The 243,793-nt window shown below is 37.7% G+C and overlaps 6 protein-coding genes, 1 long non-coding RNA gene, 1 other non-coding gene and 1 pseudogene across 20 annotated transcripts; 7 read left to right on the top strand and 2 right to left on the bottom strand.

Moving 5' to 3' along the window:
• Positions 1-4,220: 4,220 nt before the first annotated feature.
• On the bottom strand, positions 4,221-36,208 carry LOC106145175 (uncharacterized). 5 transcript variants are annotated; one of them, XR_013428071.1, is made up of 6 exons: positions 36,048-36,205; positions 22,109-22,173; positions 14,441-14,646; positions 13,756-14,029; positions 12,386-12,526; positions 4,221-10,096 (listed from the first exon to the last, which is right to left on the bottom strand). It is a non-coding gene; the product is annotated as an uncharacterized LOC106145175 (long non-coding RNA). The 5 variants fall into 5 exon arrangements; XR_013428070.1 differs by having other exon boundaries at positions 4,221-12,526; positions 36,048-36,204; XR_005734762.2 differs by lacking the exons at positions 4,221-10,096; positions 12,386-12,526 and adding an exon at positions 18,213-18,370 and having other exon boundaries at positions 12,620-14,029; positions 36,048-36,208.
• Sike1 (suppressor of IKBKE 1) lies at positions 14,327-25,514 on the top strand. Of its 3 annotated transcripts, XM_078027061.1 has the most exons (6): positions 14,327-14,603; positions 14,830-14,935; positions 15,974-16,116; positions 17,510-17,623; positions 19,330-19,383; positions 24,028-25,514. In XM_078027061.1, exons 1-6 carry the CDS (start codon positions 14,445-14,447, stop codon positions 24,061-24,063), a joined length of 612 nt encoding a protein of 203 aa, XP_077883187.1. In that variant the 5' UTR covers positions 14,327-14,444; the 3' UTR covers positions 24,064-25,514. The 3 variants fall into 3 exon arrangements, with proteins under 3 accessions (XP_077883187.1, XP_077883188.1, XP_005334963.1); XM_078027062.1 differs by lacking the exon at positions 19,330-19,383 and having other exon boundaries at positions 14,328-14,603; XM_005334906.5 differs by having other exon boundaries at positions 14,329-14,603; positions 19,330-25,514.
• Csde1 (cold shock domain containing E1) lies at positions 36,192-76,504 on the top strand. The gene is made up of 20 exons (XM_078027063.1): positions 36,192-36,341; positions 45,647-46,033; positions 54,813-55,011; positions 55,820-55,929; positions 56,330-56,422; positions 57,040-57,137; positions 60,023-60,104; positions 60,427-60,555; positions 60,675-60,800; positions 61,417-61,629; positions 63,596-63,736; positions 63,824-63,988; positions 66,741-66,848; positions 67,549-67,721; positions 68,290-68,402; positions 69,435-69,554; positions 72,636-72,814; positions 73,769-73,932; positions 74,705-74,837; positions 75,198-76,504. Exons 3-20 carry the CDS (start codon positions 54,813-54,815, stop codon positions 75,243-75,245), a joined length of 2,394 nt encoding a protein of 797 aa, XP_077883189.1. The 5' UTR covers positions 36,192-36,341; positions 45,647-46,033; the 3' UTR covers positions 75,246-76,504.
• A 107-nt stretch (positions 76,505-76,611) lies between these two features.
• Nras (NRAS proto-oncogene, GTPase) lies at positions 76,612-87,798 on the top strand. The gene is made up of 7 exons (XM_005334905.4): positions 76,612-76,761; positions 77,246-77,373; positions 79,504-79,682; positions 82,600-82,759; positions 83,418-83,541; positions 84,129-84,171; positions 84,273-87,798. Exons 2-5 carry the CDS (start codon positions 77,263-77,265, stop codon positions 83,535-83,537), a joined length of 570 nt encoding a protein of 189 aa, XP_005334962.1. The 5' UTR covers positions 76,612-76,761; positions 77,246-77,262; the 3' UTR covers positions 83,538-83,541; positions 84,129-84,171; positions 84,273-87,798.
• A 19,359-nt stretch (positions 87,799-107,157) lies between these two features.
• Positions 107,158-125,349, top strand: Ampd1 (adenosine monophosphate deaminase 1). Its single transcript, XM_005334904.4, has 14 exons — positions 107,158-107,332; positions 108,751-108,916; positions 111,593-111,758; positions 115,730-115,949; positions 116,863-116,992; positions 118,397-118,591; positions 118,853-118,984; positions 119,677-119,840; positions 121,735-121,861; positions 122,045-122,208; positions 123,063-123,183; positions 123,845-124,018; positions 124,506-124,616; positions 125,177-125,349. Exons 1-14 carry the CDS (start codon positions 107,166-107,168, stop codon positions 125,333-125,335), a joined length of 2,196 nt encoding a protein of 731 aa, XP_005334961.2. The 5' UTR covers positions 107,158-107,165; the 3' UTR covers positions 125,336-125,349.
• Positions 125,350-128,346: 2,997 nt separating this feature from the next.
• Dennd2c (DENN domain containing 2C) lies at positions 128,347-207,486 on the top strand. 5 transcript variants are annotated; one of them, XM_078027057.1, is made up of 20 exons: positions 128,352-128,474; positions 156,443-156,559; positions 168,005-169,018; positions 169,829-169,965; positions 170,350-170,462; positions 171,272-171,439; positions 175,434-175,530; positions 181,222-181,266; positions 183,420-183,607; positions 187,841-187,950; positions 190,169-190,238; positions 191,070-191,147; positions 192,420-192,560; positions 193,025-193,173; positions 193,898-194,075; positions 195,889-195,930; positions 197,164-197,269; positions 203,717-203,956; positions 204,175-204,261; positions 205,593-207,486. In XM_078027057.1, exons 3-20 carry the CDS (start codon positions 168,192-168,194, stop codon positions 205,622-205,624), a joined length of 2,808 nt encoding a protein of 935 aa, XP_077883183.1. In that variant the 5' UTR covers positions 128,352-128,474; positions 156,443-156,559; positions 168,005-168,191; the 3' UTR covers positions 205,625-207,486. The 5 variants fall into 5 exon arrangements, with proteins under 5 accessions (XP_077883185.1, XP_077883182.1, XP_077883183.1 ...); XM_078027059.1 differs by lacking the exon at positions 156,443-156,559 and having other exon boundaries at positions 128,347-128,474; positions 203,720-203,956; XM_078027056.1 differs by lacking the exon at positions 156,443-156,559 and having other exon boundaries at positions 128,347-128,474.
• On the bottom strand, positions 142,496-142,817 carry LOC120890884 (large ribosomal subunit protein eL30 pseudogene; annotated as a pseudogene).
• Trnav-uac (transfer RNA valine (anticodon UAC)) lies at positions 180,132-180,204 on the top strand. Its single transcript has one exon. It is a non-coding gene; the product is annotated as a tRNA-Val (tRNA).
• A 995-nt stretch (positions 207,487-208,481) lies between the features above and the next one.
• Bcas2 (BCAS2 pre-mRNA processing factor) lies at positions 208,482-221,930 on the top strand. 3 transcript variants are annotated; one of them, XR_013428067.1, is made up of 8 exons: positions 208,488-208,655; positions 208,757-208,849; positions 214,319-214,389; positions 215,436-215,597; positions 218,828-218,878; positions 219,297-219,400; positions 219,929-220,009; positions 221,608-221,694. XR_013428067.1 is itself a non-coding variant. In XM_005337655.5 (7 exons), exons 1-7 carry the CDS (start codon positions 208,563-208,565, stop codon positions 221,732-221,734), a joined length of 678 nt encoding a protein of 225 aa, XP_005337712.1. In that variant the 5' UTR covers positions 208,493-208,562; the 3' UTR covers positions 221,735-221,930. The 3 variants fall into 3 exon arrangements, 2 of the variants coding, with proteins under 2 accessions (XP_040143282.1, XP_005337712.1); XM_005337655.5 differs by lacking the exon at positions 219,297-219,400 and having other exon boundaries at positions 208,493-208,655; positions 221,608-221,930; XM_040287348.2 differs by lacking the exons at positions 219,929-220,009; positions 221,608-221,694 and having other exon boundaries at positions 208,482-208,655; positions 219,297-219,806.
• The last annotated feature ends 21,863 nt before the right edge of the window (positions 221,931-243,793 follow it).

Below are 243,793 nucleotides of genomic sequence, written 5' to 3'. Positions count from 1 at the left end.
ATTTGAAATTATACTAAAAACCACTTTTAAAAGTGGATTTTTATTGTTCATGAATTATATCTCAATAGAGTAATATCAAAAAGTAGCAAAACAGGGGCTGGGGTTGTGGCTCAGTGGTGGAGCACTTGTCTAGCATGTGTGACGCACTGGGTTCGATCCTCAGCACCATGTAAAAATGAATAAGTAAAGGTATTGTGTCCATCTACAACTAAAAGAAAAAAATAAAAAACAAAAGTAGCAAAACAACCCAGGCACAGTGGTACACACCAGTAATCCCAGGCTGAAGAAGGAGGATCACAAGTTGAAGGCCAACCTGAACAATTTAGTGAGACCCTGTCTCAAAATAAAAAATAAAAAGGCTGGAAATGTAACTCAGTGGTAGAATCACAGAACTGGGGACTTCTGGAAAACTGAGGCAGTGCAAAGACCTACCTGCCCTTCAAACCCCAATCCTTGAGATCAAGGTGGAAAAATTTCAAACTTGTCTATTAAATAGAGTAACAAGGATTGAGTTTTATTAAAGAGATAGGAAAAGGGAAAGGGGACACTCTTAAGGGAGAGAATGGGTCCTCTCAAAGAGGAGGTGGATAATGTGCCTCTCTTGCACCCCAGTTTTATTGGGGATCCCATAGACGTTTCCAGAGAGTTCCACCCAGGTCCACCTCTTGACTTTTAACTGACAACAGGATAATGATCCTGGTGATGAGAATCAGAGCCAAGTTACATTTCTCCAGAATGTTGAAGTCTGAACACCCAAGAAATGCCTAGGCAATTATTTAAAGGATAGAACAGAGATAGACCTCTCCGCAGAGTAGGGGCCCCAGAGCTGGGTGTCCGAAGAAGTGGGGGTGTCCTGCCCCTCTTATGATTTTAGATTTCCTTTATTCTCATTCCCCCCCCCATCCTGACTACATGATTAGTGACCAAAAGGTGAGCCAAAAGGTGGAGAGATCTAAGGGCTACCCAGAGGCATTCATTAACAGCCCCTTGCAGTGAGGATCAGTTCCCTGGGGGCAGGTAACCTTGGCAACTGGTGGAGGAGGGGAAAGAGCTCTTGGGGCATCAGTGTTTTATTTCTTTACCCCTGAATCGGCCCCCATTTTTCTGAGCAGACCCAATTATTTATTACCTACACTGACTATCCTTTGGCCACCCCCATTCGCCGCCTCAATAACAACAGACTTTCAAGTATCTATTGCTGGGGCTGGGGATGTGGCTCAAGCCGTAGCGCGCTCGCCTGGCATGCGTGCGGCCTGGGTTGGATCCTCAGCCCCACATACAAAGAAAGATGTTGTGTCAGCCGAAAATTAAAAAAATAAATATTTTTTTTAGAAAGTACCTATTGCCATGACAATTTTAGGTCCCCTTGGCTCATGCTAAGCAGTTCTAATTGGATTCCTAATCATTTTTACAGGTTTTATGGTCAGGAGGAACTATTCTTATCTTCCATAATCCAGTCTATGAAAAGGGTCACAAAAGTCCCTCCCTTCACAGTATCTTGGGTTCTTCTTATCAACATATTTCCTGCCTGCATTCCTTGCAGATAACAGGTAGTTTTCTGAGGAATGTAGCATATCCTGTCCATTTAGGCAGGCAGGGCTGCAGGTAAATTGCTTCTTGGCAAAGAAAGCATGTGGGCCCATTTAATAAAATTATTCTCTTAATCTCATGTTTCCACCATCCTCATCTGATAGGGGAGAGCAGAGCATTCTTGTATTGGATCTGAAAGGACACTCGCAGAGTCCACTCAAAGTCCAAAGACCAAGCCACACACCTGAATCTCAGGCAAGAGATTTATTGTCAGTAACACAAGGCTTACCGACAAGGCTGTCCCTCTGAGGAGAGCAGCTTTTTAGCCCACAAGAGGAATTTCATAAACTGCTTAGGAGTTGCCATAAGCTGGGGAGGGTTGATCATTTAACAGGCACAAGTCCTTATGAGAAGTTAAGCAGCATTGCCTCAGAATCGGAATTTTGGAACCTCTCGATAAAATGGCTCCCGATCTAAAATGACAAATTGATGCCAATATTGATCTGATGCCAATAGTTTAAATGTGAGATTGAGAAACTGATGTGACTCCATTTTTGAGAAACCAGCCTCTACCTCAGAGCAAAGCTTGTCCAAGGAAGGGGGTGTGACCCTTGTCCTTGGAAAAACCCATAGAGCACTCCTAGGCACATACCCACCCTGCTGAGTTGTTTTTCTGCAAATAACAGAAGAGATCTGCTGAGCCAGGTGTCCCTGACTCAGTTAGGCTAGGTGAGGACCCATAGCAACCCCCTAGCAACCACCAATCAGCATGAGACAGGGAAAATACCTGGGATGCCAGGTGGTTGATAACATGTTGGGAAACCATGTAGTTCAGCATGTACACCCCTCGCAGCTTAAACCAATCAGTTCAAACGAATCCCCCTCTTGTACTAACCAATCACCCCTACCCAACTTGTTCCCACCAGTGAATGTGCTAATCAATGTTAAAAGTTGTTGTTTGACTTTCCCTCAGTATGAAATGATTTGCTGTGTGATGTTGTGATGCATAGAGTATCCCCCAAAAACCTATAAATCCTCACTGAACATAGGACTGGGACTCACTCCTCGGGACCGCTGTGTCAGAAACTATTGTGAGTTTAGGCTTGCAATAAAGCCTCTTGTGTGATTGCATCGGATTAGGCTCCTGGAGGTCTATTAGGGTTCCATGAATCTGGCATTACAAGGTGTCCTCCTAAAGCTCATGTGTGAGACAATGCAAGAAGGTTTGGAGGTGAAATGGTTGGGTTATGAGAGCTTTAACTCAATCAGCAAATTAATCCCCTGATAGGGATTAACTGAGTGATAACTGGGCAGGTAGGTTGTGGCTAGAGGAGGTAATATACCTTGGGGTTTGTATATGCCCTTGTTTAGCAGAGTTCTCTCTCTGCTTCTCAGCAGCCATGTCCTGGCCTGCTCTTCTTCATCACACCCTCCCGCCATGATATTCTGCCCCACCTCACCACCACTACTCCCCTGAATGGAATCAGGCAGGAGTCTATGGGTGAAGAAACTGTGAGACCAAATTAAACTTTTCCCCCTCTACATTATTCTTGTCAAGTCTTTTGGTCACAACAGCAAAAAGCTGACTAAAACACTAGTGTACCAAGAAAAGGACTAGATAGGCAATTGCTTGCAGATATTTTCTTCTACATGTGGTGCATACTTAGCATATCCCCTTTGCATAACAAAGTGTCCTGTAAATTTATGGTTCAACTGGGGTGGCAAAGTGTAGGGAAGCATTAATTGCATAGATGGGGTTTAATAAAAAAAAACATACCAAAATATTGTTTGCAAATTTTTTTAATTTTCATTTTTTAAAAAATATTTTAATTATAGTTGGACACAATACCTTTATTTTTATTTATTTTTATGTGGTGCTGAGGCCACGTGCTAAGTGAGTGCTCTTCTGCTGAGCCACAACCCCAGCCCCTGTTTGCAAATTTTTTAATGGTGAGGACGTGGACCAGCAGTCTTATCTATAGAATGTGTGGTAGTGGATATTTTCTTCCAGAATTTGGTTAATATAATCTACCTGACAAAATGGTCTCAGATGATAGGCACTGAACATAAAAACTCATATATACAGGGCTTTGACATGATTACCAGAGTCACAAAAAGTCTGAGGATCACAGGCAAGTTGATGGGATATATCTGGAAATACCTCTTTGAAAAATGGGATGTCTATATCAACCATGGATTTGGAATGTGCACTTTTTTAAAAAAATATTTATTTTTTTTAGTTTTTGGCGGACACAACATCTTTGTTTATATGTGGTGCTGAGGATCGAACCCGGGCCGCACGCATGCCAGGTGAGCATGCTACCGCTTGAGCCAAATCCCCAGCCCATGGAATATACACTTTTTGAGAAAGGTAATTTCCACTATAAAAATTTAAAGGAAACACAAAAGCAGACCATTATGCATCCCAATGAGGGCTGAACAGCTACAGAATGCCCAAGGAAGATCCTTTCTCAAAAAGCCTGGGGTGCTTTTGTCAAGCCCACAGACATATTTAATTCCCCAATTCTGGCTATATTCATGGTATGCAAGTGAAAACTTTATTTTTTTTTTCTTTTGGTACAGGGGAATCGAGCTCAGGGGCACTCAACCACTGACCCATATCCCCAACCCTATTTTTTTTTAAAGAGAGAGAGAGAGAGAGAGAGAGAGAGAATATGAGAGAATTTTAATTTGTTTGTTTTTTAGTTTTCGGTGGACACAACATCTTTGTTTGTATGTGATGCTAAGGATTGAACCCAGGCTGCACGCATGCTAGGCGAGCACTCTACCGCTTGAGCCACATCCCCAGCCCCCCAGCCCCCCAGCCCTAATTTTGAATTTTACTTAGAGACAGTCTCACTGAGTTGCTTAGCACCTTGCCTTTGCTGAGACTGGCTTTGAATTTGTGGTCCTCCTATAACAGCCTCCCAAGCCACTGGGATTACAGGCCTGTGCCACTGCACCCAGCTGCAAGTGAAAACTTTGATAAAGCTGCCTATTTCTTGTGGTACAAGCTAAGCACTCTCATTTTTATCTGAGTTGCTCTAAGCCAAGGTAGTAATGCTAGGGGACAGACAGATGTGAGTGGTTAAAGGAATAATTCCATAAAATAGGCTCATTATTCTGACCCTCACATGCTTTCTTTTACAAAAAGCAATTTATCTGGGCTGGGGATGTGGCTCAAGCGGTAGCGCGCTCGCCTGGCATGCGTGCGGCCCGGGTTCGATCCTCAGCACCACATACCAACAAAGATGTTGTGTCCGCCGAGAACTAAAAAAAATAAATATTAAAAATTCTCTCTATCTCTCTCTCTCCTCTCTCACTCTCTCTTTAAAAAAAAAAAAAAAAAACAAAGCAATTTATCTGCAGCCCTGCCTAGCTTAAATGAACATGATATGTTATATTCTCCAGCTATCTGCAGGAGAAATGTAGAACCAAAATAATATTGGTAAGAGAAACCCAAGTTACGCTGAAGGGGTAAATTTTGTGACTCATTTTATAGACCAGATTCCAAAATTCAAGGAAATAAGGAATTCCTCCTAACCATAAAATCTGTAAGAACTTACAGTTAAGAATCCAATTAGAACCCATCAGCATGGACTAAAGTGGAGAACTGAAAGTCATCTGATGTCATCCTGCTGTCAATCAAAAGTCAAGAGGTATACTGGGAAACTTCTCTGGGATTCCCCAATCAAACTAGAGTGCAGGAGAGGCACTCATCTCTGAGGCATTCATCTCTGAGAGGACCCACTCTATCCCTTGAGAGTGTCCCCTTTTCCTATTTTCCATCTCTTCTAATAACTCATTGCCTGTTACTCTGAGTGATATGTCTGAAATCTTGCTGCTTTGATCCCAAGAATCAGTATTTGATGCGGGAGAGGATCTTCATGCTACCTCAGTTTCCTGGAAAGCCCCAGCCATGTAAAAGTAACTGGCATCTCAGAATGAGAATCTAAGTAGTCTTGATGATGGTAAAAACCATCTTTTCATTTTCATTCTCACAGTTTACCTCAACCAATACTAGTTTACTTATGAAGATATGACTTCATATCTTGTCAGGGTATGTGATGGTGACTTGCATAGTAAATCTTTAATATTTCTTCATGGTAAATCCTGAGACTATGAAATTCCAAATTTGACAAAACTACTAGAGCATATAATTTTCCCTACAGGGTGAAAACAAAAATCACACAGGGAACAATAAAATGATGCCCATGCAGATGCTAGGCTGTTACTTAAGGCAACTCACTAAGCAGAAGTCCTACATGCTAGTAGATGCCTCAGGAAAATTTCAAATTACATACATTAGCCTAATGTGGTGGCACATACCTGTATATCCACCAACTCAAGAGCCTGAAGCATGAAGATTGCAAGCTCAAGGCCAGCCTCAATGTAGTAAGATCCTGTGGAACTTAGTGAGTCAAAATTAAAACAAACAAAAAACACAACACTAGGTTCCATCCCCAGCAACAAAACAATACAAAAAATTACTACACATCATGAACCCATAATCATAAACATTAAATCTTCAAATTCCAAAAATTTACTATACTGTGGCTTTCCATATAATAGAAGGTTATACCATTATCCCTCATGGGGGATTGGTTCTGGAACCCCCTGCAGCTACAAAAATCTGTGAGTGCTCAAGTCCCTTTCACAAAATGGCATAGCATTTGCATACAACCTACATACATATTCCCATAGATAAATTTGAATCATCTCTATATTATTTATAATACCTAATGCAATGTAAAAAAACAACAAGTGTTGTTTTATTGTTTAGAGAATAATAGATGAAACATCTATGTGTTTTGTACAGACATAATCCTTTTTTTGTTTTTGGTACCAGTGATCAAGCTCAGGGGCACTCTACCATTGAGCCACATCGCTAGCCCTATTTTGAATTTTATTTAGAGACAGAGTCTCACTGAGTTGCTTAGCAAGGCTGGCTTTGAACTCCCTAGCCACCTGCCTCAGCCTCCCAAGCTGCTGGATTATAGGCATGTTCCACCACGCCTGGCTAAACATAATTTTTTAATTGATATTTTCAACCTGTGATGATTTGAATCTATAGATGTGGAACCTATGGATACAGAAAGTTGACTGTATGTTTTCATAATGTGGAATCACTATGATTAGCCAGGATCAGGGTAGAAGTGACAAATTTTGGGGGCATCTTAGAATTCAGTATCCATGGAGACTATCATGCTAATGAAATAAACCAATCCCCAAAAATCAAAGGCCTAATGTTCTAATAAACTAACACACAATAAGTGGGTGGGTAGGGAAGAATAGAAGTTCACTGGAAGACAAGAGGGAATGAAGGAAAGTATTGGGGGATGGGAATAGGAAAGACAGTACAATTAATCAGTCATAACTTTCCTATATTCATATATGAATACATGACCAATGTAACTCCACATCATGTACAACCACAGAATGGGAAGTTATATTGCATGTATGTATATTAAAATACATCCTACTGTCATGCATATCTAAAAAAAACAAACAAAACATTTTTTTTAGAGAGAGAGAGAGAGAGAGAGAAAGAGAGAGAAAATTTTTTAATATTTATTTTTTAGTTTTCGGTAGACACAACATCTTCGTTTGTATGTGGTGCTGAGGATCGAACCTGGGCCGCACGCATGCCAGGCGAGCACGCTACCACTTGAGCCACATCCCCAGCCCAACAAAACATTTTTAAAAATTAGTATCCATTCATTTAAGTGGGTTCTTGTGACAAAATGAACCATTTACATTCACACTTTATTGAATATTAAAAAGACTTTAAGCCAGATGTGATGACCCACAACTGTAATCCCAGCAAATCCAGAGTCTGAGGGAAGAGAATCACAAGTTTGAAGCTGGTCTCAGCAACTCAGTGAGGCCCTAAGCAACTTACCAAGACCTTGTCTCAAAACAAAACAAAGAAGAAGATAACTCTGAAGCCAGTTTGGCATTTACTTCCTAAGCACCCTTGGGTTCATCCCTGGTACCAAAATAATAACAACAATAAAGAAATGTTATTTAATATTTATTATTATAATATAATAATAAATATTTCTAAATTAAAATTAATTTTAAGGGGTTGGGGATGTGACTCAAGTGGTAGAGCACTCATCTGGCGTGCGTGTGGCCCGGGTTCGATCCTCAGCACCACATACAAACAACAATGTTGTGTCCGCCAATAACTAAAAAATAAATATTAAAAAAATTCTCTCTCTTTCTCTCTCCCTCTATCACTCTCTCTTTAAAAAAAATTTATTTAAAAAAATAAAATAAAATTAATTAAAAAAAATAAAGATAATGTCTGCTGTGCACAGGGATCCATGCCTGTGGAGAGCCATTCTCACATGTGACTGGGCGACTCCCGGTTTGGGTCTGAGGCGTTCTGGCTGTGTCACAGCTTTCCCGGCCCTCTCCTGATGAAAGAACCCGTCTGTGTGGGGGTGTGACTGAGCACTGACCCCGGGGGCCCAATCACTGACACTGACCTTGGAGAGCGGCCCTCCTCAACCTCCATTGGATGGAATTCGCCCCTGAATTTCTTATTCCCCAATAAAAGGCTACACCCTGTCATGCTCTCTCTCTCTCTCCTGCTAGCCCTGAGTAATCCTTGCTGCCCTACGGGTGGTTCGAGGTGGGAGCAGAGAGGGGAGCCGTCTCGGACCTGGTCATAGAAAAAGGTAACTGAGTCTGTGTGTTTTATTTCGATCTCTGCTAGCTAACTTTTATGCCAAGAACCTCATTAATGAAACCAGTGCGCTGGTCACATGGTGGAATTGGCGCCCAACGTGGGGCATTCTAGATTAGCTAGATTGAGTGGGAGGTGCTATAAAGATAAAGATAAAGAAAAAGATAAAGATAAAGAAAGTGGTGACAATTTGTACCTGGAGATATTAAAAGTACAAAAGTACCTGGAGATATTAAAAAAAAGAAACGTTAAATTAATTAAAATGGGAAATTCAACTTCTATGGATAAGGAAATGTATCTGACTATTTTAGACAGTATAATTAATCAGAAAGAAAAACAGATAAAGAAAAATCAGTTATTACAATTTTAAAAATTGTAGGCAAATATTGTCCTTGGTTTTGTGAACAAGAGTCTCCAAATTTACTTACTTGGGAGAAATTAGAAAGAAAGTTACAAAAAGTTTGTCTTTCTAATGAATTACCTGGAGGCATAGAAAATATTCAGAAAACTTGGACGGCTCTAGAAGTTTGTCTTTTTAAATATATGGGCCAAAGTTCCTGGCCCCCTGAACACCTGTTAAAAGGCATTCAGAGAGCTATTAGGTCTATTCAAATGGAAAATCTTGCCTGAGGCTAAGTTAATTCCCTTTCCCTTGAGCCCTTTAAAAACAAAGGCGCTAGGGGCCAAACCAAAAGTTAGGAATGTGACCTTCAATTTACAGGATCAGGCTAGCCCGCAGGGAAATTATAGGGAGGAGAAACCTCTGAAGTCCTAGAAAGTCCTCTGGAAGAGGTAGAGGATCTTTCTGGAGAGGGAAATCCGGAAGAGATCCTTAGAGGGGCACAGAGTTCTCCTCCACCACGTGGCTTAGAAGCCCAATTTCAAAATGGCAATAGCGCAGAGTCTGACCATGACTCGCAGTCTGAGGGAAAAGAATTAGACGTTGAAATTCAGGACTTACAGAGAAATTTTAACAGGCTGCGTTTGACACCGCCTGCCCAGGCTATTCGAATTCGGCCAGTACCTGCTAAAAGGACAAAATTTAATAGGTACGCTGGATTAACAATGACTTTTCTTACCCTAGTCCAGCGAGGTATTAAGAAGGCTCAAGAATCAGGGGAGGATACTAGCGGTTTTCAACTTTTTCCAGTTTTTGAGCAAGTAAATGAACAAGATCAGAGAGTTAGAGTCCATGCTGTAATCTCATTTAAAACCATTAAGGAACTAAAAAGTACATGTGAGACGTATGGTCCAAATTCGCCTTTTGTACAGAGCCTGATAGAAAATATTTGCTCACAGCCCCTTCCTCCTAGCGATTGGATTTCTTTAGCTAGATCTTGCCTGAGCGGGGGAGATTTCTTACTCTGGCGCACTTATTGGACTAATATTTGTACTGAACAGACAAAAAAGAATAGAAGACAAAATTTAGAAACGCTGGTAGTAATGTTTTTAGAAACAGGTAAATTTACTGATTTGAAAAGACAGTTAAATTATAAATTTGTAATATACAATCAAATAACTAATTGTTCGAAACGTGCCTGGAGGCAGATTGTCTCTAAAGACCAATCCAATTTAGTTCTTACCAAAATCAGGCAGGGTGCCAATGAACCATACTCAGATTTTGTAGCCCGATTATACCAGGCTGCAAACAGGTGGATCGGAGAACCGGGAGCAAGTGAGTTTATTGTTAAACAATTGGCATTTAAAAACGCAAACAAGTATTGTCAAAGACGTTCTTAGGCCGCACTGTAAAAAAGGGACAGTTTCTGAGTTTATCCACTTATGTTCTGTAATCCAAGCAACTTGGGAGGCTTGGGCAGGAGGATCGCAAGTTTAAGGTCTCATCAACATAGCAAGGTAACTTAGGGAGACCTGTTTCAAAATAAAAAACAAAAGGATGAGGCTCAGTGGTAAAGCACCCCTGGTTACATTCCTCAGTGCAAAAAAACAAACAAATAACAAAAATTAAAAATTAAAATAAAAGATCTCAGAACTTACCATATGGGGAAAGAAGAAAGAGTAAAACAGGGTACTTAATAAATGCAATATGGGCCAGGTGAGGTGGTGTATACTACACTAATTCCAGTGACCCAGAAGTATCACAAGTTCAAGGTCAGCCTGAGCAATGTAGCAAGATCCTGTCTCAAAATAAGTGAAAAAGGGCTGAAGATGTAGCTCAGGGGTAAAATACATTTGGATTTTATCCCCAGTAACAGAAAAAAAGAAGAAAAGTCAGGAGAATATGAATATATTCAGCAATTGAAGACCTAGATGAGGTCAAACAGATGGTAGTAGGAGAAAGAGTTACAAGAATGGGACAGATTGAGAGCTGAGGCTGTGGCTCAGTAATAGAGCACTTGCCTAGCACATGTGAGGCCCTGGGTTTGATCTTTAGCATCACATAAAAATAAATAAATTAAATAAAGGCATGGTGTCTATAACTAAAGATTATTTTTAAAAAGAATGGGAAATTCATAAAAAAAGGGCTATAATCAAAAACATAGGTAATAAAGCTTAAATTCTTAGGGTTGGGATTTTTTTATATTGAACCCAGGAGCACTTTACCACGAGGCCTGCGCAGTGGTTTCATTAATGAGGTTCTAGGCATAAAGTTAGTTAGAAGAGATCGAAATAAAAACACAGACTCAATTACCTTATTTCTATTGCTAGGTCCGAGACCGCCCAACAGGGCAGCAGGGATTACTCAGGGCTAGCAGGAAAGAGAGAGCGAGCACGCCGGGGATCAGCCTTTTATTGGGGAACAAGAGATTCAGGGGAGAATTCCATCCAATGAAGGTTGAGGGGGGCCGCACTCCAAGGTCAGGGTCAGTGATTGGGTCCCCGGGGTCAGTGGTCAGGCACACCCACACACAGATGGGCTCTCTCATCAGGAAAGGGTCGGGAAAACTTCGACTTTTGCCAAAGTGCCTCAGGCCCTTAACGGGAGTCGCTCAATCACGTGTTAGAGTGGCTTCCCACACTTTACCACTGAGCTACATGCCCCCCAGGCCTTTTTTTTTTTTTTTTGGTGGTGTTGTTGGACACAATACCTTTATTTCTTTATTTTTAGGTGGTGCAGAGGAGCAAACCCAGGGCTCACATATGCCAATCAAGCACTTTACCACTGAGTGACAACCCCAGCTCCCCCAGTCCTTTTTCTTTGAGACAAGTTCTAAGTTGCTTAGGGCCTCAATAAGTTGCTGAGGCTGGTTTTGAACTTGTGATCCTTCTGCCTTAGCCTCCCAAGTTGCTGGGATTATAGGCATATATCACTGTGTACAGCTGAAGCTTAAATTTTTTGATGAGAAATAATGATTGGTGAATGACCCAGGGTACAACCATGGATGTCTCTAGAAAGCAGGAGTCAAAGGAAGGCTGACTTTTTTTTTTTTTTTTTTTTTTGGCACCAGGGATTGAACTCAGGGGCACTCGACCACTTAGTCACATTCCCAGCCCTCTTTTGTATTTTCTTTAGATACAGGGTCTCACTGAGTTGCATGGCACCTCGATTTTTTGCTGAGGCTGGCTCTGAACTTGTGATCCTCTTTCCTCTTGCCTCAGCCTCCTGAGCCACTGGGATTACAGGCGTGTGCAACCGTGCACAGCAATGGAAGGCTGACTTTTATTGGGCAGATGGGTATATCAACCTGCTCTTTTTTGAAACAGGAGGAATGGGTTTAGAAGCAAAAACAATGAGATCAGTTTTAGACTGTGATAAATTTGTGGTTCCTATAGGTTGTCCCTGTGAAAGCATCCTACAAGCAACCAAATATAAATATCCTGTGTTCATGAAAGAAAATTGGACTACACAGGTGAATTTGAGAGCCATCATCCCTTGATGAAAGTCAAAGCCAAATTAATAAAAGAGATTACCTCTGTAGCATTTTTTTCTCTCTCTCTCAAGTATTGGTGATTGAACTCAGGGCCTCCTTCACACATGGCTAGGCAAGCTCTCTGCCACTGAGCTACATCTACAGCACAACTCTGTGCTCTGTATTAGTATTTTTCTGTTGGTTAATGGTTCTGATTTGTTTTTTTGTTGAACTGTTTCCCATCTTCCTCTCGACAAAAAAGTTATTCAAATGTCTCTACTGTGCCAGCTGCTGGGAAAACAATGGTGAAAAGCCTTCTCTACTGCTTCTGTGACCTCTACTTACTTACCTTCAATTATGTTTTACAGTATAAACTTATTCTCCTGTTTAGAATACAAGCTTCCTGAGAACAGAGTCCTTGTGTCTTATTCTCTGTTGTATTCACAGGGATTAAACAGTGCATGAAACAAAGAAGAATCTCCAAAAGCATCTGTTAATGAATAAAAAAAAAGTCCAAAGTTTGACATACAAAGTTGACTGGTAAACTCTTATAAACCAATATAATAAACAGCACAGAAATCACTACTGTTCTAGTTAGATTTATTTTCAACTTCTTAATGAAACCAAAAAACAAGAAGCAAGAAGAAAATAATGTTGACTCCACCTCACCCCATTTAAGATGACTACTATCAAATGCAAAATAAAAAAATAAGAAGTGTTGATGAGGAGAAATCAGAAGACTTATGCACTGTTGGTGGAAATGTAAAGTGGTACAATTGCTATGGAAAACAATATCATGGTTCCTCAAAAAATTTAAATAGAATTACCATATGACCCAGCAATTCCACTTCTACCCATTTTATACCCAAAAAACTGAAAGCAAGATCTGAAAGAGATACTTGAACACCCATGTTCATAGGCACATTATTTATATTCCACCCAAAAGTGAAATCAACCTGAGTCCACAGAGGAACAATAGGATCAACAAAATGTAAAATATACATACAATGTAATATTATTAGCCTTTAGAAAGGAAAGAAATTCTGACACATACTAAAATATGGATGAACCTTGAGAACATTATACTAAGGTAAATGTCAGTCCCCAAAACACAAATACTGTATGGTTCTGTTATGGGAAGCTGCTTCAGAAAACACTCTTAAGTCTAAATTCAAATCAATGAGAGCTTTATTTACCTGGCCAGGGACAGTCACCCACCCAAAGAGACTGAAGCTCTGTAGAACAGAAGCTTCCTGGTCCATTTTTTTGAGAATTTATGGACAAAAACCACAACTCAGTGGCTAATTTTCCAGTTAGCAAGCAAGCAAGTACAGAAGCTAGAGAAAAGCAATTAGCTTTGCAATTCCTGGGTTCAAGCAGATGCTAGACTGAGTTTGAGCAGGGGTTGGCAGGGGCTAGAATCTATTTCAAAGTCATGTAGACCCACACGTGCACTCAAACCCAGGATGTAGTTCACCACACCACCGCTGCATCCTGAGTGCGATACAATTTGTTATAAGAAAACAGGTTTCATAGAAACAGATTTTTATAGAAGGCAACAAAATGGAGTCTTAAGCCTGTCTATGACGGTTCTTGCTTTATAATGGTCTTACCTTACTTATCATATCTATAATCTATATTTTTTTACTAATCTATAACCTATAACTTATACTCTTACTGATTTTATTTATTAGTTTACACCACAACAATTCCACTTACCTGAGGTACTTATGACTAGTTAGATTTACACAAACAGAAAGTAGAATAGTAATTGACAGGATCTTAGAGAGGAGAAAGAGAATTGCTTAATAGCTATAGAGTTCCAATTTTGCAAGATGGACGCGTTCAGGAGATGACTGTTGATGATGGTTGCACAATTTGAATACACCTAATTACCGAACTATATGTACACTTAAGAAGGGTTGACTGGGCTGGAAGATGTAGCCAAGTGGTAGAGCACTTGCCTAGCATGTATGGGTTAGATTCCCAGCACCTGAAACGCAGAAAAAAGTTGAGAGAGTAAGTAGGTGTACCACAATATAAAAAACAAAAGCAAAAAAAACAACCACCTATGACTGAACAACAAACCACGTCAATCAAAAACAGCAGAGAACGAAGAACCTTAGACCTGTCAGCCCTACCATATTAACCACCTGGCTGTGGGAACTGGGAACAAAGGGCGGGGCAAGGGCGGAACTCCGGGGCCTGGCGAGGCTACAGGGAAGTCGCAGGTTAAAGCGGATCACCCCAAGGGCTGGGCTGCCACTGCGCAGGCGCACATACAGCTGCCAGGCGCCTTTGAAACGTGCCGGAAATGACGCTTGTAACGCTGAGACAGGTCTGGAGACTACTAGTGCGTACCGCTTAGGTGAGCAGGGCAGGGCAGGGGCCGGGGTATTCCTACCGCTATGAACTGCACCATCGAGAAGATCCTGACAGACGCCAAGACACTGCTGGAGAGGCTGCGGGAGCACGATGCGGCCGCCGAGTCTCTGGTGGATCAGTCGGCCGCGCTGCACCGACGAGTGGCCGCTATGCGGGAGGCGGGGACAGCGCTTCCGGACCAGGTCAGGCAGAGGGTAGAGGTCCTGGGCCCTCGGGTTCTAGGCACTGGAAGGGAGGAGAGATGTGAAATGGGGTCTCGGCTTGGAGTTTATTCCCGATTCCAGAGGGTTGTGGTGAGAACTGTTGCGGATCGGGGTCAGGATTCCTGCACTGGAGCCCTGACTACTGCTTTCAGTTGCATCTGCCACTGTACTGTTTATCGTGCGCTTAGTGTGTCTGTCTGTCCAGTATCAAGAAGATGCGTCCGACGTGAAGGACATGTCAAGATACAAGCCTCACATTCTGCTGTCTCAAGAGAACACACAGATTAGAGATTTGCAGCAGGAAAACAGAGGTTAGTAGGGTCTTTTTGTGTATTTAAGATATTTCTCATACCCAGTAAAAGTTCATAAAAGTGCATATCCTATGTTTATTTACGGGTCAGTGCTCTTATTAGGAGATTTAATTACTAACAATAAAGTTTTCCAGATTACCCTTTTTAAGGTCATCTACTGATTTTTTTTTCTTTTAATGTGTATTAGCAGTTTATCAAAGAGATGCTTACACAGTTGAATTATTAGACGCCTTTTTTTTTTTTTTCCTTTAGGGTATACCAAATAGAGACTTGCATTTAAAAAGAGTTTATATTCTCAGAGCCTTAAAATTTAATACTTAAGTACTCATTAGAATAAACACTGAAGTTAAGCTTCATAATGCAGTTAAAAAAGAGCTTCAGAGATGTTAAACAATTGGCTTTGAGTACTAAGGAACTAAGTCACAGAAATCAAACCATGTCTTCTGATTACACATCCCGTTTTATTTCTACCAGACTATGCTGCCTGTGCCTATAAAGTTTTTGTTTTTTGTTTTTAGTTTTTTGCAATTGATTCAAGGGGTGCTCTACTACTGAGCCACATCCCCAACCCTTTTTATTTATTTTGAAACAGAGCCTCATCAAGTTGTTCAGGTTGGCTTTAGATTTTTGATTCTCCTTCCTCAGCCTCCCAAGTCACTGGGACTACAGGTGTGGGGCAATACACTCAGCCTAGAAAGTTATTTTTTATGTACACTGTAGCTGTTCAATTTTGTAGACTTAAACACTAAATCTGATCTTACTATATTATGGTTCACATTGTAGTGCAATTTCTGTGCATAGATTGAATGAGCTTTTGTTTTCCCCGTTAACATGTTTTATGTTTTTCAAGATAACTTTTTAAAATGAACTTTTAAAAATCATACTGCATGTGATCATGTTCTTCATATATGTAGAAAATGTAATTTTTTCACTTTGAATTAATAATATCTCATTGAGTATGGTAAAATTCTGTTAAGAGATTAACCTTGGGATCTCTCTCTCAGACATCACTACCAAGGTATTTTATTTTTTTGTTAGAACTGTGGGTGTCTTTGGAGGAACATCAGGATGCTTTGGAACTCATCATGAGCAAATACCGGAAACAGATGTTACAGTTAATGGTTGCAAAAAAAGCAGTGGATGCTGAACCAGTTCTGAAAGCTCATCAGTCTCACTCTGCAGTAAGAAATTTGATAAGTAAATTATAAATGAACTGAATTGAAATTTTGAGACTGTTTCACTTTGTATACTTGTTTTGGAGAAAAGAGAGTACATATTCATTGTTTATTTTGTTGTGGCTTTGTAAAGATATGGCTAAAAAGAAGGGGAGAAGAGGCTGCTCAAGTCCTTTTGAGTGGGACTATGTTCCTCTCTGCCCTCAACAAGATCTCTTTTCAAGATGTTAGTTTTTCCATGAACTATAATGCAAGTTGGTGTTGAAGGTGCTCAGTAAACACTTGGTTGGTTGTAATTGGTACATTTGACTGAATTGTAAGCTTCATGGTTTAGGGGAGCATACATTCATATTTTTTCCTTAACCTAGTTTCTGGCACATATCAGTCAGTAAAGCTGTGTTAAACTAATCATACTATGTTACTTGAGAGAAATGTTTTGTTTTGTCTTAAATGACAGTTTTTATACATTAGTCAATGCCGATTTAATTTGAGAGACCCAGTATTGTGCTTTTTTTTTCCCTGGTGGTGCTGAGGATTGAACCCAGGGTCTTGTGCATGTGAGGCAGGTACTCTACCAACTGAACTACTTTCCAGGCCCCCCCCCAGTATTATTGTTCTATTTGTACAGTTTTTCATAGTTGTCATTGTACATTCATATGTACTATATCATTTAATCCTGGATTAATAGATTGGAACCTCACTGTTTGCTTCAGGGGAAGTGTACTGAAATATGTTCATTGAATGCATTTTCAAAGTTTTAGGGAACAGGGATATTTTAGATATTTGAGTATCTTTCATCTGGAAGAAAAAAAATTATTTTCTGTGGTCCAGAGAAAACTTTAAAAAGAAAAGAATTTAGCTCATATGGAAATACTTTCTAAGAGATATAGCCAAAGATAAAGGAACCTCATACTGTGATAAACTTCCTGCCAATAAAAGTATTCAAACTTGAGTTAAATAGCTACCTAAAGTCCAACTTCCAGTGGATAGTTAGACTACTACTGATCTGTTTAATGTGAATACCACAAACTCACTTTATTATGGCTCAGATTATTGGTTAATTCTGGTGCAACTTCTGTGGCATAGATAGAATGAAGGTTTTTGTTTTTCCTATTAACACATTTATATATTTCAAGGTAACTGGTTTGGTTTTCCTTTTTTTTTTTTTTTAGTTGTAGATGGACAAAATATTTTTATTTTATTTGTTTTTAATTTTATGTGGTGCTAAGGATCGTACCCAGTGCCTCAGACATGCTAGGCAAGTGCTCTACTACTGAGCCACAATGCCAGCCCGAACTGTTTTTTTTAAAAGAACTTTTAAAAATCAGTTCATACGATCCTGTTCTTCATATGTATAGGAAATATCACTTTTTCACTTTTTCCCTTAATATTTTCACAGGAAATTGAAAGTCAGATTGATAGAATCTGTGAAATGGGAGAAGTGATGAGGAAAGCAGTTCAGGTGGATGATGATCAGTTTTGTAAAATTCAAGAAAAACTAGCACAATTGGAGGTAAGATTGTTGCTTTTTTAGGTTCACAATTTTTCGCAGTTTTTGTAGAGTCTAGACATTAACCTGTCATGGCAATGTATTTATGTTTTCTGTGTGTGCTCACAACTTAAAATTCTTCCTTCATACTCTTTTCAGGAAAGGAAATGTAGTAAACTATAATCAATGAAAATATCAACTATGTATTAACTGGAAGTTGAGATATTATCACATTCGGAGAGTAGAGAGTGGAAGGAACAGGTTACATGTGATCTGAAATCCCTCATTTACTGTAATAAGTCAAATAATGTCTAAAATTGAGGGAATGGTAGGGCAAGGGATGTAGTTGAGTGGCACGGCACGTGCTAAGCATCCACAAGTCCCTGGGTTTACTTCCCAGAACCATCAATGGGGAGGTGGGGAGGTGGGGGAGCAGGGGAAGTGGCAGTATACCCATATTATTTAGAATTATGGAAATAAAAATCAAAATAGATAAAAAGAGTTAACGGTGAACAAAGCCAAGAAACTTCTATTTATTTTATAGATTTAACTTTTTAAAGCTATTTCCATGTAATATTTTGATTAAAATAGAAATATATTACAAAAGAAATACCTAGTGTAATAGTGTGCCCAAAAAACATGTTAGTAGATGGTTTGGTGCTTGCTGCAAGGAGTTATCATGGGCCCTTTGAGAAATAGCAGAAAGCCAGGATGATAAGGCAGAAGGATCTGGAGTTCTAAGCCAGCCTGGGCAACATAGAGAGATCAAGTCTGAAAAAACAAACAAAAAAGAAATACTAGAGAAAAAAAGTCCAAAGTCCAGTGGAAAGAACAAGACTAGTATTTACATAATATGAAATGTTATTTAAGTGCCAGAAGAAACATACCAAAGTATCTTTATGTGGTCTCAAAGATTTATTGACCATGGACTCTGACCTCTTTGGCAAACCTGGAAATACTATGGTTTACCAGAATTCCTACAGAGAAAATAATGATGAAACTCCATTTAGAAATCAAAGGGAGTGACAGGTCCCAAGTAGGAATTAGGAGTTAGTTAATAGAGCGAACTTCTTTTTATTATCCCTGATTTGTTTCAGTTAAAGAAACAGCCCTAAGGAAATGTGGGACAAGTTTTACTTAATAATTCCAGTGGAAAAAACATGGCCCCAAAAGTACTACATCCAAGTTGTCTGAATGTGGACACATTTTGGGAGCTTTGGGAGCCCCAGTATCTTCATCTTAAATAAAATATGCATGTAGGCAATGATATCTACCCTAAAGATTGTTAGGAAATAACATATATAATGCACTGACATGGTACCTAGGTACACCTCAGTAAGTGGTTTACCGTCTCTCCCTTTTTATCCATTTTCTAAAACTATTGGATATCTAGGAAAGGAAATTAATCAAGAGTGAAGAGATCATTAAGAATTTGAAAAACAGTAGTAAAACTTGTGGGAACAAGAAGAGTATGACAAATAGTAAATTCCTCAAGTGAAAAGGAACCTTGTGTTGTTTCTTCTATGTAGTCCTAACACTTGGTATATAAAAATTACTCCACAAATTTTAAATGAGTAAATAACTAGTATTTAGAAAATTGTTATCTAGTGATTTGTTTCCTTAAAACTAAAATGTTTTCTGTTCCTGGCCCCAAACAATGTGTTCTGACACAGTTTGACAATAAAAATACAGGAAATAAGATAAACCCGCCTTTTTTTTTTTTTCCCCAGCTTGAAAATAAAGAACTTCGAGAATTATTGTCCATCAGCAGTGAGTCTCTTCAGGTCAGAAAGGAAAATTCAGTGGACACTGCTTCCCAACCCATCAAATAACTGAACTTCCAAGTGATGGCTGAAGATTATCTAGGAAGGAATTTATCTGTCCATCTAAGTATTATCCATCCAGTGTCTTGCCTCAGACTTGATTTAGTGTTGATTACAGATATCAGGCAGCAGTTTAGAATTCCCAGTCAATGTTGGTGTCCACAAAATAGTTTTGTGGTATATTGTGAGAATATACACTGTGTTTCACCATTCCTTCCTCTGTAAGACTACCTTTAATTTTCATTTCTGGGACCTCGATTTATATAAACTGTTTTCTGTCCTTTTTTGTTTTCATATCTCTGAAACTTTGAGCATTTTATTATAAACCAGTTCTCTTATTTTATAGAGGATCATAAGATACAGTGCTAAAGATTTTTAAGAGATTTAACTTTTTACATCTTTTTGGCATAAACCTGAATTTTTTTTTTCCCATTTGACAGAAGTAACATGATTTCACAGAACTAGATTGGCAGATTCTCTGATTTGTAATATCATTCACCTGTGAAGTTTTGATTCTCTCTGGTGCTAGGAGTTGGCACATTGTGGTTGGGTGTCTTTACTCTTAATTTGAGAGAACTTACTGCTAAATCCCAGGAAATGTACTTGAAAGTAAATAAGCCAACTATTTTCCCCCCAGTAGTAGTATAGTCATCATATCATTCAACGAATGCTGAGGAATCTGTCCTGTGTATGTGTACTCACATGAGTACTTTGTTCAAATGCCAAAAGTAATTTATTTATTTAATTAAGTATAAGTAGTCAGTTTTCGATTTTGTCCTGCTAGGAAACCTTCAACTTAGGTAGTTTACCTAGGGTAAAGAGCGTATCATGTATTTATCCATATCATAGTCCTAGATACTATATTTAATTTATATAACTTTTATTTTATAGTTAAGAACCACCATCTACTTGGATGTCATTATTAGCACTGGCATTTGGCTCTTTTGACATATTTTTTTTTACATCAATGCATTTTTATTTCTTAAGGAAAGTCATTACATTTATAATGCTATTATAGGCAACAACAAAGCAACTTTGAGATTCAAATTCTGGGTAGTCAGGTTCACTCATTAACTCATTCCCATTTCAGTTCAGTCACATTTCAGATCTCTAAATTACTTTGTTATATTAGCCATTTAAATTTTTCCAATAATGGTTCAAATAAACCTGTCAATATTTTCTAGTATCTTAGACATCCTAGTACTGCATGGGAGAGACATGATATTAAAGAGTTATTTGCTAGTGCTCTGTGTGATATAAAGCTTCTTTTGTACTGCTCTGAAGAACTCCAGATAAAACAAACAAAAGCTCCCCAAAATGTCTTAAAGGCATCTGATTCCAGTAATGACAATGCTTAGATTACTGGGTATTAATGAACAGTTATATGTCATTTTAGAATTTGTCAAATTTCTTTTCACTGTCCTGCAGAGAATTTAAATGGAAAACACTTCTACCCACCAAGTGTGTGCATTTTTATTTCATTTTCCAAGAGTAAGTAAACTTTTAGTCCAGCTATTTGCCTTGAAGTAAGCCCTAAGTATGTGTCACAAGTCCATTTGGGAAGCAGGTATCCTATACCTTTTGTCAGCTGCCATGCCCAAGTTTTCTTGAAAATGATAAAGTTATCAAGTAGTTCATTAAGATATAATGTAGCATTCATTGCCTTTTGTTCTTTTAGAGCAGTTTATGAAATTCTTTATATCACAGATTTCAGGGTAAATCTATATGTTAACCTTTTCTCCTAGGAAATCAAAATCTTAATGTCCAGTGACTCAGGAGGCTGAGGTGGGAGGACTGCAAGTTTGAGGCCCCAAGTAACTTAGCAAAAACCTGTCTCAAAATAAAAAGGGCAGGGTTGGGGTTTTGGCTCAGTGGTAGAGTGCTTGCCTAGCATGCATGAGGTACTGGGTTCGATCCTTGGCACCACATAAAAACAAACTAATGTATCCACCTAAAAAACTAAAGATACATAAATAAATACATACTTTAAAAAAAATAAATAAATAAAAAGGGCAGGGTGTGTAGCTCAGTGGTAAGATGTCCCTGGATTTTATCCCTAGCAACCCTCCTGCCCCAACCCCCCAAAAAAGGGGGAAAAAAAAAAAAGCTTGTTTTATGAGTGAAGAGTTTTCAGTGCCCTACATATAAATTCTGGCTGGTGGTAATGTTATAAAGGTAATGTATAGTTAGAAAATTAAATGGAGAAGGAATGCTCTTCTTCACTTTCAGTGAATATTAATGTCTTGCCGTAGATGGAGGAACTTGACTGGTTTGCAAAATTTCAGTATAAAATTATTATTTCTAGTGAAAACCTATTTGAGAATATTAGCCAGTTTTAATAGTTTGTAATTAGCCAGGAGTGGTGGTGTACTCCTGTAATCTCAGGGACTCAGGAGCCTGAAGCAGGAGGATCACAAGTTTAAGGTCATGCTGGGCAACTTAGTGACACTCTATCTCAAAAAATAAAAAGGGCTTGGGATGTTGCTCAGTGGTAGGGGGCCACTGGGTTCAGTCCCCAGTATTGGGGGGGGGGACCATAAATGTCCTATAATTAGCATAATATATTCAACAAGGTAACCTTACAAATAGTATCTTATATTAATAAGGTGTTAATTACAGCAGTTCCTTATGCATATTCAAACATTGAAGGTATATTTCAATATTCCTCAACATGTGGTTCACTAACCTGCTAAAATAGAAATTTGAAGATAGGATCCAGGAATTTGTATTTTAATAATCATCCAGAGTAACCTGTAAGGATAAAAGTTTAAGAATATGTAGACTGTATGCAAAGCATTGGAAGTTGTGAGTTGAAAAAGGCCTTGACATTTTCTGATGAATGGTAAGGGTCATATAATGCAATATGATAAATCCATATAAATATGTATAGGAAACAGGAAAGACTATTTAACCTTGAGACAACAAATGGCTAGGAGGAGAACCAGAAAACCTTGGTGTCACAGAAGCAAAGTATAGATGGTACTGCCAATAATGATTACCATTTATTGAATGCTTTATTGTGTATCCGGTACTGATATATAATCTCCACGTAAACTGTACCCCACTTTACAGCTACTCAGGTACAAGGAACTTATTATTTATCTAGACTGGAACCAAGGCAGTCTAGGCACTTACTCTTAAATACATTTCTTTGTTTTATTCAAATACATTCTTAACCACCAAGTTAAGGTGCCTTTAAGTGCCAAATATTGTACAGTCATGGTTCTCTTTTTTTTTTTTTTAGTTGTAGATGGATACAATACCTTTATTTTTTATTTGTTTTATTATTGATTGAACCCAGGGCCTCACACATGCTAGGCAAGCGCTCTAAAACTGAGCCACATCCCTGGCCCAGTTCGTGGTTCTTGATTAGCAAAATCAATTTTTATTAATAGGGCAAGAAAAACCTCAACTGCTTATACATTAGAAAATACCATTAATTCAATAAATGGAGTCAACTAAAGAGATACAACTATTATCTGTTTTCCAGAATGGCATAGTTGAGAGTACCTGTGCTTGTAACTGAAAGGATCAATGCTTAATTGGTGGTTCTTACCACATACAGGAAGGGTACAACTCTCTTTACAATCTGCCTCTGTTTTGTTACTTTTCATCCTTCGTGCTATTGTAGTTGTTAGAAAGTTGCTGCTGTAGCATATGTCATGCCCGTGTTCAAGACAGGAGAAAACTACAGGAAATGGCTAGTATTACCTATGTATATAACCCCTTTTATGAGAAAAACAAAGCTCTTCCAGAAATTCCTAAGGATTTCCCATTGCCATATTTGCCTGGCCTATTAAGTGGCTATTTCTAACTGCAAAGGAGAATGGGTACGTAGCTGGCCCAAGTAAAATGAGTATTCTAGCAGTGCCGACCTATAATCCCAGCGGTTTGGGAGCCTGAAGTAGGATAATTGTGAGTTCAAAGCCAGCCTCAGCAAAAGCAAGGCACTAAGCAACTCAGTGAGACCCTGTCTCTAAATAAAATACAAAATAGGGATGTTGCTCAGTGATCAAGAGCTCTTGAATTCAATCTCCAATACCCCTCTCAAAAAAGAGACTATTCCATTAACAGAAATTATATTGAGAAAATAATGCCTTTCACGTTGTCAGGTCCTTTCAAGTATTAGTTAAAGGAATGTATTAATGTTAAATATCCAAAAGAATGGGCTGTGGCAAACATCTGTCATTTCCTTCTTGGCTACCTAATATCCTAACTCGTATGTTTAGGGAATCCCTCACCAAATGAGGTAGAGAATTTGAAAGTGTCAGATATATGTTTTCACGACCTACTTTACAGGTAGGGAATATCTACCTTAAACTTTGAAGTTAGTGGTACAGTGAAACAGGAAATTATGGCAGAAAATGTTGACCAACAACAATGGCTATTACATTAGCTCCACAGAAGAGCAGCAAGATCGGTTTTTCTTCAGGGACAAAAACTCAATATCTAGTGTCAACAGATTGGTACTGTAATCTGCAGTGTCTGCCTAACAGTAGAGACTAGAGTTCACTGAAGCAATTCTCAGATATCACTGGAGACTATAACTTCCAATTCTGGTTTCCTGATTGGCCTAGAGATCTTCACTTTTTTTCTCTCTTCCAGGGCCGAGGACTGAACTCAGGACCTGGTGCTTGCTAGGCAAGCAAGTGCTCTGCCACTGAGCTAAATCTCTAACCCCAGACTAAAGATCTTAAGAATTACTTTTAATAAAATTATTTTTTGTTAAAACTGACCCAAATTTGCCTATAAATAAAAATACTGACTGATATAAAAAATGAAAAGTTTTAAAAACAACTATGCACATGTGATTTTGATTGATACTTTATAAATTATTTCATATATATATATATAATTGAGGGGGCAAGCACGGGAGATTGAACTCAGGGGCACTCTACCACTAAGTCACATCCCCAGCCCTATTCGATCCTCCTGCCTCAGCCTCCAGAGCTGGTGGGATTATGAGCATGTACTACTACTCCCCACTTGCATTTATATTTTAATGTATTTGACACATTAAAGAGTAAATGTGGGTCTGGGGTTGTGACTCAGACAGAATGCTCCCCTAGCATGTGTGAGACACTGGGTTCAATCCTCAGCACCATCTAAAAATAAAATAAAGGTATTGTGTCCATCTACAACTAAAAAATAAATATTAAAAAAAAAGTAAATGTAAGCCAATTGCAGTGGCATACATATAAGTGATTCTAGAAGTTTAAAAGAAGGAGGTTTGAAAGTTCAAGGCCAGCCTCAACATTTTGGCAAGGTCCTTAGCAATTTATGGAGATCATGTCTCAAAATTTAGAAAAAGGCTGGGAGTGGTGGCACATATCTGTAATCCCTCAGAGGCTGAGGCAGGAGGATCAAAAGTTCTAGGCCAGCCTCAGCAATTTAATGAGACCCTATTTCAAAATAAAAAGGGCTGGGGATATATGACTCAGGTAAAGTGCCCTTGGGTTCAATCTCAGTACCCCCTCCAAGAAAAGGGTAAATTAAGCATGAAAGTAATTTATCAATCATAAGAATTCACTGCCTAAATTAAAAATTAAAACATTACTAATGCTGGGGGTGAGGGCATAGCTAAGTGGTAGAGAGCTTGCCTAATGTGCATGAAGCTGTAGGTTTCATCCCCAGCATCACAAAACAAAATGAAAATAAAACATTACCAGTACTTTGCATTTATCTGTTTGAGTTCTTCTCTCTCCCCATCCTGTACTCCGTCTCTTTAATAATTTTAATCACAGGTAAAATGTCTTAAAAATATGCATCCCTAAAGTGACTTATTAGTTTTCTTCCTTTTTGAACTTTACAGAAATTGTATCATACTATATGTAATCTAAGGATTTTTTTTCATTATTTCTGAGATGCACACATTTTGTTGTATATTGCTATCATTCATTTTCATTGATGTATATTTCATTGTATGATTATGCAGTGTATTGTTAAGAAATACATATATATGGGCTGGAGGTACAGCTCAGTGGTAGAGTGCATGCGTAGCATGTACAAGGCACTGAGTTCAATCCCCAGCACTTAAAAGAAAAAGAATGGGGAAAAAAATAATAATAATAAAATACATTTTTTTTTCAAAATCTGTACTAAATCTGGCTTATTTTTAATTCCCCCTCGAACTATCTCATTTATATTGATCTCATTTAATGAGAAGCAGTCATATTTCATATTTTGCAGTTATTTCATTGGTTTGTGTCATGCAACTTTCAGAATGAAGGAAGGAATGTTATCGAGTAATCCAGTGAAAAAAAGACCACTGCTTTTTCTTTTGTCACTCTCTAAGAAGGCTAAACAGATTGGGTCCTATTGGGCACATGCCTGTAATCCCAGCAACTCTGGAGGCTGAGATAGGAGGATCATAAGTTCAGGGCCAATCTCAGGAATTTAGCTAGACCCTGTTAAAAATAAGGGCTGGGGATGTAAAGCACCCCCTGGGTCCTGGGTTCATTCCCCAGGACTGCAAAAAGAATAAAGCAACAGCACAATGTTAGGCACATGAAAGGCACACAGTCTGTATGTTGAATGAAAATGCAAGTGAATCATAGTTATTCCAATGTCATTGTTCCCATGAGCGGTTACAGGTTATAAAACCCAGTTTATATAATGACAGTTTTGTCTACATTTTGAATAGTGAGATATAACTAAGACTTTTTGGTTGTCAAAGGTTGATATTGTCAATAGAGTGAGATTGCCCTTAATAGTCTTCAATATGGAACAAATAGTCCTTACTTATATTAGGTTATTCCACATTACAGGGAAATCTTAAAAATAGGAAAGCCTCAGTTTTGCATTCCCTCATCTTTAGATGACCAGATGTCATCATAAACTTGAGCACAGAAGAACATGAATAGTAAGTCATTTGAACTAGTGTCAGGGGAGGCAGTGATTATTTCTAGAATTGGATAAAAGCCATCCTTTTGTGTGTGTTTGTATTCTAAAACATGCTCTGAGTATCAAAACCTTTTAACCCTGGTTCATAAATTTGTGTTGAATTTTAAAAAAGAAGAGAGGATAATATAAGGCACATACACCAAGCAATGGGAAGCTTGATTACCATTTTAGAATAGTGCCTAGTAGTCCAAGCATAGTGGCACATGCTTATAATCACAGGGACTCAGGAAACTGAGGTGGGAGGATCCCAAGTTCCAGGGCAGCCCCAGCAACTAAGTGAGACCCTGTCTCAAAAAGTCAAAAAATGCTGGGGCCAAGTCAAAAATGCATGGTAACACACACTTGTAATCCCAGCAACTCAGGAGACTGAGGCAGGAAAATCACAAATTTGAGGCCAGCTTCAGCAATTTGGCAAGACCCTAAGAAATTTTTAGCAAAATCCTCTCTCAAAATAAAAAGGGCTGGGGGTATAGCTCAGCTCAGTGGCAAAACTCTCTGGGTTCAATATCCAGTACAAAAAAGAAAGAAAGAAAAATGGCCAGGTGTGATGGTCCACGCCTGAAATCCCAGCAGCTCAGGAGGCTGAGGCTGAAGGATCACAAATTCAAGGCCAGCCTAGGAAACACTGGGAGTGTGGCTCATTGTAGAGTACCCCTGGGTTTAATGCCTCCCCACCACAAAAATAGTACATACAAAAACCAGTAACATAATATATAGTATCAACTATGTGCTGTACATAATTGTACATGCTATACATTTATAGGACTGGTAATAGTGGAGTAGGTTTGTCTACACATCACCATAAACACATGAGTAATGCACTGTACTACAACTTTACCATGGCTACAACATCACTAGATGATAGGAATTTTTCAGGTCTATTATAATATAGGACCACTTTTATCTATGCAGCCAAATACTGACTGAAAGATCATTTTGCAGCACATGGTTGTGTAGCATGACCTCAATCTAATAAAGAGAAAACATCAGAAAGACTAAATTGAGGTACATTTATAAAATAATTGACCAACATTGTTCCAAAGTATTAAGTACATGAAAGATAAAGACTGAGGAACTGTCAAAGACTGGAGACTAAGGAGGTATAACAAGTAAACGCAGTGTGGTATTCTAGATTTCATCCTTAGAAAGAAAATGGGCTTTGGAAGAAAAGCTGGTGAAATTCAAATTAATTTATAGTTTATGTACAATTGTTTATGTACAATTTCCTCATTCTGAAAATGTTCTTTATTATATAAAGTTAACACAGGTGGGGGACCTGGAGTTGTGGCTCAGCAGTAGAGTGCTCACATGAAATGTGTGAGGTGCTAGGTTCTATCCTTGGCACCACCTAAAAATAAAAATAAATAAAATAAAGGTATTGTGTCTAACTACGACTAAAATATATATTTTTTTTAAAAAAAAGAAGTTAACACAGAGGAAACTGGTTGAAGTGTGGATAAGAAATTTCTGTATATTTTTCTAATGCTTCTGTATGTCTAAAATTTTCTCAAGACAAATATACATTCTCCTGATAAATGAGGCTGAGCATAATCTCAGGTGTTTTATTTGCCTATCTAGTTGTTTGTTCCTTTAATACGAACATTCAAGTCTTTTCTCCATTTTGCTTTTGTTTGGCTTTTTCCTATTAATATGGATTAATTTATTATGTATTCATGATCTAATACAGTTTTATATATTTATTTATATATTTTACATATTTTTTATAGTTTTGTGTAAATATATATTCTAATCTCTTCATTTTTAGAAACTTATGCTGCTTGGGATGGCTGGAATTTAAAACATATGGTCATACATATTCCTAAAATGATTCCATTGGGCATGGTGGCACATGCCTGTAATCCCAATGATTCATGAAGCCGAGGCAGGAGGATCACAAGGTTGAAACTGGCCTCAGCGATTTAGCAAAGCCCTAAGCAAATTAGTTATACCCTATCTCAAAATTTAAAAGAAAACAGGCTGAGGACATAGTTCAGTGATAAAGCATCCCCTGAATTCAATCCCCAGTACCAAAAACTAACAAAAAGAAATATTCAGAAGAGTTAGACTTTGCAAGATGTTTTAGGAATATCTTTACCAATTTATTTTGCTTTATGTACATACACGAGTGACACATGACAAAAATCTGTGTCCACATGTTTAAAAATAGGCATTTTTAATAAATACAAAAATTCTAGACAGGTGAAGTGACATATGCCTGTAGTCCCATTTATACAAGAGGTTGGGGCAGGAAGATTGCTGGAGGTCAAGAGTTTGAGACCAGCTTGAGCAATATAAGCAAGACACTGTCCCAAAATAAATGAAAATGCAATATATTTTCTTGTTGATAGTCCATAAATAATGATGTATTATATAATCAATGCTACCTTAGATTCTATAAATAAGGTCATTCAATGTATATTTGTTAAGTATCTATTGCATCTGTACTTACCCCTCTACCTAGCTATGATGAACCAAGTAGAAAATCAAGTCTTATGTTATAGTTCAGGGAACTGGGAAATAAACAATTTATTCATAATGTGTTACTCTTGAATACCAATATATATAATGAGACAATAAAAAAGCTAATATTATGGAAAGTGATAGAGCTAGTAGGTGCTTTTACTTCAGAAAAAGCCTTTATAAGTCAATGACATTCTAACTGAAACCTGAATGATGAGAAAGTGCTAGTTATGTGGTGATTTCAGGAAGAAGGCATTTCAGGCAGAGGTAATAGTAAATTCAAAGTTTTTTATTTTTATTTATTTTTTGGTACTGGGGAGTGAATCCAGGGGCGCTTAACCACTGAGTTATATCCCCAGCCCTTTTTGTATTTTATTTAGAGGCAAGGTCTCACTGAGTTGCTGAGGCTGGCTTTGAACTCAAGATCATCCTGCCTCAGCCGCCTGAGCCATTGGGATTATAGGCTTGTGCCACCACACCCAGCTTCAAAGGTCTTTTTTTTTTTTTCTCCAATTGAAAAAAAAAAAAAAAACCACAACTGTGGATGGACACAATACCTTTATTTTATTTACCTTTATTTTATTTATTTATGTAGTGCTAGGGATCGAACCCAGTGCCTCACATGTGCTAGGTAAGTGCTTTACCTCTGAGCCCCATCCCAAAGGTCTTTTTGTTGTTGTTATTGTTTGTTGAGTTTTTTTGTTTTGTTTTACAATGCAAGGGATGGAACCCAGGGCCTCTATACATACTATGCACATGCTCTGCCACTGAGCTATACCCCTAGTCCTCAAGGATATCAAAGAAGGAGCAAATTTGCAGTGCTGGAGGAACCAAAATGGTAGTGAAACTGAATTGCAGTGAACCAGGGGCTAGAAAATTAGATGAGGACAAGATCATTTAGGGCCTTATAGACCATAATAAAAGAGTTTGAACTAGTACCAAGTACAAATGGTTTTCATCAGGATCTAATTTAAGTTAAATTAAAAATATTCTTGGCTAGGCACAGTGGCCCACGGCTGTAATCTCTGCTACTTAAGAGACTGAGGATTGCAAGTTCAGGACCACCAGCCTGGGCTAGTCTCAAAATACTTTTTTTGTTTGTTTGTTTTGGTCATGGGAATTAAACCTGGGGTGCTCTACCATTTAGTTACAGCACCAGTCCTTTTTATCTTTTGAGAGAGGGTGTAAATTGCCTAGGCTGGTCAGGAATTTGCAATCCTTCAGTTTCAACCACCTGAGTCATGGGGATTATAGGTGTGACACTGCCCAACTGAAAACAAAGTTTCTAAAAAGGGGTTTAGTAGGTTTGTAGCTCAGAGGTAGAGGCAAGGCAGGGCAAATCCTATAGCCCCAATTACTCAGGAGGCTAAAGCAGAAGAATCACTTAAGCCCAAGTGTGGAAGGCCAGCCTTGGCAACATGGCAAGAACCTAACTCAAAAAAAAAAAAAAATTCTTGGGCTATAGGTGTAGCTCACTGGTAGAATGTATGGTTTGGTTAGCATGCACAAGACCCTGGATTCAATCTCCAGCACCAAAAACTAAATAAATTATTTTGCATTACCATTCCAACTGGTTGACAGACTCCCAAAGCTACAATGTTACAGTGATTACTTTAGGTGAAACAGTTTAGCACAGCCATGTCTACCCTGAAGTGCAACATTGATAGTTTAATGGGAAGCACTATGCAAAGTTTTGACACTTTTTGTTATATAATATTATTTAAATTGTATTAGTGCTTTTCTTTTGTATTTATTAATGCATTTTAACTGTCTCAGGGGCTAATCCAAAAGCTTTGGAATGTAGGGTACTAGCACCAAATATTATTTATACCAACGAATACAGAAATAATTATTTTTTTAAAATATGTACTTGGACACAATACTTTTATTTTATTTATTTATTTTTATGTGGTGCTGAGGATCGAACCCAGGGGCTCACATATGCTAGGTGAGTGCTCTACCACTGAGCCACAACCCCAGCCCCCAGAAATAATTATTTTTAATGAAAGTTTTTGTTCCAGATGTATTTTCCTCTTCTGAAATCTTGCCTGTAGACCCCTTTATAGTCCCCTATTACATAATTTTATAAAAGAAATCCCCCTTTAAATCTCCTAAGTAGGAAAGGCATAATGTCAAGAACAAAAGCAGTCCTTCAAATCTCGAATAAATTTAGCCCTCTTAAAGCCTCTACATTGACCTAATTTTTCTCATTTACCATTCCTCAAGAAAACCTTATAAACATGTAAGGGATTCCTGTGTGTGTGTGTTTGTGTGTGTGTGTGTGTGTGAATGGCTTCAGATATAATATGCTTATTGATGACTATAGCAAAACAAACAAACAGCCATAATTAATTTCATTGTCTCAGTATTTTAGAGTAGAAAAATAAGTCACCAAAAATAAGTATTTAATTTTTTTGATGGTTTCTCCCTAATAAACTAAATATCTCTTCCCAAATCCATGACTGACCTATTGAATAGGAGATGGTTTTCCAAGTACTTTCACAAATTTCAGCTTTATCTATCTATATATCATCAATATATACAGATATATATTTTTATTTTAGTTGTAGTTGGACATAATACCTTTATTTTATCTTTTTTATTATTTTTTTTTTTAGAGAGAATTTTCCAACATTTATTTTCTAGTTCTCGGCGGACACAACATCTTTGTTGGTATGTGGTGCTGAGGATTGAACCCGGGCCGCACGCAACCGCTTGAGCCACATCCCCAGCCCAAAACCTTTATTTTACTTATTCATTTTTATGTGATGCTGAGGCTCAAACCCAGGGCCTCACACGTCATGCTAGGCATGGCACATAACTCTACTGCTAAGCCACAACCTGAACCTTTTGTTTTGTTTTCAAGAAAAAAATATTAATTAAAAAGATAACTACATTTTTCAGTTTATTGACTTGAAAATTTATATAAAAAATCATTACCTGAAAATGTAGTGATCTAAATACAAAACTTGCCTCTATTTATGGGTTATAACTGTAGAAAAATTTTTTTTTCATTTTATTTTTTAGTTGTAGTTGGACACAATACCTTTATTTTATTTGTTTTATTTTTATGTGGTGCTGAGGATTGAACCCAGGGCCTCGCATGTGCTAGGCCTCTACTGCTAAGCCACAACCCCAGCCCTGTAGAAGTAATTTTAAGTACTGATTTAAATCAAATTCTCCCACGTTACCTTCTTTAATGCATTAAAAGCTAAAAAGTATATCTCTGGATTTATATATATTTACATTTTGTATTAAATATGAGTTGATATTAATTTTGGATCAACTTTAAAGGCAGTTGAGCCGTATTCAGAATGATGATGAAATGGACATACTGTTTAAGGTCTTTATAAAGTTATGTATAATGGGCCAGGTGCAGTGGTACATACCTGTAATCGCAGTGACTAGGGAATCTGAGGTAGGAAATCCCAAGTTCCAGGCCAGTCTGGGCAACTTAGTAAGACCTTGTCTCAAAAAATAAAAAGGGCTGGGGATATGGCTCCGTGGTTAAGCACCCCTGGGTTTAATCCTCTTCGACAAAACAAGAAGTTATGTGAAACAGTAGAAATCAAGTCTTTATCCTTTTTTATTAATAGGAATTGTACTGAAAGAATATGGTGAGTTATGTTTTACATTTCCCTTTGCTGTGATATTTGAACATGTGTGTGCCTCCTGGACCTAATTCTATGTTTAGACCAGTTTCACGTGACCTTGTATCTAGTACAAGAGCCCAAGGAAATTTTCTGCAACATTAGATTAGAATATTCAGACTCGATCTATTACTAGGAAAGGGAGATCTATATTTATAAAATGAACAAAGGAAATGAAACAACTAATTTGAAATGTTTCTATTTTGTAGTTTCCCAGCAGAATATTCCAGTTCCCCTGCCCTCCAGTACAGGGGATTGAACCCAGGGGTACTCTACCACTGAGCGGCATGCCCAGTCCTTTTTTATTTTTATTTTGCTTTCCATGCTTATTTTTTATTTTCAGACAGGATCTGAGTTGCTGTGGTTGGCCTGGAACTTGAGATCCTCCTGCTTCCTGGTTCACTGGTATTACAGGCATGCATCACCATACCCAAAAGAACATTCCAGTATCAACACTTTCTCATGCTATCATCTAGTGCTATTCATTCAAGAAACTTTTGAGAGTTGGCCAGTCACTATCAGGAACCAGGGATGCAAAAATGAATGTCAGATGCTCTGTCCAAAAGTATCACTATCTAGTACTAATAATAAGTTAAGCTATGACATCATTGAAAGTAAAGCAATATCTGTGCTTAGGAAAGTATGGGAAGAGAGAAGAGGCAGAATTGAAATGTTAAACGTGGGACTGAATATGGAGAAGAAATCTTTGAATAGAAATAGAATTCTGCCTCTTCATAAAATTCAAGATTTGCTCAGAACTGGATCTTGTACTCTCTTAATACTATGCATCTTTCCTTTGTTCCACTTATTCCAACATTCATGTTTTAATTCATTTTTGTGATCGGTTAATGAGGCTAGACTAAAAATTCCTTTAGTAAGGACTGATACTGGAAAAAGTTCTAAAGAGTTCCTGGAGACGGGAAATGACTCCAGACAGGTGGGGTCCTTGGCATATATTACACGTCAGATACACAGTAGGGAGGCAGAGGGCAAGTGCTGGGGAATGAAATTGGCCAAATTATATTATATTGTGTGTATGTATGAATATGTAAAAATAAATCCCATTATTATGTACAACTATGCACCAAAGGAAAAAAATGTGGAAAGAAAAAAAAGAAGAAAGCAGATAGACTTTCAAGGAAGAATGTGGGCTATATATGAGAGAGACATATGCTGGGGTTAAAGCAATGAATACACATTCAAGTGAGAATGCAAGCCATTTTTAGAGTAAAGCATGCTTTGGTGATTCCTGAATCCTCTTCTAAAGGAAACTTGGTGAGAGGTGGGAAAGGAATGTATGTGAAAATGCCATCAGATTGGTGATCACAAGATAGTTTGTGGTGGTTTGATAATTCTGGTATTAATTATCTGATCAATCAATAAATATGGAAGTTCCCTAAATCATAGGTTTCTTAAATTATTCTTTTTTTTTTTTTTTGTACCAGGGATTGAGCCCAGGGGCACTTAACCACTGAGCCACACGCCCAGCCTTTTTTTTTTTGAGACTGGATCTCACTAGGTTGCTGAGGCTAGCTTTGAACTCATTAGCCTCCTGTCTCAGATTCCCTAGTCAGTTTACTGATGGGTTAATTATAGTATGAGGTATTTCACAATTGAGTGAATTTATGGCATCTCTAAAATTTACAGATTTCACAGAAATTTAGAACTAGGTTTGATGGTGCAAAACTGTAATCCCAGTGACTCAGGAGGCTGAGAATCACAAGTTCAAGGAAAGTCCCAGCAATTTATCGAGACCCTATCTCAAAATAAAACATAAGGGGATAGGTGGGCATGGTGGCTGACACCTGTAATCCCAGAGACTCAGGAGGCTGAGGCAGGAGAATTGCACATTCAAGACCACTTTCAGCAAAGGCCCTAAAGACTTAGCAAGACTCTGTCTCAAAATAAAAACATTACAAAAAAAGGTTGGGTATGTAGCTCAAAGATTAAGCAACCTGGGGTTCAATCTCCAATACCAAAAAATAAAAGGAGGCTAGAGATGTAACTCAGTGATAGAGTGCCCTGGGTTCAATCTTCCAGACAGAAAGATTGATTTCACAGAATTTGGTAGTAACGGGGCTGGGGATGTGGCTCAAGCGGTAGCGCGCTTGCCTGGCATGCGTACGGCCAGGTTCGATCCTCAGCACCACATACAAACAAAGATGTTGTGTCCGCCGAAAACTAAAAAATAAATAAATAAATACTAAAATTCTTAAAAAAAAAAAAGAATTTGGTAGTAACAAGCCTGGAAGAATAACTGATTTATTTTCTGAGTGACAGTCCTAGAAAAGCATGTGGGTCTTAAAACTTCCTTTAAGTTTCCTTTTACCTATTTTTTATTTGTTCTATCTTATTTCAGGATCATGTTCAGTTTTCTTATTACTACTGTATACTTCTTAGCAGTTACACATACCAAATGCTGTATATATGTGATAAAAGTGTAGGGAAGTTGTAAATTTCCTCTTTCCCTCAGAAATTCTGGAAATTTTAGTCTATTGACAGATGATTAATAAGATAATGAAAGACACAGTTATCCATGTTTATATAATATCTTGCAAAACACAAAGGAGTAGTAGGCTGGGGCCCACTAGTCCAACCGTCTAAACTTCTTATCTAGAGGGAAGAGGTAGCAACGTAAACTATGGGAGATTCAAGAGAGGACCTTCGTGGCAATCAAAGGCTATCTTATAAGCAGTTTCTCAGGTAGCAGCCCTCAGAAGATCAGTGGTAATCTTTTCCTGGACCAGGTGTCAGATCTCTTATCTCTTCTTCCTCAGAAGAGATCTTTCCTGATCAGATAAGGAAAGAAAACCTCTGTTTGCATTGGTGGCTTACTCTACAACTTGTAGATTGATGCAATTTTTTCCTTCAGAGATATGCCTGCCTGCAGAAGTTTGAAGTTTCTCCGAATAACAAACTTCAAATATGCCTAGGAAGTTATCTGGCCGCGGGGTATTTTACTCTTTAAACAAAAGCAGTGAGTGGGAAAGTTCTTCAGGGCAGTGACTCTCATTATTTAATACCGCCCAGTCCAGCCAGAGAGACAGTGGATCTGTGAAAGCATTCCTCTCATCAGAGAAGGATTTATTGTTTAATAAACCATTGAACTTTTCGGTGACCAGAGTTAACCATCTCCTTTCTTTCTCCGGATGAGTAATTCCTTTGCTCTGACTTAAATCTTTCAATTACTTTTGATTACCTGATATATGAGAAAAACCTGCGGTGGCTAGGAAGGTCAGTTGAAGGAGTACTGGGTTTCTTTGTTTTGTTTTTAAGTGATTATGCAGGCTTGCTCACTCTGTTGCAAGCAATGTAATCTCTGGAAGGCAAAGGTCTCAAACTTCCAAATTACTTTACCATAATTCTGACTCTATACTAAACAAATTCTACTCTAATGTAGAAGACGAGGAATGCTTGCTTCCCCAATGAGTGAAGACAAACTCGCGTTTGAGGACTTCTGGATTATCGCTGGTTAGAGAAATCTTTTTTTAATGACACTCCAGGATATACCCTCAAAAATTGTTCGCCCTTAAGGTATACGCCAGTCTCGCTGCCTAGAACATATTCAGCCTTGCAAAGGCTAGAAACGCCTAAAGTCACCTGCCACCTTACCTCTACCCCTAGCGTCCCAGCGGAGCCAGTAAACACCGAGATTGCTCCCCGCAGTACACGGGGAGGGGATGCAGGAGAACGCAGCTACCATCTTGGTTGTGGCTAAACTCAGCGCCCTGGTTGGCGTCACTCGGCTCCTGTGCGCAAGCGTAGTAGTAGTACGCTCCCCCTCTCGCCACCTTCCCGTGCACGCGCTCGGAGCCTGCAACTCTCGCGAGAGAAGCGAGATTTATTCCTACGTACCGGGCCGTGCTGCTTATGGCGGCGCTGGAGAGGGGGCGCTGAGCTGTTGGGGTGAGTACGACCTCAGGGTCTAATTAGGGGTAGCAGGAAGCCAGGTTAAGGGCGGATGAGGAAACGAAGACTAACGGGAGAGACTTCTGAGTCAAGGTGGGCATCTCTAGAGCTCCGAGTAGAGAAGATCTCACCCTGAGTTTCTACCCCAGGCTTTTCAATTCTTCCCTCGTCCAACCGTCTAGACTTCTTGTCAGGCCACAGAGCCGTAGCGAGGAGTTGAGGCCTGAGGGGCGCGCGTGGGGGTAGTGGTGGTGGTGACTAAAGTGGGGGGAGGGAGCGAAAATGGAGGCTCCGACCGCAGCCAAGATGGAGGCAGAGGGTGCGGGGCTCGGGCGCGGAGGCTGTTGGGAGCTGTAGTCGGCCCACTTCCCTCTGCGGCTTGGCCGGGGAAACGGGAACTACAAGTCCCGGCGGGCGGGGCGTGGGGGTGGTGGCGCGGTCCTTTGTGTGAGGGTGGAAGAGCAAAGGCAGTGGAGAAGGGCCTACTCTTGTCTGTGGATTGTGTCGGGTTTTTTTTCCCCGTCATCTGTTTGGGGATCTGACTACGAATACCAGAGCGCAGTGCGGCAGTGGCGCCTTCTTTGTGTGTGTGGACTGAGACCCCACTCCATCTAGGGGAAATGCTTAGGGAAATCTTCCCTCACAGCTGACACTAGCGCCGCAGAATTGACATCCCTCCTTCAGTCACCTAGAGATGGGCCTCAACATCCAGCCCTCCTCTATTCGGCTCCCCTTTGGCTTCTTGAGGAAGAGAACCAGCCCCTACTCTTTTAGGCTCGTGGTTCTCACCCCTCTATCTTTGGGGAAACGGCATGGGCCCTAAGTTTGGTGGTGTTTTCACTACCACCTCCTCTGGCTCATATGTTGCAAGCGCTGGCCCACATTGTGCAATGAACCGCTTGGCTTCGTCATTCTATGTAGAGTTGGGTTTTTTCACAGCCGCAGTTGGAGACCCATGCGAAGTTTTTGCCATCTGATGTTTTATCAATACGAAATCTTGATTGGGCGGGTTTTGTTTTGTTTTGCTTTAAAGGTTTTCTTTAGAAACACCCAGATGGCTGCTGTCTTGTTTGACTCACAAGTGAGATAGGTAAAGCTTCCTAAAACAGACTTCTCACTGCAAAAAAAGAATAAACGTTTTTGGGCAAGTTAATTTCCTTTTTTTGTATCTAAAATGTTTGAAAGAATGTGGTGGTCTTTTAAACAGCTTGGAGAAGGCAGAGAGGGAGGGAGATTGTCCAAAGGTTCTGTGGTTAAATCTATTTCTTTGGAGAAACTAAAATTTTATTAGGCTGATGTGAACTGGCCGTTTGCAGCCAGGGCTACCAACCTACTTTTTTTTAATGTAGGTTCCAAATTATAACCACTAATACAAGCTACTCTGCAAAATGCTGATTTTCATTTTGAATTACAAGAAGGTGCATCCTCAGTACATTTAATACGCTGGTGTGGATAAGTAGAGGATTTATATACTTGTATACATATACCAGAGTTATAAAATATAGATAACTAATCTTCTTTTAGTTCTAGAACCAAAATGAAAGAGATGGTAGTTGGTTTTGCAGCTGCTCTGGATGTTTACCATGGAGATGAGTATTTATAGCAGCTGAGTTGAAAAGTAAAGTATTTGAGACACAGAAGATAGGTTTTCTTCTTTTGTAAATAAGGTCTGACTTACCAAGTGTGACCTTTAAAGAGTGTGGTTGAAAATTCTGGTAATTTCCTGGCAAATGAAAATTGTGTGAAAGCTGATGTGTTTGTTTTATCCCACCCATTTCCCCTTCCTCCCCCTAAAGACACCTCACAGAATTATACTTTTTCTGTTTAATTTGTGGTTAGATATTTATTTACTGTTTTCATCACTTTTAAGTGCGCAGTTCAGTGGCATTGAGTATATTCTCGTGGCAGTGAAGGCCGTGGTTTTTAAACAAGGTAGTTGAAACACAGAAATTCCTTTTGGATAGGATTTTTTTGTTTTGTTTTGTTTTTTGGTGCTAAGTATTGAACCAGGGGGAGATTCACCTGAACCACATCCTCTTTGGGGACTTTCCTCCCCCCACATTTTGAGGCAAGCTCCCTGAATTGCTGAGCTGCATGGCAATTCTCCTACCTCAGCCTCCTGATGATGAATTTTTGAGAAGTTGGAGTTTGGGGACTATATTGACAAATGAAAATTTTAAAAAACCTTGATCTTATTAAATATACAAAGATTTGATGTGCCTTCTTAGCTTTGTCTTCCAAAAACAAGGGGGAGAACCACTTTTGAGATTTTTAACTCAAACTGTCTTAAGGAAAGTTCTTAAAAACATTTAGAATGTTATGATGGTAAAGAATTAACACAGCTGCTAGTGGAGGCTGCCCTCACTAGTAATCCCAGCAGCTCTGGAGGCTGAGGCAAGAGGATCATGAGTTCAAAGTCAGCCTTAGCAAAAGAGAAGGGCTAAGCAACTTAGTGAGACCCTGTCTTTAAAAATAGGGCTGGGCTGGGATTGGATTGTGGCTCAGCCTTAAGAGTGCTCTCTAGCACATGTGAGGCCTTGGGTTCAATAGGGCTGGGGATGTGGCTGAGTGGTGAGTGCCCCTGAGTTCAATCCTGGGTAAACTGTAAACCCCCCCCCCAAAAAAAATTACTACAGCTAGAAAAACTTTCATAAGATTTTCTAACTAGAATGTCTCAAGTGTGGAATGTGGAAATGAAACTTGTGGAAGTTTTTGTTTTTTCTTGAAACCCATCATTGATGTTAAATTCCTTTTTGTCCAGTCAGGATTTAAGTAATTCCTTTATCTTAATAATTAGAATGGTTTCTTATTGGGGATGGGGTTCCAGGGATTAAAAGCAGGGACACTCAACCTTTTGAGCCCCTGTGATTATAGACATGCACCAGAATGTTTTCTTCTTGCATGTGAATACCTGCAAAAAATTTAAAAATATGACCTTTATGCTGAGGTAAAATGTTAACAGGAAGTTGAAAATAAATTGATCAGCAGTTTTTCTTTTTCACCTTGCACAGATATACTATCCTTTTATTTTCACCTGTAGCCAGTACATAACCAGTTAGTTATTTGCATTTCTGCTTCCCCAATTTAGTTAACTACTAGCTCCTGTGACCAATATTGTCTCCTTTTACTACAGAAGATCTTTGCCTCATAGCCTTACTTTTGCTAATGCAGCATGCTTTTGGTTTTTTTCTTTTTTTTTTAATAATACTCAGGTTAGTGCATATGAATCACTTAAAATATGATTTGTCAGAATGGAAGTATGCTGTAGTTTAAAATAACAGATTTCAAGGAATGAAAATGTTTCTTTGAGTACACATGGACAGTGATAGCACTTTGGATATAATTGGTTAAATAAGACATTTAATTATAATTATTTATGATTATTGTTCTGAGAATTGAATCCAGAGGATACTTCCGCTGAGCTACATCTCCAGCAGCTCATGGTCCCCCCACCACCCCACCCCTGCTTTTTTTTTTTTTTAAAAGACAGGATCTCCTTAAGTTGCTAAACTGGCCTCTAATTGTGGTCCTTCTTCCCCAGTCTTACAAGTTGCTGAGATTACAGGTGCACACCACTGCATCCCACTTAAAATTAATTTCATCTGTTTATTTTGACTTTAATATGGCTACCAGAAAAATTTTAAAAGTTGAGTGTAACTTGCAATAAATTTTTGTTAGACAACACATTGGTTTGTTTTTTGTTTTTTTGTACCTGGATTGAACCCAGGGGTGCTTAACCACTGAGCCACATCCCTAAACCTTTTAAAGACAGGGTCTCCCTAGGACCTCACTAAGTTGGTGAGGTTGGTCTCAAACTTGGAATCCTCCTGCCTCAGCCTTCTGAGTTGCTGGGATTACAGACATGCACCACTGTGCTTGGCCAATACATTTTTTTCTAATGTGGAGCATTTCTTAAGCTTCAAGAACTCCACTGGCATTTGTCCTACTTCAGGCATACTGAATATAACAGTAGTTAAGTGATAGATACATTATTTTAAATCTTAATATCTCTTCAGGTAATAATTCACTATGGTCGTTACTACTAAATGTATACAAAAGGCTAGCTCTGCATTGATTTGATTCGTATATTTTCACTCAGTGGATGACAACTTATATTGGTTTTTTATATATTTATTTTGTTGTTGTAGTTGGACACAATACCTTTATTTCACTTATTCATTCAAGACCCAGGGTCTTGAATGTGCAAGGCAAGCACTCTACCGCTGAGCCACAACTCCAGCCCCTAGATTGTTTTAATTGGCTAAACTTTGTATACCTTAGATTCCGAAGTAGAAATGAAATAAAACCTATTAAGTGTTATGCTTGATGTGATGCAGGTTAATGCATCAAGAAATATGAACTATGAAGGCAAGAGTATTAGTTATAACCCCCCCCCCATTAAATTTGTGTGTGTGTGTATTATACACAGGGGCTCCCTACCAATGACCTACATCCCCAGCCCTATTTTTTTTTTTTGAGACAGGTTCTCACTAATCTGCTTAGGCTGGCCTTGAACTTTTGATCCTTCTGCCTCAGCCTCTCAGTTGCTGGGATTAGAGGCATATATCTCTGTGTCCATCTGAAAAATACAAATATGGTGCTCAGTGAAATGCCAGTCAAGGAAGAACTTGACCTACTTGGGCCTTTGCATTTCTACAAAAGAAGATACTCAAATGGGTTAGGTGGGGAGATTTGTAGTCTAGTTCAGCCTTTCATTAACAGTCCCCACAAGTGAGTACTGTCATGTCTTTAGAATAATTTGCTAAAATGATATGTGATAATGTAATACTTCCCTCTGACCCCTGGTATTGAGGGTGGAATTCAGGGATTCTTTACCACTACATCTCCACCGCTTTTTATTATTTTGAGACCAGGTCTCCCTAGAGTGCTGAGGTTGGCCTTGAACTTATGCTTCTGCCTCAGCCTCCAGAGTCACTGGATTACTGGTGTGCATCACCGTACCTGTGTAATATATTTTAGATGGATTTCCTAATACACGAATATATTCACTCATCGTGTATTCGTGCCTGCTATAATCCCTAGTTTCTGCTAGGCCTTTGAAATAAACCAGCTAAGGAAGCTGGTAAATAAAAAACAGGTGGTGATAATTTTAAGCCAGGTGCCATACAAAATAATCATTTGGATTAAGAAATTAGCTTTACCTCCTGAAACAATGTTACATTGATGATAATGATGCTTTTCCATATTGAGCAAAGGGAAAAGGAGTTAACTGCTTAGCAATCAGGAAGACTCTTCAGTTGTTTCCTGCTATTTCTCTGTGCTTTCTGATTTTTGTTTGGTGGTGTTTGTTTTGAGGCAGGGTCTCACTGTTTTTCCCAGGCTGACTTCAAACTTGAAATCTTATGCCTCAGCCTCCCACATAGCTGGAATTACGGGCTACTTGGCCACTATGTAAGGTTATTCCCTACTCTTCAATAGAGGGGATGAAGGGTGATCCATTTATGTTGAGAGTATGAAGGCAAAAGAAGTTGTCAGTATACAGCTGATAGAAGGTTTTTTGTTTGTTTGTTTGTTTCATATTGGGGTTTGAACTCAGGGGCACTTGACCACTGAGTCATATATCCCCAGCCCTATTTTGTATTTTATTTAGAGACACGGTCTCACTGAGTTGCTTAGTGCCTTGTCTTTGCTGAGGCTGGCTTTGAACTCACTTTACGATCCTGCTTCAGCCTCCCAGGCCACTGGGATTACAGGTGTCTACCAACACATCCTGCTAAAAGTTAATAATTTGATATGAGTGGTTACCAATTTTATTTAAAGGCCTTTACCAATACCTTGAAGTTCCTCAATGTTAATTTGATTGAAGAACATTTAGTTAACTATAAAAATCTCATAGCTATTTTTCGTGTGATGACGCTTGCCTATAATCCCAGCTACTCCAGAGACTAGGATATGAGGTTGCAAGTTCTCAGCCAACCTAAGCAATTTAGTGAAACCTGTCTCAAAATAAAATGAGCAGGAGCTATAGCTCAGAGATAAACATCACTGGGTTCCATTCCTAATATTGTTATCTTCCCCATAAAGAAATCTTATGGCTGTAAAGATATTAATTTAGCACTCAATTATTGGCCATTGGCCCTGCACATTTTAGGCTCAACAAGTTTCTTGTTTGTGTTACTAGATGACAAGCTTGATAGTTTAATATACAACACTCTAGATTAATGCAGTTCAAGGGTTTTTTGGGGGGTGGGCGGGTGTTGAAAATTGAACTCAGGACCTTGCTTTCGAGGCAAGCACTCTACCACTGAGCTATATCCCCAACCTCAGTTCAAGTCTTAAATGATTCCCCCCCCCTTTGTATTAGTTGATCCAAGGTGCTTTACCACTAACTACACTCCCAGCACTTTTTTTGTTGTTTGTTTGTTTTTAATTTTCAGACAGTCTCACTAAGTAGCTGAGGTTCTTGCTAAATTACTGGGGCCAGCCTTGAATTGCCAATCCTCCTGCTGTAGCCTCCTGAGTCACTAGGAATACAAGCATGCATCATGGCACCCAGCCCTTTTTATTTTATTTTTATTTTTTTATCTGAGAGAGTCTCATTAGGTTACTTAGGGTTTTGCCAAATTGCTAGGCTGGCCTCAAATTGTGTTCTCCTGCAATGGTCTCCTGACTTGCTGGATTTATAGGCTTGTGCTACCATGCCTGGCAGATTATTTCTTTTGACATTTCTTTCCTGTAATACACCCAGTCTTAAATATTTCCTTGGAAACTAAGGTATTAAGATAAAATCTCTATGTCAGGCCTACATTTTTAAAAGAAGAGATTTTTTTGTTTGGTATTGGGGATTGGATCTAGGGCACTCCATCACTGAGCTATGTCCCCAGCCTTATGGTTTGTTTTGTTTTGTTTGTTTTTTAAGAGACAGGTTCTGGTTAAGTTGCTGAGAATTAACCTGAAACTTGCCTTCCTCCTTTCTCAGCCTCCTTAGTTGCTGGAATGTACCACCACATCCGGCCGAGATACTTTTGCTTTCTTTCTTTCTTTCTTTCTTTTTTTTTTTTTTTTAATAGTTTACTTTTTAATGTGGTGCTGAGGATCCAGTCCAGTGCCTTACACATGGTAGGCAAGTGTTCTACCACTGAGCCGCAACCCCAGCCCTGAGATTATTTCTTGATTGGATTATTAAGACTTCATTTAACACTGATAGAACTATTTACATTGAATTGTGGTGTCCTTTGTCCTATTATGGGTTAATTGCCTTTTTACTTTATTAGCTTCTGTTGTGTAGCAGTGGGTTATAGCTAAAAGAATCAGTGATAGAGAAATAAGCTTCGGTTTGCCTCTCAGAAATTTGAAATATAAGAGTTAGAGATGTTGAGTACTAGAGCACATGCCTAGTAAGTGTGAGCCCAGTAATCAGAACAAGGTACATAAACTTGAAATAAAGTGTAGAAATGATTTGGTACCAAAAAAATTGATGTAGGCACTTCATATTGCTGTCTCTCTTAGTAGGAGTTGAGAAAGAAGGTAATGAGTCTGTGCTGGAATGGTCAAGAAAGGCCTTGTCATCTTGAAGATGGCAAAATTTTGTTCTTTATGGAAAGATACATATGAGTAAAGAAAAAGTTCAGGAATATTTCAAGAGTTAGGTTTATTTTTTTCCCCAATCCTTAAACACATCTAGGAGAACTGGAAAACAGCAGAAAGTTAAAATGAAAGCTGGTTATTATGGCACATGCCTGTAATCTCCACAACTCAGGAGGCTAAGGCAAGAGGATCCCAAGTTCCAGGTCAGCCTTAGCTACTCAGGCCCTGTCTCAAAGAAAAAGGGAAAGGTATAAGACACATCTTGGTGTGAACCACCATACCCAGCCTCCTAATAGCCATTCTTATTTCTGGTTTTTAAAACGAATATGATATCCATCTCTCAGCATGTCCACCTTTTTCTTCTTCCTGTGTAAATCAATTTAGTTGCTGGGCTTGGTGGCCCACACCTGTAATCCCAGCTACTTGGGAGGCTCAAGTGTCTGTAGGATCATTTGAATTTAGAGTTTTAGTCCAGCCTGGCAACGTTTAAAACAATTTTTTTTTCCGAACTCTTTTTCATGCCTGTAATCCCAGCAATTTGAGAAGGTGAGGCAGGAGGATTACAAGTTCAAGACCAGCCTCATCAACTTAGCAAGATCCTGTCTCAAAATAAAAAGAGAAAAAGAGTTGGGGATATGGCTCAGTGGTTAAGTGCCCCTGGGTCTAATCCCCAAACAAACAAACAAAAAAACTTTTTTTTTTTTTTCCAGTTAACGGAACTGTTAACACTAAGAGTCGGTGCAAAATATCACAAAGCAGAATTTGGTGATTTTTACTTACAATTATATTTTTTTGTGAACATTTCTCATCTACTTACTGCAACAACTTAGATCTGAGAGGTTTGCTTCCTTCAATAAATTATGTGCAGTAGGAGTTCAAGACTTATTACCACTTTTACAAAGAACTAAGGCTGTTTCTTGTTAACATCAAGTTGAAATGTTTTATATTCTGACTTGACTACACCTGTCACACAACATATCTATTTCATTTTGACCCAATCCACTGTTCTAGCCCAGTTAGTCTATTGATTTCCTCTGAAACAAGCCATACTTGTTGCTGTAGTCATTCAGAAGAAAACTTTACTTAGTACCAGTCTTAAATTGTTATTATTATTATTTTTTAAACACACTGCCCCTGCTCTCAAGGAACTTGGAATTTGGTGGCATATTCTGGATTGGCATATGTGGTATTTTGTCCCTAGAATACTCAGCTATTTATTCTCTCCTAAAATTCTACTTGGTTTTCCAAGTTCAGTTCAAATTTTATGCCTTCTTTATGCTCATCATGTTGTTTTGATGCTCACATAGTTGTGAACAAACTATTTTTAGTATAGTATATGATATGTAGATACCCAAATATTAGATAAGCAAAATAATTTTGGGTATTTTAATCCTGTATTCTGGCTCTTCTCAGCAAGATTGTAGGCTCTGATGGGAGGAAGTTCTTTTGTATTTTTCAGAAAACCTAATACAGTGCTAGTTGCTTATAAAATGATCTGTATTAAATTAAATATTATGCTATGTAACTTCCAGCTTACCTGCGAGTGGGAAGTTAAGGACAGACTGTGGAATAACTTGACATCTTGAGTATGTGATGCCAGAGAAGGAAGTAATCATTATTTGAACAATTCCAAGTTTCCTAAATTATTTGCTTGACCAGTGATTCTATGTTAATGAGGTTTGCCTTGTTTCCTGTTCTGTTACTGATCCTTTTGTGTATATTACACTTAAAGTCTTCATTTTTTTTGCCTCTAGTATGAAGTGTAACAGAACAGACTTTACCACCTGAAACTGCTGCTTCAAGTTCAGATCAGGCAAGGAACAAACCTCGTAACAACCAACAAGACCAAAGAAGAGTACACTTAAGTTGAAGACACAACACTTGATCTGAAACAAGAAGTTTGTGCCTACTCAACAGCTTTGAAAGAGCACTTCCCAACGCTGCTAGTAGTCTTTGTTTTCTTCAGTGCTGTACTGTGAGATTGCCCGGTGCAGCAGCAGTTGTATTCTTTATTAGCTTGGTAGATCATTTTCTCTCGCTCTTTTTTTTAATACTAGCAACTTTCATCCTTTGAAACGTGTGCTGAAAAAGAAGAATCAGCAAATACTACTGAAAGTGCAATATTTGATTATCACTGCGAGGTAGGTTTGAGTTTTAAGAATTAATTCTGTAATTCTGGATTCTGTTATTATTGTTCAAAACAATATATGTGACTTTTTATAGTGTTGTGGATTGAATCCAGGGACACCCCAGTACTGAGCTACAGCCGCCACCCTTTTTATTTATTATTTTGACACAGGGTCTTGCTCAGTTGCCCAGTTGGACTTGAACTTGAGATCCTCTTGCCTCAGGCTCCCAAATCACTGGGATTATAGGCATGTGCCAATGTGTCCAGCCCAAATATAAAATCGTAATTTTTTTTAAAACTTATTTTGTGAGTATTTTTAGAATTTAATATTTTCTAAATTATCTAGTATGAAAATAGTAACACTTATTTATGGTCTCTTATTAGGCCAGGACAGTATTTATGACCAAAACTGATTTGGTACAAAAGATTATATTGATACATGCTCAACTCTTGACTTATTGGTCTCATAGAGAAGTTCCACATGTACTACTTTAAAACTTTTCATCAGTCATGGTGGTGCACACCTGTAATTCCAGTGGCTTGGGAGGCTGAGGCAGGAGGCTCACAGGTTCAAAGTCAGCCTCAAAAACTAAGCTAGGCTATAAGCAGCCTAGTGAGACCCTGTCTCCAAAAAAGTGCTGGGGATGTGGTTCAGTGGTTATGCGCCTTTGGGTTCAACACCTGGTTACCCCTGCTTTCACAATACATTTCTGATTTCAAAAAGGTCCCAACTAAATGTTCCTATTCTTGTGAACAACAAAGGTTGGTCAACTGGATAGACTAAGTCCATTATCTATAGGCTTATCTTATGTTTAAATGATACCCAGAAGGCTTCATTGTATTCTTTATATAGGGGTCTTTGGAACTTAGGTGATATTTGGTATTAGCATCTCCATTTCCTTCTCTCCATCCTTTAAAATGTTAGTTTCGTGAAGAAGGAAACTCGTTTTGCATCCAATATTTAACGCTGCCACTAGCTACATATTTATATTTAGTACATATTTATGAATGAATGGTTAGAATGCTTACTATATTGTTAGGTATTGCTGATGCTGGAATATGATAATGAATAGGAACTGGGGATGTAACTTAGTGGTAGAGCGTTTGCCTAGCAGGCATGGAGCTCTAGGTTCAATCCCCAGTACCACCAAAATATAATGAATGGGGCTGGGGATGTGGCTCAAGCGGTAGCGCGCTCGCCTGGCATGCGTGCGGCCCGGATTCGATCCTCAGCACCACATACCAACAAAGATGTGTCCGCCGAGAACTAAAAAATAAAAATATTAAAAATTCTCTCTCTCTCTCTCTCTCTCTCTCTCTCCCCCTCCCCCTCTCTCTCCCCCTCTCTCTCCCCCTCTCTCTCCCCCCCTCTCTCCCTCTCCCTCCCCCTCTCCCTCTCCCTCTCCCTCTCCTCTCACTCTCCTCTCTCACTCTCTTTAAAAATATATATATATAATGAATGAACAAGATAATAATGGACTTATGATTTAGAGCAATTTATTACAAAGTGTCAGTTAATGTAGGCTAAAGAGAGAAAATATGAAGAGAATAACTGGAGCAGTTTTCTCAAGAGGGAAAGACATTTGAAGATGAGTAACACTTTATTAATAGGGTGTCTTATAGAGGTAACAAAATTAATAGATTCAGGGAGATCTGAAATCACATAGTATATATTGAATGAACAGAGTAGAAAATGCAGTTTTATGGCATGGAGAGAGTAACTGGAAGAGGAGCCTTCTTGGAGTCAGGTTCTGAAGGGTTCAGGGTATGTGACATTCTTCTGTAGGAGAGGCATCACAAGGGCTTAATGGATTTTGTTTTTCAGAAGTGAGATAGCTTTATTACTTTAGATTTGAAAATAATGTATTCACTTGAGGAATAGGTTAAGGATTGAGAAGACTATAAAAGATAAAAGCTGGTGTATAAATGGAGAAACAAGCATTAGATGTTTTAAATGGTAAAAGTAAACATTTGGTACCATTTAAATGTGAAGATAAGACTATAGAGAATCTTGTTGGCCACACGTTGTTGTTCACAGGAATAGGAACGTTTAGTTGTGACCTTTTTGAAATTAGAAATGTATTATGAAACCAGGCATGGTGGCACATGCCTGTAATCTTAGTGACTTAAGAGGCTGAGGTAGGAGAATGGCAAATTTGAAGTCAGCCTGTTTAAAAATAAAATGGAATAGGGATGTACTTCAATGGTAGAGCACTTGACTAGCAGGTTCAGTCACAAGTATCAAAAAATAAATAAATATATTGTGAAAATCTGTTGTTTTCATTAGATATCTGAAGTTGAAGAAAATATGTAAGGCCTAAATATTAAAGAATGATTATCTTTAAAGGGTAGTCTTGTGGAGAGCAATTTTTTTTAAATCAAGTTTATAGATTTTCTGAAATGGGTAGAAATAAAGGCTTGGAATTCAGAAAGGAGTCATCAGTTTATATGTGGTAAAGGAAGGAGTACCTTGAAGAGAACATTAGGAGTACCTTGAAGAGAATATTAAAAATAGTAGTGAAGAGAGAAACACCAAAGAATATAATTTCAAGGAGAAGTTTTTGATAAAAATGCTGCAGAGGTCAATGAATGAAAACTATAAAGATTGTTTTCATAAAAGTTAAATTTCCAAGAGGTGCTCAGGCCCTTATGTCTAATTTATGTCCAAAAGTTGTGTGATAGTATTAAAGATCTTATTGTGGACCAGAATTACTCATTTAACAAACAACTGAAAACAACCAATAGTAGCAATTAATTGAAATTATTTCCATAAACAGACAACGCATTTTAAGAGAATTCTTAACATTATTTAGTTTTTGTTCGTTTCTATCTCATCTGATTTTTAAAAAATAATATTTAAGACATGCTGGGCACAATGGTGCATGCCTGTAGTCCCAATGACTCAGTAGACTGAGGCAGGAGGATCACATGTTCAAAGCCAGCCTCAACAATTTAACAAGGCCATAGCAGCTCAGTGAGACTTTGTCTCTAAATAAAAATTTAAAAGGGGCTGCGGATGTGGCTCAGAGGCTAAGCACCCTGAGTTCAATCCCCAGTATACCCCCCACCAAAAAAAAAGTGATTTCAGTTGAATCTTTTGGGTTAGGTGAGGAAGATAGTGCAAATTGAAATTGTACAGTTTTATATTTGTATTTAAAAGGGTAAGAGACTAGAAACTAAGGCTCCCATAGTTAGAAATGATTTTTGTTTAGCCTAGTCTTTGTATTCTGAATATTAGTTTGGCACATGAACATGTTTAATGTATAAATACACCATATGCACCCATAACTGCAATCAAGGTGGGGGGCTGACCCCAAAACATACTCTGTACAGTTGTGAAATATTCCAGTTGAAATGAATGTGGCTGAGGAAACAGATTGGATAATGTAATAGAACCCCAGATTTTTTTTTAAGAGAGAATTTTTTTTAATATTTATTTTTTAGTTATCGGCGGACACAACATCTTTGTATATGGTGCTGAGGATCGAACCCAGGCCGCACGCATGCCAGGCATGTACGCTACCGCTTGAGCCACATCCCCAGCCCCTAGAACCCCATATTTTAAAGGGTATTTTTATTAAAAGTAGTACATAATTAGGAAGGAATGAATATATGAGTGGAATTAGCCCTAACTGGCAAGAAAGAATAATACTTATTGAAGTATGAATATAGGCATGAATTGGTGAGCGATTTGATCAAAATAGTCTAAAGTTGACCAAAGGAAAGCAAAACAAGGAAATACTGTTATGCTTCTAGCTTTCTTCTGCAGAGAAAGTAGTTTCTTCAACACTGAAGCTTCAGATGAATGAGAACAGGGTAATTTGCTAGTTGCTAGGGATATGATAATAGTTAATAGAGCCCTGTGACCAGAAGCTATAAATGTCCTGATTTTTCAGTTAACAGAACTATGGAGCTTGCTATCTATTCCTAGCACAAATCCAGGAGCCAGTGGATTTAAAAAAAAAAAAAAGAAGAAGAAAGAAAGAAAGAAATACTGCGGATTAAACCCAGTGACACTTTACCACTGAGTTGAATTTCTAGACCTTTACGTGTGTATGTGTGTATGTTTGGGTACTGGTATGTTTGAACCCAGGGATGCCTTGTCATTGAGCTACATCCCAAACTCTGCCTCCCCCCCCTCCTTTTTTGAGACAGGGTCTCATTAAGTTGCATAGGGCCTCAGTAAATTGCTGAGGCTGGCCTCAAACTTAAATCCTCCTGCCTCAGCCTGTATAGTCACTGAGATTACTGGCGTGTGCCACTGCAGATGGTACCAACCCCTTTTTTTGAGTGTCTTTATCATTAATTATTGTACTAGGCATTGAAACCAGGGGCAGTTTCCCATTGAGCCGCATACCCAGCCTTTTTATTTATTTATTTTGAGACAAGATCTTGCTTAGTTGTGGAAGCTGGCCTCATATTTACAGTACTCCTGCCTCAGCCTACCAAGTTGCTGGGATTATAGGTGTGTACCACCACACCCAGCTGAGTGCCTTTATCTTAATGTTTTATAAATAAGGATCTGTTACTAAGCTGTCTACTTTGTCCATTGGCCTTCTACTTTGATGTATATGTTTTTGTAATAACTTTCATTTTGTGTAATAGTACTTCTTAAAAGGCTTTTGGTGGTGGTCCTGGTGAAGAAATAGTTTATAATGCCATAAAAATATAGTTCAGCCAAATTACTAGGTATTCTTTGAAAAGATGTTGTACCTAAAATTGTTTTTTGTCGTATAGTCTTTCCCTTTGAAAGAAAAATAGAAACTTCCAAATGGACAAAGACTAGGGAAAGACGGTTTGAGTTAACAAAAGACTCTAGGAGAAGGGGGAAATTCTTTTTCAACTGTATTTTGGTACATTGAGGGATAAGATTACATCCTAGATTCTAATGCCTTTTGGGGAAACAAGTCTTTAGAAGGAAATGCTAGCCCTGATCTCTTACTCTGGTTGATTTTTCCCTGTTGAGAAAAACAGGATTACTCTCTTACCTATAAGAGGACCTGAGAATGTGTTTTTTGCCAACTTTCTGATTTTGATGTTACAGATCTTGCCAGTATTTTCCTATTTGTATAAAAGAACTATAGTTTAAACATGAGAAGCACTGTCTGAAAGTCATGATCTCAACCAGTGATGGAGAAAAATGATTCTTGAGTTACTTTTATATTGTTTGTTAGTTAAAAACATGTATTGTCTATATTTGTAAGTTGTATAACTTATGTTTATATTGTAAAACATAGTTGTCCAAATAAACCACTGTCCAAATAAAGAGCATAAATAAGAAATAAGCAGTATTCTGAAAGTAGTTTGCTTGTTAAGAGTGCAGAAATATTTCATGTTCACTAGGTATGTCATGTTCCAGATGCTTAGGTTTTTAAATATTTAGTTTTAAAAGAACTATCCTCTCCTGAATTTATATCTCGGGGACAATCTACAGGTGTTATGTTTTATTACAATTGATGTGTATAGCATAGTCTTTTTAAAAATATTTATTTTCTTGTAGTTGGACACAATACCTTTATTTTATTTATTTATATGTGGTGCTGAGGATTGAACCCAGGGCCTTGCACATGCTAGGCGAGCACTCTACTGCTGAGTCACAACCTCAGCCTATAGCATAATCCTTTTTAGAAAATATTTTTAGTTGTAGATGGACACAACAATACCTTATTTATTTTTATGTGGTGCTGAGGATTGAACTCAGTGCCTCACATGTGCTAGGCTAGTGCTCTACCACAGAGCTACAATCCTAACTCCATAGCAGTCTTGATTTTAACTTTTTGGCACACTTGTCATATGTTATTTAGAAAGTCTTTCCCTCCCCCCACTCCATCCCTGGCATGGTGATGCATCCTATAATCCTAACTACTCAGGCTTAGGCAAGAGGATCACAAGTTCAAGGCCCACGTGGGCACCTTTGTAAGACCCTATCTTAAAAGGGTTTAGAGATATACCTCAGTGGTGAAGTGCCCTGGTTTTAATCCCCAGTATCATAATAAAGTCATTTCTTCCTTCACATGAAGGTTGGATAACTAGTATAAGAAATAGAGCTGTCAACTCCTATGCTCTTTGCCTGTGCTTGCCTTATCTTTTATCTAAGGTTCTTTTGCAGAAATATTTTTCAGCTATTTTTCCATTTGCAAGCTTGGTAACTCAATTTGTATGCTCACTCCTTTTGGCATATTGAAACTGTAATGTGCCAAGAACAAATGAATGAGAACTTCATTGTCAACCTGTTATGGACTCTTCTAAAAGCTTTTTCCCCAGGATAACTAGGGCTGGAGAATGTAGTGCAATGATAAGAGCACCCCTGGGTTCAATCCCCAGTACTTCAAATTAACAATAATAACAAAGTTACTGGATGTTAAATTGGATTGAATAGTCTCCAGCAATCACCAGAAAGTTCTGTTCTGGGTTTTTTTTTTGTTGTTTTCCAGAGACTGAGCTTTAAAGCTCAGTCTAAACTACATCCCCAGTCTTTTTTATCTTTTGAGACAGGGTCCACTAATTGGTATCGAACTTGAAATCATCCTGTTTCAGTCTCCCTAGTCATAGTGATTACAGGTGTGCGCCTAGTGCCTGGCTAGAAAATGGGTTTTTGGTTTTGTACTGGGTATTAAACGCAGGGGCACTTAACCACTGAGCCACAGCCCTTTTCATTTTTTGAGACAGGGTCTCATTAAATTGCTGAGGTTGGCCTCAGCCTCCTGAATTGCTGGGATTAGAGGAGAGCCACCATGCCCAGCTACAAAGTTCTTAATGATATTTAAAAATTGTAGATAACGTGAGATAGAGATTGTTTTAGGGGCTTTGAAAGTACATTTTAATTTGATCTTTTAATGTTGTTTATTACAATATGAATAAGTATACTATATTTTACTGAACTAGCCCAATAAGTGTAAAAAAAATTGAATGTCAAATGTGTATTATTGTTATTAATCATAGTTATAAACATTATCTTATGTCACCACAGCATTTGAGATGGAGAATGTATTTACTATGTCATCAGATCCTCATCCCCCTCCTGCAGCTCCTCCTTTACTTTCTTTACCTTTATCTTCATCTTCTACCTCATCTGGGACTAAAAAACAAAGGAGGACCCCCATGTATCAGAGATCTGTAAGTCAGGAAAGAAGCAGTTGCAGCTTGTCTGCTTTTTGTTAAGAGCATGACTCATGTGGGCCACTCAGTGTGGTTGTAATGGCCTTAAACTCACTAACTTCCCTAAATTTCTTCACCTGGAATCCTGAAAGTAACTGCTACATGTCCAAGATTCAGAAGCATTAGTATCACCTTGGATTTTGTTAGAAATGGAATACCTCAAATCCCTACTGAATCTATTTTTGTATTTTAACAAGATTGCCAAGCCTTGTTTAAAACCCATGCTGTGGAGGTAGACCTTCTTAGTTTGAAACATTTACCATTTGATTTTGGCAAGTCATTTAAGTTCTCTGCATCTATTTCCTCACTGGTAAAGTAGAGATAATATAATATTACTTTCTCATGGACTTTTGTCAAAATCAAGTTAATACATGTCAAACAGAAAAGTGGCTAGCATGGAAGAACTTAACTGCTTACAAGTATGGTGGCTTTGATTTAATTTGACCAACCCACATACTATTTAATTGCTTAGACTTTATCTTTCTAGGATTTTAATCATCTTTTTCCTAGTGAAAGTGTATCCATTTTATTAATAATACCTAAGTTCTTATCAAATTTTAATGCAAGGATCTAAAAATAATTAAAGACTTAAAGATGTTGCTGCTGTAGTAAATTTTACATTTAGTCTTGTTAGAGTTTGCTGTTTTACATCTCATTTAAAAATTTATACAGGTTTACTAAAAGTAAATTAAAATAGCCAATGAAATATACAAAGTGATAGTATTTAATGACCTGAACAGATTCCATTATATTGCATTTAAGTAGCTCCTTTTTCAATAAAGAATATTATCTTTATTTAATCATAAAAACAAAATGCCACTAGAGATTTCATTAGTGTCTAAAAAGTGAAAGGTTCATGCAGATGAAAAGATTAAATTTACGCAAGAAATGATCAAACAATATTAGAATAAAAGAACTTTTGTCATCTTGCCTTAAGTTTTCTAACTCATTATTTTGGTGTGTCTTTTAAAGGGCCTAAGCATGCATTACTCCAAAATATTCTCGTTTAGATAAAGTATTGCATAGAAAGTTTGTTTTATTGTGTTAATCTCTTTTTTAATATTTATTTTTTAGTTTTAGGTGGACACAATATCTTTATTTTTTATTTTTATGTGGTGTTGAGGATCGAACCCAGCGCCTCGCGCATGCCAGGCGAGCATGCTACTGCTTGAGCCATATCCCCAGCCCTATTGTGTTAATCTCTACTAACTTTAAATATGCCTTCAAGATGCATGGCTTACAAAGTTGTTCTAAGATGTCTATTTAAGTTTGCAAATGTGAAAACAATCTCTTAGAGTCTTCATAGTTTTGGATCCTTTGTCCTTAAATTATTATTGTAGTAATTTAATGTAAAGGTAGCTTTTGTAATGTAGTTGCTTTACTTCAATACCAAATTCCAGAAATTGTATTTCGTATGGTTAGTGAAAATTCCCACATAAATGAGGGTAGTTCCCTTAAATATTTCTTCTGAAATGTCTTGTTAGTTAAATTATTTCAGTAATAAATGTCCATAATCCTCCCTTTATGTTTTTTTCCTTTGTTTTATTTGCCTTTTTGTATAGAAAATTTAGTTGTTTAGTATGCTATGGAGATTATATACAGATCTGTATGTATTTTTTTCTTTTTCAAAACAGATGAGCTTTGATCCAAACCTTCTCCACAACAATGGACACAATGGGTACCCCAATGGTACTTCAGCAGCACTGCGTGAAACTGGGGTTATTGAAAAACTATTAACCTCTTATGGATTTATTCAGTGTTCAGAACGTCAAGCTAGACTTTTCTTCCACTGTTCACAATATAATGGCAACCTGCAGGACTTAAAAGTAGGAGGTAATCTGCCAATTTTTACATTTCTCTTTGAGTGTCAGCTTATTCATGAGAGTGCTTTTTTAAAATGTTAAGTTAAAAAACAAAAAGGAAAGAAAGTTTTGGCTTTTTTTTTTTTTTGGTACCAAATTACTGACATATGTAGCAGAATCATGATCTGTTGTGGTTGTGTCTATGAGGGATAAAAGACTAGTTGACTCAGAGATACTTTTGAGTATTTTTATGGTAAATGCTTAGAGGACATAAAAGACTGAAGTTATGTGCCTTTGTTCTGAGAAAATCAGAACAATGGCTAACACAAGTATTTGATATACCAAATGCTCTAGGTACATGCTATTAAGCATTGTTTTGGTTAACCCTCACAATAATCTGATTTTTTAGAAATTATTCTCATTTTGCAATAAGGAATCTGAAGTGCAGAGAGGTTAAAAGAAAACCTTGTCAAAGGTGATGATTTGTGTATCGCTTCTTTTGTAATATGTGTAAATGCCATGAAAACTAAGACTTAGTATATGGCTTAGTCTAAGGCAGTGGTTCTGAAACGTTAGTGTGTATCAGAATTACCTGGAAGGCTTGTTAAAGCAATTGTTGTACTTGATCCCAGAGTTTGTCTTTGCGTAGGTCTGGAGTGAGGCCCAAGAATTTGCATTTGTACTGAACTCCCAGGTAATGTTGATGCTGCTGGTCCAGGGCCCACACTTTGAGAACCACTGGCTTAAGGTGGCTCAAATGCTACCTTAAGTAGAACTCAGAGGTGAGACACCATTTTGGAAACATTAGTCCAACAAACATAACACATTCTTTATTTTAGATGATGTTGAATTTGAAGTATCATCTGACCGGCGGACTGGGAAACCCATTGCTATTAAATTGGTGAAGATTAAACCAGAAATCCATCCTGAAGAACGAATGAATGGACAAGTTAGTGACTTTGATGCTTTGTATTTTCTTAGGGCCCTGCATTTGCATATCTTTCACATTAGAAAAGGAAGATACTCCCCATCTCCTCAGTTTGCACGAAAGAGAGCTATAGTATATAAAGATTACTATTTTAAAATTATATCAGAAGCACTGGCATATCTTGACCTGACATAAAAACATGGTCAAGACTCAATTTGGGTTTTATATATAACCCTAAGTCTATACTTACAGTCAACTTATATACTGTAAGTTTGAAATTTGGCAGCATGACATCCTCTTGTGGATCATATTAAAATGCATCCTTGTGTATAGTATAGAGGATATTAAAATTCAGTTTATATTGCACAGTGCTGCTCCTGAAATGATTAGCAATGGAAATTTTTTTTTTTTTGACTGGTAGGTTGTGTGCGCTGTTCCTCACAACTTAGAGAGTAAATCTCCAGCTGCCCCGGGTCAGAGTCCAACAGGGAGTGTATGCTACGAACGTAATGGGGTAAACTTGTGTATTTTTCTTAAACCTTTGCCTGATCCACCATGTGATCTATAAGCGTACTTTAAAATTCAAAGTAGAAAACGTAAGCTAGTTGCTAAAATCAGTTTTAAATTTGATTTCTAAGAGGCTTCAAGTGCAGCATAATCAAAAAAATTTAAAAAGAAAAAATCCATAGGACTTCCAAGTGTCTTAGCTTGCCCAAGTATGACCTTAGTTAGAATCTTAAGGTAAAATGCTCCTTTAAATGCTTTTTGGGGGGGCGGTATGGGGGGGTACTTTTTCCGGTTCCTTTTAAGCACTAACTCCAGCTTTTTTGTTTGGAATGCCTTACATAAAAATTGTCTTTTTTGAAATGTAACTAGTCTCTGGGCAAATGCTTCCACGTGTGTAAACTTTTTGAAGTTGGATTGCTGCTCAGCTGTGCACTCGCAGAAGTCATCAGCACCATGGAGGGGGAAAATGTGTGTTTATATGAATAAAACAACTTGTCATAAAGCATAATTTTTAAGAAATTTGGCTTGAAAATGCCAGTATAAGAAGTATTTAAGTAAATTATAGTATACGGTGAGTGAATATGTGCCCTGCCAAGATAGTAATAATAATTTATCACTTCACAGGAAGTGTTTTATCTGACATACACCCCTGAAGATGTTGAAGGGAATGTTCAGCTGGAAACCGGAGATAAAATAAATTTTGTAATTGATAACAATAAACAGTAAGTTATTTTCAGAATTTTCCCACGTTCATGATTCTTTGTTGGTTTTACATTAAGAAATTTGAAGCGAGTTAAAAACCTAACATAAATCTAGATAGTTTTGACCTTAATTTTTTTACTTATCAACTGAATATTCTATGGCAGGCACTATCAAGGTGACAATAGGAAATGCTGAAAACATGGTCAGGTTTTCAAGGAGATGATGGTTTAGATCTTTGGAAGTGATAGAGATGGTGAAATTTGGAGACTAGAAGTGCTCTAGACTAGAGTTAGCTATGTCAGGAGTTAAAAAGAACTATTGAAGAAATAATACAGATAGGCCTGGGATGGTAGAGTTGAAGTAGAATCACATTCAGGAAAAAATTTCACATTGGGAAGATAAAATCAAAATGATGGAAAAAGAAGTATACTTATTTTGGCAGGTAGAATTTAAAATATCTGTGGTATATCTAGGTAGATATCAAATATACAGTTGCATGTATAGCCCTGAGACTTAGAAGCTAGTAATGAGCAGGAAATATAACTGTAGAGTTCGTTAGGGTGAAAAAAAGACAAGACATGCACGCAGGGAAGGAAGTTAAAAATAAGAAATTGGAAAATGCAAGGAATGCACTTTTTAACACCATGTGAAAGGAAAAGTTCAAAAGTGTGCAGAATCATTTGCCTTGAATCCTATCTCTTGCAAAGCTGGAAGGAATCAGATTAACTTATGGGTACAGATATTCTTAGTTCCAATCTGAGGGCCACAGTTTAATCTGAAATAGGAAATCAGCAGAAAGGCTTAAGTTTGAGGAAGGAGACACTGAAGGAGCCAAGAACTTGTACTGTATACTTTATATAATAGTTCTTTTATCCTCACTATAGACTTTTTTTTTTTTTTTTAAGAGAGTGAGGGGGAGAGAGAGAATTTTTTATTATTTTTTAGTTTTTGGCGGACACAACATCTTTGTATGTGGTGCTGAGGATCGAACCCGGGCCACACGCATGCCAGGCCAGGGCGCTCCCACTTGAGCCACATCCCCAGCCCATCACTATAGACTTTTCTGATGAGCTTTTCATCTGTAAAATGAGGGATATATTCTTGCAAAATTAGTAGTCTAAATTCAAATCTTTTAAGTAGCAAACATTTAAATCTGCAATAAGTCACAGATTTTTCTGATGTCTTTGGTCAAATTTCTTTAAATTAAAAGGAGAATTAAGAATGAAGAATTAAGGAGAAAATAATTGCTTGGTTTATTGTTCCTCTTTTTTTTTTTTGTTTTATTACAGGGATTGAGCTTAACTACTGAGCCACACCCCCAATCCTTTTTTGTATTTTATTTGGAGACAGGATCTCACTGAGTTGCTTAGGGCCTCAGCTTTCCGAGCTGCTAGGATTACAGGCATGCACAAGTGGTGCACAGCTGTTGTTCCTCTCTTAAAACAGCCATACTAACAATATCACTGTATTTTATGGGCTGCTTTTTTGTTTGTTTTTTAGTGAGGATTGAACCCAGGGGCACTGGATCACATCCCCAGACCAGCCCTTTTTGGTTTTTATTTTGGGACAGGATCTTATTAAATTGCCAAGTCTGTTATCGAGATCCTGGGGTATAGGCATGCACCACCACACCCAGCAGTCTATTTAAAACAAAATTGAATTTACATTGCTAGTGTTTAAAGGTGGGTGCAGTATGTAGTAACATGGGGTGTCTGTGACTGACTGGTTTCAGTTCTCTAATGGGGAGAATGCCAGAATGCCTTCCCCGCCTCCTCTGCCCCCCAGTATTGGCAGTTGAACCCAGGGGTGCTCTACCACTAGTCACATCCCCAACCCCTTTTCTTTTTTAAGACAGGGTCTCACTAAGTTGCCTAGGCTGACCTTGAACTTGGAATCCTCCTGCCTCAGCTTCCCAAGTCTGTGGGTTTACAGGTATACATGCACCACTATGACCTGCAAGAATTACTTCCCCCAACTCCATTACTGGGGATGGAACCAAGGGCTTTGTGCATATGAGGCTAAGTTCTCCACCACTAGCTACATCTGTAGCCCATTAATGTCACTTTTAAAACCAAGGCAAATTCTTCTAAAATCAGTGCATTTATTCAACTTTCTTTTATGGCTCTGGAGTCAAAAATAATTAATCTGGGCATTGTGGTGTGTGGCTATAATTCCAGCTACTGGAGAAACTGAGGCAGAAGGATCACAAGTTTGAAGTCAGTCTTAACAACTGACTGTCTCAAAATAAAAAGTAAAAAAAGGCTGGGGATGTAACTTTGTAGTAAAAGAGTCCTTGGGTTCAAGCCTCAATACAATAATAATAATAACAGCAGCAGCCTGGGCAACTTAGCAAGACCATATCTCAAAATAAATTTAAAAAGGGTTGGAGTTAAAAAAACAAAACAAAACAAAGCACTCCTGGTTTCAGTCTCCATCCAGAACTGAAAAAATGAATGAATGACTATTACATTTACTACTCATTAATCATAAATTGCTCTTATTGATCACCATCAACAGTACCTTAGTTGGCAACACATAATATGTTTAAATATTTGTTACTAATTTTTAAAATGTTAGTGTTCCCCAACTTTGAAATTCAATTTGTCTTTATTTCAGATCTGTTGTTGGAATAGTAAAGCAAAGTAGAACATTATGCATCCAAGTTAAAGCACAAATCTTTTAGAGAAAAATAATCCACATATATGCCAAATTTAGAAGCATAAGGAGTTTATGCAAAGATCCTGTGCCTTTGAAGCCATATAAAAAGGATCAGATGTCATAACATTTGTTCTTACTGATAACAGAATTTTTGAAGCCCAGAAAACTAATTTTTCTAGACTCATCATATCTAACCAAACCAATTCATTTTTAACCCCTCTTTTAATTCTTCACTATTCCTTTTTAGTACTGGTGCTGTAAGTGCTCGTAACATTATGCTGTTGAAAAAGAAACAAGCCCGCTGTCAGGGAGTAGTTTGTGCCATGAAGGTAAGTGTGAACAAATTTGAAAAATTTGAATTTTTTCTTTGACTATCATAATTCTCATATTTCAAACCCAAACCCTCCCCCCCAGCTTCTGTTTTAAAGAAAATATCTTAACTGTTAACCTAAAACTAATCTCTTAAAATTCCTTGGTTGCTGATTCAATTATGTCCTTCAAAATGGGTCTTTCATTGCTCATATTAGAGTTTGTATCAATCCATATTGTTTTGACTATAATAATATTGTGAAGAGGCATATGGAGTTTTAAGTCATAATCACACATTTGTAAATGTTCTTGGTTTTTTTTTTTTTTTAATTTTTACTTTAGGAGGCGTTTGGCTTTATTGAAAGAGGTGATGTTGTAAAAGAGATATTCTTTCACTATAGTGAATTTAAAGGTGACCTAGAAACCTTACAGCCTGGAGATGATGTGGAATTCACAATCAAGGACAGAAATGTAAGATAGTTGCCTGACTTGATCTTTGATCTTTTAAGATTAGTAGTGGATTACATCTTTAGGAAACACTTAAAATTATATGATTTCCCTTGCTCCTTCCCCAACCCCTTTTGATTTAGGGTAAAGAAGTTGCAACAGATGTCAGACTTTTGCCTCAAGGAACAGTCATTTTTGAAGACATCAGCATTGAACATTTTGAAGGAACTGTAACCAAAGTTATCCCAAAAGTACCCAGTAAAAACCAGGCAAGTTATCTTTTGGGGGAGAGTTCTCTTTTGCTCCATTAATAATTGAATAAATAATAGGGTGTCATAAACTGAAATTTTTATTCCATTTGATTAATGTAATTGTGTTGAGGGTATAACACAAGTATCTTTTCATATATATGTAATTAAACCAAATGAGGAACTTCTGATATGTCTGTGAATATGTATTTTTTTCACTGATAAGAGGTTAATTGGGAAAAATTCTTACTGGCCTGGTCTGCAATTTGGATGTGCATTTGTTTCCTGCTCTCCAATCACTCCCTCCCCTTTTGTTTTTTTTATGGGGAGTGGCAAGGAGATAAATGATGTCATTGTGGAAGAAATGTGAATTATTAAGGACTAAAAATTCTTTTTCTTAAGTAAAATCTCTTGATATCAGAGTACAGAGTCTTAACTGCAATGTTATGATTTATGGTTATGCCATGTGACTGTAGAACATGAAGCTTTCAAATAGGATTTATGTTGTCAACACCTTTTTTCCCCTTTAGGGAACTATATTATAAATAACATGGGTTTGCTGTGTGTTCTTCTTGTTTGACTTAGAACTAGGAAGGATGAGAAATCTCCAGCTAAAATCGTTTTTCCTTCTCATCAGAATGACCCATTGCCAGGACGAATCAAAGTTGACTTTGTGATTCCTAAAGAACTTCCCTTTGGAGACAAAGATACAAAATCCAAGGTGACCCTATTGGAAGGTGACCATGTTAGGTTTAATATTTCAACAGACCGACGTGACAAATTAGAACGAGCAACTAACATAGAAGTTCTATCGAATACATTTCAGTTCACTAATGAAGCCAGAGAAATGGTAAGTATTGAATATTATTGGATCTGTATCTAACATGGAAGGGCCAATGTTATCTTAAAGTTTGTACTACTAAATTAAAAGTTCTTGTAAGTTTTTTACCACACTGGGGAGTTACCTTTAACAATCACAGACGTTTGAGTTAGTCAAAGTTTATCTCTGCCAGTTACCCTGAAAGTATATGTGAAAAAGTTCTAGAACAGAAATCTGGACAGGATTATTGTATTTTGAGGGCCATTAATTCTTTGACCCTTAAATATGAAGAGCAGAAAGATTCAAGCTCATAGTTGTAGAGTTGCTTTTTTTCCCAAACTATTGCCCAAGAAATTTAGTAAGTATTAGATTAAGTAAAGTCAAATAGGTCCTTTTTTCTTTAGTTTTCTTTTCCTTTTTTTTTTTTTTTTTGTCAGAACATTGCAAATTCTTTTAAATGGGTAAATGTCCAGAAGTGGTGTGTACCAGAATTGTTTCCCAAATGTTTTACAAACTTGGTTTTTGTGAGCTTTCTCAGACAGAATTTATATTTGTTGGGATCATTTTATTTATAGTATGTCAGTGTTGTCAATGAACTTTCAACTTTCTTGACCCATTTTTAACCTTTGATTTTGGAGAATTGATCTTATATGTACATACATATTATATATGTTACATATTTTTTTAATTTGGCGGTTTGAGCTTGTGATTTATTAATTTTTTTATTTTGGTACTAGTACTGGGGATTGAACCCAGGGGTGCTTTCCCACTGAGTTACATTTGCAGCCCTCATACACCCCTCTTCTAATGTACCAGAAATTGAACCCATAGGAGCTTAATGCTGAGCCATGTATCTCCAGCCCTTTTTAATTATTTTGAGATAGGGTCTCACCAAGTTGCTGAGGCTGGCTTGGAACTTGGTATCCTGCCTAAGCCTTCCAAGTCCCTGGGATTGTGGACATGTACCACCATGCATGGCCTGAATGTGAGATTTTTAAGAAAATTTCTCAGGATCTGTTTTGCTTTACAGTATAGAGTGTGTAGCTTAGCAACAATTAAATGCCAGAATATTATTTAGATCATATCTTTGTTATAGAATAATTACCTCTGCATTAATAAACATGCACTATGTAATTCATTGGCAATTTGGTGATAATTCATGTTGTTTTGGTAAACATTTGATTACTATCATGTTTCAAGTTCAAGATACAGTACTCTCAAAAAGCTGATAATTTAGTAAGAAGAAAAAGTATGAAAAGGATTTTTTGCATTTTATTTTTCAGACTTAAGCTTAAATTCTTCCTTTGTGTAAACTCACCAAAAAAAAATTTGAGGTAGAGTTTAAAGAATTGCCTTTTTTGTCAACTTTTTAAGTGCCAATTGGTAAAGTTTTGAAATTTTTGGAGGTTATATTATTAGGTTTAGGCTTTTATGAAATGATTTATGTGTGTTTACATTCAAATAGGATATATCACTTTTCCTAGTATTTGCCAAGAAGCTAAATACAGTGGTTTATGCCTGTAATCCCAGACTTGGAAGCTGAGGCAGGAGGATGGCAAGTTTGAAGCCAGCCTCCACAACTTAGACCCTTTATCAAAATAAAAGGGCTTAGTAGTAAAGTTTAATCCCTGGCAGGTAAATAAATAAATATTTGCTAAGAAGTCACATTCAGAGATCTCAGAATTGCTGATTTTAAATTACTTATTTGAAAACAATGAGTTTGCTGGATGCAGTGGTATAACTTTGTAATCCCAGCAATTTGGGATGCTAAGAAGGAGGATCAAAAGTTCACAGTCAGCCTCCGTGACTTGGTGAGACCCTGTCTTAATATGAAAAAAGAAGTATGAGTTTATATTAAAGAGGAAAAAATGGGGACACGGTATTCAGGTTATTAATAGTAAATATTCCTAGTGAATTTAACTTGATGATGTTGCAGACTTGAATGTTACCTTACTTGAAAAGCTTCACAACCAGTGAAACTGTACTTGGGTTTCAGGGTGTGATTGCTGCCATGAGAGATGGTTTTGGTTTCATCAAGTGTGTGGATCGTGATGCTCGTATGTTCTTCCACTTCAGTGAAATTCTGGATGGGAACCAGCTCCATATTGCAGATGAAGTAGAGTTTACTGTGGTTCCTGTGAGTAGTGTTTGAGAAAGGTATGGGGGTGGGGTTTCTAATGCTTCCTTTGTCAGTTTAAAGTTAATTTTGTTTTATCATTTATAGGATATGCTCTCTGCCCAAAGAAATCATGCTATTAGGATTAAAAAACTTCCCAAGGGCACGGTTTCATTCCATTCCCATTCAGATCATCGTTTTCTGGGCACTGTAGAGAAAGAAGCCACTTTTTCCAATCCTAAAACCACTAGCCCAAATAAAGGCAAAGAGAAGGTAAGTTTTACATAATCAGAATGGTTTGTATAGCTCTTTGTTCCTCTTCTGTTACAGGCACATAGTAATGGAGTATTATTTCTTTAGATGGGCGATCCCAGGGCTCTGTACCACTGATCTACATCTGTACCTTTTGGGATACTGGGGATTGAACTCAAGGGCACTTTACCACTGAGTGGCATTCTCGTTCCTTTTTGTTTGTGAGACAGGGTCTAAGATGCTGTTGCTAGCCCTGAATTTGAGATCCTTCTGCTCTCCCAAGTCAACTGGGATTGTAGGCATAACATCACCATGCCTAGCAAGATTTCTTAGCATCACCATTATTAACATTTTGGGCTGGATAATTTTTGCTGTGGGGAGTACAATCTCTTGTGACAGCAAGAAATTTCACTATAAATTTCCAGACATCCTTTGAGAGGCAAAGTCATCCCCAGTTGGGATCCACCCATCAAAAATACTAATACTTGCCTTTTAAGAGGTTTAAAACTCATATCATTTTCTATTTATGCATTTGGACTCAAATTATTGAAAAATCCATTGAGTAGTAAATAAAAAGAAAATGTAAGTTAGCTTCTGCTCACAACTAAATAACGAATTGAGTGGCGTTAGTCAAAATAATTCATACAGAATCCAAAATATTACTATTAACATTCCATAAGAGTGTTCTGGCAAAAATGAATTGTAACTGGCAAGATGTGGGGTGGTCACACGAAAGTATTGATATTTAAAGAGTAGAGATAGGAAAGAGAATTTCTCAAAAGAGGTGCAGATAATAAAATTTCAGGGTTTCTTAATCAGTGAGTAAGATGTTTGACAGGAAGATGTGGTTTGTGTTTTGTTTGGGATGAGGGAAGATAGGATAAATAAGGGTGAAAAAAAAGGACACAGCTAGATTGGGAGGGTGTTGGTTGCTACTTAAGAATAGCAATGTGCTGCATTTCAAGAAAAATCTTTGTTAGAAAGTAGTATCAGGTGTGTGCTTGGGGCAGATAATGGCATTAGTCAAACAAAGGTGCAGGTGGAGAAAGTCAAAAGAGGAAAAAAATTAGGTACAGGAAATTATAGCTAATATAATTTATTGATATACATAAGAGAAGGTACATGAAAAAGATACTGGACAAAACTTTTCTATGTTCATATATGAATACAACACCAGTGAAACTCCACATCATATACAACCACAGAAGGAGATCCTAATTAGGATAAGTGGTTGTTTTTTTGTGTGTATGTGGTTCTGGGGATTGAACCCAGGGCCTTGTGCATGCCAGGTTATATCCCCAGCCCCTAGAATAAGCTTTTTCATGTATGTATGTCAAAATACACTCTACTCTCATGTATATAAAAAAATGACATTTTTCAAAATTGGAAGAAGAAAAGATATGCCAAGGAATTTAAAAATACTACCAACGAGCCATTGTACTGGCTTTGTACAAGTTTATTTTCCCAAGACTTTTCCAATTTGCAAAGTGTGGAGAGAGTTAACTATATGGAGATGGTTTTGTCATAACAAATTTGAAGATAGAAAAAGCCTGGTATATTATAAATATATGGTAATTTAAAAATTGTTATAAAAATAAGCAGTTATAGGAAAAATATAAATGGTAGAAGGTAGATATTAATTGGTTTGAATATGTAATAGTTGGTAATGAGGTTATAAAACTTACGAAGGAGATGGTGATGTGAGCTTTGTTCCCATAGAAATGATGTTGAAACCATACAATGGTATAATTTATGTAATTGCTGATACAATGTAATTACTTCCTGTGTGATTCTATATGACATACCTGAAGTTTTTAAATTTTTATTGTAGAAATATTAGTATATCATAACTTAATCACCTACTTCATATCAAATGGTGTGAACTGTGCATTATATCAAATTAAATTCTCCTGCATTGATAAATGTACTGATTGACAATGTATCCAAAACACTGTGATATACTATTAGATAACAAAGGATACTTGAGCTTCGTTAGGAGGTAATAATGATTTCTCTTTAGAGGATACTAAAGCTTCTTGCTGTTTAGAATTTTCACTTGGTTAGAAATAACATGCCCGGTTTGTTTCCTGGTTGGCTGTGAGTGGTAGAGAATAAAAGCATGTTCAAGATTTTCAAAAATTTTCCCTCTTCAACAATACAAATTAGGTTCTTAAGACTGAAACACCCAATGGCAGCAGGTGGGTCCTATCTTAGATTTCGGCAAGACCACCTTTTTATTTACAGAAATAATCTGTTACTGTTAGAAAATATTAGAATTAGCCCAGTGACTTGGGAGACTGAGGCAGGAGGATCACAAGTTCAAGGCCAGCCTCAGGAACTTAACAAGACTCTGTCTCAAAATTAGAGAGAATGGGGATGTAGCTCAGTGGTAAACCACCCCTGGGTTAAATCCTCAATACCAAAAAAAGAAAGAAAACAGTACAATTAGAAGTTTCTATGGCTCTGCCAATTCTTTTAGCTCAAGGATCTCTTAACAACTGTAGTTGCTTATATTGTTGGTTGGTTGGTTGGTTGGTTTCCTGGACTGGGGATTAAACCCAGGGACCTTGTACTCCAGAGCTATATCAAGAGCTCTTTTTATTTTGGTTTAAGGTCTTGCTGAGTTGCTGAGGCTGGCCTTGAACTTGGAATTGGCTTACCTTAGCCTACCAAATAGCTAGGATTAAGGCTACCAAACAATACCTGCTTTGTATTTTTATTGTTTTTTTTCTTGGGGATATTTTCATTGTATTCTGACCCTGTTTCTTTTTAGGAGGCTGAGGATGGCATTATTGCTTACGATGATTGTGGGGTGAAACTGACCATTGCTTTTCAAGCCAAGGATGTGGAAGGATCTACTTCTCCTCAAATAGGAGATAAGGCAAGATAATCTTTATTTGAGAGAAGGGTTTAAGGTTGTCATCTTGATAATAGATCCTAAAGGATAGTTTCTTTAAATTTTTTTCTTTAAAATTTTGCCAAAATATTTTTTTGTGCTTAAAAAGTTAAATATGTGATTATCTTTTTTAAAATATTGTTTTAGTTGTTGATGGACTTTTTTTTTTTTTAATTTATTTTCAGTGCCTCACACGCACTGCCTAGGTAGGCACTCTACCACTTGACTACAACCCCAGCCCCATGATTATCTTCATATGTAAAAGCAACTCATTCAATTAATATACCCAGTCTAGAAAGCTCTTTGTTCAATCTTTTTGAGAATTCTCAAAAATTCTTTAAGCATTAGGGAAGGTACACATAAATCCATTTGAAATATTACCAAAATAAAATATCAAATATGTTACAATGTCATTTATCTTTTTCTCATACCTATCTCTGGGTTTTGGATAGCAGTCCCATAGAGAAAATAAGACTAAGAAATATATATCTGAAGATCAATAAAACTTAATCCTTGGTGAAAAATGATATGAGACATAGAAGTGTTTGTGAAAACTCATTTCATCCAAGTAATTACAAAGAATATCTGGAGTGGGGAGCATGATCTGGAGGATTTTTAGGTCTCATTTTCAGAGTTAAGAAACTTGACATTGAACAGTATTAATGATCATGCTCATTTTTCACAGGTTGAATTTAGTATTAGTGACAAACAGAGGCCTGGACAGCAGATTGCAACTTGTGTGCGACTTTTAGGTCGTAATTCCAACAAGAGGCTCTTGGGTTATGTGGCAACTCTGAAAGATAATTTTGGGTTTATTGAAACAGCCAATCATGATAAGGAAATCTTTTTCCATTACAGGTAATGAATGTCTTTTAGGAACTTATAGCTTATTTGTTATCTTGCTTTAGCCGTAAAATATTAAATATTGACTGCTGTTTTTATTGTTGGTTATATTTCTTGAATCTCAGATTCCATTTTGGCACAATATTTTTAAGATATATACTAACTTCTACATAGAGAACATATGACCAAAAGATAGGGACAAACCTGTGTCTTCTTGAACAGTGGAGAGCCTTTCTACTCCAGTGATAGAATATTTTGTTTTACATATTGGTAGCAGAGAGTTGTACATCTGACATACAGTATAGCATAATGTTTAAGAATGTGGGCTCTTAGAACCAGCACCAGAGAATTCATATATGGATCCAGGCTCTGTCACTTAACCATCTATGTAACTTTTATGAATGAATTAACTTCTTGGGATTTTATTATCTGGAAGGTGGGATTAATGGTACCCACTTCATAGTATTTAAAAGTATTCAACATAAGTAAGTATGCCATGAATGTTTTATAGAAGAAAGTCTACTTGCTATTGTTGATGTTTCTGGTAATGGCTTATTTAAATGTCATTTTCTTTTCCCTTTAGTGAGTTCTCTGGTGATGTTGATAGCCTGGAGCTGGGGGACATGGTCGAATACAGCTTGTCCAAAGGCAAAGGCAACAAAGTCAGTGCTGAAAAAGTAAACAAAACTCACTCAGGTAATGAATTGTGACATATACTGTTTTCAGCATGTGCTTTGGGTGGAAGATAAGGGAATAGGGTGGGAAAGAAAGACATGACCCAGTTAGTTGTTCTACCTCTGTCATTCTCACATGTGGTCCCCAGATCAGTAATATAATTTGGATCCTCATTCGAAATGCAAATTTTCTGACCTCACTTCAGGCCTGCTGTAATTCTGGGGATAGGCAATCTGTTTTTATTAAGTTTTTCAAGTGACTCTGGTATACACCAAAGCTCGAGAAGCAATGTTCTAGATATTTTAGTTAATTTGTATTAAGTCTCTTTTTAAAAACCTACAAGCCCAGAGAGGTAATCTTTTTAGAAGACTTATTTTTGAAGAAAAAGTCTAAATGTGAAATATAATGGGAAATTATGAAAATCACTTCTGTCTGGGATCTCTTTTAAAAGACCTGCAAACTAAGTTTTGACTTTCCATCTAATCTCCCCAAAATGGTAACTGAGACCATTAATTTCAGTGCCATAAATATGTTACGTATATAATGTTTAGACACTGGGGATACTAAAGGGGAAAACCAGACAAATCCCTGCCTTCATTGAGCTTATTTTTTGGTGGAAACCACAGACAGACAAGGAGTTAAACATTTGTATATAATAAGTTTAGAAAGATAATAAAACATATTTAAAGATAAATCAGAAAGTATATAAGTAGTATCCCATATTAGAGACCAGGAAAGCCCTCACTAAAAAGGTGATATTAGTCATCTGAAAAGGGGAGAAAGCCAAATTTTAAATGCCAGTACTTGTTAATTCCTTAAATTGAGTTTATTTAGCAAAGTCAGATTAGAAGTATTGAAGGTCAAGCATCTATTCTAGAAATAGAGCTTGGCTTTAGGTTTGCCATACTACTTAAAGAATAGCAGGCACACAGCCCACCTGCATTAACATTTAGGTTGGTTTCTGCCTTTTTTTTTTTTTTTTGGCCCCACTTTTGAGTGGAATTAAAATTTTGTCAAGTGAAACATGTACATGCATTTGTTTTTATTTTGTAGTGAATGGCATTACTGAAGAAGCTGATCCCACTATCTATTCTGGTAAAGTCATTCGCCCCCTCAGAGGTGTTGATCCAACACAGATTGAGTATCAAGGAATGATTGAGATCGTGGATGAGGGTAAGCATATTCCTATCAGATGGAATGAAATTTTCATACCTTCTGGTGAACACTTTTTTTTAATTTTTGATATGTGTGTGTGTTGGAGATTGAACCTAAGATGCTCTATCACTGAACTACATCCCCTTTTTATTATTTTTTAATTGTGAGACAGGGTCTTGATAAATTGCACAAGCTGACCTCGAACCTAGAATTTTCCTACATCAACCTCCTGGGTCCTGGTGGACGTTTTCAGGATTTTAAAATAGATGGGATTTGTCGTAGTTGTTTTTAATTTTCTTAAAATATGAACTCAGGAGAGGGAACTCTTCCTCATTCCCTCACCCCATGCTTGATTTTTATTTTATGCTCTTGGAAATGAGGTCATCCTGGATTTAAATTATGAACAAATGATTGCTAAGTTAGCACATGATCAATTTGTGATTAAATAACTGACTTATTTGAGACTGAGAACAAATTTTCACAGTAAAAAAAAAAAAGATTATTTAATGTTGAATGGTGATCAAACACTCTAGTCACTTGTTATTCACTTTTTATAAGTATTTTAATAGCTAGAGTTCCATGAAAATTCTGCTTTTTATCTTTAGGCCAAGATTCTCACCATTTTCTACCTTTACATTTTTTTCCTCTGTTTTCAAGAACTCCTTGAGTTCTGATAATCGCCTTTTGTCACCACCTGTTAAGACCAACTTTGTATGAGCTGCGTGCATTAAATAAATGCAACAGAAATAGGAAGAAACTGGATGACTAGGACAGCAGACATACATAGTGGTTAGAGTGGATGAATTGGTTTGATATTTTAACCAAAAATAAATCCTTTTATCATCTATAAGTCAGAACTAAAGTGGGGAAGAAAAGGTCTTTGGGAGAAAGAAATGACCCCTTGATAACCTGTTACTTTTTATCACATGAAGTCCTGAGGAATTTTTATTTTACATAAAACCTTCTTTCTCTTCCTTTCTCCCCCTCCCCTCACGAACACTTCCCACCCCAAACATGAGTTGACTTTATAGAAAGTCTTTTAAACTAATGCTATGATGACACAATACTCTAAAAAGACCATGGGAGTATGGGCTACTCTCTAATTTTAACTTGGGAAAAATTTTGAATTGCCCTTCTCCCCCTGCCCCTACATAAGAGATGCAAAAGAAATTAAAAGCTGCTTATCTCCCAGTCTATTTATTCTTCATCACTAACTGTGCAAGGATATTATGGGACATCTCTAAGCCTAGAATTTTCTAGGGCTAAACAGATCACATTTTCCCATTTACTTGTAAGGATAGCTCTTTTTTATTCAGGAACACAACTAAAACTCACACAATATAAGACTTTGGAGTTGGGCAACATTGAACACCATGTCCTAGTTATATAACCTTAAACAAATCACTTAAATCTTCCTTTATTCAGTTTCTTCATCTTTAAAATGAGGGTATTCAACTTCAAAATATTTTATAAAGATTAGGTGTGAATCAGTATGAATACTTGTGGGGCGAGCGATGTTACTCAGTGTAGGGTGCTTGCCTAGCATGTTTTAGGCTGAAGTGTTTTTTTGTTTTTAATTTTATTTATTTTCGTGTGGTGCCAAGGATCGAACCTAGTGCTTCACATGTGCAAGGCAAGCGCTTTGCCACTGAGTCTCACAGCCCCAGCCTTTTTTTTTTTTTTTTTTAATGTATTTTTTTAGTTGTACATGGACACAGTACCTTTATTTTATTTTTATGTGCTGAGGATCAAACCCAGTGCCTCATGCATGCGGGTGAGCGCGCTCTACCACTGAGCCATAGCCCCAGCCCCATTGAGTTCTTAGATTTGATCTTCAATACTGCAAAAAAGAAATGAGTGCTTAATAAAATGGTAATTAAATCTGTAATCACTGTTATGTATGACTTGATTTGCTAGAATTATCTTCACATTTTGGGTTCCTGCATGTTTTGGGGGGTTTTTTGGGTGTTGTTTTTTTGTTTTTGTTTTTTTTTAAGATTTCTTCTTTAGTTGTAGATGGACACAATATCTTTATTTTGTGTATTTCTTTATGGGGTGCTCAGGATCCAATCCAGTGCCTCACACATTCTAGGTGAGCGCTCTACCACTAAGCCACAACCCCAGCCCATATTTTTGTTTTTTAAATCTTTACTTCTGTGTGTTAACAGGATGATAAAAATGTTTCCATCCCAGCATCTCAGGAGGCTGAGGCAGGAGGATCTCAAGTTCCAAGCCAGCCTCATCAAAAGCGAGGTGCTAATAAGCAACTCAGTGAGAACCCTGTCTCTAAGTAAAATATAAAATAGGGCAGGGGATGTAGCTCAGTGGTTGAATGCCACCGAGTTCAGTCCTCAGCAAATACTCCCCCCACCCCCCTACCCCCGCCAAAAAGTGTTTTCAGTTCCAAAGCTTCCATTTTTTGCCTATTTTTCTCTTCTCCTTTATTAGTTCATTGGATTTTTCTGGGTGCTAAATTGATATGCACCCAAACTCATTGGTTCAATTATTATCTGTATCCTGCACTAACCTCTAGAAAATTTTTTACTGTTGTAGGGCAGAACTCAAGGAGGGGAAAAAAGATGGCATGTTTTTGTAGTTTTCTTGAAAAAAATAGCATTCGTTTGTTTACATATTTTCTTTGATTGCTATATCACTACAGCGGCACTGTTGGGTAGTTGTGATAGACAGGATGTCTCATAAGCTTAGGAGGTGGAATGTTAGAGAAGGGTTTTCTGTTCTGCATTGTTTGCCTATGTCTAACTGGTTTACTTTCTGATTGGGTATGGGGCAGCAATATTTTGTCTATTTGGTTTATATTGTACACTGGAAGAGAATAATGCTTAAATCCAGCTAATAAGATTTCATGTTTGTTATATTTTTAAGTTCATGAATGCATTTTAAAAGTGTTCATTAGCTAGTAAAGTACTAATAAGTGATCAAGTTCTCATTTGTTTTCGTTTAGTATTTAACATTTGGAGTTCCTTTTAAGCTTAAAGGTAAACTTTCTCATGACACATTTTCCAGCACCTATATTTAGAAGAATTGCAGAGTACTGTTGTAAAATATTAGCTTTTAGACTTTGTGCCTGTTTCTCTATAGGGGATATGAAAGGTGAGGTGTATCCATTTGGCATAGTCGGAATGGCCAATAAAGGGGATTGCCTGCAGAAAGGGGAGAGTGTCAAGTTCCAATTGTGTGTCCTGGGCCAAAATGCACAGACTATGGCCTATAACATCACGCCCCTGCGTAGGGCCACAGTAGAGTGTGTGAAAGATCAGGTAAGTACAGCATATCTGGATATGAATTTGAACCTCTGAACTAAAACCTTGACATTTATTTGATTTTATTTTCTTTTTACTAATTCGGGGTAGCTTATAAAAATAGGAAGGAAAATCAAAAGAAAGTGACTATATTAGTAAAGAGAAAATAAGAGTGATTATTCATAACTAATACTGTATATTGCGGAAAGTAAACTTGAAGAGTTCCAGAGTAAAGGAGCTATAAGAGTTTTTGAAAATTATTTCTTCTTAGTATTTTATATATAATAATAGGGTTCAATATCTATATTCATACGTGCACATAAAGTTAATCAAGTTCATCCCCCAGAATTATGAGATTTTTGTACAGTTAATGCTCTGAGCTTCTTTTGCAGACCACCCAAAGAAATTGTGTTTTAGAGTATTTATGAAATAAGCTTAGGGGAGTTGGGTGTGGTGATACACACCTATAATCCTGGCACCTTGTGAAGATGAGGCAGGAGGATCACAAGTTTGAGGCCAGCCTCAGTAATTTAGGGCCTTACTAGGCCCTAAGCAACTTAAACCTATCTCAAAAAATTAAAAGGGCTCTGAATGTGGCTCAGCAGTTAAGCACCTGTGGATTCAATCCCCAGTACCAAAAAATAAATAAGCTTAGGAGAAACAAAACTAGTCCTATTACTGAGATCTTTGGTTCATCCCTTAGAATTCTTAGAGGAAACATTTTTCAACATCAGTACAGTGAATATAACAGTTTTTGTGGCTAATATCCATAAACCTAACTGATTAAATCTAGAAGGAATCAAAATGAGTTATAGGTTTAAGTAAGGGACTCCCTAGTGATTTTACTAATTCAAAAAATTAGTTGATAATAATATATAAAGAAACAAGGCAACCTTTGTTTCAGACAAAGATTTATTTCAGAATGGCAGTGATTGTGAGTTTTTTTCCCTTCTTACCCGCCCCCCCCCCCAGTTTGGCTTCATTAACTACGAAGTAGGAGATAGCAAGAAGCTCTTTTTCCATGTGAAAGAAGTTCAAGATGGCATTGAGCTACAGGCAGGAGATGAAGTGGAGTTCTCAGTGATTCTTAATCAGCGCACTGGCAAGTGCAGTGCCTGTAATGTTTGGCGAGTCTGGTGAGTTTTTTTATTGTAGTTGGATTAGTAATCACCCAGGGTTCTCATAATTTCTGTTGTCTATCCTTTTATCACTTTTTTTTTTTTAACTTTGCCATTCTGGTTTTATTCCCTGCTCTTTTGCCATTTCTGGTTATGTATTCATGCTTTTTACCTGTAGTATTATCTTCTTTTCCTCTAGTTTTCATTGCTTGGACTTAACATTCATAAACCTGGGTCAGTTGAAACACTTAAGTATTATGCTATGCTAGCATTATATATGGCAGATGTTAAATATAAAAAGTTTATGTAGTCCTTGTTCTTAAAGAATTCTGCTTATTTGCTTATTTCTTCCATCAGGACATTTCCAGGATATATGGTGCTTGAAATTCTAATTTTCAAATCTTTCTCATCCTGATTCTCCTTTTTTTTTTTTTTTCTTTTAAATCTCAATGTTTTCACCATTGTAGGAACTGGGATTCTCTAAAACTTTTTGTTCATATCTCACTTTTCTAAGGTTTTCTACATCAACTAGTTTGTTTTATGCATCTATGGAACTAACAAGTGTAGGATTGACCATCACTGAAATGATTCTTCCAGATCATAAATAGTTGGAACTACTTGAATGGGGGGAGGGGATGCACACACACAAACTGGTCTGTCTTGTATTGCCAGCATTCTAGATGAGGCAACAGTCCCCATTAAAAGTGAGTCATTTAAGCAATTAAGTAGGAAACACACTCCCCTCCAAATACTTTCTTCCTACCAAGTGTTGATTGTTTTCACCTTACAGTGAGGGCCCCAAGGCGGTTGCAGCTCCTCGACCTGATCGGTTGGTCAATCGCTTGAAGAACATCACCCTGGATGATGCTAGTGCTCCTCGCCTAATGGTTCTTCGTCAGCCAAGGGGACCAGATAACTCAATGGTATGGTTCCACAAAAGGCTTGAGGGAGGACAACTGACAGACCAACATACTATTTGAAGTCTTATTTCAACATAAGTTAGAGAACTTAATGAAGCAAGAAGCTTCGGTATTGCTTATAACTAGTTTGGATTCTCTACATGTTGGTTTAGCCCCTAATCAAGAAGCACAGTTCTTGCTTTTCTTAATACTTTCTACATAGCTTGGATAATGGTCAAGAGCACTTAAAAATGGATTTTCCTCCTCTAATAAAGAACTGGTAATAGTTAAAGTGATTAAAAATAATACTTAAGTAGCACAAGTTGTGAATGTACTTATTTTGGTGCACCAAAGTTATTAATGGCAATTTTTATTTTTTCACAGGGATTTGGTGCAGAAAGAAAGATTCGTCAAGCCGGTGTCATTGACTAACCACATCCATAAAGCACATCATTAACCCACTATGATCAAGTTGGGGGGATTCTGGTGAAGGGTTCTGAATATCTCCCTCTTCATCCCTCCCAAAATCTGGAATACTTATTCTATTGAGCTATTACACCAGTTTTAACACCTTCCTCGTGTTATGTTTAAAAAAATAAATAAATTTAAGAAACCATTTTAAAATTATGCACAGTTGCAGCCTGGAAAACTTAAGGTGGCGCCTTATAGTATCAATTTTAGGAGCTTTATTTGGTGCATTTAACGCAACTGGTAATTGCAAAATCCACTTCGCCTGTGTAAGTGAAAAATACAGACTGTTATCTTGTTGGCCCTATGAAATTCTGCACTTGATATTTAGTATATACTCTACCTTCATTACTTCTGGCAAGATGTTCTGCCTTAGCACTCAGTTGCATTCTTTTCCTTTTCTTTCCTGTTCATTATGCTTTGATTCTGAGGACCATATGAGGGTAGGATATATTACCTTTTAAAAATTACAAAAATTTGTATAGGCAAACCATTTTCTTAAGTTGATGGCCAAATGTTAAAATGTTATTTTTCATATCATTTATAATCTTGTCACAATCCACTTAACAAAGTTTGGTTAGATTTCAGTGAAAATTATCTTCCAGAGTAGTTTTTTTTCCTGGGATGGGGGGCAAATAACTTTACTACAATTAGTATATATGGTGCAGAATTTCGTGCAAATGAAGTGTGCCAGCAGTGTGATAATTTGAACATATTTAAACAAACAAAAAAAAGGACGAATGCACAAACTTGCTGCTGCTTAGATCACTGCAGCTTCTAGGACCCAGTTTCTTTTACTGATTTAAAAACAAAACGAGAAAAAAAAAAATAAAAAAGTTGTGCCTGAAATGAATCTTGTTTTTTTTATAAGTAGCCGCCTGGTTCCTGTGTCCTGTGGAATACAGGCACTTGACCCTTGGTGTAGCTTCTGTTCAACTTTATATCACGGGAATGGATTGGTCTGATTTCTTGGCCCTCATCTTAAATTGGCCATATTCAGGGTCCCTGGCCAGTGGACTGAAGGCTTTGTCTAAGATGACAAGGGTCAGCTCAGGGGATGTGGGGGAGGGCGCTTTTAACTTCCCCGTTGTCGTTTGAGGTTTTGATCTCTGGGTAAAGAGGCCATTTATCTTTGTAAACACAAAACATTTTGCTTTCTCCAGTTTTCTGTTAATGGCGAAAGAATGGAAGCGAATAAAGTTTTGCTGATTTTTGAGACACTAGCACCTAGCGCTTTCATTATTGAAACGTCCTGCGTGGGAGGGGCGGGTCTGGGTGCGGCCTGCCGCGTGACTCCTGGGTCGCATGCCCACGTGGCTGGGGCGGGGCTTGGGCGCCCGAGGCGCATACTGATTACGTAGCGGGCGGGGCCGGAAGTGCCGCTCCCTGGTGGGGGCTGTTCATGGCGGTTCCGGGGTCTCCAGCATTTTTCCCGGTGGACGTCCTAAATCCGTCTGAAGCGGGGGCAGAGGAGCTTGAGGTAGGCCTCTGACGTTCAGGGCGTTGGGCTTTGGAGCACACAGGCTTCCCGTGCATGCCCGGTATGGAGCGGAATCAAGGAACCGGAGACAAAGGCCTTGGGCGGGGGTTCCTCCTTTGGGGCCTTACGTGGGGCGTTCTGTGGAAACGATGGGAAGGGGTCGCGGCCAGAGACCGCCCCAGGGCTGAGAAGAAGTACACAAGCAGTAGAAAGGGGGGGTTTCCTTTACCTTAAGCTAAGGGCGGAACCCAAGCACAGTGGAAAACTAGACTCGGGTGGGAGTAGCAAGAAGCCAGAAATCCGAAGCCCACACTAATCTGCAAGTATTTTTGTGTCCCTGAATCACTTTGTGAAGTTAAGTGGAGGGGAACATGTATGGAACTAATACACTTCAAACTCTTGTTTTAGTTAGTGTTGATTTTAGAAGCTTTGAAGTACTGTAGATTTAGCTTTCCACTTAATCTCAGTTGCCGGTTTCCCACAGGTTCTTGCTGGTGTGAAATGACCGAGTACAAACTGGTGGTGGTTGGAGCAGGTGGTGTTGGGAAAAGCGCACTGACAATTCAGCTAATCCAGAACCATTTTGTGGATGAATATGATCCCACCATAGAGGTGAGGTCTACCAAGTGACCCTAGCTCTAATAATCAGTTTTCCCCTTACCCATTTCCTTTATCCTTTGTAAGTAAATCAGAACAAAAAGTAATTTTAGATACTGCATTCAGTGATGCAATAAAGTAAAACTTTGTTGAGTTTATTAGCTGCTGAAGGTTTTCTTTAAAAATTTAGTTTACATCAGTTCTCAGTGTTGAATTTATTCAGTTTCTTTGTATATGGCAGCTGTTAAATAGAAACGCATGGAGCCAAGCATGATAGCCCGCCCCAGCCACTTGGGAGGCTGAGACAGGAGTATCACAGGCTCTCAGCCAGGGCGGGCTACATAGCAAGACCTGTCTCACAGTGTGTGTGATAGGAGTGAGGGGGTCCCGGGGATTAAATAGAAATGCTTACCACAGGTAAATAGATTGATTTTGTAGAAGAAACAGGATGGAGATAAAGAATTCACAGATCTGGATATTTTTCAATTCTCATTTCTTTGCTAGGAGAGGCTACTGAAATTTGAATTGGAGTAGAAACAACTTGAGATTTTGAGACACTGTGCCTAGGATTGCAGTCCCCGTTTAAAGGTTATTTAGTTTTGTGATATTGAGGAAATCTCTTAACCTAATTTTCTGCATGTATTAAAATGCCATGAACTTTGTCCTGCCTACCACACAAGAATATTGTGAAATATCAAATAAATGTTTAAATTATTTGTGAATGGTAAAGCATCGCTTATTAATATGTACTTTAGGGTTCTTTTGTTATCTTGGGAGTTCATGTTACAGATTGGCTTCAATAAGTGACATTTAAGACTCTTTAAATGAAAAATTTTGTAGTTCTGCAACTTAAAAATGTCTAAATGATCCTGCCGTGGTCTCATCTGCCAGCTGGCTACTGAATGTTTAATGCAAACTAATTCTGATATATTCACTGTTAAAAATTGATTGAAATGTTTTCCAGAGTTTTATTTATTGAGGGGTAATTTTCTTAAATAAAATATATAAATCTCGTGTGTGCAGCTCAGGTTATATTTGTATACACCCATGTAACCACCACTCAAACTTAACAATATAGAATGTTCCCAGTACCATAGAATAGTTCTTCCAAGTGTGACATTATTGAAGCACAAAATATTGCCATAAAGCCAAATTGGAAGTTTTTCACATTTTGCTTTTTCAGTAATAAGGACTGAACCCAGAGCCTGGTGCATGCTAGGCAAGTGCTCTACCACTGAGCTATACTCCAGCCCTTCATTTTGAGACAGGGTCTCACTAAGTTGCTGAGGCTGACCTTAAATTTGCAGTCCTCCTGTCTCAACCTCCCTAGTAGCTGGGATCATAGGTGTGCACTACCACACCCCACTAGAAGTATTTTTTTATATGATTATATGTATATATGTCTTTCTTCCTGAGAAATTAATTGTACCTTGTTTGGAAGCTAGGAATTTGATTCAGGAATATTTCCCAAAGGTACAGTCTGTTATGATGAGAAAAACATTTGTGGTATTGTAATCTCCCTGCAACAAAAGGTATTTGTATATTTAGTCATAACACAAATGATTCATTATCCAGGGCTAGGTTAGTTATGTTTAAAATCTTAAAAGCAAAATAAACAGCTCAAGTAAAACCATCTAGTTCATAGTTTAGTAAAATACAGTATGAATGAACTTAATCTCTGTAGTTTTCCTAACTGCAATAGAGCTGTCATTTGAACTTATTTATATATTATATCTATGTACATATACTTATATATTACATCTGTGTACATATATAGATGTATTATATATTTCATCATACATATATATAGTTATAAGTAAATATATGTAATAAAATATAAATATAAACTATATATGTATATATATACACAGATATATAGATATATAGATATATATACACTTTTTTCTCTATCTTTTCTAGAAACAGACTGGCCTCGTTTTCTGTTTAAGATTTGGAGCTTTTTCCTAAGGTGACATTAATACATTTGTGATTATATATTAACAGTTTGAGGGACAATTCAGATAAACAGAAATGGTTTTGAATAGTTGGCTTATTTATCCTTGACAGTAACATTGCATGCCCTGTGGTTTTCAATAAAAATTGAATTTCCCTCTCTCCCTGCCTCCCAACCCTCCATACTCCCAGGATTCTTACCGAAAACAGGTGGTAATAGATGGTGAAACCTGTCTATTGGACATACTGGATACAGCTGGACAAGAGGAGTACAGTGCCATGAGAGACCAATACATGAGGACAGGCGAAGGCTTCCTCTGTGTATTTGCCATCAATAATAGCAAATCATTTGCAGATATTAACCTCTACAGGTACTAGGAACATTATTTTTTCTGAAAGGATGATCTTAAGTGTGTTCTTCTGAAGTTTTGTGGGAGAATGAGGATACCTTACTTAGGGAAGATACAGCTTTTTAATTATGGGAAGAGTTGGTTTTAGGTCGTTTGACATTAAGATTCTGAGGTTTTTACTGAAATACTGGAATTCTGTATAGTATACTGTTACTGTAGTGTTTGGTAATATATAAATGAGACTTGCTACTGTTTGACAATACATAAATGAGACAGTTCAAGTAGAGATCATAAAGGAATTTCAGAGAAGTGTCTTTTTGGAAGAAATAGACAAAATGATAGGAAGAAACAAATAGGGTATAGATCAAAAATGGAAGAAAGTCAAAGGAGCATAAAGATGGACTTTCTCTCTAGAACCATAAAATTTCAAAGCTAAATTGGATTATAAAAATTTCTAGTGCAGCGTTCTTATTTTACAAAATTAAAGAATTCAGAAAGTGGTTTATTGGGTTTTTGGAGTTGCACTGTTAGTAGACCCAGGCCCAAAAATCCAGGGCTCCTTTTTCATAGCTCAATATTTAGGCAGAAAATATAGTGGTTAAGAATATGGACTCTGAATAGGTTGAAATTGAGCTTCATCATTTATTAAGTGTGTGACTTTGGGGCATACTACTGAATCTTGTGTCCTGTTTTCTTATCTATAATGAGATAATGGTATCTACCTGTTAAAGTTGTGAAGATTAAACAAATTAAAAAGTATGTAAATCACTGGGCACCGTGAGTATGTAAATCACTGGGCACCGTGGCTGGTGAATGCCTGTAATCCAAGCGGCTTGGGAGGCTGAGGCAGGGGATCGCAAGTTCAAAGCCAGTCTCAGCAAAAGCAAGGTGCTAAGTGACTCAGTGAGACCCTGTCTCTAAATAAAATACAAAATAGGGCCGGGGATGTGGCTCAGTGTTAAAGTGCCCCTGAGTTCAATCCCCAGTACCCACCACCCCCCACAAAAAAAGTATGTAAATCACTTAGAAGAGTACTTGGCCCATGGTAAATACTTTGTAAGTGGTCTGCTTTGAGTCCTGGCTTTTTTTCCCCAATTTGTGAAGATATTTGCTCTCAGAAGCAAACTGATCCACAACTGAATTCAATGTTTTGTTTTGGTTTTTTCCTAGACCTTCTTTACTTCCCATTTTCCTTTTCTCTGGAAGTACTCTTAGTATCCTCAGCTCTCTGTATCTGAATGTTCCACATCCTCAGATTCAACCAACCTTGGAAAAAATAGCTTCTGTACAGAACATCTATAGACTTGTTGTCATATTATCATTCCTAAACAATATAAACAAATATTTTCAATAGCATTTATATTGTATTTTTATCAGTAGTTTAGAGATGACTTAAGTATAGATGAAAGATGTACATAGATTATATGCAAATACTATACCATTTTATATAAGAGATGATCATGAGATTTTTGGCATAAATTGTGGGTGTATCCTGGAACTAGTTTCCCATGAATATCAAGGGATGACTGCACTTAAAAAGTGCCCAACTTTTGGCAAGCATCTAATAAATATTCATTGAATTTCTAGAAGTCATTTTCTTTTTCCTTAGAATTTTCTTCTACCTTACATTTTTCTATCTGTGCCCTGCCCTAGTCAAAAGAGTATTTAAAGCATCTTATAAAAATGCCTGTATAGCAAGATAAACTAATGAAACGGGCTTAAGGAGGCAAAGCGAAAATAAAGAGGAGTTAGGGATGAGCTTATTTTGTAACTGTATTTGAAGCCAGTGACCTTGAAGAGTTAGACTACAAATTTGTCAGCTGTTGTGAAAAGAGAAGCTAAAAGATGCAGGATCTGCTGAAAACAAATCAGTTGCTCAGAAGAAGCAAAATTATACTGACACCAGAAAAAATTATTGCTCTGATCTTGAAAGAGTGTGGTTTAATGTAAAGAAGAGTAGTAACCTGACACAGTGACATGTTCCAGGTACTTTAGGTTGTCCTGTAATATCTCTTAACATAAGCTACTACCATCACACCTATAAATAGTTCTCCAGACAGCCAGTGGAATGCAGTTTAGATACAAGATTTTGTAATTCAAGCTAGAATTTAGAGCAGTGGTGCAGTATGGTAGCCACAGCAAAATGTGGCAGTTTATATTCAAGTTAAAATGAAGTAAAATTTGAAAATTAGCTTCTTGGTTGCATTAGAAAATGAGATAAAGTGCTCAATAGCTACATATGACTGGTGACTACCATGTTTAACAATATAAATAGACCATTTCCAACAGCACAAAAAAGTTTTATTGGGCAGTGTTGGTGGAGAGAATCTGGAGCAATAACTTCCAAACTGTGGTAGGTCTTAGCATTGTCACTGAAGAGAGTGCTTGCTATCTTTGGGAGTTCCAGATTTCTTCAGTCCCCCAACCCCTTTATTAGGATCAGTCTGGTGTTTTCTCATTCATATCTTAGATTTGAAACTATAAATTTGTTTGAGAAAACGATTTGGGTGCCTCCTGTCTTCAAAGTGGATTATCTATTCATTAAATCTTGTCATTCCCCAGGGAATGTAAAAAATTTAGTAGCTTTATTTTTTTATACTTCAAACCTTAATCTAGAGTATGATTTCTAGTGACAGTTAATCCAGAGTCAATGTCTTTGGAGAATCCATGAGCTGAACTAGGATGTACATCAGGATACACATAGAACAGCCATCCATTTCTATTAGAATATGAACTAGATTTACAACTTCCCTATGGCTACCGCACCAAGTCTAAACCAATCTCCTTGATATACAAGGTCTTGTATAAGTGGTCAAAAAAATGTGAAATTCAATACTAGAAGCTAATAGAACTTGCCAATTTCTCTTTTGCCTTACCATTCTATTCCTTCTTGAAAGTTTGTTTTCCTTACGTTGTTATGACATATTCCCTGTTTTAGGGAGCAGATTAAGCGCGTAAAAGACTCAGACGATGTACCTATGGTGCTGGTAGGAAACAAGTGTGATTTGCCAACAAGAACAGTTGACACAAAACAAGCCCATGAATTGGCCAAGAGTTATGGAATTCCGTTCATTGAAACCTCAGCCAAGACCAGACAGGTATGATAGGGCTTTGAGCATCTTTGCAAGAATTTGTTAAGATGTGATTCACATTCCTTGTTTTAGATTTCTAATTATATCCTTTTGTTGTTGTTAATTTTCAGTTTAAACCCAAAATGAATTTACCTAATGTTCTAGTATGGCATTTTTATTCCTGCATTAACAGGCACACATATTTCTAATGAAGACCCTTGATTTAAAATATTTATGAACATTAGCCCTTTTCCCATCAGCACCAATCACTGTTAGGGCTTAAGCCCTCCTGAATGGAATCATTAGATCTGGTAGTTTTCTGTGTGTCTCAGTGTTACCCTTTTTCCTTTGCTGGAATCTGTTTTTACAAAATATGCTATTTGTATATCAGCCTGTGAATGTACTAAACTTGATGTCCCTATTTTATCACCTGTAAATTGGTAATTGGAATTTTTTTTTAATGTTTTTTAGTTGTAGGTTGGACACAGTATCTTTTTATTTATCTATTTTTATGTGGTGCTGAGAATCTCACATGTGCTAGGCGAGTGCTATACTGCTGAGTCACAACCTCAGCCCAGTAATTGGAATTTACATCCCTCTTAAAGAAGTATAAATGAGAAAACTTATAACTTTCATTGTGTTAGTTGAGCTGTCCTTAGATTTTCTTTCTTCTTTCTTTCCATAGGGTGTTGAAGATGCTTTTTACACACTGGTAAGAGAAATACGCCAGTACCGAATGAAAAAACTCAACAGCAGTGATGATGGAACTCAAGGTTGTATGGGGTTGCCGTGTGTGGTGATGTAACAAGGTGAGTGTGTGATCTGATTTGACATATAACTTTGACATAATTGTAAATGTTATTTTTTAGCATTAGGCAGTTTGGAGGAGTGTTAGTGTTACTGATTCTATTGTTTGGTATTCTTTTGTTTTTGTTACTAAGAATTTAACCCAATGGTGCTTTTACCACTGAGCTACATCCCCAGCCCTTTATTTTATTTTATTTTTTTATCTTCTGATAGCATCTCACTAAGTTGTTTAGGGCCTCACTCACTAAGTTGCTGAGGCTGGCTTTGAACTTAAAATCCTCCTGCCTCAGCCTCCCAAGTCACTGGATTTACAGGCATGCGCCACAGTGCCTGGCTGACTCTGTTGTTATTTAACTGAGAATTTCTGTGTAATTATAACCATCAAATATTTTCCTGATGGTACCCCTCCTGAGAGGACTGAAGTTTAACCTGTTTTTAAAACATGTAATTATTATACAGATAGCTTTCTATTTTTGATAATATTAGAAATTAGAAGAAACATATACCATCTTCTTAAGCCAGGAGTTTGAAGAATCACTGTATAGAAACTCAGTGAAAATGACATGGTGTGTGTTCTTTTTTTTAATAGTTATTTACAAAGTTCTGTCATCAAAAAAAGAGCCACTTTCAAGGTAGGACAAGTTTGGAAATGTATTTTCATTCACAATGAGTTCCTAAACTTGTTTTTCTCGTACTGTGTGTGCCACTTACCCACATTCCATTTTTATTTCAGCTGCACTGATACCCTGGTCCTGACTTCCCTGGAGGAGAAGTATCCTTGTTGCTCTCTTCATCTCAGAGAAGCTCCTGCTACTTCCCCAACTCTCAGTAGATGAACACAACAGTCTCTGCTTGAGAATTTCTCAGAATAACTACCTCCTCACTTGGTTGTCTGACCAGAGAAATGCATCTCTTTTTATTCCCCTAATAGTTTTCCACCCTGGGTTCTCCCCTTAGAAACAAACACACCTCCACCACCCATGTTTTTCATCGAAAGCCAATTCATGCTCTGAAACAGAGAACCAAACTAGACATGAAATTCTGTTGAAAACAGTTCCTTGAGCACTAAAGTAGCAACTGCTGGTGATTTTTTTTTTTTTCTTGTTTCTTTTTACTTTGAACTTGGACCTATTTTAGCTTTTGGAGAAATGTCATGAATTAATGTTTTGCCAAGAATATAATTAATGTTGCAGATTGGTTTATTTGTAATGTTATCAACTATAGTCTATAAACTGGCATCTGCACTGTATTCATAAATACTAAAGCGAATGCTAACTTTTGAGTCGATCCTAGTCTTCTCAACTTTCATGAAATTAAATCCACCTTTCACAACAAAGTGCCTTTTTCCTAGAAGTGATTTGTAGACTTTCTTTATAATACTTCACTGGAATAGATGTGTCAAAAACCATTATACCTGAAAATGAATATCTATGACCCATCTACCTTTAAGGAAAAAATATACAATAGCAGATGCCATTGTTTATGTATGTGAAGATCGTTTTCCAGAAGCCTATTTTGGAGCTTTCCCTGGGGAAAAATGAAACTGGAAGCAATTATGGATAATTTTACTTAATTTTTATCTTGTCTCCACTTTTTTGGTAGGTTACTACCTATAAATGTATGTAATTTGTTTCTTTTAGCTTATTGATAATATCATGTTCAATGAACTTCCATTTATATTCATATTTGGGTCATACCAGAAAGCTCTACATTTGCAGTTATTCATATATTATAACAATTTGGTGTGATGTTATTTTATAGCTATAATCAGTGACTTTCAAACCTCAAATATAGTATGTTAACAGATTACATTTTCACTGCATATCATAGTCTCTTAGTGATGTATGTAACTGCCCTCAATCCCCTTCTCACTCTACTCTCTGCCCCTCACCCCACAGCAATAGGGGCTTGATTAATTATTTCAGTTGAGTAAAGCATGGTGCTAATGGACTGGGGTCACAGTTTCTAAACTTGAACAAGCCAGGTAGCATCACGCAGAGAAAAATTCCACATTTGCTCCCTGCACCAGTAACTCCAGCCAGTAGTTCTGTTGAATGCCTGTGTTAACCCTGCAAGGAAAGAAGAGGTTAATAAGCATGAATCCTCTACCATGACTAGAAAAGTTTGGTATTCTAAGGAGATTCAGCTTAGAAGTTTTTATATTTCAACCTCCCCCCTCTTCAACTTGGAAACTAAGCCAATATTTTTTTCTCATTTTTTGAGAATGAGGGTGCCTCAAAAAATTGTTTTTAATTTATAATATTCTCTGGGGGGTTTTAAATAGATGGTGATAAATTAGTCTGCATAGTAGACAAAAAAAAAGCTGATGAATTTGTTCAAAACATAAAATAGCCTTTGGGTTGAGATTGCTGAGGAAAGAATAGAAATATAATTAATTATTAGGAGTATACGGAGGAATGATATTTCCATTTATAGGTAATGCCTTGGGTAATTTTCCTTTCTTTTTTGGTGGCATGGGGATCAAACCCAGGGCCTCACATATGCTAACCATGAGCTACATAGCCAGCCCCAGGAATTCTAAGGAAAAGTAGATTTGCATAACTTTTGATAAAGGCCTAATTCCAGAATGAACATTTAATGTTCTAATGTCTGAACATTTACTGAGGTTTTTGTTTTCTAATATGAATTTTCATTTATTAAGCAAACTCCACATTATCCGGAAATGAGTTCAAGAACAGTAGAAGAAATATATACTATGCCCAGATTATAATAAATTCAAGAGTTGTGCTCCTTAGTGTTAATGCTAGGAGCATTCACAGTAGGGTTGTCACCTACAAATGAAACTCTGCTGCTTTGTGTCTGCCCCTTTTGCTCTGTCATTTTCCTGAGGCTAGATTGAGACTTACCACCTCACTTGAACTCTTATGTGTGTGTATATGTGATAGCAATGTGAACCTAAAGAGTTTTTTAAATTTAATGTCAAATTAGGGAGAAAAATAGTTAACTCCTTTTGGGCTGTAGTGGCCTTAGCCCTTGTATGTATGTATCTATAGTTTTCTTAGATATGTTGTAAGCACAGAAGTACAGAAATGGGGCCAAAATTCAGACTTGAAAATGTTCTTTAATAGCTTCTTAAGAAGTTGCACTTCGGTGTGAATTTTGGCGCGACAGAATGATATGCTTAAGAGTTAAAAGCTGAAAAGTTCAGTTAGTGTAGTATAAAACAGTTTTTAGAATACGTAATTGCTGAAAATAATTGTTTTACCTCAAATTCTCAAGGTCACTTTCCCCAATTTAAGTGCCTGGCCAGCTGTCATAAATTACATATTCCATTATGGTTTTGTTTTGTTTTTAAAGATTGCACATTGGAGAGTGTGAAAATAAGATGTTCTGCCTAAAGCTACCATACCTAATCTGTAAATGAATCTGTTAAATGCTGTATCTGCTCCAGGAGCTTACTATAGAATGTTAACTTGGTAATACAGTACACTTAGTTATTCTTTAGGAATGTAATAGATAAAATTAATCTCTCTCTCTTTTTTTTTTTTTTTGGTGAGCCCCCTGTTTAGTCTTTCATCATCCTTTAAACTGCTGTGAATTTTTTCATGACTTGAAAGCAAGGATAAAGGAAAACTTTTGATTTTGAGTTTTTCCCAATCTAGAATTTCGTGATCATAGTCATATTTTGCTTTATATTTGCAGTCATGCACTCTTAAGCTGGCAGCTACAACCAAGAACCCCAAACTGGTGCATTCTACTTCTTATAATTTATCTCTGCTAATAAATTATAAGAAGCAAGGATAACTAATTAGGGAAAATATTTTTATTTGGGTAGTTTCTGTAAAGAAGGGACTAAAATTTCTTATATTTTTTTTTTCATCTTTGCTGTTTCTTTAAGCAGTCTAATGTGCCATGAAATTATTTTAAGGTTCTTTTTTCTATAAGAATTATTTTTAAAGTGTTCTCATCAGATTAGTTGTAGATATATGTCAAAATATTACTGATTTTTAAGTCTGAGTATTGACCTGACAAGCAAGTATTTGAACTCCATTCTGGAGTGTAGGGTGGGTACCAATTAAATTTGTGTGACATTTTATTTCTGTGCCATCAAATATAGGTAACAATATCAGTTGTGCAATTCTGCTGTTTAAATGGGAACTGTTGGCCTCTTTGGCCCTAAATAAAAGGGCTACTTTAAGTTGATTATTTTATTGTAAATTAATCCATCCTAATTTTTTAAAATTTGGTTGAATATTTTTCTTGTTAAATAATGTTTAAAAAATAAAAACTGGAAGTTCTTTGCTTTGTCATTATTTCTTTTTTCCTACTGACGTGTCTTTATAGAAAGCTAATATTAATTTTAGACTTTTGGATGTGACATTTGGACAGTATTAGAAGAGTTGAATTCTTCATTTTATTTCACTTTCTGTGGTTTTAGTTACTCCAGAGTCCTAAAATATCAAATGGAAAATTCCAGAAACAATTCCTAAGTTTTAAATGACACCCTCTCCTGAATACACAGTGAAATCTCACACTATCCAATCCATCCCAACCAGAATGTGAATCATTCCTTTGTCCAGTGTTTCCACACTCTATATACTACCTGCTCTAAAGTCAATTATTATCTGTCTCTGATATCAGATCATCTATGAAGATATCACAGTAGTTAATTAAAGTAACCCTTTATCTGCTATTGGTCCCAAAGTACAAGAGTAGTGATGCTTATGTATTGTTAGTGATTATTCATTTAAATCTCTTACTGTGCCTAATTAATAAATTACCACAGATGTGTATGTATAGGAAAATATACATAAGGTAGAAATATAATGCTTGTTTAGTACTATCTGCAGTTTTTAGGCATCCACTGGGGACCTGAGAATGTATCCCACAAGGGGACTATATAAAATATGTCAAGGCTTGTTTTAAACTATTACCTTAGGGATGATTCATAGCAGTTTGTCAGATTCTCAGAGAAATATAAAGCACTTTAAAACTATCACTGAAATATTTAATGTATCTTTGCATTACTGCTTCATCTAGCAGTCTTGGCATAGTTGGAAAAGCTTTGGTCTAGGAACTACAGAACCTGGGTTCCAAATATAATTTTACTACTACAACTCATACTTTCTTCATTTACAAAATTGAGAGGGGTCAGTTAGGATATCTCATATTTTCCAGTCCTAAGAAGATAGAATGGGGGCTGGAGATGTGGCTCAACTGGCAGCGCGCTCGCCTGGCGTTCGTGCGGCCTGGGTTCGATCCTCAGCACCACCTACCAACAAAGATGTTGTGTCCGCCGAGAACTAAAAAAAATAAATATTAAAAATAAAATTCTCTCTCTTTAAAAAAAAAAAAAGAAGATAAAATGATTTCAAACCTAACCTTCCATTAGCATAAATTCTGGAATATGGTGATTATGGAAATTTGGTTTCTTCTACCAAGGACATAATTCTCTTTCCTTAAAGTAGATATGGAGAGGGGTTATTAAATATTTGAATTCAGCTTGAGAAAAGTAAATTAAAGTGGCAAAATATTGTTTTCTAGATAGTAGAAAACACTGAAAAAGCTTATTTGGACCCTGAGGGGACCTCCTATGCATCATTGCTATTTAGCTTTCATTTCTCCTAACAAGCAATATTCAAGGTCATTAAAAGGCCAACATAGTTGCATGAGTTATTTGATATCCATAAATACATGAAAAGGGGGCCAAGAGGCTTTGCTAGTGATCATTTTGCAAACTGCCTGAGAATATTTTGCAATGCTTTAAAATAACTGGGAGATGAAATGTGGTAGTTTGTTTTTTGTTTGTTATTGTTTTGTTTTGGTTTTGGTGGTGAGGTTTCGTTTGTTTGTTTGTAGTACTATTGAACTTGCTCATTGTTGGGCGGGTGCTCCACCACTGAGCTACATCTCCAGCACTTTTTAAATTTTTTTGTTTTGAGATAGGGTCTAAGTTGTCCAGGCTGGCCTTTAACTTGTCATCTTCCTGCCTCTGCTTCACAAGTCACAGATTATAGTTATGCCTTACCATATCCCCTGAATGTGAGTTTTTTTCCTTAATAAAATAAATCTGGAATTATAGGGACATACAAAATAGAAATAACAAATGCTCTTTCTAGTGCTGATAGGAGCTTAAAATGGTTCAGATTCAGAAACTAGTGAATTGATCATTCTTCTTTGGAGACTATATCCTACACATGATTTACTTCACATTTGCACCAAAATCATTTATTAACTACTGGTGTGTGGTGAGGGAGAAGGGGTTATTTTCCAGCCTAAGAGAATAAACTCAGTCTCTTAATTAGCATGAATTCTGATTGTCATCAATTTATAGGAACCATATAAAGTAAAAATGGGTAGCACCTGCAATGTTGGAAGTTAAAGTGCTATTAAATGTTTCTAAAGATAGAGGCTGCCACATGTCTGATGGGGGAGGACAAGGTTGGAAACTTGCAGTTGCCTACCAGAGCTTTTAAATGCAGGAGCCTGAAATATTATCCAGGTTAGGAAAAGCAATCTTCTAGAATGGCTGCTGTGGAAGTGATAAAATTGGTTCTATTGATATTGTAGGAGCTTGAGATGCATGAATTATGTATACTATTTAAGTCTGAAAGAAACCTTGCACATAATTTTAAACATCTGTATAAATCAGTTCTCCACGTTTACATCTGTGGCCAAACATGCCTGATGTGAATGTTTCATTAAACCACTAGTATGTAGTTTAAGAAAGACATTTTGAAAATTAAATCAAGAGATCTTATACACTGATGCTTGTTTTGCCTGTAAAATTTGAGGTGTTTGACATTTAATCTTAAAGCCCCAAATGCAATTCTAGCATGTTTGATATCCCCTGGTTGTAGCCACAAGCCCTATCAAAATGTTTTTGTTGCATTGGGTTTTTTTCCTTTTACTTATTTATTCTAATTTGTTATACATGACAGCAGAATGCATTTCAATTCATAGTACACATATAGAGCACAACATTTCATGTCTCTGGTATACACAAAGTAGAGCACACCATTCGTGTCTTCATACATGTCCTTGGGGTAATGAAGTCCATCTCCTTCCACTATCTGTTCCCTCCCTCTCCTTTCCCCTATCTAAAGTTCCTCCATTCCTCCCATCCCTACCCCCACCCCCCAGCAGCATATTATGAATCAGCATCCTTAAACCAGAGAACTCATTTAGCATTTGGTTTTGGGGGACTGGCTAATTTCACTTAGCATTATATTCTCCAGCTCCATCCATTTACCTGCAAATGCCATGATTTTTATTCTCTTTTAATGCTAATAATATTGTTTATTATTAATTATTATTAATATTCCATTGTGTATAAAAATCACATTTTCTTTGTCCATTCATCTACTGAAGGGCATCTAGGTTGGTTCCACAGTTTAGCTATTGTGAATTGTGCTGCTATAAACATTGATGTGGCAGTGTCCCTGTATGTTCTGTTTTTAAGTCCTTTGGGGATAGACTGAGGAGTAGGATAGCTGGGGCAAATGGTGGTTCCATTCCAAGTTTTCCAAAGAATCTCCAGACTTCTTTCCATATTGGTTGCACCAATTTGCAGTCCTACCAGCAATGTATGAGTGTGTCTTTCTAATAGCTGCCATTCTAACTGGAGTGAGATGAAGTCTTAGGATAGTTTGATTTGCATTTCTAATTGCTAGAGATGTTGAACATTTTTTCATATATTTGATCGAATGTATATCTTCCTAGAAGAGTCTATTCAGCTTCTTAGACCATTTATTGATTGGGTTGTTTGTTTTTTGGTATTAAGTTTTTTTAGTTCTTTATCTATCCTAGAGTTTAGTGCTGTACCTGATGTGCATGTGGTAAAAACTTTCTCCCATTCTGTAGGCTCTCTATTCACCTCACTGATTGTTTCTTTTGCTGAGAAGAAGCTTTTTAGTTTGAATCTATCCCATTATTGATTCTTGATTTTATTTCTTGAGCTATAGGAGTCTTATTAAGGAAGTCAGGGCCTAACCTGGCATGATCATTTTCTTTTCTTTTCCTTTTCCTTTCTTTCTTCCTCCCTTTATTTAGGTTCTGGGGATTGAACCAAGAGTTTTACTACTGAGCTACATTCCCACACAGCCCTTCTAATTTTTTTTTTTTTTTAACTTTGAGACAGGGTCTCACTAAGTTGCTGAGGATAGTCCTGAATTTCTTTATTTATTTATTTATTTTTTTGGTATTGGGGATTGAACTCTCAGGGGCACTCTACCACTGAGCCACATTCTCAGCCCTATTTTGTATTTTATTTAGAGACAGGGCCTCAATGAGTTGCTTAGAAACTTGCTTTTGCTGAGGCTGGCTTTGAACTCACAATCCTCCTGCCTCAGTCTCCCAAACTGCTGGGATTACAGGTGTGCACTTACCATGCCTGGCTGTACATTTTCTTTATGACTTTCATTTAGTAGGTTTTTCTTGATCACCTATTATATGCCTAGGCCTGTGCTGCTCTGGGTATATATTGGCTCCTTGTTAATACTTTACTGGGAATAAATCTCTAAAGCAAAATTTCTTGATTGCAAGTTCATTATTGTTTCAAAGGCAAAGGACACAAATTACCTAGCCACCATGCTTTGGATACTGCCTCCCCCAGCCCTCTCCTCCCTTTCCTGATTTTTCCTGAGAACATTTAAGACTATCCAAGATGCACCAAATATTGACTCATAACTCATTACCACTTTTCAAATCCAGGCTCTATAGGAAGAGAGACTTCTGTTTATCTATGGCTTCAAAATCTCAAGTGCTCTTGCATCCCTCATCTCCTCTGATCATCCACAACCATGTAAAACAGGAATGATCTCCATTTTACTGATAAGGAATCCCGAAACCCTAAAAATGGATGTATTTTTTCCTAAAAGTTAACCTAGGCATCTCTCCTCATTCTAGAATCTGCTTTATTTGTTTATTTACTTATTTACTAGTCGTTTTCAAATCATGCTGTTCAGCTGGGTACAGTGGCACTCCTAATGCCAGTGACTTAGGAGGCTGAGGCAGTAGGACCACAACTCCAGAGGCCAGCCTCAGCGACTTAGCAAAACTCAGTTTCAAAGTAAAAAATGGGACAGGGGTAAGGGGGATACTGGGGACAGGGTTTTGTGGTAAAGCATCCCAGAACCAAAAAACAAAAACAAAAACAAAACAGCACATCTGTAATCCCAGCAGCTCAGGAGGCTGAGGCAGGAGGATGGCGAGTTCAAAGCCAGCCTAGGAACAGCGAGGGGCTGGGCAACTCAGTGAGACCCTGTTTATAAGTAAAATATTAAAAAGGGATGGGGATATTGCTCAGTGATCGAGTGCCCCTGAATTCAATCTCTGGTGCCCCCCCAAAAAAAAACCGAAAAATATGCTGCTCAAAGCTCTTGGACCATCATGAGGGAGACTTCAGAGAGACTGGCTGGGTGAGGCCTTGTTCTTCCCTTATCACCTCACCTCAAAAGGAGCAGTTCTACTTTCATCGATCTTTTGTTTTAGGCTTCCATTCAAGATATAATTTGAAGATTTCACAAGTAAAATTATAAAGCCATTTGATTTCACAAATCAACTCCTACCAACATTTATCTGGGAATATAGTAGGTCACATCCTTATGTCTAGCCCAGGACCTAGTACTCTCTAGATCTGTCATGCTTATTGCACAACCACGCAATAGTGAGACCAAATACAACACGATTTTGAAGAACATCCACTTGAGACAGAATAATGGCTTAAATCCCAACGTCACCACCTATGAGCTGTGTGACCTTGGGCAAGTCAACCTCTCTATACCTGAATTTCAACTGAAAATGAAGGTAAAGTAGTTCCTCGAAAGATTATTTTGAAAATTAAATGAGTTATTATGTATAAAACAAAACAATTCTAACAGGGCCTCCCATTGGCACTATCACATGGGCCCCCTAGCCTGCCTCCTTGGTCCTTTATGTTGAAGTTCAGATTATTTTGTTAAAAGCAAGTTGCTGAATTTCAATTCCATTCAAGAGACAGGAAATAAAGTCAGTTTGTTTCTGGAAAAAAGATGAGTCTTATAAATTTGATTTCTTTATTTTTAGACATGTATGGGAATTATTACTGACAGGAAAATGAGACTAAATGTAGTAAAATACCATAAAATTCCTCACTGTCACACAGGTTTGATTGGGTTGTTTGGTTTTTGATGTTAAGTTTTTTAGTTCTTTATATACCCTAGAGATTAGTGCTGTACCTGATGTGCATGTGGTAGAAATTTGCTCCCATTCTGTAGGCTTTCTATTCACCTCACTGATTGTTTCTTTTGCTGAGAACAAGCTCTCTAGTAGAATGCTTACCTAGGATGGTTTGTTGTGCTCCAAACCAACACACATTCCTTAGGAATAATGTCATTGTCTTTACCTCTAACAGAGTGACAAAGAAGGTTCATAGTTTCTGATGGCAGAAGGGGTAATGAACTCAGAACTGTTCCCGCTAAAGCAATGTAATGAAGGGTTAAACTGGTCTGGAAACTTAACTGAAGGTAACTGCCTTAGTCTGTTTTCTGTTGCTGCAACAAAACATCTCTTACTGGGTAATTTATAAAGAAGTTTCTTTCGACTCATAGTTTTGGAGTCTGAAAACTCCAAAATCAGGCATTTTGGTATGTATCTAAACATGGAGGTTGGCATCACATGGCAGAAGAGGCCAAAGATGTGAGGTGAACTCTCATTATAACAATCCACTCTTTAAAAAAAAAAAAAAAAAAAACCCTTTATTTTATTTATTTTTATATGGTGCTGAGTATGGAACCCAGTGTCTCACACGTGCTAGGCAAGCACTTTAATACTGAGCCCCAACCCCAGCCCCAACAACCCACTCTATTATTATTATTATTATTATTATTATTATTTTGTAGTTGTAGATGGGCAGGATGCCTTTATTATTTATTTGTTTGTTTTTATGTGGTGCTGAGGATCCAACCCAGTGCCTCACACGTGCAAGGTAAGTGCTCTGTCACTGAGCCATAGCCCCAGACCCAAACAACCCACTCCTGAAGTAACTAATCCAGTCCCTTGAGAACTAACCAACTCACTCAAGATGGGCATGAAGCCCTATAGGATGGTGTCCCCATGGCCTGCATATCTCCCATTAGGCCTTACCTCTCAAGGGTTCCACTATCTCTCAATATCACTATATTGGGGGCCAAGCTTGCAGCACATAAACTTTTGGGGTATAAATCATAGAAGTAAGACTGAGCCCCAAAGTGCCCTTTGGTGTGTTAGTGTCTGAACCATGAGTCACTGTGGGAATTAAGGCAGGTAGGAAAGATGAAGGAACCCCACTAACTTCCACAGCGGGAGGAAGACCTACTGCAGCAGACTAGACAGAAGGACTTTCTGAACAGAAAAGAGGTAGTAGTAACCTGTGCATAGTCTGTACCTGAAAAAGTGTCATCTACTTCACCTGGAGCCTCAGGTGACACACAGTTATCTCTAACTTAATGAACACACAAGGAATCTATTTAGAAAAGATGTTCATGAATTTATTATTTGGATCTCAGAATCTGTTTTCCACTGGAATAATGCTGTAAATGATGGTTAGGTTCCCAGATTAGCTCAGCCAATGTAGTTAGTCCATAATGTAGCTGAAATATGGCACACCAGCAAGTTTTTAAAGACATAGAAAATAATACTTTGGCCAAAAGCTAAAGCAGTGCTCTGTAGTAGAACACTTACCTAGTTATGCAGGGCCCTGGGCTTCATTCCCAGCACCACAAAAACAATAAGCAAAGAAGAACAACAAAGTTAAAGCAAAAATAAAATTAAAGAAGATGAGTTTATCTTTCATACTGGTGCTTGAAGAAAAGCAGGTTTAATTAAAGAAAATGGATGATTAGATATAGACCTGTCCTGTTGAAGGGAATTTCTGGGTATTTTCTCTTAAAGACTACAGATGATGGTAGGACTGGGATCTATCTTGTTTGCTTTAAATACAGGGTGAGTGTTTTTTTGGTTCCCCCGACCCCATAAAAGAAAGCATACTCAAAAATGCTAATAAGCTAAAATTAAAAAAAAAAAAAAAAGTATAGCAGATATCATGGTTCAGGCCTATAATACCAGCAACTCTGGAGTCTGAGGCAAGTTTGAGGCCAGGCTCAGCAACCTAGCAAGGCCCAAAAACAATTTAGTGAAAACCTGTCTCAAATTAAATATATAAATAAATAAATAAAGGTCTGGGGATAGAGCTCAGTGATAGAGCGCCCCAGTACAAATAAAATAAAATAAAGGTAATACAAGTGAAATTATTAGATCAGTGAATATGCACATTCTTTAAGGTTTTTGATAAATACATTGCCAAATTTCCTTCCAGAAAAGCTAAAATCTTACACCAACCACATATAAAAGTGACTCTCTATATGCTAAACACTAAGAAATTTTTTTTAAATAATCAAGTTTGCTTCTAATTATATGGGAAAATAAAATTAGATAAACTGAATCATTTAAAAACACTAAGAGAGCAGAGCATGGTATCACATGCCTATAATCTCAGTGACCAGGGAGGCTGAGACAGGAGGATCATAAGTTCAAGACCAGCCTCAGCAAATTTGCAAGACTCTCAACAACTTAGCAAGGTCCTGTCTTTTTTTTAAAAAAAAAAAAATTATTATTTTAGTTGTAGATGGACACAATACCTTTATTTTATCTATTTATCTTTATGTGGTTCTGAGGATCAAATCCATGCTAAGCAAGTGCTCTACCACAGAGCCACAACCCCAGCCCAAGATCCTGTCTTGAAATGAAAAACAAAAAGGACCAAAGATAGAGAGCAATAGTAAAGCACCCCTGGATTCAATCCCCAGTACCCAAAACAAAAAGAATTTTAAAAAAAAAACAGGTATTGGAATATATAAAGTTTTAGCAACTTTTTGTACTATGATCACTTTTTTTCAACCTGCCCCAGGTAGAATTCACAAAAAGAGACGGCCAGTCTCTTGAGATCTTCTCATTCTTAATTTGATAGTAAGGACTTAAACTTTGTTGTGTACTTTCCTTTGTTGTTTAAAACTATCAACTTTTTTTTTCTGGGTATCTCTGCATGCTAACAACTTTATATTCATTAATATATTTAATCAACGAATCCAAAATTTAAAAAATAATATAGGGCTTGAACACCTCCAATTTACTACCCCCACGTTCCCAGGTGCTTCTGCATCCTTCTCCCCTCCTCCACTCCAGACTCAGAGGGAAGAGGTCTCCCCTCTCTTCACCTGGGTCTTGCTCCTCCTCCTTCTCCTCCTGTATCCACTAGTTTCTACACTCTTTAGTCTATGTCCCTTATCTACTTATCTCTGCCCCTCAAATCCTATAAATCTGCTCCCTCGATCTTACTTCTCTATCACTCTCTTTTTCTCCTTCCATTTTCTGACAACATCATTATCAAAGAAGAGTTTGCACTTCCCCATTCCCTTTCCACTCTGTAGCTAACAACCATCAAACCTCCACTCACATAAGATCTCCAAAATTTCTTCAATGGTGGTAGCCACAAAGGTGGGAGAAGACGCCCTTAGATTGTTTTGAGGAGCGTAGCTGGCTGACAGCTTCCAGTTGCCTCTCCTTTCTTTTGATCTGTGATTTTTTTTTTTTTGGCGGGGGTCAGGTGGTGGTGGTGTACTAGGGATTAAACTCAGGGGCACTCGACCACTGAGCCACATCCCCAGCCCTATTTTGTATTTTATTTGGAGACAGGGTCTCACTGAGTTGCTTAGTGCCTCACTGTTGCTGAGGCTGGCTTTGAACTCATGATCCTCCTGCCTCATTCTCCCCAGCCACTGGGATTACAGGCACGCACCACCACACAAGGCTTCATCTGTGATCTTGAACCCATGCACAGTCCTGGCCCTCCCCACCCCACAACAAATGATGAACATGGAGAGACGTTAGAGTCGGACCAAGTCTGCTCTATGCAGGACTCCTTTCATGGGCAATCTTTGCTGGAGAATTCCTCATTGGCCTCGCTGGGAACCTCAGACTACAGTCTGAGGCACTTTTTTTTTTTTTTTTTAATTGTGGATGGAGCTTTATTTTATTTATATGTGGTGCTGAGAATTGAACCCAGTGCCTCACACATGCAAGCACTCCACCACTGAGCTACAACCCCAGTCCCTGAGCTCTGTTTACTTAGTCTTCTTTCCTTCCTTCCTTCTCTCCTCTCACAAGTGTCAGGCCTGAATTGCAGCCTATCTGAAGGTCCTCTCCGCCTACTCTTGCTCTCTTCCCTTTTATCCTTCACAAGCAATAAATCCTTTACATGTCTTGTGTGGGCATCTTCTTCTTGGAGGATCTGAACTGAGCCAACAATGATCACCAACCTTTCTATTGTCAAAGCTTAGCCATTGTTTTCTGTCATCTCATGAAGCTTTGTGACATTTAAACCATCTGTTTCAGACTTTTTCCCACGATAGTCTCCATGATCCAGTATTTCCCAGTTCGTCTCCTTCCTCCCTCTTCATTTTATCTTTTTTTTTTTTCCTTTAAATGAGTTTTTCCTTCTATAACCAACACTTAGATATTGGTTATCCTTTAGAATCGACCTGTGGTCCTTTATTCTTTTCTCTCCATTCATTCTCTCAAAGGGATGTAACTGATGATCAATGTTTTAACCAGTATCATTGCTGATAACTCTCAAATCTGTCTCCAGTGCAGGATTCATCCTAGAGCTTCAGAGCAGTATATAGTTGTCTGCTGAAAATTTCCACTTTGATGAATTAGAGCCAAATGCATTGGTTTTTGCCTTAGTCTTATATAAAGTTCCTCTGTCTTAAGTGACTGGCACCACTCTCCTATAGACCACCCACCAGGAAATTTGGGACTTCACCTCAAAACTCCTTTTCCATTACATGCCTTATCTCATTTTTCATTTGTGATCCTGTCTTCAAAATATATAGCTTCTGGGACTGGGGCCGTAGCTCAGAGGTAGAGCACTTGCCTTGAACGTGTGAGGCACTGGGTTGGTTCGATCCTCAGTACCCCATAAAAAAAATAAATTAAAAAACAAAGATATTTAAAAATATATGGCATCTATCACTTCCACTCCAAATCTATAAGCAATAGCCTCAGTTTAAGCCTTCATCATCTTTCATAAGGTCAAAATAAGATGGGTGTAATGGCACCCACCTGTAATCCCAGTGATTTGGGAGTCTGAAGCAGGAGAATCCAAAGTTTATTTTATTTTATTTATATGTGGTGCTGAGAATTGAACCCAGTGCCTCAAACATGCTAGGCAAGCACTTCACCAGCAATTTGGTGAGCACTCAGCAATTTAGTGAGACGCTGTTTCAAAATAAAAAAAAAAAAAAATAAGATGTAGCTCAATGGTAAAGTGCCCCTAGGTTTAATTCCCCGTAAAAAAAAAAAAAAAAAAAAAACTTTAAAAAATAATCTCCTAAGTGGTCTGCCTTCCTCTAGCCTTCCTCCCTTCCTAACTTATTATGACCAAAGGGGTCTTCCTAAGATGCAAATGGAGCACGTTACAGGCAGTTTCATGCAGAAGTAAAAAACACAGGCTTTAGCTTATAATGAATTTAGGTTCAAATCCTGACTGTTGCTAATTAATTGCATGAGTGTGGCCAGTCACTTAATATTTTTGAGCCTCAGATACCTCATTTGGGAAAATGAATATAAAAAGGGGCTGGGATGTAGCTCAGTGGTAGAGACCATGCACTTAGTATGGTATGAGGCCCTAGGTTCAATCCCCAGCCCTGCAAAAAATAAAAGAAAGATAGTATCTGCCAATATGGAATTGTTGTGAGACTAAGTAATAAATGAAGGGCTGGGGATGTGGCTCAAGCGGTAGCACACTCGCCTGGCATGCGTGCAGCCCGGGTTCGATCCTCAGCACCACATACCAACAAAGATGTTGTGTCTGCCGAAAACTAAAAAATAAATATAAAAAAAAATAATAAATGAAGCTGGCACACACAGCAGCTTGGGAGGCTGAGTAGGAATATTTCAAGTTCAAAGCCAGCCTCAGCAAAAGTGAGGCGCTAAGCAACTCGGTGAGACCCTGTCTCTAAATAAAATACAAAATAGGGCCCGGAATATGGCTCAGTGGTCAAGTGCCCCTGAGTTCAATCCCCAGTACCTAATAATGATAATAATAAATGAAAGGTGCTTGGTACAAATTGTATAGCTAAAATGTGGGGGGTTTTATTATTAATACAATTGTCCTTTGACATCTGCAGGGGGTTCCAGGTACCTTTGCAGATTCCAAAACAGAAGATGCACAAGTCTCTTATATAACCCTGGTATGTCTTCCCATACTTGAATTTCTAGATAACTTATATGATGTAAATGCTATTCAAATAGTCATTATTCTATATTGTTTAGGAAATGGCAAGAAAGTCTGTACATGTTCAGTATGCACACTTTTTTTTTTTTTTTTTTGGTTCTGGGGATTGAACCCAGGAATGCTTAACCACTGTGCTACATCCCAGCCTTTTATTAATTTTTATTTTGAGACATGGTCTTGCTAAGTTGCTGAGGGCCTCGATAAATTATTGAGGTTGGCCCCAAATATGAGATCTTCCTATTTCAGCTTTCTAATCACTGGGATTATAGGGATGAACATGATGCCTGGCCAGAGACAATTTTTAAAAAATATTTTCCATCATGGTTTGTTGAGCTGTGGGGGCAGAACTCATGGATAAGGAAAGCCAACTGTATTATTATTGTTATTCCATTTAAAAAAAAAAAAACATCAGTGGGGCAGCTAGGGATGTAACACAGGGGATGTAGCACTTCTCTAGCATGCATGAGGCCCTTGGTTTGATCCTCAGCACTGGGCGAAGAAAAACAAAGAAACAAAAAACTAAAGCACTTCAGTAGGTCTCTGATGATAATTATAATGCTATAATGATTAAATTCAAAAATCCTTTGCATGGTCTGATTTCTGCCTTTCTTCCCTGTGTCGTGGCATGCACCTTCTCAAACTCTGTCCTTCAGCACAACAACCTGAGCTAATCTCATTAAGAGGTAAGGTTTGAGAGGATCTGGGAATATAGCTCAGTTGGTAGAGTTCCCTGCCTACCCTTCACAGAGTCCTGGATTCAATCCCTAGCACCACCAAAAAATAAAAGGTTAGGTTTAGAACCTGAAATGGATGGGTTTGTGTGTTTTGGAGGATTAAAAACATGAAGTAGTTAGGTTCACTCCAGAACTGTTCTCTTCACTCTGAAATCTATACTCCTAAACAGTTCTGTTTTGTTTGGTACCAGGATAAATTGCTGAGGATGCTTCTCAGCAGTGGGATTACAGGCATGCGCCACCACACCCAGCTGCTGCTAAACAGTTCTGAGAGCTACTCCTGTGCTCAGTTACGGAGAGCTGAGCATCCTCTTCGATCACTAGAAATCACCTTGTTTTGTATTTTTCATAATACTTAATATGATGTAAATGTTATTCAAATAGTCCCTCTTCTATATTGTTTAGGAAATAATGACACAAGAAAGTCTGTACATCGTCACCTGAAATAATCCTAGGTTAGGTTTTCAAAAGTTGTGTGAACATGCTTGTGTGTGTTATTTCCAAGGACTTGATGAACATTGCGGCATATTCACCAACCACAGAAAACTGTCCTCTTTATGGGAAATCCTGGGGATCTTGACTTTTCAGAAACTTGGAAGACTTCATTGTGTTTCAATAGAAAATAACCATCCATGGTCACATCATCTAAGAAAACTACACTTCAAAAAATAAAAGAATGAGCTTCGGGGGGCGGGGGAATACACTTGATGAAAATCCAAACTGCAGGAAGATGCGGAAGTGAATTCTAAAGCAACCCCCCTGCAGATATCTTTTCTAAAATCCCCACATAAAGACTGAAGGCTTCACCTGTTTTTCACTGTCAATTGCCTAAAGTTATAAATAGGTCTGAAGCTCATCTCTCTCCTTTTAGCAGAGAAGGTCAGATTACAGGGGTAAAGCAAAATAATAAAGTGTGTGTCAGGGTGTTTTAAAGTGTCAGCCAGCCATCCCCACATCTCTTCCTTTCTACTGTGCTATCCTAGAACCGAGGATCCCAGCAACAATGCCTCTGTTCAAACTTCCAGGTAGGTGTGCAAAAATGTTCGGAGAACTCATTTTTTTTTTTTATTCATTTGCAACCCTTCCTTTAAGATGATCCTTTATTTAAGATTCCCAATAGCTTTAACAATACATGTTAGAAAGAGGCAAGACGTTTTCAAGCTTTGTTTGTTTTTAGTTTGGGGAGGAGGGTGATTTTCTAAAATGGCATCTTGGATGATCCCTTAGAAAACTGTGAGATAGTTGATATCTACTCTGCTAGTTTAAACGAAATCTGTACAGTCCAGTTCTGAGAAGGGTCCTACACAACATTTCTAGCTAAAAATCATGAGCACGATGTGAATTTTAACCCAATCTGGGTATTCTGATGGTTCACATTCCGGGTTTATAGACAGAGTAATTTAAAAACTAATAATGTTATAAGTATTTCATTATAAAAGCAATGCATGTTCCATATGAAATAAAGATAAAATTTATATGGATAAATAAGAGTCATAAACACTCATTTACAAAAATTAGAAAGTAGTAACAAGAAAAATATCACCAGAGTCCCATTACCCCAAAAATATGCTCTTAACATTTCAGTGTTTTTCTTTTCAATCTATTTCCCATGCAAAATTAAAGAACCTTTTTAAAAACACAGTGGTCTTTATATTATGTATGTAATTTTTCTAGTCCTTTGTTTGGCAGGACAATGCTTTGGAGTAAATATTTTTACTATGGTATTTCAAACTCTTCCTTAACACCATTTTACATGGCTGTATAATATTCTAATTTTCTTAGCTAATCTCTTAGATTCTTTATAATTTGGGGTAAGTATAAATGTTCTCTGACAATAATTGTACCTAAAGTTTTTTTCTGTGTTAAATGAGAATTTTCACTGGATTGCTTCTCAGAAATGACTGTTTGGTAGGTGTTACTAAATTGTTTCCCAAAAGAACTGTTTTAGTTTACCTTCTACCAGCATCATATGAGAATATTTTTTTTGAATTTTTTAATATTTAGTTTTTAGCTTTCAGCTGACACAACATCTTTGTTGGTATGTGGTGCTGAGGATCGAACCCGGGCCGCACGCATGCCAAGCGAGCGCGCTACCGCTTGAGCCACACCCCAAGCCCGAGAATATTTTTTAATTCACATTTTACAAGAAGTACTTTTTGGGGCTGGAGATGTGACTCCTTGGTGGAGCATTAAATGCATGAGACCCTGGGTTCAATCCACAGCACCACCAAACAAACAAACAAACAAAAAGCCTTTTTAAGATTATACACAAGTATTTAAAGACATATTAGAAGCCAGGCGTGGTGGTGCACACCTGGAATCCCAGCAACTCAGGAGGCTGAGGCAGGAGGATCACAAGTTCCAGGTGTGCCTCAGAAACTTAGTAAGACCCTTCTTAAAAATAAAAATAAAAAGAGTTGGGGAAGAGCTCAGTGGCAGAGCACTTGCCTAGTATGTGCAAGTCCCTTGGTTCCATCCCCAGTACCACAGAAGAAAGAGAGAGAGAGAGAGAGAGAGAAAGAGAGAGAAGAAAAGGAAATGAAGAGCTATATGATAACCGGCTTCTCAGCATTTCCTAAGGCAGCAAACTTCAAGTAGGCTAAAAGACTGAGCTGGAATAACTCCTACCACCTTGTTCCTGTGCCAACCAGTGTTTTCCAAAGTACTGGTTAATAGCTACTATGATTTCTGTCAGTTGTTCATATAATGTATCTTGTTTTATTTTACTTCATACAGCGGAAGGAAAACGTGAGTATCTTGAACTGTTTCTCCTGCTATTTTGCCAGAGTATCAATTTTAAAATGTGATACTATTTCTTAATTCATAAACATGGTTATTTTTCAGCAGTGTTTATTAAATGATTCCCTCCAAAGTCAATAAAGATAAATAATGACCACAGATATCCCAAAAAGTAGCAAATGAACTCTTGGATTTTCTGGATCCCAAAAACAAAACAAAAACTCTGATATTTTTCAAAGAAAACTTCACTGGGCACTTATTTGATGTTTTAAAATAAAAGATAAACCAATTAAAAAATTAAATAAATAAGAAAATAAAAGACACAGATTAGCCAAAGGGACCTATTGAGTCAACCCCAATGCAGAAATTTTTTTGTGTGAATTTTTGTGATTAATTAAAATACAGACTCACTTTAGATAAAATCGTCACCTAGATTGGATGTTGCCCTCCATCTCCTATGACTCTTGTCCTTTTGCTGACTGATAGTAGGTCTGCCTCTGGGTTCCTCTGTGAGATAACATGTGGCAGATGAAAGATCTACTACCTCATCTCCCACACATGAATAAGGCACTGCTGAGAAATATGCATGTTTTTCTGAATCTGGTGGGTGGAGAGCAAGCATGACATTCCTTTCCTCAAGAGTCTTGCACTCCCTGTGTTAATAATAATGATCTCCAATTTCTGGATGGTACTGTGTAGCTTTTAAAGTATTTCTTGTTTAATCTTGACAGCAACTCTCTAAAGTGGATATTATTGTTATTAACATTCTCCTTTTATGATGATGAACACTGAGGCTCCCAGTGATCTTTTGGTTGGCCCAAGGCCACCCAGCTGTCACAGTCAATTTTCTTATTCCTAATCCAGTATTCTTTCTGCTTCACCATTGTACTATTTTTTTTTTCCTATTCTCTTGTCTGTTCTTAATCCAGATGTATCTGTCAAGACATTGTCACTCAGTCTGGGTGTGGTGATGCCAGCCTGAAATTTCAAAGACGAGGGAGGCTGGGGCAGGAGGATTGCAAAGTCAAGGCCAGACTCAGCAACTTAGTGAAGGCCTAAGCAACTTAATGAGATTCTGTAGCAAAATCAAAAATAAAAAGGGCTCAGGGTGTGATTCAGTGGTTAAGCGCCAGTCCAAAAAAATAAAAAGACATGGCTACTTGGATGTTCTATTATCTTATTATCTCTAACAACAAGCTCAAAAAGAAGTCAGTAATTATCCATACAAACCTGAGGGGATTATTTCTCCTTTACTTCCTGAATTCAAGTTGTCATTCAATCTTATCTGCTTATCTTTTGAAATACCAGTTTCACTCTTTCCTTCCCACAACTGCCACCACTCCCAAAAGTATTTTTGATGGGAGAGCTCTTGAGTTAGGGATTAAATTTCAGCTGTGGTTGTGTGAAGTCGTCAAAACAACTAGTTGATTCAGTGGAAGGAAATAGCGACCATATAATTTTGGGTCATCATGTAAACTACTTGAGAATAGAATTTCTACTTTTCAACTGCCTATAGTGGTTTAGGGAGCCATAATCTTAGTAAAGACAATAATATTTAAAGATCTGAAACTGTCGGGTATGTGGTGCACACCTATAATCGCAACGACTTGGGAGGCTGAGGCAGGAGGATTGTGGGTTCAAGACCAGCCTCAGCAATTTAGTGAGGGCCTAAACAACTTAATGATATTCTGTCTCAAAATAAAAAAACAAGAAGGGCTAGAAATGTAGTTCAGTGGTGAAGTGCCCCTGGGTTCAATCCCTGCTATAAAAAAGGTATGAAACAAATGGATACGTGCCGTCTCAGATAATGAATACTTGTTCTGGAAGAGCCAGACATCAGCAAATTGGATCTGGTCTCCGGGCATTGGTTCCATACCATCCTTCCGTAGGTTGTTAGCAGCATCACCACAGACCTTGCATGACAAGCTGGTTGCATCATCATCCTCATCCTCATCATCATAACTGACTGGTCTGTTTCCATTTGCCCTTCATGGTGCATGAAGCCTCTTCTAACTCCTGCTTGCCACTCATCTGTGAGGTGCACATGCCTACTTGTGATGCTTAGGAAAGAATGATGCTATTTCTGGGGATCAACTGGCAGTGAGGCATTCTTAGCCATCAGATATACTTACTTAGGGCACCATTTGTTTCTTCGTGGATCATGATGCTTGCCAAAGAACTACTAATAGCTTCCAAAGATGCTTTTCAGTTTCAGGAAGTGTTTTGAGTTTAGTGAGGCAAAGGGATGCATGCAGTTCAGCCAACAGAGTGAGCTTCTCTGTTAACTCTGCTGTGACAAATCAGGATTTTAAAACTCACTAACCTGATAGTGGTGCTGAAGCTATGAGTGAGTTACCATGGTTTCTAAAGAAGGCTTCATTCTAAACAAATTCATATCATTTGCCATTTCCTTAATAGCCCAAAGCTAACCCTAAATACCAAATGTGTGTTTGACCAATGTCACCAAATTACATCATTCAGTTTAATCAGGTGCTTTATTTTCCTGAAAGTATTTCCATGTTCATTAACTTACTTGGTGTCACAACAGCTGTGCAAGGGAGGTTTAGTAGGTATTAGTGTCCCCACTTGAAAGATAAGGAAACTGAAACAGAGGAGTTGGTAAGTGCAGAGCAGAGCCTTGAATTGATTACATTTACTTAAGTCAGAATTGGAAATGTTGCCTTTTGGAGGCCTGCGTAGACATTGGTGGCCTGGCGAGATCTTTCTCTTGTCATCGGATGAGTAATGTTTCTGTTTTCTACTATTGCCTCAATAACTAATGAGGCAATAGTAGAAAATTAATGTTAATGGTTTACCATTCTCATGACTCCTTACCAGCTCTTTTTGGAAATACCAAGAGGCTTTTACAAGCATTACAAGTGATGACAAGTCAAGTGTAAACAATTGGGTATCTGGAGAACGTGGCGGAATTTAACAGTGAAGCAGATACTTGATGATCCTCACTACCCTGAATGACGAAATTGGTTCTCTTATATCCTAAAGGTTTTAGAGTCATCCACTGCCAGGCTGAGAGCCACCCTCTCCCCTGATTTTAAGAAAGGGAAAAGTAAGGCATGTAAAAGCAAATTGGTTTTCCAAAGGTCATTCATGATGGAAGGCCATGGCCACAAGGAAGGGAAGTCCGAACATATGGTAATAAATTTTTGTGGCCCCCCTCTCCCACATAGCAGCATGTCACCAAATTGTTAGGATTTGGGGGAAAAAATGAGATATGATGTGTGAGAGAAACACAATCTCTGTCTTAAGAAGGTGAAAATCCTGCTGGGAATGTAGCTAAACGATAGAACACTTGCCTAGCATGAGTGAGGTCCTGCAATTTAATGCCCAGCACCAAAACGAAGAAGATGCCATTTGTTTCTTAGGACTAACAGAATTCCCAGTGATTGCTGGGGTCATTGATTCTTCTTAGGAAAATCCCTAGAGGACCAACAACCATATCCACATCTTCAAAACCATCTGTAAGACCACTAGCCTCATGGGAACAACTGCCACTTGGTTACTATGAAATCCAATTTAGCCCTGGCAGCAACAGGCAATTTTCCATTAAGTGTTGGAGCTACAGTCCCATCTTTAGGACCCTCCAGAAATGTGCTGTGAGAATCTGACCCATGAATCTGATGAAAGCAGATTTCTGAGCTGCACGCACAGAGAGATGCACTAATGGAGAGAGAGGCCCAAACTCTGCTGTGTTTCAACAACCCAGGTTGGGGAGCAGGGAAGCCATGCACTCAGTACAGTCTTGTGCCTCGCACCTAGCAGAAACTCTCAGATTTTTTGAGAAAAGGGACTTGAACCCTCATATATATATATATATATATATATATATATATATAAACCTCTTTTAGAAGTCGATGACGAGATGCGTAGTTTTGCTGAAAAAGTGTTTGCCTCTGAAGTCAAAGATGAGGGAGGCCGTCATGAGATCTCTCCCTTTGACGTGGATGAGATTTGTCCGATTTCTTTTCACGAGATGCAAGCACACATATTCCACATGGAGACTCTGGCCACCTCTACAGAGGGCAGGAGGTAAGTGGCGTGGGGGGACGGCTTAGTACCTGAGCTCAAGGAATTGGAGTTGATGGGGCAGATACAGTTCAGTCTGAATGATGGTTCAACTCAGAGAAAGAACTCTGCCAGAATTAGAAACTCTCCCCCCAAGCCCATTCACTGTATTTTAGGGTGAGAACCAATGACAGAGAAAGAAGAAAGCAGTGAGCCCCAGACTCTCACCCACATCTCCCTGAGTCGAAGCCTCAAGCTACCTATGCAGTTGTTCCAAACCAAAGTGGGCCAACAGCTGTCCTGAATTTACTTGGCCTATATGCAGTTGCCACATAAACTGGAACTCACGAGGCTACATCTTCTAGCTGTGTCCCTAGCCAACCTAAGTGTTGTGTTTCCTGACCTGAGCCTTGCCTCCAGCCAGTCTGACAGCTTTTTGGCCTTAGGGATGCCGCTCTCCATTCCTGCCCTCTGTCCTGCCCATCCTGTGTTCATAATGCAGATTTATTGCCTCTCCCGAGTAGTCTTCAGAGATCCCTCTTGACAAAGTCTTATTTTCTTTTACTTGAACTACCCTAGGATTCACTGTGACTACCTGCCACACTTTAGTCCTCAAACCTACACTGACCACTTAGCTGGAATTCCCACTGCTCAGCCCTTCCCTCATCCCACCAGCCCTATCCTGTGATCTTACGTCTTTTAGGAAAAAAAAAACAACAAACCACCTCCTCTGGCATCACCCAAAGAACCTCACACAAGGCTTGTGTTAAATTAGAAGCTCAATAAGTATTTGTTGATTTGAGGAAAGAATATTTGATTTGAGGAAATAATATCAATCCAGGGACTGTGCTAGGGATTTTATATACATACATCTCACAGAGGGGCTAGGGCTGTAGCTCAGTGACAGAGCATTTGCCTAGCATGTGTGAGGCAGTGGGTTCAATCCTTAGCACCACATGAAAAATAAAACAAAGGCATTTTGTTCATATACAACTACGAAAAAAAATTTTTAAATAGTATATCAATCTCACAGAAATTCTCTAAGGTAGCTATTACTGCACCACTTTTTTTTCAGAGGGGAGATGGAAGCTCACAGAATTTAAGAAACATGAGCAAAGTGACACAATGAGTAACTGTTAGCCTGTGCTCACCGCAGCACTTAGACTCCCTCTTCTGCTGGGAGTAGACTGCCTGGGAGGAATGGTGTCATGTTCCCTAAGGGCCACTGTTCTGAGAAACACCAAAAGCAGCCCTTGTCAGGTGTCTTCAGTGACATCTTCTCTCTCTATACTTGTATTCTATTTCTGACACCTAATCCAATTTCTAATTTTCATTTTTTGTCTTCGAAATGAAATAGCATAATGAAACATTCATCTATTACAGTGAAAATCCTGATGAAGACTTCACTTTAAGTCCTCTTATTTTTAAATTTTTGAACCCAGGAAAAAACGTTTCCAAGGACGGAAGACCGTTAATTTGTCAATTCCAATAAGTGAGACATCTTCTACCAAACTGTCCCACATTGACGAATGCATTTCTTCATCTCCAACCTACGAGACCGTGCCCGATTTTCAGAGAGTGCAGATCACGGGTGACTATGCCTCTGGGGTGAGTTGTCCTTGCCACTCAGACAAAGCTACTGGGAAGCCGCTCAGCTGGGCTCTTAGTTTCTCACCTTCTCCCACTTCCTGTTAAAGAAGGTGTCCTCTCATCTGTCCTTTGTTCTGCTTCGGGGTAGCACTTCCTTACTAATGTGATATGTTTTCTATTCCTGTAATACTTTTATCATCCCACATGGTTTCTCCTCTGTGTCCTTTGCTTGTGTGGAGAACATGGGCAGTGCATGTGCCCCAGAATACACAGGACAGATTTTGACAGCAGGACCAAAGAGCAGCAAGGAGAGATGGTCAAGTCTCGCTGATGACTCCCTAAAACAGGAAAGGGAACCTCAGGGAGGCACAGGAGCTCTAGGGGAAAGATGGACCCAAGGGAAACCCAGAATGGAGCAGGCAGCATAAGCATAAACCAAGAAAGGAAACAGATCAGGAGAAAGGGACAAATGAAGGAGAGGTCAGAAAAAAAAAAAGATGAGAAAGAAATTAGAACATTCTAAGGGACTGGTTTTTTTTTTTTTTTTTGGACCAACTAAATTCTCCAGTTTCATGTCAAATGCTTACGCAGTAGATTACGCTTGGAACAGGAATAGTAAGTGCATGTTAATAACAACTTGACCTGTTTGTCCTATCCAGAACAGTTGGTCAATTAATAAATCTCTGCTGCACAGACTTGCAGTATAAGTGTCATATTGGCAAAACTGTTATTTAGCCATGGGTCTGTGCTCCAAATATAGCTTTAATGACCAGTCCTGAGCCCCCATCTCATGTAACTGACCCAGACAGGCTAAGTCCTAAGATATTAAGAAGTGACACAGCAATGAAATGCAAACCATTCTTGTTTATTTTTATTTATTTATTTTTATTTTGTATAACATAAGATGATCTGCAAATGGCAGGGTTTGGGACACTAAAGAACTTAAATGAAACATTTAATAGTATTAAGTACATGTGAAACACAGTTTGAGAACTCCAGAGTTCTCAAATTATAAGACAAACTTCATACCCATGAGTTTAGCAGAAATGAAAGCAGAAATAAAAAGAAAGATGGGAAGATTAAAAGAAAGATGGAAGAAAGGACAAGGCACACAGATACCAGGGAGTAACTGCTCCTCCTTTGAAAGCTAGAGGGCATCTGAAACTTGGCTTGCAGTCTTGTAGGACATCTTCTACTTGGTGGCTGAATATAGCTAAGCCACTGAACAACTCCCCCTGGCTGTGGACTGTACCCACACCAGTCTTCATCCTTGGAATGCAGAGAGGTAAAGGGGGAATCAGGGTTAAAGATCTGAGGCCTTAATTCCTGATAAACAATTGATTCAATTTATTTCTTTATCCATTTATTTTGATTGATTCAATTTAATTCGTCCTCATTCAGCAGCCTCTCAGTGCTGGGCATTGTGTGGTAAGTGAGGACAGAAAGGTGAATAAGAACCAGCTCAGTCCCGGAGGACCTGACAGTCTGGCGGGCTCTTCGGTGGCAATGGGACAAGTATACCATTGGGAGCAGACCCCCAGACCTAGCAACTGTGCCAGATTCTTCGGTATTTTATTCTTCAAGTAAAAATACTTGAACTGATTAGGATCCATTCCTATAACTCAAACCATAGGGAACAAGCTTTTGTTTGTCCCAGGAGAAAAAGTCTTTGGACTCCAATTATGATCATTCAATGATTTCCAATTATACTGCCTGGGCAGGGCTGGCCCAGCCATGGGTTAGGGGTGGGGAAGGAAAATGGACCAGGTTAGGAAATTTCCAGTGTTTCTAACAAAGCTTTACTTTGGAAGTTCTCTAGTTTCAGCCAGAGGTAAGGTTCTCTTTCAAACTATCCACAGGAATAACTTGTTACAGGATGATGTTCTGATCCATCCGTCGTTGCAGAAGGCAGTACTTGAGTGATAGGGTCTGAGGGACTTAAGACACTGTATTTATCCCAAAATATTTCCCTGATTGAACAAGTGGTTCAAATTCTCACGATTAGAATTGCATTGTCTTGGGCTGGGGATGTGGCTCAGGCAGTAGGGCGCTCGCCTGGCATGCGTGCGGCCCAGGTTCAAACCTCAGCACCACATACAAACAAAGATATTGTGTCCGCCGATAACTAAAAATAAATATTAAAAAAATTCTCTCGCGCTCTCTCCCTCTCTCTTAAAAAAAAAAAAAAGAATTGCATTGTCTTTCAGTTGAGAGATTGTCTTCAGAAGTCAATCATATACCATGGAAGGAAATAAGTATATACCATGTTAGACTAAGTTCTTTTAATCATATTTGTTGGATAAGCATTGTGATGTAGCAAAAGTCAAAAACCAAAACAGGGGGTCTGGGGTTGAGAAAGAAATTAGAACATTCTCATGGTAGAGCATTTGTCTAGCATGGCAAGGCCCTGGATTTGATTCCCAGCATGATCCCCACAAAAAACAAAAAAACAAATATAAGACTATAAGGGAAAGACTCACAGGACTGGTATGTTTTGGTGGAGATGAGTTAGAAAAACTCCCAGACCTGCTCCTGGAGTGGACCCAGAATCCAAATCTATTCAAAAACAGGGGGAAGGAAAGTGAGGCTCATCATGGCCTTCAATACACAGGTGAGCTGGGAGGTGCCAGAGATAAGCTCCACCCAGCATTAAGATTTTTACAGGACTCTGATGCTCTGGCATTTTCTTGGCAGGTAACAGTTGAAGATTTTGAAGTGGTTTGTAAGGGTCTATATCGGGCATTGTGTATACGGGAGAAATACATGCAGAAGTCATTTCAGCGGTTCCCGAAAACCCCTTCCAAGTACTTGAGAAACATTGATGGTGAAGCTTGGGTAGCTAATGAAAGCTTCTATCCAGGTAACTTATTTTCTTATAAAATGAAAAGGAAGCCGGGCACGGTGCATGCCTGTAATCTCAGTGGCTTGGGAGGCTGAGACAGGAGCAATCTCAGCAACTTAGAGAGGCCTCAAGCAACTCAGCAAGACTCTAAATAAAATATAAAAGAGGGCTGGGGATGTAGCTCAGTGGTTAAGCACCCCTGAGTTCAATCCCATGGACCAAAAATAAATAAATAAATAAAATGAGTAAGGATATATTCTTTGATTTAACTACTAAATATTACATTTAAACTATGCCCCTAGGTTGCAAGTAATCCAGTCTAAAAATATCATAGTCCTCTCTGGCTCCATTCTGCCTGCTCCCCACATGTCCAAAATCACTTGACTCAGTTTGTACAGCATTTCTTTAAACCTGTTCTTTCTTACCTAATTTAGATCTATATTTCTCCTTGTTTATTGTGGTAACTTCCAAATTACTCTGATACATTTTAATCTCACATTCTTTCAGTTCATCCTCACTTTTGAAACTCTGTCACAAAATAAAAAATAAAAAGAACTGGGGGTGAGGCTTAGTGGTAGAGCATCCCTGGGTCCAATCCCAGTACTGCTGGTGGGGGGAACTATACATAGATGTGAGTACTTCCTCTTCCGGACAGAAACCTTCAGCTGCTCCTGTTAATTTCAAAGTAAGTCCAGTCTTGAGCCTGGCACTCCAGGCCTGTGGCCATCTGGCCTCCTAACTTCATTTTGTTTCTTTTTGGACCTGCCTGCTCAACCTATCTCTAAACTTATTGTCCTACTCTACCCTGTGCACTCTTCGTTATAGTTGGAAGTATTGCCTGATCTTCGTGTAGCTCAAGACTTTCTTGCTCCTGGACAGCTGGGCTGTTCCCTGTCTCCAGAGCTAATTGACCCTGTGTCCCAGTGTGTAGCTCCAACCTAATCTTTCAAGACACAGCCCAAATACTTCATTTCTTACCTGCCTCTGACCTTTGGATAGAAGTGAACTCTGTGTTCTGACTTTCTGTAACATTTTATTTGTGTATCTCAGTTTTAACTTTCTACCTTTTATATAAGTTAAATACAGATATTCTTTTAATAGCCAGCCTTTGATAATTTTAGATTTCTATTGTGTTATTACCTGTACCATACTTGATTTAACCAATTTCTACTTTCAGACATTTATATTTCTGATTTTTAAAAACTTATTTCCAACAAGGCTACAATGAATATCTTTGAGAAACTGTCTTTAGGATTATACTCTAGAAATGAAATTTCTAGAGAGGCAAGTATGTTGGATTTTTTTGACCTTTCAAATCGTCATATTATCAAAGATCTCAAGTTCTATGAGCTCATCTCTGTAATCGTGTTAAACATTTGTCCACTTTGGTGACTCATAATATTGGTTTGCCCATCCTCTACAATACTGACCTTTAGAATGGTTATCTTGCCTGTGTAATTTCTCTAATATACTTAAATATAAAAACTATAAAATTGTTATTTAATATGGCCACATATTGTTTCCTTTCTTTGGTGTTTCTTATCTCCCATTTTTTTTTCTTTTTTTAAACTTTTTTTTTTATACCTTTAGTAATTTATTTATTTCTATGTGGTGCTGAGGATCAAACCCAGGCCCCGCCCGTGCTAGGGGAGCACTCTACCACTGAGCCAATATCCCAGCCTTATCTCCCAGTTTTGAATAGGAAATATTCAAACTTCTTCCTCCTCCACCCCACTCCCACCTCCCTTCCTCCCCCTTCCTCCCCCCCTCTCCCTCCCTCTCCCCCTTCCCCTCCCCTCCCCTCCCCCTCCTCCTATTGAACCTGGTACTTTACCACTGAGCTGTATCCCCAGCCCCTTTTATTTTTTATTTTGAGACCGGGTCCTGCTAAGTCACCAGGGTCTTGCTAAATTGCTGAAGCTGACCTCAAATTTGCCTCAACCTCCTAAATCAGTGGGATTACAGGCAAGTGCCACCGTTCCTGGCTAATCATGCTAGGCTTTATTATTTTTGTCACTCCGACTACTTTAGGCGTGACTTGCAAAGAGATTTTGTGATGCCTTCCTTGGGCACAGCATTACACAAGCATGAATGACCATATTTGTTGAAAATAAAGGAGTGAGTGCTTAAAAATTGTGCCAGTGTGGAATGTATCTCGGGCCTTCTTAGGCTGAAATTGTCAGCAGTGGAAAGAAGGCAACATTTACCCACTTCCTCTTTTCTAAGTTCCTTTAGCAGAAATTATATGTGCTTTAAAAGGTGGTAAACATAATTAAAATTATAATTCCTATAATAAAAAATGATTTTATTTCTCCCTTTATATTAAAACCACTTTAGGAAACTATTCTGTATGATACTATAAAGATTGATACATGTCATTGTACATTTGTCAAAATTCATGGGGTGTACCAAACCAAGAATAAATCCTAATGAAAACTGTGGACTTTCAGTCAAAATGACAAGTCAATGTAGACCTGTCAATTATAACACTTGTTATCTCTGATGCAGGATGCCAATAGTGGGGGAGGCTGGCCATGTGGGATGAGGGTTGGGGATATATGAAAACTACTTTCCACTCAATTTTTCTGCTTACCTAAAGCTGCTCCTAAAAAAATTATTAAATAAAAAATACAATCTGAGTCAGACATGGTAGCACATGTCTGGAATCCCAGGAACTCAGGAGGCTGAAATAGGAGGATCACAAATTAAAGGCCAGCTTCAGCAATTTAGCAAGACCCTGTCTCAAAATAAAAATTCTAAAGGGCTAGGAATGCCGGGCATGGTAGGGCATGCCTATAATCCCAGTGGCTTGGGAGGCTGAGGCAGGAAGGAGGTTTACAATTTCAAAGCCAGCCTCAGCAACTTAGTGAGGCGCTAGGCAACTCAGTAAGACCCTGTCTCTAAATAAAAAATACAAAATGGGATTGGGGATGTGGCTCAGTGGTCCAGTGCCCCTGAGTTCAATCACCAGTACCAAACAACAACAACAAAAAAGGGCTTGGTCGTAGCTCAGTGGTAGAGTACCCCTGGGTTCAAGGGTAACCATCCAAACTCTTTCTTTTTTTTTTTCTTTTATTTTTTTATTTTTAAATTTTTTTTATTGTTGGTCGTTCAAAACATTACACAGTTCTTAATACATCATCTTTCACAGTTTGATTCAAGTGGGTTATGAACTCCCAACTTTACCCCGCCAAACTCTTTCTTAACTGTGGTTTTACCTTTGCTTTTATGCAATTCTTTTATTTTATCATTTATTTATTTATTTGAGATGGAGTCTCACTCATTTTATTGCCCAGACTGGTCTTGAACTCCTGGGCTCAAGCAATCCTCCTGCTTCAGCCTCCTAAGCAGTTGGGACTACAGGCATATATCACTGTGTCCCGCTCTTTGAAATTATTTAACAGGATAATAAACTGCTCTTAACAGGCCAGGTGCGGTGGCACATAATAAAATGCTGGTAATCCCAGCAGCTCGGGAGGCTGAAGCAGGAGGATCACAAGTTCAAAGCCAGCCTCAGCAAAAGCAAAGCATTAAGCAACTCAGTGAGACCCTGTCTCTAAATAAAATACAAAATACTCCTGGGGATGTGGCTCAGTGGTGAAGTGCCCCTGAGTTCAATCCCTGGTACCTCCCCCCCAACAAAATGCTCTAAACAGGAAGCCTATAATGACCAACTTCAGTAAAAAATTAAAATTATTTAAGTTGTATATCAATTACTTTATGTAAACTTCTAAATAATTCAAAAATTATTCTTATACTAGATAAAACATTATTATTATAGTCATTTTATACTATGAACTTAATCATCTTTGAACACATAATGTGAAAAAAAAATTTATTTACTGGATAAATTAAATACAGTTGGATAATTATAACTTATGAAGTATGGGATGCCAAACTAATGATATATTGTAGTTTTTCATATTTTGGTTACTTTTACATGGTCATTCATCCTTGTGCTGATATATTACTCTGTTTTATTGAAAAAGTCTTTACCCCTCCTCCGAAGAAGGGAGAAGACCCCTTCCGAACAGATGACCTTCCAGCAAACCTGGGCTACCACCTCAAAATGAAAGACGGTGTGGTTTACATCTACCCTAACGAGGCAGCAGCCAGCAAGGATGAGCCCAAGCCATATCCTTACCCCAATCTGGCCGACTTCTTAGATGATATGAACTTTCTGCTTGCTTTAATTGCCCAAGGACCTGTGTAAGTTTTTTAGTGAGACCTGGCTAACAACCAGTGCTACTATTATTAATAATAAGAATACATTTTTATCAAATGCTCACTCTGTTCAAATACTATATTAAACCTTTGGTTACCTTATTTCTTTGATTTTTCACAAATGCTCTATGAGGCATTTTTATAGTTTTATATGCTGAAACTTTGTAGAGTTAAGTAACTTATCCAAAGTCAGACAGATGGCTGAAAAGGGATCTGAGCCCAAATCTGCTGACTGCAAAGCCAGGGCTCTCAACTTTTTTTTTTTTTTTTTTTACTGGGGATCAAACCAGGGTTTACATTCCCTGAGTTTATCCCTGAACTACATCCCCAGACCTTTTTACTTTGAGACAGAGTCTCACTTAATTGCTGAGGCTGGTATTACAAGTGTCTGCCCTATGCTCAGCTGGGACCATTAACTTTAGACAACACTTGTCACCACTGATATTAAAATGCCTTCTCAAGTTCTCCCTTGTGATTATGTCCAACTTTGATGAAGAAGTGGAGCTCAATGCTTTTTTTTTTTTTTTTTCCCTTGGTAGTACTGGGAATTGAACCCAGGGTCTTACACAAGCTTGGCAAATACTCTGCCACTGAGCTACATCCCCAGCCCTTTTTAAAACTTCATTTTGAGTCAGGGTCTGCTGAAGTTCTCCAGGATGGCCTTGAACTTGTGATCCTCCTGCCTCTGCCTCTCGAGTAGCTGGGATTACAGGCATGTGCCAAACGCCCCACTTGGAGCTCAGTACTTTTCAGTGAGATTAACTGTATAGAAGCCTGAAACATTTGTTCTAATATTTGTTTCCTTTGGTTGATAAGGGTTCTGATGATTTTGAAATTGTGATTGTTTTCCTTTAATGTTCGGACTGTTTTAGAATTACGTGATTTTTATTTTTCACAGTAAGACCTATACCCACCGTCGCCTGAAGTTCCTCTCTTCCAAGTTCCAAGTCCATCAGATGCTCAATGAGATGGATGAGCTTAAGGAGTTGAAAAACAACCCCCACCGAGATTTTTATAACTGCAGGAAGGTAAAAAGTTTAGATACTCAGAGATAATTCCTGGCAAAAACATTAATCCAATGATTTATTGAAAAGGGCAAGAACACTATTTTCTAATTAATCAAAATTTTCTCAGGTTTTGTGGATTTTTAGTGAAAGCAGAGACTATGTCTAAATTACTATGTTCCAGAGAAAGATATACCAAACTCTTAGCATAAAAAATTATAAGTGTGTGTGTGTGTGTGTGTGTGTGTGTGTGTGTGTGTGTGTGTGTGTAGTGCTGGGAGTCAAACTCAGGGCTTCACACACTTGAGGGAAGTATTCTACTTAACATGGGCAGGACCCTGGGTTTGATCCTCAGCACCGCACTTATCATCAAAAACAAAAATAAGAAAAACAAACAAAACTTCACAAATTAAAATTCTAGGATTTACAAGATCTTCCTTCTAGTTATTTTTCTTCTGCTTCCTGAGTTAAAACTTTGGGGGAAGTAATTAAATAGTAGTTTTTGAGTTCCAGTGTCCTCATTTGTAAAATTGGGAAATATATCTGCTCAAAACAGCTTCTGTGAAATTGTGAGTACCCAATGAGCTAATGACTGTGAAAATCAATCAATTAGAAACACTTACAGTATGTGTTCTGGCAAGTTAAATGATTGGCAGAAAGTAGGAATAGGAAACATCTGAACAAAAATTTAGGCCCAAATCTTAGCTCAGCTTTATGTCTAATTTTGGACAAATAAATAATCTGTCAAAACATCATTTTATAAACTGGGTACAGTGGCCTAGTTTATAATCCTGTAATCCCAGTGACTTGGGAAACTGAGGCAGGAGGATTGCCAAATTCTAAGTCAGCCTCAGCAACTAGCAAGACCCTCAGGAACTGAGACCCTGTCTCAAAACAGAAAAAAATAAAAAGAGTTGGGGATGTATCTCAGTGTTAAATCACCTCTGGGTTCAATTCCCAATACCAACAAAATAAAACAAACCCCAAACATTTCATCTTATAAAATCATACTTATAAAAATATCTATCTCATAAACATCATCACTGTGCCATAGCCTCATCATTTCAACCCTATCTTCTTTTGGGAGGAAAGCTATGGTAGCTACATTACTTCTAACTGTATTTCCGGGGTGGAGAATGGTCCCCAAGAATTCTGTGTGGGTCAAATGTGGAAGTATATTGGATGTACTCATGCACAAGAGAAGCAAGCACTATGACTGCATCTAGTCAAATCTTATACATCCTTGCACAGGCACAGAAAGGGTGAAAATGGGTTCTTTATTGCTGGGTCACCTCCACCAGCTGTCAGTTCCTACCACCAATTTTTATTCCATTCTTCTGCCACAGTAGGATTTGCAGGCACCATAGCCTCTAACAGAGTATAACTAAAGCTGATGGCTGGTTTTTCTTTCTCTGAATATGCACACAGGTGGACACCCACATCCATGCAGCTGCCTGCATGAACCAGAAACATCTGCTGCGTTTTATTAAGAAATCTTACCAAATTGATGCTGACAGAGTGGTCTACAGCACCAATGAGAAGACTCTGACACTGAAGGAACTCTTTACTAAATTAAAAATGCACCCATACGACCTGACTGTTGATTCTCTGGATGTTCACGCTGTAGGTGAACCTATCTCAAAACCCCACGTATCTTTCTCCTATGACTCTGCTTCTCACTGTCCTCTCAATTATGTTGATTTACCACCCTTACAGAAAGCCACTTTTGAAGTTCACTCACTGTCTGTCATTTGTCCCAGATTTCATTCTCAGAGCCCAACCCCTTCCCCTGTTATCAGCTCCCTGTTCCTCTTGGCTATTCCCTAGCACTCTGTGTCCAGGCAGCTGATAATCTTACGGTTCTACTCCTGTTTCTTGATCCAGGGGCGCCAGACATTCCAGCGTTTTGATAAATTCAATGACAAATACAATCCTGTGGGAGCCAGCGAGCTAAGGGACCTCTACCTGAAGACAGATAATTGCATTAACGGAGAATATTTTGCCACTATCATCAAGGTGAGGAAGAACCAACTGAATCTTTTGGGGGGAAGGAAGGGGTGTAGGGGATGAACCAACTGGATCTATGGAAACTGGCATGGCTCTTGAGGAAGGAGGGAGGGAAGAAGGACAGAAGGAAGGGAAGATGTGGTTCCTCATCTCTGGAGTCGAGCCCTACCCAAAAGAATGCAAGTATTTCTTCTGAAGCAGCCACTCTAATAATTTTAACAGACCTCTATTAAAGTTAAGGGTGTAGCTTGGGGATTAAGGACCTGGCTTTTCCAGGCTCTGGGTGCAAATTCAGGAAGAGCTGGGTGGGAATCCACACTCATCCTCACGATGCCTGTGTCTTAGGGAGCACGTGGAGTTGGGAGCAGTGTGTTTTGCGGGGAGAGGAAATATGAAGAGCTGCATTTGTTTTGCGGGCCCCTCAGATATCTCATCTTCAGTCTGACTTTTTTCTCTCAGGTCTCTGTCAGGTTCTATGGGTCTTTTATCCTCACTGAATTCTCCTCCTGAATTCTGAGAGCCATTAGATCTTCACTGAGAAATATTTTCCAAAATATTTTTCCTTTTATGTTTGTTTGTTTGTTTTTAACATTCCCTCCATTCTTCTTAGTAACCATCACCTCTCCCTAGATCCCATGGGTTTAGGCCCCTGAGGGGCTGGTGGGAATCTCTGGCTTTGGATTCCTGTTTTGGCTTTGCAGGAGGTAGGTGCAGACCTGGTGGAGGCCAAGTACCAGCATGCAGAGCCCCGCCTGTCCATCTATGGCCGTAGTCCTGAAGAGTGGAACAAACTCTCCTCCTGGTTTGTCAGCAACCGCATCTACTGCCCCAACATGACATGGATGATCCAGGTCCCTAGGATCTAGTATGTACCTGCCCATGGGAAGCCTATAGCCTGTTCCCATGACCTGCCTCAGCGGCCCTGCTTGAACAAGCAACATGCAGACCACGTAGACAGAAGTCAGTTTTGTTGAAGCAGCACCTCAGTACAGGGCCCTGCATGCTTGGTTCTGTCCACTCTGGGCACAGCACTGTTGACCACATACAGGAATTAGAAAGAGCATTTCAAGTTCAATATTGGAACCAGAATCTAAATAAGCACCAAGCTAAAAGAAGAACTGTGTACATTTCAGTGGATACTTTCTTTCTCCTGGTCTCCTCTGTGTCCAGTTCATTCTTTCCCACATTCATCTGGACTGGGATGTAGCTGTCTTGTATCAGAACTGTGACCAGGGTCTGCTGATTGTCCCACCCACATGTGAACGTGCTCAAGTTCTCCATGATCACATGTTTTCCTTCAAGAGTCCCAAACTGGTACTGGGAGGAAGTGAGGAAGTGGGCTCCCTTTCATGCCACACATCATCACTCACTGCCTTCAGGGATAGTTTCTCTCTCAGTAGGTTCAGTATCATTGATGTTTTATCTAACTTACTTGTGTATGTGTTCTCTGGCAACCGCCCAGGTGCTCTGTGTGCCCTGTGGCAATGCAAGAGTTTTATCCTGTCTCTTAGGCCAAAAAAAATTAGATCTTTGACAGGGGTAGCACTTTCCATCTAATACCATTAAGGTAGCAAGGCAGTAGAGTATGGTGATGAGGAGTACGTACTCTGGCTCCAGACTGGCTGTGCTTGAATGCTGGTTCTACTACTTACTAGCTGTGTGACTTGGGCAAGTTACATGACTTCTCTGTGCCTTTGTTTCATTGTCTCTCAAAAGGAGTAAAAATGGCACCTAACATTTTTATGAAGATTGAATTAACTGATATTTTTGGCCACTTCTTAGAACAGCGGCTGGCATATATAAAGTGCTATAGTCTGTTGTTACCATGGATCAGAGAGATTCTTTTTAATTCTTTTTAAATTTGTTCTTTTTAGTTATATATGACAGTAGAATGTCATACATACACGGAGTATAACTTCCCATTCTTATGGTTGCATGTAATGTGGAGTTACACAGGTTGTGTATTCATACATGAACGAAGGAAATTTATGTCCAATTCATTCTACTATCTTTCCCATTCCCATCTCTCCTCCCTTCCCCCTATTTCCTCTTGTTCTATCCCGGGAAACCCATTACCCCCCATTGTGAGTCAGCATCAGCATATCAAACAAAACATTTGGCCTTTGGTTTTTTGGGGATTGGCTTATTTCCGCTTAGCATAGTAGTGTCCACTTCCAAATGCCATAATTTTATTCTTCTTTGTGGCTGAGTAATATTACATTGTGTAGTACCACAGATCAGAGATATTCTTTTTTAAAAATTTATTTTGTAGTTGTTGATGGACCTTTATTTTATTCATTTATTTATATGTGGTGCTGAGGATCGAACCCAGTGCCTCACTCATGATAGGCAAATGCTCTACCACTGAGTCACAACCCCAGCCCAGATCAGAGATATTCTTGATCACCGTTTCATGCTCACCAACTTGTATACCATGTACTTGTATAAATAACTGAAACTTTGCTCATTCTCTATCTGGATGTAAGTGTGAAGGCTTGGTTTTCTTACCATAGGGGGTTTGTAGAAGAGAAGGTCTAGAAGAGATGGCACATAGTTTAGAAATACTTCCTCTGCCTATCCCAAACTGAACCCCTCTTTATGGGTAAGCAAGAAAAATATATGGGAGTGGATGTGGGGTGAACATTCCAGTTCTTTTTTCTGTACATGGTATTTGATCCTCTGATTCTCTCATAAGGGGGCCATCAATTCTAAAAAAATCTTCTCCTTTCCTTCTAATTTCTCTTTATTCTTGCCTCCAGTGATGTGTTCCGATCTAAGAATTTCCTCCCACACTTTGGAAAGATGCTGGAGAATATTTTCCTGCCGGTGTTTGAAGCCACCATCAACCCCCAGGCTCACCCAGACCTCAGTGTCTTCCTCAAGCACGTAAGCATGACCTTTCAGGCCTTCATACTGCTGTTCATGAACCAGTCCCGCGGCCTGGCCAAGAATAACTCTTGGTGCTTATCTCTTTACGTTTGGTCCTTGTCTTTGGAACTGAAAGTTTATCTCAAGATAGGGACCCTGCAGTTGGACTGAACTCATTGCATGGCTCACTTTTCCTGACAGATTACTGGCTTCGACAGTGTGGATGATGAGTCCAAACACAGTGGTCACATGTTTTCCTTCAAGAGTCCCAAACCTCAGGAATGGACAATGGAAAAGAATCCATCTTACACTTATTATTGTTATTACATGTATGCAAACATCATGGTGCTCAACAGCCTGAGAAAGTAAGTACCAGAGAGCCAGGAATAGGGCTGGGGGTGTTGTTCAGTGGCAGAGTGCTTGCCCTGCATGCAGTGTAGCCCTGGGTTTGATCCCCAGCACCCCAAAAGAAAGAAAGAGCAAGGGGTAGGGGAGGAGGGAGGGAAATAAAACTGCTGAAGAAAGGGCCTGTCTGTCACAGCTCTGTCCTCATGCATCAGCCCTCCAAGGTCCTCTACAGATTCCAACTCCAGTGTGTCCCATTGACCCAAATCAGAATTTCTTTTCTTTAACTGGTTCTTCCATTTCTTTATTTATTTAGGGACAAAATTAGACATTTTTGGTGACTTCAGTTAACTTTCACAGTTCCTTTTCATTAGAAGTTTAGGAATTTTTGTTTATCATTGTGCAATTTATTATAAAACTCCTTATTTTTACCTTTCCTGTTGTCTCTGGATAAGGAGTAGAGGAGGATTATATGGATTGTGTATGGTGCTGGGGATTGAACCTAGGACCTCACACATGCTAAGCATGTATGTGCTCTACCACTGAGTTATAGTCCCAGTCCCTAATGGAGTTCTTTGGAACCATTTCCTCTAAAGTGTAAGCACCAGAAATGTTGAGATGGTGGTGCTGGTACATCTCCTGTTGAGACTGAAGATGTTTCAGTTCAACTATTAGTTACCTCCCGACTTCCATATCCTTTGCTACCTCTTTTTTAAAAAGTTTGTACTTAGGAAGTATTAAGAAGTTGAATTGGGATTGCCAATTTTGCTGAATCCTTTGGATGGATGCTCTCTTCCAGAGCATTTCTACTGAAATTTCTTGTAAACCAGTCTGCCTGGAACCTACAACTCCTTTGGCAATTTTATTTCCATAGGGAACGAGGCATGAATACATTTCTGTTCCGTCCTCACTGTGGGGAAGCTGGAGCTATCACCCACCTCATGACAGCATTCATGATAGCAGACAATATCTCTCATGGCCTGAATTTAAAAAAGGTAAGTTGGAGACTGTTCTTATTATTAATTTTTGTCACGGATATAAAGGTGTCTTTTTTTCTCCCTACCGTATTTGATTCCAGCACTGGAATCAAATTCAAGAGAGCATAAAAGATTTTTGAGATTATTGAGTGTGATTTATTCTATAGAGACAAGCAAAGGGACTCACATGATTACCTACCTAGTTGCCATAAGGGATGAGTTAATGCAGATCTCCTGACTTCTGGTTTACAACACTGAAAAGGGATAATTCAGGGGTGGTTTGGCTTACCTTGAGTTACTTTTTGCCAGATTTCTTGTTGTAGCATGCTTTAAAATGTCTCTTGTGAGAGTCAGAACTTCCGTGTGGCTGGGGAAAAGTAGGTTTCAGGTCGAAGTCTTTTGAGCTTTAATTGCCTAAGATCATCTTACTTAAGCAATTAAAGTTCAAATAAACAACGTGGTTTGACTCAATGCTTCTGAAAATGTACAATCCAAAATATATTTATGTTGGATAGTACTTACATTGAAACACTAGAATCCTTCTTTACTAAGAGTTTAAAGAGCAGGTGATAATTCTGTTGGAAGCTGAAGTTCCACGTAGAACAAGAGATTTTAAAGTTTCTAGTTTCTATTCCTCTTTCACTCTCCTTAAACTTGTTTTTTATCTTTTTTTTTTCAGAGTCCTGTGTTACAGTACTTGTTTTTCTTAGCCCAGATTCCCATTGCTATGTCACCACTAAGTAACAACAGCCTATTTCTCGAGTATGCAAAAAATCCTTTTTTAGATTTCCTCCAGAAAGGGCTAATGATCTCACTATCTACAGATGACCCGATGCAATTCCACTTCACCAAGGTACACAAATGGAATGTTGAGCAATACAAGAACATTTTCCTCAATGGTTATTTCCCACTCAAAACTTGAAAGTCAATCAAGGAATGAATTACAGTAGAGGGGGTAGAGAGAGAAGAGGGGAGGGGAGGGGAGGGGAGGGGAGGGAGGATAGTAGAGGAGAGGAAAGGCAGCAGAACAACAGACATGAGTATGTCAATATGTAAATCAATGGAAGTGTAACTGATGTGATTCTGCAATCTGTATATGGGGTAAAAATGGGAGTTCATAACCCACTTGAACCAAAGTGTGAAATATGATATATCAAGAACTACGTAATATTTTGAACAACCAACAATTAAAAAAATAAATAAAATAAATAAAAAATAAAAAAGAAAGTCAATCAAGGTGCTTTGTTATTCTCTTTGTGCAAGATGCATATTATTTCTTTTATTAATGTGTTCTTCTCTCTCTCTCTCATTTTCTTTTACTTCATGTAAATAAACTGCAGGAGCCCCTGATGGAAGAATATGCCATTGCTGCACAAGTCTTCAAGCTGAGTACTTGTGATATGTGTGAAGTAGCAAGAAACAGTGTTCTGCAGTGTGGAATTTCTCATGAGGTAGAACTGTCTTTGATTGGCTACCCTTCTGAGTAAAGGGTCTGGTAACTCAAATGTTGAAATATTAGAGAAACACATGTAGAAAAAATTTTCCAAGCCAGAAGTGGTGATGTGGTGACTTGGGAGGCTATGGTAGGAGGCCAGCCTCAGCAACTTAGCAAGACACTGTCTCAAAAATAAATAAATAAATAAAAATAAAAAGGGCTGAGAATGTGGCTCAGTGGTAAAGCAACCCTGGGTTAAATCCCTTGTATCCCCCCCACCAAATTTTTTCCCTCCACAAACCATATGCATTTGTTGTGGATAGAAACAGGGACTAGAAAAGATTATTCTATCTCTCTGGCCATACCTTGGGTAAGGGAAACAAAATTACTCACAATTTCTTAGTAGATTATACACATTGAAGCACTAGTGAGTGCTTGTAATGGTTTACTTTTTTTTTTTTCTTTTGCCTGTGGCCAACATAAAGGAATAAATTTTTGTGGGAGATTCTGTTATTGTTTATAACAGAGGTGGTGGCAAAGGGAAGAGACAACATTCTGCTTCTTTTTCTTTTATAGGAGAAAGCAAAGTTTCTGGGCAACAATTACCTTGAGGAAGGCCCTAGTGGAAATGATATCCGGAAGACAAATGTAGCCCAAATCCGCATGGCCTATCGTTATGAAACCTGGTGTTATGAGCTCAATTTAATTGCTGAGGGTCTTAAATCAACAGAATAAAATAAATAAACCAATACTAATATGAGTGAGATTTTTGTTGTAGAGTTTAAATAATAAAAGTACCAGTTATTGAGTTCCTGCTATATGAAAGACTGTTATCAGATGTTCCACTGGTTTAATTTCATTTAATCTTTTTCACAACTTCAAAAGGCAGATATTATCTACATTTGGGGAATGTTAATAAAATTAATAACCGACATGGGGGTAGGAAAGATGGAGGAATGAGACGAACATTATTACCCTAGGTACATGTATGACTGTACATATGGTGCAACTCTACATTGTATAGTACCAGAGAGAGAGATGAAAAGCTGTGCTCCGTCTGTGTACAATGAACTGAAATGAATTCTGCTGTTATGTATAACTAATTAGAACAACAGCAACTAAAAAGATTAATAATCTGCCAAGGATACACCTAGTGAGGTATAGCAGTGGGGACCAGAGTTTTCATGAGTTTCAGGAAAACAGTTACTAAAGCTACACAACAAAACAAAACAAAAAAACAAGCAAATGACTTGATATTGGGAGAATATAGACTTTTGCTTTTATAGAATTAAGCCTGGTTAAGGCTTTTAGAACCCTTTTAGAACCCTTAAAAAGTCCTTTGAAATGACACAGACATTACTACCCTGTGTACATGTACACTACCCATGTGACTTTGCACCATGTACAGCCAGAAAAACGAAGAGTTGTGCTCCATTTGTGTACAATGTATCAAAATGAATTCTTCTGTCATGTATAACTAATTAGAACAATTAAAAACAAAAAGTCCTTTGAGGGGCTGGGATTGTGGCTCAGTGGTAGAGTGCTTGCCTAGCACAGGTGGGGTCCGGGTTTGATCCTCAGCACCACATAAAAATAAAGGTATTATGTTGTGTCCATCTATACCCCAAAAATAAATATTAAAAAAAGTCCTTTGATAGCATTCAAGTAAATAGTGTCTTTCTTAGACAAAACCAGAGCAGATATGCTCTAATATAAAAAATTAGTACTTATATAAGTTATTATACTCTGGGATAATTTATCTTACAAGAAGATTCTTAGCTTACCAAGGTAAGATATACATTTAACTTTTCAGAAACATGCATGTTACTCAAGGTCAGGTAGAATTCCGGTTAGCCAGATGAATAACACATGTTTTCTATACACACAACCTTGTTGCCATCTGGTGGCTGGGCTGATATTTCATTCAGCTTATTCAAAAAGCAATTATTGGTCCAACATCTAAAGTATCAGATACTATTTTAGACACTAATATTAGAAATAATAAGATTTCATTTCTATCTTCAAATGGCTCACAGCACTGAACTATAGAGTGTAGGACTACAAATGTGATAAAGAGTTGTGTGAAACATTTCAGAAAACAATGATGTTTCAAGTGCAAAAAAAATGAAAGCAAATTCCTGCATTATTTCCACATTCTGTACAGGTAGCCAAAAGCATAGGTGTGACCCTGACGGCATGTTTGTACTAGCCCTGGTTTAAGAAGACTCTTCTTCCTGGTTTCTGAAGTTGAAGGCCTGTTTACCGAGTATTTGTAAGTCCCTTCAAGAACCTGGTTCTATTTTAATTGGCCTCCTACTCATCAAAATAATACAAACTGCTAAATTAAACACTCAATTCTCAGACTTACTGGGTTACCTTCTTCTTATCCTTAAGAGGGCAGTAGAATACATGCATGTGAATTAATTTATTACATCCACAAAACCCGAATTTGGTTTCATATCTGGTGCCTGGAATTCAATCTGCCTCATTCTGCCCAGTTATCTTCCTAAGTGCAAAGTTCAAAAAATAAATTTCAAAACCATACTATTTTAAGTTCAAAATTTCATCTTGGACGACTACCTTGGGTGCTTTCTAAATATATTAGATAAGGGATGAGCAATTCATAAAGATCAGTGTTCAAAATTTATCACAAACAACATTCACATTTCTTTCCTCACTGGGACATGACTTTTTAAAAAAAATGTTCTCACTCCCTTCCCCCATTATAAAATGTTATTCCTGTCTTATTGTCCACAGCTCATAGCTTCACAACAGTTTGGGATCTGCTGCCTTTATTGCTTTGCTAAGTTGGCTTGTGACAGTCATCTGTGAAGTGTAACCAAACACCTCTCTTTCTGGCAATCTTCTATTTTGGTACCTCTATGTGAACAAATGTGGTAAGAGTTTGGTCTCTAGACTCCAGAAGCTCTGGTTGGGTGGGGCGGGGTGGGTGGAATGGGGCGGGGCGAGGTGGGGCTGGGCGTTGAGCGAGGGCCTGGGAAACAGCTCCACTCATCCAAGTCTCGCAGCTTAAGTGAAACTGGGCTACGCTTGCAGCAGGCACAGTGCCAGGCACATACCTGAACAAGAGAGTGTTGCAGGCGAGGCTTCTGCATGTGTGTCTCAACAGGGCGTGGCGGCTGCTCTCTGGGAGTGAATACCAAAAGCAGCCCTGATCTGGGACTTGAAGTCTCAGGTGCTCGGAGCGCCGTTTGCATCTCTCTACGTTTCAAGTCGGCGCTGTCTGGCAATTGCCTGAGAAATATTTGCTCTTTGAGTTCGGCCAGAAACAAACAACAAGCACAAAAAGCAAAAAACAAATAAACAAAAAAACCCCGGTGCTATAGTTTTCCTAGAGACTGCGAGCCTCCTGAGCACTGGGCAGGCGACAATTTCTAGTTTCCTTGAGTGAGATGATGCCGCTCTTAAACCGGGCTTAACCTCGCTGGTCGTTGAGTCAAGCGTCACGTAGAGTTCAGGTCCGTCGCTCGGGGCCTGTCTGACGGCAGGCACGGCGTGGGCGAGGGAGCTTTGGCTGGAGGCCTCCGCCGGACGCGGGTGGCGCCGATTGCCTGCCTATTGGGGCCCTAGCGTCGCGGCGACCGAGGTGCTGGGCAAGGTTTCGGCTGGTGCGCGAACTCGAGGCGGGAGAATCCCCTCAGGGGGTGCGGGGCGGGGCCGCGGGCGGGCCGAGCGCGAGGGTGGGAACGGGAGCCAATAGGAAGCGGGATTTGGTGGGAGGGGCGGGGCTCTCGGTCCGGCTGGGCCCGGGCGAGCCTGCCGGGAGATCCGAGTGGCACCCGGAGACTCTCGCCTCGCGGGAGGCCCGGAACGTCGCAGGCCCGCCAAGGAGGCAGTTTCGAGGCCCAAGCAGGTAAGCGCGTCTTGATCCGGGGTGGAGTCTGAGGCCGCCAGGGCTTCGACCACTCTCGGCTGTCCCGCGCGGGCTGCGGTCGGTCGGGAGCCTGTTGGGCAGAGTCCGCCAGAGGGAGGTCGGGCGGACGCCGGGCGCCGAGGGCTGTGGCGGCGGAGCGGGGCTTGGGGATTCCTCGCCTCTCGGTCCTCTCGGTCGCTCGGGACCCCACGGCTGAGTGGCGCTAGGCCGTCCCGAGGGGACCGGGAGCGCCCTGTAGCCGGGAGGAAACGCCGGCTTTCTTCAGGCTTAGCCAGCGAGCTTGAACTTCGACGCGCAAAGGCGACGGACTTTAAATTTAAAAAAAAAAAAAATGTTTTGGTTCTTAATAGAATCTGACAAGCACAATAGTGAAAGCCGTCAAGTAGGATTTTAATTTTAAAATCTCACATTGGAACGCTCAAGAGCATTTGAGTAACTTCACATAGCAGATGATTAGATTATGAGTCAAAAGACTTTGAGTCTGAGCCCGATTTGCAAACCAGATGTCACGCCTCCGCCAGATTAACTTTTCTGGGCCTCCGTTTCCCTAAATGTAAAACTTGGAAACACGACTGTGAGTATTCTCAGGGTCACATGAGATGAGTGAGAGTATTCCACAAATGTCAGGTATTATTGTTTGACCACGCACCTGGAGCATGCATAGTTCATAAAGCAACTAAGTTCCTGGCATACAGCAGACACTATGTAAACCTTTACCCTAAAGCCAATGATTCACCTACAGTGCTTTAGATAAAATGCTAAATGTGTTTAGAGGGTAAATAAGTTGTTCAAGCTGTTGTTCCTCAAAATTGTTATTGTTGGAATTGTGGTCTATTTTTCAAGAATTGCACATATCTACTGTGGCTGATTCACCATGAAGTTCAGTAGTAATCAAATAATTTACTTCTTTGCCTTAAAGGGTAAATAGTTGTAGTTTGATATCTGATAAAGTGAAATGGGAGAATTATTTCAGACTAAGATTTTCATTTGTTTTTGTAAATTGATGGGCTGCTTTTGGGAAGATTTATGTTATCTAAAGTCAAGTTAATAGTTAATATATAGCTGTATTTTTTGTGCAGCCTTTTTTTTTTTTTGGTACTGGGGATTGAACTCAGGAGCCCTGGACCACATGATCCACCTCCCCAGCCCCCAGCCCTTTTTTTTTTTTTTTTTGTATTTTATTTAGAGACAGGGTCTCACTGAGTTGCTTAGTGTGTCACTTGTGCTGAGGCTAGCTTTGAACTCCCCATCTTCCTGCCTCAGCCTCCCTCAGCCTCCCTAGCTGCTGAGATTATAGGTGTGTGCCACTGCGCCTGTATTACAGACGTTTGTGTTCTTTACTATGGTTCTATGTGTCCCGAATTTTAGGGGTGAGATGGGAAATACGAAAGGGAATAGTAGTTATTAACCTGCAGTCTTCTGGGAATACTTACAAGAGTGTTTGTAAGTAATTTCCCAGGCAGAAATCAGGAAATGTATCTCTTGGTCTTTCATTGTGTGTGTGTGTGTGTGTGTGTGTGTGTGTGTGTGTGTGTGTGTGTGTGTGTGTTTAATGTGGCAATAGATTTTTATTTATTTATTTTTGCACCACACTGGGGATTGAACTCCAGCCCTTGCAGATGCTAGGCAAACGCTCTGCTACTAAACTATACACTCCTCCAAAGTAGCTGGGATTACAGATGTGGGCCACTGTGAGCTGAAGGCAATAGATTTTTTAAATGCAGAAATAATAAAGGAATATCATTGTTTTTCTGGTTAATAATAGGCAGTTTTCAAAAAATAGACAGTTTTATAAAACTGCAAGTTATATTACTTTCAAATGATCTATAGTGAGTCTTATAAAAAGAATTTTAGACCACTGTCTAAAATTAAATGGAGTAGAGGTTTTATTGAACATATTTCAAAAATTCAGCGGATCTTTTTTTTTTTTTTTAATATACTGGGGATTGAACCCAGGGGTGCTTAATCAGTGAGTCACATCCATAGCCCTTTTTATTTTTAATTTTGAAACTGAATCTTACTAAGTTGCTTAGGCCCTTGCTGAGTTGCTGAGGCTGGCTTTCACCTTGGGATCCTCTTGCCTCAGCCTTTCCAGCCATTAGTATAACAGGCATGCACTAATGTGTTGGCTGGGTGTTTTGAAACTACTTTAATACACCAATTTTAACCGTGCCCTCTATAATAAGTTTTACTGTGAATTTATAATTTGTTGATATTACAGATCTGAAGCCTTATATTCACATTCATTATTGAGCACCTATCCCAAGGTGCAGTTTTAGCACTTAATGTTGTATTCACATATGATATAATTCTTTCCATCTAGGAGATTACACTCTGCCATGTAGGCTAAAATAAGTACTGAAAAGGCTGATTGTAAGAACATCAACTCACAGTTATTGGGACCTACACTGTGCCAGGCAGTGTTTTATATGCTTTGCATGTATTAGCTTATTTACATGTATTAGAGCACCATGAGGGGTGCCATTATTATGATCTCCTCCTTGGGAGTCATATAGAGGAGGTTGAGTAACTTGCCTGGGATCAGATAGCCTAAGTAGCAGAGCTGGGATCACATCAGACAGGCAGGCTCCAAACACCCTGATTTTAAACCTCTGCACTATACTGAGTTTCAAATCTATGAATGAGATACAAATGAAATCCAATGGGTAGTTAAAAGAGAGTTCTAGGAGGAACTTCTTCAAAAGGGAGGAGGGGGCTGGAGACATACCTCAGTGGTTGAGTGCTTGCTTAGCATGAATTGAGGCCTGATTCAATCCCCAGCAATAAACACACACACACACACACACACACACACACACACACACACACACTCTTAAAAAAAGGAGAGAGAGAGAGAAGGGAACAAACTGGTATTGCAAGATATAGATAAAGGCAGGTCCAAGCTATAATATAATTATACTTTGTATGTAAAAACTTTTTTTGGGGGGGGTGGCTGGTGAGTGATATTGGATTCTTTCTTTTTTTCTAAATTTTCACTCAGTAGCTATAATTATGGCATTATTTTAGCAATATAAGCAAGTGTTTATTTTTTAGTAAGAAGTTTAAGAAGTTTAATATATATGTTCTCAAACCATGTGTTAAATGTTAGAATCAAAAAGGAAAATGCTTCCCTGTCTGATAGAAGCTTATAACCAGATGTGCACAAGTCCAGTTTATTAGAATTTCAGTGTGATACCAGAGGTACAGATGGAGTTTAATTGGAAACACTGATGAGGGAAAATTATTCTACCTGTGGTAGGGAGGAAGATTCTAGAAGATTCTAGAAGAGATTCTGTGTTTGAATTTGGCTTTGAAGGATGAATAGGAGTGTGCTGAGTTGGGGAAAGAAACAGAAGATATGAATGAAAACCAGGGATAAATGTGAAAGTACATGGTGTGTTTGAGGAAAGTGTTGTGGTTTGTTATCACTAAAGGTCAGAGTGTATAGAGTCACATGGTTTTCTATAAAGTCAGGTGCTTGGACTAAAGGGGACAATGCTTGCAAATAAGCAGGAAAGAGAAAATTGCTGAGCTTTGTTGCTGATCACTTTAGGATCACTGCAATTGATAGTTAAGGTGTGGGGTTCAGTTCCCCTCATTTGGAATAATGAAGTGAGTGATTAGTCCAGGTGGGCAAAATCTTTTATTATAGAATATAGGGTTATTGGCACTTTTAATACTTTTTTGGGGGGGAGGGTACCAGGGATTGAACTTAGAGGCACTTGACAACTGAGCCACATCTCCAGCCCTATTTTGTAGTTTATTTAGAGACAGGGTCTCATTGAGTTGCTTAGCACCTCGCTTTTGCTAAGGCTGGCTTTGAATTCATGATCCTCCTGCCTCAGCCTCCAGAACACTTGGATTACAGGCCTGCGACACTGCACCTGGCACTTTTAATACTTTTAAGTAGGGAATATATTATAAAATAATGTCTGGTGAGGTAAATAAAACATTATGACTCATAAAAAGAAGGGGGTACCAGGTATTGAAAAGCCTGTGCATCATGCCAAGGACTTTGGACCTGATTCTAAAGACAATGGAGAGCCAGAGAAGAATATATTAAGTGATTAGAAAAGATAACATGGTGATGATATAGTGTGGATGCTGGGTTGGAAAAAAAGAGACAAAAGGTAGGGAGATAAGACTATTGCCAATGAAATAGTTCAGATAAGAACAGATAAGGGACTGAAGTAGGAAACTAGTAATGGTAGAGAGAATAGGGGAGATGAAGATGTGGAATTGGCAGGGCTTAAAAATCAGTTGGCTCTGAAGAAACAGAAAAGTGACTTTGTTTCTTAGCTTAGAAAATACATGGATAGAGGAAGGGGGGAGAAAATATATGGTTAAAAGATCTTGTTTTATTTTAATGTGAGGAAAGATTTTTTTTTTTTTTTTAGTTTTGAACATGTTGGGTTTGAAATGTCTGTGGAATACTCAGGTAGAGATGTCAAGAAAATATTTAGGTCTAGAAGCAAGGCTGAGAGTGGTGATTCAGATTTTACAGTTATTTTCACAAGTATGATTGAAGCAGGAACAGCAGACTAAGTTACTCAGGAAGAAAACATACAGAATTAGAAGAGAAAAGAGTACCAAGGATCAGTGATTTGCTTTATGTAAATGGAAGTAATTGATTATTTATTTGTTTTTGCTAATTTTGTCTTAAAACTTGTTATAAAGCAATGAAATGAGTTTTCATTGAAAGTTAAACAACTTTTGCACCCATGTGGTTCCTGTTCTTTTAAAATTTAATTAGGGATACATTCATTTATTCCAGAAGTGTATTATATGAAGTATCTTTGGAGTCCTGCTTTGGAAAAAAAATTTTTAGCAAATTCACAGTCCCATGGGAAAGTAGATCTTCTAGTTTATTACAAAAATATTTTTCATTGTCTGTATTTTCAATTCTCTATCTGATCACTTGATTATTAGCCCTTAAAAGTCAGAAAGACAGCTTTAAAAAACCTTTTTCTCCTGTAAATTTAGATTGCCAATGAATGTTTGCTGTTGATCCATCTTGATAACCAGAATTACTGAGTCTTGGCTCCAAATGGCTTAGCCATTTCTAGAAGTCCTATTCATCTTCAGTGAATGAAGGTTTGCTACCACTGAGGTGACCAAAAGAATATTACTATTTTGAAGGCATTTTCAGAAGCAGTGTTTCAGAATATTTTCCTCATTTGTAGTATCATTAGAATAAGCATGTAGTCTTCAAGGTAGAGGAAGCATACTTTTTCTACAAAGGACTAGATAGTAAACATTTTAGCCTCTTTCACAACTACCAAAACCAAACCAATACAAAACAAAACAAAAATAAATAAAAACAAACAGCTGAAAAGACAACACTTAAATAAATAAGCATGGTCTGCATTTTTATAAAACTTTGCGGATACTAAAACCTCAATTTTATATAGTATTCATATCACAATTGTTATACTTTTACTTTTTTTCCTCCAGCCTTTTAAAAACATAAAAACCACTTTTAACTCAGAGGCCTTACAAAGGCATCCAGAGTTAATCCACAGGCAGGCCATACTGACCCTGTCTTAAGGAATGTTCTTCAAAATATTTGGATTTTTAAATTCACTTAAAAAAATTATGATTCTTCAAAAATTTAAAGGACCTATTACTTATTTATTTATTTATTTTTACATCTAGCTCTCCTAGTTGTTTCAAGGTTTTCAAGGAAGAAATTCAAATGCAATCTGCATTTGGGGTAAAATTGGGAGTTCATAACCCACTTCAATCTAATGTATGAAATATGATATGTCAAGAGCTTTGTAATGTTGTGAACAACCAATAAAAAAAAAAAGAAAAAAAAAAGATTTTTTTTCCTTATGTATATCTTAGACTCCTGGTTAGCAGCTTAAAAAAAAATTAATATCCAGTTCAGACCATATTAATCCATTTATATTAAAGATTATTATTTGTGCTCCGTTTTTTTAAAGTTAAATTTTCTGACTTTTCATAATTTTCAAAGCAGAAATAAATGTTTACATCAGGTGACATGGAGGGAATTTATTAATTTCCTCTGAAGTTTGAATTCCTAGAAATGATATATTTATTTATTTATTTATTTATTTTTAAAGAGAAAGTGAGGAGAGAGAGAGAGAGAGAGAGAGAGAGAGAGAGAATTTTTAATATTTATTTTTTAGTTTTCGACGGACACAACATCTTTGTTGGTATGTGGTGCTGAGGATCGAACCCGGGCCGCACGCATGCCAGGCGAGCGTGCTACCGCTTGAGCCACTTCCCCAGCCCCAAGAAATGGTATATTTATGAGTTTTTCCTGTATGAAAGTTAAAATTTTGGGCAGTTTGGTGAATATATGTGTGTGCATTATTTTTTGCTGCATCTTAAAAGCTATTCTCTTTTTCTTCCTCTCTTTTCTTTTTTCTCCATTAGAATAAAAAAACAAAACCCCCAAACTGTGTGGGATATGTTTGAATTGGTTACTTAGCAATCTGAGGCTTAATTTTGTATTTAAATATTTATCTGTACTTTTTGATGTTCTTATTAAATAAGGGTCTGTTTAGACTGTAATAATGGGGCCTGCTGGGAGGAAATGACACAGCCTGTTCCACAACAGTATTTACTGAAAATCACCTTTTCTCTGGTTCCTATTTAAACTATAAAGATAATATGGAACAAAATAATTATGAGTATTAGAGTAATGGTTAACTTGATCACCACTGTAATTCCATGGTTATCATTACAAAGTTAATTTATATTAACATAGTTCAAGGTCAAGCAGAATGTGGGAAAAGGAGGGGGCTGTCGGTACATTGGAGATCAAATCTAAGACCTCATGCACTCTACAACTGAGCTACACACCAAACCCCTAAACTTTTTAAATAAGACCTTTTAGATACTTTCAAAGAAAAACAAAAAATAAGTTTACCACAATTTCCTATTTCAAACACCATTCTTGAGAAAGATTCCGTATGTCCTATTTAGTTGCATATCACTGGCAGAAAAGAAAAATGGCAATGTATCTTTTTTGTACAGAGAAGTGTTCATTTAGAATGCATGAATTTTGTTTTTATGATTTTTGATGATAAATCAGGCGAAAATTAAAAATTGGCCTTCTGGACTTAGGGTGTAGCTCAGCGGTAGACCACGTGGCTATTATGTGTGAGGCCCTGGGTTTGATCCCCAGCTCTGCAAAAAGAAAAGAAAGCAAAACAAAAAATCCTTCTTAATGATGGCATACCTTTATTCTGTGCCATTATGGAACATTTCAGCAGTGCTTGTGGGGCAGCTACAGTGTGGTGCAGATTTTACAGTCTACATTGATGGGATCACTGAAATCAGAAACTGCATTATGATTTTAGTTGGTGAAGATAATTAATAAGGAGGATTTTCTTGTGTTGTTGACTGTATCTTGTTAACTACATGTTTAACTTCGTGTATGGGGAAATTTACAGAATTTTAAAAGTGAGTTGTTGATCTTCATAAATTAACCAGGGTGCGGGAAGTTGTTTTTGTTTTTCATTGCTGGGGATGGAACTGGCCTTGCACATGCTTGGCAAGTGCCACATTCCAGGGAGCTACATCCCCAGCCCCTGCAGAAAAAGTTTTTAAATAAGTATAGTTAATAGAATAGCAAATATGATCAGAAAATTAAGGCAGATATTTTAAGCATTGTTTGAAGCTGCTGATAACAGATTTGTTGTTTTTTTCCCCAAGGCTCATGCTTACATTTTAATGACTATCTCCTCAAAGCACCTACCAGTGCCCAGGGAGCGGCAAGGAGTTACAGTGAGGGGAACAGAGGTACAGTAGATGGTTAAAGCAACACAGCTGACATTATAGACATCTTCTTGCTCTCTGCTGAATGTCCAGGACAGCAGGACCACTGGACTATTTGGAGCTTTCTCCAGTGAAAACTATAGTCTGGACATAGGTGAATGCACTACCCAGCAATGACTTCTTTCTATCCCGTTTGTTTTAAGGGCTTAGAGTGCTGTTTGAAATCCTTGTTTTATATATTGCAAAGCTTTAGTACACACAGAAAACCTCTGAATTTCATGGACATATTGAATATTTTATTCAGAGCTAATCATACCTATATACTATCTTGGATCAAAGTTTAATAGCTGTTGAGAGAGGGAGCTAAGTAGGTAGTAAGAATCCAGAATTTTTCTAGTTGAAAGGCTCATTTGGCAAACATTTTCTTTTCTTTCTTTTTTTTCTTTTTTTTTTTTTTTTAATACCAGGGATTGAACTCAGGGGCTCCAGACCACTGAGTCACATCCCCAACCCTATTTTATTTTATTTAGAGACAGGGTCTTACTGAATTGCTTGGTGCCTCGCTTTTTTGCTGAGGCTGGCTTTGAACAGATAGTCAAAGCTGCTGGGATTACAGGTGTGCGCCACCACACCTGGCTCTAATGTTTTTGAATAACAAAATTTCCACATTTAAGTAATATTTTTGACAATCTGGTTAACTAACTTTGAAGCTATATTGTTGAAGCCTACTGTTTGGACATGACAAACTTGCCACTATATCAATATCTAGCCATTATAACTTTCAAAATTATTTCTATATCTCCAAGACAGCATTTTTAGTAAAGAAAGTTTGAAAAAAAAAATGTGTAGATATCATTATATCTCATTTCTGTGTCTTTCCATTTTATTTTCCTGAAAAGAAACTGAAATTTTCAAGAAGATTTGGCTAAAAGATCCACTAGTCTTGCCTCTCTCATCACATCAGTAATTGAAATAATGTATATTCTAAAAGGAAAATTAATCTTGCAGCTTTTCTTCATTTATTCTCAAGAATGATTATGTGACATTGCCAATTATCATTTTTGTTTTAAGGCTGAAGAATTTCCATTGCTAAGTAGAGTGCACTGTTATTTTTACCATCCACAACAGCTTATTGTTCCATTTAGGATTTTCAACCCTGACCTAATTAAAAGGAAAAGAATAAAACAGACTCCTAAGTGAAGCTGATAAGCATATGGCATTGTCCTGTCTGTTTCAGACTGCGATTTAATTTATGAACAGGAAAGACTATTTAATGAAGTTGAATCTTTTATTTTATTTTAATATTATTTATCTTAGAAATTTATTTAAATAATGATAAAATAATATTTGATCTTAACTTTATGTTGTACATTGTCATGTGATAAGGGTAATTTTTTTTTTTATGAAACTTCTGTTTCAGTTTTGTGTTTGTGTATTCTGATACCAAATGTATTTCTTCCCCCCACATTTTTTATTGGTCTATTGTAGTTGTACATAATGATGGGATTTGTTGTTACATATTTGCATATGCACATAATATAACAATATAATTTGGCCAGTATCACTGCTCAGCATCTCTCCCTCCCTCCCAGCCTTCCACTCCCTGGTTCCTTGCTCTACCTATCTCCCTTTGATTTTTATGAGATCCACCCCCACCTTTCTTTTCCTTTTTAGCTCTCTCACTTCCACATAGGAAAGAAGATATACAACCTTTCTGAGTTTGACAACATAATGATCTCTAGTTCCATCTATTTTCCTGAAAATAACATAATTTCATTTTTCTTTATGGTTGAATAAAACTCCATTGTGTATATATACCACATTTTCTTTATTCATTCATCCATTGGTGGACTCCTAGGCTGGTTCCACAGTTTGGCTATTGTGACTTGTGCTGCTATTAACATAGATATGCATGTATCACTGTAGTAAAGGACTTTAATTCTTCCGAATAAATACCAAGCGGTGGCATGGCTGGGTCATATCATGGTTCCATGCTACCATGGACACAACATCTTTGTTTGTATGTGGTGCTGAGGATCGAACCCAGGCCGCACGCATGCCAGGCGAGCACGGTATCGCTTGAGCCACATCCCCAGCCCAAATTTATAATTATTTGTGTCTTTGTAACTGCCATTCTTCTGACTGGTGTAAGATGAAATTTCAGTGTAGGATTTGCATTTCCCTAATTAATAATAATATTGAACATTTTTTTATATATTTGTTGGCCATTTGTATTTCTTCTTTTGAGAAATGTCTGTTTTGCCTATTTATTAATTGGGTTATTTTAGTGTAAAGTTTTTTGAGTTCTTTATATATTCTAGATATTAATCCTCTGTCAGAAAAGTAGCTAGCAAAGATTTTCTCCCATTCTGTAGGTTCCAAATGTATTTCTTTCCATGAATTTTGATCAAAAGGTTCATGAAACACTGATCTGTAGTTCAAGAGAAGGAGGATTTTATTCAATAGGTGACCCAGATCATTAGAATTTTTTTTTTGTGTGTGTGTGTGTGTGCATACGCGTGCACTGTATAAAACCATACTAATGTATTCTGCTATTACTGTCCTTAGAAAAATTTTTATTTTCCATCCCACCTCCTCAAAAATTGTGACTGCTCACTCTGTCTCTTGCCCTTTTAATATTACGTGTTCCTCCTTCCTTATTGCTTCCCTCAAATTGAGTTTCTCCCAACTAACATCCCCTTCTATCCCCAATGCCCCAGACTTCAGTTTTGTCCTGATATCACTGGGTTACGTGGCTCTGTTAACCTTCTGTATGCACATTGAGAATCAAGGCATTTCCCCAGTGAGGATAATCACTAATTTTACTATCTTTGGCCCAAGAATCTCATAGGCAAGGCCAGGTGTGGTAGCATATGCCTGTAATTCCAGCTACTTGGGAGACCGAAGAGGGAGGATCACAAGTTCAAGGTGAACCTGGGCAATTAAGCAAGACCCTATCTCAAATTAAAAGATAAAAAATGCCTGGGATATAGCTCAGTGGTAGAGTGCCTTTGAGCTCAATCTCCAGTACTGAAATAGAGAAAAAGGGAAGGAGAGAGAGAGAGAGAGAGAGAGAGAGAGAGAGAGAGAGAGAGAGAGAGAGAGAAAGAAAGAAAACAGGGACACCAGACTCTATGAATCATGCTATTCACCTTCAATTGGATATTCTTCTCTTGTTGCCTATTAACTCCAGCTTTTTGTTGAGCAGATCTTAAAGGATATAACCTCAAGTTGCCAAACTTTTTCTCTAATTCATGCTTATTTTTATTTTAATAGATTAAGGTCCCAAGGTATGAGCAAGTTCACTTGACTTGATCTTGGTCCTCATTATGCACGTATCTTCTCACCTTTCTGCTATTTCTACAAGAACTGCTATCCTTCTCAGATCCCCATGGAATCCTAGCATCTCTTTCTTACTTGAGACAACTCTCTTCTCCTTTTTGTCTGCATTTATTGTATACTTCATTATATTTGTAATATATATATATATATATATATATATATAATTTTTTCTCTTTTTTGTTGTTATTGTTTTGGGGATTGAACCCTCTCATGGTAGGCAAGTACTTTACCACTGAGCTAAACCCCCAGCCCCTGCCCCTCACTTTTTTCTTCTTAAAAGACCTTCTTGCTTTGGCTTCCATTGTTCTACACATATTTGGCATTTTCCCCATCTTTTGTCTACCTTTATGACTTAAATTACCATTTGATCTAGAATGCCTGAGAACTGACCAGTTCTAGATGAGCAGTTAATTTCATCAGAGCATGCTGATGTATAAGTTAATTTCATCAGAACATGCTGATGTATAAACGTCATTTTTAAAGCTGGGCATGGTGTCACACTCCTGTAATCCCAGATACATGGGAGGCTGAGGCTGGAGTATTACAAGTTCAAGGCCAACTTGGGCAGTTTAGTGATACCCTATCTCAGAATAAGAAAAAGGGCTAGGCACATAGCTCAGTGGTAGAGCGTCTCTAGATTTAGTCCCCAATACTGAGGGGAAAAGTAATTTAAAGAAATGAATTATGATTATATAATAATAAAGCAGGTATGGTATTATGGTATGAAATAAATGAATTTGAAAAGTTTACATAGAAACAGCAATGAGATTCCACTACATACCAGAATGGCTAATATTAAAAGACTAACAATTCCAAGTGGTAGCAAGAGGAGTAACTAGAATTGATATATTGCTGGTGAGAGTGTAAATTACTACAATTGTTCTAGAAAAACTCTTTGACAATGTCCACTAAAGTTAAAAATATACCTAGTCTGTACCCCAGCAGTTCTATTCCTAGGTAATACCCAACCTAAATGTTTATAACAGCTTTATTCACAATAGCCAAAATGTTGAAACAGTCAACAAATATATCAATGGGAGAATGGGATAAATATTGTCTTTTCTTTTCTTTCTTTTTTTTTTTTTTTGGTACTGGGGATTAAACCAGGGGTGTTTAACCACTGAGCCACATCCCCATTCCTTTTATATATTTTATTTAGAAACAGTGTCTCGCTGAGTTACTTAGGGCCTTGCTAAGTTGCTGAGGCTGGCTTTGAACTCAAAAATCCTCCAAGCTGGGAGGATAACAGGCGTGTGCCACCATGCCAGGCTAAATATTGGTATTTTCATTAAATGGAATACTATAGAGCAATAAAAAGTAAAGTTGTTATTACATAGTAAAACGAATCAGTCATAAAGATTTTATACAAAATGAGCTGTACACATACATATATACTATATTATTTTTGTTTAAGTGAAATTCAAGAACAGGAAAAAATAATTCTTGGATAGAAGATAGAATGGTGATTCCCTCCAGGGCTGTGTTTATTTTTATTTATTTATTTATTTTTAATTTTTTTAGTTGTAGATGGGCACAATACCTTTATTTTATGTATTTATTTTTATGTGGTGCCAAGCATTAAACCCAGTGCCTCACACGTGCTAGGCAGACATTTTACCACTGAGCTACAACCCCAGCCCCTGGAGGTGTGTTTATTGATTGGGAAGGAGATGAAAGAACTTTTTGGGGTTCTATGTGATGGTTAAACGATATTTTATATGTATACTTGGTCTCTGAATTATATGTATTAGATTAATGGGCTTTATATGCTTTATTAAGTTACATTAAAAATTTTACAGGCTTTAGGTTATCTTTGGTACATCTTAGATGTTTCTTAAATAGTTATTACTAGTGTTCAATTTGCCAGGAAAGCCTCTTCAGTAGGTGCCTTCTCATCTTATCAGTAGTCTCATTTAATAATAAACTACCTTGTAAACATATATGTGAATACGCTGTGAGTGGGCTTGTATTTTATTTTTATGCAAATGTTTTTCTAATGGGACACAGAATATATAGTGAAAAGTACATAGACTGCTTTAAAATTCAACTATTTGAGTCTGCACCTCTGTTTCTAGTGTGCAAATGAGGATGGTCATACCTGTTTGTGGCAGAGACTTTCTTTGTGGGGAGGGCTACTCTGATATCCATTCTTCTAAGTAACAGAGCCCAGTTTTTTTAGCTGAGCACATTACAGGATAAAAGATTATACTTCCTGGCCTTGCTTCCATTTAGTCTATATGACTAAGCTTTGGTCAGTTAGCCATAAACACAGTGTTATAGGGGACTTCCAGGAAGGCTGAATAAATATAGCTGTCTTTTTTCCTTTCTGCTTCCAGGAATGTGAGTATAATAACTGGTGTTCTGTAGCTAGTGTGGACAATGAAGAGTCTTGAACATAGAAGACATGTGTTGAGGATAACATAACAGAAATATAGGAACCTGTATTGGTTAATCCACCTGCTATTTTCACTTTCAATTACATGTACCCAAACCTAATCCTAAATGGTATACTACTCCAAAGAGTGCTATGAATATTCATTGAGATACTATGATTGAAATGACCGGCATATAGTATTTAATAAAGCTTAACTGCTGTTATTGCTGTTTTTATTCTCAGTGTGCTATGAATGAAGTGGGTATTGAGAATGTATTTGATAAATCTTTTAAAAAGTAATCTTTTTTTGAAGCAAGCATGATGCAAATAATCTGAGTTTGTTTTTTAAAATTAAAAAATATAGATAAACTAAAAGAAAACTCTACTACACTTCTATCATCTGGAGATCAGATAGCATTATAATAGCATTTTGGTATATGTCTATATTAACTACAGATTTTATGCATTTATGTATACAGATATAAGAAGTCAAACAAACTCTGGCAAGCTTTATTAAAGAAAAGATTCACATGGTTTACTTTTCACCTGTCTGTTCTGACATGCTTATAATGATATTACAATCGCTTGGTTCAATGACGCCAGTGTGCACACTCTAGTACTTTTTGCACAGTGAGCTCAATTCAATATTATTGTCACTGCAGTGACGCCCGGACATCTGTTTTGGCCATCATGGCACAGTACTCTGTTTCAAATTTGCTCAAAGCTGGGCAGTTGTTGGTGAAGATGACCAGTTTCACTTTGCCTTGTCTGATCATCTGCAGAGTCCCCTTGTACTACCCCAGCAGGAGCCTAGAGTTAATCAAGTCCAGTGACTTTTTCATTATCTTTGCCGCCATTGTCTTTCTGCCTTGTGTAAGGGACAGCCCTCAATCTAGAACATACAGAGGAAGTTTAGGATCCAGATTTTCAAATGGCAACCTGTAGGACTTACCTGGTTGCCTAAACTTCGGCCTGGTGGAGCCCACTCAACAAAGAGCCCATATAGATTTTTAAATCACCTTATACTACTCAGTCTTTGTAACGTTCTTCTTTTACTTAAGAGAACTTGAGCATGTTATAACTTTCTAATATTTCAGTGTATGGATTTACAATGGTATATTTAAATTCCTGTTTAGAAGTTTATTTTCAATTTTATAATATTCTGAATCTATTCTTGTACATATATCTTTGTGAATTTTATTATTTCCTTAGAATAAGTTATTAGAAGTGGTATTTCTGCATCATTAATACAAAATAATACATCATTAATACAAAAATAATTTATTAGGGTTTATTTACTATAGAAAAACAAATACAATTTTTAAAGTCTTATTATTTCTCCATTCAGCTAGATCATTTTATAGCACTGAAAAACAAGAAAAAATATATAACCCTTGGTAAAAAATTTCAACCATTATAAAAAGTCATAAAATGGGAGATAGAAAACTTGGTCCCCTAACAATAGATCCTTTTCACTGGTATCATATTGTTGACAATTTCTTATGTAGCCACTCACCATAAATCAGTAAGTGGGCCTCTAAAATTCAATCTTATAAAAACATTGAGTCATATTGTTATAAGGATAATGAGAAATACTATTTTAAAAATATGGTGTAAAAATAAGATATAAAAGATAAAAATATAACCCTAATTCCATTACTATCTATACTTGAAAAAAAATTAATAAAAATAAGATAAAAAGTACCAATGTGAAGATAAAAAACAGCATAACTGAGAAGGTCCAGATGATCACAAGATGACCAATTCCTAAGTATTCCTTTCCTCTGCTTTGAGGAAAATGAGAACTAGCCCACAACAACTTCTTTGAGAAGAGGGACTGGAGAGAGGATAAGAGTCAGTGTGTAAAGTCCAAGATCATATTATGGCAATGAGTGTGTGTGCATGGGGGGGTAAGAATATAGATGCATGTATATGCTTTTTAAAAAGTCTATAGAAAAGGGAATCATATTAAAGAAAAAAGTTTTCCCTCCTTTTCTTTTTTTAATTGATTTTAGGATTGAACCCAAGTGTGCCTTACCCCTGAGCTATACTCCCAGCTCTTTTTAGTTTTTCTTTTGAGACAGGGTCTCATTAAGTTATCCAGGATGGCCTCAAATTTGGTATCCTTCTGCCTTTGCCACCTAGATGCTGGAATTACCGGCATGCACCACTATGCCTGGCTTTCCCCCCACTTCTGTTTTATACACCTTTGCATATCTGCACACAGATCTCAACCTTATCTTTTTTAATAATCATACACTGGTACAGAGTATTGTCAGTACTCTGTGTTAGGGTACGCCTCCTAGAAGGAAGCTATTCTTACCCTGCTCTGCCTATGATAACCTATACTATGGCATCTAATGAGATCTTCCTCCTCGATCACACTCTAACACCCTACTCTGGGCTGCTCCTGGGCGGGGGTGGGGGGTGGTGGTGGGGGCTCATCTCCTCTCTCTGGGCCTTGACAGCTCATAAGGGCAACCCTCCTCCACACAGGCTCTCCCTACCTTCTTCCTTAGCATCAGGCATGGTTTAGAAAGAGGAAGAGTTGTTTTTCATTTTTTATTTTATTTTGGTGGGTGGGTACCAGGGATTGAACTCAGGGGTACTCAACCAGCCACACCAACCTGTTGAGAGCCACAGTTTAGTTGGAATGACGCCTGGCATTTTGCTAGAGGGAATGGTTGAAAGGTGACCCTGCTCTGGAATTATGGCTGCTCCTGCTGCCTCGCCGCCTGCTACTTTGGAGTTCCTGTTGAGTTCTCGCGGAATTGGCGTGCGGAGCCTGGTGAAGGGAGTGTATTTCCGGGAAGTGTGTGTAGAGTGCCAGTGAGAGTTTGGGAATAAGAGTTGCTGTTTGAACCTACAAGGCTTTGTGGCGGCTGGGTTATTTTGTGCCCAGACAGGGGAACCAACCCATTTTTGTATTTTATTTAGAGACAGGGTCTAACTGAGTCATTAATTGCTGAGGCTGGCTTTGAACTGGAAATCCTCCTGCCTCAGCCTCCCAAGCAGCTGAGAATACAAAAGTCTCCCTGTATTTTAAATGGTACTTTGTGGACTGAAACATGTGTTTAATAACCATATGAATGCAGTTTTAGTAGTGTTCTTTTTATACTGTCAAGTGCAACGAAATACCCAAAGAATGTATATTTGGGGATGTGATTTGAAAATTTGAAAATTTCATCTTCTAGATTTTTTAGTTGTAGAATGAGAAAGTTACATTTTACACTCAATATAAACTTATATTTTTATGAGAGCTGTTGTGCCCATAGTTTCAGCTCCTTGAAAATTGTATATACCTATAAATGAAAAAAGTAGGCTATAATTATATATATACTATAATTGTGATTATATAAAAATATGCTCATGAAAACCACATGGAGGAAATATACCAAAGTATACCAGTGATTATGCTAGAGGTGGTAGACAGGCATTTTTTCCTATTTTCTCTATTTCAAAATTTCTAAAAATAAAAGTAGTATTACTTTATGACTTTTGGAAGTTTTTAAAAGAGTAAAGCTTTTTTTCTAGAGTCTGGGAAGACTTTCCCAACCTTGAACACTTTTTAGGAAGTAAGGGTTTTTCCTGCCTTTTATTTTCCAGTGGCTTTCTTAGAAAAATCTAGTTGAGTATGAATTTGTGATTTAGAAACTATATTAGGTGAAAATTGAAATAATTTGTATAAGTGAAAAGTTTTAGTTTGGGACAATTATTACTTACCTTAGAGGAAGTTTTTTAAAAATAATAATTAGATCAAATTTTTTTCCTATCATTGAATTAATATCATGAAATTTTAAACTTGTTTTATTCATGTTAGTTTTATATGTAATATTCCATATTGTGATAGTTTGAAAAACTTCCCCTTCTATTCAGAATTTTCATTTGACTGTTTCACCTAAGTTATTTTGAAGACCTAGCTATGAGCTAATTGAGTTGAGCGTGTGATACCAGTCCCTGTGTCCCTCAAATTCCCATACGTCTGGGGATCCCCACTAAATACTCTGGTTGGTTTCCTTGAGGTAGTCCCTTGACTTCAGGTGGGCAGGACATATCTTGCCTTTTCCCCTTAGGAGGCAAGAAAACACCTCCCCCACCCCCACCTAGTTTCTTTGAATAAGTCCTCTCTATTGTCCCTTATAATCCTTACAATTAACTAATACCAATTCTTGTCTTTATAGCCTTGAGAAGGGTAATGAACTGATGTCAGCAAAGCCGGTTTTTGGCCACCCCACTTTGAACACTTGCACAGCTCTTAGATGTGGAGTATTTGATGCTTGTTGTTTTGATTTTTGGCCTTTGAGGACCCTACCAAAACTCAAGACAGGAAAAGTTGCATTTGACATCCTGTTATATTGGCTGATATTATTGTTATGTCTACCCATGACAAGTAATGCATACTGGTTAAGTAAACAGCCTTGAAGTAAAGCTGTTTCTTACCCAGTTCAGCCTCAGCTTCCTTGTTCACAGTATAATAAAATTATCTACTATTTAAGGTCATAATAACTACCTGTCAAGGTTGTCAAGAGAATTACATGCAGTAATGAAAGTAGGTGCTTAGCATAATGCCTGGCACATTTAAGATGAAACAAATAATTATTATTATCATTTAATATCAATAATATACAAACATCTCTTCTGTTCCTCCTGGTTTTTTTGGTTTTTTTTGTACAAGGGATTGAACCCAGGGGTGCTTAACCACTGAACCATGTACCCAGTCCTTGTTTTTTTTTTTTTTTTTAAGACAAGTTCTCACTAAGTTGCTTAGGGCCTTGCTAAATTGCTGAGACTGGCCTTGAATTTGCAATGCTTCTTCAGCCTTCTGAGCTGCTGAAATTGCAGGTGTGTGTCACTGTGCCTGGCTAATCTATCTGGTATTGGAACATCTTACACTGTACCTGTGATCTTCCAAGGGTGCACAGGATGGTATATTAGGGTATGAAAAAAAATTAGAATTGCTGTTTAAATTAATTTGCATCTGAAAATGAATTAAGCATTACGAATATTAATTTTAATTTAATTAATATTAATTTTTAATATTCAGATTTACCTTGGTGCTTTCACCCTAAGTCATACTCATAAGAAGTAAATCTCAAGGGAAGAGCGGGCATTTCCCAGTAAAAAGGAGTTGACAGTGACATCATCCTCACCTGTTTATTCACTTTTAGCTTATTGCAACATAGAGCCATCTGTATGTGTCCAGTTGGGTAGGGGGATTCATACCTACTGACACCGACCTCCGCCCCTTGCCAATACTGGGTACTGGGTATTTAACCCAGCAATGCTTTAACATTGAACTACATTCCCAGCCCTTTTTATTTAATTTTGAGATAGGTTTTCAAAAAACCGGTAAAATAACCAGGTACCCAATTATAGTTGATAAACATTACAGAAGATATAATTTACTAGTCAATTACTAGTCATGTAGCAACTTGTAGTGAATAGAATTGACAAACGAGTATTTTGATTCAGTCCGTGAAGTTCCTTTATTTTCTTTTGGTGCTGGAGACTGAACCCAGGGCCTTGTGCGTGCCCGGCAAGTGCTCTACCACTGAGCTGCACCCGGCCCCTCAGTGAAGTTCTTTCACTGGCTCTATGTATTCTGGTTCTATGTAGTTTACTTACTGTGGTTCCTTGTGTTAGTTTTTAGGGATGCCATAAGCAAAGTACTATAGGCTGGGTGGCTTCAACAATAGAAATTGATATTCTGACAACAAGTCCAAGTTTAAGGTGTTGTTGGGGAATTTTTTGTATACTTGAGGCCTGGGTTCAATCCCCAGCACTAGGGGGCGAAAAAGAGAAAAATCTCTGACTTTCCTGATTATAGTGTGTATATGACTTTTGAGAGTCATCTAATCTTGTTTAGCCTCAGTTCCTCTTCTAGAAAATGGAGATGCCTTCTGTAAGTATTGTTGGGAGGCTCAAATGAGGTCATGCATGTAATGCCTGGCAAATAATAAATATACAAAAACATTTTTATTATTGTGATGCTAAATATTTAAATAAGTATGTTAGCATTATTAATTTTATACCTAAAATATTTCAGATGTTTTTCAATTCTATAAATGAGGCAACTTTAGAGATACTTAAAGTAATAGATATCACAGAGTTTTCATAAAACTCTTTTTAAACATTCCTGTAATTCAGGATGTTGTTAATTTGATCAACAAGTATTTACTGAGGGATTACTACACTGTTCATACTCTTCTGGGTGCTGGGAATATAATAGGGAAAATAGACATGGAGAGGGGGCAAAAAAGTAAACAAATATAGTCATAGAATTTCAGATAATAAAAAATCTTGTGGAGGGCAGGGGTTGTGGCTCAGTGGTAGAGTGTTTGCCTCACATGCATGAGGCCCTGAGTTCGATCCCCTGCACCACACACACACACAAAAAAAGAACAATAAAAATAAAGATTGTGTCCATCTACAACTTAAAAAAATAAAAAGAGTCTTATGGAGACAGACTTAAAAAATCATGTGGGGAAAGGATTCTTTGTTTACTTGTTTGTGTATTTATTTATTTATATTTTGGATACCCAACCACTGAGCCACATCCCCAGCCCTATTTTATATTTTATTTAGAGACAGGGCCTCACCGAGGTGCTTAGCGCCTCTCCTATGCTGAAGCTGGCTTTGAATTCGCGATTCTCCTGTTTTAGCCTCCGAGCTGCTGGGATTACAGGCCTGAGCCACCGAGCCCGCTTTATTTATTTTTGATCCTGGGGATTGAACCCAACGGTACTTTACCATTGAGATAAGTCCTCAGCCCTTTTTATTTTTTGTTTTGAGATAGGGTCTAAGTTGCTTAGGACCTCCTTAAATTGCTGAGGCTGGTATATGAACTCACAATTCTCCTGCCTCAGCCTTCCAAGCCACTGGGATTACAGGTATGTGCCACCACGGCTGGCAAGGAGATTTAGGTTAGGATAGATAGGAAAGGTGAAAATTGAGTAAAATTGAAGTCAGAAAAGGAGACATGATGGTAGCTTAGATTAGTATGTTACCAGTGAAGATAAAAAAATATTCAGCTTGAGAGTTTTATTTGTTTTGGAACTGGGAATGGAATACAGGGTGACTAAACCACTGAGCCACATCCCCAGCCCTTTTTAAAAATTTTTATGTTGAGATTCAGTCTCGCTGTTGCTTAAAGCCTCGCTAAATTGCTGAGGGTGGGTAGCTTTGAACTCACTATACTCCTGCCTCAGCTCCCCGAGCCGCAAGGATTACAGGCATGCTCCATGCCCAGCCAAGAGTTATATTTTAAAGGTAGAGCCCCCCCAGGTATTAATTACCATTGGTTAGTTTTGGGGATAAGTCCTGGGGGGGTCACATGGCTGTCACTATTAAAACCTCCAGTAGTACTTGTTAAAGTAATTGCGCAGCAAAGGAGGATTGTGGTCACTTGGAAAGTTTTGTGAGTAATGTGGACAGCCAACTATGTAACATAGTAACAAAGTTAGCATTATTGTAAGTCCTTGGCATGTGCCTCCAACTTCTAAATATAATTTGCATGATATCAACTATCTTTTTTTATTCTTTCTTTTAAAAAATTCAAAAAAATCCCATGACATGTCACAACAGGATTGATATGTGAAAGATTTATTTTTGAAGAATCTTTCACAAGAATCTATTGTGCTTTGCAATTAGGCACAATAACTGCTGGAGAAATTTATATTGTATATTACGAGTATTAGGATTTTTGAATTTTTCTTTGCTATTTTGGGAACCATTTTTACTTACTTAATAAGGCTGTTTCCTCTGATAGGAGTGAGATAAAAGGCTGATATCCTGTATGTGCTTGCTTTGAAGAATTGTTATACAAGAAACAGTCAACAAGATGATTAAGGTCAAAAAGTAGAAACCAATTTGACACTTGTTTTTTTCTTCATTGGTTTGGTCCTTTCTCATTTGCCTTAAAATATTTTTAGTTAAAGTCAATTAAGTATTTCCTGGAAAAATTTTTCCTATAGCTTTTATTAAAAATTTGCCCATAGGCTTTACAACTTAAATAATATATTAATATTTTAATTTAAATATACTTAATAGAAAATTCAGAGAAGCAAATAATGTAATCATTTGAAATTCCCACATTCTTTTTATTTTTTGTATTGGAGGTTGAACCCAGGAATGCCACTGAGCCACATCCCCAGCCTTTTTTATATTTTTTGATTTAGAGACAGGGTCTCATTAAGTTGCTTAGGGCTTTGCTGAGTTGATGAGGCTGGCCACAAACTTGTGATCCTCCTGCCTCAGCCTCCAAACCACTGGGATTACAGATATGTGCCACCACATCTGGCTTCACACCCATACTTGAACACATTTTATTATGTTTACTTTTTCTCTGAGACAATTTACTTCTGCTACAACTAGTACAGGAGTGACATTCTGAGGTTTAGGTTTACTTCAGTCTTCTCAGACAGCATTGAAGAGTTTACTCAATTCTGACAAATTATGCTAACCCCCTTTCAGTCTCATCCTTGAAGTTTTCTCTTTTTCTAAGTATCCCCAGTAAGAATGACTCCAGAATCATTAAGATTCTTTTATTTCTCTTTCCACTTTTTTTTTTTTTTTGTAGCGGGAATTGAACCCAGGGGCACTTAACCACTGAGCCACATCTCTAGCCGTGTGTGTGTGTGTGTGTGTGTGTGTGTGTGTGTGTGTGTATTTTATTTAGAGACAGGGTCTCGCTAAGTTACTTAGGGCCTCGCTAAGTTGCAGTGGCTGGCTTTGAACTCATGATCTTCCTGCTTAACCTCCTGAGTTTCTGGCTTCTTTCCTCATTTTTTATTGGTGCATTATAGTTGTACATAATGAGAGATTTGCTGTCACATATTTGTACATGCACACAATATAACCATATAATTTGGCCAGTATTACTCCCAGCACTTCCCCTCTCCCTTCACTCCTTCTGTCCCCCAGGCTCTTTCCTCTACTGATCTCCCTTTGATTTTCATGGTACACACACACACCCCTTTCTTTTCAGAGTCTTAAGGCTTGAGATCATGGCAAAGGTGTACAGAAGTATTTATTTTAAGGGTATTTGAAGGGTATTGCAATATACTAACAGATATAATAGAATTATGCAGATTCAAGGGAAAGGGCTAAGGATAGTTTCACAGAAACACTTTCGACTGGTCTTATGGTACATTCAGAGAGAAATTAATAGTTGCTTGTCATTCAGTAGTTTTTATATTCTAGAAACTACCTTAAATACTGTATTTATATCTCATATTTAAATCTGAAAACCACTTTTTAAAATAAATATCTGTGTCTGATATGACAGAGATTGGGATGCTAAGACTCAGTCTCTTAATATCTCATTTCCTCAACTGTTTTAGTAGAATCTAGCTCATGGAGCTCTTATAAGAATAAGATGAGTTAATATTGATAAAGTGGGAATTATGTCTGCCTGATAGTAAGTGCTGCATAGTATTATCTATAGTATAATCATTATTATTATTCTACAGATAAGGAATCAGGCTTAGAATAATTAAGTAATTTGACTAAGTTTCATATCCAAGCATCAAATTTGCTGGTATTTGAATTCTGTGTGATTCCAGTGTTCTATCTCTGGACTGCTAGAAATTGCAAATTATTTGGTAATATTGGAATATATGTAGAAGGTCAGCAAGGCAAATGGCAGGAGTCAAAGCTGGAATCAGAAGATGAAAGACTTTAAAAATATATATTTTTTTAGTTGTAGATGGACACAATACTTTTATTTTATTTATTCTTATGTAGTGCTGAGGATTGAACCCAGTACCTCACATATACAAAGCAAGTGCTTCACCACTGAGCTCCAGTCCCAGCCCCGACTTTTTTTTAATTGTAGATGAACACAATACCTTTATTTTATTGATTTTTTAATATGGTGATGAAGATTGAACCCAGTGCCTCACACATGCTAGGCAAGCACTCTACCAGTGAGCTACAACCTCAGCCCCAGAAGATGAAAAACTCTTATGTCATCTTAAGGAATTTGGACTTTATCTTATCTCTTGTATACCATGAAATATTTGCATATTTGATTTTATCTTTTAAACCAGAAACCATTTTAAAAAGTAGTAACTCTGACCATATTTTGTGTATGCACTATAAAAATACAGGTGAATTTTGTTGTTGTTGTTGTTTTTATTTTTTGTGATGTTAGAGGTCAAACCCAGGATCTTACACCTGCTAGTCAAGTGCTATACTGCTGAGCTATACCTTCCTTCCCCAATGACATTTTTAAAAGATTTAAAAGTCTGTGTGGTTTTCTTTTCTCAGTTTTTTTCATTAATATTTGTACATTTGCTTGTTTTACCAGTATGTTAATATGGATTTGCATCCTAAATAGTAGTAAGTGTCAAATGATTAAAATAAATTTGTGTAGAAAAAACTTAATACATTCATCTCTTCATGTCCATGGGATTTGTTCCAGGGCCCCTTGTGGATACCAAAATATGTAGATGCTCAGCTCCCTTATATGAAGTAGCATATAACCTATAGACATCCTTGTATATGCTTTAAATCATTTGTAGATTACTTATAGTTTCTAATACAGTGGAACTGCTGTGCACATAGTTGTCATACTCTGTTGTTTAGGAAATGATGACAAGAAAACAGTCCATGCATGTTCAGGACAGATGATTTTCAATCTTCATTTAGTTAAATCCACAAATGCAAAACTTCCAGATGCAGAGAGCTAACTATATTGAGGAAATTATGTCCACTGGATTGATTTTTTTCTGCAAACTGATAATAGTATAATGTTTTGACAACAAAAACTTGGTCAAGTTCTAGAAAGTCTGCGGTCCCTTGGCAATATATTTTGTTAACCACCTCTGCAGATTATGGAGCACTAACATCATCGTAATGGGGATAGAAGTGAAAAGACATCCAGGAAGTTAAATTAATCAGAATATGTACTGATATCTATATATGGGTAATATTAAATAAACTTGATAATAATGTCATAACCATTAATAACCACTTACTTTGTACAAAACACTTTACATATTGTTTCATTTATCCTCCTAATAATTCCACTGGTGAGTCATATTACATTATTATAAATGAGGATTTTAAGGCTTTGGAGAAGTTGAATACAAAGCCATATGGCTAAGTGAGATCCAGAAGATTTAAATTCAGGTGTCTAGCTCCAAAGCCTGTACTATATATCATGATACCTCCCTTATAAACTCAATACCATTGTCTCTGCCTAAGTTTTATAGTGTACCTGTTTCTGTGGTTGGTCTCACTAACTGCTGAGTTGAGTGATTCTGTTCCTCTAGGAACAGATTTCTTACATTCAGAGAATCTTCTTGTATCTTTCCCACTCTCTTAAAAAAAAAAATTTAAAAAAGATTTTTAGTAAGGAGTCCAAACATAAAAGGAGCATATTTTCTCCTCAGAATCTTTGTATTGTCAACCTAGTAATAGCAATCAGTAAGTAACAAATTGAATTATAGTAATAAACACCAAAACTTTAATAAAAACCCAAAGGCTATTTGTTATTACAATATCTGGATGCATTATACTCTTAACAGCATTGCTTATTCTGATAATTTATGGGGTTTTTGTTTGTTTTTAGTTTTTGTATTGCTGCATACTGAATCAGGGCCTCGTGGGCTCTGGGCAAGCACTATCCTATTGAGCTACATCCCCAAACCCAATTTATGTTTTTGTATACTTTCCAAGAACTTAATTTGTTCTATGTTGATATGTAAAATTTACCTTTAGGTTTCCAAACAACTTGAGTGCAGGTGTTGGATCTAGCAACAGACTATTATTTTCTTTAAGGATTGGTGTCCTACTATCTATTCTCTAACCTTCTTGCTTAGCACTGAAGTAAACTTTAATGTTTCTAGAACAGAGACTTACCAGATTTTTTTGAACACACCTCAAAATAAACACATTTTCAATGGAATGGATGCACACACACCTGAAACCAATATTCCTGGGCTTATACTTATTACTCTTACTCACATGCAGCATACTCCACTTTTTTTGTTCTACACTATTTCATTTCATTGAAAACATTTAAAAAACTTTCAGTTAGAATATAGAAAGATTTGAAAGACTTTTGCTCCCATAATAACAAAAACATAGACAAAATAAAAATAATATATTTCTTTGGAGCCAGTGAATAGCAGTGGACACAATTCCAAAGTAAAATGAGCCCCTCAAAAGTGGGCAGAGAGCCACAAAACTCTTATACCTGGAGACTTATACATGGTCTGGATACAAATAGCCCTGACATATTCAGGAAGTTCAGTAAAGCCTTAATTAATAGTGTCAACTGTGGGAATCGGAATGTGGATTGGAATCTGGAAAAATTCCAAGTATAAAACCAACTGGCCCAAGAATTATCTTCTGAGTCACCCTTCTCTCAGTTTTTGCTAAGAAAGCAGCATTGCAGGAGGACACGAAGAGATTCCATAGACCCATGTGTTTGTGCAGTGGTGCCTCGTCAGAGTTGAATAGGGTCAATCATAAATATTTGAAACTGTAGCTGAGCTCTTTCCTGCTCAAACACTGACAAGATTTAAAAGCAGCTACTCAAGAGGTTAGAGATTTGACTAATTCCAGGAAAATTCCTTGTAATAAGTCCTGTCATAGAAACTTAGCTCCACTTGACTAAGGAGAAAGCTGAATGATGAGCCCTTCAATCTAATTGCCAGAGGAAAGGCTTGAAGTCTTAGGAATAAGTAAAACAAACAAACAAATGAAAAGTGCACCTTATACTCTATTGGTCTTTTTTGGACAGTGTTAAGAATATAGTTTAAAATTACAAGACATTAGGGCTAGTAGTGTAGCTCTGTGGTAGAATGTGTGCCAAGCCTTGGATTCAGTCCCTATCACCAAATAAAATAAAATCACAAGACAAAAGAAGAAACAGAAAAATGTGAACCATAAAAAAAAGAGGAAATGGAGTCATTATAAGGAAACATGAAGTTAAACAACTAGGACTTTAAGATGATTATAAATATGTTAAATATCATCATTAATAAGTGAATAATCAAGATTTACAGACAAGAAAACTGAAATCCATCTAATAAGTTGCAAGATTATGACTAAACTCTGTTTCCTCTGGTTTTTAGGCCACTACTCTTTGGGGAACCGTGTAGCATATTGAGTGGAAAAAGCAAATGGAGTAGTCATATTCAGATCTGAATCCCAGCTCCACTAGCTATTGGGACCTTGAACTATTTGGGAAAGTCATTTATCTCCATCTTTCAGATGAAAAATGTGTCAAAAAGAGATTATTACCTACTTTATGTGGTTGAGGGAGGATTGTACTCTTTGTTAAAGTACCTTGCGTATTATAGAGAATTTCTCTTCTCCTCTGTCTACTGTATTATGCTGCCCTCCTCTTTTTTAATCAGTGGAGAATTTTTTGGAAAGGTCCTTTTTCCCAGAGAAGGGTATCTCATCTCTTTCCTGAAATCAGTCATCCTTATGACACTAAGAATAATTCTGTTTCCATTGGACTATGTTCCTTCTAGTAGCTAAGTAGATTGGAGTCCTTTTGGCAACAATTATTTGTTTCTCAAATGAATAATCATTTTGGCACTAAACATGAAACTGGTGTTGTAGAAATAGGCATTTACACCTAATTTCCCTCTTTCCCAGGACAAAAAAAGAGCTGAAATCTCAGGGTAAAACTGCAATGAATAGCATACATAAGATTCCTTTGGGGCTGAATGTATTACGAAGAAAGAAATTTTTGATTATTCAGATGTTTAAGAATATAGATCAGTGGTAGAGTTTGGGCTTAGCATGTGAGAAGCCCTAGGTTTAACCCCCAGCACCAAAAAAGAAAAGAAAAGAAAATGAAATAATATGGTTGTGTGACAATTTATTTTAGAATTATTTTGGAGTTCTTCATCAAAATCTGTTCAGAGGAAGCTAATATTGGTTCTATAGAATCTTTGCTTGAATATAGTGATTTTTGTTTAGAGTAATTAGCAAACTTTATTCAGCATACATTCACTTCTTCCAAATGTTATTCTAAAATTCTTCATAAATATAGGGCCTTGTTAATAAGTTCAGAGCTTCCTTTTCTTCGATCCCAAAGCAGAAAGCTTAATGTGAAAATTAAAAATATGATTGTTTTATGAAAGTTAGTCAAATTCTCTCCAAAGTGAAATTCATCATATTTGGATTTTGCTTATTGCAGTAATGCATTTATTAATACTGTTCAATTCAGTGATTCCCATTTTATTATTAAGGATACAGAAGACCAGTACTGATTACTTTGAGGTACAGTAACTTCAACAAAAGTGGCCATTTGATTGGGCTGGGGATATAGCTCAGTTGGTAGAGTGCTTGCCTCGCATGCACAAGGCCACGGGCACCACCAAAAATAAACAAGAAAAAAGAAAACTGGGCCATTTGTTTTTAAATTTGATACTGGCAGTGTTTTCCCTTAGAACGCTCATATTCAAGAAATTAAATCTTATTGTTGTTTTTTTTAATTTTTTTTTTTTTTGCCTAGGAAACAATCAGAGAACTCAATGGCTCTGACTCTGGCAGAGGAAGAACAAACCATAGTTACTGTCATTTTTAATACCAGCTTTGAAGTAAAAGAAAAACCTTGGGATTTTTAACCTGGGTAATAACATTTATCTTTGAGCTTAAGTATGTTCACCTATAAATATGTGCATAAAAATATATATTGAAGTTGTTATGAAGAGGAAAAGCATATTAACTGAAACTGCTTTATAACTGACAATACTGTGCAAATTAAGAATGAGGTAAATAACATATTTTAAATATTTTTAAAAGTCAGAATGAAAGCCTCAGGCTTGGTGATGCCTGATAGTAACCCCAGTGGCTTGGGAGGCTGAGGCAGGAAAATTCCAAGTTCCAGAACAGCCCAGGCAATTTAATGAGACTCTGTCTCAAAATAAAAATTTAAAAAAGGGGTAGGGATAGAGCTCAGTGGTAGAGCATCCCTGGGTTCAACCCCCAGTATTGGGGGAAAAAAAATCAGGATGATTTTTCTCATTCATATTAAAAGTAAAAATTTCAAGACAATACTTATTTTATCCTTCATCATTTTTTTTCACTTTTGAAATTAGCACTTTTGTGATATAATTTCAGACAATGAAGTATATCCATTTGAAGAGTATTGTCAATGAATTTTGGCAATTGTGTTTACTTACATAACTACTACTTCTACAGCTTATATTTCATCACCTTAGAAAGTTTCCTCATACTCTTTTGTAGTTAATTCTTACCTGCTGGCCCTGTGCAACTGGTCAAACTTTCTTTCATTAAATATGATTTTATGTCATCTAGAGTTTCATATAAGCTGGATCATGAAATATGCACTGTTTCTCCGTGTTTTTAAAACATATCCATGTTATCACGCATATATCATTAATTTATTCCTTTTTATTGCTGAGTAATATTCCATTGTATAAATATACTATGGTTTGTTTATGCATACATCTGTTGATGACCTTTGGGTTATTTCTAGTTTACAAATATGAATAAAGCTATGAATATTCATGTAAAGGTATTTATAAGTACATGTTTTCCTTTCACATATAATATTAATGAAATTGCTGTGTTATATGGCAGTCATGTTTACTTTTAAAAGAAACTACTGGGTGGATGTGGCATTGCAAGTCTGTATTCCCAGCTACTTTGGAGGCTGGGGCAGGAGGATCACAAGTTCAGGTCTACCTGGACAACTTAGTGAAACCCTGTATCAAAGAAAAAAATAATAAAAGGTCAGGGAAAGTAGCTTAATGGGAGAAGCACTTGTCTACCATGTGTGAGGACCTGGGCTTCATCCCTAGTCCTACAAAACAAAACAAAACAAAAAACACCCTGACAAACTATTTTCTAAAGTAGTTGGGCTCTGATCTAAGACAGCTGATTCATAATGGGGAGGGAGCATGGGAGGATTAGATAGACTCTAGATCAGGCAAAGGGGAAAAGGGGAGGGCGGGCGGGAGGGGAGGGGAGAGAGCACAGTGGTAGGAAAGATGGTGGAATGAGATGGACATCATTACCTAAATACATGTATGAAGACATGAATGGTGTGACTCTACTTTGTATACAACCAGAGACATGAAAAATTGTGCTCTAGATGAGTATTATGAATTATAATGCATTCTACTGCGTATATAACAAATTAAAATGAAAAAATGAAAAAAAATAAAGTAGTTGGGTACCGTATCGCATCCAGTGATGTTTGAATTCCAAGTGCTTCAGTACTTTGTATTACCATTCTTTTAAGTTTTAGCCATTGTAGTGGGTGTAGTAGTGATATCTCATGTTTTAATGTTCATTTCTTTGATGACTAATAATGGTGTGCATGTTTTTTTAAAAAAGATGATTTTTTAATGATGTAGAAGTTGTCATGGAATTCTATATCAAAGTGGACTTTGAAGATATTTACATTTTATCTTGATGTCAAATCACTTTGTGCTACACAAAGAAATGTTAATGGGATATGTAAAACTAGTCTTCTCTGCATTCTTTTTCTTATTGATAAAGTTTTAAAGTAGCATACAACAGATTAACAAGTGTCTTTTGGACTTTGGTAGGAACAGGTTTTAATTTGACAATTTGCTTTGTTTTATAACTTCTCATATTTTGGCAAACTAGGCTTTGACTGTAGGTGTAGTGTATTCAGAGAGCTCTCTAACCACCACTATCATATACTTTTAAATAATTTCTTTCTTTCTTTCTTTCTGCCTTTTTTTTTTTGTGTGTGTGTGTGTGTGGTGCTGGAGATTGAACCCAGGGCCTTATGCATGGGAGGCAAGCATTCATTCTACCAAATGAGCTGCATCCCCAGTCCTTAAAATAGTTTTATTATCCCCAAAAGAAATTTGAAAGCCTGGGCCCCATGGTAGTGACTGTCCAATTTGACATTCCTGTTAGCAGTGAATCATGGTTCTCATTTCTCCACCTGCTCATTAACACTTATCATTATCTTTCTGTCTTAGCCATCCTGGTAGGTATGGTGTTCATCTTTTCATGTATTTTATCGTGCTTATTGACTACTCATAATTCTTTTGTAAAGTATCCCACTCACACCTTACTCATATTTTAATTGTGGTGTTTGAGTTATGCAGTCATAATAATTAATACAATCTGGATTTAATATTAATATATCTGGATATATTAATATATTTCTAGATAAGTCATTGTCAAATATATATCTACATATATAGCTATATAGTAGCTATATATATGTATACATTATATATATATACAAAATATTTTCTTCCAGTCTTTGACTTTCCATTTCATTTTTAAACCAACACCTCTAGATGCAAAATGGGTTTTAATTTTGATGAAGTACAGTTTATCAATTATTTTTTCTTTATGATCAAATATCTTTTATTTTATAGCTGGGTGTGGTGGCACAGTGTTGCAGGAGGCTGAGGTAGGAGGATTGCAAGTTCAAGGCCAGCCTCATCAAATTAGCAAGGCCCTAAGCAACTTAGTGAGACACTGTCTCAAAATAAAATATAAAAAAGGGCTGGGGGTGTGGCTCCCTGGTTAAGTGCCCCTGGGTTCAATCGCTGGTACCAGTTAGTGTGTGTGTGTCCCCAATACCAGAAGTCTTTTTCTTCCTCAAAGTAATAAAGATTTTTTTTCCTATTTTTTCTCCCAGAAAATCTGTAGTTTTAGTTCTTAATATTTAGGATTATGATCTACATTAAATTAATTTTTGTAAATGGTGTGGGTAATGGTGGACTTCATTTTTTTTTCTTATGGATATCCACTTGTTCCAGTGCCATATTGAAAAGATTATTCTTTCCCCAGCTTTGTGGTAATCAATTGACTGTATAACTGTGGGTCTGTTTCTGAACTCTGTGCTCTTCTGCTGATCCATTTCTCTATTCTATCACAAAAATATGTTGTGATTACTGTAGCTTTATGTGTTGTAGTGAGGTAGTATATGCCCTCTAACTTTATTCTTCTTTTTGAAGAATCCTTTGTATTTTCATTTAAATTTGAAAATCAACTTATTGATTTCTACAATAAAGCCTGCTGTGATTTTCATTGGGATTATGTTGCCTCTATAGATCAATTTTGAGAGTTTGATATCTTTTTTTTTTTTAGTATTTATTTTTCAGTTTTTGGTGGACACAACATCTTTACTTTATTTTTATGTGGTGCTGAGAATCGAACCCAGTGCCCCACGCATACCAGGTGAGCGAGTTACCGCTTGAGCCACATTCCCATACCAGAATTTGATATCTTAACAGAATGAAATCTTCTAGTTCGTTTATATACAATATCTCTCTGTTTAGTTATTCTTTGATTTTTTTTTCTCAGCATTCATTGTACATATCTTTACTCCTAAATATTTCATGGTTTTTATGCTACATGTTATTTCAGATTTTGTATTCTAATTATTCTTAGTGTGTAGAAGTACATTTAAATCTTGTATGTTAACTATGTAACCTGAGAACTTGCTAAATTCTCTTATGGAGTCTGGTGGTTTGTAATTGCTGGTGTTTCTACATGTCCAATCATTGTTTGCAAAAAAGGAAAGTTTTACTTCTTTTCTGATCCTTAATTTCCCTTGCCATATTGCATTGCATTTTCTTATATAATGTTAAATAAAAATAGTGAGGGAATGGGCTGAGGATGTAGCTCTGTGGTAAAGTGCTTGCCTCGTATGTGTGAGTCACTGGGTTCAGTCCTCAGCACCACATAAAAATAAATAAAGATACCGTGTATTCATCTACAATGAAATAAATATTTTAAAAAAATAGTGAGAGAAGATATCATTGTCTTCTTTCCCATTTTTAAATGAAATCACATAATATATTAGCAGTGGTTTCTTAAACATCCTTTGTCAGATAGTGGAAATTCTCTTCTATTTCTAATTTGCTCTAGAGGTTTTTCTCCCTCCCCCCCCATCACAAATGAGTATGATTTTTTCAAATCCTTTTTCTGCATCCATTAAGATAATCATGTAGGGTTTGTTTGGTTTTGGCACTGGGGATTTAACCCAGGGATGCTTTACCACTGAGCCACATCCCTAGCCCTTTTACCTTTTATTTTTGAGACAGGGTCTCACTAAATTTCTTAGGGCCTCACTAAATTGCTGAGGCTGGTCTCAAACTTACAATATTTCTCCTCAACCTCCCAAGTCACTGGGATTACAGGCAGGTACCACCACTCCCAGTTTAAAAGAGAATTAAACCATTGACTTTTTTTTTTTTAATTCAGTTATTTTTAGATGGAATGATGGCACTCAAATTTCCTTGTAGGCTATATATAGAAGAATATAATATTGAAAACAATAGTACCTTTTATGCAGGATTGGCATTGGGAGTTTCTATTTATAGTGAAATTGTTGAGGCAATAGACCATGCACCAGGGCCATGGAGCCTCAATTTGTGCATGGTTCTACCTCCTGTCACTTCCTCTTTGTGGGTTATCCGCTACCTTCTCCAGCCTCCTGGCAAACCTGCACTTGCCTGATTTCGCCTTCTCTGTCTGCAACCTGCAGTCACTGTAGCATGCAGCCTGGGTGTAGGAGGGTTGAAGTTGGTCACACATGCCCCTTAATGTCTCAGGTCTGGCCCCATGATGGCAGCACCAAGGTGTATCCTGGGGTCAACCAGGTGGAGACTTTGGCTTTACAGAGGCAAACCTCTCATCCACCCCTTTTCTAGACATCCAGACACTGAGCGTCACTTGGGCAGAGGTTCGCAGATCTTGGAGGGCTTTTGTTCATCATAGGTTGGAGCAGCAGGTTCATGGGATGGGGAGACAGACACCTGATTGAACTTCCTTGGACTCTGCCCCAGCCAGCACAATGGCATATTGATTTGGCAGCTGGCAGAAGGGGGACTTCAGTAGCCATTAGACCCAGAATAGGGCTGGGCTCCCATGTTCATATGAAGAATTGCACTCACCCCATAATTATCCTGAGGCCTGGGAACCTTCTCTTGGCTGGCTCCATGCCTGGGGATACTTTGTCTCTCTGTGAATATGGCTTTTGTTTGTTTCATCTGGCAACTGGAGGCAACCATCAGGACAAGCCAAATGTTAATTACTTACTTTCACTGATTCTTCATACAAATTAAATGCACTGATAGTTGCATTTAAAATGGGCATTGTGATATATATATTATATATATATATATATTATATATAAATTGTAAAGTTCAGGCTAATAATATTTTTTTACAACATTAAATATCAAATAAAATATACACAATAAGTTGAAAGAGAGGTTGCAGAAGGAGGAAAAACAAAAGAAAGAAAAAATAGAGGCACTTTCCCTGCCTTTTTAAAAGAAGCCTCACACTTGTAATTTGCACTTGGACCTGTGAACTGTCACTCTCCTAAGTGCAGGTCTGCTATTGACAGTTTCTCACAACTTTTGTTTGACTGAAAAAACTGATGAAAATTTATAAAAAGTGTGTTTATTTTACCTTCATTTTGAAGAATATGTTTAGAATTCTAGATTCAATGGTTTTCCATCAGCACCTTAAAATGTTTACTTAGTTATCTGGCTTATTTTGTTTTCCTTTGGGAAATTATGTGAGTGTGTATAAGTATATTTTGTGTGTGGGGATGTGTATGTGTGTGTGTGTGGTGCTGGCGATTGAACCCAGGGCCTCGTGCATGTGATGCAGGCACTCTTCCAACTGAGCTATATCCCAGCCCTGAAACTATGCATATTTTACACTGGTTATTGTTTATTTAATTGTGTGTGTATGTGCTCGCTAAGAAATGAACTCAGGGTCTTGTACATGTTAGACAAGCACTAAGCTATATCCTCAGAACCTTTTTTTTTTTTTAAAGAGAGAGAGAGAGAAGAGAATTTTTTTTAATATTTATTTTTTAGTTCTCGGCGGACACAACATCTTTGTTGGTATGTGGTGCTGAGGATCGAACCCGGGCCGCACGCATGCCAGGCGAGCGCTACCGCTTGAGCCACATCCCCAGCTCCCCAGATCCTTTTTTAAATGATTTTATTTTGAGACAGGGATTCGCTAACTTATCCAGATTAACCTCAGAAACTTGCAGTCTACCTTCTTCAGACTTCTGAGTATCCTCTGGCCACTTCTAAAAAAATTTCTTTCTATCACTGTTTTTTAGCACTTTGTTTATGATTTGCCTTATGGCTCTCTTTGTGGTTATCTCATTTGGGGTTTGTTGAGTCTCTTGAATCTCAAGAGTTTAGAGTTTTTATCAAATTAGAACAATTTCATACATTATTACTTGAAATATTTAGTTTTTTAATTAACATTTATTTTTCAGTTGTAGGTGGAAACAATACCTTTATTTTTTAAAATTTATTTTTATGTGGTGTTGAGGATTGAACCCAGTGCTCTCACACATGCTAGGCAAGCACTCTACCTCTGAACCACAACCCCAGCCCCAAAATATTTAGTTTTTATTCCCTCCTCTTCATTTCTGGGACTCCAGTCATATGTAAGGTAAATCACTGGATATTGTTTCAGTGAGGTTTGAATTTTTTTGTTGTTTGTTTGTTTGTTTGTTTTTGTTTTGTTTTAGCCTTTTTGTGTTTCAGAAGGTTTTGTTTTGTTTTGTTTTGTTTTTTAATAGTTGCTGTTGTTACTTGTTCAACTTCACTGGTCATTTCTTCTGAAATATCTAAAAAATTGATCATTCAACCCATGTAATGAATTTCTCATTTATTGTCTTTTAAAAATGACTTCCATGGGCTGGGGATGTGGCTCAAGTGGTAGCGCGCTCGCCTGGCATGCTTATGGCCCGGGTTCGATCCTCAGCACCACATACAAACAAAGATGTTGTGTCTGCCGAAAACTAAAAAATAAATATTAAAATTCTCTCTCTCTAAAAAAAAGAGAGGGCTGAACTCACCCTTTAAAAAAAAAAAAAGACTTCCATTTTTCTCTTCACTATGCCGTGCTTTCTTTTTAAATTTATGAATATATTTATAACAGCCAACTTGAAGTTCTTTTCTACTGACTCCCTCTTGTCTTTCATTTTTTATTGTATTTCTGTTGACTGATTTTTCTGCTGGTTTGGGTCTCATTTTCTTAGCATGTTTAGTAATTTTGATTGAATGCTGGTTTTATAAATGTTACTTTGCTGCATGTCTGAATGTTGCTCTCTTCATATAAAAATTATTGAGTTTGGATTTTGTGAGAACTTACTTATGAGTCAGCTTAATTCTTGTTAGGGTGGCTCTGAATTAGGCTTTTCTGGTTTAGTCCTACTGGTAAGTCATAACTTCCTGGCATCTCTACTGAGTTATCTGTATGTTTGAGGTCATTGCTCTGCTGTTGAAATTTGAATATTTCCCACAACTGTGGGAACTCTGGGTATTGGTTCCCACGTAGTTGTTCTTTTCCCATCTGTTGTTTATTGTCTGGTCTTAAGTAGTAGTACCCTATGCATAGCACCTTAGTGTTTGGCCCCAGGTTTCAGGGGATCCTGTGTAAATTTCTGGAACTTTTTCTCTGTGCTATTTCTTCCTTTCTGATACTCTGCCTCGAAAATGAAAATTCTATCTCTTTCAGTCTCTCCAAACTCAAATCTCTTCATCCTCAATTCAGCAAGGTTGCTGTGTACTGTTTGGGTTCCCCTCTTAATCCTGCTTTGTGGATTTTCCAAGGAGAAAGCTAGGGTCTGTCTCATTTGTCTCCCTTCTTTCAGGGACTACAGCTCTGTGATGTTGGTTATGTAGGATAAGAAAACATTTGTTATATATATTTGTCCAGTTTTGTAGTTATTTATGTGGGGAAGTCTAGTCTAGTTTCTAGTTCAGTTATTCTGTTTTGGCCAGAAGTGAGTGTCTTTCTGGTCCCTTTCATTAGTTTTCTTTTACTTGAGGTTAAAATTTACATACTGTGAAATTAACCATTTTGCTCCTTCATTTTGTAAATCAGCTTTGAAAATGTTCCAAATTCTTCTCAATTCTTATATCAGGTACTTATGTCTAATCAAATAAAATATTTTGAAATGTTTGGAGAAACTTGACTTGAGTCAGTGAAATGTTCTCAAAGAGAACTTCATTTATGTGAATGGATTTAGATTGGTTACTTTTACTATACTAAAAACAGAATCCTAAATGTGATAGGTTGTTATAGATTATATTTTAAACTGGCAGACACTTGATGTATTTCTTAGATGAAAATAAATACCCAGAAGAGCAATAGAAAATAAAAACAAAGAAACATGATTTAGAATCACCACCTGGGCGTGGCGGTGTACACCTATAATCCCAGGTACTTGGGAGGCTAGGCGGGAGGATCACAAATTCAAGACTTGCTGGGCAACTTAGTGAGACTCTGTCTCAAAATAAAAAATATAAAGGTCTGTGGATATAGCTCAGTGGTAGAGTACCCCTGGGTTCAATCCCTAGGACTGTGGGGGATCACCTTCAAGCATTTTGTTTTATTATACTTTTAAAAAGCATGCTTGGGTTGGGGATGTAGCTCAGCTTGCCTGTCATACAAACAAACAAGAAACTTGTTGCACTTGATTTTTCTTATTTATACTTCTTCTGTTCTCTTGAGGAACTCAATGACTTCTGCCTGCTCTTCTGTGGAGATTATCCATTGTAGTTACCTGTGCTCTTTTTTGTGTGTCCTGCTTGACTTAGTAGTCTGGAGAAGTCTTTGACTCATTTTGTGCTATTAAGAAAAGAAACAAAACGTTTCTTAAAAGTGTTGATTTTTGCAACCTCTGTTTCAGTTAGCACTATTGAAGCAAGGTTGAAAAAGCAATCTGCAGGGACACATGTGCATATGAATAAGTTAGCTAAATTTAGGAAGTTTTCAAATGATGAAGCTTGGGAGAGAGGTAGCACTTGAAAATTAGGCCAGCACTTAAGGGTAGAAAGTCTATCAATAGTGGCTGTCAAGACAAAAAACTGGTAGGGCTGGGGGAAGAGGTGCTAGGAAGCACCTCTCAGAACATGAGAGGTCTGAAGCAACTTTTATAAACAAGTGGTTTTTATTGTTTTGGTGGGACCATATCACAACTTGTGTGTGAGGACTTGTGTGTTGTATTATAAAGGGAATAAGTTTAATTTGGCAAAAATTAGAACTATAAAATCAGTTATAAAGACAGATTTTCCATGTTTAAATAGTCATAGATGTAGTTAATATGCATTAACACTTTTTTATATTTGAAATAGTTTATTCATTTTTTGAAAGTTGCAAGGCGTTAGTACATACATTAAGTGTAATACCTGCAGATGAGAGGAATGGCTTATGCTGCTGTGCTACTCTGTTGCCACTAAAACATTATCAGTCCATACACAGCATTTATTCTTGTGTTTGAATTCCATAGATTTAGCCATTTGTTACCAGCAATTTTCAAGTTAAAAAAAATATGTTGTATAGCCCTGACAATTTTCATGTTTTTCCCCCCCTCAGTTTGACCTATTGACACTTACAGCATGTTGACCATGGAAAAATAAAGAAAAGGTTAACAAGGATAGGAACCTCAAGGCTTACAGGAGCCAGAGATAATAACTCCTATCTGGTCAATAGTGAAGAAAACATGAATCTTAAAGATACCTTGAAATCCTTAGGAATCCCCTATAAGCATTAGAAACAAGAAAAGGATTTGGGGAGTTTTAATAGATAGGATTTTCACATTCTATGCATTACTTTTATTAGGAGTTCTTTGGGGTTTCATATTATTTGTTATGGTTTTCCTTGTCTGCATGAGTTTAATTTAAGGGTTTTTAAAAAATATTTTAGTTGTTAGTAGACCTTAATTTTATTTATTTTTTGATGTGTGGTGTTGAGAATCGAACCCAGTGCCTCACACATGCTAGGCAAGCGCTCTGCCGCTGAGCCACAGCCCAGCGACTATTTTAAGGTTTTTGAGAATGATTTTCTTTGCATAGGTCATCCCCAAAGTTTATTTGCTGGCAAGGCTGGTTTTCCTACCAACTGTGGGAATGGTTTAAGTGAAAGTTGATTGAGGTCCTAAAGAGCAGCTGTTGTGCCAAGAATAAAAGTGTGTGTGTTGTGTTTGTATCAGTTTTGGTCAGCTGGACCGACAGAGCTGGGCGAAGATATTTTCCTGCCTGTTAATCAAGGCCACACAGACAGAGCTCAAGGAAGGATGACTCCTACCTCAGGAAGTTTTGAGTCAATTGCTATATATAACTAGCATACAGTAGAACTTGAGAGCAGGTCTTTGTGCAGTTGGTAGGAAAAGTTTTCTGCCAAGTTTTACATTTGAGGAAACAGTTTATGGTCCTGACTGAGTGAAACCTCTTTACAGAAGGAAGGAACATGACAGTGATTGTAAGTATTTTTGCTGATTTCATTCAAGGGTGTGGTGGCAGAGGTGGGAAGTTCAGTCAGTGACAAAATAGGTTATTATATTTTAAAACAATGATAGTTCATGGCACCTTGGATTCTCTTTCGCATTGTCTGTATGGAATCCTGTGCTGCTAATAGTAAAGTTGAAATAAGCATATATGATTGACTGATATTATCTATCAATGTAAGGAAGGAAGAATAAATTAATTATTTGGTGTGTTTATAAACTAATTGGCTCTTGTTTTGGATGTATACGTAAACTTTTTTGTTCCTTGATGTATCTTTGTATATGTGTCCTTTTTATAATATCCAGTTGTCCTTGTTTCATTAAGAGAGGGTTCATAATGAATTGATTTATTGTAAAATAATATTGTATACCTCTGTGTAACCTCTTTTTTTTTATATATCTTCATTTATTTTTATGAGGATCGAACTCAGTGCCTCACACATTCGAGGCAAGCGCTCTACCACTGAGCTACAACCCCATCCCTCTGTGTGTGTGTGTGTGTGTGTGTGTAATCTCTTATAAAACCTCATTTTGTTTAACTTCAGGAAATTAAATATGCCTGATTATAAAAACTGACAACTTGAGAAATATCACAAGTGATGCTTTCTCAGTATTAGGTCACCATATCTGGAATACCTTCATGAAGTTGAATTATAAGCAAATTTTTACATTTGTTATGTAAATGAATTATTTAGTGATAAGGTGGGCAATGTTTTAGTGGGACTTAAATCAGGAATTTTTAAAACTGTGTTAACATATTCTTGTCTCATTTTAATAGGAATATTCAAGATAGAATTGTAGCCATTTTCAATGAAGATCGGTGATCAAAATTGTTCTTTTTAAAGAGACATTTTCAAGTGCAACATGAAAGAAAAATATTGGAATCACTTTGATTTTGACAGTATAAGGAATATAGTATTTCATGGTTATTTGTAATGGAAGCTTTGTAAGATTCATCACTTGTCATGCACCCAACTGGGAACATGGATGTTGGTTTTTCTCGTTCCGCTGTTCAGACACTGTCAAGAAGCCACTGCAAAAACATAAAACAAAAAATTTCTCAGTGGGAAGGAAGGACCAATGGTATATCTAATCCAGCCAAGTGGCGTCCTAAAGACTTTGGAGTGAGATATAATAATTGTCACCAACAGATTCTTCCTAAGAAAAATTGTGTTCCTGAAGGTCAAAGCAAAAAGTTGGGTCTAACCAACTTTCAAAATGTAGGTTTAGATATGAATGAAAATGCCAAAAGCCACCATGAAAATGAGGATGAAAGTGAGAATCAGGAATATGATGACACACGCTGCTTTAAAAATGAATCAGAATCCAACTGGGTATGTTCTAGGGTCAAACAGATTGAAAACTGGAAAGAACTTGTTTTGGATCCAGAGACTTCATTACCTCCAGGAAATTTCTATACCTCACAGATATTGTGGAAAAAACTAGAAGCAATTCCCCCAGATAAAGTCTTAAATTTGACTTTAAAACATTGTGGCTCTTCAGAAAAAGAATTGAATTTCAGAGTTCTGGATAGTTCATATGGAATAACCAAGAGCTTAGAAAATATTTACTCTGAACCTGAGGGGCAAGAATGTAGACCTTCTATAAATCCTTTGCCAAAACCTCGTAGGACATTCAGATATTTATCTGAATCTGGTGTTATGCCATGTAAAGAAAGAAACTGTGACAAAAAATACTGTGAAAATAATTCTTGTGCAGAATCTTCTTTGGCTTCTTCTCAGGAACCTGAACCAAAGAAATATGGTGGAAAAATCAGAGGTAGATCTAAAAGGTATGTATTTAGCCTATAGATAATGATTTGTAAATATTTTCCTTACAGAATTATTGAGCTTTTTCCCCCTTTTAAACCAATTTCCATTTTCCAGCTTAGGTTATGTCACTGATTTCAGTGTACCAATATTGATTAACATGAAAGGAAAATAAGAAGGCAAAGTAGAAGGATAGGTAATATCTAAGACAATCTGCTGACATAAGAGCATCAGAAAACCTTCCAATTTGTATCTTTAAGAATTTGTAGGGTGGCATATGCCTGTAATCCCAGCTACTCAGGAGGCTGAGACAGGAGGATCACGTGGTTAGAAGCCAGCCTGGACAATTTAGCAAGACCCTGTCCCACAATAAAATTAAAAAGCACCAAGGGTGTAGCTCAGTTGTAGAGCATTTGTCTAGCATGTGTGAGGCCCTTTAGGGGGATAGTAGGTAGAACTCAGTGGTAGAGTGCTTGATTTAATTGCTAGTACACCAAAAAGGAAAAAAAAGGAAAGCAAAAGAATTGTAGGAAAGCAAGTATGTTTTTGTACTTCATTTAGGGCATGCTGGCCTTAGGCCCACTTTTAATTAGGGAATGAACTTAGTAAGAGAACCTAAAAGAGAACATGAATATGATTGGTTAAATCCTCCAATTTTCTCATGTGCAGAGGGCACCAGGCTAGTTTATTATTCTTAGATCTCTGATAAAAACACCTTTGTAATTTTGCACACAAGTCCTTTACTTACCAATTTCTGTCTACCCATACCAATTTAAAGAAGATAAGAGTTTTGAAAGATATGACTTTAAATAAAATGTATCTCCTTCCTTAAGGAAATCCTTTGAATTTGAGGATATTCAGCACTTTCGAAATCGGAACTCACAGAAGATCCATGAAGAACTTGGAAGAACTTCTGGTTCAGCACTTTATTACACGCAGTCTGAGGATAATATCTATGAGGATATCTTATGTAGGTGTCCACAGCCTTGCAATTAAATTTAATAAGCATGTATTTGGTGATGTTCTTAACTGTAGGATGGTATTTTCTTTTATAATCAAACATATCTCCTTCTAGGTTTGTCTTTATAATATGGAACCTTTAGTGTATAAATTGTTTTATTCTTGAATGATTTTTATATCTAGTGTAATAGACTGCTCAGTTCAGAAGTAATGTTTACAGTATAATATTTTGAGAAGTTGTTTAGATTGGTTGAACACCCAAGGGGTTTATAAACTAAAGGGCCATTGATCTTGAGACTGTATCCCTTTTATTTTTATTTCTTTTGCTAGCTGCAGTCACTTTGTTTCCACTTAATTATGTTCCTCTAAGCAATTTTTTTCGTTATTTTTCAAGATCCCACCAAAGAAAACCCATATGAAGATATACCAGTGCAGCCTTTACCCATGTGGAGATCGCCTTCAGCATGGAAGCTACCACCCCCTAAAAGTGCTTTCAGAGCACCCAAGGTACAACCAGAGAATCACAGAAAACATTAGACTCTCACTTAGAATTTCTACAGAAAAGTTAAAATGGTTTATTTGAGGTCAAAACTAAGAGACACTGACAGGTTTTGTTGGTGATGGTGGTATTTTTTTTTTTTAAGTATACAGATTTATTTTTTTTCCTTTGCCTTCTTGGTTTGGTTGTTATTATGTTAGCACTTCTAAAAAAAAATGAATATGCCATTGTGGTGTTGCACACCTGTATTCCCAGCTACTCAGGAGGCTGAGGCAGGAGGATTCCAAGTTTTAGACCAGCCTCAGCAATTTAGCAAGACCCTGTCTCAAAATAAAAAATTAACAACAACTAGGGATATAGCTCAACTAGGGATATAGTTGAACACCTCTGGGTTCAATCCCTAGTATTAAAGGGAAAAAAACAAGCAAACAACAACAACAACAAAAAAACAACCCCAAAAAGTAAAACCCAACAAGAATATGAGTGCCTTTAGATGGGCCACAAACTTTTCAGCTCACTATTGTTCCTACATCTCCCTATTAGTCTAACATCAGCCTGTGACCTAAATTAACTGTGTGATGCCTGAAAGCATTTGAGACCATGACTTGAGTTAGTGAAAACTAAGAGCTTTGTTCTCTGGGTTTTTGATTACAGTAGAATAGGAGAATTTTGCCGTGATGCAGAAGAAATTATGTTGTCCTCATTTTAAAGGAAAGATAAATGTTTTTGGGATAGCTTTGCCTTTACATGAAAAACACAGGTATTACCTAGATGATCTTTATCTTTATCTTTACCAGTACATCTTCTCCTTTTTTAGCTTCCTCCCAAACCACAGTTCCTTCGGAAGACTATGGAACTGAAAAGCTCCCAAGCTTATTTACGTTCAAAGCTCACAAAGGATACCACGTTGCCTGTCACTTTAACTGAATGGAAACTTTTCCGAGCTGGAGAAGTTGCTAACAGGAAAAGGAGAAATCTTCCAAGGGTGAGGACTCCAGTATTTCCATTCTTCATATCTCACTTTGACATTTCCATAAATGAAAATAAACAAGTAATAAACTTTTTTGCTCATGCAAGAAAAGTACGTGAGTGGCTTTTACCAGGGTATCCCTATGGATTTGGAAAACCCAAATTACATGGAGCGCTTTCTTCAGTTGCTTTAGCTCTAGTTAAAGCTGCCTGTTTCAGGAAAGCACCAGACTCTCATACAAAAGGACATTTTATCAAGCTAGTTTCAGTGTTGTTCTCACTCATATGCAAAGTAAGTTCAGTTTTGTGCCTGAATTTACAAATTTTTGAGTAATAATGAAGATATGCTATTCATTTGGGACAAAAATTTCCATTCACAGGAGAAAAAAAATGAATGGTTACCTGGGACTGAAAAGTATCAGCAGCCATACTGACTGAAACGACTTACTTCTCCTTTAAAGGAGAAAAGGCAAATGAAATTGAGGTTACTTGTAGACATATTGTCTTTTAGGAGAGACACATAAGAGATTACAGGAATATATTTTTAAATTCTCTGTTATTTCTTTCATTCATTCAAGGTGTTTTCAAGATTGACAAAATTTTATGCAGAAAATATTCAGGAATAAAGAATCAGATCTTTTAAATATTATTCCTTTCCTTAGTCCAGTCTGAATTAGCTGCATGTATTTGTTTAGCACACAATTTTTGTACCTGATTTTAAACAAAAGCCACAGCTGTTTTTTGGCTTAGTGACTCAGATTGGTTCCTTGGGAAATATTCTGTTCCACAATTACTTTAATTCTTCTGATCTGTTTCCTGCCTTTCCTCTTTAAAAATCAGAAGTTTAAAGAACTGCCAGAAGTCCTGCAGTAGCTCTCTCCCCTGGTAGATCATGCTGGAACAACAAAGCAGCCTCCCGCATGGCCCAGAAACAACAGATCATGGTTCATAAGGGGAAATATACAAACACCTAAGGGACTATAGTTACGATTCCTAAATCTTGGTAGTAATTGTGTAGTATAGAGTTAAATGACACCACAGGAGATTTTGCATTGCTTTCAATTTCATTCCTCAGCTTTTTATGTACTATTAAGCTCAAGTTCTCAAAGCCTATTCTCTGTCTGATGATAGGTGATAGGATCCAGCTCTTCCTTCACTAGAATTTCCTGAGGTTTTTGGGAAATAAGAAGAGAGAAAATGGTGATGAATTCTTGACTATCATGCCAAAACAGACTATTTGTATTCTACCTGTGGCCTGCCTTGGATTAAATCCTTTCAGGATGTCACACAGGCAGTTTGTTTGGGGAATATCTTCAGGAACAACATTCCATAAGAAAAGCAGTTTTCATTTATTTCCCCTCTGATGACTCCCGCTGTCCCTGGAAAGGAAACTGCTTTTACAGTTTGAAAATCTCTGATCTAGTCCATATGCCTTTCCCCACCCTTCCTTTCTTTCCCTGCTGTGGGAGCCTTTGTGGGACTGTTTGTTAGATATTGTTTGTGTTAAGTGTGTATAGATTCTGTCATTTCTTAGAATATTCTTCAGTATTTCCTCCAACCAGAAGGTAAATATAGGTGCCTGTCCCTAGCTCATAACCAAAATTTAACTTTGTTACTTTACCTTCAATTTCTAGAACACTAGCTTCCTTTGCTTTGTAATATTTGAGTATGCTTTAGATTACACTTTTCACATGCACACTAATAATTATGTAATTTTTGGTCTCTATGTCCCCAAAATATGTTTCCTCCCATATATCTTTACTGAAGCCTGTAATGATATCTTTTTATTTTGGCTTCTCTTATTTTTTTTATAATGGTATTATTTAAAAACAGGCAATTTTTTACTAGAATGGCAACAATAAAAATCTTAAGAGAAGCAACTCACCCAGAAATGTGGGAATAATCTGCACATTGGAAGCACATGTTTCTCATATGTTTTTTTCTTGCACTGGTCTGATTCATTGCTTTTTAATTGCCAGAACTGCTGGAGAAACAAAGACAAAAGAGAAAATATAGCATTTTTCTCCAGCAACTTTGTGACTATTATATAATGTCCTTAACAATTATAATTCTGGGCATTAAATATGTTCAATCAGGATTAATATTTAGACATTTAGAATCTAACCAGTTTGGAAACTAATCAGTTCCTCAGTTTAAGTGTCTGTTGATCACTTTTTATTCTTTTTTTTTTTTAATCCAAATCTCTCTACCTCTCTCTCTCTCTTACACACACACACACACGCACACTCTCACACCCTTTTCCAGCAGCAAAGGAGTTATTATTAGGCTGGTGATGTAGCTTAGTGATAGACCACATACCTAGCTTGCACAAGGCCCTTAGTTCAATCTCTAGCGCCCCCCCACACACACACACACAAGAATTCTTGGGGGCTGGGGTTGTGGCTCAGTGGTAGAGCACTTGCCTAGCATGTGTGAGGCACTGGGTTCGATTCTCAGCACCACATATAAACAAACAAATAAATAAAGGTCCATCAAAAACTAATAAAAGTATTTTTTAAAAAAAAGAATTCTTGGGCTGGGGCTATGTGAGGCACTCGGTTAGCACCACATAAAAAAAATAAATAAAATAATGGCAACTATCAAGAATACAAACAACAATAGGTGTTGGCAAGAATGTGGGGGAAAAGGCACATTCATACATTGCTGGTGGGACTGCAAATTGGTGCAACCATACTGGAAAGCAGTATGGAGATTCATTAGAAAAGTTGGAATGGACCATCATTTGACCCAGGTATCCCACTCCTCAGTCTATACCCAAAGGACTTAAATCAACATACTACAGTGACGTAGCCACATCAATGTTTATAGCAGCTCAATTCACAATAGCTAAACTGTGGAAGCAACCTCTATGCCCTTCAATAAATGATAAAGAAATTATGGTATATATACACAATTGAATATTACTCAGCATTAAAAGAAAATAAAATTATGGCATTTGCAGATAAATGGATGGAGTTGGAGAATATCATGCTAAGCAAAGTAAGCCAATCCCAAAAAACCAGAAGGCGAATGTTCTCTCTGAAAAGTAGATGCTGATCCATAAAGTGGGGAGGGGGCATGGTAAAAATGGAGGAACTTTGACTGAGCAAAGGGGAGGGAGGAGAGTGGAGGGTGCATGGGGGCAGGAAAGATGTTGGAATGAGATGGACATCATTACCCTAGGTACATCTATGACTGCACATACTATGTGACACTATATAGTATACAACCAGAGAAATGAAAAGTTGTACTGCACTTGTGTACAGTGAATCAAAGTGCATTCTGCTGTCATATATACCTAATTGAAGTAAATAAATTAATATAAATAAATAAATAATAAATAAATAAAGACATGCTGTCCATCTACAACTTTAAAAAAGCTTACTAATGCATATGAAATAGTTATATAACAGTTTAAAAACATGTGAATTGGACTTGCTTGAGATGTATATTAATGAATGATGGGGGGAATTTTTTACTCGAACACATATTTGAGAGTCTCCCGATTTTTATGACACAATTCCAAAATAAATTGTGATGTTAGTACTCCCAATAGCAAAGAGTACCTTTGACAGAAGCTCTCTAGGTTTGATTTCAAGTAATATTCCTTAAGAGGACTGAGCTGGGCTCATCTGGAAAGGAGATAACCTTTCCCTTACTTTGATATATAGACTTGGTATTAGAACAGTGTATCATCTAATTGAAGATCATTTTTTAGATTCAAACTTGGAAAATATGAAGAGGGTTTTTATTTATAAAATGGATCTTTCTCTAAATGAGAATCACTAATTATTAATATGTATACCTCACAAGTGTTAGTTTTTTTAATACTTTTTAGTTATAGATGAACCCAATACCTTTATTGATTGATTGATTGATTGATTTTATTTGGTGCTGAGGATTGAACCCAGTGCCTCTCACAAACCAGGCAAGCACTCTACCACTGAGCCTTAACCCCTCAAGATGTTAGTTTTAACTTGTGTTTTTCTAATCTTTTTTTTTTCCGTTAGCTTGTATTGAAAATAGAAGACATTTTTGAATCTAAGAGAGGGAAGAAGAAGGTAAAGTTACATCCTTACAATGCAAAGGATGTGCCTCCCTCAAAAGGTAAGAATTATTTATATTTGTTTCAGCTGTCCATAGCTGTCAATGTAAGAAGGAAGAATCATTGTATGACTTAATATTTGATGTGTATCATGATTTTTTATTTACTTTCCTTTATATCAAATTTAATTATAAACTTCTTTAGAATGAGGATTTTTTTAAAAAATCCCTTTTATTTAATAAGTAAATAAAATAAAATAAGTAAATGAAAAAAAATCATAAAACAATGTGATTAACTTTCATAGGCAATTTGAAATAATTATTTTGTAGACCTTTGATTTATAGTTATTTATCAATATAGAATAAGTAGAGAAATGAAAACATTATGTACATATAGATTGAAGGTATGTGGTATTCAATTTGTAGTCTTTGCATAAATTCAGTAGTTTTATCCAACAGATGCCTAAGTAACACTTATATTGCTTTCATTAGAAAACTTTGAACATCTATGATGAGTTATTAGAATTTTCATAAAAACTCATATGAGGGCTAGGTAGTGATAGAGCACTTGCCTAGCATGAACAGGTCTTGGGTTTTATCCCTAGCACCACAATAAAGAAAAATTCATGTGAGTTTCTTAACTTGGTTGCCTGGCAAGAAATATGTAGAATTTAGTAATTTTGTTTATAATATTCATAAGTGAGAAATAGCAGCCAAGTCACACCAGAGGAGAATGTTGATTATTTTTGTAGGCATTTAAAAATAGAAATTTTAAAATTGTTCTTAAAAAACTATTCTACATTCCAACAACTAATTCTCTGGAGATAAAATCCTCTGTGTTACAACTGAAGACTCTATTCTTATTCTGTAATGATTAGGTTCAATCCCAGCACATTAAGAAAAAATATCCCAGAACATAAAACAACAGCAACAACAAAATCAGCTGGTTACCGTTTTTAGTGTGAGTTTTCATATTTTCAGAAGCATTTATTAAAACATGTTTGAGTCCTCTCTGGAGAAGAAATACTTTTGGTTGCTTTTTAATAATAGTTACCGTTTATGGGATGAGGTAATAGTTTATTTACAGACTTTACCCTCTTTTGTAACATTAGGACTAGGAGTTGGGGATGATCCATCCAAATGTACAGAGAAGCAGAGCCAGAGGAGGAAGCATAGATTTAAGTCAAGAACTATGGCTCTACAAACTCTAATCCTCTTCTCTTACCAAACTTAGTTACTCTCAATTTTTGTTATAAACCTTGATTTTTAGCAGTTCAATAACTACCTCTTCTCCATGTATTTCATTATTCTCAATAAGAATATTATCAACAGTTTTTTATTTAATTCAGAACTAGATTCACAAAATGGAAACTCTTGCCAGATATTATTTTGAATCCTTTCCCATGTGTTATTAGTTTTCTAACCCTGTGTCATACATATTTTTGTTTAATAGATAAAGAAAGAAATTATAAATTACAAATTATGCAAAATATCAAGATCCTAGGGGCCAACCCAAGTGTTTGTAAAACATTATCATTTTCCTTTATTTTATATGTGTGTTTTATCCCTTGTGGATGAGAAGTTTAGTAAATTTACTCTAAGACAAGTTTTGTTTTGAGATCTGGATCTTGTTTTGTTGCCCAGGTTGACCTCAAACTTCTGGGCTCAAGCCATCTTCCTATCTCAGCCTCCCAAGTAACTGGGACTACAAATGTGTGCCACCACACCCAGCTTAAGAAAAATTCGAAGAGTCAAATCCTTAAAAAACAAACAAACAAAAAAAACCCCAAAAAACTATCTCATTGTTGAAAAGAAGAAAAAAATTATTCAACCGCCTGAATTTCCAAATTCTAGCACCAAAAATAAAAAGGAGCAGTCCGTACATTTTAATTCTTCCCTAAAAGGTTGTTTTGCCTTTGTGTAGCTCAACAAAAAAGGGCATTTACCCAGAATCTGTGACTAACTCCAGTTTCTTCAGGGGATTGGAGGAGTTTTTCTCATGCCTGAGGATCTCCTGGCTCCAAGGTCACAGTTCTCAAATTTTCATTTTCCTCCTTAATCTTTTGTCTGCATATGAATAATGTCTATAGAACTGGCTAATTATATATGCCAACTCTGTCAGTACAAGCTAGGGTTTACTCAATATATTCCAACCTAAACATTTCTTAACATTCAATTTTCTAGTGTTACAAAATGACTTATTGTCCTTCTTCAATTCTGTCATTGTAATTTTGTTTGTTGAAGTCACAGATAAAAAGTGACAACCTGGTACTTTTTGATCCCTATAAATTTCCCTTTCGGTTCATAATCCCCTTAACCTTCACTCACTGTTTTGAAGTGATGTCAGCAAAGCCCATAGACATCAGTATATTAGACCCACTTAAATGATCTTTTGTAAGATGTTTTTTCAGCTATGTTGCCTTTTCTTCCTTTCCTCTTTTCTTTCTTTTGAGAAGCTTTATAAGTTCCTAAGAGGTACCTGGTGCTAAGGATACAAATATCTTTTCTACACAAATAGTCTTATAGTGTTCTGACTTTATATACCTTTCTTTAAAAAAAAAATTTAGTATATTCCAGAGGTCTTTCAGCATCTACACAGAGATCATCATAGTTGTACTGTATTTTCCTATATAGGTATAAAATAATTTTATTGGGGCTGGGGATATAACTCAGTGAGACCCTCAGTTTGATATCCAGTACCATGAAAACAAGAAAAAATATTTATTTAACCTGTATATATTTTGGTTGTTCCTAACATTTTAATTAATATAAATACTTAATATGAGTGTGTTTTCAAACACTATTTGCAACGTGCATCCTTTTGCTTATATTTTTGTATATTTGTAAGAATGTATCTTAAAATAAGTTCCTGGACTGGGAATGTGTAGCAGTGGTTAAGTGCCCCTGGTTCAATCCCTGGTAAGTAGTGGACTTACTTGTTCAAAGAAAATATGGATCTAAAATTTCTATAGCTGCTGCCAGATTATCACACAAACAGATTGTAACAGCTTCTGTTTTTGTGAATAGCATTTGAATATGCCTCTTTTCCCATAATCTTCACCAATACTGATTAAGTTGTTTAAGATTTCATTTTTTTGTTGTTGTTGTTAATAAGATGTTTGAAGTTTTGTGTTTTATTTATCATTTTAATTTACTTTCTTCATTTCAAATTTGGGCAGTTTTCTTATTTATCAATTGTTTATAAATCTTCTACAAATTATCCATTCCTATCCTGTATTCTTTTTCTTCTCAATTTGTAATAACTTGGCTTTATATCTGCAATGTTGATAAATATTTTTCCAGTTTATTGTTTTTTTTAGTATACTAATGGGTTTTTGATTAGATAGAAATGTTACAATTGTATATACTCAAACTTGCATATATTTTCATATATTTGATTCCTAAGCATTGTTTTTCCTGATACATTTAGAGGTTTTCCCTTTCTTTGCATTTTTCTTATTTTGCTTTAGCTTTTTACACCCAATCTAGAATTTTGTTTATTCCCCCTGTCCCACCTCTTTGCAAGTTTTGGGATCAAACCCAGGACCTCACATACACTAAGCAAGTGCTTTATCACTGAGCTACATGTCCATCCCTTTTAAACTTTTTTTCCCTCCTCCCTTTGATAAATTGTCTGTGTGCCCTGAATTATGGTACAAAACACTGCTTTGTTGGCTGAGGATGTAGCTCAGTGGTAGAACACGTGCTTAGCATGTGTGAAGTCTTGCATTCAATCTCAGCACCAAGAGAGGAAAAAAAAAATAACAGAAAACTAAACAAAAGCTGGGCTCAGTGGCCTACACCTAAAATCCCAGTGTCTCAGGAAGCTGGGGCAGGAGGATCTCAAATTCCAAGCCAGCCTCAGCAATTTAACAAGGCCCTAAGCAACTTAGGGAAACCCTGTCTCAAAAATTAACAAAAAACAAAACAAACAAACAAAAAAAACCCAACCAACACTTCTTGTGAAAGCAACATAGCTCCTTATCCTCAAGATACATAAAATATGATTGGGAAAAATAAGAACAGTTCAAAGCAGCTCGAGGACCGTAAGAATTCAGAGTAAAGGGAAAATCTGTATGGGCTAGAGGTTGTTGAGGCTTCATAAAAGAGTTGGACTGTCACTTCTTAAACTTGGTAATCTCTCTCTCAAAACTCTCCCACATTGTTTGTTATTCTAAATTCATAATTGATTAGTATTGAGATTTTTGTTTAGACAATTCAGTATTGTTCTCCCTTTGATACTTTATTTGGAATATACAAATAAAGAGTTGAATGTAAAATTAGAATCCACTCTGAACTAAACTTATTAAAACTAGTCAGAAAGGTCAGGTGAGGTAGCAAAAACCTGTAATCCCAGCAACTCAGGAGGCTGAGGCAGGAGGATCACAAGTTTGAGGCCAGCCTCAGCAACTTAGCAAGGCCCTAAACAACTTAGTGAAACCCTGTCTCAAAATAAAAAATAAAAGAGCGGAGGATGGATCTCAGTGATAAAGCACATCTAGGTTTAATCCCTACCACCAAAAAAGTACTACAACAAAACTAATCGGAAAGGTGGTCAATGCCCAGAATTAGAGATAGGAGGGGAACAGAGGAGTGAAACAAAGGGAAGATGTAATACAGCAGTTTCTTCTCTGAGCCTTTTAAGATATCCCCTTCATAGGGCTGGGGATGTAGCTCAGTTGGTAGAGTGCTTGCCTTACATGCAGAAGGCCCTGGGTTCAAACCTCAGCACCACCAAAAAAACAAAAAAGATATTCCCTTCACTTAACCACTGACCAACTGAGGTTGGAAAATATTAAGTGGAAAATTCTAGGAAAAAAAAAAATTCACAAGTTTTAAACTGAGCACCATTCCAAGCAGGTAGTGAAATCTCAAGCTGTCCCTCTCCTTCCTGCCCACAAGGTGAATCATCTGTTTGTCCAGCCCTCTACTCTGGGTACACTACCCATCTGTTAGTCAATCAGTAGCCTCTGGGTTATGAGATCAACTGTCCTTTAATCACAGTGCTTATGTTAAGTCATCCTTACGTAGTAGCCTAATGATACATCACAGCGCCTACCTCATTCTCCTCACTTCATCTCATCACAGACATTGTGTCATCTTACATCTTACAATGTATTATAATATATTACTATTATAGTATATTCACATTTTTATTATAGTATATTGTTAATTTCTTACTATGCCTAATTTATAGATTAAATTTTCTCTTAGGATGTATGTACAGGAAAAAATACATATATATAGGATTCAGTACTGTCCATCCACTGGGGTGTCTTGGAACATATCCCCTGCAAATAAAGGGGAACCACTGTACTCTCCACTGCATATTTTCTCTCTCTCTCTCTCTCTCTCTCTCTCTCTCTCTCTCTCTCTCTCTCTCTCTCTTTCTCTCTTTTGATACTGAGATTTGAACCCAGACACTTTGCCACAGAGGTACATCCCCAGTCCTTTGTTAAATTTTTAATTTTGAGACAGGGTCTCTAAGTTGCCGAGGCTGGCCTCAAACTTGTGATCCTCCCACCTCAGCCTTCCCAGTGGCTGAGATAATAGGCAGGCACCACTAAACCCAGCTTTACTGTTTCTCTTTTGACAACTGTCCTAACGTGACATAACTAAGTGGTTTAAAGAAAGGCTTAGCATCTTATTCCTAAAATTCAAGTCCCCAGGTTTCTGGAGGTTTTATATTGTTCTCATTCTCATGTACTTCCTACTATTGTACAATACAAATGGAATCGCTTCTTCTCTTTTCAGGTGAAACCAGTGGGAACGAAAGTGATGCTGAATATCTGCCAAAGAGTGAGTGAGTCAATGGGGTGCTCCCTTTCTTGTGATGATTCTGGTTGTGGGTGGAGTGGCACCACCTGCCTTTGTGATTAAGCATGATTTTCCCCACATGAAGTTTTATTTTGTAGGTGATTTCTTCATTTTTAGAACCTGTTGCAATTTGGAGAACTGAACAGTACACCATCGGTCATTTACAGCATTAGAAATATCCCATAGTGGAGTGAAGTAGACCAACATGGCTCTTAGGATGGAATATTCATAGGGGAGCAGCAGAGAGCTGCATGTCTAGACATATCTACAGTAGTTTCGTGGCAGCCAAAACAGAGTATGTGAGTCACCTGCTGAGACAAATACCTAGTGTCAAATATCTGCTTTTTTCATAGTAACTCAAGTATACTTATTAAGTGACTCTAATACATCTGACATTGAGAAAGGACACATTTATCTATTTTCATAGGCACTTATACTCCAAATTATTATGCTGTTTACTTTATGTTAGAGTACAGAATGCACAATGCATTTCTGGCACTGTTTGTCCAAGCACTTCATGGTACTCTGTGTCTTCATTTAATGCACTGTCAAAGCAAGCTCTTTACTTCCTGTTTAACTACCTGAAACTTGGGCTTAGAAGAATACGAGATGTAAATTATCAAAGCTGAGTACAGGGTAGTTCCAAGTCTGATACTCTAATCTTATGATTAATAGTCGTATGCTCCTTCTACTATCCTGAATTGCTTCAGGTATTTCATTCTGAAGCCTGACTGAAGATGAAACTTAAAGTATCATCAGATTCAACCTTGATGTGTAAGGATGACTAATTTAGTGCTATTGCTAATGAGAAACAGGACCTAAAATTGGCCTTAACTTGAACTCAAACCTTTGGGGTACATAAAGCTTTGCCTAGAACACTAAATGTATTGGATAATTAATTCTAAGGAGCCATTTCTAGTGGTACTTTTTAAATGTCTTTAGTATTTTAATCTACAGTGTAACTTCTTTTTTATCTTTTTTAAATTTATTTTTATTTTGTTCTTTTTAGATGTACATGACAATAGAGTATTTTTTGACACATTATATATACATGGAGTATAACTTCCCATTCTTGCAGTTGTACATGATATGGAGTTACACTGGTCATGTATTCATATGTGAACATAGAAACGTTACTTTCTTTCCTGTTCCCATCCACCACCACCCTTCATTCCTCTTTGTCTAATCCAATGAACTTCTGTTCTTCCCTCTGCCCCCTTATTGTGTTAGCATCTCTATATCAGGGAGAACATTGGGCCTTTGGTTTTTTGTGATTGTACAGTGTAACTTCTTTTAGGGAAGAATGCATCATATCTCAAAAAGACAAGTTAGAGGCTAAGTCCTTTGGTCAGTGGGTCAGAATGACACAGAAACAAATTTCTGGAGTGTGCAGATTCTTTCTCCTGCAAACGCACCACCCAAATTATTAAAAATTCAGAGATAAATGAGAATAGAAAATAGATTCTATCCAGTTGGGGTGGTATATACTATTTATTTGCCATGTACTATTTAAATAGTATGCCTCCAAAATTTCATTCTTTTGAGGAATAGCTTTTTAATATGGATGTCTTCTTCCACTTCATTATTTTCCTCTTGAATTTAACACCATTTATTGATATAAAAATATATCCATTATTAGTAACATGTACCAAGGAAAGAAGGGAAAAGGATATTTCTTCAATGTGAAAAATAACTTGTTTCAATTTTATCAAACTAATCCCTCGTACTTGTGCTCTGTAAGACTTGGTTCTTTCATCAGGTGTTCCCCTCCCCCTTGATTTCCGGGCATTCCCAGCAGTGGCGTCTATTGTTTTCCATGTATTCTGGTGTGCTGCTGTACGATGGCATAGTGTGTGTTGCACATACATAGCATATCAGTTGGGATATGCAGTGTCATTCTCTCTGCTGGCAGGAAGTGGAGTGGGGTCCCTGGGCACTTGTAAGGGTCTGCACTTTTTCCCTGAGTGTGTCAATCCTAATAGGTGTAGGTGTGTGTGTGTGTGTTTGTGTGTGGCACATATTGTTTAGTCAGTGTGCATTCAGCAGTGAACCTGTGAAGATTGGTCCTGTGTGGGTCATGACCTCGGGACTAGAGGGTCTCAGGGGAAAACCCTTGCTCTGTGATTTTATTACAGATCGCCACAAACGCTTAGCACAATTGCAGCAGTCTTCCAAGAGGAATCCTCACTACCAGACCTTGGAGCGGGATCTTATTGAATTGCAGGAACAGCAGCTGTTTGAACTGTTTGTGGTGGTGTCTCTACAGAAGAAGGCATCAGGAATAAGCTACATTCCCCAGGTCATACAGCAGTTCCCTAGCAAGGTAGGTACAAGGAGGTCAAGAAGCATTCAGGAAGGTTCCTGCATGCCATGTGTATTTATTTCCTTTTTTTGTTTGTTTGTTTATTGTTATCTCGACCAGCTTTTATCATACTTATAGGATCTGGTAAGCGACTTTGATGACATCTTTCACCAGGCATAAACTATAAGCAAATGGAAATTGGGGGAGAATTAGTTCATTCTCCAAGTTAGATTTTTTATTTTTAGCTTCACCATTTAGTAATCTTTAGCAGGTTACAGCTTCAATTTTCAGATCCCTAATAAGAGGCAGAATAGTGTGTTGCTTGATAGCTTGGACTCTGAGCCAACACTGTATTTGCCATCTATTAACACAGTGCCTTTAGTTTCTTAACCTTTCCATGCCTTGGTTTCTTCATTTGTAAAGTAGGCATAATCATAATGGTATTTACCCCTTTGAGATATAGTAAGTTTAAATGAGCTGATTTATATAAGGCACTTAGAACAGTGTCTGACATGCAGTGAAATCTAATGTTATCCATTATTAGTAAGAATTTAATGAGATAATATAAGTAAAGTGCTTAGTGCAGTTCCTAACACAAAGAATGTACTTAATAGATGATAGCTGTTATTAAAACTATTATTTGGTTCACTCTACTTTAAAAAAAAAACAATTCATTCATTTAATTAAATATTGTGCCTGCTGTTTGCCAGGATTAGATGATGGGAGTGCAACTGAAAAAGGTTTTCTTAGTCTGTGCTCTCAGAGAGCCTTTTGAGCCTGTGAGAAAATTAACCCAAGCACATGTGTTTCCTTCCTTCCTTTTTTTTTTTTTCTTTCTTTCTGGTTCTTTTAGTATTTTTATAAAAATAATATCAATAACTTTTGTGGCTGAGCACAATGGTGCATGCTTGTAATCCTAGTGACTTCAGAGGCTGAGGCGGGAGATCACAAGTTCAAAGCCAGCCTCAACAACTTAGCAAGGCCCTAAGCAACTTAGTGAGACCCTGTCTCAAAATAGAAAGGGCTGGGGTTGTAGCTCAGTGGTGAAGCACCCCTGGGTTTGATCCCCAGTAACAACAATAACAACAACAAAAAAAAAACTTTTGTTGCAAATGTTTTGTTTTTTTTTTAAGAGAGAGAGAGTGAGAGAGAATTTTTTTAATATTTATTTTTTAGTTTTCGGCAGGCACAACATCTTTGTTTGTATGTGGTGCTGAGGATCGAACCCGGGCCTCACGCATGCCAGGCGAGTGCGCTACCGCTTGAGCCACATCCCCAGCCCTATTGCAGGTGTTTAAAAATATTCCAGTTGGATGCAGTGGCCCAGCCACTCAGGAGGCTGAGGTAGGAGGATGGCAAGTTTGAGGCCATCTTGGAAACTTAGCAAGAAACTGCCTCAAAATAAAATAAAAAGGACTGGGGGCAGGCTGGGGATGTGGCTTAAGTAGTAGTGCGCTCGCCTAGCAAGTGTGAGGCACTGGGTTCTATTCTCAGCGCCACATAAAAATAAAATAAAGACATTTGTGTCCACTTAAAACTAAAATATTTTTTAAAAAGTTTTTTAAAAAAAGGACTGGGGGCATACCTCAGTGGTAGAGCACTTGCCTAGCATGTGAGAGACCCTGGGTTTAATCTCTAGTAGCTCAAAAAAAAAAAAAAATCAAATTTCAGGGGCTAGAGATGTACCTCAGCCTCTACCCAAATCAAATTTCACATACAAATATTTGTATTTCTGCCTTGTCATGTAAACTGGAAAAAGTAGCAACACTAAGCCTGCATTCCAAAGTGGCAGGAATTGACTGAAACCGAGTAAAGAGCAAGACTTCATGGGCCAGTGTAGTCTATAAGGCCCTTCACTCAGGAGGGCCATCTGAGGGGGATTTAGTGCTCTTCTAGTCACCATCTTGAATTGCTTAATAATTTTATCTTTGAATTTGTGTTTATTATTAATTGAAGTCTGATAGGACAGTTGGACTTGTGCCAAGGATATTTTGGGTTTTTTTTTTTTTGTTTGGTTTTTTTTTTTGGTTTTTTGAGGTCCTGGGGATTGAACCCAAGGCCCCTTTACCACTGAGTTACATCTTCAGCTCTTTACATATATATATATATATATTTTTTTTTTTTTTTTTTTTTTTTTTTTTTTTGAGATAGTTTCTTACTAAGAATCCCAGGCTGGCCTCAAACTTGTGATCCTCTTACCTCAGCCTCCTGAGTAGCCTCAATTACTGGTGTGTGCCACTGTTCCCAGCTTGTATCAGGGTCTTAAAGGTTCAGTTCTTTGGTCTCACCTCCTGTTGCCCTCCTGGGGTGAGTTAACTGATTGTCCTGGTTTACTGGATCCTGTCTGACTTCCTTTACATCCCAGTAGAGTGACTGCTGCCCTCTTCTGTCCTTGGCAGGGACTTGAGCATAGGCATGGGGGAGGGTGGGCTCAGGCAAGCATTCCTCTGCAGCATCTCTATGCAAAGCATGGGGGCAGTTTTTCCTGCCTTGCCCTGGGCTGGTAGCGCCACATGTCCTCAGTGGATGACTTCAGTGGAAGCAAGCCTTTTCCAAGTGTGGAAAGTACCAAGTATCTAAGTACCAAGCACATCCCAGTATGGAGACTGTAACCCCTGGGGGTTGCCCAACTGCTTTTGGTTAAAATGGTGGCCCCATGGTCTGCTGCTGGCGAAGGAGGAAACCCAGCAGAGGGTCTCAAAATAAAAAGTAGGAAAGGGTTGGGGATGTGGCTCAGTGGTTAAGCAACCGTGGGTTCAATTCCCAGTATCAAAAAAAAGAAGTTATCCCTTTAAAAAGGACATTTACTGACTTTCCAGCTTATTACTTGTACCACTTCTCATTTATCTGCTGATCCTCTTTGAGACTTTGGATTTATAACCCTGAGTTACGTGTTTCACTAAAAAAATTAGTGAAACACAACTGTACTGGAATCTAAGAACTATTTTTCTGCATGGATTCTTATTTTTTAAATGCCTACAGTGAATAAATCCATAATTTCTCATAAGTTTAATTTCTCATAAAATTCCTTCACTTAGCCTGAAAGCACAAAGTCATAGCATTGTTTAGTAAAATGCACTATAATATATAGGCTAAAATAAGGTTATCTAGATAGCTTGATATCAAGTTTTCCACTAACAGGAGCTTAATTATTTTTCCTGGTTTCAATTAGTCTTACAATTGGAAAGGGAAAGCTAAGTCTGAATTAAGAGACTCAACCAGATAAGGACACAGTTAATTCTGGCAGTGATTCAGGAACATCTCTAAGTAAGTCACTTACCATCTTTGTGCTGTAGGCATTCCCAGTTAACAAGACCTGATCCTTTTGGATTTTGTTGTGGAAACCTTGGATGATAATGATTGTGGAAAGTATTTTCATATTTTAACAATGTAAAAATTAAAGGTTATGATACAACTATATTTTTATTAGTTCCTTCTTTCCTTCCTTCCTTTTTGTGGTGCTGGGAATAGAACTCAGGGTCTTGAACAAACTGAGCAAGTGCTGTCTCACTGAACTCCATCCCCAGCCCTGATGTTTTTCTGTTTTTAAGAGCTTGATATTAATAATTTAAAAGTAATGTGATAATTGGACTTATGTGCTTATTTTTATAGAGGACAGGTAGTACTAGTTTCTAAATGTCTTTTGGTTTAACTAAATTTAGACTGTCTTTTAAAATGCAAAGCCACTTTTACACAAGATTCTTCCATGGTAAAATTTTACAGGAAGTTACAAACCAGTAATTAGGTAACAAAGATTATATGCTAAGAGAAATGATTATATATGGGATGAATTCTAAAAATATCATTTTTCTAAATAACATTCATCTGCCTTCTCAAAGCACCCTGATGATTGATCAGAGGATATCTTGAGATGACTAGGTTTTTGCTATTAGTAATATTATAGAATGAGTCTCTGACTCATAAAAATACTGGGTTTCTACTAGTGTGTGAATCCTGAATTAAGAGTCTGCCTCTAGATAAGAAACTATTTGTAACCACCTTTTTTACACTAAATTATAGGATCTCCACAAGCACCATTTCTGTGTAAAAATAGGATTCTTTATTCTTAGTAACTGTTCTCAGTGCATCTTCCGTGATTCTCGGTCTTGGCCTTCCTGTTTTGTTAAGCACAAAACCACACTGAGACATTTGCTCAGGCTTATCAGACATCTCTTTTCCTGAGACCAGGCTGAGTTTTTATTTCTAGTCTCTACTTTCATAGAATAATGTCACCTATGTTGTTATCTTTTTCAGGGTGATCATGGCTTTAAGCAATCCAAAGACACTGAAGAGAGGCTCAAAGTTATCCCAAAATTTTGTTTTCCTGATTCGAAGGACTGGGCACCAACCTCAGAACTAAAGAGGTGAATGGGCTACTTTATCTGATTTCTATTTGTTGGGACTGCCAAAACAGAACCAGAGTATTTGAGAAATGGGTAGAACTAGGAATAAAGCTTTGTGAACATTGTGGCAGACCAAGGATACAGTGGGAGGAAAGGAAGAAACAGAATCAGAACATTTCCTATATGGGACTTGAAAAGGAAAAAGGAAAATAGGGGCTGGGTGTGTAGCCCAGTGGTAGAGTGCTTGCCCAGCACATGTGAGGCACTGGGTTTGATCCTATGCAGTACATCAAAATAAATAAATAAAATAAAGGTATTGTGTTCTTATACAACTAAAAATATTCTTTAAAAGAAGTTTAAAAAAAAAAAAGAAGAAGACAGTAATTTCAGGGTCAAAGAGAAAACAAGTTTGAAGGTCTCTTTGGTTTGTTGGTTTTGATGAAGAAAATAGTTCTACCTTACATACAATAAGGAATGGCCCAGAGTGCACAGGAAATGAAAAGACTTGGTCTTTGGGACTCTAGTCCTAGAAACAAAGATAAAAAAGAACAATGTTCTCATCTTGTTTCTTTTTCAAGTGGATAAAAAAGTCACAGCCTAGATTATACCATTCCCCCTGTGGAATTTGTATTGAGGGAGGCTACAGTTTGTGAGGTGTGGGTGTATTTGAGAAGGGAAGAATTAAAGAGGATATTGCATGTTTTTGTTGGTTTGTTTGGTGGTACTGGGGTTGAACTCAGGTGTGCTGTTATCACTGAGCTACATCCCAATTATTATTATTATTATTATTATTATTATTTGAAATAGGGTCTCACTAGACAGCCAAGACTGGCCTTGAACTTCCTATTCTCCTGCCTCAGCCTCCTGCATCATCACTAGGATTGGCATGTGCACTGTGCCTGGTAAAAATTATCATTTTTAATTAATAAACCATTATCATCTCTGAATTCTGCTTATAAATAGATATAACTGCCTTATTCAGAATTTTAATTATTAAGCCAGGTGGGACTGCAACTATAGTCCCAGATACTTGGGAGGCTGAGACAGAATTGCTTGAACCCTGGATTTTGAGACTGGCCTGGGCAATGTAGTGAGACCTCATATCAAAAAAACCCAAAACACACAAAAGAACCCTGTAACTATTAACAGTGCTTTTTAGGTTGAAAATACTTAAGTGAGCCATGTCACATGCCAGTGGCCTGCTATATGATAGTCTCAGCTGTTACCTAAGTGGCCCTGCCCTGCTTCCAGACTTGGCAGGGCTCTCATAGCCAGTTTAGCCTGATTATGCTCTCTATTTCAGCCATAAGCTGCGGTACTCTAGTGCTGTCCGTGGCAGCACTAGCCACACAGCAACTTCTTTCAGATTGGTCTGGCTTTTCCCCCTAGGTTAAGATGTTTATTCCAGAATGTTGGGAAATATGGAAGAGAAAATAAAAAGAAGAAATTAGAAATCACTGTCAATCTGGTTACTGAAAAATAATCACTATAATACTTTGGCATATTCTTTTCTAATCTTTATTTTTGGCCATATGTAAATCTATATTCATTATTTAAATGTGGACCTCTTGATTATTACTGAGTTTCTTTCTTAGGCATCTTTGGGTCCTTTTTTTTGTAAATTATCTATGTATGTCTTTTGCCCATGTTTCTAATGAAGAATTGATATTTTTCCTATTAATTTTTTAATAATTATTTTATTTATGTGTTTTTTTAGATTTATGTGGTGTTAAGGATCAAATCCAGTGCCTCACATATGCTAGGCAAGCTCTCTGCCACTGAGCTATAGCCCCAGACTCTCCTATTAATTTGTATGGATTAAGGATTTTTTTTTCTATTACTGTTCCATGTAGCCTCTCACAGCTAAATAGAAGAATTTGCAAGAGAGAAATGGCATATTGAAATCCTTTATCACTTACCTGTATATCTGACTAAATTGGACATTTAATAAAATAAAAATGGATTGATTCATATCTAGATTGCATAAATAAAAAATTAGAAGGGACAACAGCACCAATAGCATATCCTACACCCATTTGCTTACTCCAGTACAAGGCAAGATATTCTCAAGGCCTGGACATTCCTCAGGAGGAGTGTGACTTGAAATAAATGTAATATTAATGCTTCCTTTAATATCACAAATGACTGCTGTTGAACCCTAATTTTCAATTGTTTGTTCCACGAGGAATGTCATAAGCAGTTGTTTTTATCTCAGAATAACTATTGGCTATTTTTTCAGTGAAACATTTTCCTTTGTCTTGACTGGTGAAGATGGAAGTCGGTGGTTTGGTTACTGTAAGAAGCTGTTGGTAAGTACCAGATTTGTGTTAGTGAGTTGGTCAAGGAATAATAGATAGACTTCAGAAACACTATCTCTATATGCATCTGAGGACTACTCAGTGATCTGTATTTAAAAGAAATTGTATTAAGTTTACATAGCAACAGCAAGATGGAGATTAGCCATGAATAAAATTTATGTGTTTAGTTAGTTCTAGAATAGAAAGAATAGAATAGAAAGGGTATGGATATTTTAAAAATTTATTTGTTGGGCTGGGGTTGTAGCTCAGTGGCAGAGTGCTTGCCTTGCACACATGAGGCCCTGGGATCGATCCTCAGCACCACATAAAAATAAATAAATAGAAATAAAGATATTTTAAAAATTTATTTGTTTATAATAAAGTAAATTCTAACATAGTGGCTGAATATCAGTGTGGATATATTTGAGGAATGGCGTACAAGGAGCCAATCAATGGAGCTTTGAGTTACTCACCAGCCATTTGAGGGCTTTCTTCTTGTAAGTGCTTACACTTAGAGTAAATTATGCTGTCATTTTTAGAATACATCAAGCTATCATTTTTGGCATTTTTCCTATCTTTCAGTGTTCACTAAAGATAAGACCCTTAGATCCTTCTCTGTATGAACTTATGTTAAAAGAAGCTGGACACAGTGGTGCATGCCTATAGGCTAGCTGCTTGAGAGGCCGAGGCAGGAGCATTGCTTGAGCCTAGAAGTTTGAGGCCAGCCTAGGTGACATAGTAAGACTCATGTCACAAAAAGAATATTAAAAGAATATTAATAGTCAGAATTAGTAATGACTTGTGCTGCTTGATTTTTGTTGTCTTTGTTGCTTTTTCTTTTAGCCAGAAGGCAAAGGAAAGCGACTCCCGGAGGTCTACTGCATGGTTAGTCGCCTAGGCTGCTTCAATCTTTTTTCAAAGGTGAGTGAAGAATGGACTCTCTGAAAATTGATATCCTTTCTGCTCTCCAAGAAAGTTTTATTGCTGATGACTTCATTGAGAAACACTAAGACTATGACAAATTATTTTAGAAAGGTTCCCCACAGGGGCTGTGGGTGTAGCTGTATTATTCTCATTTTGGTTTGCTAAAACTCAATTTTTAAAGACTATGGCCTGCGGTCTATTCCCAAAAGACCTAAAAAGAGCATACTACAGGGACACTGCTACATCGATGTTCATAGCAGCACAATTCACAATAGCAAGACTGTGGAACCAACCTAGATGCCCTTCAATAGACGAATGGATAAAAAAAAGTGTGGCATTTATACACAATGGAGTATTACTCTGCATTAAAAATGACAAAATCATGGAATTTGCAGGGAAATGGATGGCATTAGAGCAGATTATGCTAAGTGAAGCTAGCCAATCCCTAAAAAACAAATGCCAAATGTCTTCTTTGATATAAGGAGAGTAACTAAGAACAGTAGGGAGGAAGAGCATGAGAAGAAGATTAACATTAAACAGGGACAAGAGGTGGGAGGGAAAGGGAGAGAGAAGGGAAATTGCATGGAAATGGAAGGAGACCCTCATGGTTATACGAAATTACATACAAGAGAAGTGAGGGGAAAGGGAAAAAAAAAACAAGGGGGAGAAATGAATTACAGTAGATGGAGTAGAGAGAAAAGATGGGAGGGGAGCTGAGGGGAGGGGGTATAGTAGAGGATAGGAAAGGCAGCAGAATACAAGTCACTAGTATGGCAATATGTAAATCAGTGGATGTGTAACTGATGTGATTCTGCAATCTGTATACAGGGTAAAAATGGGAGTTCATAACCCACTTGAATCAAAGTGTGAAATATGATGTCAAGAACTATGTAATTTTGAACAACCAACAATAAAAATTAAATAAATAAATAAATAAAGACTATGGCCTGAAGCATCTCCTTTCTTCTCTCATGTTTTTCCTAGACCCCAAATTGCAGGATATCATTTTCAGTGTTACCTTCTTTGCCCTTTCCTTAGTGAAATGAAAAGGGACTCATCTTCTAAAAATAATCTGATTTGTTAGTAACTTTTCTTAGGATTGTAAAGAAACCCTCAACAGATATGATGCTATAATGAAATTTTATTGCTTTCAGAAGCTTATGTCGTAAATTCAAATATGTACACCAAGTTTGGCAGTTCCAACAATAGGAAGGATTCTTTTATCTTTGAACTGAGCTCAAAATAAAATAACATACATTGCGTGTGTAGATTCTGGATGAAGTAGAGAAGAGAAGAGAAATGTCTCCTGCCCTTGTTTATCCATTCATGCGAAGTGTCATGGAAGCTCCTTTCCCAGCTCCTGGACGTACCATCACAGTTAAGAGCTACCTCCCTGGGGCTGGAGATGGGGTAAGTTAGCTCATTTTGAAAAGATTTCATAGCTACCAGAGAGCAGGCCTTGTACTATAGGGAGAGTTTCCAGGAACTTAAAGAAATAGTTTCCCCTTTTCATAAACTGTAAATAATACTTTTATTCCCATAAAGCACTGGAAAATATCCAATTGTTCTGAAATAGTTGAACCTCAACTCAAGACCCAAAGTAATCCTAGATTAGATTAGATCCCTCTGTAGTGACAATTTCAGTGCTATAAATGATGATTATCCATGTTATTTTCAGATGGAATAAAGTTTTGACCAGAAATTTATAGCAAAAAAAAAAAAAGCTATAGGATCTTAGAATTAGTGTAGACAATTTCACAAACATTTTGTAGCAGGCCCTATTTCTGGAACTTAACTTGAGAGTATCTATTAGTGTTGCCATTATGGGTTGTTTTCCAACATCAGCTTTCCTGATTCAAATTCTTGCATTTCAGTCAATTGAACTCTGCCGACCACTAGATTCAAGATTGGAACATGTGGACTTTGAATGCCTTTTTAAGTGTCTGAGCGTGTGTCATCTCATCCGGGTCTGTGCTTCTCTCCTCTTAGAGCGGAGGGTAATATTTGTTGCTAACAGCCTAAGGTAAGAAATAAATGAAAAATGTTAGTTTACCTTGGTGCTTATTCTTTTGTTTTTTACATTTCTTCATTTTTTGCTGTTGTTGTTCTTTCTATTTTAAAACTTGGGCATATTTTAAAAAATCTAAAATAAGCCTCTCAGTTACCTAATGCTGTAGAGACATGAATAATTCCAAATGCTAACTAGATAGCCATTTACATTAGTCTATAACAATGACATTTTTGGGTTAATAGATTTCCTTTCAAAATGAATTTTTGCTTAAACTGTCGTTAAAGATTTGTATTACTAGTCTGGTTCTTGCCTGTGGTTCTCATCTATTTGAGAAAGTAAGGCAGGAGGATCACTTGAGTCCAGAACTTCAAGGCCAGCCTTGACAACAACATAGCAAGACTCAACTCTCAAACACCAACTACAAAAAAAAAAAAAAAAAAATTAGTATTGCTTTTCTATTTGCACACTAATTTTTAGCTTGATAATTTTTTGGGAACATTTATATAATATAATATCAACATAATATATATATATATATATGTTGATATATAATATCAACATAATAGGTTGATATTAAATATTTTCAGTAAATTAGAATTTTGAATAGAATGACAAAAATTAATGAGTATTCACCAAGTTGTAACCAGCCTCTGTTTGTAATTCTTGAACATAATGTCTGGAACACCTTCCCTGAGTTGCTCTGAGTGTAACAACATTTGCTTTCTCCTCTGTCTAGCACCCTCTCGAAATGTGGCCATGCTGTGGTTGCTACACTGTATCCATTCACCTGGCAGCACACCTACATCCCAGTCCTGCCAGCATCTATGATTGACATTGTGTGCTCGCCTACTCCATTCCTCATTGGAATCCTGTCTTGCTCCTTACCACAGCTCCAGGATCTACCCATTGAAGAGGTAAGATGGAATAAGTGGCACCTGTGAAAAATCTGAGAGCACTGACAAATGAAACTAAGTGCTCTTGAAGAATGGTAGAATTATTAATATATTACGCTGTCATATTTAAGACCAATACAAAAACTACCCTTGGTTAACTTTAAAAATTGTTTAAAATATAATAAGATTGATTACATATGTATCTATAAGTGCCCTAAACAAAATACACAGCACAATGAATTGTCACAAAGTGAATGAACACTTCCATAACATGGCATTGGAATGGAATGTCACATTATAGTAATGGAGTTAGTGTCAGCACCCTAGAAGTCTCCAGCATGCCTTCTTCTAATCTCTGATCCCTTCCCCATTCCACACAAAAGGTCACCACAATCTTGACTTTTATAGTATTCATTTACTTGGGTTTTTTCGTAGGCATGCATCCTTAAACAGTATAATACAGCTTTGCTTATTTTTAATCTTGATATAAATGGATTCATATAGTATAGTTTTTGTCTGACTTCTTTTGCTCAATATTTTATGTATCAGATTCATTCATATTAATGAGTTTAACATTAGTTGGGTCATTCAGATTGTGTATAGTGTTCTATTGTGTGAATTGACCACAATTTTCTCATCCATTCTATAGTTGATGAACATTTGAATTGTTTTCAGCTTGACATTATTATGAATAATCCTACTATAGACATTTTTACACATGACCCTTGGCACACACATGCATTCAGTTATATGGGTATATGCTTGGAAATTCATTTACTTGGAAATTGAAGATATGGTAAGCATATTTTCAGCTTCAATAAATAAAGTAAAACTGTTTACCAAAATAGATGTGCCAATTTAAACTCCCTCCAATAGTGTATGAGAGTTCCTATTGCTCCATGTCCTTGTCAACACTATCATTAGTTTGTGTAATTTAATGTTATCTGGTGGGTGGGTAATATTCTTCTCACTTTAGTTCAATTTACATTCCTTGATTATTATCAGGATATGTTTACTGGCTATCTGAATATCAACTTTTATAAAACGTATTGTCTATCTTTCCACTGGATTACTTATCTTCTTACTGCTTTGTAAGGTGTCTGTATGTGTGGTGCCGGGGATGGAACCCAGGGCCACACACACGCTAAGTGGCACTCCACCAGTGAGCTACACCCCCAGCCTTGATGCGTTTTTATGTTCTGGAAACCAATATCTTTGAGGCTTGCCTTTTCACTTTCCAAAATGATGTGTGTTTTTTGTTTGTTTTCTTTTTTGTTTTGTTTTAATCCCTCCCCCCTGTTCCCATACCAGGGATTTAACCCAGGAATGCTTTACCACTAAGCTACATCCCCAGCCCTTTTTAGTTTTCATTTTGAGACAGGGTCCTGCTAAATTGTTGAGGTAGGCCTCAAACTTGGTGATCTTCCTACCTTGGCCTCTGAGTTGCTGGGATTACAGGTGTGTGCCACTGTGCCCATCTAATCCACCGGGTATTTTTACTTTTTTGTATACAATATAAGGTAGGGTCATTTCATTTTTTCCCCCTCTTGGTATGGATAACCACCTGTTCCAGTACCACTTATTGAAAAGACTGTTCTTACCCTACTAATCTGTTGCCTTAACCCTTTTTAAGTCTCTTTTAGTCTATAAATATACATGCCATTATTATTAATAGTTTTGCAATCTGTTGTTTTGATGGATTAATTTAAATGGGCTACAACTTCAAGACAATTCTGTTTGAAACTATTCTCACCCCTCCTGATCTAGCAGTGCCTAATGTATTTGCCTGTGAATGTGTCTCTGGTTAAACTTGCCTGACTCCTTTATTCCATAGGTGCTGATAGTTGATCTCTGTGCAGACAAGTTCTTACAGGAGGTGAGTGACAAGGAGGTGATTACATGTTTGGGATATAGAATTCTCTGTAGATAATTAGACAGAAAATATGTGAAAGTACTTAGAGAACATGACTCAGCCAAAAGTTTTAGTTCCTACCCACACTTGAATTGACATTGTGGCCACTCAGACAAGATTGACCTGAAAAATTTTGGCGTAGGTTTATAGCTATCTATCCCAAAGAAGGAAGGAGGAAACAGAATAAATAATAAATTCCATTCTCAAAAGAAGTAATCATCCTTCAACTCCAGATGAGTTGACAGAAAGCTCTAATTTAATTAAATTTAAAAAGCACCTTTTAGGCTGGGAATGTAGCTTGGCGTTAGAGTGCTTGACTAATATTCATGAGGCCTGGGTTCAACAGCACCACAAAAAATGAAAGAGAGAAAGAGAGAGAGAGAGAGAGTCTTTGTTAAGCACTGATTATTTCTAGATACTCTGTTAAGCAGTTTGAATATAAAGATATCTAAGACAAGTTTGAGTCCTCAGGTCTTATAGACTAAGCGGGGATACATATTTGTAAAGTTTTAGAAATATAAATAAAAATTCCAGCTGGGTGTAGTTGCACACACCAATAACCCTGATTGTTTGGGAGGCTGAGGCAGGAGGATCACAAGTTCAAGACCAGCCTGGGCAACATAGTTAGATCCTGTGTTAAAATAAAAAATAGAAAGGGTTTGGGATGTAGCTCAATGGTATCGTGCCCCTGGGTTCAATCCCTAATAACTACCCCCCCCAAAAAAAATTAGCTCATCACATTTGAAATATCATTTATCTGAGAATTATTTTAAATCTTTTTGGTTTGTTGTTGTTGTTGTTGTTGCTGTTGTTTGAGACAAGGTCTCATTAAGTTGCTGAGGCTGACCTCAAACTTGTGATTGATGTCTCAAATCTCCCAAATCACTGGGATTACAGGCATGCACTACTGCACTCAACTGGGGACAATCTTAGAGATATAGAATAAGAATAGTACATGAACAATATTTGATGGAAACATGCCAGAAAAATTTATAAGATTTATTTGCTTTTTAAAAATAAAATTTAAATATATATACCATGAACATCACGAATTCTATACCATAGAAGGAAAGAAACTTCAGGCTGATTTTTCAGCTAAGATTATACAAAATCACTTGTGGAATTTTGGGAACTTAACTAGTGCTTGTTTGAGACCTCCCTTAAAGCTCATACGAAATTCCATTTTTTTCCCCTCAGGTATCTGATGAGGATGAAATTCTACCATCTAAACTTCAAGCTGCCTTGATGCAGATTTTGGAAGATCGAAATGAAATCTTGGCTCAGGAGAAGAATTTTTCACAAGGTAGGAGATATATGGGCCAAAGTCTTAAAAGTTAAGGCAGTAAATACTAAAGTTCAACACTCTTATTAAAGGTTGTACAAAAGTTCTATTAGAGTCCCTGAACCTTGAAAGCCTTCTTATCAGTTTCCTTCCTAATGCTGTGTATGCCAGGCCTCCTCCTACTGCAGGGCCTTTGCACTTGCTCTGTTATATTTATAGAATGCTATTCCCCCAGAGATCTACCTGACACCTACCGTTTCTTCTTGTAGGTCCATGCTCATGTCATTATCTCTCTGAGTTCTTCCTGAACATCCTGCTTAAAATTCTCACCCACTTTCCTAGAGCTCATTAGCCTTTTCCTTGCCTCTTTTTCCCCCCCATTGGTTCTTTTCACCATCTAATAAGTACTTGTTGAATAAATGGGAAAATAGTATTTACTGGGTGCTTACTCTGTACCAGGCATTATACTAAGCATTTAGCATATATTTTATTTCATTCTTTTAATACACTTAGGAAGCAAGTATCATTATGTAATCCCTATTTCACAGATGAGAAAGCTAAGGCTATTTACTGATGGAGAACACTAAGGAAGAAACAGATTTAGAGGAGTAATAAAAAAACCTAGTTTTTTTTTAAAGTTTTAGGTATTGGGGCTGGAGATGTGGCTCAAGCGGTAGCGCGCTCGCCTGGAATGCGTGCGGCCCGGGTTCGATCCTCAGCACCACATACCAACAAAGATGTTGTGTCCGCCGAGAACTAAAAAATAAATATTAAAAAAAAATTCTCTCTCTCTCTCTCTCTCCCCTCTCTCACTCTCTCTTTAAAAAAAAAAAAAAGTTTTAGGTATTAATTTGGACATCTAATACCTTGCAGATATCCAACTAGAGATATTACATCGGCATTTATATATGTTAGGTAGGCATTTATATATATATATACACACATATATATTCACATATATGTGAATTTGGGATTCAGAGGAAAAAAATTGGGGCTAGAGACATGCATTAAGAAATTGCTATTTTATGGGGCTTGGGCTGTAGCTCAGCAGTAGAGCACTTGCCTCGAAAGTATGAGGAACTGGGTTTAAGCCTCAGCACCACATATAAATAAATAGATAGATAGATAGATAGATAGATAGATAGATAAAAGGTATTGTGTCATCTACAATTAAAAAAGGAAAAAAATACTATTTTAGCCTGGGGCAGCAGCGCACACCTGTAATCCCAGCAGCTCAGGAGGCTGAGGCAGGAGGATCTCAAATTCAAAGCCAGCCTCAGCAGCAGCAAGGTACTAAGCAACTCAGTGAGACCCTGTCTCTAAGTAAAATACAAAATAGGGCTGGGGATGTGACTCAGTGGTTGAGTGCCCCTGAGTTCAATCCCTGGTACCAAAAAAAAAGAAAGAAAGAAATTGCTATTTTAGGGGTTGGGGTTGTGACTCAGTGGTAGAGTGCTTGACTAGCATATGTGAGGCCCTGGGTTCATTTCTCAGCACCACATATAAATAAATAAAATAAAGGTCCATTGATAACTATAAATATATATTTTTTAAAAAAATAAATTGTTATTTTAAAGCTATAGGACCAGATGAGGTTTAAGATTTGAGCCCTGGGTTGGTGGACAATAATGTTAGAGTTCTGATATTTGGAGGTTGGAAAGAAGAGGAAGATCCAGCAAAGGAAACTTAGAGGAGCAACTATAGAAAAACTAGGAGCATATACGTGTAAAAAACCATGTGTAGGGAATAGACATTATTTTAAATTTATTTTTATTTGTTCTTTTTAGATATATATGACAGAGTGTATTCTAACATGTTATACATATATGAAGTATATGTAAATTTAAAATGAAGGGCTGGGGTTATAGCTCAGTTGGTAGAGTGCTTGCCTCACATGCACAAGGCCCTGGGTTCAATCTCCAGCTCCACAAAAAAAAAAAAAAAAAAAAAATGTAAAATGAAAGTACAATCATTCTTAAGCCAGAAATAGTTAAGACACTCTTGAAAAAGATCATAATTGAAGGGCTTGTATTAATAGGCATCAGAATCTATTATAAAGTTATAGAAATTCAGATGGTTTGGTTTTGGCGCAGAAATAACATCAAGGGACACCATGAAAAAGAAATTAAAAAAAAAAAAGCTGAAGACATTTTCAGCAAGTCTAACAAAAGAATTGTGTGTCTAGAATTTATTTTTTTAAAAAAACTCCCATAAGTCGGCAAGAAAAGGATAAACAGGGCTGGGGATGTGGCTCAAGCGGTAACGCGCTCGCCTGGCATGCACGCGGAACTGGGTTTGATCCTCAGCATCACATAAAAATAAAATAAAGATGTTGTGTCCACCGAAAACTAAAAAATAAATATTAAAAAAAGGATAAACAATCCTATGTTAAAATGAGGGAAATGTACCAACTAACATTTGTAAAAGAGGAAACATGACCTAGGGATGTAGCTCAGTGGAAAAGCACATGCTTAGCATATGTGAAATCCTGAGTTCAATCCCCAGCACCAAAAAAAAAAGAGAGAGAAAAGAAAAGAAGGAAATATGAAAGGTCCAAAAACATGTGGAAAGGTGTGCAGCTTCATCAAGATCAGGAAAATATAAATTAAAACCACAGTGCACCCAGGCATGGTGGCACTTGATTGCCATCCCAGCAACTTGCCTGTAATCGCAGCAATTTGGGAGGCAGGAATATCTCAAGTTTAAGGCCGGCCTTCGAAATTTAGTGAGCCCCTGTCTCAAAGTAAAAAATAAAATGGCTGAGGATATAGCTCAGTGGTAGAGTGTCCCTGAGTTCAATCCTCAGTACCAAAAAATAAAACAAATGCAATGCAATACCATATTTATACTCACTATAGTGGCAAAAATGTTAAAGTCTGACAATCTCAAGTATTGGTGAGATTGTGTAAACTAGTTCAATCACTTTGGAAAAACAAATTGGCCTAACTTAATACAGTTAAAAGTAAAATTAAAGGTATACATATTCCACAAGCTAACAAATTAGTTTTTAGATACATACCCTAGAGAACCTATTACATGTGATCGATAGGAAACAAATACAATAATTTTTTATAGTGAAACTGTATGTGATAGTAAAAACTAAAAACAATCTAAATGCACATTGACAGAAAAATATAATATTAAAAATGAATGTTTAAAACACACATTGAATAAAACAGTAATTGAAGAGGAACATAGTCTTATATAGTGTTCAAAGACGTAAAAAAAACCTAACAGCATGTTGTTGAAGTGTATACATGTGGAATGAAATTCTCATGTTAAGCAAGAGAATAACAAATACAAAATTACAAATGATGGTCATCCTCTATTAGAGTAGGGGAGTCACCCAGGGAGCTTTGGAGACATGTTATATCCTTTTTTCTAAGCTTTGTGGTAAGTTCTTGAGTGTTCATTCCACTGTTGATCTTATGAAATATTCATACATGCAAAAAATGTATAAAGTAGATACCTTAAAATATAAACAAAGTACTGTGGACTGAATTGGAACAAATTATGATTTATGCTTATATAATTATGTAAAAATCAACCTTAATGTTAAATCTAACTATAATACACTAATAGATTTTTTTAAAGAGTAGAAGGGAGTGGAATAAAAGTTATAGAAAGAACAACATAAGATTTTAAAAAAGGAATTAGATATAAGAAGGCAGAAGCAACATGTACAGACAACTCTTCTAAGAAACATTGTTGTGAAGTGGAAGAGAAATGGGGCAGTCACTGGAAGGAATGGGAAAGTGGGGCAAAACGTTGACAATAAATGCAATAATGACCTGTGGATTCTCAACCACAGAAGAAGAGATATAAGAAGAAAGTCTGTTGGACAAAATAAAAACCTAGATTAAAATCAAACTGTAATGCAGAAAGAGACATTAGAAATCACCTAGCCAGGCATGGTGGCACATGCCTGTAATCCAAGCAACTCAGTATGCTAAGGCAGGAGGATAGCAAGGTTGTGGCCAGCCTTAGCAACTTAGGGAGTCCTGTCTCAAAATAAAATAAAAGGGGCTGGAGATGCAGCTCAGTGGTGGTGCACTTGCCTAGTGTGAGTGAGGCCCTCGGTTCATTTCCTAGCACTGCCCCCCAAAAATCAATTAATTAATGTAATTTAAAGGACTGGGGTATATCTCAGTGATAGAGCACTTGCCTAGAATGCATGAGACCCTGGGTTCAAATTCCAGTATTGCAAAAAGAAAGGAAGGAAGAAAGAACAAATGAAGTCACCTAATCAGCACCCTGTCACTATACAGGTAGGGGCAGGCCATGAGAGATAAAGTGAGGGTACCCACTATTTTACAGCTATGATATGATAGAACTGACTATACATAGGTTCCTGATTCCCAGTCCAGCGTGAAACCCAGATAAAGGAGACATTGTGAAGATGAGGGTGGGAAGACTATTCAGATGGAAGAAAAGTGAGGAGTCTAAGATGAATATGAAATTTCAGCCTGGGATCTGGAGGCAGAGTATACTACAGATTGCCACTGTATATTATAGTATATTATAATATACTATATTATATTATATTATAATATACTATATTATATTATATTATATTATATTATATTATATTATATTATAGTAGAATCAGGGGCTGGGGTTGTGGCTCAGTGGTAGAGCGTTTGCCTTGCATGTGTGAGGTACTGGGTCCGATCCTCAGCACCACATTAAAAAAAAATAAATAAACAAAATAAGGGTATTGTGTCCATCTACAACTAAAAAAAATTAAAAGAATCACCTGATTTGGCCAGGCACAGTGACGCATACCTGTAATCCTAGCTACTCAGGAGGTTGAGGCAGGAGGATCACAAGTTCAAGACAGCCTCAGCAACTGAGACCCTGTCTCAAAATAAAAAGGGCTGGGGTGTGGCTCAGTGGGGATAGAGTACCCTGGGTTTAATCTTCAATACAAAACAAAATCATGGTACTTGAGAGTCCAGCATCTTTGCTTACCTGGATAGCATGACCCTGAAGAATTCCTTTGATCATTGGAGCTTTATTTTCCTCAACTCTGAAGGAGATATAGTAATACCTACCTCATTATTGTGTTTGTTAAAAGCATTTAATATAATGCCTGGTGTTTCTTAAGCTCTCAACAAATTATTTTTTTTTTTACTTTTTTGTTTGCTAATTTTAGATATACAGGACAGTGGAGTGTATTTTGACATATTATACATACATGGAGTATAACTTATTCTAATTAGGATCTCATTCTTGCAGTTGTACATGATGTGGAGTTTCACTGGTGGTGTATTCATATATAAACACAGAAAAGTTATGTCCAGTTCATTCTACTGTCTTTCCTATTCCTATTCATCCTCCCTTCCCTTCATTGTTCTTTGTCTAATGCAATAAACTTCTGTTTTTCCCTCAGCTCTGCCCTTTATTGTGTGTTAGCATCAGTAAATTATTTTATGGAATAATCATGGTGAAATATGAGGTGAAAAGTTGAAAGGGAAACATTTGGTGGGAAATATAGTAAATTTGGCTTTAGATGTGTTTTATTTGTTTAAATGTGTTTTATTAAATTGATTCATAATCTGCCAATTTCCAAAAGGAACCTGATATGGTGATTCTTAGATAAATGGAATTTATGTGCTAATGGGACATCCAAACAATGATGACCCATAGATAGCCAGAAAATGCAGGAGGTTGAAAACCAGACTGGAGATCTAAGACTGAGTATCACCAAAATAACCAGTTCTTTCTGTGTGCCAGTTTGCTTTTTAAGAAAGGGAATATTGAAGAGAAGTGTTCTGAGGATCATACTTAGAAGATGAAGAGGTAAAGAAAAATAAATGTTTGGTCTTAAAGGCAAGACAAGAATCAGGGAATCAGGAGAGTATAAAGTTGAGAGAAGAGAAACATGGTGCTGGGCAGGAATGAAACACAGAGTTTAAAGAAGGGTAAAAATAGAAAAGTCTATTAGGTTTGGTTGGTTCTCGCTGGTAACCTTTGAAAGAGCAGTTACCCATGAAACCATAGATGTCCAAAGCAAGATGTAATAAGAGCCGGGCATGGTGGCACATGCCTGTAATCCCAGCAGCTCAGGAGGCTGAGACAGGAGGATCATGAGTTCAAAGCCAGCCTCAGCAATGGCAAGGTGCTAAGCAACTCAGCGAGACCAAGACTCTGTCTCCAAATAATACAAATAGGGCTGAGGATATGGCCGAATACCCCTGGGTTCAATCCCTGGTTATCCCCTACCCCCTCACACCCCGAGAAAACAAAAAGATGTAATTATAGAGTATATGTGGGAGGAAAATGAAGGTCAGAATAAGAGCTATTTGCTTTTTGCTGGTCATGGACCACACAAGAAAGCTAAGAATGAGCATTCCTCAATTTATTCTCCACCTCTTAATGTATGACTTTCATCCCGAGAGCCCGTGTTCCCAGATACTCAACATTTAGGAGATTTTTCTCTTTTCTTTTTTTTCTTTCATTTTACAGCAGATGTGACACTCAATTCTCTGGTGTCTGAAGCATTTGTCAGGTTTTTTGTGGAGTTGGTTGGACATTATTCTTTGAACATGACTGTCACTGAGCGTGGGGAGCGAGTATTCCAAAGGGAACCATTCCGTAAATCTCACACATCCCGAAGTGTACGCCACTTTCTTGACCTTTTCATGGAGACTCAGATGTTTGCAGGATTCATCCAGGACCGAGAGCTTCGGAAAAGTGGAGTTAAAGGTCAGTTTTAATCCTAGAGTTCTCTTTATTTGGTGATGGCTTAAATAGCATGAATATAATAATATAATCCAAAAACAATGTAAAGCTCAAACTTGGAATTGTTCAGTTTGAGAATTCTTTATTTTGTAATATTGAAATAATATACTGGTAATAAGAATAAAGTTTTATTTAATTTCCAGAGCATTGAACAGGTTTACCAATATGAGTTTTCTTTATAGGTTTGTTTGAGGTCCGGGCGCTCCAGTACTTGGAAACAATTCCTGAGTCTGAGCCCAGTGGGGTGAATAGAATTTTGCGGAGTCTTGGTGAGTTGCCGTGATTTACTATAAGAGAAATGTGGCTGAAGGGGGTGGGGGGGGAATGCTCTGCAGTAAGCAAAGCTCATCCCAAAGGCTTTATAATCAGATTAGTGTAACCTCAAGTAGACTTGAGCAGAAAGCATGACCCTAGTTCCAAAGTGTTTGGGAGAAAAACTCTCAGAGGTTGGAATCCCCATCAGAGTAGCCTGTTCTGATGAAGCTCCCTGAACTGTCCCTTTATGATATAAGTTTCCATACCATGATTATTAATTCTTTTTAGGCTATGTCTCTTGGATAATCTTATAAAAACTGTGGCCCCTTTTCCCATGCAAATAAATTGTGCATATAATTTTAGGGTGTTTGTGGACCCCCCAAGCCTATCCATAGACTTCAGATTTAAAACACCTGATTTAGAAGAACTCTGAGGCAAAAGATTATGCACTTCATAAAGAAACAGTTATTTATGATTTTTCAAATAGTTATCCAGTATGGTATAAGAACATTGGTGGGCTACCCTAAAACAGTGAAGACCCTGTATTACATAATATTTATACTGGTCTTTAAAATGTATGTCCCTCATTTGATCTTGTACCTAACTAGCTGAGAGACCATAGACAAATAATACCTTGGGCTGTTGTTTCATCTTTATACCATGGGATTAGATTAGATCAATGGTTCTCAGATGCACTAAAGACTAATCTCCAGAGAGCCTAAGAAATTTCCTCAGGTTCTATGAAATCTCTGGGGACTACGCTAGGTGATTTTAAATCTAACTCACTGAATTGGATTATGTCTGAGTTTTTTTCTATCTCTGCAATTAGAAACAGGGATGTTCTGATGGTTAAACACATCAGCTGATATATTGGTGTGGCAGCTTTTCATTATCATAACAAAATACCTAAAACAATCAACTTTAAAAAAGGAAAGGTTAATTTTGACTCAGATTTAGAGGTTGGCTCCAATCCATGGTCAGTTGGCTCCACTCCTTTGGGGCCTGGGGCATGGTGGGAGTGCAGAGCAGAGGAAGCTGCTTACTTCATGGAAGAAGCAAAGAGAGACAGAAAGGGGCCAGGGTCCTAATATCCCCTCAAGGTCATGGCCCCCATGACTGGCTTTCTTCTTAAAAGTTCTGCCACTTCCCAATAGTGCCACAAGCTGGGGAACAAACCTTTACTACTTCAGCCTTGGGGTATGCTTGTTCAAACCATAGGACTTGAGATGAAAGCTCAATTTTTGGGATATTTTGAATAGTTGAATTATTAATCCCTTGCTTCAAATAATTTACTTTAAGTGAAAATAAATTGAGAGTTCACTTTTTTTTTTTTTTTGCCTTTTAGGAAGCAAAATGAAATTTCTACAGAAGAAATGAAATCTTTACTTGAATGTCTCCATCCTAAATAGAACAGAAAGTGCCAAAAATATATTTTTTCTAAGGGCAGGATGCATTGAAATATTCTACGAAATCCTTGAAATTTTAAAAGGTTAAGGAGCAAGTCAGGCTCTGAAGAAGACGACTCTCCTGTTGCTGCTGAGTAATAACTGAAGAACTGTTGGGAGTGATCTGGAACTGATGCTCATTACTCTGCCTCCAGCTTTTCTATTGTGGCCTTTTATGGGCTCATTCTCTGTGTTTTGTGTTTAGTCTGTGAAGGCAAGGGAAAGGCTTGTTGATATTGCATTTATCCAATAACTCAAAGATGAGTGTAATGAGAGAAAGGTTGAGTTTTAAGTACTAGAGAGGCCTGATTGAAATGGAAAACATTAGCCTTATACATGTAATTCTCATCTCTGAAATATCATGGCAGCTTGAAACCTATGGGAGGTTGGAGCTTACAAACTGGAATATACTCATCATTTGTCTCCATTCTTTTTTGTTTAATGCCTTCCCGAGGGTAACCTCACTTTATGTGGAAACCCTACTTTTTCAGTACTGTTAATTGAGTTCTTTATAAAAGTAAATATTTTGCAGCTTCTCCTCCACAATGTATGGCACTTGAATAACTTATCCCTCACATGTTAGCATTAAATTTTGAGGAATTATAGCTAATATGGAAATGTCCTTGCAAGGACATTTTTGTGTGTTCACCATTTGCCATGCATTGTAGTATATGTATGTCTGTCATCTTATGCAAGTCTTAAATTTTTGATTTTGTGTCTCCATTTTGCTAATGAAGAAACTGTAATTCAAAGAGGCATAATAATTTGGCCAAAGTTATGCAATTCAGAGCTGATGCTAGAACTTTTATTTTATGAACACAGAGAAATTTGTTAGTCCTACAGATAGAAATTTGAACTCTGTAGGATTATAGCTATTTAAACAGTTTTCCATTAAACATACTAGAGTGAACTTTCAGCTCTGAGGCTAAGGGATTTTAAATTACATGGGCCAAGAGAGGGTTTGTTTTTGTGGTGCTGGGGATAGAACCCAGGGCCCCTCACAGGGGCTCTACCATTGGGCTACACCCCCACCATAAGACTCTTCTTCGATTCTCTTAAATCATTGGGCTTTTGACTCTAATTAAATTTGACTCTGAATATGAACATTTCCTGAGCATAACCACTTAGTCACCCAGATCTTTAATATCAAAAGTAGAAGTGATTGGAAAGAGGAATTTGTCAGTGATGGTGCAATTTTCATTGATAATATTATAGAAAATGTCAGGTTTTTTTTAACTTTTGCTCATGGTTTTAACTGCCATAAAAAATATTTATTCATAATTTTAAAATCCTTGTACAGTATTGTCATTGTAACCCATTCAGGTGTGCTTGAATGAATCTGGAGTAGATGCCATTTAAGGCTGGTGCTGTGTATAGTTCCTACAGATATGGGTCCAGGAATAGAACTGAGCCTGTGTCTTCTAAAATCTTGATTAAGCAGCTTACACTTACCATACTCCTTACCATACTCCTCCCCATTTAATCTCTTCTTATACTCTTAAGCCTGAGGGAACAATTAGTAATTGGGTGTTTATACCATGGGGGTAGAAAGGTTTACTGTGGTGGATCCTGGTTATCCCTCTGCAGGGAGACTTTGCTTCAGGGATGAGAGTCTTACTCTCTTTCAGGGATGAGTCTTATGTTATCCTTGCAATCTGAAAGTCAGTTCCTTTCCTTGCTCTGTTATATTTTGTTTTCGTAATGTATTGTGAATTCTGGATACGTTTGTAAAAGAATTGCTCAAGATTTGTATAAAATGTTCTTTTAATGAATAAAAACATTTTAAAAAACGCACAGATCTCTCGGAGAATTTTAAACAAAATTGTCTAAGATGTAAAGATGTTTTTACTTCACTTAAATCTACACGTAGCACATTTACTTAATAGTAAATTAGAAAAATAATCCAAATCCACCGTAGACTAACCAGGCTTAAATACCGTGGCCAACATTTACAAAGGTCTCCGCAAACAAGACCGGGGCGGTTACACAATGGACAGGGTATGTAGTCCGAGAATCTTCCTTGGCCTTTACCTGCTTAATCAAAGGGAGGCAGCTTAGTCTGGGGGCCAGTAGCAAAGAATATGGCTTTGGCAGCAGCTTGAATGGTTAAGAGGCAGTGAGTGCTTTTCTATTACCCTAGGTCTTCCTTCCCAGTTAGTACTGGGGATTGAACCCAGGGGCCCCTTTACCACAGAGCTACGTCCTCAGCTTTTTTTACTTTTTGAGGCAGGTCTAGCTAATTTGTTAAGGCTGGCGTAGAAATTGTGATCCTTCTGTCTCAGCCTCCCTCCTGAGTCACTGGAATTACAGGGGTGCTGCACTGCGCCCAGTCTTAAAGGCAAAATGACTGGGGTTTTTGTATGCTCTAAAGGCAAAATGGCAGGACTTTTAAAAGTGGGCAACAAAGTGCACGAAAATCCCAGCACACCAGTGAAAAGCTTGGGAGAAGGTGGAGGTTAGAGTAAATCGAGCTGAGCTGGGAAACCACTTTCTCATTTCCTGCCAAATCCTGCAACCAGTTCCTCCAGAAATCTGAAGAGGCTCTCCTGCCAGGAATCGACCTCCTGGAGGTAACAAAAGTCTCAACTCCACTAGACTGCCGCCATTCACACACAAAAAAACTCAGCAAACCGAAGACTGAAAATTGGGTCCTTCCGCGAAGACGTCGGCGCGTGACGTCACTTCCGACCCAAACGTCACCACCCTACAATTTCTAGCTGCCGAGCTAGCTAGCTTTCAGTTTAGCAACTGGGCATGCGCTAAAAGTCGTTGGGCGGGCGACTGGATTACATCAGCGCAGGGCGCAGGCGTAATCAAACGGGACTGAGCCTGCGCAGACTCAGAAAACAGGAGAACCTGAAGTCTCTGGAATGGCGGGCACGGGGCTAGTGGCCGGCGAGGTTGTGGTGGACGCGCTTCCGTATTTTGATCAAGGTTATGAAGCGCCTGGCGTGCGAGAAGCGGTGAGTGCGGGCTGCCCGTGTGGCTGACAGCGCTCACTGGCCGGTGGCGGAGGAGGCGCGTTATAATTTGTCGCTTGTAACCTGGCCCCTGCTTTTTTTAGGCTGCAGCGTTGGTGGAGGAGGAAACTCGCAGATACCGACCTACCAAGAACTACTTGAGCTACCTCACAGCCCCGGATTATTCTGCGTTTGAAGTAAGTGTGAGGCTTCAGCCCCGCGTACGAACGAGGATTTCCGTGGATCTTTATTTTGGATTGAGAGCTTTAGCTACGTAAATGTGAATTTTAAATTCCAGCTTAATTGTTGTTTTTTTAGCTGCTATTTACATGTCGTTTAGTTATGTTTATCTGAAAACAGCAGATAGCTAATCCTTGTCCGAGATTCTTACTCTGAGAACCGGAGAAGGAACTCTCCTAATGCAGAAACTCTCCTCGAACGCTCCTATTGCAAAAATCTCTGTGGATAAATTCTCAAAGGGATCCTCTACCCTCCAGATCCACTGTGCAGCAAGTAATCTAGGGTTTTTAATATATGTAGGCTTAATTACCAATGCTCTTTAGAACCACTGGAGGGCGACATTTTTATCAAAGCCTAGATACTTACCAAATGTGTGTGAATGAGTGGACAAACCACGTCTAAGTATATACCATCTTAAATGTTTAACCTAGAAGTGCATCCAAGATACTAGTTAGGATCTAATCAGCTAGCCAAAATGTAAAATGCCATTTCTGGACTATTGGATAACATTTCAACATATTTAGAGGTTTTATTTTCCCCAAATATGTGACCATTTATTTATGAAAGGATTGTGTTATCAAAAGGAAGTACAGAGCTAGGGCTGTGGTTTAATAATAGAGCACTTGTGGAACACGGCAAAGCTGGGGTTCCAATGGCCATCACCACACACAAGCACACAAACACCCAAGGTACCAGTTATTTGCTGGTCTGTTTCGTGTTGCACCAAGTATCCTATCCTAGATACCACAGGTCAGTCACTTCAGGTGACCTGGTGAGGCAGTCAGTAGAGAAGGAAACATATATATGAGGGTGCTGCTGGCATAAGGGTGTATAAAGTCTTTAGTAAATAGGAGTACACACAATAGCATAGTATACCTGGGTATGGTGGCACATGCCTGTAGTCCTAGCTATTCCAGAGGCTAAGAATAACAAGTTTAAGGCCACCCTGGGCAATAAATGAGCAAGACTCTGTCTCAAAATCAAAAGTTAAAGAAGTTAGGGGTGCAGCTCAGTAGTAGAATGCTTACCTAGCATGTGGGAGGCCCTGGGTTAAATCCCCAGTACCATTAAAAAAAAGCATAGTAAATACATTCAACTAGTAACATAGTTGTATATTGTCATTCTTAAATAATGACTGACCGTGCCATAGGTTTGCACAGAATCTCCACAAATACATGTATTGCACTATGACATTAATATGACACTAGACATAGATATTTTTCAGCTCCATTGTAATCGTTTGGTGTCACCTTCAAATATGTGGCCCATCATTGCTATTTTCCCATGCTTTCTTTAAGTTGTCTATTATTATTATTACTTGTTATTGTTTGTTTTGGTGTTACCAAGGATCAAACCCAAATCCTCATGCATGGTAGTGAAGTGCTCTACCCCTGGGCAACTTCCAAGGCCGGCCGGCCTTCCTTCCTTCCTTCCTTCCTTCCTTCCTTCCTTCCTTCCTTCCTTCCCTCCCTTTTCTTTTCTTGTCTTTTCTTTCCTTCCTTCCTCCCTCCCTCCCTCCACTGAGCCACATCCCTAGCCCTTTTCTGATATTTTATTTAGAAACAGCATCTCGGGGCTGGGGATGTGGCTCAAGCAGTAGCCCCTGCAATAAGAGTGATCTTTTCTAGGGCTGGGAATGTGGCTCAAGCTGTAGCGCGCTCGCCTGGCATGCGTGCGGCCCGGGTTCGAACCTCAGCACCACATACCAACAAAGATGTTGTGTCTGCCGAGAACTAAAAAATAAATATTAAAAATTCTCTCTCTCTCTCTCTCTCTCTCCCTCCTCTCTCACTCTCTCTTTAAAAAAAAAAAAAGAAAGAAACAGCATCTCTCTTGAGTTGCTTAGTTCCTCACGAACCTGCTGAGGCTGGCTTTGAATTTCAATCCTCCTTCCTGAGCCTCTTTAGCTGCTGGGATTACAGACATGCACCACTGCACCTGTCTAGACTTGAACTTTCAATCTTCCTGCCTCATTCTCCCGTGTAGCTGTGCTTGTAGCCATGTACAATTATGCCCCATCATACTACCATTGCTTCCTTATTGTTCTGATTTTTGGAGGTTTCAGATAATAACATTCAATCACAATCTTTTTTTAATATTTATTTTTTAGTTGTAGTTGGACACAATACCTTTGTTTGTTTATTTTTTATGTGATGCCGAGGATCAAACCCAGGGCCTCACACATGCTAGGCAAGCAGTCTGCCACTGAGCCACAGCCCCAGCCCTCAATCACAAACTTTGTAATACTTTAATTTGTTTAATCATTTTCTCTCCCTCTCTTAAATATAACATACTTCCTGCGTTTGTAACTAGCATAATGATTATTTAACCCTTTCTCAATTATACTTGGTAATAGTATACTGGACTCACTATCTCACTTAGTCTACAGAATGGCCCTGTGAACTATATAACTCCTTATTTACCATTTTCAGTGAAACAGGGTTTTGCTCTGTTGCCCAGGTTGGCTGCAAACCCCTAGGCTCAGATTCCTCCTGATTCATCCTCTCACATAGCTAGACTAGAGGCCCAAACTACTCTTCCAGGCTGATAGCTATTTATATCCCATTTTTTAGATAGTAAAACTGAAGTTTAGAAAAACTAACTTAATTCACCAAGACATTGATTGCTTTTCAAACTGCCTTTGAAAACTACTCTCCCTTTAATTAATTTCACAATTATTTTTTAATATCTGTGCTGAGTATTAGGGAACAGGATAGGCAAGGCCCATACCCTCGTAGAGCTTGTATTCTAGAGTATTGAGACAGACAAATTAGAAAATACCAGATTCTTGATAAATGCTATACAGAAAATTAAAATAGTAATGTGATAGTGACTGATTGACTACTCTAGATTGGATGGTTGAGGGAGGCCTTAATTTTAAGCTGCATTGTGACAACTCCCTGAACAGGAACCTTTTTGTCATCTTCATTGCCTGGCACACAGTAGGTCCAGATGATGATCAATGGATGTGTAAACAGCTTCCAAGGCAGTTTTATATCATGAATGCTTACCATGTGTTCAGCATGCCTAGAGTTTTCTGCTTTGTTTTGTTCTGTGTTTTGATAACTTAGCTTCATGAACCTGGCTCAGTCTTTGGAGCATTGAGCTAAATTTCTAAATCTTTTGCTTACTGGCCATGTAAGTTAGAAAAGGGCTCCTTTGTAACTTGCCTGCATTTTTGTAGGTTCTCTCTTAGCTAATTGTTAGTTGTTATTCTTTGTCATTGTGTATAATCTTGTAGCTAAAAAGCTCTAGTTTTGTGCAAAAAACAAGATAACCTTATGTTTTTTTCTTAAGATTTGTGTATAGTTCAGCAAACCCCAAAACAGCTTTCTCCAACAAGAAATGCTTAATGTAAAATTTGTCAAAAGAAATGTGGGTTTCTGGAAGGCCTTCTTTAACTTGTTCTACTGAGATTGTTGGGATAGTTGAAGCCCTCAGACAACTGAAATTGTGTGAAGTGACCTAAGTATTACTATAAATAAGTATTTTATTTAAGCAGTTCTTTATACTCAGGGTAGAAAATATGCAGAATAGAAATGGGATTAGGATATTGAGCAGAACGTTGGACTTAAAAGAGGCATAGCCATAGCACATCTTTACCATAGTGAAATTGCTAAAGTAGATTGCAGAATAAATTACATTTTCTCCTTCCTCCTTTTTCTTCCATTCTTTGCAAAGAATTAGGTGTGAAAATAGCAACCAGGACAAAATGGAAAGTATAGAGTTGGGGGCTGGGGTTGTGGCTCAGTAGTAGAGCACTCACCTAGTAGGCATGAGGTACTGGGTTTGATCTTTAGCACCACATTAAACAAATAAAGGTATTGTGTCCACCTACAACTAAAAAATATATTTCTTTAAAAAAAAGGAAGAAAGTATAGAGTTGGGCTCATAATCTTAAAGCAAAGTATTTTATGCCTTAAGTCCTCTCCCTTCTTCCTCCACTGTCAAAAAGTGCTCAGGTTGATAGTTCTTAACCCAGCTTCACTTGAGAGTCAACTAATGTTAAAAACAAAAATAAGACCAGGCATGGTGGCACACACCTGTCATCCCAGTGGCTCAGGAGGCTGAGGCAGGAGGATTGTGAGTTCAGAGCCAGCTTCAGCAAACATGAAGCACTAAGCAACTCAGAGAGACCCAGTCTCCAAATAAAATACAAAATAGGGCTGGGGATGTGGCTCAATGGTCAAGTGTACCTGAGTTTAATCCCCAGTACCCCCCAAAAAATAATACAACTGAGCTCAGTGGTGCATGCCTGTAATCCCAGCTACTTGGGATGCTGAGGCAGGAGATTCCAAGTTTGAGGCCAGCCTCAGCAATTTAGCAAGACCCTCTCTCAAAACTTAAGAAAGATCTGGGATGTAGCTCAGTAGTAGAGCATTTGTCTAGCATGCACAAGGCCCTGGGTTCAGTTCCCTGTACTGAATCAAAAATAAGTAGGATCATGTCTAGGCTCCACCTGAGACCAATTAAATGGGAATAAGGGGGGGGGGGAGTTTGGGGTTTTTTTGTTTTTGTTTTGTGGTGCTGGGGATTGAACCCAAGGCCTTGTACATGCGAGGCAAGCACTATACCTACTGAGCTATATCTACCCAGTCCAGGGGTGAGATATTACTGGGATTAAAATTATTTGCAGAGTCCCAGAAACACTATTTTTTTTTTTAATTAATCCTTTCTTGGGAAGTCTAGTAGAGTAGAAGAAGAAGAATGGGAGAGATGAGGGAGGTTGGGAGGGAAAAAGGGGGGATCGTGAACTGAAATTAATTTCCATGCATGTTATTATGAGTTTGTCAGGATGAACCCAGCTACTGTGTACAATGATAAAGCTTTAATTATTAAAAAAAGAAGAAGAAGAATTATTCCTTTCTTTTGTGGGCTTCTTTATATATACCACCTTTCCTGCCTGAGTATGAATTAAAGCATGTGTATGTTCAGATCCTAAAAAGGATTTCTCTCCAGTACTGGGGATTGAATCCAGGGGTGCTCTACCACTGAGTTGTACCCCCAGCCCTTTTTATTTGGTTTTCTTTTTTTTTTTTTTTTTTTTTTTTTTAATTTGAGGCAGAATCTCCTTAAGTTGCCCAGGCTGCTGTCAAACCAAACTTGAAATCTTCCTATCTCAGCCTCCCAGGTCACTGGAACTATAGGTGTGCATGCCCAGCCTGGAAAGCATTTAATCCAGAGAAGAATTTAGGGATGGCTGGGGTGTAGCTTAGTGGGAGAGCATGTACTCAGCATGCGCTAGGCCCTGGGTTCAGTCCCCGGCACCTAAAAGAAGAATTGGGAGAAGGAAAATGATCCATTATAATGGGTAATATAAATACCTGAGTAGATTAAATTTATTATTTGGTGATTATTAATTTCAGTTTGATTATTAATTTCAGTATGAACTTGGAAATAATTTTTTTCTCTGATTTATATATTAGACTGACATAATGAGAAATGAATTTGAAAGACTGGCTGCCCGACAACCAATTGAATTGCTCAGTATGAAACGGTAAGAATGTTAAAATGGAAATTTAGAAGTTATTTGTAGTAACTCATTAATAATGAGTTGAAATTTATGAAGAGTGTATTTGCTGGCTGTATTGATGGTGTAAAGATACTGAGAACAGAGTAGGCTCTAAAGGCAAATAAGTATTATGTTCCTTACCAATTTTTTTCTCTAGAACAGATATCATTTACAAAAAATGGTAGCAAAATTTTTTGGAGCCTAGGTTTTTCTTTTATATATTAAGATTTTTTCAGAAACATTTTTCTTTTTAAAGATGATAAGGCATGGGGAGGTAGCTCAGTTGGTACAGTGCTTGCCTTGCATGCACAAGGCCCTGGGTTCAATCCCCAGCACCACAAAATTTAAAAAGAAAAGGTGATAAGGCAGAAGCTAGGTATGATGGCTCATGCTTGTAATCCCAGCAGCTCAGAAGGCTGAGGCAGAAGGATCACAAGTTCAGAGCCAGCCTCAGTAACAGCTAGGCACTAAGCAACTCAACGAGACACTATCTAAATAAATAAAATGCAAAATAGGGCTGGGTATGTGCCTCAGTGGTCCAGTGCCTCTGAGCTACTACTGCACAGGATCTTGCAAGTATGAAGAGAGATTGGACTGAACTTCCAGTCACATTTAATAGCTAATATGGTAGTTCTTTATGTGAATATGATATCATTTACTTAACTGATTTACATTGATGTAAACTTTTGTTTGTTTGTTTGTTACTATATACAATGGTGCTAAATCTCATTGTAGGAGCTGAGATTGTGGCTTAGTGGTAGAGCACTCACCTGGCATGTGCGAGGCCCTGGGTTCGATCCTTAGCACCACATAAAATAAAATAAAGATATATTTTTAAAATAAATAAATAAATCTCATTTGTAAATTGATTGTGTCTTAGGATTAATAGATTTCTTTTTTTGTAAAGTCTGTATCTTCAGTCTTCTGTAGTTTTATATAGTGTGCATAAATGCATTGGGCATTTTATTGGGAAGAAGCATAAAAACTTGTTAGTATATGTGGGTTTATTTTATTTTGTTGTTTAATTTCAGATATGAACTTCCAGCCCCTTCCTCTGGTCAGAAAAATGACATTACCGCATGGCAAGAATGTGTAAACAATTCTATGGCCCAGTTAGAGCATCAGGCAGTTCGAATTGAGAATCTGGAACTAATGTCTCAGCATGGATGTAATGCCTGGAAAGTATATAATGAGTAAGCTGCTTTTCACCCATCCTACCCAAAGCTTTAGTATTTTTTAAAAGTATGGGAGACTGAGTAACAGACAAGGGATAAAAAATAATAAAGCTAGATTTGACTTGGGATCATGTCCTAGATCTAACCCCTATGAAAAGCCAGTACTTTGAGACCCATCTCAAAATTTAAGAGTGCTGATGAGGCCTGACTTTTAATTACCACATTTACTGTAGAATGATGTAAGAAAAATGGGTTGTGAGGGCCAGTATACAAATCACCTGATAGACTGTAATCCTTAATGTTAGGGATTCTCATTAGTTGATTCTCATTAGTCCCAGTAAACACTGAATTAAATACCATACCATATCTCTAGAAGTATGTATATGTATACATACATACATCTCACATAAGTTATTTTAGAAACAACTAATTCTAGTAGATTTTTTAAATAAAAAACTAATTAATTAATTGTAACTAATTAAAACAAATTTAAAAAAAAAAGAAAAAGAGAAAAACTGGGCACAGTGGTGCACACCTGGCAGGTGTATCATGAGTTCAAAGCCAGCCTCAGCAATGGCGAGGCACTTAGCAACTCAGGCCCTATCTCTAAATAAAATACAAAAATTGGGCTGGGGATGTGGCTCAGTGGTTGAGGCCCCTGAGCTCAATCCCCAGTATCCAAAAAAAAGAGAGAAAATGAACTTAAGAAGTATCACGCTTAAGACACTTTGCTAATAGATGAGAAAATGAACTTAAGAAGTATCACGCTTAAGACACTTTGCTAATAGATGCCAAACTTGAAACTTAAACTCTGTCCTCTGGGCTTCTCTTTATGAGAGCAAAAATAAAAAGGCAGAGCGTCTCCTTGCTTAGCCTCAACTGGGAATGTGCGTACCTAGGATGTCAAGAGTTTTCACTGGTGTATAGATATTCATGAATGACTACAAAACATTGCAAATAGTAATTTGGGGGTTATAAATAAAGTAGGTACACAGACTCTCAAAATATGGAGTTTGTGAATAATGACAATCAAATATAAATAGAGAACTAATATCAGAAAGGATTTTGCTGGCAAAACAATCCATTGAGCTCTCATTTCTGTTCCAAGTAATGAGCTTTAGCTTTAGTATTTATTCTCTATCTAGACTTCAGTTTTCTTGTCTGTAAAATTCAATAGTTAGATTATCTCTGTGAGGGGTTGGGGATATGAGTGCTTGCCTCGTAAGCATACGGTCCTAGGTTTGATCCCCAATACTACAAGAAAAAAAAAATTATCTCTGTGGTTCCTTTGAGCCTCATGAGTATATGTAAAACTCTGTTAGACTGTTTCCTTAAACAATTGTATAAAATAAAACCACAATAGATAGCTTTTGTATGATCTTCAGAATTATAAGTTTCTATTGCCAAATCGTGATCCAACAGACAAAACCCAGAATTTGGGAAACTACAAGACAAACATTTCAGCTTCTTTTATGAATATACAAAAGAAAGGAAGGGTCAAAAGAAAGAATAGGATCTGGATGATGAAGAAATTTAAGAGATCAGTTAGGAAAACTTGTTTCACAAGGAGAACGGCATGATTCCTGTCCTCAAAAAGCTCTATATATTGTTAAGGAAACAAATTCTAGGCCAAGGAACCAGTAATCGGCGATTTGGGTGTCCAAAAATGAAGAACATAGGTACAGGAGAGGAACCATTAAATTCAAGAGAACATTGATTCCGGTCTACCTGTCTTCCCTGATTGAAAATCTGCCTATCGTACTCTGTGCCTCTTCTTGGTAACTATAGTGGACGTTACTCATTTTTGTCTCCTCCAAACTCAATAGAAGCTTTTCCAGAGGAAGAATACTATGCAAAAATACTATATTTTGTCAAAATAAATTTAAGAAGGAGGGTAGAACAGGAAGAAGACAACAAATAACCTTTCAGGAAGAGGATATTTGAAGACCAAATCATGAGAGAATTGCATTTAGTGCAAGAAAACCATTCGGTAGAGGTAGGAAGTTGACTCAGGGCAACAGCAGAAAATTTGAGTTAGAAAATCAGGAAACACATTGTGAGAAGCTCCGGTTCAATGCCCAGCCCTGCAGCACAACTAGGAAACAGTATTAGTCTGGAGCAACAGTACCGTCAGGCCTGAGGTGTTCAAGAGGCTTGTGAATTATGTCTCAGTAAAGCTGTTATTTAAGTTTATTGAAGTCTACCATCAAATCACTTCCAGTGATAATGATCACATGGTACTCTCTATTGAACTTTTCCCCTATGTTAGTTAGAACTGACTTGGACTGATACCTGAATCTCTAGCCTCCTACTACAGCTTCTTTTTCAGTTTTTAGTAAAAACCAGAGTTGAATAAGACAAGATTAATGTAGATATGAAAATCGAGATATAAAAGAATATTGAGAATGAGATCTGGATGATGAAGAAATTTAAGAGACAGGTCAGTTAAGAAAACTTGTTTTACAAGGAGAACAACATGATTCCCATCCTTAAGAAGCTCCATATTAAAAAATAGGTATATCAGATATTTTTCATCTTCTTGATTGATGAAAAAAAGTTATGATAAGCCAGGAGTGTTAAGTGCCTATAGTCCAAGGAGACTGAAGACACAAGGATTATTTGAGCCCTGGAGTTCAAGGCCAGCCTGGAAAGCATAGTCGACCTATCTCCAAGAAAAAAAAGTCATATAACAGTTTAAGAAATGACATAAGTACTCAAAATGAAAGTATCTGTAAGCTGCTTAGCTCTAGAATTTAAAAGACCTGAAATCCAACCAGGCACGGTAGTGCACGCCTATAATCCCAGCAACTTGGGAGGCTGAGACAGGAGGATCACAAGTTCAAAGCTAGCCTCTGCAACTTAATGAGACCCTGTCTCAACATAAAACAGAAAAAACTGGCTGGGATTTAATTCAGTGAAATGCCCCTAGGCTCAGTCCCTATTATGAAAAAAAATAAAATAACCAACCTTACATGTCTAACACCTGTATTATCTTGATCAAGTTACTTGATCCTTGTAAGCCTCGTTTTATTCACATGTGTAACTGGAATAATAAATCATACCCTATCTCAATTCCTGTGAGAATAAAATTAGCTAATGTTAATGGAGTATCTAATGTATTGGGCACAGAGATCTCATTGTTTATTTTTTTAGTAGGAAAATGTAACTTTGTGTGAACCTAGGTAGTTTAGCTGGTACCATGAGGTCTTAATGTTCCTTAATCTGATTTTCCTTTTCTCCTTCTTTAGAAATCTAGTCCATATGATTGAACATGCACAGAAAGAGCTTCAGAAGTTAAGGTAAATTGTTCTTCCTGTTGTTTTAGAATAAAGTTTAAGCAAACCCTTAATAGACAGTGGAAGAAAAAAGAAAGCAATAAGACTATAGCCATATGACAGTAAACACTGGTCAGTCTGTCCAGCATCTAGCACTGGATTTGTCTTTCCAGAGAGGAAGGGAAATAGGCTTAAAATCTGAAAACATTTCTACCAGGTCATACAACTTGCAAGTCTGCAGGCATAGAAAAGGGACTTTAAAAGAGGGGGAACATTGAAGACTAACATGTGTAACCTGATTTATATAAAAACCGGTCTTTGCATATGTGTACACAGAGGAAAGAATCTAGGACACCCACTGTCTTTTTGTTTCCTGTTGCAAACAGCATAATACCTCACACTGGGTAAGTTTTAAAGAAAAGAGGTTTATTTTGGCTTACAGTTCTGGAAATCCAAGGTCAAGGGGTACATCTGGTTATAACCTTGCTGGCAGAGTCCCAGCGTGGTGCAGGACATCACATGGCAAGAGACGGGGAAGTGGCGCAGGTGTGTGTTCAGATCCCTTTCTCACTGTTAAAAAACCTGGTGTATTCAGTATTTGGGCTCCACACTGTTACTGTCTAATCCTAATCATCTCTCACATTGCAAAGGCCCACCCCAACCACCATAGTTCAATTAACTTTTGACTGTTGATAATGCACAGTGGAGGTTAAACTTCAACATGAATTTTGGAGGGGACAGTCCATATTTAAACTATTGCCCCCACCAAAAACTCAACAGCATTCACTAGGAAGTGGGAGAAATGCAGGGGAGGAGGGACTTCTGATTTATAATTTATGTGTACATGTTTGGGTGTACTTTTTATTTTAACTAGAAGAAAGCTCACTCCTAAAACTAGTCCATGATTGTGTATGTATCTGTTCCAAGGACATTAAAGGTATTCTCATGTTGACTATTTGTGTATGTGTCTATTTTAAAGAGATTAAAGACATTTTCATATTGACTGTTACTTTTTCTGTTTATTTTACTCTTAACGTAAAAATGTAGTTGGGTTGTGTAAATAACTTTTTGCAGGAAACATATTCAGGACTTAAACTGGCAGCGAAAGAACATGCAACTTACAGCTGGATCTAAATTAAGAGAAATGGAGTCAAAGTAAGTGTCAATAATTCCATCATGTTTCAAACTGTTTATCCCTTTCTGTGATCAGGATTCAAACAGTATTCACATGGAATTCCACGGGTGTCAGATGCTGTTTTCTAAATCTGCCCTTCACTATTTCAAAATCTGCACCTTTCTGAGTGTAGAAAGCAAAAAAGAGTTACAAACAAGAATTGGACCACGTGAGGCTGGGGATGTGGTTCAAATGGTAGCGCACTCGCCTAGCATGCATGAAGCACTGGGTTGGATTCTCAATATCACATAAAAACAAAATAAAGATTGTGTCCACCTAAAAATAATAAATAAATAAATAGATAGATAGATAGATAAGAATTGGACCACAGCTAATGATCTGGTCTTAGAGTATCTGTCATGTTTTCAGTCCAGTATTTCTGGCTCTTTATAAGACCTACTTGTATTCTAATTGTTTTATTGTTTACTTTTTGTCAGCATTGAGAATTAAACCCTAGGCCTCCCACATGCTAATCTGGCACTCTGTACCATGACTAGCCGCCCCTCCCCCATTTGTGTGTGTGTGTGTGTGTGTGTGTGTGTGTGTGTGTGTGTGCGCGCGCGTGCGTGTGTATGTGTGGTGTTAAATCCAGATCCTTGCATATTCTAGACAAGTGCTACACTCCCAGACCTTAAATTTTATTTTGAGACAAGGTCTTGCTGAGTTGCACACACTGGCCTCAAACTTGTGATCCTCCTGCCTCAGCTTTCCAAGTAGCTGAGATTATAGCCTCCTTAAAATTTTTTTAGGGGAAAGGGAGCCTTCCTTAAATCTGCAGTTTATTTTTTATCAGTTCTAGAATTGTTTCCACCATTTTTCTATAATTGTTGCTTCTGCCCTATTTTTTCTTCTCTTCTACTAACCCAATACTGTCTTTCAATACTCTTTCTTGTCTTTTCTGTCTTATTGATTTGCTATTTGTTTCTACTTACTTTTTTATTAATTATACTTCTTAATTTGAAATAATTGTAGATTCACTTGAAATTGTAAGAAATAATAAATGAGGAATGAAATCAACCAAATATGTTATGTCCATGTATGAATATACCACAGTGAATCCCACTTACAAATATAACATGCTAATTAAAACAATAGTAGTAGTAGTAATAGAAGGGAGATCAGTAGAGTATAGCAAGCAGGATGGGGAAATGAGATTGATCAAATTATGTGCATATACAAATACGGTATAATGAATTTCACTATTATAAAGTGCCAATTTAAAAAAATAATACAGAGGTACTCAGGAGGTTGAAGCAGGAGGATTGGAAGTTCAAAGGCAGCCTGGATGAGGTGAGACACTGTCTCAAAATAAAAAGGCCTAGGGATCTGGCCAGTGGTGGAGTGCTTGGCTGGCATATGCAGAACTCTGGGTTTGGCCCCAGTACTGCAAAAAAATAAATAATACAGAGAAAGTCTCTGTACCTTTCACCTGTTCTTTTACAATTGTGTCTTAGTTTTTTTAAATGAAAAGTTAAGTGTTACAACCCTGAATGAAATTGTACATACATTTAAAATTAAATCTTCTAAGAGAAATCTTATATTGAGTAATATTTTCATTTTCTTTTCTTTCATTTTTTAGTTGGGTATCCCTGGTCAGTAAGAATTATGAAATTGAACGGACTATTGTGCAACTAGAAAATGAAATCTTTCAAATTAAGCAGCAAAATGGAGAGGCAAACAAAGAAAACATCCGGCAAGATTTCTGAAAAGACTAATTTGATGGGTAGAAAGGAAGAAAAGTTGGGCTTTCACAGAATGTCAGACATCTGAACTTTCTCTGAAATATGAAGAACAGCCTCTGGTGGAAACCATTGATGGTCAAATGTTTAGAAACCACAAAAGATGTGGACTTTTGTATTAACTCTATTTGTATATCTTAATGAAATAAAGATTTTCAACTTAGTAGTACTTTTATAGTTGTGGGGAAAAACTTCAGACTTTCAAAATAAGTATGGCCTTAGAATAGTATTGTTTCATAGAACTAATTTTGAGCTACTTGGACCATGTTTGTAACCAAGGCTTTCAACTGGTACAAGAAGCTGGGAGTTTTTGGGGGGTATGGTTTTGTCAGTAAAGAAGTTATACAAGAGGCCAAGGCAGGAGGATTGCAAATTGAAGGCTAACCTGGATAACTTAGACCTTGTCTCAAAATAAAAAAGGCTGGGATGTAGCACAGTGGTAGAGTTCCTTTGGAGTCTGGTCCCCAGTATATGGGGGGAGGGAGTAGTACTAAACTCAATTTTTACTACCAAATGTGGTTAATCTTGGTTGTCAGCTTGATTACACTGAGAAATTCCTAGAAAATTGGTGCCAAGAAGTGAGGTCATTGCTGTGACTGTACTAATGATATAGTTCAGAAGCTTTCAAAATTGGTTTGCAGTCAGAATTTGGAAAAGTTTGTAGAAGCAGACTACCTAAAGCTTAGAATGTTGTAAGCAGATCTTAATGGGTGATTCTGGTGAGGGCTTAGAAGATCAGAATGCTGATAGATAGAAATGTGAATACTAAAGGTTAAGCTCAGGTTTTAGATGGAAATAAGCAATATTGGGACTAAAGGCCACCCACTCACTTTACACTGTTGCAAGGGATTTGAATGCATTTTGTCCATGCCTGAGGCTTTGTGAAAGGCTGAGTTTAAAGGTAACCAGCTGACTAACATGACAGTAAATTTTAAGGCAGCAGAATATTCAGGATATTTCTGGCAGTTTTTAGCCAGAGTTACAGTTAGAATCAGTAGCATAAAACAATAGTGGAATTTTTTTTTAAAAACTTGTGATTCATCAGGCATGGTGGCACATGCCTAAAATCCAAGTGACTCAGGAGGCTGAGACAGAAGGATTGCAAGTTCAAAGCCAACTTCAGCAAAAGTGAGGTGCTAAGCAACTCAGGGAGACACTGTCTCTAAATAAAATAGGGCTGGGGAGGTAGCTCAGTGGTCAAGTGCTCCTGAGTTCAATCCCTGGTACACACCCACCCCCAAAAAATTTCGATTTCCCTTAGAAAAGGAACATGTTTAAAGGTGTTGCCAGGTAGGGCTGTGTTTTAAAAAGCAGATTCTTTGCACCAGAACAATAAAAAAGATGCCTTGAGAGCATCTCAGAATCTTCCAAGACTCCACCTATCACAGGCTTTTCAAAAGTTACAGAGTATAATCTTTGTTCTTTTGAGGGGAGCCCAGGGTGCACAGAACAATTTAGGGAATGGTTTCCCTGGGATTTGTCTGTGTTGAACCTTCAAGGCCCTGCAGCCTGGTTGAAGTGGGTCCTGGTGTACCTCATGCTGGAAGCAGGCCTTGACATAATCCACAGGATGCTGGTTTTACAGGCATCTAGAATGCAAGACTCATGGGGTCTTGGAAGCTTCCACTGAGATTTCAAAGGAGAGCATGGGAGGCTAGGCAGTGTGTGGCAGGGTCAGTTTCTGCAAGCAGCCCCTACTGCAGAACACAGAGTGAAGCCGAAGCTACAGTGGATACCCCAGGAAGCCGAAGATGCCAGAATGAGGAATGCCTGTTGAGGGAATCCAGAAGCAGCAAGCAGAGCTAACTGAAGAGAGTGGCCACCGTGGCTGCAGCCAGCAAGCTGTAGGGGTGGCACTCTCCAAGCCCTTCGGTAGTCACATCACCACCATGTGCCCTGGATGCTGGGCACGAAGCTGTAGCACTTAAATGTTTGCTCTGCTAAGTTTCAGTCTTGGTCTGATGCTGTCCATGCCCTTACGCCTTCTCTTGGGAATGGGAATGTTTACCCTATGTCATTGTATCTTGAGAGTATGTAACTTGTTTGTAGGATTTTTTTTTTTTTTAAGAGCTGGGGTTGTGCTTAGTGGCAGAGCACTTACCTAGCACGTGTGTTCAATCCCCAGCACCACATAAAAATAAATAAAGGTCTTGTGTTTCTCTATGACTTAAAAAAAAAAAAAAATTAAAGCAAAGGATTTTTGTTTTAAAGGTTCAAGGCTAAGAGTTTGCTTTGAGTCTCAGAGGAGACTTTGGATTATTGAGCAAGGTTGGAATTATTAAGACTTTGGAGACTCTTTTTGCATTGTGAAATTGACCTGAACTTTTGGGGGCCAGGTACAGAACTCTATAATACGAACCTTGAACACCCTCCCTCAAAGGTCCACATATTGACAAATTGGTCCCCAACCTGTGATGCTATTGAGAGGTAACAGAATCTTTAGGAGGTGGAGCCTACTGTAAGAAAGTGAGGTCACTGGAGGTATGCCCTTAAAGGAGATCCTGGCACCTCAGCTGACCCCTCTCTCTTGCTTCCTGGGCACCATGATGTGGGTAGCCTCTTCCACCACACACTCCCACTGTCATGATGAAGTGTCTCACCACAGGCCCAAAGATAACCGGGCCAGCCATGTACTGAAGCCTTGGAAACTGTGAGCCAAAATAAGCCTTTCTCTTGTTGATAGGTAGTTTACCTCGTATTTGTCACAGCAACAGAAAGCTGACTATAACCAAAAATAAGTGAATGCATATATGATATTGTCATTAAAGGTAACAGTTACATCAAACTTCATATGTGCTGAACATTGTTCTGAACTTGTTAGGGAGATGAACTGGATTGGAGGCTGAGACAGGAGGATTGCGAGTTCAAAGCCAGCCTCAGCATAAGTGAGACACTAAGCGACTCAGATCCTGTCTCTAAATAAAATATAAAAGGGGCTGGAGATGTGACTTAGTGGTTGAGGGCCCCTGGGTTCAATCCCCATTACCCACCCCAAATAATAATACAGGGTGCTGAGGTTGTGGTTCAGCAGTAGAGTGCTTGCCTAGCATGTGCGGGGCCTTGGGTTTGATCCTCAGCACCACATAAAAATAAAGTTATATGTCTATCTACAACTAAAACAAACAAACCTGAGTGCAGTGGCACATGTCCATAATCCCAGCAGCTCAGGAGACTGAGGCAGGAAGATGAGTTTAAATCAGCCTCAGCAATTTAGCAAGGCGCTAAGCTACTCAGTGAGACCCTGACTCTAAATAAATACAAAAAAGGGCTGGGGATGTGGCTCAATGATCAAGTGCCCCTGAGTTCAATCCCTGATACAAAAAAAAAAAAAAAAAATCATTTGAGCTGGGCATTGTGACATGTGCCTATGGTCCCAGCGCTTGGGAGGCTGAGGCAAGAGGCTCAGGATAAGTTTACTCAGCCTGGGCAGCATAACAAGACCCATCTCAAAAAAAAAAGAAAAAGAAAATCATTTGATCCTCATAAAAACCTCAAGAGGTTGGTATTGTTGTTCCCATATACAGATGTTTAATAGACACCAGTTAAGTAATTTCCCTCAATTATTTTATGACTAGAATGTCAGGGGGCTGGGGCTGGGTTTTTAGCTCTCAACCTAACACACACAAGACCCAGGGTTCAATCCCCAGCACTTCAAAAGAAAAGAAAAACATGTCAGCCATGTATTTTTTATCCAGTAGTGCATCTCTAAAATTGGTGTTTTTACTTCTTTTTATCCAATACAGAAAAAATATTTGCAGCATAGCAAAGACCTAGTTGTGTGTGTGTGTGTGTGTTTTACCAAGAATCAAAACCAGGGCTTCATGCATACTAGGCAAGCACTCTACCACCAAGCTATATCTCCAACTTTTTAAAATTTTATTTTGATGTACCAGGGATTGAACTTGGGACACTTGACTATGAGCCACATCCTCAGCCCTATTTTGTATTTTTATTTGGAGACAGGGTCTCACTGAGTTGCTTAGCACCTCGCTAAATTGCTGAGGCTGGCTTTGAACTCACTATCCTCCTATCTCAGCTTCCCAAACCACTAGGATTACAGGCATGTGCCACCACACCCAGCCTTAAATTTTATTTTGAGACAGGGTCTTGCTAATGTACCCTGGTGGAGCTTGAACTTCTCATCCTCCTGCCTGAGCCTCCTGAGTAGCTGGTGTGCATCACCATGCCCAGCCAAAGGCTATCGAAGTACGAAGACCTTGTCCTGAGAGATGAACACCCTATCAGAAAATCAAAAAAGATGTTTAGCATTTATATTACAAAATAAATCTAGGACTTTTTGACCTGTGGTATTGATAACAGCCAGTGCTTTTTAAGTTGTTTCAATTGCAGAGCAATTTGTATAATGTGACCTCCATTTAGGATTTTTTTTACAGTCATCTTTTTTAAGCATTGCATACTTATATTCCCATACCTTCTGTACACATTTAGTATGGAGTTTTATTCTTGAGCTGTCAAATACCTCACATTATATAAAGTGGGGTTCATACCCAGGAGTTCAGTTTTGCCCATCTTTTGTACAAAAATATATATTGAATATTTTTGTGTATTTCCCTTTTTAAATACAAATGACTAGGAAATGAATATATGAGATATGCTAAAACTGGAAAAACTTTGGACTCATTTTGAAGGTTTGGTCTTAAACTGTTAACTGTTCAATTACAGAGGAATGTAAATTAGAGAATTATTTATGTAATGGTCAAAGAGGTATAGTGACAAAGTAAAAAATCTTTAAAGATTTAGGGTCAGCATCCAAAATCCATTTTAGTGATCTAAATTCTGAAGAAATTTAATAGCATATTGGAATTGTTGGTGGAAATGAGGCTTACTACATATTATATATAATAGAGGGAAAAATCACAGAGGCTGGAGGTGTAGCTCAGTGGTAGAGGACTTACCTAGCATGCACAATGCTCTGGATTCAATCTTCAACCTTGCAGGGGGGTGGTTATAATATGTTCTAGCTTTCTAGAAAGAACCATCCTTGTCTCCACATTTTTCCTTCTGAAGCTTCTGAATTTGTTTAGGTGTTCTTTTGTTTGTTTTTAATGATGGTGATCAGACCCAGCATCTCACCCAAGTCGGTGAGCAATCCACCACTGAGCCACATCCCCAGCCCTCTAAGCTTATTTAGGGATTTACTTAAAGAAGGAAGTAACTTTCCCTCATGGACTGTACCTGGGAGCTTTTACACTAAATATTCCTAATTGGCTTGAATGTGAACTATTTTGAGAAGTGTGTAAAAATGTCTGTGTGTGCATTTTTAACGAAATATTATTTTTATCAGGTTCTCAAAATAGTATAATCTAAGAATGTCCCTCCCTTTATAGATCAGACTTCCATCATATCAGTTTCTACCATGTGTCCCCTTGTTCTTTTCCTCCACCCAATTCAGCCTTAACTGAACCCTGTCTTTCTTGATTAAAAACTCATTCTTGGAAGAGGAAATAAGATGGAATTAAAATAATGCTTCTCAATTTTTTTTTTTTTTTGTATCAGGGATTCAACTCAGGGACACTCAGGCACTGAGCCACATCCCTGACCCTATTTTGTATTTTATTTAGAGACAGGGTCTCACTGAGTTGCTTAGCGCCTTGCTGTTGCTGAGGCTGGCTTTGAACTCCCAATCCTCCTGCCTCAGCCTCCGGAGCCACTGGGATTACAGGCTTGACCACCACACCTAGCTCTCAAGTTTTTTTTTTAATAAGCACTCTACTGACTAAGCTATAATCTCAGTCCTGAGCTGTAATCTTTTTTTTTTTTTAATATTTTATTTACATTTTAGTTTTCGGCAGACACAACATCTTTGTTTGTACGTGGTGCTGAGGATTGAAGCTGGGCCGCACCCATGCCAGGGGAGGGCGCTACCGCTTGAGCCACATCCCCAGCCCCAGCTCTCAAGTTTTTAATGGAGGAGAGAATACTGCCTTGTGAATAGAGAGTTGCTGGTTTAGGATCATAACCCTAACCTGAGGTGACCTGCCACAAGGACCTGTTGTTGCAATCTTTTGATTATTTTCTTTTTCTTCTCTCTTCTTTCTTTTTCTTTTGATTTTTATTTCTTAATATGTTATTGCTCCATGGGAAGATTCATTTCATTATTATCTAGTCCAATTGTCCCCTCTTTCTGCTCAACCCAAAATATTTCTCCTCCAGCTCTTCCCCTCCTGAGGGACTGAATTTAAGTCGTCCTCATCTCTTACCAAAACCCTCTGTTTCTCGAACAAGATTCCTTCAAGTACTCCTGACTCTGTTATACCACTTTGCCAGTAAGCTCCAGTCTAGTGTAGCATAATATAAGAACTTTGCAAAGCTGCATATTTTCTTAGCCTAGGTGACTTTTGTATACTAGGTTCAGACTTTCCACAGGAAGTACCAGTAAATGATATCACTAAAGCCAATAGTTCAGTTTCTTTAAACAGATCATGATTGTAAATTTTGTCATATTGATCAAGATGTCTCTCTTGTCCATAATAACTACATGGATTTGCAGGTGAACCCAACAAGCCTTTAGAAAAATAAGCCTATGCAAAATTGTACAGTTTGTGGAATTTTATTCTTTTGTTTGTTTGTTTTTGCAGTACTTCGGATTGAAACCAGGGTGCTCTACCACTGAGGTACATCGCCAGCCCTTTTTATTTTTTATTTTGAGACAGGGTCTCACTAAATTGCAGAGACTGGCTTCAACTTGCAATCCTCCTGCCTCAGCCTCCCAAGTAGCTGGAATTACATTTGTGAGTCACCATATCCAGTGACATTGGATGGTTTGCTGCAACAGGTTAGCCAGCCCGACCATTGGATCTTCAATATGTGGCCAATAAATTGCCAGTTCTGTTTAAGTCACTTTGAAGTTGGATGTTCTCTCACTTGCAATATAAACCATTCTAACATTCTCAAGATAAAACACCCAGGTTTTTCATACAGAAGATACATTTGTGGGTGTCTTTTTTTTCCTCGCTTTCTTTTTGCAGTGTCAGGGATAGAACTCAGGGCCTCAGTCACATTAGATAACTACTGTAACACTGAGCTACAACCAAGCCCAGGTTTGGGGTATTTGATCTGAACATCCATAAGAGAAAATATTGGGAGGAGATAAGAGTGAAGTGGTCACCCTTATCTGTCAACTTCAAGAGAAATGAAGCTGTCCCGCCCTCATGAAAAGAACCACATTCACTGGATGGTTTGTAATTTGTCTTAAATATTTTAAATTTATTTATTTGTTTGTTTGTTTATTTATTTTTGTACTGGGGATTGAACTTGAGCTTTACCACTGAGCCACATCCCCAGCCCTTTTCATTTTTCATTTTGAGACAGGGTCTCACTAACTTTTCCAGACTGGCCTCGAACTTGAGATCCTCCTGCCTCAGTCTACCTACCATGCCAAACTTAAATTTGTTTTTAATTTTTATCAAAGACACGTACTTCCCAATATGTGTGGGGCCCTGACACCCAGCACACACACACAAAGCATCTGCCTTTCTCCTCACCTGCCCCGTTTCCCTTCTCTCTCCACTTCTCCTATTCTTCTGTCCCTAACATCTGTTATTGCCATTTCAAACTTAGTGGTATAGAAGAGTAAATGATTTGTTATTATCTTTCACAGATCCGGGGCTTGCCTGGGCTCAGGTGGACAGCACTCACTCAAGGTTTCTCACGTAGTGTGATCAGGTGGTGTTTGCGATTTGAATCCTTGAAAGATCCCCCACTCATCTGCCCCTGAGCTGGGAATAAAAATGGGGCTGAAACAGTCGGGAATGCTGGGACACTTCTGACTGCGTGCTCTCTCTGGCATGGTGACTTCAGGGTAGTCAGACTTACATGACAGCTCAGGGTTTCAGAGGCACAGGTCAAGAGTCCAGCAGAGGATATGTCACCTTCCATGTCTTGGCCTTGGGAGGCACATGGCTAAATTCTCCATTATATTTTTTAGAAACAAGGTGGTAAGGCCAGCCCATATACAAAGGGAAATGAATTCGACTCCACCTTATATAGGAAGAATCTGTAGATTTATTTTTTATTTTTGTTTAACTTGTTCACATTTTTTTTTAAAGAGAGAGGAGAGAGAGAAAGAGAGAATTTTTAATATTTATTTTTTAGTTCTTGGCGGACACAACATCTTTGTTGGTATGTGGTGCTGAGGATCGACCCCGGGCCGCACGCATGCCAGGCGAGCGCGCTACTGCTTGAGCCACATCCCCAGCCCACTTGTTCACATTTTAATACCCCTCCTACTCCTTCTCCAATGATGAATCCTAAAGTTCTTAGGTGGGGTAGGCACACACCAGAGGGAAGACAATGGGAAGACACACACCAGGGAAAGAACACCGTGTGGAGACACTGGAGTGGTGAGTCTAGGCCAAGGAATGCCAAGAATTGTTGGCAGGCTGGAGTTGTGGCTCAGTGGTGGAGCACTAGCCTCACATGCACTGGGTTCAATCCCCGGCACCACATAAAAATAAACAAGTAAAATAGAGGTATTGTGTCCATCTACAACTAAAATATTTATTTAAAAAAAAAAAAAAAAAAGAATTGTTGGTAACCACCAGCACCTGGCAGAGAGGCATAGAAGATTCTTCCTATGACCTTCAGAGACAGCGTGGCCCTGCAGACACCTTGACTTCAGACTCCGAGCCTACCAAACTGTGAGACAATAAATTTGATTGTTTTAAGTCACCTAGGATTATGGTTTGCATCTGTAGTGTCCCTGAAAGGCTCTTGCAATTAAAGGCTTGGTCCCCGATGCAGCAATGTCCAGAGGTCTTTTGGAAGTGACTGTATCATGTGGGCTCTAACCTCATTAATGAATGAATTAATCCATTTGATGGATTACTAATTTGAATGGATTACTGGGAGGTTGGAAGAAGTAGGTCATGGGGAAGTCCTGAGTGGGATTATCTTGTCCCTGGCCCTTCCTCACTCTCTCTGCTTCCTAGCTGCTGTGAGCTGAACAGCTTTCTTCCACCATGCCCTTCTACCAGGATGTGTCTCCCTTGAGCCAGGGGACCATGGACTGAAAGCTCTGAAACTGTAAAATGAATCTTTCCTTCATTAAAGTTGTTTTCCTCTAGTATTTGTCACAGGAATGCAAAGCTGACTAGCACACCTAGTTCGTGGTATTTTGTTACAGCAGCCCTCAAAACTAACACAGGTACATTAGGGAGAGCCACGTTTCAGAATTGAAATCGGGATTATGTCAGTGAAGGCATATTGTGATCCCTTTTTTCATCCTCCACCCTCTGCCCGCTCTCAGATGGAAACTTGTCCTTTGGCCAACCTGACTAGCCTGAGAGAAAAGGTCTAGAGTTGTTGAAATTGAGAGTCTTCCAAAAATGACCCAGCAATGAGGCTCAACAGATTCCACCTACACACACAAAAAGCTTCATTTTAGTTCTCCATTTTTAAATCTTAACAGAAGATTGAGGATTACCAGATAGATAGCTGAGACAAGGCTCCATCCTGAAAGACAAAAAACAAAACAATACAAACAACGGGAGTGTGGGGGCCAGGAGGAGCCATAGAGAAAACAGCAGATGGTGCAAGAGAAAGAAACTTTTTTCTTTCTTTTCTAATACTGGGCATTGAACTCATTATGTACAATTATCATGCACCAATGCCCTGTCACTTAGCTATATCTCTAGCCTGTTTTTTTTTTTTAATTTAAATTTTGAGACAGGGTCAGACGAGTCTCAAACTTGAGGTCCTCCAGCCTCAGCCTCCTGAGTAGCTGGGATTACAGGCACTTAGCAAAATGTAATAGAAGAGTTGGAATTAAAGTTGACAGCTAGGCATGATGATACATGCCTGTAATACCAGCTATTTAAGAGGCTGAGGCAGAAGAATTGCTTGAGAACAGAAGTTGAAAGCCAGCCCAGATAATATGTGTGTATGTGTGTGCATATATATATATGTACGTGTGTTTGTGTATTTGTTTTTGTTTTTTAAGAAAGGATCTCTCCCTACTCAGGTCAATGTGCACATTTAATAAATAGCCTCAGCTGGCTAATTAACTGTGGGCTTTTTTTTTTTTCTTCTCACTTGAAGCATAAAAATAAAATGGCAAACAAAAAATCTCTCAGAGGGGCTGGGGCTGTAGCTCAGTGGTAGAGCACTTGCCTAGCATGTGTGAGGCACTAGGTTCGATCCTCAGCACCACATATAAATAAATAAAACAAAGGTTCAAAAGAAGCTCTCCCAGAAAGTAAAGCCAAAAAGACAAATATGGAAAACAGAGAAAACAGGAAAATAAGATCAGCTTGCACAGCCACATCAATGTTTATAGCAGCACAATTCACAATAGCTAGAATGTGGAACCAACCTAGATGCCCTTCAATAGATGAATGGATTTTAAAAATGTGGCATTTATACACTATGGAATATTAGCACTAAAAAATAACAAGATCATGGCATTTGCAGGCAAATGGATGGCATTAGAGCAGATTATGCTAAGTGAAGTTAACCAATCCCTAAAAAACAAATGCCAAATGTCTTCTTTGATATAAGGGGGGGTGACTCAAAATGGGATAGGGAGGAAGAGCATGAGAAGAAGACTACCACTAAACAGGGAAGAGAGGTGGGAGGGAAAAAGAGGGAGAAGAGAAGTTGCACGGAAGATGGAAGGAGAACCTCATTGTTATACAGAAGACATATATGATGTTGTGATGAGAAAAAGAAAAGTGTGTCACATTATATTGGATAGAGAGAAAAGATGGGAGGGGAGGAGTAGGGAGGATAGGAAGGGCAGCAGAATAGAATAGACAATATGATTGATGTATGTACATGCCATGTATGTATTATATGCCAAAATACATTCTGCTGTCATGTATGACTAAAAAAAATAAAAATAATTGTATAGTTAAAAAAAAAAAGATCAGCCTGGTATGTCAATATCCAAATGTAATTTGAGATACATAAAAAGAGAATAGTGAAAAGAGAAGGGAGGAAATCATTAACAAAGAGTTTAAAATTTTTCAGAACTCAAGAATAAGGATTTTCAGATTCAAAATGTCCCAACACAATGAATGAAAGAAGACCAACTCCAAAACATATTATTTGTGAAATTTCAGAAAACCAAACAAAAAGAAGATTCTGTAGGCTTCCAGGGAATGGGAAGCCTGTTGCATATAAAGGATCAAGAATCAGAATGTTGAAAGGAGGGGGGGGGGAAGTGCTGGGGAGTAATATTGGCCAAACATATTGTTACATTGTGTGCATACATGAACATGTAACAAATTCCATCACTATGTACAATTATAATGCACCAATAAAAAATAATATGGAGGGCTAGGGTTGTGGCTCAGCGGTAGAGCGCTTGCCTCGAACGTGCAAGACCCTGGGTTCGATTCTCAGCACCACATACAAAAATAAACAAGTGAAATAAAGGTGTTGTGTCAACCAAAAAATAAATAAATTTTTTAAAAAATAATAATGTGGAAAGAAAAAATGTCCTCAGAAGTCTCAACAGCAACTCCGAAAACTAGAAAGAAGACAATGGAGAGGTGCCTTCAGAATTCTTAGGAAAATTTATTTCCAACCTAGGGTTCTATATGTGGCCAATTATTTGCCAAGCATGAGGGTAGTAGAATAAAGACAGTTTTAGTCAAGCATGGTATTGCACACCTGTAATCCAGCTACTCTGGAGCTGGAGACAAGAGGATCACAAATTCAAGGCCAGCCTCAGCATTTTGGTGATACAATATCTTAAAATTTAAAAAAAGACCAAGGCGTAGCTCAATGGTAGAAACTTGCCTAGCACGTACAAGGTCCTCCATTTAATCCCAGTACTGCAAAAATAAATAAGATGGGCTAATGGGACACTCCATACACTTATTTATGTATGAAAATTTATATTTGTTTTCCTTGCTTTGTATTTTAAGTGAAAGCATTTATTGCATTATATCCTCTTTATCCCCTCTATCCTTAGAATGTAATTCTGCTGTTAGAACTTCTATTTTCACTAAAAGGAACAAATTTTTTAAAAATTCCTATTTGCAGAGACAGAAAAATTATTAAATTACCTTAAATGAAAAAAGGTGATTTATTGGTTTATTTAGGTGAGAACAAAGGTGAGACTGCCTGCAGGATAAAATAAATTCAGGGGTTCTGGGATTCTGTTTTTTATCTTCCTCTTCCTCTGTTTCTCCTTTTCTGGCCTCGTTGCCTCCACCCACTTGTAGGTTTTCTGTATACAATAAAAGCCAAATCACAGCTGGTTCCAGGCTTACACCATCCCAGGTTAGCAATTTTAGAGGAAGGCACGTGTTACCAGTATACATATTTCCAGAGAATGGTTCTGATTGACCTGGTCTGGATTCTATGTTCAATCCTTGGATTCAGAGGTATGGCCAGGGGCTTGAGAACTGTGACTGGCCAAGCCTTCGTCACATACCTACCTGTGAACAAAATAGTTCAAAATTCTCCAGAACTCAATTAGAACAAGAATTTGCAGATTCAAAACGTCCCAACACAATGAATGAAAGAAGACCAACTCCAAAACATATTATTTGTGAAATTTCAGAAAATTTGGGCTGGAGTTGTGGCTCAGTGGTAGAGTACTTGCCTAGCATGTTCGAGGCACTGGATTCGATTCTCAGCACCACATATAAATAAATGAATAACATAAAAATCCATTAACATCTAAGAAATTTTTTGTTCAGAAGATTTTAGGTCTTTGAGGTAGAGTACTTCAGTTGGTAGTTGATTGAATGGGAGTTCTATTTCCCCAGAGTAAGATGGAGATGGTGCTTCTATAAGAAGCAGGTAGAAAAGAAGTTAGGCAGATAAAGATAATATGTCCTTGATCGTGAGTTCAAAGCCAGCCTCAGCAAAAAGCAAGGCGCTAAGCAACTCAGTGAGACTCTGTCTCTAAATAAAATACAAAAAAAAAACCAAAAAAAAAACGCTAGGGATGACTCAGTGGTCGAGTGCCCCTGAGTTCAGTCCCTGAGTTCAGACATTTCCTTTTCTTTTCTTTTACTTTTTTGCTACCTGGGATTGAGCAACATCAGAGTTGTTAAACATGTTAAACATCAGTTGCTTAACAACTGAGCCCATCCCTAGCCCGCTTTTGTATTTTATTTAGAGACAGAGTCTCAGTGAGTTGCTAAGCACCTTGTTTTTGCTGAGTCCGGCTTTGAACCCACAATCCTGTTGCCTCAACCTCCCGAGGCACTGGGATTACAGGTGTGAGCCACCATTACTGGCTACCCTGGATCTTTCACTTAGTTGGCCCAGTAAGATAAGCAGTTTGCCCATCTATTCCCTATATTTTGTTTTGTTTGAGGGAAATTTTAATAGACGTGTTTTATTTATTATGGTCTAATTATAATGGTGAAGAATTGGAATCATTACTTGTCGATTATGTGGTTTATTTTAGAAAACAACCATAAAAGTCAAAAACTCTAAATTTTGTTGTCATGATATGTTGAAAAAAAAATGAGTTAAATAATTCTCCACCACCCCACCTTTTTTTTTTTTTTTTTTTTTTTTTTAGTACTGGGAATTGAATCCAGGGGCACTGGATTCACTGAGCCACATTCCCAGTCCTTTAATTTTTTTATTTTGAGACAGAGTCTCACCAAGTTGCTTAGAGCCTCACTAAATTGCTGAGGCTGGCCTCAAGCTTGCTATCTTCCTGCATCCACCTCCTGAGCTGCTGGGATTATAGGCATGCACCACCATACCTGGCTAAGTAATTCACTGGAGTTAGTTGAGATCTGCAGTTGGGGTCTTACGCCTCTCCGCCCACCCCCCAGTTCTGGGGATCAAACTCAGGCCCTCACACATGTCAAGAAAATGTTTTACCATTAAGCTACAGCCCAAATCTGCAGTTTTTAATAACTTTATTTTTAAAAATACACAGGTTCAAGGTTATTCCTATAATGTCTACCTTACTTGGTGATGATCTAATATGTTATCTCTTTCTGTTTGTTTTGTGTTCCCCCAGTACTGGAGATTGAACCCAGGGCCTCCTGCATGCTAGGCAAGTGTTTTACCACTGAGTTACATCTCCACCCCTTGTTAAAAATTTCTTTTATTTTAACACAGGGTCTAAATTGCCAAGGCTAGTCTCAAACTTTGAATCCTCCTGCTTCAGCCTCCCAAGTGACTGGATGACAAGCCCACTCCACTATGGCCTGCTGTTATTTCCTTCTATAATGGAAGTTTTAATTGGGATCATAAATAAACACTCAGCTAAAAATGAATTTTCCAGTTTCCTATCTAACTACTTACTTATGGCATGTGACTAGGTTGTGTCCAGTGAGCTAGGAAGCAAAGGTTATACCCTTAATTTCCACATTTTATCAACCATGAATCTTTTTTTTTAAAGTATTTTTATTAGCTGTTGATGGACCTTTATTTTATTTATTTATATGCGGTGCTGAGACTCCAACCAGTGCCTCACACATGCTAGGCAAGCACTTTGCCACTGAGCCACAACTCCAGCCCTTAACCATGAATCCTTTATGCCTGGATAGTGATGACTTACCCATGTCATCTACAAATTACCACCAAGTCAACATTAGAAGAAAGAGTACAGAGAAGAAAAAAAGGAGGAATACGGTGCTGATAGTGGTGGAACATTGTGCTTATATTGTTTTACTCAAATGATGAAATAGTCTATCTATGCACAAGAGCAGCAAATTTCCATTTTGGTGAGATTTAGATACTGAATTTGCACGGCATTTCAAAATCATTACAATGAACCAAGCATGGAGATTCATACCTGTAATCTCAGTGATTCCGGAGGCTGAGACACAAGGATAACAAGTTAGAGGCCAGCCTCAGCAATTTAGCAAGACCCTGTCTCAAAACAAGACAAGGGCTGGGGATGTGGCTCAAGCGATAGCGCGCTCGCCTGGCATGCATTCGGCCCGGGTTGGATCCTCAGCACCACATACAAACAAAAATGCTGTGTCTGCCGATAACTAAAAAATAAATATCAAAAATTCTCTCTCTCTCTCTTTAAAAACAACAACAACAACAAAAAAAAAAAAAAAAAAAAAAAAAAGCAAAAAAAGGGCAGGGGATATCACTCAGTGGTACAGCGCCCCTGGAGTCAATCCCCAGTACTGCAAAGCAAACATGCAAATAAAAAGCAGATTTTACTGTACTGCAAAATCCACTAATTTAGCCAGCTTTAAAAAAAAAAAAAAAAAGAGATGTGGTCTTGCTATGTTGTCCAGGCTGATTTTGAACCCCTAAGTTCAGGGAATCCTTTTGCCTCAGCCTCCTAAGTAGCTGGGACTACAGGCTCACCACTATACCTGGCTTACACTAGCATTTTGAGTTACCTGCAGTTAAACTTTGATTTTCTCAAAGCTGATTTTGCACTAGCTTAAACAAAATAATTTATTATAAGAGGATGTATAATCAGTTGAAGAAAATAGAAAAAAAATTCACTAGTGGTATTAATTTATATGCAATTTATTAGAAATAGGAGTACCTTTTAAAGGGATAGCAACATTTTGTTATAATCGAATTTTGTTCCCATGGATGCATAATTTCACTTTGCAGAACTTAGAAGTGAAATGGAAGGCACCCTAAAAGTCTCACTGTATTTCAACAAGTGAAAAGAAATCCTTTAAGTATAATAGGAGGAGAGATATTAACATAGTACTCTAACATGGATCAAAAAAAATTGGTTACATAATTTGATTATTGGCTTTAATTGGACATAATTCAGGCAGTGAAAAGCTCGGCTTCTTTTTACCTTAGTGTTCCCTTCTTTCACCACACCGTACAAGCACATTCTTCGAAAGGAATACACTGTTGATGTACCTAATGCTTAGTCTTAGACTGAATTCAGTTCATGACCATAAATGAGAGGTTTTTTTCTTATAATTATGATTGAATCATAACCACTAAAACTGGCCCGAAAAGCATCTACTTAGCCACACTTCAAAGTCCTTTGGCTTTTTTTATTTTGTTATGGTGCTGGGGATTGATCTCAGGACTACATTTCCAGTTCTTTCATTTTTCACTTGGAGATTGGGGAGGGAGGGCCTCACTAAATTGCCGAGGCTGGCCTCCAACTTGAGATCCTCCTGCCTCAGTCTCCCAAGTAGCTGGAATTGCAGACATGTACCCCATACCTGTCTCTTTGGCTTATTTTATATCCTGTGCTTTTCACATTTGAAGGTCTCCCTTCCAGATCTACATTATTACGCTCTAATTTTTAAGAGGACTGCTTATTTCTTGTAGTATTCTTGTTTGACCATAGAGGGCAGAAGGTCATTAAAAAACTTAAATAGCCAGCTCGGTGGTGCACCTGGGAGGCTGAGGTGAGAAGACCATAGGAGCCCAGGAATTTGGGGACTGCCTCAGCAACATAACAAAGAACTCATTAAAAAAAAAAATTAAAATCAAAAACAAAATAAAACTGGGTCTCGAGGCTATAGCTCCGTGGTACAACACTCGCTAAACATGTGCAAGGCCCTGGGTTCAATCCCCAGAACGGAGGGGAAAAAAATTAAATTACTTTGGCAGCAATTCATAAGACCCATCTGTTCTCCATTTGATGTCTTGAGGAAATGGAAATAATTAAATTTACTCCGTTGTTTACATATTAGAGGATTCAATTTTTTTTTTCAGTTTAAACTTAATCTCACATGAACTACATTTTCTATTAAAAATATAAAGAGGAGCTGGGTGCTGTGGCACATGCCTGTGATCCCAGCAGCTCCGGAGGTTGAGACAGGAGGATAGAGAGTTCAAAGCCAGCCTCAGCAACTGCGAGGAGCTAAGCAACTCAGTGAGACCCCATCTCTAAATAAAATACAAAATAGGGCTGGGGATGTGGCTCAGAGGCTGAGCTCAATCCCTGGTACCCCCAAAAGTATTAAAGAGGGTCCAACTCACCAGAAGAATTCAAGATTAAGCTGGGTACCATGGCATGCGCCTATAATCTCAGTGATTTGGGAGGTTAAGACAGGAGGATCATAAGTTCGAGACCAGCCTCAGCAATTTAGTGAGACGCTATCTCAAAATAAAAAAAAAAAAAAAGACTGGGGATGTAACTCAATGGTAAAGCATCCATGGGTTAGATCCCCAGTACAAAAAAAAAAAAAAAAAAATTCTAAGATTATCAACTTCTTGTATTAAATTATCAAATTCTCACTTTGAAGATCTGCAGAGAAACAGAACTCTGCTTTATATTGAATGCCAATTACCTTGAATTAAATTACGTTTAAATTTTTAACAAGAAGTAAACAACACTGGATATTGATGTCCTCTAGTTACTATAGTTCATCTGGATTACTTTGTTCTATTTTTTAAATGTAGTGGTAATATTTCAATATTTAGAGGAAATAGATTAGAAAATTAGAAACTACAGTAGCTTAAAACAAAGAAAACAGCATAAATGGAGCATGGTAGCACATTCCAGTAATTCCAGGAACTCTGAGGCTGAGGTATGAAGATTACAAGTTCAAGGTTAGCCTCAGCAACTTAGTGAGGCCCTGTCTCAAAATAAAAAATAAAAATGGCTGGGAATGTGGTCCCGTGGTAAAAGGAACATGGGTTCAATCCCTAGTACCAGAAAATAAAATAAAATAAAAGGCTGGGAATGCAGCTCAGTGGTAGAGTATACCCGATTTCCATCTCTAGTGCTGAAAAAATAATTTTAAAAAGAAAACTGTAGCATAATTAAATAAAACTTTATCATGCATAATTATACAAATTCCTGGTAGCCTTCCAAACTCACTGAATATAATAAATTACATAAAGGGATTTCTTTTATTTATTTATTTATTTTTTTCAGTACTGGGGGTTGAACCTAGGCCTTGCACATGATGGGCAAGCATTGAGCTACATCCCCAGCCCTTTTTAAAATTTTACTTTGAGAAAAGATCTCACGAAATTTCCCAACCTGACCTCTAACTTGTGATCCTCCTGCCTCAGTTTCCCAAGTAACCAGGAAAACAGGTGTGTACACGGTGCCCGACACAAACACAAAAGAACTTTTAAAGAGGAATCAAATATCTTAATCCATCAGAGCCTTCCTGCGGTGTCATCCAGCAAAATATATTAAGCACATCTTTTTATGTTAATACCAACTAATCAATTGTAATTGGTATAATTACTACTTTGCCATTTTCTCCTAGTATTCATTATTGCTGAATACATAATTACAGCACAGGATATAATTTATTCTTTGGCAATATGTCAATTATAGACCCAACACTTTCAATACATGTTTCCCTTTATAGAATTTGTATGTGATATAAAGAATGCAATGTAAACCCATCTCTTCGGTGTTACGAACCTGATAATTTTAGTGAAGGCTGAAGGCTGTTTGTCTCTACAATTGCATCTGCTCATCTTGTGGAGGAAAGGACATTTTTAAAAAATAAGGCAGAAGGAAGTGACATAGGCCACTGGCAATGTAGATGGCTTTTCTTTCTTTCTTTTTTCTTTTCTTTTCTTTTTTTTTTTTTTTGGTAACAGGATTGAACCCAGGAGCACTTAACTACTGAGCCACATCCCCAGTCCACTTTATTTTTTATTTTGAGAAAGGGTCTCACTCATTTCTTGGGGCCTCACTAAGTTGCTGAGACTGGCCTCAAACTTGTGATCCTCCTGCCTCAACCGCCTGAGTCCCTGGGATTATAGGCATGAGTCACTACTATTTCTCCTTTCAATCCCTACTTCTTTCCCCTCTGAAAAGACACCAGACAATGGTATTATCAAGATATTTTGCATAGAAACTGATGATACTACAGACACTTGAAAGTACCCATTTCAACACTGCTGATCACATTACTATCATCAAATTCAGAATGATAATGTTTCGTTGTCCATTTTTATTTGAAGTTTTAATTTCTGAACTTTGAAACTAAAAGTAAGGGACTTAGGTGAGAGTATTAGAGTGGTATGTGATTTTTAAAAAAATAGTATGTGATTTTTAAAAATATATTTATTTTTTAGTTGTAGTTGGACACAATACCTTTATTTTATTTACTTTTATGTGGTGTTGAGGATCGAACCCAGGGCCTCACATGTGCTAGGTGAGCACTCTACTGCTGAGCCACTCCCCCAGCTCAATATGTGATTTTTTTTTAAATTGGCACTAGATGCAAAGCATATATAATTAAGATATTTTGGGAAAATGCAAAAAAAAAAAATCAAATGGTGTCACAATTTCTTTGTGACCCCCAAGCAGCACTCAGTAAAATTTCCAGCTATGAACAACCTCTGTAGAGTAAGTAACTGTAGTCTCCAAGCGATTCTATAAAAGGTACTCAGCAATGCGCTCCATTAGCCAAGAGTATATCCTGCTAAGATAGAGTTTCTACCAACGAGTTATTTCCTTTTGATTGGTATTCATTATGAATGCTATGCTACTACTTTCTTCAAACAAATTTAATGATGCATCTTGCCAAAAAGGGGTAATCTTAGACATTACAGGTGTTATAAAAGGTAGACCTACTGGTAGAACATTTGCCTAGCATGCATAAGGCCCTGGGTTTTATCCCCAGTACTACAAAACAAACAGAAGAAGAAGGTAGATCTTGGTGTCCTAAATTACAGATGTCAAAATTGTTGAAGAACATTGCTCAAACCAAAAACTAGGACTCAACAAATTTTAGTTGCATTTGGTTCCCCAAGAAACAAACTCTGAGATGGAAATTGGTATTCAAGAAGTTTATTAGGAGGCTGGGTTTGTGGCTCAGTGTTAGAGCACTTGCCTAGCTCGCATGAAGCACTGGGTTCAATCCTCAGCACCACATAAAAATAAAAGTATTGTGTCTACCTACAACTAAAAATAAAAAAAAATCTATATGTGTGTGTGTGTGTCTATATCTATACCTATATCTAAACCTATATCTCTATCTATACCTATATCTATATCTATACCTATATCTATATATATACACACACACATATATATATATATATGGGCTGGGGATATAGCTCGGTTGGTAAAGAACATACATATACACACATATATATGTAAATATATTTAATATATATATTATATTTATATTATATATGTATTATTATTTTGAGAAAGGATCTCATTAAATTTCCCAACCTGACCTCTAACATATATACATGTGTACATACACACATATAGATTTTTTTAAAGAAGTTTATTAGGAAGCACGTTGGAATGAATACTTGTGGGAGAAACAAGGAAGCATGATTGACCAGGAGATGCTGAACTGTGCCACTTTTGCAAGAGAGGCCTTCGCCAATCCTATAGCTAGCCTTGGAGCTGGAGTGGCACTTTAAAGTTTGAACTGGGGTGGGCAACCTGTAAAACCCATCAATCAATCACTGAATGTGGGCTGCTTCGAGTACTGAGGCTGGATGATGGGCAAGGTGGCTCTCCTCAGCTGAGGCAAGTCCCAGGGAGGGACTTGGCTGAGAGGTGCCAGCTGGCTACCTTCCCAGAAGCTGAGGACAAAAATGTTTTGGACGTTCAGGTGAGTGATCTGGGCAGCACCTACCACAGCTGTTACAGTGTGAAATTGGCAATGGAAAAGGCATTAAAATAGTAGATATTTTGTACATCAAAAATAGCCATGGGGGTGGGGGTTAGGCTCAGCAGTAGAGTGCTCACCTCACATCTGCAAGGCCCTGGGCTCGATCCTCAGCACCACATAAAATTAAATAGAATAAAGTTATTAAAAAAAATAGCCATGGCTGGGGATATAGCTCAGTGGTCAAGAGCTTGCTTGGCATGTGCCAGGTCCTGGATTCCAGATTCAGCACAATAACAACAGTAATAATAATAATAATAATAATAATAATAATAATAATAATATAGCTAAATCTATTAAAAACACACAAAAATGTATCAGAAACTTTGCAACTGCTAGAAGAAAACATAGGGCCAACATTCCAAAATATAGGTTCAAACAGCAACTTCCTCGATAGGACTCCTACAGCTCAGAGAATAATACCAAAAACTAATAAATGGGATGGCATTGCATTGGAGAGCTTCTGAACAGTGAAGGAAACCACAGAGCCTAAGAATGGGAAAAAAATCTTTGCTAGCTACTCCTCCAGCAGGGGATCAATATCAAGAACATACAAGGAACTCAGGAAGGGGATAGGAGGTAGGAAGGATAGTAAAATCAATCAGACCTTATTACCCTATGTGCTATGTGAATACATGATCAGTGTGATTCTACATCAAGCACAACCAGAAGAATGAGAAGTTATACTCCATTTATGTGTGATGTGTCAAAATAGAATAGTGTCATGTATAACTAATTAGAACAACAACAACAAAAAGAACATATTTGGAACTCAAAAAAACTTACCACCGAAAAAGAAGAAATAACTCAAATCAGTAAATGGACAAATGAACTAAACAGACACTTAACAAAGGAAAACGTGCACGCTTGTGTGTGTGTGTGTGTGTGTGTGTGTTCAATATCTTTAGTTAGAATTGCAGCCATTGAGAATACAAATAAATGCTGATAAATATGTTGGGGACAGTACCTGTCATTCTGTATAAAAATTGAATAACTGTCCCTATTTAAAAAAAAAAAAAACACAACAACCCTTGTTTAAGCACAAAAATAAAATACTGTATTCTTTTTTTTTTTTTAAGAGAGAATGAGAGAGGAGAGAGAATTTTTTTTAATATTTATTTTTTAGTTCTCGGCGGACACAACATCTTTGTTGGTATGTGGTGCTGAGGATCGAACCCGGGCCGCACGCATTCCAGGCGAGCGCGCTACCACTTGAGCCACATCCCTAGCCCAAAATACTGTATTCTTGACTGGGGATGTAGCTCGATTGTAGAGGTCATATTTACCATGTGTGAAGCCCTGTTCAATCCCCAGTACATAATAAACCAGGTGTAATGGTGCACACTTACAATCCCAGCAATTTGGGAGACTGAGGCAGGAGGATCAGGAGTTCAAGGTCAGCCTCAGCAATTTAGTGAGGCCCTAAACAACTTAGCAAGATGCTATCTCAAAATAGAAAATAAAAAAGACTAGGAATGTGGCTCAATGGTTAAGTGCCACTAGGTTCAATTCCCAGCATCACCCC

The sequence above is a fragment of the Ictidomys tridecemlineatus genome, chromosome 11, assembly GCF_052094955.1.
Source record: "Ictidomys tridecemlineatus isolate mIctTri1 chromosome 11, mIctTri1.hap1, whole genome shotgun sequence".
In the NCBI taxonomy this organism is placed as follows: domain Eukaryota; kingdom Metazoa; phylum Chordata; class Mammalia; order Rodentia; family Sciuridae; genus Ictidomys; species Ictidomys tridecemlineatus.
Note: the sequence above shows the minus strand (reverse complement) of the source record. Positions and strands in the feature narration are given on the sequence as shown.

Excerpts from the sequence above, each read along its gene's own strand:
- Sike1 (XM_005334906.5), top strand. The coding sequence starts at position 14,445 with ATGAACTGCACCATCGAGAAGATCCTGACAGACGCCAAGACACTGCTG. Across the intron at positions 14,936-15,973 it reads TTTGCAGCAGGAAAACAGAG|AACTGTGGGTGTCTTTGGAG; the intron begins GTTAGTAGGGTC and ends TTTTTTTGTTAG. Across the intron at positions 17,624-19,329 it reads AAAAACTAGCACAATTGGAG|CTTGAAAATAAAGAACTTCG; the intron begins GTAAGATTGTTG and ends TTTTTTCCCCAG.
- Csde1 (XM_078027063.1), top strand. The coding sequence starts at position 54,813 with ATGAGCTTTGATCCAAACCTTCTCCACAACAATGGACACAATGGGTAC. Across the intron at positions 57,138-60,022 it reads GTAATTGATAACAATAAACA|TACTGGTGCTGTAAGTGCTC; the intron begins GTAAGTTATTTT and ends ATTCCTTTTTAG. Across the intron at positions 74,838-75,197 it reads GGGGACCAGATAACTCAATG|GGATTTGGTGCAGAAAGAAA; the intron begins GTATGGTTCCAC and ends ATTTTTTCACAG.
- Bcas2 (XM_040287348.2), top strand. The coding sequence starts at position 208,563 with ATGGCGGGCACGGGGCTAGTGGCCGGCGAGGTTGTGGTGGACGCGCTT. Across the intron at positions 214,390-215,435 it reads GAATTGCTCAGTATGAAACG|ATATGAACTTCCAGCCCCTT; the intron begins GTAAGAATGTTA and ends GTTTAATTTCAG. Across the intron at positions 215,598-218,827 it reads GCCTGGAAAGTATATAATGA|AAATCTAGTCCATATGATTG; the intron begins GTAAGCTGCTTT and ends CTCCTTCTTTAG.
- Ampd1 (XM_005334904.4), top strand. The coding sequence starts at position 107,166 with ATGCGTAGTTTTGCTGAAAAAGTGTTTGCCTCTGAAGTCAAAGATGAG. Across the intron at positions 122,209-123,062 it reads GTGCTCAACAGCCTGAGAAA|GGAACGAGGCATGAATACAT; the intron begins GTAAGTACCAGA and ends TTATTTCCATAG. Across the intron at positions 123,184-123,844 it reads ATGGCCTGAATTTAAAAAAG|AGTCCTGTGTTACAGTACTT; the intron begins GTAAGTTGGAGA and ends TTTTTTTTTCAG.
- Dennd2c (XM_078027056.1), top strand. The coding sequence starts at position 168,192 with ATGCACCCAACTGGGAACATGGATGTTGGTTTTTCTCGTTCCGCTGTT. Across the intron at positions 190,239-191,069 it reads GTTACTGTAAGAAGCTGTTG|CCAGAAGGCAAAGGAAAGCG; the intron begins GTAAGTACCAGA and ends TTTTTCTTTTAG. Across the intron at positions 195,931-197,163 it reads CAGACAAGTTCTTACAGGAG|GTATCTGATGAGGATGAAAT; the intron begins GTGAGTGACAAG and ends TTTTCCCCTCAG.
- Nras (XM_005334905.4), top strand. The coding sequence starts at position 77,263 with ATGACCGAGTACAAACTGGTGGTGGTTGGAGCAGGTGGTGTTGGGAAA. Across the intron at positions 77,374-79,503 it reads AATATGATCCCACCATAGAG|GATTCTTACCGAAAACAGGT; the intron begins GTGAGGTCTACC and ends CCATACTCCCAG. Across the intron at positions 79,683-82,599 it reads GCAGATATTAACCTCTACAG|GGAGCAGATTAAGCGCGTAA; the intron begins GTACTAGGAACA and ends TCCCTGTTTTAG.